Below are 288,358 nucleotides of genomic sequence, written 5' to 3'. Positions count from 1 at the left end.
ATTTACAGAAGTCAAGATACAGAAACAATTTAAGTGTCAACTGATGGATGAATGGACAAAGAAATGGATAAATGGAATATTAGCCACAAAAGAGAATGAAATCTTGTCATTTCCGACAACATGGATGTACCTTGAGGGTATTATGCTAAATGAAATAAGTCAGACAGAGAAAGACAAATACCATATGATCTCATTTATATGTGGGATCTAAAAAACAAAACAAATGAACAAACAAAACAAAACAAAACTCACAGACACAGAAAACAGAATGGTGGTTGTCAGGGGGATGGGGGTGTTGGAGGGTGGGAGAAATAGGTGAAGGAGGTCAAGAGGTACAAACTTACAGTTATAAAATAAATAAATCATGAAGATGTAATATACAGTATGGTGACTATAGTCAATAATACTGTATTGTATATTGCATATTTGAAAATTGATGTCTTAAAAGTTCTCATCACAAGGAAAATATATTTTTTTGTAACTTTGTATGGTGATGGATGGTAACTAGGCTTACTGTGGTGACCATTTAGCTATATATATATATATATATATACACACACACATATATATATATATACAATATATACATACATATATCTTGAATCATTATGTTGTACATGTAAAACTAATATAATGTTATGTCATTTATACCTTAATAATAATAATAAAAAAGAGTATTAAGTGCTCCTGAGGGGAGAGAAGGCAACAAAAGGGGGCCCCAGAGGTGCTGATATCAAAGTCGCTATTTCACGCTTTTTTCCCAGGGACAACCATACTTCAGAGGCTTTGCTGCAGCTACATTTAGCTAGAGAAAAATAAGGTATATGAAAGCTCCCAGGGCTTCAAGCTCTTAAAAAGCTTGTATAATTTCTGGGTTTTGCAGTTATTTAATTAAGGCAAACAAGAGGGTTATAAATTCAACAACTTTATGATTGAGATTAATGTGCTCAGAAGTTAACCCTTACCTTCACAGGAACTGAAAAGTGAACATCAGACATTCAACATTCTCTAAATTAAATCTGCCTGCTTGGTGGCCTAGAACAAAACATGGCTCCTAGAATTTAACCTTTTCAATGGTTGGTGCCAGAGCCAGATTAAGTGGTGGCCAGTTAGGACATTACCAAGAGTTGAAATCTGTAAAGGGTGGTAAAGCATCAGTAATAATGTAACCAAATGGATAAACATGATTTTGTTTTCAAGCAAAATTTCTTTTGGTTATTCTGCTATTAGAAGGAATAATTTGAATATGTTATGTAGGATTGATGTCAAAGCCAAAGAGTTGGCTTAGAATTCTTTCTGTCTTCATTTAAACTGAGAATAAAACAATAGGTTATAGGTGTCAAGCTGTGCTCACAGTCCAAAATAAAGTGCTAAACAGCATACAAAGAAGGTTGACCAATTTTGCAGACTTAGACAAACATTTGAGGATATAAACAGGTTTGGGTTGAAGATGCTGGGGAGGGGAATGCTTTGGGGAGAAAGTTGTTGGAGTATTATGGCCCCATCTTCAGTAATGCTGGAGTGGTAGGGTGTCCTACTCCTCTACCTCAGGAAGATGAATGTCAGGAAAACTACTTAAAAAGTTTGACTTATATCCCTAAAGTTTGCAAGGAACAGAGACTGGAAAAGTATAAAAGTGAGAGACTGTGGCTGGCTTGCTACTGTCAAGCAGTTAAGCAGTCTCTGGGTAGCAGCAGGTGGATAAAAGTCCTAAGGGTCGCTATGGAAACCACTCGGTTGGCTAGCCACACTTCCAGAGATTTGGCTGGTAAAGTGACAGTGAGCCCAAGTGGATTCAGGTAGATTCTTATTATGTAGCAAATTCAAGGTCATCAGGGTGTCAGTTCTCCATGTCTCTCTCCCACAGGACAGGGGTGGAGATGATACCAAAATAAGAAGGGTGATGTGGGTAGTGGCCAGTCTGATGTCAAGGAGCCAATCCTGAACTACAGCCAAGCAGTGTTATAGACTCACACGGAAGCCTATATCTGTACCCTAAGGAGGGAGGGGAGAAGTGGGTGGAAAGCCCTGTGCTTGGCTAAAATCAGGGAGATGGATGAGAAATGGTCTCATGGCAGTTTCTCACAAGATAGAAGGCAGATGAGAAACTGCGCTGGACAGCTCTTCTCATGGCTGCTTATCTCCCGTTGTTTTGGGAATCACAGGGCATTCAGCCAAGACATGGATAACACTGTGATCAAGCCTTTCCTATGTGGCCTATGTGGAGAACAAGGCTGTCACGGTGCTGAACTGAAGCTGACCCAAGTGTGCCTTGGTATGACAGATAAAAGAAGGCTGCTTTGGGAAGTGCTTTGGATTTTGCCTGAAAAGACAGCCTGGAGGATGGATGACATTCCCAACAGTGGAGATCAACTACGTGCAAATGACCAGGAATCATGAGATGCAAGTGGAAAGAGATTGATCTCCAAATTACATGAAATGCAGTTGGATATTTCCAGTTGGTAAATATCAAAAAAAAAAAAAAATTCAGAAGCACCCGATAGGGAAAAAGTCAGCCTTGAACGTGCACGAAGCCCAGAGGACACCTAATGCCTTATTACAACAGCACCAAGACAGGCCTTTCCTACTACCTAGCGTTTCTGTCTAACCCCACCCCCAGAGAAGAAGTCAGTCAGGCGAATGGAAATGGAGTGCTCTAACAGAAGTACAAGTCAGAGAATAAAGAGGCTGATTGTGCATCCATTTTACCACCATAGGCTTTCAGCTAGAAGTAGCCTAATACAGAGGAAGAGAGAAGATTTCCATTGGATTAAAGTTTGTAGTTTTGACTACCATATTGGAATGAACATTTTAACAACTGATATTGTGCTGTGACTAGAAGTTCCTGGAGGACTTTTAAAACATTATCTACAAGTGAACATAAAAGCCAGGATTTCATCCACTGACAGGGAAAGAACTAGTGTACAGAGAGGATTTAAGGGAACTTGAGGAAAAAAATAACATTGTTTTCTTTTTGTATCTTATTGGGTTCTGCTTTTTTTTTTTTTAACATCAAGTCTATATCCAAGAGTATGCCTGAATAACAGTAGATGGTGAGCAATTGACTTTAATGCAAAGCAAAGTGGGTGTCCTTTGCTGAGTGGGGTATGCAAGTTTGGGCTGGAATTGAATTGCCTAGAGAAACTGAGGGAGGACTGAGCCTGCCCCCAATCCCACCTTCCCCCAAAAAACCTTCAAATAAATATTAAAATAATATTTAAGAAATATAGATTTGAAGGAGTGGCAAATTATTAGCCTGTTAGCTGCAGCACATAAATGGTACAACCTTGGACCAAGATTTTTCTTCCTAGCTAGACTAAGAATCAAGATGGAGGTAACTAAGTGAAATAGATTTGGAATAAGAAGAGGTGGAGCATGTCCTTTTCCAAATCTTGCTGCCTCTATGAACAATTCATTTGGGCTTTCAAAAACTCATTAGAAAATAGTACTGTCTTCCTTGGTTGGTTTATGGTTTATGTTTTATTATTAGGACACATAGTATCCAGCAAGTTTCAGTGTTTTTGAAAATATGAAACAACTTTTACATACAACTGCAGGTTTCATGTAAAGATATGGTTAAATGCTTTAGAAAAATAATTTGTTTAAGCCAAGAGAACAATTTGTTATAATCAGGCACCATTTAATGGTTCTGGAAAAACTTGTGTCTAGGTAAACACTGGTGGGTGTTCATGGCTGGATGAAAACCTGGGTACCAGGCCACTAAAAATAGTGCTTAAGAGTTTCAAATGATCTTGTCATTTTCCTAGTAACCAATCAGGATGTGTTTCTCTTCATCCCATAGATCCAATATAACTATTCAACCTTTGTTTTCTAAATGCCAAGACTCATACACCTCAAATCAACATAGGAGCTTAATATTGACACTGACATTTAATAGAATGATGGAACTAAAAAGAGACTTGAATCATTTGTTTGGTTCATCCAAGTGAATGCCCCAGACCAGTAATTTTCATTTATTTTTGTGACATCTTACATTTAATTGAGGGAATCACAAGGGGACTTTTAAAATACTCCAATTTAAGTTTAAAGCAATATGCCTTAACATGCTCTTAGCAGGATGCTTTGGTATAATAAAATAAAGCAAATAGTGAAGGTATCTACAGTCTAAAAGGTTGGATCTTAGTGTCTGAAACCTGTCAAAATGGAAAGTTGTCTACCTATGGTTTCCAGAAATGGAGAGCCAAGAGGTTCCCTCAGCAACACTTTTCAGTAATTTATTACATGTCTATTAGAAAAGCAGATAATCCCCATGGTAAATACCTCGTCTAGTGTCCCAAGTACTAGCTGAAGGAAAATTCATATACTCCACACAAATATAATGGGGATAAACAGAATTTTGTTTAGGGTATAATAACTCAGGGCTATCACCATATCCTTAAAACTGAGGATGGGGCTTCCCTGGTGGCGCAGTGGTTGAGAGTCCACCTGCTGATGCAGGGGACACGGGTTCGTGCCCCGGTCCGGGAAGATCCCACATGCCGCGGAGCGGCTGGGCCCGTGAGCCATGGCCGCTGAGCCTGCACGTCTGGAGCCTGTGCTCCACAACGTGAGAGGCCACAACAGTGAGAGGCCCGCAAAAAAAATAGTAATAATATAATAAAATAAAACTGAGGATGGAGGGGCATGATGGTGATGACTGGACAGAGAGCAGGCAGAAGGGTCCCCATTAACTTGTGTTCAAAAAGAACAGAGTTTTGAACACGAGACAGGCTAGGACCTGGGATCCTTTACTGGAGCACTTGCACCTAAACAAATGTCTCCCCGAGCAACAGACTACAAAGAAACTATAAGAGACTAAAAGCAACTGCATGCATATGAATAATAAGACACAAAAAGGCCGCAAACCAACTGCCGCTTTTGAGGTGCTGGGAGCAGAAGCAGGAAACGGTGCATGATCCCTGCACATAGCACAACCGAGGGGGTGGACAGATCACCTAAGCTACCCCTCCAGCCCGACCCACCCATCCTCCCCTACCCCCACCCCATTTAAGGAACCAGCCGTCCTCCTCTGGCAGTGAGCAAGGGAAACTGTATTTGTTTTTGCTCCCTCATGCTGCAGCGTGAGTCCCAATAAAGCTTTGCCTGAATTCCTTATCTGGCCTCTTACCAATTTCTATTGATTAAAGAATCTAAGACCCAAGTCAGTAACAAACACATAACATCTATTCAAACCTTATACACTACTATCAAAATGAAACTCAAGAGGCTCCCTTTTAATGACAAATATTGCTCACATTCTTTCAAAGGTGTTCTTGATGTTAATTTAAACATGATTGTTCCTGTGTGAACACTGTTTTCAGGCTGAGTACCTGGACAATTGGTTCTGGATCTGGACTCACTTGGATGGCTCTGGACCTCTTCCTACTTGGAAACAATTATAAAGTTAAGAATGAAGAGTCATCCAAATACAGGCTGTTCCTCCTTGTCACTGGAAGGCATATGTAACTCATTTAATCACTTCTCATCATATTCACAGTCTCTGCACAGTTCCAACTGTATTTCTCTAGGAATCCTTTGAATTTCCCTTCTGAATCATCATTGGATGTTTACACTCTGCTCACTGCACCACACCTTCAGGGAACTGCATCTTTCTGACTTCTGCAAGAAATTCAAACCTACTAATTATGATGTAATCATAATTATATCATGATTTGAGGAGTGTTCCTGAAGATTTGTGGGATCTGAGGAAAAAAACCACATTGTACGTTTCGGTGCCATCCTACTACTGCCTACACAACCCCTCCCTTGCTCATTTACATTTTCTTTCTCAGGTTCTCTTCTAGTTGTCATTTGCTGCCTTCCCAAAGCCTATGTTCCTGCCATGTGACACTCTCCATCCCGTATGGCGCCCAGGATTAGTTGTAGAGTTCTTCATACCTGTTTTGACTTCTTATTCTCCATACCTCTTTCTTTTGTTAATAGTGCCTCTATTTCCCTTCTCACACGCATGCCATTTTGGGCAAACTGTCAATCAAGGTATCCTGGAGTCCCTGGTAGAAGAGCCTCAGGATGTAAGCTGGGCCAATCAGCCATCATCTTCCAGTGTTTGAATAGCTGCACCCTCAAGGGTGCACCTCTTAGGTGCTCTTGTTCCTTTCCTTTCTAAAGCCTTTCCTCTTCAATTCTCTCAGCTACCCCATATATTTCTTTTTTACTTACGTCAGCAGAGCTTCAACCAAAGGACCCTGAGTAATACCAAAATAGTGTCTACTTTCTTGCCTCAACTGTCTGGGAAAAGCACTTTCTCTGGAATTCTGACAAATATTGTTTTTTAAATTGAAGTATAGTTAATTTACAGTGTTGTGTTAATTTATGCTGTACTGCAAACTGATTCAGTTATACATATATACATTATTTTTTAATATTCTTTTCCACTATCGTTTATCACAGGATACTGAATATAGTTCCCTGTGCTGTACAGTAGGACCTTGCTGTCTATCCATTCTATATATAATAGTTTGCATCAGCTAACCCCAGACTCCCAAAGAGTTTTGGGAGTCTGACAAATATTTTTTTCATCTTGTTATAAAATATCAGGAAAATTCTCACAGTTCTCAAACTTAGTTTTTTCTTTTTTTTCCTTTTTTCTTTTTTTTTTTTAAGAGGGGTAAGAGAAGGAGAAAAAAATCTCAACTATCATTTATGGGCTGTCCATGGGGAGAGGAGAAGGAGTTAAAGTTGATACACAAACTACAGGCAAATATACTTAAAGCTGCCCACAGAGGCTTTAGTATTTGTCCAACGTGGGCTGAGATATGCAACTGAGATGTGTTCTAAAGGCATAATTCACTGTATGATGGAAAGATTTTCCTAGAAGTTAAATAGTGATTTGAACGTAATTGTTCCTTTTCTTTCTTTTTGCATTTTTTAACATCTTTATTAGAGTATAATTGCTTTACAATGGTGTGTTAGTTTCTGCTTTATAACAAAGTGAATCAGCTATACATATACATATATCCCCATATCTCTCCCTCTTGCGTTTCCCTCCGTCCCTCCCTATCCCACCCCTCTAGGTGGACACAAAGCACCAAGCTGATCTCCCTGTGCTATGCAACTGCTTCCCATTAGCTATCTATTTTACATTTGGTAGTGTATATATGTCTATGTCACTCTCTTACTTTGGCCCAGTTTACCCTACCCACTCCCCATGTCCATTCTCTACATCTGTATCTTATTCCTGTCCTGCACTTACATTCTTCAGAACCATTTCTTTTTTTCATTTTTTTAAGATTCCGTATATATGTGTTAGCATATGGTATTTTTTTTTCTAACTTACTTCACTCTGTATGACAGTCTCTAGGTCCATCCCCCTCACTACAAATAACTCAATTTCGTTTCTTTTTATGGCTGAGTAATATTCCATTGTATACATGTGCCACATCTTCTTTATCCATTCATCTGTCGATGGACACTTAGGTTGTTTCCATGTCTTGGCTATTGTAAATACTGCTTCAATGAAAATTGTGGTACATGACTCTTTTTGAACTATGGTTTGCTCAGGGTATATGTCCCATAGTGGGATTGCTGGGTCATATGGTAGTTCTATTTTTAGCTTTTTAAGGAACCTCCATACTGTTCTCCATAGTGGTTGTATCAATTGACATTCCCACCAACAGTGCAAGAGGGTTCCCTTTTCTCTACACCCTCTCCAGATTTTATTGTTTCTAGATTTTTTTCATGATGGCCATTCTGACTGGTGTGAGGTGATACCTCATTGTAGTTTTGATTTGCATTTCTAATGATTAGTGATGTTGACCATCCTTTCATGTGTTTGATGACATCTGTATATCTTCTTTGGAGAAATGTCTATTAAGGTCTTCTGCCCATTTTTGGATTGGTTTGTTTATTTTCTTGACATTGAGCTGCATGAGTTGCTTGTATATTTTGGAGATTAATCCTTTGTCAGTTGCTTTGTTTGCAAATATTTTCTCCCATTCTGAGAATTGTCTTTTCATCTTGTTTATGGTTTCCTTTGCTGTGCAAAAGCTTTTAAGTTTCATTAGTTCCCATTTGTTTATGTTTGCTTTTATTTCCACTTCTCTAGGAGGTGGGTCAAAAAGGATCTTGCTGTGATTTATGTCATAGAGTTTTCTGCCTCTGTTTTCCTCAAGAGTTTTATAGTGTCTGGCCTTACATTTAGGCCTTTAATCCATTTTGAGTTTATTTTTGTGTATGGTTTTAGGGAGGGTTCTAATTTCATTCTTTTACATGTAGCTGTCCAGTTTTCCCAGCACCACTTACTGAAGAGGCTGTATTTTCTACATTTTATGTTCTTGCCTCCTTTATCAAAGATAAGGTGACCATATGTGTGTGGTTTTATCTCTGGGCTTTCTATCCTGTACCATAGATCTATATTTCTGTTTCTGTGCAGGTACCATACTGTTTTGATTACTGAAGCTTTGTGGTATAGTCTGAAGTCAGGGAGTCTGATTCCTCCAGCTCTGTTTTTCTTTCTCAAAATTGCTTTGGCTATTCGGGGTCTTTTGTGTTTCCATACAAATGTGAACTTTTTGTTCTAGTTCTGTGAAAAACACCACTGGTAGTTTGATAGGGATTGCACTGAATCTGTAGATTGCTTTGGGTAGTATAGTCATTTTCACAATGTTGACTATTCCAATCCAGGAACATGGTATATCTCTCCATCTGTTTGTATCATCTTTAATTTCTTTCATCAGTTTTTTATAGTTTTCTGCATACAGATCTTTTGCCTCCTTAGTTAGGTTTATTCCTAGGTATTTTATTCCTTTTGTTGTAATGGTAAATGGTAGTGTTTCCTTAATTTCTCTTTCAGATTTTTCATCATTAGTGTATAGGAATGCATGAGATTTCTGTGCATTAATTTTGTATCCTGCTACTTTACCAAATTCATTGATTAGGTCTAGTAGTTTTCTGGTAGCATCTTTAGGATTCTCTATGTTTAGTATCATGTCATCTGCAAAGAGTGACAGTTTTACTTCATTTCCAGTTTGGATCCCTTTTTCTTCTCTGATTGCTCTGGCTAAAACTTCCAAAACTATGTTGAATAATAGCAGAGAGAGTGGGCAACCTTGTCTTGTTCCTGACTGTAGTGGAAATGGTTTCATTATTTCACCATTGAGAATGATGCTGGCTGTGGGTTTGTCATATATGGCCTTTATTATGTTGAGGTAAGTTCCCTCTGTGCCTACTGTCTGGAGGTTTTTTTTTATCATAAATGGGTGTTGCATTTTGTCAAAAGCTTTTTCTGCATCTATTGAGATTATCATATGGTTTTTATCTTTCAATTTGTTAATATGGTGTATCACAGATTCATTTGCATATATTGAAGAATCCTTGCATTCCTGGGATAAACCCCACTTGATCATGGTGTATGATCCTTTTAACATGCTGTTGGATTCTGTTTCCTAGTATTTTGTTGAGGATTTTTGCATCTATGTTCATCAGTGGTACTGGCCCGTAGTTTTCTTTTTTTGTAGTGTCTTTGTCTAGTTTCGGTATCAGGGTGATGGTGGCCTTATAGGATGAGTTTAAGAGTGTTCCTCCTGGGCTTCCCTGGTGGCGCAGTGGTTGAGAGTCCACCTGCTGATGCAGGGGACACGGGTTCGTGCCCCGGTCTGGGAAGATCCCACATGCCGCAGAGCAGCTGGGCCCATGAGGCATGGCCGCTGAGCCTGCGTGTCCAGAGCCTGTGCTCCACAATGCGAGAGGCCACAACAGTGAGAGGCCCGCGTACTGCAAGAAAAAAAAAAAAAAGAAGAGTGTTCCTCCCTCTACTATTTGAGAAGCATAGGTGTTAGCTCTTCTCTAAATGTTTGATAGAATTCGCCTGTGAAGCCATCTGGTCCTGGGCTTTTGTTTGTTGGAAGACTTTTAATCACTGTTTCAATTTCAGTGCTTCTGATTGGTTTGTTTATATTTTCTATTTCTTCCTGGCTCCGTCTCAGAAGGTTGTGCTTTTCTAAGAATTTGTCTATTTCTTCCAGGTTGTCCATTTTATGGGCATATAGTTGCTTGTAGTAATATCTCATGATCCTTTGCATTTCTGCAGTGTCAGTTGTTAATTCTCTTTTTTCATTTCTAATTCTGTTGATTTGAGTCTTTTTCTTTTGTTTTCTTGATGAATCTGGCTAATGGTTTATCAATTTTGTTTATCTTCTCAAAGAACCAGGTTTATGTTTTACTGATCTTTGCTATTGTTTTCTTCATTTCTTTTTTATTTCTGATCTGATCTTTATGATTTCTTTCCTTCTGTTAACTTTGGGGTTTTTTTGTTCTTCTTTCTCTAATTGCTTTAGGTGTAAGGTTAGGTTGTTTATTTGAGATGTTTCTTGTTTCTTGGGGTAGGTTTGTATTGCTATAAACTTCCCTCTTAGAACTGCTTTTGCTGCATCCCATAGGTTTTGGGTCATCATGTTTTCATTGTCATTCGTTTCTGGGTATTTTTTGATTTTCTCTTTGATTTCTCCAGTGATCTCTTGGTTATTTCGTAGCGCATTGCTTAGCCTCCACGTGTTTATTTTTTACAGTGTTTTCCCTGTAATTGATAACTAGTCTCATAGCGTTGTGGTTGGAAAAGATACTTGATATGATTTCAATTTTCTTAAATTTAACAAGGCTTGATTTGTGACCCAAGATATGATCTATCCTGGAGAATGTTCCATGAGCACTTGAGAAGAAAGTGTATTCTGCTGTTTTTGGATGGAATATCGTATAAATATCAATTAAGTCCATCTGGCTTAATGTGTCATTTAAAGCTTGTGTTTCCTTATTTTGTTTCATTTTGGATGGTCTGTCTATTGGTGAAAGTGTGGTGTTAAAGTCCCCTACTATGACTGTGTTACTGTGAATTTCCCCTTTTATGGCTGTTAGCATTTGTCTTATGTATTGAGGTGCTCCTATGTTGGGTGCATAAATATTTACAATTGTTATTTCTTCTTCTTGGATTGATCCCTTGATCATTATGTAGTGTCCTTCCTTGCCTCTTGTAACATTTTTATTTTAAAGTCTATTTTGTCTGATCTGAGTATAGCTACTCCAGCTTTCTTTTGATTTCCCTTTGCATGGAATATCTTTATCCATCCCCTCACTTTCACTCTGTATGTGTCTGTTGGTCTGAAGTGGGTATCTTGTAGACAGCATATACATGGGTTTTGTTTTTTGTATCCATTCAGCCAGTCTATGTCTTTTGGTTGGAGCATTTAATCCATTCACATTTAATGAAGTTATCGATATGTATGTTCCTATTACCTTTTTCTTAATTGTTGGGGTTTGTTATTGTATGTCTTTTCCTTCTCTTGTGTTTCCTGCCTAGAGAACTTCCTTTAGCATTTGTTTTAAAGCTGGTTTGTAGGTGGTGCTGAATTCTCTTAGCTTTTGCTTCTCTGTAAAGGTTTTAATTTCTCCATCAAATCTGAATGAGATCCTTGCTGGGTAGAGTAATCTTGCTTGTAGGTTTTTCCCTTTTATCACTTTAAATATGTCCTTTCACTCCCTTCTGACTTGCAGATTTTCTGCTGAATGATCAGCTCTTAACATTATGGGCATCTGTTGCTTTTCCCTTGCTGCTTTTAACATTTTTTTTCTTTGTATTTAATTTTTGATAGTATTAATATGTGTCTTGGCATGTTTCTCCTTGGATTTATCCTGTATGGGACTCTCTGAGCTTCCTTGACTTGACTATATCCTTTCCCATATTAGGGAAGTTTTCAACTATAATCTCTTCAAATATATTCTCAAACCCTTTCTTTTTCTCTTCTTCTTCTGAGACCCCTATAATTCAAATGTTAGTGCATTTAAAGTTGTCCCAGAGGTCCCTGAGACTGTCCTTAATTCTTTTCATTCTTTTTTCTGCTCTGTGGTAGTTATTTCCACTATTTTATCTTCCAGTTCACTTATCCTTTCTTCTGCCTCAGTTATTCTGCTATTGATTCCTTCCAGAGAATTGTTAATTTCATTTATTGTGTTGTTCATCATTGTTTGTTTGCTCTTTAGTTCTTCTAGGTCCTTGTTAAATGTTTCTTGTATTTTCTCCATTCTATTTCCAAGATTTTGGTTCATCTTTACTATCAATACTCTGAATTCTTTTTCAGGTGGACTGCCTATTTCCTCTTCATTTCTTTGGTCTGGTGGGTTTTTACCTTGCTCCTTCATCTCCCGCTTATTTCTGTTTCTTATTTTTTTTCCTTACTGTGTTTGCAATCTCCTTTTCACAGGCTGCAGGTTTGTGGTTCCCATTGTTTTTGGTGTCTGTCCCCAGTGGGTAAGGTTGGTTCACTGGGTTGTGTAGGATTCTTGGTGGAGGGGACTGGTGCCTGTGTTCTGGTGGATGAGGCTAGATCTTGTCTTTAGGGTGGGCAGGACCATGTTCAGTGGTGTGTTTTCTGTGACCTTATTATGATTTTAGGCAGCCTCTCTGCTAATGGGTGGGGTTGTGCTCCTGTCTTCCTAGTTGTTTGGCCTAGGGTATCCAGCACTGTAGCTTGCTGGTTGTTGAGTGGAACTGGGTCTTCGTATTGAGATGGTGATCTGTGAGAGAGCTTTTGCCATTTGATATTATGTGGGGTCGGGAGGTCCCATGTTGACCAATGTCGCCCTGAACTCGGCTCTGCTCTCCCACCTCAGAGGCTCAGGCCTGACACATGGCCTGAGCAGTAATACCCTGTCAGCCACTTGGCTCATATGAAAAGGGAGAAGAAAAAAGAAGGAAAGAAATAAAATAAAATAAAATTAAATTAAAAAGTTATTAAAATAAAAAAATTATTAAGAATAAAAAAATTAAAAAGTAATTAGAAAAAAGAAAGGAGAGAGCAACCAAACCAAAAAACAAATCTACCCATGATAACAAGTGCTAAAAACTATACTAAAAGAAAACAAAACAAAACAAAAAAAAAACGGATGGACAGAACCCTAAGACAAATGGTACAAATGGTAAAAGCAAAGATATACGGACAAAATCACACAAAGCAGCATACACATACACACTCACAAAAATAGAAAAAGTAAAAAAATATATATATAGAAAAACGAAAAAAGGAAGAGAGCAATCAAATCAATACACAAATCTACCAATGATAATAAGCTCTAAATATTAAACTAAGATGAACATAAAACCAGAAACAAATTAGATGCAGAAAGCAAACCCCAAGTCTACAGTTGCTCCCAACGTCCACCGCCTCAATTTTGGGATGAATCATTTTCTGTTTAGGTATTCCACAGATGCAGTGTACATCAAGTTGATTGTGGAGATTTAATCCGCTGCTCCTGAGGCTGTTGAGAGAGATTTCCCTTTCTCTTCTTTGTTCACACAGCTCCTGGGGTTCAGCTTTGGATTTGACCCTGCCTCTGCATGTAGGTCGCTTGAGGGCATCTGTTCCCCATCCAGGCAGGACAGGGTTAAAGTAGCAGCTGATTAGGGGGCTCTGGCTCACTCAGGCCAGGGGAAGGGAGGGGTACAGAATGCGAGGTGAGCCTGCAGTTGCAGAGTCTGGCGTGACGTTGCACCAGCCTGAGGTGCACCGTATGTTCTCCTGGGGAAGCTGTCCCTGGATCATGGGACCCTGGCAGTGGCAGGTTGCACAGGCTCCTGGGAGGGGAGGTGTGGATAGTGACCTGTGCTTGCACACAGGTTTCTTGGTGGCAGCAGCAGCAGCCTTAGCGTCTCATGCCTGTCTCTGGTGTCTGCACTGATAGCTGCGGCTTGCACCCGTCTCTGGAGCCCGTTTAGGCAGCGCTCTGAATCCCCTCTCCTTGGGCACCCTGAAACCATGGTCTCTCACCTGTTAGGCAGTTCCAGACTTTTTCCTGGACTCCCTCCTGGCTAGCTGTGGTGCACTAGGTCCCTTCAGGATGTGTTCAAGAAGCCAACCCCAGTCCTCTCCCTGGGATCTGACCTCCGAAGCCTGAGCCTCAGCTCCCAGGCCCAACCCGCCCTGGCGGGTGAGCAGACAAGCCTATCAGGCTGGTGAGTGCTGGTCAGCACCAATCCTTTGTGCAGGAATCTCTCCGCTTTGCCCTCTGCACCCCTGTTGCTGGGCTCTCGTCTGTGGCTCCGAAGCTTCCCCCCACGCCACCCCCCGTCTCCACCCGCGAAGGGCCTTCCTAGTGTGTGGAAACTTTTCCTCCTTCACAGCTCCCTCCCAGAGGTGCAGGTCCCGTCCCTATTCTTTTGTCTCTGTTTTTTCTTTTTTCTTTTGCCCTACCCAGGTACATGGGGAGTTTCTTGCCTTTTGGGAAGTCTGAGGTCTTCTGCAGGCATTCAGTAGGTGTTCTGTAGGAGTTATTCCACATGTAGATGTACTTTTGATGTATTTGTGGGGAGAAAGTGACCTCCATGTCTTACTCCTCTGCCATCTTGAAGGTCCCCTCTGTAATTGTTCCTTTTTATTTGAGGACTCAGACTGTCAGCACTCATTATGCTGTATAGCCCTCCTTTTTGTCATGTGATTAATCAGAAAAGTTAATTGTACCTTCTCAGCTAGGAAAATGCACTGTTAATATGTTAATGATTTTATTGTCCTGGATTTCTTCTATATAACTAGATTTCTGAGTAGAAATTATCAATCAGTTTAACTGAAAATCATGTTCAAAGAAAATATTATGCAACTCTCATCAAATGAGCATCCACTATTTCTTGCAAAGGTTATAATACTAAAGCTAGGTTTTCATTTGGTCTTGCATATGAAATTCACAGAGAAACTTAACAGTATTCCAAAATTTTGGTCTGGCAAGTATTATCAAGGAAATATTTTCAAGAAATAGAAATGTTTAAGAAATAAATATTTATCTAGGCGATGTGAATAGGCATAAATGGTGGGATGGTAGTTACCAGATGGAGCAAGTTATCTGGGTTTTCACATAAGGTGAAAGCATACTATGAAGAAAAATTATAATATAAAGTGTAGTAACTCAATAAAAGTATATAATTCAATAAAAATGGAAATTGGCTTGAATTATACTTCAAGTTGGTCTAATATTGTGATTGATTATCTTGACTGTAACAGAACTGAGTCTTACAGACTTAACAGAACTGTAACAGATTGATTGATTATCTTGACTGTAACAGAACTGAGTCTTACAGACTTAAGGTATTCTAAAGCAGTCTACATGTCGCCATGGAAACTGCCCCAAGTATATTCCTACACTATTTGGGGGCATTTCCATTGTACTGATTGACAAGTGCCTGATAGACTGTTCAGTCAGTGGCTTACCAGAGTTGTTTTGCACTGGACATTTGAGGAAAAGATATTTGCTAATAAGAATATGTATGATTTCACAAAATTAAATAACAAGGTCAGCCTCAGGGATCAGAACAGGTGGTCAATCCATTCTCCCTAACTCTCACATAGAAGAGTGCTCTCACCTAATCCATTCCTGTCACTTCGAGTAGTAAGCCTACACAAAATGCAAACAAACAGTCACTTATACATTGATTCATTCAACAATGCCTACTGAAGTCTTACTGCTGGACACTGTCCTAGGTGCTGCTGATGTAATAACTCAACAGCACAGACCAAGCTCTAGCTCTTCTAGGACCATTTTCCTAAAGCCCTTCAAGAGATCCACCTTACTTACAGGATAATACTCACATCCTTTATTAGGAACAATTAGTCATTCTTGACTAGGTCTCTGGAATGGAGAGATTTACAATACAGTTTGGAGAACATGCAGGCAATGGGAGGCCTCGAATGTTGGGAGAAGGTAGGTAGGACATGAGAGAGCCAGAAGGAAGGCAGGAGTTTGAAAGGCTAGGCAGGACCATAGACTGGACTTGAGGAAGTGTGACTTCTGGCTCCAGCTGTGAGCTCTGTGTAAGTCCTCCCTTTCTCTGCCCTGGCTCCCCATACCCCTGCAAGCTCCACGAGGATGGACAGAATTATGGTACCCTCATCTTGTACCCCTATTGCATGACCCAGGCCTACACATAGTAAGAGTTTAATAAATCTTCCAACACAACGGTCCTAAGTATCTGTGGAAATTTAACTTTCTAAATCCAGTTTGGGTCAGATTTTTCTCTTCTGAAAATGAGGTCATACAGATTCTTGCAACACAAAATGTGGTCCACAGACATGCAGCATTGGCGACACCTTGTTCAAAATGAAGAATCCCAGGTCTCACCCAAAATAACTGACTCAGATTCTGCATTCAAACAAGATCCCCAGTTGATGTATATGGACATTAATGTCTGAGATGTGCTGGACCAGATCTTTTTTTTTTTTTTTTTTTTTGTGGTATGCGGGCCTCTCACTGTTGTGGCCTCTCCCGTTGTGGAGCACAGGCTCCGGACGCGCAGGCTCAGCAGCCATGGCTCACGGGCCCAGCCGCTCCGCGGCATGTGGGATCTTCCGGACCAGGGCACGAACCCGTGTCCCCGGCATTGGCAGGCGGACTCTCAACCACTGCGCCACCAGGGAAGCCCCCAGATCAGTTTTATAACTGATTATAATTTTAAGACAAAATATAAGCAACTCTATAACATTACACTCCAGTAGTGTCCACTATTTTCATAAATATCAGGGGACAAATACAAGGCCAGGGCCTCCGTAAGCTGCAACGGGATAGACTCTGAAATCCTGTAAATCTCCTCGGAAATATTGGCACCCAGAGGGAAGGACTTTATAGATCCTGAAAGTTAGGAGGCTGTAGACAGAACATATTGCATTTGTCAACCTGGAAACATTAAAGAAAGTTTGTTCTTTCGTGCAATCATTTAGCAATAAGGTAAGGCTTGCCAGCTAGATTTATTGGGATATTGGATTTTATGTTTCTTGTAACAAATAATATTTTTTACATTGTTTATGTCTAAATACATCTGTCTTCTATTTTACATAGCCCTGTGGTATTGCTGCTTACAGATAAAGGGTTCAGGTAGCATAATTTGCTCTGCCCTTGGGACATGCAGCCATACATTAAAACCCAGTCACATGGTGACTACAGCAGAGAATTTCAATGTGCTCTGAAAAGTTTCACAGAAATAGTGAAGGAATAAAGCTCGATGAGAAGATGTGGTTTCTGATCTGGTCTATCTAGTCTGTGCCTGGCGGACACTGATTAACAGCAGAATTCAAACCCAAAGTTGATAATTTCAAAGTAAAATGTAAAAGCCCTAAAAACCCCACTTACGATCCAATTCTTGCAACAGCTGTTTTGTGACACCCATGGCTGTATGACCATCAATACCTCTGTGGTTTTGAGGTTATTTTGATATATATACAAGAACTGAACCAATAAGCAATAGTGGACATTAAAAAAATATGATCACATTAGAGATTTAAAATTACTTAAAATTTTGCAAAGGAAATCATGAGTATTGTGAGGCAAATCAATGTAGACCCCTTCTTTGTGCTTATGAAAGAAATAGAAATGTGCTCTCATTTTGAACAGACAGGATAAAATATGTCCATTTGTGTTATAATCTTTATCCGTTAGTCTGCTTTATGATTTGATTTCATGTTTTCATTGTTCCAAAGCAATTTTCCAGATTGAATCTTTTTTTTGTTTGTTTTTTGTTTTTTTGCGGTACGCCGGCCTCTCACTGTTGTGGTCTCTCCCGTTGCGGTCGGAGCACAGGCTCCGGACGCGCAGGCTCAGCGGCCATGGCTCACGGGCCCAGCTGCTCCGCGGCATGTGGGATCTTCCCGGACAGGGGCATGAACCCGTATCCCCTGCATCGGCAGGCGGACTCTCAACCACTGCGCCACCAGGGAAGCCCCAGATTGAATCTTAAAAGGATGATAAACCACAAAAGTCATTTAAAATTCTAAATGGAGTTAATACACCTACTGCAATTCTGTGCATTTGTCTTTTAAGTTTTATGAAAAAATTTGTTGACACTTTCACTTGTTTCTTACAATCCATTTTGTGTAAAAATCTGTCAAACACTGATGCCTGTCTTATTTGATATGTTTTAAAATATGCCAGCTAATCAGCATAATCTCAAATGTCAAAAATGCTAGAGTTTTACATTTTTTTCTGTATTAAAATACTACCCTGAATTGAAATCATTTGGTGATGCAACAGAAATAAATAAACACTTAAGTTTAGAAAGCAATCTCTGGAGGTTGTTGGTTTTTTTCTCTCCTAAGTCTCCCTCTGACAAAAGGATGGTTGTGTCTTTCTTTTCCACTCTAGAGTGGGGCCACTGTCGAAAGCACTGGGGAATTTAATGGATCAGTCTTCCTGAGCACCTCTGAAAGACAGTCTGTGTTTGAAATCGAAGGGAAAAAACTGAAGAGTAGTGAATTCTTCCATCTGGAGAAATAAGAACAGGTATAATAGTTTTTCAGCAGACCCAGAACATTTAAGCAAGTTGGCTAAGAGGGGCATTAATGTTTTAATTAGAATTTAGCCTTTTCAAAATGAAATGAGGAACCAGCATTTCCCTCAATTATTCTCCTTTCCATAATTCAAGCAAAGGAATTCATAACTCAGTTATTCTCCTATTCATAATTCTTACTGTTTGTCTGAGATCCCAGTGTAAGAGTCCAGGCCAGGAACACCTGGGGGATTCAGCAATGTTCAGGAGGTGGGTCGGCTTTCCCAAATAAACAGAGGAGCCTTATGGGAATAACTTCATTGTGAACTTTCATAGGAAGGACTTCACTCCAAGGAAGTTAGAACTGAGGGAGACACATCACCTCTAAAGACAAATTTTACATGAAATAGCACATGTGCATCATCAAGCTTGTCCTCTTGCCTTTCCAACACCGGCCTCCACCCCTTTCTCTTCTTGGGGTTTACTCCTAAGCTTGAGGAGGAGAAAGCCCCAGAGAGTATGAGGAAGCCCTGCCTCTGGCCCATGGAGGAGCACATGAATGGGAGCAAGGCATCTGCAATACCAAAGCTGGTATTGGAGGATGGTAAAGTATGAAATAGAGCACTGGCTATGAGTTCAAAGTAGCAGAGGCAGAGGAGGCCCATAGAGCTTCTGTCTCATTTTAGAGCTATATATTTATGTTTCTTACTTGATAGTGAGATTGTTGAACACAAAGATGTAGTAAATTAGCCAAATATTCAACCTGCACTCTGCAGTTCTCAAAGCCAATATCTTGCATGAGGAATAGGTGGGCTAGTCCACTATAGATTCTGTTATAATCTATTAACCCTTGGAAAAAAACCTTTCAGGAATAATGTTAGTTTATTTGTGATTTTATTGGCCTTTATTCCGCCTCTGGTTCAAAAGACAGCAACCGGTTTTAGGCATAATGTAGAAACCTGATTATTGATACAATATCTGCATATTAGCTCTGCTGTGAGAGTCAGGGTTGATAATAATCTGCATATAAAACAAAGATTTCCAGTAGAGTAGAATACACTTGTGTTCTGTTCTCCTGCCTTCCCTTCCTTTTAATTTTTAAACACCATGTTTGGATAGATTATTGCAGCCCATGTAAGAGGGTGCACTTCTCTGATCTTGGGAGCAGGTAGTCACTAATTTCCAAATTGATAACTCCAGGTGCCTGACACATGCCAGAAGTGGGCTTTCATCCTTTCTTGGAATAGATGATTCCAATTTTTCCAGCTTCTCTGATGGCCATTTTTCACACCAGTGCTACTAATGGTATCCAAACAAGTCCCAGCATATGATATAACTGGAGTGGCAGTGCTCAGGATATGATTACTCAAAAGTGTTTTTATTTGATAAAGAGTTTCTATCAAATAGGCAAAAATCAGAGCTTATTTTGTACTTTGAATTTGTACCTACTAATTAACACATTGCTTTGGTCATATAATAATCCAGAACATACTTCTGCCTTAAAAAAAAAAAGTTAAAGTCACAGCAGTTGTAAGAGTAACCTTTTTGCTAAGTTTTCACAAAAGATAAGATTCTTCTAAAAATATGAACATGTAGTCAAAATCTTGAATTCACTACTCACTTTCTTATACTCCCACACTATTCCACACATGTTCACAACTTAAATTTGACCTTTCTCCACAGTTCAGAACTATGGGCACTCCTTTGTACATCCCTGGTATGGACAGTGAGTAGACCAAAAGTGAGAGTCTGCTAGGGGCATGCGATTGCCTCACAGTTGGTTATGTCTCACTCTGTCACTCTCCACTGCCCAGCTGCCAGTGTGAAAGCTGGCACTTGCCAACATCAGAGTCCCAGAACGACTGGGACGCAAGCCTCTGTGCAAGTGGGGAGACGATGAAAAAAGTTATTCATCTACAATTAGAAACTCAGAAGAGCATGTGGTTGGTATCTCTTGCATAGTTAGGAGACCTGAGCTCACTCTGCTTTATAGTCAGACTTCAAGAGGAAGCCAGTTCACTTAATGTAAGAAAGTCATTCTTCACCCATTAGTAATGGTCTCATTTTGTTTAACATTTGAGAAAAAGATTGTGAATATTTTTCAGGAAGCACAATCATGTACTACTGAGTTTCCACATGAAGAGACATCGATTTGTACAACTTCCAGAGGTACCATCATGCTCAACCTTTTCCAATGCTAGATGGCTCTCAAAAAAGTGTCTTAGTAAAGGTAGCATTTTAGAGCTAGGATGAGAAGGATCTTAGATTTTGTCTGGTCTTATTACTTATTTTACATCTGAAGAAACTGAAGTCCATAGAGGTTTATATATATACTGATGATCAAATAGATAATTCATGTAGATTGTCTGCCATGCTGCCTAACGTGTTCAACAAATATTAGCTATTACTATATTGGTCTACAGTTTGCTCTCTCTTTAAATATATATCCATAAGAATACATATCATGAGAGATAAACCCCATGCACATATGGTCAACTTATCATTGATAAAGGAGGCATGAATATACAATGGAGAAAAGACAGCCTCTTCAATAACTGGTGCTGGAAAAACTGGACAGCTGCATGTAAAAGAATGAAATTAGAACACTCCCTAACATCATACACAAACATAAACTCAAAATGGATTAAAGACCTAAATGTAAGGCCAGACACTATAAAACTCTTAGAGGAAAACAGAGGCAGAACACTCTATGACGTAAATCACAGCAAGATCCTTTTTGACCCACCTCCTAGAGAAATGGAAATAAAAACAAAAATAAACAAATGGGAACTAATGAAACTTAAAAGCTTTTGCACAGCAAAGGAAACCATAAAGAAGATGAAAAGACAACCCTCAGAATGGGAGAAAATATTTGCAAACAAAGCAACTGACAAAGGATTAATCTCCAAAATTTACAAGCAGCTCATGCAACTCAATATCAAAAAAACAAACAACCCAACCCAAAAATGGGCAGAAGACCTAAATAGACATTTCTCCAAAGAAGATATACAGATTGCCAACAAACACATGAAAGGATGCTCAGCATCACTAATCATTAGAGAAATGCAAATCAAAACTACAATGAGGTATCACCTCAAACAGGTCAGAATGGCCATCATCAAAAAATCTACAAACAGTGAATGCTGGATAGGGTGTGGAGAAAAGGTAACCCTCTTGGACTGTTGGTGGGACTGTAAATTGATATAGCCACTACGGAAAACAGTATGGACGTTCTTTTAAAAACTAAAACTAGAACTACCATATGACCCAGCAATCCCACTGCTGGGCATATACCCCGAGAAAACTATAATTCAAAAAGAGTCATGTACCAAAATGTTCATTGCAGCTCTATTTACAATAGCCAGGACATGGAAACAACCTAAGTGTCCATTGACAGCTGAATGGATAAAGAAGATGTAGGAAATACATACAATGGAATATTACTCAGCCATACAAAGAAACAAAAATGAGTTATTTGTAATGAGGTGGATGGACCTAGAGTCTGTCATACAGAGTGAAGTAAGTCAGAAAGAGAAAGACAAATACCGTATGCTAACACATATATATGGAATCTTAAAAAAAAAATGGTTCTGAAAAAACCTAGGGGCAGGACAGGAATAAAGACGCAGACGTAGAGAATGGACTTGAGGACATGGGGAGGGAGAAGGGTAAGCTGAGATGAAGTGAGAGAGTGGCATTGACATATATACACTACCAAATGTAAAATAGATAGTTAGTGGGAAGCAAACGCATAGCACAGGGAGATCAGCACAGGGAGATCGGTGCACTGTGACCACCTAGAGGGGTGGGATAAGGAGGGTGGGAGGGAGACGCAAGAGGGAGGGGATATGGGGATATATGTATTCGTATAGCTGATTTACTTTCTTAAACAGCAGCAACTAACACAACAATGTAAAGCAATTATACTCCAATAAAGATGTTAAAAAAATATATATATATCATGGAACTTTTTTGGATCTATTTCATTTATTTATATGAATGTATCACCATTTCTTAAGTAGTTCTTAACTGATGAGCATTTAGGTTATTTCTGATGTTTTAAATTTCAAACAATGCGTAATGAACATCCTTAAAGAAGTATCTTTCCATATCCATGTATTATTTCTGTAGGCTAGATACTTAGAAGTGGCATTGCTGAATGTGTGTATTTAAAGTTTAAAAATTATTGCCAAATATTTTTCTAGGGCTGCTCTACTAATTTCTACTCTATCAATCATGTATAGGAAGATTTCCCCACAACCTTGCTTGCACTGGATATAATCAGTCATTTAAGCATTTTTTTTTTTGTAATCCAGAAGGTTAAAAAAAGATAATTTGGTTTTGTTTTAATTTGTATTTCTATCATCATTACTGAGATTGAGCTCTTTCCATGTATTTGCAAACACTGCATTTTTCTGTGTATTTCCTACCATATCTTTGCTTATTTTTCTATGGTGTTTCCTCTTCTTATTAGTTTGTAGAAGTTATTTATTTATTCAACAAACACTTATTGAGTGTCTTTATGTGCCAGATGTCCTTGCACTGAGGATGTAACAGGGAGCAATCACTACCATTTACTGAACATCTACTATATACCAAAGACAATGCCCAGTGATTCTCACAAAAGTGCTATGAAGTCAGTACTCTTGCTATCCCCACTGAGCTGTTACACTGAGAGGTGGAGAGGCTACATGACTTGTCCAATGTCATGTGGCTTGTAAATGGCAAAGCCAGAGTTTCAACCCAGACTTGGTTAACTCTCTTCAAAATCCCAGGAATTCTGGATGAGGATAGACCCAAGAACTTAACCAGAGGGATGGTGGTCTGAGAGAAAAGCTTCCCAGCAGTAAGGGCCTCAGTTTGAAATTTCTGCTGAGAGCCATTAAGGAGTAATGCTGAGGAGAGTCCAAGTAAGAACATTAACTCTTTGTCAACAAGTGTCACAAATATTTCCTCCCAGTTCTGCTGCTTGAGGGGTTTTGTGGTAATTTTTGGAATATTTTTGGTACAGATGTAAATTTAAAAATTACATTATCATGTCTGTCAGATATTTGCCTTTTTAGTCTCTGGATTTTGTTTCTTAGAAGGGCATCTCCCAAATTCAGATTTAAAAATTTATCTAATTTCATTTTGATACTTTATTACTTTTTTCAATGCTTAGATATTTAATTCATATGGCACTTATTTGGGGGCTGACTCTAACTTTATAGATAATGTATATAAACCTTTTTCTAAGTAGAAATAAGTTGCATCTCATTCACTGCCTTTATTACTTGTAGTCACTAAATTATTTGCTGCTAAAGGATTTCAGGTTGAGAGAAAGGCATTGATAAAAAGTGTCTACCTCAAAGGATTTTGATATTGCAGCTCCTTTGAGAGGATTTTAATGTGTCTTTCTGCAGTTGGCACACTACTGAGTACATGTAGAAAAGTCTAGTCATCAGCACCAGGTTGATTTCTTCTTGGGCCAGTATGTTGGAAGAGAAAGAATTTGGACTTTGAAATCAGACAAGTTGAGTTTAAATACTGGCTATATTACTTATTGGCCAAATGACTTTTAGCAATTATTTAGACTTTATGAAACTCAGTTTCCTTGCCTGCAAAAATGAGGTGGGGAATATCCACCTTATGAGGTAAAGGTAATTAAGATAATGTGGGGGAGGTCTTCCCTGGTGGCACAGTGGTTGAGAGTCCGCCTGCCGATGCAGGGGACGTGGGTTCGTGCTCTGGTCCGGGAGGATCCCACATGCCGCGGAGCGGCTGGGCCCGTGAGCCATGGCCGCTGAGCCTGCACGTCCGGAGCCTGTGCTCCGCAACAGGAGAGGCCACAACAGTGAGAGGCCTGCGTACGGCAAAAAAAAAAAAAAAAAAAAAAAAGATGTTTCTCTCCACTAGGCAAGGACATCAGCCATTACACACTTAATCAAATAAATGGTTTCATACACATATTTCTTATTTAATTGATAAAAAAATCAATAACAACTTAAAAGCTCTGGTGCTATAAACAATTAGCCTGGTTGACACATATGTAACAAATGTAAGGGAAGAACCCATTAGAAGAGAGGCATCAGCTAAGTGGTGAAGGAAGGAAACAAAGACCTTAGGGAAATAAAACACATTCCAAATCATATTGTTAATTTCTAACGTAACTCCCAGAGATTCATACAAAAGCTAGATGCAAATGACCATATCCCAGGAATTCAGTAGACTGTACTTAATGCCAAGAGGCTGGATAACCTGTGAACTAAATGGAAATAATCAGAGTAGATTTGAAAAGAAATGGTAGCGGCTTCCTCTTTCACCCAACATAGAGTAACTGGGACCAGACTTAGCCTCCCATATTAAACAACCAGAAAAGGGACAAAATATATGAAAGAATGATTTGCAAAACACTGGATGGAAGGCAACAAAGGACAGTAATCCTTGAGAGATGGGAAGCAAATAGGTAAGCCCTACAATTGCCCCAGCTTACTGCCGAGAAGGTGCTTCCAGGCTGTGGAGCACTGAGAGGAAACCCAGTTAGATTCCAGCGGCTTCCTAGCGTTGAAGAGATGGAGCTGGGTGTCTAGAGCCATCAAGGTGATCAGTGGTTATAGTGTACAAGAGAGAGGAGCGCTGCACAGCGTGGAAATTCCAAAGATCTGGAGACAGTCTGCCTCAGTTGAGGTTTGAGCAGGGCATGCCTGTGCAAAACTATTTGAGTTAAGAGAAAGAAACATTCAAAAAGATTAGAGGTAACAGCATCTGGCACTCACACAGGGCTGGGAATAGTGTCTGTTCTTACCAGTCAGGTCAGAAAACCTCAGAATTCAAGGAGAACTAAAAACAATACACAGAAAAGTCTTGCCTCAGTAGTGGGAATAAATAGCCCTAAACTGGACTTACTCCAGTTCTAACAAATCTTAAGAGCAAGATCAGAAAGGATAGAACAATTGCTAAATAACTACATTCCAGAGTAAAGCTCAAGTGTTCTTGTAGGCATACAAAAATATCTAGCACCCAAAAAGATAAAATTCATGAGATCTGGCATATATAAAAAATTACCAGGCATGGGGGAAAAAAAAAAACTAGAAAAATAATATCCATAATAAGGAGAAAAATCAGTCTACCTAAACTGACACAGATATTAGAATTAGCAGATAAGGTCATTAAAACAGGTATAACTCTATTCCATAAGTTCAAAAAGTTAAGATATAACAAAGACCCAAATCAAATTTCTAGAGATTATAACTACAATGTATAAGATGGAAAATATACTGGATGGGGTTATTGGCAGGTTAGACACTGAAGAAGAAAGATTAGTGAACTTAAAGACATAGCAATAGAAACTATCCAAAATGAAAACCAGAGAAAAGATAATTTTTTAAAAAAATGAGCAGAGCATCATTGATCTATGGAACAACTTCAAGCAGACTGATACTTGTTTAATTGAAGTCTTGAAGGTGAAGGTAGGAGGACAAAAATATTTGAGGAAATAAGGGTTGGAAATTTTCTAAATTTAATGAAAACTATAAATCCATAGATCCAAGAAGTTCAATGGACCTAAGATACAAGAAACATGAAGAAAATGACAACAAGTCACATCATAACTGCCTGCTCAAAACCAGTGATAAAGAGAAAATATTAAAAGCGGCCAGAGGAAGAAGTTACATTATGTAAAGTGGAACAAAGATGAAGATGATAGAGTCCTCATTGGAAACAATGCAAGTGAGAAAAGAGTGGAGCAACATATGCAAAGTACTGAAAGAAAAAAACTATCAACCTAGAATTCTATACTCAGTGAAAATATCTTTAAAAAACAAAGGCAAAATATCATTATTTTCATACCAAAAAAAAAAAGTTAAAAGTATTCACCAGCAGACATACCCTATAAGAAAATTTAAAGATAAAGTTCAGGCAGAAAGAAAATGATAACAGATGGAAATATAGATATACAGAAAGGAAGGAAGAACATCAGAAATGGTAATTACATGGGTAAATATATGTAATTTAGTTCCTTATTATTTAAATGTCTTTAAAAAATAAGTGAGTGTTTAAACAAAAATAATTTTAATATAATGTGTAGCTTATATAAGAAGTAAAGTATGTGACAACCACAGCACAGAGACCAGAAAGGAAGAAATGGAAATGTGCTGCTTAAAGATTCTTATACCATATTAAAGTTGTATAATGTCAATTGACAGCAGACTGTGACAAGTTAAAGATGTGTACTATAAACCCTAAAGCAACCACTAAAATAATAAAACAGAGTTATAGCTAATAATTTAACTAAGGAGATAAATTGAAATCATAAAACAACTTAAATAATCTACCATAAGGCAGAAAAGAAGGAAAAAGAGAATAAAGAAGAGATGGGAAAAATAGAAAACAAATTACAAGATGATGTATGTAAATCTAATCATATCAATAATCACATTAAGTGCAAATGACCTAAACACCCCGATTAAAAGGCAAAGATTGTTGGACCTAAATAAATGCTGTCTTACTGGAAACTTACCTTAAATATAAAGATACACATGAGTTAAACTTAAAAGGACGGAAAAAGATATACCAACATTAAAGCTATATAAAGGAAAGTTGGAATAACTACTATCTACTATACTACTACTATTTTACCATCAAGTGAGGTAGATTTCAGAGCAGCAAAATACTACTTGGAATAAGATCATTTTGTAATTATAAAAGAGATGAATTTATTGAGATGACATAACAATCCTAAACATTAATGAACCTAATAACAGAGCATCAAAATACGTGAAGCAAAAACTGATAGAACTTCAAGGCAAAATAGAAAAATCCACAGTTATAGTGGACATTTCAATACCCTTCTCCCAGTAACTGATGGAACAAGATGACAAAGTTTAGCAAGTATTCAAAATATCTGAAAACAGTATTAACCAACTTGACCTGATTGACATTTGTAGAACAGCAGAAAACATATTCAAATGTACACAGGACATGCAGACCATATTCTGGGTCATAACATAAGTCTCAATACAGTTAAAAATGATCCAAGTTATACAAAGCATGACAGAATATTTCTGGAAACTCCCCCCTCCCAATTTGGCTATTAAATAAAACAGTTCTAAATAACTTATGGGCCAAAGAAGAAATCAAAAGGGAAATTAGGAAGCATTTTGAACTGCATAAAATATATATATATATTTTAATCTATGTAATTCCACTTACGGGGAAATTTATGGCACTAATCATCTATATTATAAAAGAGGAAGTGTAAGGTGATGAATATTAAGTAGACTTGTTGTGATCATTTTGCAATGTATACAAATATCAAATCATTATGCTGTAGACCTTAAACTAATACAATGTTATATATCAATTATATCTAAATTAAGCTGTTAAATAAATAAAGGGGTCAACAAAGAGGGGGAAAAAGAGAAAGGGTTATAAACTCAAGGATCAGTGTATGGGGTAAGCTATTTATAGTCTGGATTAGGAAACACAGAAATGAAGTTATTTATTAATGAGCAGATTGTCTCCAGCATCTAAGTAATTCTCTAATAGGAACTTAGGTGTATAGGGTTGAATATTATCTTTTCCTAATCATCAGGGTGCCATTTAGTGACTCTCTAGAAAACCAGCCACAATTGCAGCAATGCACTAATTGCCCAGAGAGGAGCTAGTGACTCCCTGGGGATTCAGCACGGCTCTCAAGATTCAGAGCATCTGATGTTTGGCCAGAAGTTTCAGCAGCACGCAGAGGGAGTGACATGGAATCCTCAATGCCCTGTCCTAGGGAGAACCTGTCCTAACTAAAAAATATTACCATTTTCCCAGGTTTCCTACCTGTATCCTGGGCCATCTCTAAGCCTGTCCCCTAGGCAGAACTAGCAATAGTGAGGGAAGTGGTGACAGTGGTCATCACTGCTCAACTTTTACTGAGCACCTGTTCTGTCCCAGTTGCTGTGCACAAAAGCTCAGAGTGCAGCCCCTTCTGAGTAGGTGCAGGACCATAGATGGTAGCCTCTGCTGTGGCTTCCAAGGCAGAACATACTCCTTATCACAGTTGGCTCTGGGCATTTTGTGAGCCTTTTCTCAGCCAGGTCTTTCTCAAGGTTAAAATATGGAAATAAGTACTAAGCTTATCTCCTTATCTGAATATATCTTACCCATTTAACTTGACTTTGTGGCTGTTTGTGTGTGTGCATTTTAGATATCATCTACTGAGTTCTTTCATGAGTCAGAACCGTTTTAAAAGCCTAATGTGGATTAACACATTTAATCCACATAAGAACTCTGTGGGATAGTAGTAGTATTATTCTCACTTAAAGATGAGGAAACTAAGGTATAGAGGGTCTAAGTAACTTGTCCAGCTTTTCAGAGTTAGTAAGAAATGATGGAGATAGGATTTGCATCCATGAGCCCACACCCAGTTCATCATATGACTAATGAAACGAATGAGGGTGAGGACATAATTGGCTGGGAGCCAAATGACTTTGTCAAGTGAAAAACGTTCTGTTTTGTGGTCACAGAGTCCTTAAAATGTTTGCTTCTTGGTGACAACCCGTATCAAGTGAAAGAAATAGAATGGCTCATTGTACAGTCATTCTGATGACTTGAAAAATAGTCCTGAGCTCAGTGAGTACCAGCAATGCCAGCTCCCCCAGAGGGCCGGAGTAGGCTTCCCTCTCATCTCTGCCAAACTTCGCTCCTGGGAGGAGTGGGGGCTGCAGTCAGCAGGAAAAGCAGGCACTGGAGCCCTGGCCAGAGGAAGATTGCCGCCCATTGCCCAAAGCTGTCAGAGAGAAGAGGGACAGGCCTGAGCCTTGTTCTCTGAGACTGTAAGGGAGAAAAACAGAGGAATCCGATTTCCAAGTAAAATAAGAACTAGAAGGAAACACCCCAACATTTCAATAGCGGGTACCTCTAGTTGGTGGTGGTAGCGTTATTATGAATTTTTCTCTTTATTGTTCTTTATTTTCCATATTTTCTACCAAAAATCTACAGTCAATGTTATAACCTTTAAAACAATAGATGGTAGAAAAACATAAGTAAGGATTTTCTGGCAGAGTTGCCAAAGGATAAAATAGCCTAGAAATATCAATAGCAGGACTTAGGAAACACATATACACACAAGCTGTTAACCAGGAAGGATAAAGTTTGAATGGGCCTCATCAGAGGTAGAGAGATTCCTTTCATAGGAGATAATCAAGGATAGGTCAAAGGACCTTTTGATAGAATACAAGAGAGAAGATTCAAGCATCTGCGGGGAAGTCAGTCTAGGACCCTGCTACTCAAAACATGGTCCGTGAACCGGCAGCACAGGCAGTTAGACATGTAGAACCTCTGGTCTCCACCCCAAGACACAAGAATCACCTAAGAAGTATTTAAATGGCTCAAACGTGGGCACTTGCTCTTCAGTAGTGCTAGATCAGGGGCTATGTTTGGGACCTCTGGGCTCAATGACATTTCAGAGCCCTTGCAAGTTAGGGAGTCTGAGCATCTCAGCTTTCCAGCCCCTGGTGGGCATACCCTAAGAGCCAGGTGCTTACTCCTATCACAGATGTCAGAATTCTGCCAGCCCAGCCACCTTGGGCATCCTCTGCTATTGGGTGTATTTCATGGCTTTGATCCTTACCAGATGGGACTTCCAGTCTCCACCCTCCTCATGGTGTTGAGTGGCTTTTCAGCTTGCTCTGCCTCTGTCTTTGCCAGACCCCCACCCATGGGCCTGCTGATGACTTCCCCTTTGCTTCAGTTCCACCGTAAGCCGATCTTGTTGGAGCAGGAGTGAGAGCTATCACCTCAGTCCCAAGGTCTGCAGGAAGGAGGTGTTTAGTTAAGTGTCCCACCTAATTCATGACACTGGAGAGGGTCAGCCTACTGTTCATCAGAGGGTTCTAGGGGTGACCTATGAATGTCTGTGTTGCCCCCTTAAAGTGCAGTAAGCGCTAACCTTCCTTCTTTCATATTGTCCCGTATGACTGTTCTTGTGTCTGGTCCCGAGGTCTGACTGATTCCTCTTCCTTATATACCTCAGAATTTTTCTAGAACCCAAAGGAAATGAACCAGTCATATGTGAGCACCTATACTGTGCTGGAAACTTTATCATACTTAATCTTACCCTCATATTAAGAAGATGTTACTAATTGCTCTAGTTTTCAGATGAGAAAAATGAAGGACTAGAAAGATTAAGGAACATATTCAATACTACACAACAAGTTAAGAGGCAGAGATTTGATCCCAGAACTGGCTGATCTCAAATTTCTATGTTCATCGCATTGTCCCATCCACCATCCTAAATTCCCAGCTGGCAGCTGGGTGGCCAGAGGACCTGCCAAGTTCTAGCTCCACTGAACTAAAGAATCCTGTGTAACAAGATGGAGACATTTTTGTCTGCCAAAATTCCAAGGCTAGGGGACCGTGAAAGACAAAGCAACCTGGTGAGGTCATGGGGTCACACATCAGTGCACTGGCTTCAGAGAGCTGCAGAGCATGACAGACTGGCTCTAGTGGAAGGGGAGGGTGGAATGGCTAGGGAACGGGAAGCTGGCAGGTGGTCACACCCTCCATGAAATTTATCATCTATCTCTCCAATTGGACTGGAAACTCTAGGAAGACAGAAATTTTGTCTGTCTTGTTCACTGCTGTATACATAGCACTTAGAACAATAACTAAAACATAGTAGGTGCTCAATAAATGAATAGATATGATTGCCCCCTGCCCCTTGTCCCAACAAATATTCAATAAAGCTACAAAAGTTATGATATACTTTGTGTGATTGGATTTCTTATGAAAATTGATGAGGGACTGGGGTATTGCACCTTTGGTTTGGTGAGAACCTAAATTGCATAATGTATGCAGGAGTAGAGATAGAGAATAGAAACAAGCCTGGAAACGAACAGCAGTTGTGGTGAGTCCTCACTCATCTCCAATTGTGAGCACGGAGATTTGAGGAAAGTTTACCTAAACCTCAGAGTAGAAAAACCCCCAAGTGACTCATGGAAGACCTCGAATAGACAAATGTTCTAGATGACAACTATGTCCTTCCTAATTTTTAAATACCAAAAAACGTCCTTGCCCTGCATGCTTATTGGACCAATACCAAGAGTTTCCAATATGGGGACTAAAAACTGTTTTTTCTTGGGCACTAGGTCTCGTTTTCCCTGTTGTCCCCTCTGGTGTTCATTCTCCAGAAGAGCTAATTTAATCCAGTTGCTGCCTAACTCTGGTCCATAGCGTTTTGTATTCAAATCCATGTTGTTCCCTAGTGACCCACACGTCTTGAGCTCAAAATCCAGGACCATGACATGAACCCTCATTTTTCTCTGGCTTTTGTCTTGGCTCTAGTGGCCCTGATTGATGGTCTATCTGCCTCACCTTTTGCTGCCCACAGCCTGATTGCAAAACACTCCTAGGGCTCAGGGGCACAGGCTGCAGACCGCTGCTCAGTTGTCTTCATCTCACGTAATAATCATCACTGCATCAGGCATGCTCTTCCCCAGGCCTATGAGTAGCCCAAGATTGGTGCTTTCTTTTCATATTCTTCACGCTTTCTGTGCATACACATAGCATGTGCTCAACAAACATGGCTGACCAAGAAGATGTTTGATCACTCTCATTTTTAAAGTCCTGTAGGGCAGCAGTGGTTTTCACATAACTTGACTCCAGGTAGAGGGATCCCGAAGGTAGGGTGAAAGCTCTAATTTCCTTAGTTATGCCTCTGCATAATTTTTGTGCCATCAAGTTTTCTTCTGCACCAAAGATTCCACTTCCACTTAAATTCAGCAAGGCCTTAGTAAAAAAACAAGGCATATAGACACACATTCCACAGAAGCCTAGAAACATAGTCCATGACTTTGAAAAAAGAAAGAAATCATTATCTTTTTTTTCTTCTTATATCCTATGTATTAGGTACACAGTGATGATGAGCAATAGCAGTGTTAATGAGAGTAGATGCAAATGATGAACTATTATGGACCATTATTATGTTATTGTGATTTGCATGATTCTACTGTTGATGTCTAGTAATTAAGAGACTCAAACTCAACTATAAAGTACTGGATATTAAGGGAAAAAAATCACATAGAGGAAAGAGCAACAGTTTTAAAATTTTGGCAGATCTTTGAACAGGTGTGCTTGCTGAGGAGCTATGCAGAACTTACATGCGGGTAGCTGCGGGATTCTAGGAAGAGTGGCAAAGTGGTAGAGGGTTTTGGTAATGATAAACTGTAGACTGCATTGGACACTACTCTTCCCATTGCAGGGACAGAGTGGGAGGTTCCTAACTTCAATGTGCATGTCCTCATCCTTTGTCTTTTGGCATCCTGTGACCACTCTGAAATGATCTCATTCCAATTTGCTTTTTCCTTCTAGAATTCCTCCCCTCCCCCACCCCCTTTCCTGCTGTCTCCTTTCCTTTCCTTCATCCTTGAAATGCAACTGCTCTCCATGCTGCTATTCTCAGCCCTCTGCTCTTTTCTTTCTATACCTTCACTCAGAGACCTTATTCACTAACAAGGGGTCAAATACTACCTCTAAGTTGTTAACTCCCAAATCTTTATTTCCTCTCCTAGCTCCTCTTCCCAGGCAAGGGCACATATCGGCTACCTGATTTCATACTTCATTTCCAAATGCTCCGTTACTTAAAGCTCAGGATGCTTCAGACTGAACCCTGCCCAAATCAGCTCCTTTCCCCAAAGTCTCTCTTTCTAAGTAAGGCATCACTATTCCCTTAATTCCCAGCTGTCCCTCACCCTCCATATCTAATCAGTCCTCGGGTAACGTGCCGTTGGTCTTCGCAATTCTCTCATCTATCCCGCATATCCATGCTCATTTGCCACTGCCAGAGTTCAGGATCTTATCCTTATTTGGACTATTCAAATAGTCTCCTATCTAACCTCCCTGCCATTAATCTCATACTGCCTCATTCCATCCTAAAATTTGCTGTCAAAGTAACTTTTTTCAAATACCACTGGGATTCATCTCCTTACTCAAAAATCTTATGGCTCCTCATTATCCACTGACTAAAGAACAACTCATACAATCCTTCACTAAACAAATATTTATTGAGTACCTACTACATGCCAGGCACTTGCACAGTGCTGAGGATTCAGCAGTGAGCAAGATAGAAAAGATTTCTGTTTTCAAGGCTTTGCCTTCTAGTAAGAAGATAGTCAGTGAACAAGTAAGCAAATGAACAAGATAATTTAGTGCTATGAAAGAAATGAAATGCAGTAATAGGTAGACTGAGTTGCTGGGTAGAGAGAGAATTGCTTTAACAAGTTGGTCAAGGTGAACCTTTTGGAAGAAATGACTTTGTTTGCAGACCTGAATAATGAGCAGGACCTGATCATCTGGAGATCTAGGAAGAACACTCTAAGTAGAGAGAACACTAAGTGCAAAGGTCCTGAGGAGGAAAGGCAATTATTTGTCATTCTTGGCCCTCTACCATGTTGACCCAAGTTAGCTTTTCAGTGTAATCTCATGTAACTTGTCCACACAATACTCAGGTTCCAGCAATATTATTTACCTTACTTTTCTCCAAACATAACTTTGCATTCCCACCCCATGTTTTTCTCCATTTTCCCCATTTCATATGGAAAGCCCTCCTCTGTCCTATCTATGACTGTTTAAATCCAGCAAATCCTGGTTCAGAGGTCACCCCTTCTGCAAAAGCATCACAGAGCACTCACAGCAGAAGTCTACATTTTTTCCTCATTGAAATCTGATTGCATATGTTGGGACCTCTCATGTCTTACTTGCTATATCCAGATAGTTCTATAGGGGGCTGCCTTCCCAGAAAAGGTATTATAATTTGAAATATGTAAGTCAAATCAGAACTTCCTCATGGAGATTGTATCATGATGATGGTTATACTCCCATTTAAGGACCTGATCGCTGGTATACAAGGAAATGTTCCAAAACAATAAATATAAGGAACTCTAATAAATCCATATTCTATCTCAGAGCTATTCAAACCTTACTTTTAAGCTCCCCAATGATATATACCTGAATTTTCCACTATATAAAGCATAAAGGCAGAGCTGGTTGGGTCGAATCAGGGAAAGGAGATCCCGGAGTCTCCCTGCTCAGCTTCTTTGCCTCTGAAAGGAACAGTTCCTCCATCTCCACCCTTCACCTCTATCCAGTGAGCCCCTGAGACCTCTGTGGAACCCTAGGGCTTCCAGAACATGATTCAATAATGCACAGTCTTACCCAACATAAAGCATATGTAAATCAATTCAATTAATCTCATATTTTAAATTTCTTTAGAACTCTAAAGGAGGCTTTGAGGAAGCCCATTGCTATAGACTTACAGAAAAGAGCTAGCTAGAGTATATATACGACAGAGTTTCTGAGGTCCTATCTGCATTCACCTTTGTTTAGCCAATTCCTCTTTTTCCTTTGAGTCTCAAATTCAGTGCCATTTATTCCTGAAAACTTCCCCTGATGCCAAGCCTGGGTTAGATTCCTCTGATACGGGTTTGTACATCACCCTGCACTTTCCTAACTGCAGTTCCCTATTGTGACTGCTTGTTACACTGTAACTGTAGCAGTAGCCAATCCACTGGTTTTTTTTTTCTTTTTTTGTGCTTTATGAACATAATTTTTTATTTGCTATGTGGAATAAAGATTAGGGAAGGGAGACACAAAAGTTAGAGACACCAGTTAAGAAGGTACTGTATTACAAGGGTACAAAATAATAGGAAAGGGCAATTACAGAGGTAGTTAGAAGAGAAAGCCAATTCAGGAAATTGTGTTTCTTTCTAACTGATAAGACGTCCAAGAATTTTATTTTTTTAACATCTGTATTGGAGTATAATTGCTTTACAATGGTGTGTTCATTGCTGCTGTATAATAAAGTGAATCAGCTATACGTACACATATATCCCCATGTCCCCTCCCTCTTGCGTCTCCCTCCCACCCTCCCTATCCCACCTCTCTAGGTGGTCACAAAGCACCGAGTTGATCTCCCTGTGCTATGCAGCTGCTTCCCACTAGCTATCTATTTTACATTTGGTAGTGTATATATGTCCATGCCACTACCTCACTTTGTCCCAGCTTACACTTCCCGCTCCCCATGTCCTCAAGTCCATTCTCTACATCTGCGTCTTTATTCCTGTCCTGCCCCTAGGGTCACCAGAACCTTTTTTTTTTTTTTTTAGATTCCATATATATGTGTTGGCATATGGTATTTGTTTTTCTCTTTCTGACTTACTTCACTCTGTATGACAGACTCTAGGTCCAACCAACTCACTACAAATAGTTCAATTTCATTTCTTCTTGGCTGAGTAATATTCCATTGTATATATGTGCCACATCTTCTTTATCCATTCATCTGTTGATGGACACTTAGGTTGCTTCCATGTCATGGCTATTGTAAATAGTGCTGCAATGAACATTGTGGTAAGTGACTCTTTTTGAATTATGGTTTTTTCAGGGTATATGCCCAGTAGTGGGATTGCTGGGTCATATGGTAGTTCTAGTTTTAGTTTTTAAAAGAACTTCCATACTGTTCTCCGTAGTGGCTGTATCAATTTACATTCCCACGAACAGTCCAAGAGGGTTCCATTTTCTCCACACCCTCTCCAGCATTTATTGTTTCTAGATTTTTTCATGATGGCCATTCTGACCAGTGTGAGGTGATACCTCACTGTAGTTTTGATTTGCATTTCTCTAATGATTAGTGATGTTGAACATCCTTTCATGTGTTTGTTGGCAATCTGTATATATTCTTTGGAGAAATGTCCATTTAGGTCTTCTGCCCATTTTTGGATTGGGTTTTTTGTTTTTTTGATATGGAGCTGCATAAGTTGCTTGTAAATATTGGAGATTAATCCTTTGTCAGTTGCTTTGTTTGCAAATATTTTCTCCCATTCTGAGAGCTGTCTTTTCATCTTGTTTATGGTTTCCTTTGCTGGGCAAAAGCTTTTAAGTTTCATTAGGTCCCATTTGTTTATTTTTGTTTTTATTTCCATTTCTCTAGGAGGTGGGTCAAAAAGGATATTGCTGTGATTTATGTCATAGAGTGTTCTGCCTCTGTTTTCCTCTAAGAGTTTTATAGTGTCTGGTCTTACATTTAAGTCTTTAATCTATTTGGAGTTTATGTTTGTGTATGATGTTAGGGAGTGTTCAAATTTCATTCTTTTATGTGTACATGTCCATTTTTCCCAGCATTACTTATTGAAGAGGCTGTCTTTTCTCCACTGTATGTTCTTGCCTCCTAAATTAGGTGACCATATGTGCATGGGTTTATCTCTGGGTATTCTACCCTGTACCATTGATCTATATTTCTCTTTGTGTGCCAGTACCATACTGTCTTGATTACTGGAGCTTTGTGGTATAGTTTGAAGTCAGGGGCCTGATTCCTCCAACTCGGTTTTTCTTTCTCCAGATTGCTTTGGCTATTCGGGGTCTTTTGTGTTTCCATACAAATTGTGAAATTTTTCCTTTAGTTCTGTGAAAAATGCCATTGGTAGTTTCATAGGGATTGCATTCAATCTGTAGATTGCTTTGGGTAGTATAGTCATTTTCACAATGGTGATTCTTCCAATCCAAGAACATGGTATATCTTTCCCTCTGTTTGTATCTTCTTTAATTTCTTACATCAGTGTCTTATAGTTTTCTGCATACAGGTCTTTTGTCTCCTTAGTTAGGTTTATTCCTAGGTATTTTATTCCTTTTGTTGCAATGGTAAATGGGACTGTTTCCTTAATTTCTCTTTCAGATTTTTCATCATTAGTGTATAGGAATGCAAGAGATTTCTGTGCATTAATTTTGTATCCTGCTACTTTACCAAATTCATTGATTAGATCTAGTAGTTTTCTGGTAGCATCTTTAGGATTCTCTATGTACAGTATCATGTCATTTGCAAACAGTGACAGTTTTACTTCTTCTTTTCTGATTTGGATTCCATTAATTCTTTTTCTTCTCTGATTCCTGTGGCTAAAACATCCAAAACTATGTTGAATAATAGCGGTGAGAGTGGGCAACCTTGTCTTGTTCCTGACTGTAGTGGAAATGGTTTCAGTTTTTCACCACTGAGAATGATGCTGGCTGTGGGTTTGTCATATACGGGCTTTATTATGTTGAGGTGGGTTCCCTCTATGCCTACTTTCTGGAGGTTTTTTATCATATATGGGTGTTGCATTTTGTCAAAAGCTTTTTCTGCACCTATTGAGATGATCATATGGATTTCATCCTTCAATTTGTTAATATGGTGTATCACATTGTTTCATTTGCATATATTGAAGAATCCCTGCATTCCTGGGATAAACCCCACTTGATCATGGTGTACGATCTTTTTAATATGCTGTTGGAGTCTGTTTCCTAGTATTTTGTTGAGGATTTTTACATCTATGTTCATCAGAGATATTGGTCTGTAGTTTTCTTTTTTTGTAGTATCTTTGTCTAGTTTCGGTATCAGGGTGATGGTGGTCTTATAGGATGAGTTTAAGAGTGTTCCTCCCTCTACTATTTGAGAAGCATAGGTGTTAGCTCTTCTCTAAATGATTGATAGAATTCACCTGTGAAGCCATCTGGTCCTGGGCTTTTGTTTGTTGGAAGACTTTTAATCACCATTTTAATTTCAGTGCTTGTGATTTGTCTGTTTAAATATTCTATATCTTCCTGGTTCTGTCTTGGAAGGTTGTACTTTTCTAAGAATTTGTCCATTTCTTCCAGGTTGTCCATCTTATTGGCATGTAGTTGCTTCTAGTAATCTCTCATGACCCTTTGTATTTCTGCAGTGTCAGTTGTTAATTCTCCTTTTTCATTTCTAATTTGTTGATTTGAATCTTTTTCCTTTTTTTTCTTGATGAGTCTGGCTAATGGTTTACCAATTTTGTTTATCTTCTCAAAGAACCAGCTTTTAGTTTTACTGATCTTTGCTACTGTTTCCTTCATTTCTTTTTCATTTATATCTGATCTGATCTTTGTGATTTCTTTCCTTCTGCTAACTTTGGGTTTTTTTTTTTTGTTGTTGTTCTTTCTCTAATTGCTTTAGGTGTAAGGTTAGGTTGTTTATTTGAGATGTTTCTTGTTTCTTGAGGTAGGATTGTATTGCTATAAACTTCCCTCTTAGAACTGCTTTTGCTGCATCCCATAGGTTTTGGGTCATCACGTTTTCATTGTCACTCGTTTCTAGGTATTTTTTGATTTCCTCTTTGATTTCTTCAGTGATCTCTTGGTTATTTAGTAGCACATTGTTTAGCCTCCACGTGTTTGTATTTTTTACAGTGTTTTTCCTGTAATTGATATCTAGTCTCATAGTGTTGTGGTTGGAAAAGATGCTTGATACGATTTCAATATTCTTACATTTACCAAGGCTTGATTTGTGACCCAAGATATAATCTATCCTGGAGAATGTTCCATGAGCACTTGAGAAGAAAGTGTATTCTGTTGTTTTTGGATGGAATGTCCTATAAATATTAAGTCCATCTTGTTTAATGTGTCATTTAAAGCTTGTGTTTCCTTATTTATTTTCATTTTGGATGATCTGTCCATTGGTGAAAGTGGGGTGCTAAAGTCCCCTACTATTATTGTGTTATTGTCAAAATCTACTGTCAATTTCCCCTTATATGGCTGTTAGCATTTGCCTTATGTATTGAGGTGCTCCTATGTTGGGTGCATAAATATTTACAATTGTTATATCTTCTTCTTGGATTGATCCCTTGATCATTATGTAGTATCCTTCTTTGTCTCTTGTAATAGTCTTTATTTTAAAGTCTATTTTGTCTGATATGAGAATTGTTACTCCAGCTTTCTTTTGATTTATTTGCATGGAATATCTTTTTCCATCACCTCACTTTCAGTCTGTATGTGTCCCTAGGTCTGAAGTGGGTCTCTTGTAGATAGCATATGTATGGGTCTTGTTTTTGTATCCATTCAGCCAGTCTATGTCTTTTGATTGGAGGATTTAATCCATTTACATTTAAGGTAATTATTGATATGTATATTCCTAATACCAATTTCTTAATTGTTTTGAGTTTGTTTTTGGAGGTCTTTTCCTTCTCTTGTGTTTCCTGCCTAGAGAACTTCCTTTTGCATTTGTTGTAAAGCTGATTCGGTGGTGCTGAATTCTCTTAACTTTTGCTGTTCATAAAGTTTTAATTTCTCCGTCCAATCTGAATGAGATCCTTGCTGGGTAGAGTAATCTTGGTTGTCGGTTTTTCCCTTTCATCACTTTAAATATGTCCTGCTACTCCCTTCTGGCTTGCAGAGTTTCTGTTGAAAGATTGGCTCTTAACCTTATGGGGATTCCCTTGTACGTTATTCGTTGCTTTTCCATTGCTGCTTTTAATATATTTTTCTGTATTTAATTTTGGATAGTTTGATTAATATGTGTCTTGGCATGTTTCTCCTTGGATTTACCCTGTATGGGACTCTCTGAGCTTCCTGGACTTGATTGACTACTTCCTTTCCCATATTAGGGAAGTTTTCAACAATAATCTCTTCAAGTATTTTCTCAGACCCTTTCTTTTTCTTTTCTTCTTCTGGGACCCTATAATGCGAATGTTGGTGTGTTTAATGTCCCAGAGGTCTCTGAGACTGTCCTCAATTCTTTTCATTCTTTTTTCTGCTGTGTGGTAGTTATTTCCACTATTTTATCTTCCAGTTCACTTATCCATTCTTCTTCCTCCGTTATTCCGCTATTGATTCCTCTAGATAATTTTTAATTTTATTATATTGTTCATCATTGTTTGTTTGCTCTTTAGTTCTTCTAGGTCCTTGTTAAATGTTTCTTGTATTTTCTCCATTCTATTTCCAAGATTTTGGATCATCTTTACTATCATTACTCTGAATTCTTTTTCAGGTAGACTGCCTATTTCCTCTTCATTTGTTTGGTCTGGTGGGTTTTTACCTTGCTCCTTCATCTGCTGCATATTTCTTTGTCTTCTCATTTTGTTTACCTTACTGTGTTTGCGGTCTCCTTTTTGCAGGCTGCAGGTTTGTAGCTCCTGTTGTTTTTTGTGTCTGCCCCCAGTAGGTGAGGTTGGTTCAGTGGCTTGTGTGGGCCCCCTTGTGGAGAGGACTGGTTCCTGTGTTCTGGTGGGTGGGGATGTATCTTGTCTTTCAGGTGGGCAGGGCCACGTCCAGTGGTGTGTTTTGAGTTGTGTGTGAACTTAATATGACTGTAGGCAGCCTCTCTGCTAATGGGTGGGGTTGTGTTCCTGTATTGCTCGTTGATTGGCATGGGGCATCCAGCACTGGAGCTTGCTGGCTGTTAGGTGGAGCTGGGTCTGAGCGTTGAGATGGAGATCTCTGGGAGAGCTCTCGCGGATTGATATTGCACGGGGCTGGGAGGTCTCTGGTGGTCCAATGTCCTGAACTCGGCTCTCCCCTCTCAGAGGCTCAGGTCTGACACCAGGCCTGAGCACCAAGACCCTGTCAGCCACATGGCAGGTAGGAGACAGGTAAATATGCAAGTATCTCAATGGCTTCTTACGTGATGCGGAAGATGTGATCCATGAAGGACACCAACTCAAGTCTCACAGCTTCTTTTTAGCCAAAATTAGTCTTCCAGTTTCTTCCTTTTACAGTTAATTGAAATTCTTTGCAGTGGGGTAGGCAAAATTTGTTTAAGTCTCTCTTGACTCTTCCTATATCTCACACTTAGTTCTGGCATATTGAATCAGGCAGTGAACTTCTCTGTGCCTCAGATTTCCTTTCGTGCAGCACCTCCTCACCTCAGGGGTCCAGTCAGGTGTGAGGGAAGGGCTGTTGCTCACAGGCTGTGCCCCTCCAGTGTTTTGTGAGCTCCATGTGAGCAGCAACTATACCCATCTGTTCACCCCATTAGTCCCAGTGCCACCAATGCATGGCACAAGTTCAATGCTCTGGTATCTGTTGGATGGATGGATGGATGAACATAGGCAAGGAGCAATACAGGACAGGAGAAGACAAGTAATAGGGCCTTACCAGCCAGTGCCCACCTGCAGGCATCCTGATGCCATGTAGATAGTGAGCACTCTGCTGTATTAAGGAGTGTTGTTGAGTGCCCTTCATACCTGTTTTTCTTCCCTTCTAAATCATAAGTTTATTGGGAGGCTCCAACCACAGTTTATATCCAAACCCCTTTAGAGAAAATTTAATGTTTGCTGCCTAGTATTCATCTCCTTTTAACAGTTCCTTTTGGCAAGTACTCCTAGCACCTCATCCAGCTGCTGTCAATGCACTAACCACACTGCCAGCTCCAGGGTGGGTCCTAATTGCTTTAAGCCAATCAGCATATTCTGTTCCCAGCAGCCCACAGTGATTGGCTCGAGAAGAGGCACATAATCCAATTAGAGTCAATGAGCTGTCAGCAGCTTTTAGCTGGGGATTCTGGGAAGAAAGAGCTCAGCAGAGAAGTTGTAAGTACAAAACTTAGCTCCAGACTGGGTCGGAGTCCTGCTCACATGGCTGTGTAGCTGAAAAATCTTAAAAGTTAATAGTACTTAATCTCTTTGTGTCTCAATTTCTTCATGTGTAAAATACATATAATGAGATTTTATATAGTATATACTCTTCCCGCTATATCAATCTCTATCCCTATTGCTTAGAAAGGCACCTGAGATGAATATTAATTATCTTGTTTGTAGTGAATATTTTACAATGTATACATATGTCAACTCATCATACTGTATACCTTAAATATATACAAAGAGGAAAAAAGAAAAGAAACGCACCCAACACACAGATCAATGGATAGTAGATGTCATTGTTTCCACTGTTGTCATTTTTGATATTACTCCACAGGTTATGGCACTGTGTAGATGTGAGGCTTTGGGCTGCAGACATCAAACCAAGTGATCTGCTACCCTCTGTTAGTCAGTTTTGCTTGTGCCATATCATTTAACCTTCATTATGACCTCTAAGATAGGCATCTATGATAGGTTTATCCCCTTTGTAAGGATGTGGAAACTGATGCTTAGAGGGATTAAGTGATTTGCCCAAGGCCTAGAGCTAGTTAGGGGTGGATTTGAACCCTCCACCTTCTGACACAAAGACCTGTGTTCTTTCTACCACATCCTTTACTTCTCTCCAAGGGAGGAAGAATAGATTGAGCTTCAAAGGATTAGTGCTCCATATTTGGGTACTTGAAAAAAACATGGAGTGAAATTCAGCCCTTCCTGATTTTCATATCTCCTCAGTACCATGTAGTAAGACTCTATCCCAGGGGCAAGTGTTAGTTAGTAACCAAATGTTTAGAGAATCAATAATCTAATTTTTAAAAAGGGAACCAATTCTATACTTACATTTTAGGCTGTAGATCTCAATTTTTTAGAGCTACTTTAACCTGGCTGAACATTAAAAATAGAAAAGATCATGAAATTGGTGTGCAGAGGTTTTTTTCCTTTCTTTTTCCCTTTCCTACTTTTTAACCTCAGGCTCTAGATGGGTGGCAATCCTAATTAGAAATGATTTCCTTTCAATTAATTGTAGATGGTCACATTCATACTACAGCTATAATCCACAGCTCAATATATGTACCTTGGTGAATCGTGATTGTCCTGTTTTTAATAGTTATTTCCCTCCTGCTCTCTGTAGAATTAACCTTTTGTGAATCCACTTATAAATTGTTAGCAAGAAATTTTAATTGTGAAGAAAATTATATGGATTCTGGCCTACTTCCTGACACCCACTCTGCACATACAGTTCTCTACATGGTGATGTAGGGCCCTCACTTGAGCTGAAAGCTCTCACCCACACAGTGGGTTGAAGGCTGCTAGTGATAAGAAGGGAAGTTTGTGGTAATTCTAACCCTCCTGTGAAAGATCTCCAGGATTTCTGCCACTACTCTTTTGCAATTCATTATTCCTGATGTCACTGTAATGTTTCATTTTTGCAAAAGCAGAAGTTGCAAAACATTCATTCATTGCTAGTATAAATTATTTACCCCATGATATCCCTAGTAAAGATTAAAGTTACTTTCTGAAATGCAAATATCATAAAAGAAAACATAAAGATAATTTTTACAGTAATAACTAATGAAATGGAGTATTGGGACTTCCCTGGTGGTGCAGTGGTTAAGAATCCACCTGTCAATGCAGGGGACACAGGTTCAAGCCCTGGTCTGGGAAGATCCCACATGCCGCAGAGCAACTAAGCCCGTGCACTGTAACTACTGAGCCTGGGCTCTAGAGCCCGCGAGCTACAACTACTGAAGCCCATGTGCCTAGAGCCCATGCTCTGCAACAAGAGAAGCCACTGCAATAAGAAGCCCACACACCACAACGAAGAGTAGCCCCCACCTGCCACAACTAGAGAAAGTCTGCGCACAGCAACGAAGACCCAACGCAGCCCAAAAATAAATAAATAAAATAAATAAATTTATTAAAAAAAATGGAGTACTGATAGGTGCAATTTTTTAAGAATGTCTATATAATTCTCTCAGTACACCCTTTCTAATTACATTTGATTTATGTAATAGATAATTAATTTTATCTATGCTTGCAGTTTGAAAGAATTAGTTTTGTATAAAAAGGCAACAGGAAAGGAAGAACCCTGTCACTGAAGTCACTTTGGTACATTTCTTTGGAGATAAATCGGATAATACTTTTAGCAACTAGTTAACATATACTTTTTTGCCATAATGAGAATTCTTAATTATTCTGCTGCAAGCCAGTGAAGGTTTACCAGGCAGGGTTTGTGGAAATAGAAGCTTCCTAGAGAGGGTTCATGGGACACTTTATACCATTTCCTCACACAGAGTTTAGGACAAAGAATGTCACTTCACGGTGAAGCCTGGGGAAGAGGGAGACCTGAGGAATTGTCGGCCTTCTCCCTTCTCTGAGGCTTATGCTTGGGGGGTTGCATACTGGATGAACCATCATGTTTAGGATGAAATTCCAACACAAATAAAAAGTGGTATGGTTTTAGCATAATCTGCTATGTTTGTTCACTGAAAGCCAGCTTGTTGTGCAACCTGTACAGAAAGGTTTTGGGCCATACATCAGAAAAGGTAACCAAAGGTCAATTTGTTAAGTCATGTTCCCTGTGCTCCATGAGCATCCCTGATCAGGCCAACTTCTCTCTCTGTCACACACCTTATACTTAACGTATGTCCACATCTCTGTAACCTGGGCCTTCTACCTCATCCAAGGAAGGGAGCAGGTAGGAGAGTCAGGTGGCCTTCTTTACTGGCCAGGGCAAGCCAGTGATCCTTCATGGCTTGCCCTGACTTTCTCCATCTCCCACTCTGGAAGAACTGAGTGTGTCTACAGACCAGGGGTGGGGTGTGGGAAGATAATAGAGTGGCATATCCCTAGGCAAATGTTACCAAGAATCCTTAAATTCAAGTAATATAGTCTTTACCTTAGATTCAAGTCATATAATCTACTGGACAGAATCCAAAGTGTGGTGAGTGTCTCTAGTCTGGCCAGCTTGTTCCCATGCCTCTTCTATAGGCATGGGGACACATTTCTAACCTTTTGGGGAGCTGCACTTGTCTACCCAATCAATAGTTGGCAGATTCTCCATGTAGCCCCTCCTCTACATTCTTTTAACCCCTTCTCCACCCCATCCCAAGCATCTGACTCCTCTCCTATTTCATTTTTTGGCATAGGGTCTAGTCAGTCTCAACACCAGATAGAGTAGAGGGAGATGCATAGGATCCGATGCCTGGAGAGAGTGTGGGTCATCAAGTGGTCGACCCAAGGCTGAAAGATCTTTCTAAAACTCTTACTTTTCACACTGTGAAGGTTATAAAGACTTTTTTTCATCCACTCCCAGGCTGTTTTCGCCCAAATGCATATATCTCTGTACATGTCCAATTAACAGTGACCATTCTTTGCATGTTTCCGCTGCTACCTGTAAGTGTTCCTATCTATTTTCATTTGTAACTGTCTCATTTTCTTGCCTATGTATTTTATTCCTTCCATTAAATTTCACACTCCTAAAAGGAAGGGGCCATGCCTTCTATTTCATTTTAATTCCCTAAAGTCTCTACAAACAGAGCTTAATGGATGCTCTTGGCTGCCTGATACGTCTTAACAAATAGCTTTGATTCTGCTCGTGCCCTGGGCTTTTCACAGGAAGCTTGTCACATGAAGGTGCCCCTTCTGACCTTGAGCAAAGCTCTAAATCCTTGGCAGCTGCGTGTTTTCCTTTCATCATAAAACTGCTGCCGAGGAGTTTTGGCCCAACACGGACTTGGGAATCAGACCTCAAGTTTGACCCCACTGTCGATACTGAGGACAAGGGTGAGTGCAAGTCACACACTGGACACTGGTTTTCTAGCTCTAGGGGAATTGTGTGGAATGAATAGTTCTGCTGACATAGATTCAACCACTCTCTTCCTCTGAAAAGAGAACAGTTTGCCTGACAGGCTCGTATTGAAATTCTTTTTGTCCCTTTCTTGTATTCTAAAAAATAAAAACAAGGCCATCCACAGAATAATGATATCAAAATAATACTAGGCTTGTGAATGAGCATAATGAATGCAGAGAAAATTACGGGCAATTAAGGCTGAAACATTGTCCCTGTCTTTCTAGGCACAGCAACGCCTTTCCCAAACTGTTTTCTTCCTCTTCCATCCTGCCCAGGTCTTTTGAGGACATTTAGACATTTGGTCATTTTAGCCTTTGTTATGATTTTTCCTTGTTGCTTGTTGAGGAATTTGTTGTTTGCTCTTTTGGTGTTAAGACTTCTTTCATGTACTGGGATTTTCAAGGAGGATGTGAATGATCCCATGGAGGACAACGTTTCAAAAGCTCCTAAACTGACAGATAATGATGACTTTGGGTGAGCCAGTAAACAAAGAGAACAAAAATTAAGCCCAGGATCTGAGGAAGATTGGCATTTAAAGCTCAGTACAGAAACCTGAGGTCATTCATTCAGGCACTCAGAAACCCAGCATGGGTTATGACCAGTGCCAAATGATGAGGACCTCAGGTCGAGATACAAATGGCATCATGTTTGATGATGGGGATGTTGGATAGGATGCTTTTATTTTGACTGATTATACTTTGATACCACAATGGTAAATGATGGACGTTATTGGTTATCACATAAGTACAGTCTAAGAAAGCTGGAGATAGTGTTCCTCTAACTCTGACTTTGTCTTCAGATTAGTCTCTTGAGCTTTATTAGCTGTTAATCTAGTGAAAAGTAATGGATACCCAAAGTTTTAATTTTCTTATTTGTTTAGAAGAGCACTGCTTTCTCTCTACACCTCACTTCCTAATTCTCCTTTTCATTTCATTGTAATTAACTCTCTCTTGCTTATGTAAGATCTTAAAAGGAAATTCCACATATATTTATGAGAATCAGCTCTCCCAGTAAGGAGGAAATTCAGTCTTACTCTATGTTATTCCAGGCCAGAGAGAAGGATTCGCTTTAAACACTAACTTTGAATCTACTTTAAACCTCATTGCTCTTTTTTTCAATGTATTCTGATACTCCTCAACCTATCTTGAATTATCTTTTTGTTTCCATGCCTTTACCTGCTTTGACAATGAAGACCCATGCTTCTGATTTCTTTTGATGCCCCTAATGTTTGAAATCATGCTGAGAATCTTTACAGTTTAATAAACAGTACGATGTATTTACCTTGTACCTGTAGCTACTCAGGTCTGTCTCACAAAGAAAATTAATTCATCTCTAAAGTTCAGGGCTTCCCAACTGCTTCAAAGTCATGCACTCATATGCACTGATGTGAATATATATGCATACATACAGGGCTTAAGAAATGGAGTCCCCTCTGTGCTGCTGCAGCTGGGATCTGGGACTAGTGAAAAAGCAGCTGGGAATTCTTTTCAACTCATAATGGGCTCTACTCCAAGTTTCAACCATCACACTGCTTGTTTTAAAACACTTATTCAACTTCCAGGGAACATACAAATTCCTGTAGGGGGTAGTGCGGAAAGAAGAAGGCACAATCCTGCCAAGGTCTAGAGGGCATGAGCCACCTTCTCCTGGAAAGGGTCAGGCACTTTCTTCATTTGTCCTGCAATTACCCTCTGGTAGTGGCTGAATTCAGTACCAAAATTTGATTGAAAGTAAAGCAGGGGAAAAAGTACAGTAGCCCTCCATATCTTAAGGGTCCATATCTTTGGGGTCAACCAACGAGGACTGAAAATACTAAAAAAAAAAGTTCCAGAAAGTTCCAAAAAGCAAAACTTGAATTTGCCGTATGCCAGCAACTATTTACATAGCAGTTACATTGCATTTACAACTATTTACATAGCATTTACATTTTTTTAGGTATTATAAATAATCTAAAGATGATTTAAAGTATGCAGGAGGATGTGCATAGGTTATAAGTAAATATTATGTCATTTTATACAAGGGATATCAAAACCCTCAGATTTATGTATCTAAGGGGGTCCTGGAACCAATCCCCTATGGATACTGAGGAACCACTGTAAAGATGGTTGAAAAAAGTTAGTTTTGATTACTTGATATTAATAAAGACATCCCTTATTTTTTTTTTTTTTTTTTTTTTTTTTTTGCGGTACGCGGGCCTCTCACTGTTGTGGCCTCTCCCGTTGTGGAGCACAGGCTCTGGACGCGCAGGCTCAGCAGCCATGGCTCACAGGCCCAGCCGCTCTGTGGCATGTGGGATCCTCCCGGACCAGGGCACGAACCTGCGTCCCCTGCATCGGCAGGTGGATTCTCAACCACTGCGCCACCAGGGAAGCCCGACATCCCTTATCTTTTCCACTGCATTCCCATTGCAGAGATGAGTCATCCAAGAAAGGACAATTAAGTTAGTTTGAAAAGTTCCCTTTTATAAGGAAACAGAAATTTCAAAGACATGAGAGTAAGCAAATCCCATGTTTAAATTGAAGGACCAAATGTAAGGCTTTTGAACTAACTCCTATTCTTAGGAATGCTAGCAAAGGACTCATCCACAAAATATTCTTCCCCTCCCTAATATAGTTGGTTTAATTTTAAAGGTAGATGTCAGGAAGGGCTTATGAATGTTAATTTTTGCTCTGGGTACTACAGCTTTTACCTGCCGAGGTTTCTCTTCTTTTCTGGCCATGCCTAGAGTCACTGGTCAGGCACACACTCACCAGCTTTTTAAGGAAAAGCAGCCAAATTGGGCAGGGTGCATGTATATATACACATAAAATTCAAGTATTATTGTCAGCACTAAAGTTTGAAAGCATGAGAAACTGGTTCTATGCCCTGTCATGACTTGCATTTGGTCTGCTGATGCATAAGCTTTGGTTGGAGGAAAATAGGTCCCCTGACAATAATTCTAAACATTAATTTTAAGTGCTCTCCCATAGATTTATTTAACTTCCAAAAATACCATGCTTCAAATTAATGGTACATTTGTTTGAAAAGAATGGATGCAAAAATGGTGAGAATGATATTCAAACTATCAGCTCAGAGACAGGGCTCCTGGTTACCTGTCTAGGTTATCCTGGGAAGGGGAGAAAAGTGTACACCAAAGTCACTGTCAACATTCTTCCCGCAGAAACAGAGAAATGAAAGTGTCTGAATCAAGACACATGATGAGATTTTTTAAAACATAAAAGAAAGATATGTTTAAAGTTACTTTTTTATAAACTTACATTGTAATGGCTTTGCAGGGTTTATATTATTTTTTGAGAAATTCACTGTCTTCCCACCTATTCTCTCTGCTCTATAAAAATGAATGAGAGCTGAGAGAATGGTTTTCTTATCCTGATTTAGGAGTGAATGTCCCTCATTCTTTCATTGAATAAATATTTATTGAATGCAAATCACTGGGCAAGTTTATCACAGATGTTAAGGATACAGCAGTGGGCGAGCAAGATCCAGTCCTTGCCCATTAAGGAATTTAGAGTCTTGGGGGAAAAGACAAGTTAACAGATTACTGTCATCCAGAAGGATACAGGTCACTATTATAGTTAATAAGGGGTACTGGGGAGCAAACAGGAAGGAAACCCAACCCAGTATGTTTGGGGAAGAGGTCAGGGAATACTCTCTGGAAGAAGAGATGTGTAGGTTAAGACCAGAAGAATCAGGAGTTAGGGGAAAAGAGTGGTAAGTTGGGGTATGTGGGAGAGTTTTTCAGGAAAGCAATATGTTCAACCCTGCTGGCAGTGATGGAGGGGTGAGTTTCCCATTAACCAGACCAGCCAAACTCCAATCGTTGTCTTTACTCGCATTCTCCAATGTAGGAGTGGTCAATAATGAATATTTCTATAGAGTTGGTAAATATGCAAAACAACCTGGTACTGCACTTGTACTCATGGAGGCAGCAGGCACACCAGTGGGCCATTTTGCCTTAGGATGGGATTTCATGCAAGAATACTACTGCCTATTCCTGCGATTGTTTTTGAAAGTGGAAACCATAGCCTTTTCACTTATTTTTGAATGTTATATACATTTGCATGGTTGAAAATTCAAAAAGAACCAAAGGGCATATGTCTTGCTTTATTTCCTTAACAATGTATTTTGAAAACCATCTTTAATCAGTAGGTTAAACAGCCCCCTATGCTTTTTAATGGCTTCATAGTGTTCTGTTTTATGGATGTACCATATAATGGTACTATTATATAGACATATATATTGATCCAAATTTTGATATTACAGATACTTCTGCAGTAGTGACATTGTACATTCCTGCAGGTTAAATTTCTAGAAGGCACACTGGATTGAATGATATGTGGATTGTAATTTTGTTAGGTACTGACAAATTGTCTTCCAGGGGTATGTCAATTTGCAGTCCCATTGGTAACGTATAAGAGTACCTGTTTCCCCCAAGTCTGTATAATTTTTGGATCTTTACCAATCTGAGAGATTTCTTTTAAAGATATATCAGAATAATTTTAATTTGCATTTTTCTTATAAGTGAAGTTGATCATTTTCCATCTTTTCTAAAGAGTCATTTGTCTATCTTTTGTGAACTGTCTGTGCCTAGTCTTTGACCCCATTTCTAACACGTTTTGAATTTCTTTTATTGGTTTGAAGAAGCTCTTTATATAGACAGATAGTATATGTATGACAAACGGTTTTTTTATATTTTGCTTAGTGTGGACCTAAATATTTTTGGGGTCCAAACTTATTTTAGCTTACTCTCCAGGGTGGAAAATGGGGTCTCAAGCATTGTTTCAAGTGATATAGGGACTTCAGACCACCTTCCTAAGAAATATCTTGATTTGGATTTCAAATACCTGTCACATAGAGGAAATTTTGCTTTAATTTCATCATAAAATATCCTTATCACATAGAGGAAATTTTGCTTTAATTTCATCATAAAATATCCTTATCCCCTACTCATCTGACCTGTCACATAGAGGAAATTTTGCTTTAATTTCATCATAAAATATCCTTATCCCCTGACCTGTCACATAGAGGAAATTTTGCTTTAATTTCATCATAAAATATCCTTATCCCCTACTCATCTGCATGGTTTCCAAAGCCAGTAACTTCGTAGTGAAATCCTTTATTTCAGGCCCTCTTTAGGGAGTAGAGTCTTGATGTGCCTAATACCAGCTGCTATGAAGAGCTGTTGAAGGTAATGTCCTCAAGGTATGCAGTATGATGAGGTATAGGGATAATGTTACCTGTTTACTCCTCAGGTATCATAGTCTAAGTTCTGTCTGTGCATCATTAGAAGACCTCAGGGCTACACATTAAAACCATAGTCCTATGATCTCTTAAACAACTGCCTTCATTGTGGTGATGGTTTTATGGGTGTATACTTAGCTCCAAACCCATCAAGTTGTATATATAAATATATCTCAATAAAGCCTCAACAAAATGGTTTTTTTAAAAAAAGACCTTCCTTCACTTTCTCATCAAGCATGAGAATTTCTCTCAAAATTCATGCCAGGAAAAACTGTTTCCTAAAGCATTCCTTTAATTGTTGTTACTGCTATTTTTGAGGAACTTACTTTTATGAGGGGAAAGGGTGATCCAGCTAATTAATAACCAACCAATTCAATCAGCATTTCTCAACCCAATCTGCACACTAAAATCACCTGGAGTGGTTGAAAACCTCCCTATGTCCCAGATGATTCAGTCAGAATCTTGGGGGTGGGTCTATTTAGAAGCTGCCCAGGTGATTCTGATGCTCTGTGAGGACTAAGGACCGGTGAGCTAACTAAACAGGTTAAATTGTAGCAGCAGGTAGAAACGGCCCAATGACATCATCATGTCTATTCTCTGTGTGATTAGTAAAAATAATAATAGCAAATAGTTATTGTATTAACAGTCATAAGTTTGAAATGACATTGGGGGTGAAGAACTTGCCCCTCGCTCTCTCTCTCTCTCTCTCAGTGCTGGAAAAGAAGATTCATGCAGTTCTTTTCTACAAAACAAGAAAATTTCCTAGAAAATTTGACCAAAGAGCTAATATTATCCTGGGCTTTTCTGAGGTGAAATTTTGTCATTTCCTCACCTTTCCATTCAGTAGAGTTCATTAAAGGCATGGATCATATCTTAGCAGCTTTATATGCTTAGTGTCCTCCATGTTGACAGGAATGTAGTTGGTACTTAATAAATGTTTGTGAAAGGAAATAAGGATTAAGTTTGTTTCAGTTACCCAGGAATATACTGAACATTCCATTCCAACAGTTATTCCATAACTGTTTTGTCATTTTGCACTGCATTTAATCACCCACCTGGAAAGCCTCTTATGAAAATAAATTACTCTTTAAAAAAAATCACCTAAATAAATGTCCTATGAAATAGGCATTAAAGTTTACACAGAGCAAAGACAGGACCAGTAACTGTGTTGCATATTCCATCCTGCCCGATACATATTTATCTATTTTATTTCTTTCTCATCTCATTGATGTTCATCTCTGTAGACAGAAAGTGAATCAGTGTGGAGGAAGGGTTTCAGAAAGAGAAAGAGATGGGGGGTGGAAAGAGAGATGGGAAAAGAAGGAACAAAAGGAGAGGGATAAAGAGAAAGGAACAAAAGTACGAAGAAAGGATTAGTTCTACACCATATGCATTTCTAGTTTAAAAGTTGAAAATAACATTCATGAAATTTTTCTATAGGAATTGATCCTTCAGATAAGGATGAGGGAAGGGTGAAGGGGGCAAGAGGGTGTAGTAAGGGGTCTTGACCTGTAGAACGTGTGTCCAAACCCGCTATACAGATGGTATATCACATAAAGCAAGCACCCCTTCCATGAGAGCTCCACAGCTCACCCCATTTCCATTAATTCAAGAGAAGTTCACTGAGTACTTAACATTTGCAAGACATGGTGCCTATGAGAATATGAGGAACATATCAAGATGATTTCAATAGGAATCCTGCCCTCAGGAATTCTTGTGTCTGTACCTTCAACTATAATTTTAAATAGAAAGTAATATTTGGCATAAAAGGTACAGATATCATGGAACTTTATAAAAGGGATATATCTCACACTGATTCTCATTAGCAGCCTTTTTGATGTTTCCTTTTCAAAATGGTATTGTATTATCTCTAAAAGTCAACGTCCTAGAGTCAATCTATTATGCCTAAAAAGAGATATTCATTATTCTGAAGTACTGACTCCGAGTTATGACCAAGGTACCTCCTAATTCTTGAATTCCACATCCTTATCAGTAAATAGTAAAGTTCCCAGATACATATGTCATAGCTCTAGACTTTTAAATACACATACATAGCCCTTGTCTTTAAGGAGTGGAAAACCTCAGCGGGACATCAAATATACGAACACAAATATGCATTGTAAGATGGACACCCTCCCCCGATTATTTATAGGAATGAAGTGAGAACTGACACAGACATCTTCAGAGGTTCTTCCATTATTGGGACCAATCAATTGGAGTACAATAAGGAGGAGTTAGAGCCAGGCTTGACACCAAAGAAAATCTTCTGAAAGAGTTGGGGTTTCAGTCAACTCAAAGGGTAGAAGAAAGCTAACTTTAAAGTGCCAGAGTACCCCTGCTAAATGAAACAAGATGTGAAGGCTCATGTTTGGAGGGGATAGAGAGAAGTACCACTTTTTAAATACCTAGATTCAAATAACATCTGATATATTTGTAGAATGTATAATTTTGCTGTCTTATGGTTAATGATGAATTTGGAAAGGGCTTCTCCTGTACACATCTTAGAACTGCACTAAGAGAAACTTGGGAGACAAAGTGGAATTGATTGCTACTTTGATGTGTGGTAATCATCTTTTCTCCTGATCTGAGGAAACAGACCTCTGAGGCAAATCCAATCGGAAACATGGATTCTGAAGTGCAAAAGGCCAGAACAAAGGTCTTAAACTTACCAGGTTCTGTCCATTGGTATTTGTTTGCGCTTCACTTTGTTTTCAAGTGAAAAATTCTTTTTGGAAAAGAAAAGAGGTAATTTGGTTCCAGTGACCCAGTGGCCTAGGGGTTGACTGCTCTCATTTCAGTGCATCAGGGAGCAAGATCGTGCTTGAGGTACATGCAGTGGTGGCAGCAGCAGCTGCCTCAGCTCAGCCCCTCTCCGAGAGCCTGTGGGGCTCCGGCAGAACTACAGGCAAACATGCTGGATGAATGGGAGAGGAGGCTAGGACACTGCCTTCACTTCCCCTGGGTCTAGCCTTTGCCAGGTGGCCAACACTGTGCTGACCTGGGCTAAGAGAGTGGGGAAAGGCTTAAGAGATGTAAATAGAGGTGGTTAGATAATCAGAGCACCATGTCCAGGACTTAATACTGACATGATGAGTGGGGGAAGGGGTCCCCGAGGAGCTGTTGTTAAGGAGAAAAGCAACATGGTCAAGGAGGGGAGAGAAATCCTCTTGGTAGCAGCATGCACCTTTATGAAGTAGACTTCTAAGACAGAGTGTGCAAATCCTATCAACTGCTGCTGTGAATCTGGCTGAGCTGACTCCCAGCACTTCATATTGTCCATGTCGTTCTCAATTTGGTGAACCAGGCAGCGACTGGAGCCACCATTTCAGGAGCCTCATAAAGTGAAACTGCATTATAATTTCAGGAGTGTTAAGAGAAGCTGAAGGTTTCAACAAAATGAAACCCTGTAACTATAGATATGAAGCTCTGTCTTCCCTGAAAGTGGCTTTATAGCATATAAAACCAACCTTCCTTTCTGCAATTAAATCAGAACAAGATCAATGTGTCTCCTTCCTTGACGTAATGGCCTTGAAGCATCGTAATGGAAACACTCTAATAAAAGTTTATCTCAAATACTGACCAAACTTTAGCACTGGCTGCAGTGAGAATGGTGAGCAACAGCCCCAAGCATTTAGCCTGATGGAAAAAGAAACTTCTATGTCAAATCTTGGTGATGAAGAGATCCGGATGAATTGTGAGAATCAGGAGGTTGAGAAAAACACAATTACATCTGAACCGAGCCCCTCACCTCACAATCTCGGAGAAATAATTTCTGATCTCTCTGTCAAAAGGTCTTCTGAAGACCTCCTATACCTCCATCAACCCATCTACAATGGCTGGAAGATGAAAAGAATGTTCTCCAGTCTCTCTTTCCTATGAGAGCTGTGTGAAGGAACAGGGCATCACTGTACTTCTCACTCTGGAACTGAGCTCCTTAAAAATAAAATCCCTTTTTAATCTCTAGAAGAAAGGAAATAAACGTCTTTGAGCAGCCATAAAGAAAATCCTAAGAAGTGTTCAGAGGGAAAAGCACTCCTAAGAAATGCACCTCTCAGCACTAATACACCACCTTCAACATGGATGGAAACGTGAACGGCATTCCCTCACATCGTTTTCCATTTCCACTGGAATCATGACGTTTCCAAGATTTGCCTCCCATAACCACTGTATTCCACAAACTTCAGGCCCAATTCACACATATATTCCACTTCCCAACCTTGTCCCCTCCATGGGGCACTAGGGATTGATTGATCCTCATTTCAGTCGGTGCATTCAGGGGACAAGATGGTGCTTTAGATAAAGAAACAATAATCAAGCCACCTTAATCTTAAAGGAAGATTTAAGGTTTAAGATTTTACAAAATTGAGATATACTGGGTAGTCATTTTCATGTCCACAAAGATTACTCAGTCTCTTCAGCTTTATTTACAAAGGGGCAGAGTTTACACTGAATTTTAGCAGCCAGAAATGGAATTTGATCACTCAATTTGTTTCCTGTTGTTCACCTTGCTTGGACCTACCACCTTGTACTAGTGCTGTGATCTGATCAGAGTGCTGGGAAAAGCCATGTCTATTTAAACGATAGCTGTTTAAACAATATCGTTGTGAAGTCCCAGAATGACAGTCTAGTAAGTCCCTGTTTGAATTGGTATCAGTTTAAGTCTATCTCACAAGCTGCTGGCTATGCGACACCTCTCAACAACGCAGTTGTTTCATCTGTAAAAAGGTAGCTACTTCATAAGTGTGTTGGGAGGAGAAATTCAGATAAGGGTTATAGGTGGTGGTGTCTGGCACCTGGTATGTACTCCATAAATGGTAGGTGTTAGTAGTAGTGGTAGTATTGTTATTCAGTTCCTCTGGCTGAGAATATATAAACCAGGCAGAATAGGCCAGAGCTGAAATAGTCAATGTGTCTCCAGTTTTGTTTTGCTTGTTCCACTTTCTGGCAATGGAAGGGCATCAGTGAGGCTTTGGAGGAAGTGGATCCAATTTTTTTTTTTTTCTGTATTCAACTGGTGCCCTCTTTGTTTGGCCATGAACACACTGCCACAATGAATAATGAAAATTCTATAATGTTTCCACTCGACTTCTGCCACTTGGCAGCCATGACCAAAACCACCCTGCAGCTGTCACTTACAACAGGGCTCCCCAGCCAGTCACCTGCAGCCACCCTGCTGTGAGGGGCAGCTGCTCAAGAGTACTTCAAGCGGGAAAAGTGACAGAGCCAGATGCTATCACGAATCCCTCCATGAGGTCAGGGCATTAGAAAACAGGAAGCCCTGTCCCCCCGACCCCAAAAAAAAGGATGGGGATTCCTGCTTCCAACCCATGCCAGGCCACTAAACATATGATCTTCCTGAGATCTTATTAATTACACCAAAGGCCCAGATAATTTACAGCGCTTGGAGACCTACATACTTGGGAGGAAACCAGTGAACCACCATGATAAAGTTTCAGGGAAAGGTGATCTGTTAGGACAATCCTTTAAACCTTTCCTGCAGGAGTTCAGTGTTTTTTAATGCAATTATATGGGATAATAATGCATAGTTGGAACTTACATACAACTCTTTCAAATATATAATATACATTATCTCCTTAAAAATTCTGAATTCAGTAATGTATCTGGGAAATCTGAGGATTCTTCCTCCACCAGAATGGGAAAGATGTTCAGAAAAGCATCTCCCGCTGGTTGTTTGAGAAATGCTAGTTTCTTGGACTGTCAATAGGTATAACACAAAAGGTATAACTAAATTTATCTGAATGAAATAAAATTAAATATGATTCTTTACCACCAAACACCCAGAACTTTTAATATGTTGATGCACCCTGTGTATGGCATTTCCCAAATGTGTTTGATCAGAGAGAGAGACCGGGGTGGGGGTGTGGGGGGTGGGAAAGAGACTTAGAGAGAAAGGGAAGTGAAGCAATTGCAGGAATGTTTTCTCTGCAACACACTTTGGGAAAAGCGCTCTAGATCATAAGCATCTTGAGAACAGGGACATTTTAGTTTTCTTTATTACTCCTAGACCTCTAGCATAATGACTGGAATGGAATAAGTATTCAATAAATCATTCACTGAATGAATTAATGAATGCTAAACCAATTCTTCAAATGTATTGATAAATTCTTATACAGCATGGAGGAGAAAACAATTTTTGGTCACACCAAAAGAATGGTTGCTAAGATGTGTCACTTGATGAAGAGCACAATCCGTTTTATAGTAAAATTTAGAATAATTCAGAAAATAAAACAGAAATTGATATGTCAGGGAACAAAAACGTATTGGGTCACATATCTAGTAAAACAGAAATTATTTTAATACAGGAAATTCAATAAATGATGCTTTTCCAAATAAGTTCTGCAGGATAGTGTCTCCTACCTGCTTATGTGCTGGTGATGGGAAAAAGTGACCTAAAGGCCCACCTCGCCCCAAGGCAGGGCATCTCCTTGTTTGCCTTCTCTTATTTTACCTGCAGCATGCAAAAAAGCTGAAGCGGTTCCGCAGGTGTGATTGCCCTACAATCCCTAGTGAATACATGCTGGCGGAAGCAGAGAAAACTGTAGGAGGGAGGAATATTTCTCCATCTGAACCTCCTTTCTCCAGCCCCGACACACAACAGATCCCGCACCACACACAGGGCCACTGCTGCCCTGTCTCTATCCCTTCCCTGATCCATACAGCACTGTGAAGACCACCTGGACCACTGCCTGAAGGCAGTGCAGGTAACAAGTGCCCCGTCGAGTAGCTGCAGACATGATAAGGAACCTCACGTCAGCTGCCAGGATGCCAGCTGCCAAGCCTAGCACCTGTCTCCTGTGGAGACTTACAGAGATGCCAGAGAGGAGAGCTGAGGACCTGCCCACACCTGGCAGGGTAGTTGATACAAGGAGATACAATATTTCACCTATCAGATAGGAAAAGATCAAACAGTTTGATAGCCACCTACGCTTACTCATTTTCTTAAAACCTTATATTATTTTTTCTGAGAAGACTAGGCTGGTCAAGAATTTTTGGTAGATTGGTAAATTATCAGCATTTTCTATTGAAGGCAAAGAAGGTGCTACTGTCTAAAGTAAGATAATTAAGTTGCAATTCTTCAGTGCACAAAAATACTTTTAAATCTCTAGCAGAATATCTACAATCAAGCATAGTCTCCTCTTCCTATGCCAGCAGCTGCTACATTTCAAGTGCTTTCCTAGGAATTCTATGTTGCCAAAAAATACAATTATTGTACTTTTCAGTTACTTCAGAAAACTTTTAAACAAACTGTTGCAAAATGTCAGAATCTGAAATAAGAATCTGCAAAGAAGCTTGTTTCAATCACATTCATTTTGGCTGTGAGGTGCAGGCTTGGTTATTCCATCTTGATAGATTGTGTTTCATTTGCCTTGTAAGCACCGTGTATTTTATGTCCACGGTTGAATTCTATCAGTGGAAATCTGAGCTCTGCGGGATTTGCTGTCGGGTTGCTTTCTGTGTGTAAGTAAGGCCTAGGATGTGCCTTCTGGTTGAACCTAGTGTTCTGTTAGATCAACTACACACAGGGCAGTGAGGACAGTCAAGTCTCCAAATTGATCTCATATAGTTACAAAGTTACAGTTGGCACTGGGGACTTCTAGAAAACCTTTACCATTTCTGAAATGGCTTTAGGCTTCTATTTTCTACGACTATCTTAAAACTAGAAGACCACTGCTCCTAATGAGACAGAGGGCTGTGCTTAAATAACCAGACTCCACCAGGGCCTTAGCTGATGGCTGGAAAGGAGAGAAAAACTCTAATTGACTGCCTACCATATGCTATTAACACTACACTTCAAATGATAATATCTGTGATCTTATTTAATACTCAAAAAGCCCTGCTATGTTGGAATTATTCTCCCCAGTTTCCAAGACAGGACACTTGGAAATTCATTCATGTGACTTAAGTCCTATAACCCTCGTATTATGTGGCAGAGTCAGAATTTGAACACTGATCTGTCTAAATCCAAAGTCCAGGCTCTTTCCACTAAATAACCAAGAAAGCTTACATTAATTTGGTCAGTCCATTAAGACAGTACCTGAGATGATCTTGAGCTATTCTGTCCAACAGAAAGTTATCAGAACAGTTTAGCGACTTTCTTATTATGCACACCTCTAATTGCGAACCAGGCAAGGGGAGAAAGTGTGCAGGACTGTTCTTGTGCCCATGACTCTAGTACACTCAGGCACCTTGTAATACAGTGGGCTGGAATTTAGGCAGCCTCCACAGGAGACCACCCTGAAGAAGAGAGTTTCATTGGCATTGGGAAAATGTGGCCCATTCGGGTGAAGGCCATCTTCATCTCCCATGCTATGGCACACTAAAATGGGATGGATTCCAGCCCTGCCGGTCCTCACCATGACCTGCCTCTCCTTTCAACTGTCCTGTTTAGCTACCAAGAGGGTGGACTGCTTAATCTCACTATCAGAGAAGAAAGAAAACACGAGTTGCAAAGGAAGAAGGTGTCCTTCCTGTCCCTTTCGAGCCGTGAAGGTCAATGGCATGCACAGTCTTCAAAAACAAGTCCAAGGCCACACTGGCAGAACCCAAAGCTCATGTCAGGCCTGAGGCTGGGGCATCCTGCCTAAGGAGAGACTTGAAACATGTGAAAAGGATAGAGTGATTCATCAACTCACACTCTGTCTCACAAGTAACAGCTGCTACTCTGTTCCATCTGGAACCTAAGGGGATCCAGTTTAGTATAAAGCATCACATATTCTCCTTTTCGAGAGCATCCAGGCACTTTGACATTTCTGCCATCCTTTATGAAAGTATTTATTTATGACACCTACTATATGCCAGGCACTGTTTTAGGTACTTATTGGATATTCAGTAATGAAAAAAACCCAGCAAATGACCATTAAAAGACTTCAATGAATATAATCAAAGTAATAAAAATTTGAGTATATGCTTTAATGACAACTATGTAAAATGCATATACCTTGGGCTGAAGAATGCAATAGCAAATGTACAACTGAAAGTAATTTTGTTAGCATCCAGGATAACAGCTGAGTTTTAATTTTTTCAAAATTTTCTTTAATATTGGTTTTATATTGATTTTATAATTTAAAGGAAGCAAAAAATAGGAAAATATTTGTTAGGCACTAGAGTTAACTTGTTTGAGCTGTATTTTTTTGTGGGTGTCTGATTCTTCAGGGTAGTTTTTTTATCCTAATTTTAATTAGGAGCTTAGATTCCTTGAGCATTGAAACTCAGTGTCATTTGGGATAAGAGTTGGGAATGGTATGGTAATAAATCTATGAAGAAGAGAAAAATCTAGCTTCTAAAAGAAGCACCTACTAAATCTTGAGGTGCATTTGTTATATTGTCAAACTGTAATTCCCAGTGATAGGAAGGGGAAAAAGGAAAGAAAGTATGTCCTGTAATCAAGAATTAGAAAACAGACAGGGTTATGCATTGAAGTATGTTCGCATATACTTTAATCCAAGTGAATTTATTATTTGAGACATGATTTTAGAAGCCATCACAGTTTGCCCAAAATTTCCTACAATGTATTGTTTCAGCAGTGTCTGTGTATGTTAGTTGTACTATTTACCAGTTGAACATTATGTGGAGGCTATGCGCAAATAGATGTTGATAAACTATTATATGGAAATACTGAAACCATTAATGTCACAGTGAAACTGCACTTTCCTTTCTTTACCACCATCTTTTCAGCATCTGTTATACACATGGGATCATCCTCGAGGAGACCAGGCTGAAATCCAATCACACCCAGGTTGTTGGGGGTTTTTTTGGTTGTTATCTGTCAAGTAAAAATCTTAAAGTACTGAGTCTTGTTTACAGTCTGCATTAAAAAAGAATTAAAGGGCTTCCCTGGTGGCGCAGTGGTTGAGAGTCCGCCTGCTGATGCAGGGCACACGGGTTCAGGCCCCGGTCCGGGAAGATCCCACATGCCGTGGAGCAACTAGGCCCATGAGCCATGGCCGCTGAGCCTGCGCATCCAGGGCCTGTGCTCCACAATGGGAGAGGCCACAACAGTGAGAGGCCCGCATACCGCAAAAAAAAAAAAAAAAAAAAGAATTAAATATATTGTCACCACCAACTCATTTGACCAATTTCTCATTACAAATTTGCAACATTTTCCGATTACCAAACACCTTCAAGCATTACATAAATAATTTCCAACTGAGCAGAACTTCAGGTATTTTGATGTAGTACCAAATGTCACTTGTAATGTTTTTTCTTCCTTAGGTGGGCAGAAAGTTTTGTACTGTCACTGAAAAGCAATCTGGAGGCTCACTTTACTGCATCTAGAAAGCATTCAGTTTCATACCATGGTTAAAAATATAATAAATAAATAAAATGCACAAAATGAGAAGCATTTCCATGAGTAATTTCACACATGCTGCTAAGTACTGCAGCGTATTGCCAAGACTAACCCGTAGTCTCTATGGGAGCCATAACAGCTGTAAACTCTTATTTGCTGTCAAATGTCTTTTGCAGGGTTATTAGAAAAGATAGGAGGTAAAAAATCCTTCCAAAATACCTTAATTTTTTGACCTGATTTTATCATCATGGCCACTTTATATCTGCTGATAGCTCAAAATGTACATATTTCACCAGCCCCAGGAAAAATTATGAAGCAGGATTCATGAGGCGTTGGTGTTTTCCCCACTCTGCTTTCTGGGTTCTCACCTACATACATTCTCTCCAGCAAGTTTCTCACCCCTTGAACCTAGCTCTCTCCAAAACACTTTTTAAGAATTTTGAGGATATATCCTCAGCAAAATGCAGACAAGTGTGATCTACTGACCCACCTTCATGGATACATCTCTCAGGTAAAGATCTTATATGAGAAAATGGGCCTGAAAGAGTAAAAGCTGTGGAGAAATCAGACTTGCTGAAGTGGTCCTTCTCTTGCAGTGGGGGTACACTTCTAGATCTTTAGCAGGTTCTGAATGTGCTCCAGCTTTTCTTTCTATAGAGTTCCATAGACATGCTTTGGCAGATTACTTGATTCCCCTGTCCACACTTCTGTCACTCTGGGCAAAAACCCAAACTACCCAATAGTTTCCCAACTTTGATGCTACCCTCCTAGTGCTGTGAACACACTCCTAGCTTTAAAACCCTTTAGAATTTGTAAGGAATAATAATTCCTGCTGTTAATTATGTAAGGGTAAGGTGGGTAAGATGGGAGGTAGTTTTAGTGCCGTGCCAAGCCTGGAGAACTGAACAAATTTTCTGAACAAATTTTCAGGAATTTTGTGAATTAACTGACATCACCTTGGCAACTTACTATCAGCCACAGGTGGGACTACTTACACCATGAATCAGACAAACTTACACCAAGTAGTTGTTCCCCTCACCACCAGCTGCTATGGGGAGAGCCAGGACTGGCATGTGGTTGTATTTCCCCCCCACACCTGTGTGTCCAGCTCTCCTGTATCTATATTGTTCACTCTTGTATCCCCGTCCTTAAGTACTCACTAAGGGACTCACTAAATGTGTGTTGAATGAATGAATGAGCTGGAGACAGAAGAGATTTTTTTATACAGTATGTAAAATTTGTTCTGGTCTTTACTGAAATGTCAAAAAAGTGTAGACCTATTTCCTCCTGGCCCCTCTTTGCCTGCCTATTTAGAAATTCCAATAGTATTTTCATCCTAGCCTACTGTGACTTTAATTCCTGGGACTGGAGTTCACCATCTGCTCTACCTCCTTCCTTACACCCATAACCTTACCCATTTATTTCTGTCACATAGGTTCATGACTATCCTACAGAATATATTCTTAAAAAGTTAGGAAGAAACAATGAAAGAACATTAAGTGTTTTAGTCTATTTGGGCTGCTATTACAAATTACCATAGACTGAGTGCTTACAAACAACAGAAATAGATGTCTCATAGTTCTGGAGACTAAGAAGTACACAATCAAGGCACTAGCAGATACAGTGTCTTAGGAGAGCCCACTTCCTCTTTCATAACCCCATCTTCTCTCTGTGTCCTCACATGCTCACATGGCAAAAGAGGCAAGAGAACTCTCTGTGGTCTCTCTTATAAGGGCACTAATTCCATTCACAAGGGTCCCACCAGCATGACATCAGCACCTCCCAAAGACTCCATCTTCTAAAACCATTACACTGGGGATTAGGTTTCAACATATGAATTTGGACCAAACCAAACATTCACTCCATAACATTAACTTTTCAGAAAACTCAGTTTCCAGGTCATTTCAGCCACATGATACCTGTGTCACCTCAGGAGAACATGTAACCTTTAGGTTATTTGGTGTCTTCATATATAAGTGAAAATGTTATTAGTGCTATGCCTACCTCAGTGAGTTCATGAGGATCAAAGAAGGTGATACAAGCATTTTTTCCCAAGCACAACAGTATGAAACTAGAAACCAATAATGGGAAGAAAAAAATGGGAAAAACACAAACATGTGGAAACTAAACAACATTTCACTAAAAAAGTCAAAGGGTCAATGAAGAAATCAAAGAGGAAATCAGAAAATACCTTGAGACAAATGAAAATAAAACAAAACTTTCCAAAATCTTTGAGACATAGCAAAAGCAGTTCCAAGAGGGAAGTTTATAGTGATACAGGCCTTCAAGAAACAAGAAAAATCTCAAATAAACACCTAACCTACCACCTAAAGGAACTAGAAAAAGAAGAATAAACAAAGCCCAAAGTCAGCATCAGGAAGGAAATAATAAAGATCAGAGAGGAAATAAATAAAATAGAGACCAAAAAAATAATAGAAAAGATCAATGAAACCAAGAGCTGGCTTTTTAAAAAGATAAACAAAATTGATAAGCCTTTAGCCAGGCTCATCAAAAAAAAAAAAAAAAAAAAAAGAGAAAGAGGACCCAAATAAACAAAATAAGAAACAAAGGAGGAGAAGTAACAACTGATATCACAGAGATACAAAAACTATCGTAAGAGGATACTATGAACAGTTATATGCAAACAAACTGGACAACCTAGAAGAAATAGATAAATTTCTAGAAACACACAATCTTCCAAGACTGAATCAGGAGGAAATAGACAATCTGAATAAACTAATCACTAGTAGTGAAAATGAATCTGTAATAATAATAAAAAAACCCCTCCCAGCTAATAAGAGTCCAGGACCAGATGTCTTCACAGAGGAATTCTACCGAACATATAAAGAAGAGCCAATACCTATCCTTCTCAAATTATTCCAAAATACTGCTGAAGAGTAGGGAACACTTCCAAATTCATTCTATAAGGCAAATATTACCCTGATACCAAAACCAAAGACACAACAAAGAAAGAAAATCCAGGCCGATATCTCTGATGAATATAGAAGTGAAAATTCTCAACAAAATATTAGCAAACTGAATTCAACAATGTATAAAAAGGATCATACACCATGATCAGGTGGGATTTATTTTAGGGATGCTAGGATGGTTCAATATTCACAAATCAAACAATGTGATACACCACATTAACAAAAGGAAGGGTACAAATCACATGATCATCTCAATAGATGCAGAAAAAGCACTAGACAAAATTCAACATGCATTCATGATAAAAACTCATTAAAGTGGGTATAGTGGAAACATATCTCAACATAATAAAGGCTGTTTAAGACAAACCCACAGCTAACATCATACTCCACGGTGAAAGCCTTTCCTCCAAAATCAGAAAAAAGACAAGGATGTCCACTCTTACCACTTCTACTTAACATACTATTGGGAATCCTATCCACAGCAATCAGACAAGAAAAAGAAATAAAAGGCATTCAATTGGAAGGGAAGAAGTAAAACTGTCACTATTTGCAGATGACATGAACTATATATAGAAAACCCTCACATCACTGCCAAAAAAACCCACAAAAAACTATTAGAATAAATGATTTCAGCAGGATTGCAGAATACAACATTATTATACAGAAATCAATTGTGTTTCTATACATAAATAATGAACTATCAGAAAGAGAAAGCAAGAAAACAATACCCTTTAAAATTGCATCAAAAAGAATAAAATACCTAGGAATAAACTTAACCAAGAAGATGAAAGACCCATACTATAAAACACTGATGAAGGAAAGTGAAGATGATATAAAGAAATGGAAAGATATGCCATGTTCATGGATTGGAAGAATTAATATTGTTTAAATGGCCATATACACAAAGCAATCTACAAATTTAATTCAATCCCTATCAAAACAACCATGGCAGATTTCAAAGAACTAGAACAAATAATCCTAAAATTTATACAGAACCACAAAAGACCCTGAATAGCCAAAGCAATCTTGAGACAAAAGAACAAAGCTGGAGGTATCATATTCCTTGGCTTCAGACCATACTACAAAGCTACAGTAATTAAAACAACATGGTGCTGGCACAAAAACACACACAGATCAATGGAAAAGAATATAGAGCCTAGAAATAACCCCACACACTTATGGTCAATTAATCTACAAATAAGGAGGCAAGAATATATAATGGAGAAAAGACAGTCTCTTCAAAACATGGTGCTAGGGCTTCCCTGGTGGCACAGTGGTTGAGAGTCTGCCTGCCAATGCAGGGGACACGGGTTCGTGCCCCGGTCCGGGAAGATCCCACATGCCGCGGAGCGGCTGAGCCCATGAGCCATGGCCACTGAGCCCGCGCGTCCAGAGCCTGCGCATCCGGAGCCTGTGCTCCACAACGGGAGAGGCCATGACAGTGAGAGGCCCGCGTATCGCCAAAAGAAAAAACAAAAAAAACCCATGGTGCTAGAATTAAAAAGGTGATACACATGACAAAGCTTTACAACAGCTACATGTAAAAGAATGAAATTAGAACATTTTCTCACGTCATATACAAAAATAAATTCAAAATGGATTAATAACATAAGTGTAAGACCGGGAACCATTAAACTCCTAGAAGAAAACATAGGCAGAACACTCTTTGACATAAATCATAGCAATATTCTTTTGATCTGTCTCCTAAGGCAAAGGAAACAAAAGCAAAAATAAACCAATGGGACCTAATTAAACCTAAAAGCTTTTGCACAGCAAAGAAAACCATTGACAAAATGAAAAGACAACCTACTGAATGGGAGAACATATTTACAAATGATAGACTGATAGGGGATTAATATCCAAATATATAAATAGCTCATACAACCCCAAATCCAAAAAACCCAAAAGACCTGATGAAAAAATGACAGAAGACCTGAATAGACATTTTTCCAAAGAAGATATACAGATGGCCAACAGATACATGAAAAGATGCTCAACATCACTAATCATCAGAGAAATGCAAATTAAAACCACAATGAGACATCACCTCACACCCGTTAGAATGTCTATCATTAAAGAGTCTACAAATAACAAATGTTGGGAGGATGTGGAGAAAAGGGAACATTAGTACACTGTTGGTGGGAAGGTAAATTGGTGCAACCATTATGGAAGACAGTATGGAGGTTCCTCAAAATATCAAAAATAGAACTGTCACATGATCCAGCAATTCCACTCCTGGTTATACATCCAAAGAAAATGAAAACACAAATTCGAAAAGATACATGCACCCCAATGTTCACAGCAGCGTTATTTACAATAGCCAAGATATGGAAGCAACTAAGTGCCCATCAACAGAGGAATGGTTAAAGAAGATGTAGTATATATGTAAGAATATTGTTAAATAGAAGTGGCGAGAGTGGGCATCCTTGTCTTGTTCCTGATTTTATAAGATGTGGTATTTATATATATATATATATATATATATATCAATATGATATACATAATATATAGTATGATATATATTATATATTATATGTATATAATGAAGTGCTACTCAGCCATGGAAAAATGCAATTTTTTCATTTGCAAAAATGTGGGTGGACCTGGACCTGGAAGGTATTATGTTAGTGAAATAAGTCAGACAGAGAAAGACAAATACTGTATGTTGTCACTTATATGATACATAATAATCGTATCATTCAACTTTGTAAATTCTAACATGAAATCTAAAAAATAAAACAAACATATTAATATAATAAGACAGATTCGTAGATTCACAGATATAGAGAATAAACTAGTGGTTACCAGTGGGGAGATGGAATAGGGGAGAGGCAAGACAGAATTAGGGCATTAAGAGGTACAGACTACTATGTATAAAATAAATAAGCTGCAAGGATATATTATACAGCACTGGGAATATAGCTAATATTTTATATTAACTTTAAATGGAGTATAATCTATAAAAATATTGAATCGTTATGTTGTACATCTGAAAATAATATAATATTGTAAATCAACTATACTTCGATAAAAAATTTAAAAGGTGGGCTTCCCTGGTGGCGCAGTGGTTGAGAGTCCGCCTGCCGATGCAGGGGACATGGGTTCGTGCCCTGGTCCAGGAAGATCCCACATGCCGCAGAGCGGCTAGGCCCGTGAGCCATGGCCGCTGAGCCTGCGCGTCCGGAGCCTGCCCGTGAGCCATGGCCACTGAGCCTGCGCGTCCGGAGCCTGTGTTCCGCAATGGGAGAGGCCACAACAGTGAGAGGCCCGCATAACGCAAAAAAAAAAAAAAAAAAAAAAAATTTAAAAGGTGATACCCGTGACGAAGCTTTGTAAACTGTAAAGTGCACATTTGTGTTAGAGCCAGTCAGATGTTATGAAGTAATCATTGACTTCAGAGACAGCAAGAATTAGATTTGAAATCCATTGCTGTGCTTCCTAGCCCTGTAGAGTTAAGCAAAGCTTTTAAGTTTCCTAAGCCTGTGTTTCTTCATTCATAAAATGGGAATAATGATACCTAACTACGTTGTTGTGAGGGTTAAATGAAATCATTTAACTGAAGGGCCTGACTAGCACAGTGTTTCTTCCCTTTTCCAATTTCCCAGCTCAAATATCTTTGGGATGATATTATTATCATGGTTATTTGTCCATCACTAAGGTTCCCCTGTTCTCAAGAGAGAGCAATTTATATCATTTTTTTTTTTTGGTGAAATGTTTGTTACAAATTCTTTTAAAGTATAATTGACTTACAATATTATATTAGTTTCATGTGTACAATATAGGGATTTGATATTTTTATACACTAGAAAATAATCACCACTATAAGTCTGATTTATCATCTGTCACCCTACAAAGTTATTACAATACTATTGATTATAGAGAGACCATCTATATCTTAGAAGTTAAGAGTGAGGGCTCTGGAGCCAGACCTCCTGGCTTCAAGTGCTGCCTCTGCCGCTTGCTGCGTCTTTGATCTTGAGGAAGTCCGTTAACCTCCCTGTCCCTCCCATTGTTTTTTATTTGTAGGACTACCTGCTTGGGTGACCAACCAACCCAGCTTGCCGGGGACTAAGGAGGTTCCTGGGATACAGGTCTTTCACTGCTCAAACTGAGGAACTTCCAAGTAAACGGGAACAAGCTGGTCACCTTGGGACCCACCTGACAGGATTGGAACAAGGATTAAGGGAGCTGTGTACATAAGGTACTTGGACACAGTGGCATGCAGTTAGTAAGAATTATGTATGACTTACTTATCACTATTATTTCTCTGGATACATTCTTTTGGTTCAAAGGTTGAATAGCAGAGTTAAAGGCACAGTGACAAAGATGCTCACGGATAGAGGAGGCTCCTCAGAACCACTTATCTAAGCTCGGACACAGCCGTCTACCTGGGGCCTGGTGCTGACGATTTCTGAAATGTCCTCCACTTCATGCGGTGACCAGCAGAGGAGACCCCCTGTCTACTGTCCCTATCTGCTACTGTGACTGTTGTTCTTATCACTTTGAATCGGCTGCTTGAAGGGAGGAGAGAGGTCAGAGAAGAAAACTACCTGATTGTCTGATGCTTCTTGTGAGGACTCACCAAAGGGGAGAGGGTAGGTGAAGCGGGAATGGATTTCAGTTCCCCATCTTTCCTATCCTGCCTCTGAACAGGTTCCACTGGGGTCCCTGGACTATATTTTTGGTGCTGTGCGCTGAACATAGGCACTTGACTATTAATACTGTGCATATCCCTGAGTCTGAAACAGCCTGCCTGGGTTCTAGTCCTGCCTCTGCCCCTGAGAGGTGGATAAGTTATTTAACTTCTTAATTCCTTCATCTGTGAAATGGGAATAATAATAACAGGACCCACACCATGAAAGTGTTGTGAGAATTAAATGAGATAAACCACATAATGAACTTTTCCCAGAGCCTGGCCTGGCATGTGGGAAACTCTTAAAAGTTATTCCCTTCAGTGCCCATTTATATACGGGGCACTGAGGGGAAATGATGACTCAATGATGTTTCATTGCTATGCTTACATTTCGAAATACTAAAATCTTTTTAGCTAACTAAACTTATACATGATTTTTATTCACCCATTTTAAACACATCTCTGAAATGAGAATGTTCAAATTTACTACTAAATATTTTCCTAGGCCTAATGCTAGTTGAAATGGAGATCATGTGTAGTTTCTCTGCCTTCTTAAGAATTAGTTTGCGAAAAGATAAAATTGACAAAATTTTAGCTGGACTAACCAAGACAAAAAGATCTAGGACTCAAATAAATAAAGTTATAAATGAAAGCAAAGACTACAGAAATCCAGAGACTATATAAGTAATTATCTGCTAACAAATTGGATGACCCAAAAGAAATGGATAAATTCCTAGAAACATATAATCTACGAAGACTGAGTCTGGAAGAAATAGAAAATCTGAACAAATCAATAATGGGTAAAGATTTTGAATCAGTAATCAAAACCTCCTAACAAAGAAAAGCCCAGGATCAGATGGTTTCACCGATGAATTCTACCAAACACTTAAAGAATTAATGCCAATCTTTCTCAAACGCTTCCAAAAAATTGAAGAGTAGGGAACATTCCCAAACTCATCTTATGAGGTGAGCATTATCCTGATACCAAAGCCAGATAAGGATACAACAAGAAAAGAAAATTACAGGCCAATATCCCTGATGAATATAGATGCAAAAATTCTCAACAAGATACTAGCAAACCAAATTCAACAGCACATTAAAAGACTCATACACCATGATCAAGTGGGATTTATCCCTGGGGTGCAAAGACGGTTCAACACACACAAATCAATAAATGTAATACACTACATTAACAGAATGAAAGGTTAAAACTATGGTATTTTCAGCTCTATCTTGGGGGAACTCTATATCTTAAATATAATTGGGGATGTTGTCCACTCTATATATGCATATAAATTTCAAAATGCTAGTTTGTGTCAGGAGGTGTATCTGGCCAAATGCTTCAAATCTTGTATGACAGTTATAGAAAGCTTAATAAAGAACCAAAGGGAATTACAAAAAAAAGAGTTAGTTTGCTTATTTTCAATAACCAATAAGAATTTAAAATCTGAGCTGCCAAAAACTGGTTCCAGAAATTAGGTTTTAGTGTGTCGTTCTCCCAGGAAGAATGCCAGAAATGAACATCGAACAATAAAGTTACATCTTGCATGTTTAAGTGCTTACATGTTTACCAAATCACTATTTTTCATACTGATAAAATTCCCGATCCTCCCTCTTATCAATGTTTCAAAAGCAGTTTTAATTGTGATAAGGAAAATTGAACAATGCCTTAAATTTCTGGTTCTATTTGTCCTTCCTTCGTGCTCCTCTGCATTTGACTTTTTGGTATTCTCTAGTATTTTTCCATGCAGAGGATGTTTCTCTTGGAAGCATGACACCAGACAAGTCTTTTTCCTTTAGACAGGCTGGTGCTGGTAGAATTACCTGTACTACTCCCTCTCCCACCTTCTCTCTATATAATAACAGGACCAAGTAAGGGTCTCTATTAAAGCTTTGGTGACAAGATCATACCGCCAAGAGCAGCCCCCTGCACTCATTCTTCTCATACAATCCTATTTCTCCATAACAGGACTTAAGGTCATATCAGTGGGGTGAATCACAAGGGAAAAATAACTTCTGGCTTCATGGTCTTCCCAGAATTCATTGATGTGCATCATTAATTTGGTGTTCTAGCGTATATACTCAAAAAAGAAAATTAAAAAAAAATTATATATTGTGACTCTGGTCAAACTGTACCTTCTGAGTAAATTTAGCCCAAAATATATTCTAAAGCTAATTTTAATAATCATCTCCATTTCTTCTAAGTCTCTGAATTTCTTCTAGCCTTATAGGTATTCAATGTGCTGCTTGAAGGTCAAAGACTGTGCATCTCTGAATTTTATGGCATCTCAATTTCAAAAACTGGATCCCTCATCAATGGTAGACCAAAAATCTGCATGTGTTATTCTCTGTAAATTAAACTCAATTTTTTTAAAAAAGGGAAAAAAATCTCAGCACGTAATTCAGGACCTCATGGCAGTAGGGCCTGGATATGAGTATTTTTGTTTCAAAACTCTTGAGGTGATTCTAATGTGCAACCAGGGAGGATAAACATTACTCTCTAATATAGTACAGTCAAGGTAGTTTAGGTGTAAGGTTTGGGCCCTCCTACAACATCTGGGCATATCTGTGTCTCCTAGTAGTGAACTCCTACCCTCAACCTCTAACCATATGCTACAGAAGCGTCGATAATGCCATTCCCTTTTAAGCCCTCCACTCCTCTCCACCTAGACCTTTTAGAACTTTTATTAAGTATGCATTTCTGAAGGGTATTTATGAAGTTGCCATGACCTCAGAATCACTACTTTCACTCTTCGTTCCTGCCAGAACGTGCATTTGCCTTATTGTGAGATAAAAAAAATGCACAAAAAACGTTGAGCTTAGGGACTTCCCTGGTGGTAAGACTCTGTGCTCCCAATGTAGGGAGCCCAGCTTCAACCCCTGGTTGGGCAACTAGATCCCACATGCATGCCGCAACTAAGAGTTCGAATGCCGCAACTAAGAAGCCTGCATGCTGCAACTAAAGATCCCGCATGCCACAACTAAGCATGCTGCAGTGAAGATCCCATGTGCAGCAACCTAGACTCGGCACAGTCAAAATAAATAAATAAATGTTAAAAAAAAAAAAGTTGAGCTTACTCTTGTCCTTTAATCAGAGAGTATAATCATTATTTTCACTGCAGTGAGTAATAATAATGAGTTTAAATCTCCCCTTTTTCTTGCCTTGCCCCTCTACTTTTTGTCAGTCACAGAAACACTTCTCCATGACACACTTAGAACTAAGAAGGAACTGTGCATCTCACACAGGAAGGAGTGAACATGTTCACCACAGACCACAAAAAGCATAATTGGCAGCTTCCTGGGCCAACCCAGAAACCAGAAGTGTGGCTTGCAGTGGGAATGACAGAATAGCTTGCATCTATTCCCTCTGAACACTGCTGGCAGATGTCCTTAATCAGAATTTTCCAGTGGTCTTTTGATTGCAGGAGAAAGTGCAGCCTCCACAGTCCACCACTAAATAGCCTTACTCCTCAGACCCACAGCTGCTAGTTCTAGCCTCCTATTCCAGCACTACTTACCAGCACTACTACTGGCAGTTCCCCAAGTGAATCCTTCCTTTTACCCCCTACTCCCTTCCCTGTGCTTTATTCTGGAACATCCTCTATTCCATTCAACCAAATTTTGAAGTGACCTTTTCCTTTCCTGAAAGTGTAAGATTGTGCTCCTACTAGAATAAATGTGGGCTTTGGACTCAGACAGATCCACTTTAAAATTCCATGACTTTCAGCAATTTCTTCATTTTTTTAGCAAAAAAAAGCAATGATAATAATACTCCTGGGGGAGGATGGCTGTAAGAATTATATGAGATCATATGTGAGTGCATTTAGATGATCAATACATATTTCCCTTCCTTTACCACTCAAATAGCATTGCTCTGTATTATGGGTTTTTGAAAGCAGGTCTTACTGCCTCTGTAAGAGCATAGGGTGTTTGAAAGCAAGGGCCTTTTCTTAAACTCATTTGAATATTCTCTAACACTAAGAAGAGTGCCTTGCATGTAGAAAGTCCTCCATAAATATATCTGATGGCTGAATAAACAAACAAATTAATTTTCTGACCCTCTGTTGGATAAAAGATAATGGCATAAAGGGAAATGTGAAGCACAGTGCCAACCTACTTAAAACAGAGTGCCCTCACAAAATGTTATAATGATTAGCATTAATGATAATTATGGAAAATGAATTAAATAACTTGTCCAGTCATATCCTAGCCTATCTAGGCTTCCTGGGCATGGACATGAGGATTTAAACTTCACAAAGAATTGTTGAGCTTATGTTCCACAAAAAGGGACCCAGAATCACACAAAAATAAATTCACTGACATTTGATGTCCTTACACTTGCAATGTAAAGAATAAAATAGGCTCTTACAGTTTCCTATTTAAAACTTCTCTTTAATAAACTGCCCACTACTGTGTAGTCCAGATGGCTGTTTGGTATATCAATGTAAAAGAATGCCAAAAATTCCATGAAAATAGGGAGGATGAACACAAAAGGGATGTTTTATGGACAGTCCAGGCAGGGACAGTGTCTCTTTCACAATAGGGACCAAAAAAACCCATATTTTTTAAAGATTCTGTATATAGAAAGATTATTGCTTCATTAGGAGGAGAGCTGTTTGACAGAGAGGTGATGCCAGAGAGTTTCTATTCCTTAGGAGGAGACATCTCCGTCCTCTCTCAAGAGAGAAAGAAAAGAGAACTAGATGTGATGCTTTTGAGTGTTTACTGCTAACACTGCTAAAAAAGCACTCATAGTCTTATTAGATGACGAAAGAACAGACTCAGTTTTATACTGCAAGGTAGGAATGAGCCACTTATTGATGTTTAAGATCCACCAAGACTTGCAGGTAAATTGAGACTCTTGACAGACGACCTTGAAACAAAGCTGGGCAACGTGATTATTTCTCTACCACCAGAAAGAAAAGACTTTTTTTTTTTTTTTTTTTTGCCGTACGCGGGCCTCTCACTGTTGTGGCCTCTCCCGCTGCGGAGCACAGGCTCCGGACGCGCAGGCTCAGCGGCCATGGCTCACGGGCCCAGCTGCTCCGCGGCGTGTGGGATCTTCCCAGACCGGGGCACGAACCCGTGTCCCCTGCATCGGCAGGCAGACTCCCAACCACTGCGCCACCAGGGAAGCCCAGAAAAGACATTTTTGACAGCTGAGAAATGGTGACCAAATCTTGAGGTCATTGTTTTTCCTCTTAAAGGAATTTGAAATATAAAACTTAGGACAGAGGTCACATCTTTGCTAGGCTCCTCAAGAGCTTAAGGTAATATCAAGATCGCACAGATAAACAATGACTTCTAATCGTTACGTTTTTAAGGAAAAATAAGTGATATGATTCAGTGAGAATTAAATTTAGAGCATAGTTTAACAGATGACTCACAATTTCACAAGGAGAGATATTTATTCAGTTGGACCTTCATTGCCATATGTAATATTGATGGAAAAAATATAGGTTAACATGAAAACTCATTGATGTAAATGCATGGTAATAGTAGCACGGTTATTTCTCCAGCTAATTCTCTTTCGGGTAATAAACATGACCAAAATTAAACAATGGTGCATTTTATTAGCACCTTCAAGACTTATTATCCTTTCAGGTCTTATAAAACCAATCACTTTTTATATTAAAGATATTACAGCTAGTGGATAATCAATGACACATGATTATTTTTCTAAAAGCCTAGATATAAAGAAGGAAGGAAAACTGAAGGAAAACGCATGAAATTCTAGGATCTATCACTCTCACCAAGATACAAAACATTTAACAAGAATCAAGTTACAAACAGTAATGTTACTGTTATTCTCATTTACCAAATATGACTGTTAATGCTAGAGACTTTTTTCAGTTTCTTTCTAACCTAAATCTGACTATGAAATGTAAGTGAAGAAAAATATCTTACAATTATTTACTGCCTTATTGGAGGAAAGCTTTTGCTGACACCATTTCTAAAATGGATACCCTTTTTGCATCATAAGCTACATTTCTAAATTTTACCTTATGATGTGTAAGCATAACAGAGAGTGATAAGACAGAATACAAAATGGGAATTCATATTTTAATATATGCCCTTTTTTATAATTTTCTTCAATCACAGAGCTGCCCTAATCAATAAAAGTAGAGGTGGGGAGGGGGAAGGGTAAGCTGGGACGAAGTGAGAGAGAGAGTGGCATGGACATATATACACTACCAAATGTAAAATAGAGAGCTAGTGGGAAGCAGCCGCATAGCACAGGGGATCAGCTCGGTGCTTTGTGTCCACCTAGAGGGGTGGGATAGGGAGGGTGGGAGGGAGACGCAAGAGGGAGAAGATATGGGGATATATGTATATGTATAACTGATTCACTTTGTTATAGAGCAGAAACTGACGCACCATTGTAAAGCAATTATACTCCAATAAAGCTGGTAAAAAAAAAAAAAGTAGAGGTGGAAGGAGTTTCAGAAAAATGTTCTCCCCAGAAGTGATCAAAATGTATTAGTCTTTTTTTAACATCTTTATTAGAGTATAATTGCTTTACAATGGTGTGTCAGTTTCTGCTCTATAACAAAGTGAATCATTTATACATATACATATGTCCCCATATCTCTTCCCTCTTGCATCTCCCTCCCTCCCACCCTCACTATCCCACCCCTCTAGGTGGTCACAAAGCACCGAGCTGATCTCCCTGTGCTATGTGGCTGCTTCCCACTAGCTCTCTATTTTATATTTGGTAGTGCATATATGTCCATGCCACTCTCTCACTTTGTCCCAGCTTACTCTTCCCCCTCCCCGTATCCTCAAGTCCATTTTCTAGTAGGTCTGCATCTTTATTTTCATCTTGCCCCTAGGTTCTTCTGACCATTTTCTTTTTTTAGATTCCATATATATATGTTAGCATACGGTATTTGTTTTTCTCTTTCTGACTGACTTCACTCTGTATGACAGTCTCTAGGTCCATCCACCTCACTACAAATAACTCAGTTTCGTTCCTTTTTATGGCTGAGTAATATTCCATTGTATATATGTGCCTCGTCTTCTTTATCCACTCATCTGCTGATGGACACTTAGGTTGCTTCCATGTCCTGGCTATTGTAAATAGAGCTGCAATGAACATTTTGGTACATGACTCTTTTTGAATTATGGTTTTTTCAGGGTATATGCCCAGTAGTGGGATTGCTGGGTCTTATGGTAGTTCTATTTGTAGTTTTTTAAGAAACCTCCATACTGTTCTCCATAGTGGCTGTATCAATTTACACTCCCACCAACAGTGCAAGAGGGTTTCCTTTTCTCCACAACCTCTCCAGCACAAAATGTATTAGTCTTTATTTCACCCTGATTATCCGAAATAAACACCTTTGTCTAGAAGTTTCTTTTTTTTTTCCTTCTAATCTCCCAGGTACTCTCTAATTGCTTCCACATTGTAAAGAATGTGAATATTGTCATGACAACTAAGAGGAAACTATGCCACCAGAAGTTATTCAAAATACAATGAAACACTGTTGGCCTTTCTAGTGTTGGCTGAAATTATAAGAATGTGCTTCATACCTCCCACCTCAATCTAGATCAAAGTATTTTGGACTAATTTGTCTGCTTACATCAGGAAAAAAAGTGTTTGCTTTTAATTTTTGTGTGAGTTTAGTTGAATATATTTTGGTTATAGTAATGGTACATTGAAGGAAAGAATGTTTAAAACCTAATTACTTTTCATGGATGGGGAAGGTAGAGAAAATTCAATGGGAAAAGCATGTAGCCTGTCTTAAAGGACATGTAGCTTCGAAAGGTATACCAAATTAAACAAAAATGGGCAAGGTTAAAACTATAGGGTCCAGGTTTGTACTCTTGGGTGACAGAACTATAAAGCAAAGCATGCAGGGGATAATTATAAAGGTAGTGGTTGCTTTTGAGGGACAGACAGCTGATGTTGAGACAATTCATGTGGAGAGGCTTTTGAGGTAACCTTGTAATAATTCATTAAGCTGTACATTTATATAGCTTTCTGTATCTGTGTTTCATTTTACAATAAAGAGTTAAAAAAAATTTAAGACTATGTAGCTTTAGATTATGAGCATAACTCTGTAAACTATTTATAAGCTGGGGGTGGTTTCTTATACTTTAAGCAATGCCTTTGCCTTTTTATGTCTCAATATTGTACAGAAAGGGTTAGAGGTCAAAGAGGCAGATCAAGAAGAAATGACAAAGAAGGAAAAAACCAAATACTTGAAAATAAAGTTTTAATTTAAAATTGCCTTTAAATAATTATTATTCAGGGTAATAATGATAGTTTTTCCAAAGAGCTACATGCTGAAGTATTTATAAATGAAATAATATCTGAGAGTTGCCCCCAAAATAATCCAGTGGGGAATGAGATATGAAAAAAGTGGGGTAATAGGTGAAACCAGAGTGCGCATATGTTGATGACTGTTGAAGCTATGGGATTGGTGTATGGGAGATCATTATATAATGCTCTCTACTTTTGTGTATGTTTGAACATTTCCATAACAAAAAAGTTTTAAAAGTAAAATAAATTCTAAAGTATAGAGTGAGAGTATACATATTTTATAAAATGTCTTTCGGACACTGTAGTCTTTATGAGGTTTGTAGCATTACAATCAGTTTTATGTACCTGAATATGACTATTTGTAAAAATTCTAACAGAACTACCTTAGAGATTAGCCCTTCATTTGGGACTAGTTCAATTACAAATTAATGGCTTAAAATAATTACAATCACATGGTCCTGAAACTGAAATAAGACAAATCTAGGTATATAAGCAGGTGGGGAGGTTTGCTGTTCCTGGCATTCAGAGAATATCTGCATTATCTCTAACTCACAGTGAGGAGAGGAAGGTAGACATGAGCAAAGTAGACTGTGAACAGTCAAAATGAAGCAGAGAACTGAATTTATTCCTTACAAAACTTAAAGGAGAAAGTACTAGAGGACAACGATGGTTTCTAAAGAAGCACTGTAAGTTTTCCTTTTGTTTTTTCTCAAAGATATCATACCTATTCTCTGGAAAGTAGTTTGTTTTCTCTCACATATTGTCATTTATTTAAAGTAAAATGTTAAAGCTATAAGTAAATTTGCTATACTTGCAATTTTATATTCTTCCCATTAGAATTTTATTCATTCTTGAGCTAACAACTTCTCAGTATAAGAAAAAATATCTTTTCTTGGAGCAAAATAGTACTCATAACCAGCTTCTTTAGCTGCATTCCTAATTACTGCCATCTTCTCTACAAGTCAGTGGTCCTCTAAAAGACGGAAAAACAGTTCACTATGAGAAGACGGATTCTTAAACAGGAAACTCTTCATATGAAAAAGCCCTTTTCTTAAAAGTGTCTTTCCCAAACATACAAGAAACATAAACAAGTCCAAGCAAACAAACAAAAAAAAACCCACCCTTTTAATTTGGAAATAATTTCAAAATTATACAAAGATACAAGAATATTACAGAAAATACCAACATTCACTTTACCCAGATTCACCTACTGTTAATATTCTACTCCACTGCTTTGTTTTTGCTTGCTTGCTTTCTATTTATCTACCCGTCCATCATGTGTGTATATACATATATATGTATATTTACATATAAAATATTTTCCTGTCAACAATTTGACAGTAAAATGTATATATCATGTTCTTTATCCCTAAATACGTCAGTGTATATTTCATAATATTAGGGATATTCTTTTACATAAGTAACCACAATAAAGTCTTCAACTTCAGTAAACATACAATGAAACAACACTTAGACCTAGTCCACTATCCACATGTCAATTTTACCTATTAACAAAATAACATCTTTATAGCATTTTTTCCCTCCAATATGGGATCCAGCCTAGAATCAGATATTGCATTTACTTATCAGCCTTTCATTGGACTATTTCCACAGGCTTCCACAGTGTTTCATGTTATTGAGTTTTTTGGAAGTAAATAAAAATATACAATAATATCTCTCATTTAGGGTTGTCTGATATTTCCTCTGATTTGATTCAGCTTATACATTACTGGCCAGAATATCACAAAAGCAATGTTGTATCTTTTTCAATGTATCATATCTAGAAGTGAATGATGTATATTTGCCCTTCACTGGTGATGTTAATTTTGATTACATGGCAAAGGTGCTGTACTATTTGTTTACTACATAGTTATTATTTTTTCCCTCGTAACTAATAAGCAACCTATGGGGATTTCTTGAAGGCCATGCAAATATCCTGCTCCCCATAAAAATTACCCCTATATTCAGCATCTATTGGTGATTCTAACCTGGGCCAGTCTTTGTGAATTAATATTTATCCAACTTCAGCTCTCCCTCCACATTTGCCACTCTACACTCAGCACTCTACTGTAAGCAAGAGCCCTCCTTATCCTCTATCGATTTATCTACCTATTATCAGTATGAACACATGGATTCCTATCTTATAATTGGTTTATAATTCATTACTGTATTCAGTTATTTTGGCACTAAAATTGTCCCAGATTTGGCAGGTGTCATCTCCTTCAAACTGGCCTCTATTATTTTTTAAATCACTTCCTTTATTTCTGGCACGACAAAATATTATAAGTTCATCTTGTACCTATTCTGCTCCAGTCTTGTAAACAGCCCTTTCTCTGAGAAGCCCTGGATCCTTTACATAAAGGAATGTTAGACACCAAAATAAGCATGCTACGTATGCTCATTTTGCCTGTGGTCTCTTTATTCCTATGTGGCCAGGGCTAGGAAATATACGCATATATGTAGATATAATCATATATACATATGTATACATATATGCATATACACATGCACTTAGATATGCCTGTGCACATACATATACATATTTTAGAAATCATGAATTCATATTCATTTCTTCAAGTCTAATTCATCACCGTGGAAATATTTCCTGTCTTTCTCAGCTCTATATATGTGGGTCTCTTCTTTCATAGTGAGAACACTGGCTCTTAACATCATCAGTATATTTATTATCTTGCTTAACTCTGCAATGCATCTAAAATGGCTCCAAAATTGTTTTTTCCATAACATTACAAAACAAATAAATAAACCTACTAAGAAGACCTCAGAATTTACTTAAATTCTCACCCCATCCCATCCCCCAACCAAGACTGAGAGTATATAGTCAAATACTGTGTTTATAAATAACTTTGACTAGAACTTTTCACCCCCACCCCGTTCAGTGTAGTTATGACATGCATTTGAAATACAATTGTGTTTGTTTACTGCAGGTGGTTTTCCATTGTAGTTTTTTCCCCTTTTCATCTTGGCAAATTAATTTTATTTTCAACTTGTAGAACACTAACATGCTTCCAAAAGTCAAAACTATGCAAAAAGGTATAATGAAAGAAGTGGAACTCCTTCTTGTATCCCTTTCACCCTATTTACTGTCCCCATTGTAAGTAACCAAGTTCATTGTTCTCTGGTTTATCCTTCTGTTTTAGTTTGGTAGAGTTGCCGTTAACAAAATACCACAGGCTGGTTGGCTTAAATAACGGAAATTTGTTTTCTCACAGTTTTGGAGGCTGGATGTCCAAGATCAAGGTGCCAGGAGTGTTGTTTTCGTTTGAGGCCTCTCTGCTTGGCTGCCCTTTTGCTGCCTCTTCACACGGCCAACCCTCTGTGCATGAAAGCTCCAGGTGTCTGTGTATCCTAATATCTTCCTCTTAAAGACACCAGTCAGATTGGGTTAGGGCCCACCCTAATGGTCTCATTTTAATTTAATTACCTCCTTAAAGGTCCTATCTCTAAATACAGTCACATTCTTAGATACTGGGGGTTAGGACTTCAGCATATGAATTTTAAGGGGACACAATTCAGTCTACAATACCTTCCTATGTTTATTTTTGTAAAGATAAGTAGATAGGTAAATGTTTTCTTATTTCCCTTCTTACACAAGTGGTAGCATAGTATTTATATTCCTTTGCACTTTTCTGGCTCACTTTTTATCAGAGGCATTTTGTTAAACATGGCTTTGAATTTTAGTATCCATTATGTAACATCTGTTGCATATATTCAATAGACTTCCAAGATTTAAGAATTTGTATGCATTTGTAACGACTATGGGTCTTAGCCTCATAGAAATTATGTGTGAATTAGACACTAAGGAGTCATTTTGGATTTCTGGCCTACCAAGGGGTCCTGAAAAATAATAATTTCTAGGCACAGTGGCTTAATCCATTAAGGTGGATATGAAATAATTAAATAGCAAAATTTCACATGACTGTAGCCAGGAGGCATTTGATGTGTGAGATAAGAAAAATAACTCTTGCTCAGAAGAAGAATTTTTTTCAAGTATGAATTAATATTTTCTCTCCAAAAGGCAGGGTGGTCTGAATAATCCTTCTCATTAACACAAAAAGCAAAAAGAGAAAGCACAGACATATAAAAGATATCTATCTCTCAAATGCCTCTCTCCCAACCTCAATACCTAGAAGCAATTACACTGCAGATTAAGTTTGGATCCGTACAATAGCAAATTAGGAACTTTGGTGGCTAATGCAATAGACATACAGTTGCTCAAGACGCTATACCTAAAGCCTGAACATACATCATTGAAACAGAGACTGAATTTCTTTGCAGGGAAAGCAACCTGTAATTGTGAAAAGTGCACACAGCTTTTGGAGTCAGATATCTGCATGTTTGTCAAGTGTCTTTTGCTACTCTGCCAAACCACTTTTGCGTGTTTGGAGAATCTGTCACTGCATGTGTAAGTCTAGCGGAAGTCAGGACCTAGACTCCCATGATGGAAGAAAAATAAAGAAGCTGGTTCACTGTTATTGACTGAATTGTGTGTCCACAAAATTCATGTGTTGACATCCTAGCCCCAATGTAACTGTATTTGGAGATAGGGTCTTTAGGAGGTAATTAAGGTTAAATGAAGTCATGGGGTAGGACTCTAATCTAATAAGACTAGTGGCCTTATAAGAAGAGGAAGAGAGGAAGAAAGTGAGTGGGAGGGAGAAAGAGAAAAAGAGAAATCTCTGCTGGCACACAAAGAAGAGGTCATGTGAGGATGCTTTGAGACAGAGGCCATCTGTAAGCCAGGAAGAGAGGTTTCACAGACCTGGACTTGGCCAAACCTCGATCTTGGACTTATAGCCTCCAGAACTATGAGAAGAAAATTTCTGTTTAAGCCACCCAGCCTATGGTAGTTTGTTATGCACCTGAGCTGACTAATACACTTGCCCAGACCAAGGCAGATGCTCTCCATCCTTAGATGCTCTCCTTCTGGAGCAAAGAATGCAGAGAAGGTACAGATGCAGAGAGCTCGTGTTGATGGTGGCAGCAGCAGTTACAGAATCCTAACCAGACCCTCCTCTAGCATTTAAAAAATTATTTATTACATGTATTACATAAACACAACTTTACATAAATGTAGAAATATAATCATATACATATGGTGTATCTTCTTAGATTTTTTGCCTTGCCTTTTTTTGCTTGCTTCCATCAACCCTCACCCTGCAACCCCTCCCTCCCATTCCCACCTCAGCCAATCACTTCTGGTATAAGTACTTTTCTTAATCAGCAATTTCTTATGAAAATTTATCCAAGGTACCAGGGAGAGTGTTATTCATCTTAATTAGTGGCTGCATTGCATTCAATTAATTCCATCATAATTTATTCAGCCATTCTCCTTCATAGCCATTCACTGTCTACATTTCTTTTTCTATTATGAACAAGTGGCATAATTTGGGCTGAGCTTCTGACTGCCTAGGCTCTCCTTTGACCCTCTGCTTAGTTCTGAGCCTATTTCTCCAGTGTAATAGTATACTTTTTTTTAAAGGGGAAAAACACATGTATATATAATTTCTGGAAGGATACACATAGATGTTGTGATGTTTCTGATATCCTTTCAATGAATTACTCTTCTGCTTTATGTTAACCAGAATGAGAGCTACTGTTTGCAACCCAGAACCCTAAGTGGTACACTAGGGTTCCCATTTAGCTTTCACAATTATTACTTGTGTGTCCTCTCTGAGCCCTTACTTCCTTATGGAGTTATAAGAAATTGGAAAATACATGCAATGTGGTTGGCACAGTGCTTGACATATGCTAGGTTCACAATATATGGTAACAAGAATCATCATTAATAATAGTACTTACTGATAACAGTAAAAGGACTTGGACGAGGATCAGTGGAAGACATGGAAGAAGGTGAGAATCCAAATGGGACCAGGCTCAAGACTTCACCAATCCTTTAATGAGCATAATCTGGGATTACTGACAGACCATATAGTGTTTGTGTGCCTAATTACCTATTTATGATCCCATATATTCATTCCCCAGTGTGGATTCAGGCATTCTTATTTTGCCCCTTCCACTGTCATCATAAAGTTCGGCATTACAAGAATCCCTTGTGATATTAACATGAATTCTGAAAGGAGTGAAGCAGTAGACACATCTGACAACAGGTATGATTTGGCCCAAAATGGGTAAAGCAAGGAGATACCTCCTACTACCCCAAAGCCTATCCTTTCCAAACGCCACATGTTAAGTCACCATTTGACACACTCCAAAATGTATATATTCCTTTGAATTTGTCTTTTCCATGTAAGGTATGGTCACAGCAGTTATTCCAACGAAAGGAATGTCTACATTTAGATGTCAATATTTTAAGTGGGTCATGAAATTAAATTTCCCTTCAGTAGTGAGCATCTGCTGACAGTGATGGCAGAGCTGTGAGTAAGTGTAGTTAGGAAGAAGGGAAGAAGCCTTCTGTCTTTTAGATGCATATTCATGGGGAGACTCAAGTTTCATTTATAAATTTGATTCTTGATAATTAAAGCAACTGACTGAAAGGGAACCATTAGCTTCACAGTTTTGTTGGTAATTTAGTGCTGTTAACACATGGCAACTAATGTGTTTACTGTATTGTTCAGCATTTATTTTCTGGTTGTTTTATTTTAGAACCAAGAGATAAATTTACTTCCACTGAAAATTATTTATCTCACTTTTTGACCAAATAATGATTTCCCTTTGTTAAACTTACAGTTTTTTTCTTTGATGTATTTGATATTTGCCATTAACTGTCCTTACAGTTTTTTATTAATTTTTTCTCAGCTTTAAACTAGTTTACTATTATGGTAATTCATGCTCATGTCTAAAAATTTAAAGAATATGAATATATACACACTGAAAAGTATAAATACACCTCTCACCACAGTTTCACTCCTAGAGGTAGTCACTGTTCACAATCTCTTGTGTATCCTTCCAGAAATAATTATATTTATATATGTATTTTCCCTTTAAAAAGGTATATATATGATACCATTATATAACTAGAATTATTTTTTCACTTAATAGCTACCTTGAATATCTTTCTACATCTTGAGTATCTACATCTTATCTATCCATCCTAATTATGTGATTTCTGTAAAATATTTAAATACATTTGGGTGTACATGTTATTTTAATAGCTGATTAGTACTGCATTGCATTGGATGTATTATAATTTTTAGTCTTCAATTTATTAACATTCAAGATATTTTGAGGCATTTTTTGGTAGATTACTTTTTTATTGAAATATAATTGACTTAAAATGTTGTGTTAGTTTCTGGTGTACCAAAAAGTGATTCAGTTATATATATATATATATATATATATATACACACACACATACACACACACATATACATATATATGATCTTTTTCAGATTCTTTTCCATTATAGTTTATTACAAGATATTGAATATAGTTCCCTGTGCTATACAGTAGGATCTTGTTGCTTATTTATTTTATATACAGTAGTTTGTATCTGCTAATCCCAAACGCCTAATTTATCCCTCCCCAAACTTTCCCCTTTGGTAACAGTAAGTTTGTTTTCTATGTCTGTGAGTCTATTTCTGTTTTGTAAATAAGCTAATTTGCATCATTTTTTAGATTCCACAAATAAGTGATATCATATGATATTTGTCTTCCTCTGTCTGACTTACTTCACTTAGTAATAATCTCTAGGTCTATCCATGTTGCTGTAAATGGCATTATTTCATTCTCTTTTATTTCTGAGTAATAGTCCAGTGTGTGTGTGTGTGTGTGTGTGTGTGTGTGTGTGTGTGTGTGTGTATATGTATATCATATCTTCTTTACCCATTCATTTGTTGATGGACATTTAGGTTGCTTCTATATCTTGGCTATTGTCAATAGTGCTGCTATGAAAAATGGGGTGCATGTATCTTTTCAAATTAGAGTTTTCTGTAGATATATGCCCAGGAGTGGGATTGCTAGATCATATGGTATCTCTTTAGTTTTTTAAGGAACCTCCATACTACTTTCCATAGTGGCTACACCAATTTACATTCCCATCAACAGTGTAGGAGGGTTCTCTTTTCTCCACACCCTCTCCAGCATTTATTTATTTTTATTTTTTTCCAGCATTTATTATTTGACTTTTTGATGATGGCCATTTTGACCAGTGTGAGGTGGTACCTCATTACAGTTTTGATTTGCATTTCTCTAATAATTAGAGATGTTGAGTAGCTTTTCATGTGCCTATTGGCCATCTGGATATCTTCTCTGGAGGAATGTCTCTTTAGGTCTTTTGCCAATTTTTTTGATTGGGTTGTTCGTTTTTTTGTTATTGAGTTGTATGAGCTGTTTGTATATTTTGGAAGTTAAGCCCTTGTTGGTTGCATCATTTGCAAATGTTTTCTCCTAGTCTGTAGATTTCCTTTTCATTTTGTTTATGGTTTCCTTTGCCGTGCAAAAGTTTATAAGTTTGATTAGATTCTATCTGCTTTCTTTTTTCTATTGCCTTGGGAAATTAAGAAAATATTGCTATGATGTATGTCAGAGAATGTTTTGCCTATGTTCTTTTCTGGGAGTTTTATGGTATCACATCTTATAGTTAAGTCTTTAAGCCATTTGAGTTTATTTTTGTGTATGATATGACCGAGTGTTCTAACTTCATTGATTTATATGTGGCTGTCCAGCTTTCCAACAGCACATGCTGAAGAGATTGTCTTTTCTCCATTGTATATTCTTGCCTTCTTTGTCAAAGATTGACTGACTGTAGCTATGTGGGTTTATTTCTGGGCTCTCCATTCTGTTCCATTGATCCATATGTCTGTTTTTGTTGCCAATACCATGCTGTTTTGATTGCTGTATCTTTGTAGTATTGTCTGAAGTCTGGGAGGATTATGCCTCCAGCTTTGTTCTTTATCCTCAGGATTGCTTTAGCAATTCTGGGTCTTTTGTGGTTCCATATAAATTTGAGGATTATGTGTTCTAGTTCTGTGAAAAATGTAATGGGTAGTTTGATAGGGATCACATAAAATGTCGATTGCTTTGGGTAGTATGTCCATTTTAACAATATTAATTCTTTCAATCCAAGAGTATGGGATATGCTAGATTACTTTTAATAAGATCATGGATTGTCCATCCTATTATTGAGTAACGGATATCAACTGACTAGAGGAAAGACTTGAAATTCACCAATATCCAACCCATGCCAGCCTCTGTCCCATTAATGATTCATACTCTACTTCTCTAGCAGTGTTCCGTAAACCAGTTAACTAAGCAATAAGCTTCCTAGCATCAGGACTTTTGTCAGTAAAATACACTTATGCTTTCATTTCTGGGTGAGAATTTACTACAATTTAGGAAAATTTATTATTTTGATGGCCAATTATATAATTTTCTTTTTGATGACAATGAATGCTTACCAAAAAGCCATGGATCAGTAAGATCTCAACTTAGCCTGTGTACATTGCATAATTGTCTGTGTGATTCCCATAAGAAACGGAATAATAGTAGCAAGATAATTCAAAGTGCAAAGGAGGATGCAAAAAATCTCCCATAAAATGTGCCAAATGCCTCCCACTTATTTATTTTTATAGAGATTTTTGTTGTTGTTGCTTTTGAGTGTTATACAATTTTTTAAGTGGAAATTGACTTCTTACCTTTCTATTAATGGATAGGGTTCTCTTTTTTGGTTGACATCCCCCCATTTTGTGGTACCTACCAACATAAAGCTAATAGTGAATACGAACAAGTTTATCTTTAAGTATGAGTTGAGTTTTCATCTCTTTCATTTCCTTAATGGCCTCAATTTCACAAATAGTCCCTTTTCATACTTTTAATTACTCTTTACTTATTTTTATTTATTTCTTAAGTCATCACTATTGCACCTATCCCATGATGCATGTGTCACATGAACTCCTTTCTTTCTTTTTTTTTTTTTGTGTCACTCCTATTTTTACCTTTTCTGTAACATAAATGATTCCTAATGCAGGATATTCCTATGCCTCTTAGAATGGGCTCAGCTATTATGCACGGATTGGTCAGGCATTCTCCAGTCACTTCTCTATTTTACTGCCAGCTCTGAAATATGCATTATCTTCTGTTTCTTGACTCTTCCTCTATTCCTCTCTAGCAACATGTGAAAATCCTTATGCTGTGGAAAAAAAATACACTACCAAAACAAAAACCAATATTTTATTTAGATTGACTGTCAGTTTTCAAGGTGTTTTCTTCTTTGTGTTCTCAGCACCTTAGAATAGTGCCTGGTACTTCGTAGGCAGTCAATAATTGCTCATTAGGGGATTTATTTGCTTTTTTGAATGAATCCAAACTGCTACACATGCAACTGCAAAATTATGTTTGACAATGGACAAACTTGAAAAAGAACATAAAAAAATAATAATTGATTTGTTAGGGTGAGGAGTAGTAGTAGGTACTTTGCTGCTCTTTTTATCATATGGTATGATTTGACTGCTGACTGAACAGTAAAAGTTCTGCTAGAGTTCAACTGTTATGGGTCTGTGGCTAAATTCAGCATTCCCTCTTCTTTGACTAATGGCAGAGCACATTGTGGCCTTCCTCTGACTCACCCCCAGCATTTTTTGATACAGTAAATTGAACTGAAAGGACATTAAGATCAGTGTTAAGGATAATGATCAAAATAAAAGCCTAAATTGCTTATTCACAGTATTTAGCACCTTGTGTGTAGTACCACATTTAATCCTCCTGACATCATTAGGAAGTAGGATTATTATTGTTTCTGTTTTAGACATAAGGAAGCAAAGACTGTGAGAAGTTAAATAACTTATTTGGGAACCCCCACCAGCTTGCGTGTGTCTCCCAAGTCCTTGCTAGTAACTGTAACCGGATAAGCAGTTCAGAACCAACAGCTGGCAGGTACATCTACTTTGCTCCAACAGGATTAATGGGTTGATTGACTGCTGCCTCAGCTTTGTTTACCCAAGACTCTGATAAATCAGAATATAACTGAAGAACAAATAGAGTGGATCCATCAAGGGAGTTATTTGCATAAAAGATAAAGATGTAGGCTGTGGAAGTAAAAATATAAGGAAAACAACAGCAACCAAAACCACATCTCATTCTTCATAATAAGACAGTCGAGACTGCAGGTTTGATCTAAGGCTAATCACTTAGGATCAGAGGAAAGCATCTGTTCAGATCCATAACAGTCCCTGGGTCTGAGGCCAAAGGTATTTCAAGCAAGATTACCAAGGGGCTGTTTCATACCGTTTCTCTGAGGCTTTGAGACCACCACTTTCTAAGTCACATAACAGACCACATACAGTACAAGGGGTAGAGTGTGGGGTGAGGGACCCTTTACATTGCAGCCTCAGAGTCCTTGCTGCAGGAAGCCAAAGCAAACAAGAAAAAAAAAAAAAAAGAGATGACTCCAGTCATGAGGTCATGTGAAACAGCCTTCATGTTCATCCTGGGTTCATCAGAACCTTCTTATCCTCCCTGGCCTTCTGACCACTTCCACAAGTCATGCCCCACTGGATAAGGGTCATCTGTACCAGAATTCACTATACCCAAGGGAGAACAACATTTTATTGTTTTTTTAATTAAATATTGTTGCTCTAAGAAGACGGTGAACTCTTCAAGGGCAAAGACAATATTAGTTTTTGCCTCACAGGTAGGGCTTAGGACAATGTTGGGCACAGTGCAGTTGATAATTCCTCACTAACCTGACATGACATTATTTGACAAGATTGCTTCTTACTGTTAGTAACTCAAAACTGTACAAGATTGCTAAAAAGGTATAAATGAAAAGAAAAAAATCCCTCCTTCCTGGCTATCACCAAAGACAACATTGCTTGGAAAGGATTAAAACATTTTCTGTCTCTACCTACAATTTCCCTGGGAAGCAAAGCCAAGCCTGTAATGCTGATTAACAATGTTAATGTTCTTCTGTAGGCGGACAGGCAACTCAGAGGCTTGCTTCTCTCCTTCCCCCTCTTCCTTAGATAGAATGACTTAACTCTTCGAATTTTCAGAGAGAGAGAGAGAGTCGGGAGTGGCGGATGGGGGAGAGAGACTTATCAACAGTTTTGCAGACTCCACCTGGTATACGCACATCCTACAGGAAGTTAGAAAGCAGTGAACTTCAAATTATGACAACAACACAAATACTCTTCGCTTAACCCCGTCTACCGTATCAGAATAAATTAGGAACCAGGAACAGAGAAAAGACTTGACGCTGTAGGCCATTTAAAGGCCTTCTTAGTGAAGCCAGCAAGGTTTCATTATCAGAAATAGCTGCAGCCTTCAGATCTCAGTGACTATGGGAAAAATAAAATACCACAACACACCTGGCAGATTATAGTCTTTCAGCTCAGTTGTTTATTTATACTTCACCACACACTTACTTGACTAAGAGACCCTGTTTCTCTAAAAAATTTTATTGCCAGACTTTAACCCCTGCCAGATTTTTCTGGTGATTACTGGGTGTTTGTTAATTTGTTTGCCCTCTGACAGAAATTAAATGGTGGGATAACTTGTCAAACTTACCAAACTAAGTTTCATAAAGAATACTTACCCAGGAGTCAATAAATTTTAGCCTAATTCCTTACTGAACTTCAGAGAGAACCTCATCTCTTTGGTCCCCATTTTCTTACTTGTAAATGAGCAGGTTGGATTAGATGATGTAAAGGATCCTTCCTAACTCTCACGTTCTGTGCTATCATCTATGAGAGAATGCCATATGACAGAGATGTCCAACTAAAAACCAGAAGACAGGGCTTAAGGCCCCCACCTTGCCATTTAACAACTCATTAAACCTTTCTGAGCCTTAACTTCTTTCATCTATAAGATCCATTCCAGTTCTAAATTCTACGATTTTTTATGACATTGCTTACTGAGTCTGAAAATATCACAAACATAAGGTCTCAGACATTACTTTTAAGACTTTCGTACTACAGGGATTGTATCACATAAACAACTCAATTTGATAATCAACCAACCACCAGCATTTATTGTGCAAGCAAACAGTTTTTCTGAAAAACTGTGCAGGGGTGAGAGGATGCATGTTTTGCAAACGTCACTCAGTAGTGATGGTTTTATTTGCCCTATTTTAACTGAATTTTAGATCACTTAATATTTAGCACTAATAACCACCATGATGTCTGGTTTTCATGAGATTAAACACTGTGTCAGGTTGCTAAGTTCTATATTTTTAACAGTCTGGGTTGCCTGCTTTCTACAGAATGGTACCACTGGCAAATAGCCAAACAAGCACAGATTGGTACCTTCATCCAATTGGCCATTGGAAAACTGCATTCTGAGGTGCTTTTGTAGCAAGCCTGCTTCCTATAGTAGCTCCCACTTTATGGTTTGACCAAGTCATCTCCTTCCTTCCCTAGGTAATAGAGTGCCATTTTTGTACCAGCTTTAGTATGGCTGGGCTGTTGTCTAAGCTATGAGTGTGCACTGAGCAAAGAATGGCTGTTTCCAAAGAGACATCTGTCAGATGCAGAGGGAGCTTGCATTGCTCTAGGGTGCTGACTTTGTGCTCATCATTTTCCAGCCTGTCTGATTGGCTTTCCTCTAAAAGCAAGAAACAGAAGTGCTGGCTGCCAAAGATGGTTTGAATCCTTGTCTGGCAGCTGCCAAAGTCAAAGAGGGAGGAAAAGAGATGGCAAATAACATTTATTGAGCACCTCCTGTGTTACCAGACACTGCTTAACTCATTCAATACTCATGAAGTGACATCAAACATGAAGGAATCCAGGGGCCCAAACAATGTGGTCAGGACTCTGTCTCCATCTCCCAGTTCTGCTTTACCCTGCCTGACTGTTCTCACATAGGTTCTTCTCATTCGGTAGCAAGATGACACCAGCGGCTCCATTCTCACATCCTCCTGTCTTAGCAAGCCCATGGATGGAAGACTTCTCCTTCCCATGTGTGCACAACAAGCCCAAGGAAGATTCAGGGTGGGGCATGCTCCATATGTCACATGTTCATGACTGAACCAATTTCCCACCCCCCTACCCAAGCACTGTGAGCATGTGCAGGAGTCAGGGTGGCACAGGGGTGGATAGTCCCAGTGTGAAGTGGGGGGAAGTTTCCTTAAAAAGCCAAAAGAAGAGGGTGGCAACCCTTGCTAGAGAGAGGAAAACTCTGTCTGTCCAAACGGCTACCCTAGTCCAATGCAATGAGCTACTGAAGAATACTGTTGGTTTGAGTTGTCAATTTGAATGTTTCCTCTAGAAGAATGGAATCAAGAACGCAATAGGGAAAGTTAAGGGCAGTTTATCAAACCTCAATGGACATATATATTAACATACATTTATCAGACAAGCTACAAAAATCTGTCTTTTTTCATCTTTTGATGACTCTCATGCAGAAATGGCAATTAGCTTTCTCTTGGATACGTATACAGTCATCTAGATTTAAAGGCATATGGTCTATCTTGGATCGTTTACAGATTGCAAGATGGCTCTGAAGCCAAACTTGCTGCTTATTTCATGCCCTGCACATTTAATTACTGCTTGATGTGAATGAAGCGTTTTACCCGAAGATATGCGCTGCTGGAATTTTAGCTGGGTTGAGTCATAAAACAGTTTTCAACAGATTGAGGCAATCTTAGAGGGAAGTTTGTGAAGAAAGTTGGCTTGAACTATCTGACTGTAAGTCATAAATGTTTTGAGTCAGTCTGAATATTGCTGGATAAGATGACAAATGCAAGTGTTTCTAGTTTAGTGCTTTTCTAGAAAATTCTAAAAAACAAAATTCTTCTATTAGGCTTAATCACTAGTGGTAAATGGTTAATCATTATAGGAATTAGTTCTGAAAGAGAGATAGGGCATTTTCCCTAGTCATTTGTTTCTTTTTTGGAAATTAATTCTCTGCAGCACAGGTTTTCTTAGTTCCACTCTCTGACTTAGCTTCCATGTCTTCATGTCAGTTAAACCATTCCTCTACCTGGTCATGTCAGGTGGTACTAGCCTGGGACAAGGAAGAAGCAATAACCGGGGAGCCTATACAGCTTGGTATTCAAGCAAATAAATAGTTTGTGAGTTTGGGTTGTTCTATCTCATGGGTTGCTCTACCAATTTCTAATTATGTAAATGTAGGAAAATAGCTATGCTTATGATGAGGACTGAGTAAAATAATGCTACTGAACTGCCCAGAAGGGTATCTGGTACATGCCCTTCATCTAAAATGGCTGCCATGTTGCTGTTATCATGCCAAGGCTGCTCTCCAAGCACATTCTTCATATTGGAGCACTTGGTGGGGGGCATAGCTACTAGCCACTTCTGGCTCCTGCATACCTGCTCTGAACTACCCTCTGCTTTTTCTTTCTCTACTGCCCTCCCTTTGTGCCAAGTAATTCGGACAATGCAAAAAAAAGTTTTCTTTCTTTTTAATTCAAGCTCTGATCCTAAGAAACAGAATAGAGAAAATAATTTTATTGACTTCTTTAAACTTCTCCAAAACATGGCATGCTCTCTTTCCCTTATGAGTCTTCACACAGGCTGTTCCTTCGATCAGAACACTTTTCCTCTTGTTTCTTAAGCTTTCTCAAAGTCGAGGCCTTAGTTTAGACTCCTCTCTCCTCTAGAAAGTCTTAACTGACCCCTAACCCCACATATTCTAGGTTTTCTATGTCTCCTAGCATGTTAGACCTTCCCTATCACTGCAATGCTCATTCTGGTGACTGGCTCAGACAGAGACTGTGAGTTCCAGGAAGGGCAGAGATCATGTCTGCCTCATCAATCGGTAGGGATCATTGTACCCTTGGCACCTAGCACAGTGCCTGGCCAAGAGCAGGCACTCAATAAATGTTCTTGCTTGGAAACACACGTCAGTGCCTTTTCTAGAAGGGACTCAAGGATCATTTACTCTTTTGTATCTCCTCAGTTATGTGTCTCCTGGAGCACTGCTGCTAACATGGTGGAAATGTCCCATAGCTGTGCTGACTAGCAGAGTGGACACTAGCTACATGCCGCCACTGAGCATTTGAAATGTGGCTAGTGCAACGGGGGGCCTTACATTAATTTATTTTGAATTTAATTTTAATAGCCAATGTGCTATCATATCAGCCAGCACAGTCCAAGAGCCTGAGGTTTAAAAGTTTGTTTCCAGGAGCTATAACTCTAAGAACTGTCACTTTTTGAGGGGATAAAATTGTCATAAAATTCAGAAGTTTGGCAGTAACACTCAAGTTTAGTTAATATTTGGAACCAACTTCCCAAAGAAAACACACATTGTGTCACTTTTTGGGCTATGTGGAGCATCTCAATTTTAGGCAAAGGAGTGTAGTGCTTGGGTTAGCAGTCCTACTCTGATACCCTCTGCTGTGTTACCCTGAGCAAGTCACTTAACATCTCTGTGTCTCAGTTTCCTTACCTAGAAAATGGAGCTAACAGTTTCTACCTCAAATTGTGTTAAATGAGAATGAGTGTGTGTGTGTGTGTGTGTGTGTGTGTGTGTGTGTGAGAGAGAGAGAGAGAGAGAGAGAGAGAGAGAGAGAGAGAGAGCAAGCAAGCAAGCAAGAGAGAGAGAACAGTCCCTGGCACATTGTATGTTCTCAAAAATGCTAATTACCATGGTTAATTATTCCATTCTTCTATGTTTCTAAATCAACATGGCATTTGGATATATATGTGTGCATATATACACACACACCCCGCCAACAGATCCACTAAACCTGCTTCATAAGTTTTGATCAGGCAGAACAAGAATGTGAGTGTAAAGTACTATGAGAAAGTTAGAGGATAGGTATAATAGAATGTTATATGGGATCATTATTAGGGAAGATAACTCATTTTAGAAAGGTAAAGGACCTTGAAATGTCATTTTAAAAGAGCAACAGTATTTGAAGTAGGGATTAGAATTTCTGCTTGCAGGAAGGCTTTCAGCAAACATTTCCGTTTTCCTTCTCCATTTTTGTCACCTGTCCAGGTTGCCCTTTTGCCATCCTCTCAATAGGCAAAATGTTCAGGGGATGGCTGCCTTGTGCCATGCACCAAGGAGACTGAAATGAGCTGATGCAATGAGTCTAACATCCACCCTTTGAGTCTTACTATTCAAATTAACATGCTACAAAATGTTTGTGTATCCTCTGTGGCCCCTTAGCTCCATTAGAAAACTGTGTGAGCAAGGACAGGAGACAGGGAGATGCTTCCTGGAATCAGTAGCTGATTTGCAAGCCTGAGGAGTTTGCATGAAAGGCAGCAGTAAAAGTCAGTCATCAGCCCTGATATTTATAGTGAAGGGGGAAAGAAAGGAGAGAAAACCATGAAATGTTACTAGGAAGTCAGGGAAATAGAGAGAGCTACTCAGTATAACTCATACCTTACTACCTGTTCTTCATTTAAAAAAAATTTTTTTTTTAAAGTGTGATATATATGTGGAGTCTTTTCTAAGAAACAGAAAGGGGAAATCTCCTCCCTCTGATCAATGGTATATGATAAGTTACTATACTATTTTGATACAAAAAATTGAAATGAACTAACCACAAATGCAGGAAGATGAGGTCTAAAAAGCAATACAAAGTTCCCTTTATTTCCCTTGCTTTTTTATGTTAGAAACTGGGGAATCATGCTGAATTTCAAATAATTTGCCTGGTCCCAATACCAAACCATTGCATGCTTTGCAAATTGAGATGCATTTAAAAAAAAATTTATAAAATACATGTCAAATAGTGAGAAAATAGATGAAAAAGTAATTCTCACATTATATTAGAAGACTATCTAGTGGCTTGCAAATAAGGAAGCATTCATTTTATTGTCAATACAAATAAATACATAACAATAATAGTCTCAGATGCTTTGAAAACACTTGGAACTACTGAAATGGCACAGAATTAGGGAGTTTTAACATGCCCTGATGAACACTATTTTATGTGCAGAATTATCTGGACTCATCGCTTGTGTTTGTATCTTTGATTTATTATTATCCTGGAGAGATTAGACCATGGTGTTTGGAATTCTAAATGAACCTCCACACTTGGAAATTATTCCCTTATACTACCTAGCAAATAGAAAGTGGCTAAGCATTTTTGGGGAAAATATGCTCAAATACACAGTAAAGTGAAAAACATATAGGTATCCTGTCTTTAAATGTCTTCTTGGGTCTTTGAAAAGCATTCATTTTAGCACAAAACTGCTCTTTGGATTAGAATTAGGACCCTTTGGGAAGGCTTATAAAAGCATTCACCTTTGGGACGCTACTGGGTTTCCAGGGCGATGAGTAAACCAAACCAGAAGTAATCACAGAATGTTAGGGTCTGAAGTTAGAGAAGCTCTGTCCACCTCCTATTTTGCATGTGAGAAAACTGGAATCCCAGAGGTTGATGGCCTTGCCCAGGCCACACATGTCAGGGGTAAGGCTGTTTCTATTAGAATGGCACCTCCTGACCTCATCTAGTTGCTCCTTTGACCACAGCATGCTCCCTGGAATTCTACAGTACCCAACGCCTCCTCCAATGCCTGGCACGTAGTAGACTCACAATAAATGTGTATTGACTAACTGAATGGCCTGAGAACCTTAATAATTAAAAACATCATTTTAACTTACTTAAAAACACTGAACAAATGTGCTTCTCAGAGAGGCTAGCCAATTGCAACAAGACCATTATGAGCAAGAAGGGGGCTGCTGAATAATATAAACAGGAGGAAAGAATTCAACTATAGCCTGTAGTAACAAGGTGAAACACCCCATGACAATGAGGGGCTAGAAAGGCTGGTGACCTGTGACTATATCAGAAGTACTAAAGCATCCTTGGCTATGATGGAGAAAAACATAGTATGAGATTCCTTTGCTTTCTGCTGCTATTCAAACAGCAGGCGTATGTTCAGAATGGTTCTTTTAGAGAAAACAGGGTGAAATTTTGACATCAAAAGGTCTTGAGATAACCACAGTAATAAGAATGACCACTGGAGGAAGAGCATCCCTCTTTTATACTGAGTTAGAATATAGCTATTTTGAGCATTTTTATTCAAAAAAATGGAAATTTTGCTTAATTTCCATTTATCCTGTTCTAAGTCTACCAACCCTGAAAAGCAGAGGCATGATTGATCTTAAAATGTCAATCTCTTACCTAAAGAGAGGAAGAAAAGATTTATTTAAAGAATAAAATGTCACAGGGATTCTTAGGAGAAAAGCTCCTGGGTTTGGATTTTCTTTGACAGCCAGGATTCCAAATGAGTAATTTTCCCCCTCCATACATTTTGTAGTAGCTCCCCAGATAGCTATCAGTGCAGATGTCCAGACTGGCAAATGCTTCCATGTTTTAGGGTCCTTTTTGTCAGTTAATCTACCTGGATGCTGACTTTCAGGAAAGACTTCTTGGTACTGAAAGAAAAACTCCTCAGGCCCTTGGGGGGCCTGATAAAATTCTACTCCTGGATACACCCATCCCATTGAAAATGCATCCACTAGGCTGGGGTTGGGGATGAAGGAGCTGGGATTTAATACCTTTGGTTTAGTCCTAGGGGATCAGGGAGGCAAGTGAAACCCAGTTTAGAGAGCTCACCTGACTACAGTTTAAAGTATGAACGGGTACAGAAAATGTGAATGGATTCATCAGAGAGCCTGAAGAATTCTCAGCGTCTGTATGCAGTCTTCACATTGGAGATTTAATGTACACATTATGCTATATTTTCAGCATCTACAACAGTGCCTGCCTGGCACATAATAGGCACTTGATGATTATTTGTTAAAACATTTCAGTGTTAAAATTAGAGGAAATCTCCCACTAGATGCAGAGAGAAATTTATATTATTTATGAAAATTTATCCATTTTTTATGACCTTTTCAGGTAAAAAACAAAACAAACAAAAAATGAGTTTAAAGACACCTTGGGTTTTATCTAAATTGGCCTCTTGTTTCAGAAAGAATCTTCCTCAAATCACCCTAGATTAATGAATTCTACTTCTAAAGACATTTAGATGGAGAATGGCTATATATAAAGTCCAGTGACTGGCACCTTGGTTTTCTTTGTGTGAGGATAAATAATTCCTGCTCTTCAGGTATTCCGTATTTTCCAGATGGTGCGCAAGATTAATGGTGCCTGTTGCCATTGCTCTGAACTAGCTGGAAAGACCTCTAGTCATCCTGACAACCTGGAAAACTAGGTCTCTCTTCTCATCCTTGCAGTCACTACAGAAGATCAAAAGGCAGAGAGGAGAACCACTGTCATTGCAGAAAACCAGACTAAGGAAGAGTCAATCTAAAGATAGGAATGTATGGTCTGCTGTCACTCTCAGGGAGCCTGAGGAATGAGTCAGTCTCTCCAAGGATCACCAGGCTGCCAGAACCAAAAAACTTTCATTTGTCCTCTTAAGGATGGGGAGGGACAGAGGGCATAGGTGAGAACACAGCTGCAGCTGGCTATACTGAAACCTTTGGGAGAGCATGGCCCCAAGAAAGAGAAAAAAGGAAAGGGGGCCTGCAATGGCCTGACTATTTCATTTTCAACAAAATTTGTATTTTGAAATCCTAACCCCCCAAAGTTGATGGTATAGGAGGTAGGGCCATTGGGAGGTGCTTGGGTCATGAGGGTAGAGCCCTCATGCATGGGATTAGTGCTCTTATGAAGAAAAAGAGTCCACAGAGCTCCCTAGCCCCTTCGGCCACTTAGAGACTCAATGAGAAGCCGGCATCCTGGAAGAGGGCCCTCGCCCGACCGTGCTGGCACCCTGATCTCAGATTTCCAACCTCCAAATTTGTGAGCAATAGATTTCTGCTGTTTGTAAGCTGCCTAGTCTATATTTTTACAGAAGCCTGAAATGCTTAGGACAGGGACAAACTAACAACGTTCCTAGTTAATTCTCTAAAAAATAAATCTACCAGGAAACCACCTGTTCCTGGTTTCCAGATAATGCAAAGTTCATTTATGTATTTACTCATTCAATAAATAGAGCAGCTCAGACCAACGCTATGGATTGGCTTGGTAAATACGTCTGCTTCTTGACAGAGAATCAAGCAAGAAACTTACATATGATTTTGGACTATTCTAATAATTTCTGTAGGTTACATAGTTACATGTGTATGGTCAAATATACCAAGGATAAAGGGAATATTCTCAAAATAAAATCACCCTTCAAAAATTATTTAAAAGGTCTGGAAGATCATAAATTGAAGAGATGGCTTGGCATGAAGTCAGGGTCCGAATGTACCAGAACTGCTATATCTTAGCAGATTTACTCCCTCAGGGGCAATATAATCTATATTAAACTTAAAATGCACAGGCCTTTGGCTCCCCAGCGGCTGTAGGGTAGTACTCTAATTTATTTGGAATCTACCAAGGAAACAGTTTACCCTTTCATTTATGTCTCATTTTATGTTTTTGAATTTTTAGTAAGTCATTGATTTTTGCTGACCATTTTTCTATGGCACATGGAGAAAAGTAAATTGAGTGTTTGAGAATTTTCTCTCTAAACGCCTTCCATAAAATGTAATGATAGTGCTTTTCCTTTGTATAGTTTTTGGATGCTGCTTTACCGTTTGTGTCAATGACTCATCACAGGAACAGAAAAGTTCCCACCAGTTCCTTACTTGGTATCTATATGGCTCTAAGTGAAGACATGGGCTTTATCCACAAACTGCTATAGTCAGATTGTTGCCAAAATATGAATTAATTACTGCAGGACCCAATGTACTGCTGTCACCAGGAAACAGAGAGTTAAATCCGGGATCCAAGGCGATACCTATAAGCAAAAGTGGTGGGGACTTGTATCTGAATCATGGTGGGGTGCTAAGGTTTAAGAGGGAAGGTGAGATGGAGAGACACAGAAAACCTCACCACAGCACGTGGTTGTTTCTCCTTAGGAGAGCCTGTGGCTTCTTGTGCCTGTCAAGTAGGCTAATGTGCCTCTAAATTTCCTCTGACAGAAAACACATCACAGCAGCAGCAGCACTACCAGAAAACGATACAACCAAACTGTGGAAGACCGAAAGCCCAGCGCTTTCAAGGGTGATCAGAATGCAACAGAGTAAAAAAAATACAAGGCATTGAAAATAAACAAAGGCTAGGAAGAAATGAGATCACTTTCTAAGAAAAAAGCATTTATCATTTATAGGCCAAAAGAAATGCTTCTCCCACAGCCATTTTTTATATATTATTTGGCAGTCTCAGTTCAAGGTCAAAAATATTAGAGGGCAAAAGGAATATGACTCAATATTTAAGATTTGTCATGACTGGCTTTGTAACTGCATAAATATTAAATATGTAGAAATAATTGTAAGCACATTATCTCCACATCTCCACACGTTGCTTTAATTTTTAATGTAATCTTTTTCCTGAGCTGGCTGTGGGTCTGTGATTTGCATAGCTAGAATGATCCGGTGCCATCAATTTAGTAATGAAGTTACTCATTGAACAGAAGAGGCTTCTAAAAGATTATACAAAGCTGCAGGAAAGGAGAGTGTAGAAAGAAATTTTATGTTTCAGGTAAATGGGAAGTTCATTTTAGAGCACATTTTCCCATTATAAATTTAATATGGCTACTTTACAATAAATTTGGAAAACAAAAAAGAGGGGTAAAAAGCACCTATATTTTCATCATCCTAACTTAGTGTTTTATATTTTGGTCTTTTTATACTTATGCATATATATATTTAACATAGATGTAATCATAGTTCTGTGTGTATATAGTTTTGCAACCAGATTTTTTCTCTTATTAATATGGTTTTCATAACTATAACTTTTATAACTATGAAATAATGATAATAAAGGGGTCTATAATTAGACTCACCCACAAAATTTCTGTTGGCTAGCATTAGCAGAGTACTTAAGCACCTGACACTGGGGCCTGATGAATCAAATACCAGCTCTGCTACCTAACTGTGTGGATTTGGACAGATTAGTAAAGGCTATGCCTCAGTTTCCTCATCTATAAAATGGGCATACTAATAGTGCCTCTATTAGCATGTTCTAGTGAGAGTTAAATGAAATAATCCATGGAAAGCACATAGCCTGGCTCTTTCATACAGTGAGTACTAAGACTAAGTGTTATTAAAGACAAAAAAATCAAATACATTATACTGGGTTAAAAAAATAAGCTTGAGTTTTACAAAACTGAGTTTCCTGAGACACTGCCATCATCCCCAAAATCCCCATGAACATTTTTCCAGTAACAACTCCCCACCTCCACCAGTAATCAGAATTTGATGGTTAACACTTCCTTGTTCTGCTTCATACTTTAACATCTGAGTATGCTTCCCTAAAAGTATAGCTTCATTTTGCCTGTTATTGAACTTGATATAAATGGAATCTCTCTCTCTCTCTCTCTGTGTCTCTGTCTCTCTCTCTCTCTCTCTCTCACACACACACACACACACACACACACACACACACACACACAATATCACTGTATTTAGGAAGCATACAATCCAAGGCTTGGTTATGTTGTGATGAAAAAAAGCTTTGGACAGGGAGCCAGAGAACTTGGCTTCTAGTCTAGTCTCCATGAGATCTTGGGCAAATCTTTTTACTTCTCTGGGGCCTCCATGTAAGATGTTTGGATGTGCTGTGTCTTTGAAGCTTTAGAGTACTAAATTGTTAAGCCCTTCCTATGTGAGTATTGTGTTGGCATATGAGAAATCAGAGTAAAAAAGAATCCAGAGAAAGGCCTGGAGCCTGCTGGAAATAAGCCTCCTCTTCTGAAAATTCATGCCAATAATAGTGTCAGCAAACAAAAGGCTATGGAAAAATGAAAGTAATGATCCCACATCACAGATAATTTTCTCATCTCTGATATGTGTACATTTAGATATATTATTGGCCTTAACATGCATAGGGAACATTTTTCCCAGGATAAATCATAGCCATTAAGAGTTGCATGTTAGGAGTTTGGAGTTCAAATAAATAATCATATCATATAGGTTTTCCTGGACAGAGTCAGTTCTGAACATTTTAACCCATTCTCTCTGTAGAAGTATTTGTATTTCTCCAAATACTGCCTGGGCTAAGTACTGCAGGTTGGCTCACCCAATGTCCATTCTACCGTCCTCTTATGGTGGCGTTCATAATACAGAGACTGGAAGCTTAAAAAATGTCCTAGACTTCTTTGCACCTAGAGCTATGGATATGAATTTGGTCTGCCAGTTAGGTATAATTGTGCAAGATTTAGAAAACATAAGAGAAGTTGAGGCAACCTTCTGACCACTTCTGACTGTATTTCTCTTATAATTAAGGTCATGGAAACATTTTTCTAGAGCAATGTTCCATAGTTTATTACTCAGCCTCCTGGAAGACAATCAGCAGTTGTGGCAGCTATGAGAGTAGTAGCTTTTTGACTCCACCTTCTATCACAGGGTTATGTTTCTGAACCCAGTGTTCCAGTCATCCTCAGCAATAATAGCTCCACTGATAGGTCAACTCTGTATTATGCTGGAATCGTTCGTTCTTACAGGCCTAGTCTGCTAACGCACTTCTCCAATCCTGACATGGATTTTTGAAAGTACCCTGTATTAAATACCTTCCTGCTTAAAATACTTAGAATTGTTTCTATTTTTTTTGCACTGAATCCTACTGATACACATCATAGATATTATTTTGGAAAATCTATTCACCATAACACAAGATGCAAAGTATTATAACTCTATAGAATGCTATAGCAAATAGAGGAGGGGTTTTGAAACTAGAAAAAACAAGCTAGTTTAGTAGTTATGTATCCTTAAGCAAGTTATTTAACCTCTTTGTATCTAAGTTCATACACACACACACAAACACACACACACACACACACATATATGAAATAGATATCAGTATACTAATCTTGTAGAGTTGTGAGAATTAAATGAGGCAACACAAGCAAAGTATCTATGTACTTAGTATCTAGCATTGAATGGTCACTCACTAAATAGAGTTCATTTCTTTCTATCCCCATATGGGATGTCCTTTGGTGACTGAGGTGATTAGCAAAATAATTTTGGGGGAAATTCTCTTTAAAGGACTTTAAAAAGACCTTGTAGGAACACAAAGATTTGGCGCTGATTCACAAAGACAAGAGGAATATCTTTAAACTCAGCTCAAGAGCAAACAGACTTCTATTATGAGTACTACCAATTCATCCCAACTGGTGGCTCAGGGCCCAGATAATTTGTTAATTATCTCAACAAATATTTATTAAGCCTCAACATTTCTAGACACTACTTTACTCATTAAGATACAGTGGTAAATAAAAAGGTCCCTGACTTCCAGGAGCTTGCATTCTACTGGGAGAGACTGACATAAAATAAGTCAGCATATAATTTCAAATAATGAGAAGGATTATGAAAAAAGGCATTCTTCCTTTAGCTCTCTTTCCCTTACCTTCTCAGAAGTTTATTATGTTACTTGACTCATCCCGTCTCTCAGCTTCCTTTCATGGGAGGAAGGGCATACGTTGGTGGAGATTATGCCAATAATGTCAAGATTCTCTTAGGTAGGCGAGTAGTTTCAGGATATGTGAAGAGTCTGGGGCCTGTTACTGTTTCATGGATGCCAGCAGAAAATAGATGATGCCTGGATTAGAGACAAAGGAGCATATGTCAAAGCAGCATCAGCATGATGTTGGCACTTGTTTCTTATGCCCCCCAAATCCCATGGGGTCTAAAGGGAGGGGTCCAGGTGGCTGCCACATACTCAGTGGTTTTCTGTCACAGCCAAGGAATATTGAACTCGGGGAATTTACTGCTTTTATAGTGTTTGGTAAGCAATCCTACTCTTTGGGAGGAAGCTATTACTTGGTTGCTCAAGGTTGCCTGCTACAAATCCAACCCTGAGAAATGACCCAAGTAAAGAGTAGTCTGGGCTCTGCATCCTTGGCATACCCAGAAATAATGTACAGAGATGCTCAGGACCCTTGGCAGATTGCTTTTCCCAACAGGTAGAGGGGAGAAAATAATTGAACCCTCCATCCTTTACAGTTTTGTACAATCATAACTACAAAATTTTCTAAGGTCTTAGAAGTTAGAACTTTGTTTCTACTCCCTTCGAAACTTTCACCCTAGATGTGATCTATTTAGGCAGTTGAAGACCTCAGACAGATTACAGAAGAAGTTGAGAGGGGAAGAGATAGATTTTCCAGTTATTACCAAATATAACCTGAGGCTTCTGTATGGATATACAGCCTCTCATCTCCAGAAGCATGGTGCTAGACCTCACACCTAGAAACCTCACCCTAGGCTCTTTTCCTATTCAAGCTATCACTGAGTGCTCATTTTAACAAACCTCCACTGCAAACATATACTTATGTGGGAGGGAAAAGGGCAGAATATGATATGTTCTCAGCCCTGAGCTCTCCTTGTATGGCCACTGCTCTCGAATCCTGATAGAAAGCGCCATTCATGGGTCATCCTCAGAGTCCACTTTCCTTGCGCTTTCAAGCCAGGGAGAGAAAATTGTAGACTTGCTCCATAATAAATCAATGTTGCCCAATTTATCTATGTGGACTCCACTCTCCACTTCCAATGGTGGTAATTTCAAATGTTCTCTACCCTATTCACCCCTTCATGGAACCCATTTTTCCACTTCCCAGAGAAAATGGAAGGCAACTGGGGAATGCTCTCCCAACATGTCATTTGTTACCTCTTGACTGCTACAGCAAATGCTGAAAAATAGTTATTATTATCTCAATGGGATACATTAGAAAATAGTTTTGGAGATTTTATGTAACTCTCCCAAAATGACAAAGGCTGTGTGTCCTGGAGAAGGAATCAGAAGAAATCTTTATGACATGGGACCTCACTCATGTAGGCTTTAGAAATGGGAAAATAAAACTTCCCTGGGTTTTTTTTCTTTTTAGTGTTCCTGTAAGAGGCTCTAGCCTCCTAAGCCACAGAAATGTATGCACTACAGAGAATGTTTTCTTTCACTTTTCCTAGATACATTTCTCATACTATAAATATTATATCTGTAGCTGCTTGTTTTCCTAATGACAGAGCTAACTGCTATGATCCAAAGGGTTAATAAAACCTCTCTTATCTTCCCCAAAGCAAAAAATTATATCCTGGGAAAGGCACCTAGGTTAGTTCTGAAGGTGCTGGGGAGACTGGAGTGTTATCTTTCTAGTTATTTAAATTTCAACTAGGAATGAAGACATTCCTAGGCCCTGGAGTTTGAAGACATCTGGAGTAAGGAGGAGACCCTTCCAGGAGAGGAGGGGCACAGTTGCCTCCTTTACCTTTATAAGCAGAGAAAAATCATTTTCCCTTGTCCTTTGTCCACAGAGTATCTGGCCACTCATATAAGGACATTTCCATTCTTTTTCATCACTTCGTTGTCCCAGGGGTAAGGCCTGGGCAAACTGGGAGAGGGGAGCATGCAGTTCTTACTTACTGTGGGATAATAAGAAATTTGCCTCTGATCCAGAACACCTCATGTGCTCATTCAGGATAAAATGAATAAAGATGGATATTAAAAACCCACTACTAGACAATTCAGAGGAGGGATAAGAACCACAAATATTTCTAGACCATGAGATAAGTAGCTATAAAAAATACCTGACAATATTTGAAGAGATAGAGAGATAGTGTTTGAGTTTCCTTATGTGGAATGAGTAGGAGTTTGCTGGTGGACAAGGCAGCTGAAGGACATTCTAAACATAAAAACTTTACCAAGGATTTGAGGTACATCTTTGTTCAAGTTTTTATAAAACTGACACTTTCTTCAAGGTAGTACTCTATTTCTGTTTGTCACAAATCTGTCATATTAATTTTATTAGAATAGGACAGTCTACTGCCATCTTCCAGAAAATAGTTCTAATAACTATACAAACTGACAATATCAGCAATATGTGTGGCACTTCTTGGAGATGTTCCATGTGCAGTCTGTACAACCATACACAGCAGCCCTGTCTGCCTAGCCCATTAGAGAGAGGTAAGTTGTTCAACATAACTGGAGTGAAGATTGTGTGTGAAAGTGCGATAGGAGATAAGCCTGGATAGAAAGGCAGAGGTCAGACTCCCAGGTATATAACCAAAAAAACCCCCAAACACTCATTTGAAAAGATACATGCACCCCAATATTCATAGCAGCATTATTTACAATAGTCAAGGTATGGAAGCAACCTAAGTGGTCATCAACAGATGAATGGATAAAGGAGATGTGGTATACATATACAATGGAAAACTATGCAACCATGAAAAAGAACGAAATTTTGTCATTTGCAGAAACATGGATGGACTTGGAGGGCATTATGCTAAGTGAAGTAAGTCAGACAGAGAAATTACTGTATGATATCATTCATATGTGTAATCTAAAGAATACAACATACTAGTGAATAAAACATAAAAGAAGCAGACACAGATATAGAGAGCAAACTAATGGTTATCAGGGGGAGGGGCAACATAGGGGTGGGAAAGTGGGAGGTACAAACTATTGGGTGTAAGACAGGCTCAAGGATGTATTGTACAACACAACAAATATAGCCAATATTTTGTAATAATTATAAATGGAAAGTAACCTTTAAAAATCATATTTTTTTTTAAATTAAAAATAAAATGGCAGAGGTCAGAACTTGAAGGAACTTAGGGTACATACTAATGCGATTAGTATCAAATGTGAAGGTGCTGGGGAACTACTGAAGGATTTTTAGGCAATTGGGAAAGTTGTGACAGTAGGACAAGATAGTCAGGAGACCTGGTAAGAGATAGACCAGAAGAGAATGGGAGCGCCATGATAGAAAAGGATAGGAAGGAGGCTTCTTTGGTCTCAGGAAAGGGAGTGTCTTCCTTTCCAGAGTGGTTCTCTCTACCAAGCTATTGGTCCTCATCACTGTATCTTCTTCTCTACTACCTTGATATATTACTGAACTCTTCTTTTTCCTGTGCCCTCAATCTCTCTCCACTTACTTCATCCCTACAGCCTTTAGCTGCCCCAATATATCAAATACTTGCTTCTGCTCACTCCTACTTTTTCACATGAATTATACTGGCTTAATTCACTCTTCAGATTGGGAAAATCCTACCCTTCTAAGTAACAAGTGGCTGAGCAGCCCCTAAGCAACAGTGCAGTGGCTAACAGAGCCACAAGGATCACAACAAAAGCTTCTAGGTTGGTTTGCCACACTTAATAGCTGTGGCATCAGCCATTAAGGTGACCACAGGCTCAACTGAATTTAGACAATTTATTACTTGCACAGCAAAAACAATACCAGGATGGTGTCACCTCCCCACATCTCTAGTCCCACTGAAGGACACTGAACTGGAGGGACCCAGTGACAGACAGGAGTGATTGGTTGATCTACTACTGAGAAGCCATCTCAACTATAGCCAGGCAGTTTCTAGACTTACACAGAAGCTTGCAGCTGTATTTGAAGGAAGATGGAGTTAGATGGAAAGTCCTAGGCTCAGCTGAAATGAGGGAGATGGATGAGAAATGGTTTTATGGCAGCTCCGCACAAGAAGCTTATCTCCCGCTGGTCGAGAAGGAATTGCAGGGCATTCCAGGAGGACTCTGGTCAGACTTGCCTGACTGGCCTACATAAAGCCATGTAAAGCCATGTGGTAGCAGAGCTGTCTCTCAGTAACTCCATCCCTGACCCTTCATGTATCCAAGAAAGAATTATTTTCAGGAATTCAGGCCACCCATTAGATTACCTAATTAACTCTACTGATTAACTGCAGGGGCTTGAACCAAATAGTTTCTATGTTTCTTAGGCTACCTCAGATGAGAGTGACCATGACTCTGACTCCTAGCAGGATGATCAGACCCATTTGAAGGCTAAATTGCAAACAAGCTCCCAACCAGAGCCAAGCCAGCTAAGTACATCTCAGGTACCACTGATATAGACCTTAGAGAGCCACACAGCTTTCTCTCTAAGGTAGGAGATATATCGCTCCACCTGCCCTGATTTATTAATATCAGTGCAGCAACAGGTGCTGGCATTTGAATATATTTTACCTTCATTGGCCAGCAGGAGGTCCAGAGAAATGTGATTGTCTATAACCACTTACATTAGAGAGTTCAGACTGGTTTTTGTTAGGCAAGTATAGGCCTGATGTCCACATTAGAGGTAGTACCCTATTGGGGGCATAAACTGTATTAGGAGTGTTTAGTATCATTTATTGCAGCCAGTCAATTTTGTGTCCCTTGTGATGGACAAACCCCGTGGTTAAACCTAAATTATTCCTGCAAAGCAGCCTGCGGTGCTTTTGAGGAGAACAATCTGGCTGTCACAGACAATCAGCCTAGCCTTTACAGCAAGAACTGCTCCAGGTAAACTAGATTCTGCTAATAGGTTTATAGTGACTTCAGCAACAGCATTTTGCTGACATGGGGGTCAAGGTTTGACTTTTCAGTGTCCAAAGGAACATCTGTTAAGTATTTGGCAGTAGGGTCAGGAGGGAGTGATAGATACAGCAATCAGTCAAATTCAGAGCATGAGCAATGGTCTGGGGAAAGCATAGAAGAGAATTTTTTTTTTTTTTTAAGCTGGTAAATAGAGAACACATGGGACTGAATAATCTCAGGCTAGGTGGAGCCATATTAACGTCCAGAAAATTAATCTTGTTCTGTCATCGTGGGTGGAAGTTATCCATCTGAAAGGTCAACAGTCCTGAGTTTAAGATCTAAGGACTAAGGATCTACGTCCTAAGATCTAAGGATCTAGGATCTAAGTTAGAATCGGTATTCAGATACCAAAGCATCCTGAGATACCAGGCCAGGTGTCCTACAGGTAAGAGCCAAGAGAGGTTAATGAGTCTTCCCCCGACTCTTAACTTCCTGGGGTTTAGGGTGTTCCTTTTCCACCAGCTGTACTGTTGATTTCCTTCCATAGCCACATGATTGGTATGACTGGTGTCTGCAGCACTCACTTCACTATTTTTCCAATCCTGTAATTTCTAACCAGCACCATTTGCTTGGATTTCTCTCTTAGTGGCTTTTTCCTTGTATAGCTTGTACCATCCTAGAACTTATCCCACCCCTGAGGTGTGGGCCTTGCCAGGTTGTCATCTCACACTCCTGATTACTATCTGATGCCCTCTAGTTCAAACAAATCTTATTAAGGTGTATAAAATACTTGCTGCTTCCTGCTTATCATATTCAATCAGCATACTGTTGTCATTATAAACAACCAAGATGAACCTGTGTGGTGTTTTGTGGAATGTCAAGATGATCAGTATTTCTGCAGGCTATACTGAGGAGAACTGATGTGTCCCTGAGGCAATACTGTGGAGGTATACTTGTAATAGGGAAGAACAAATATGACTCCACATTTAATCTGTTTCTTTTACTTTAACCTTTGTATTCTATTGCTTTTGCTACAAGTTAAGAATGTTGCCTATAGCCTGAAATATACAGGATAGCCCATTCTCAAGGCTCTGATCTCTAAGGGTATAACACTTTTCCATTCACATAGAGATAAAAAGTTGCAGAACAGAGAATAACATTTCTTGTTGGGGGTTTACAGGAACATTGCCACCTGACCTACCTGGACAGTTGTAAGAACAAAGGATTCTGACACCAAGAAGTTTGCAACAACTAACCACACCCCGTCCCCTTTTGGTATAAAAGAAGCCTGAATTCTAACGAGAAAGATGGTTCTTTGGGACACTAGTCCACCATCTTCTCAGTCTGCTGGCTTTCCAAATAAAGTTGCCATTCCTTGCTCCAATAACTTGTCTCTTGATTTATTGGCCTGTTGAGCGGTAAGCAGTTCGAGCCAGGATGCAGTAACATACTGTTGGCCCTGTTAGGTAAAAGCCAGCTGCTTCTGGTGGTTTTTATGAGTAAGTATAGAGAAGGCAGCATTATCCATGTCAGTAGCTTTATACCAAGTGCCAGGTGCTGTGTTGATTTGTTTCAGTAAAAACACTGCACCTGGGGACAGTGGCCACAATTAGAATTACTGCCTGGTTAAGTTTATAATAGTCCACAGTCATTTTTCAAGATCCACTTTTGCACTGGCCAAACTGGTGAGTTAAATAAGAATGTGATAGGTATCAGCACCCCTGCTTTTTTTCAAGTCTTTTATGATGACATTGTAACAGGGAAGAACAAATGTGACTCCACATTTGATCTGTTTCTTTTACTTTAACATTTGTATTCTATTGCTTTTGCTATAAGTTAATCACTTAAGAGATTTTGCCTATAGCTTAAAGTATGCATAAGGGCCCATCTCTGGGAACCCAGCCTCCCATGCCAGAACTTAAGCTAAAATACTTTCGTTTAGCTCACAGGAAACATCCTGACCAGGCCCACCTGTAAATGGCTGCAGGAAAGAAGAAATTAACACATCCCCTCCAGAGTCTGCTGAAACCCAGAAATATTTGCAAAAACTTATCAGCTTTTTTTTACTTTACCTCCTCACCTCTTCTTCTTTGCTCTATAAAAGAAACTAGCACCCAAACCCAGGCAAGATAGTTCACTGGGACACCAGCCCACCATCTTCTTGGTCTGCTGGCTTTCTAAGTCAAGTCACTATTCCTTGTCCCAACATACCGTCTCTTGATTCACTGGCCTGTCATGAGGCGAGCAGCATGAGCTTGTACCCAGTAACAACATTAATTGCTTTACTATCTTGGAAGAGAGTGAGATTTCTAGGCACATCCACTTAGCTCTTCCTATTATAATGGACTTCATCCTATGGATAAGAAAGCCAAAATGGGGATATGCTCAGTTCTAGAACTGAGAAAATAATCACACAGTTGGTGTGTGGATCAAGTGACCTACCAACCAACTGTGAGCTGGATATGAGCTAAGACTTCATCTATCTACTGACCAAGATAAACTCCAGCTTTGGTTGAAGAGTCACAGTGGTGTTTTGAGTCCCTAGGAATTAGCATCAGTTCAGATCTGATGTCTAGAAAACCTCAAAAGATCTCCATATATCCTTTTCTCCAACATACTGCCACTCTAGTATATAGCCACACATTTTGGGGGGACAAGGTTGAGGGAACATTTACAACGTGTACTGTGGCAGTGGTGCAAGTTAATTCCTAAAGAGTACACAGACTCTTCTTCAATCAAGGGGTTCTGGGTCTGTGAATTGATATAGGTCTAAAAACTGAGTGAAAGTCCACTGTGGTGACTCAGGTCAGATACTGGCTACCTGATTTAGAGCTTTTCTTGTTAATAAATATTAAGTAGTACTCTATTAGGTTGCCTATCTATTTTTTTCCTAGGGCATCTCTGTGGGCCAAGGCACTCTGATTGCCTGTACACACCTGTTGCCCTTTCATAAGGCAGATGTACCCACATTACCTCTGGTGGTCTGTGCTATTTTGGGATCCTGTCATCCCCATTGTTATCAGTGAGTGCACCTCAATAGTGGCATCCTCTATAGTCATACATGGCCTACAGAGGGAAACATCCACAGAGATTTTCAAAGATGCATGTCTTCCCCTCACTAAGGTATTTCTCAATTCTTCATTGAAGGAGCATCTTCTGGGCCTTTGCATGGAACACAGCTGGGGGATGTGCATGCAGATTACATATGATAAGTCCAGTGTAACATTTCCGTAAACTTTTGTATTCCCTGTTCCACATCATGTCAGGGAAGCTCCGGCATTTCAACCTCACAAACTCCAGGCAGCTGATGAGTCCACGTTTCCATCAGCCAACCAAGTAAGCTCTAGCTGCATGAGCTAACACATATAATAAACACCAAAACAATAAATTTGGCTCAGTATAGTATTACATTCCATCCTCCATGGTCTAACACCCTCAGAATCCACTCCCACACGTTCTCCAGGTTTCTGCCTATATATTATCAAAGTCTTGTAGTTACTTTGGTGTGTAAGTTACTACTTCCTCCATCAGAGTGTGCATCTATACCCCAGGAGCATGCTGAAATTTGATCCTAGTTGTGAGTACACTATAGTAGAGGGTGATTACTGTGGGTTTTGAGGAGAATGTGAATTTCCTCTCAAGGCATCTGCCCCAGGTGAGTTTTCAAGCAGAGGAAGACTACCTCTTCAGAAACTGGAGGGCAACCTACTTCCACTAGTAAGAGAGGCTCAGAGTGACTTGGGGGTTCAAGACTGTCAGTTTCATTTGGGTCTAACCCACTCCAAGTTTTGGGATCCTATTATTTTACAGCACCCTAACTTTTACATGAGAAACTTGCACATCCATGAATTCAACAGAAGTTGTAATTCAGTAACGTGAAAATTTAAATTTTGTGTTTTGATTTTCAGTAATATCATTTTGTTGCTACAATCAATAAGAGCTTCCTTTAGAATTGTATGGAGTCTGTCTCTCTGGTTCTCATACCATAACTTGGAAATGTGCTTGTCATTTCTCTTTTTAAGCATTCAAGGTGTGGGTGGTGGTGGTGGTGGTGGTGGTGGTGGGATGAATTGGGAGATAGGGATTGACATATATACACTAATACGTATAAAACAGATAACTAGTAAGAACCTGCTGTATAAAAAAATAAACTACAATTAAAAAAAAATACTAGGGATGTGATGTACAACATGATGATGATAGTTTATATTGCTGTATAATATATAGGAAAATTGTTAAGAGAGCAGGTCCTAAAAGTGCTCATTGTAAGAAAAAACTTTTTATTGTATCTATATGAGATGATGGATGAGAACTAAACTTATTGTGGTAATCATTTTATAATATATGTAAAGCAAACCATCATGCTGTATACCTTAAACTTATTCAGTGGTGTATGTCAATTATTTCTCAATAAAACTGTAAAAACTTTTTTAAAAAAAAAAGCATTCAAAGGAACTCAAAAGAATACATCTCACACCATAGTCCTTATAGTTACCTTACAGCCATAACTGTCCTGTGTAGCTGCCACTTGGGGCTCCAAGGAACTTGGTAGTTCACCACAATCAGCCACAGATGACTGGTTAATTGGGATGCCCCATGTACTATGAATTATTAGCGTCTTAATTCACTTTGGCAAGGAACTCAGCACTGAGCTCAAGCCCAAAGGCCCAATCAAACCAAACTCCTAATCCTATCTTTGCAGGTCTATCTCTTGGGACTACAAATAAAGTTTAATAAAAAGAATTATTAACTGTAACAGGGTTTTGGAATAACGAGAGATTCACTAGTAAGAGAACCCTAGAAAATATAGAAAGAGCAGCTTTAAGGAGCTAACCTTATAAGTAACCCTTGGACTAGGAGATTGAGTTCGCAAAGAAGAGCTCCCCCAGCCCTTCCCAGGGCTAAGATCCAAAAATTACTGGAGAGGGCACAGCCTGGCTCACTGAATGGCAGAGAAATCACTGTGGTGCCACACCTTGTGAAAAATCGGCCCTCTGGAACTGGCTACAGATCTTGCCTCCAGGGTGCCCAGAAAGCTATTCTCGAGGTAGTGTCTATCTTTAGCCCCCCTACTACAAAATCACTAGACTTGGGGACGTGGGAAGAAACCGCTGGCCCCTGAGCAGCATAGGAGCTCGGCCCTGGACCAAGCCAGGTATGCTGCAAGAGCCTGCCTACCAATGCACCAAAACCAGGTAGCAAAATACTTTTCTTCCTGTAACGTCTCTTCAACATCCTCTACGGACAAAGCTTCAGCCCCTGCTGGCAAAGGAAAACTTACTTTAAAAGGCCCAGATCCATTTTCACAGTGCAGTCAAAAAGGGTGAATTTGGAGTCGAGAGGCAATAAATCAATAACCAGCACAAGCAGGCTCCCCTCACAGGTTTTTGTAGCCAGACGTCTACACCTGTCTGGAGGGTCCTTCGGCAGGCTCCTTTCCCTCAGGTTTCCCCAGACGTCACCAAAAGCCGCAGAGGAAAAGATGAGTCTGAACAGAATTCGCAGCCCCCTTCTCCTCACCGAGTTTCCGTCCAAGGCACCCCAGGCCTGGGACCTCAAGGACAGGAAACCTGGGCAGTGAAAAGGAAGTGGGGAGAAAGCGCAGCAGAACTGGGCTGCTGGTGCCCCAGGGTCTCTCAGGGCCTCAACTTGAGCAATGCCGCCTCCCAGGTCACAAAAGCAGTCTGAGGTCTTCCCACCGCTGGGGTATCCGGCAGGCCGACGCGGGGCGGGCCCTGAGAGTGGCGCGTTGTGATTGGGCGCCGGGGAGCCCGCCCCCTCATCCCGGAGCGTCGGGAGGAGGCGGGGCCCGCCGCCTGCTCAGCTCCGTGGCTGCCGGCGCCTATTGACCCAGCGGCCACTGCACCGTTGCTGTCTCCTCCTGCTCGTGGCGGGTGGTGCAGGAGCGCCGAGTGGCGCTGGAGAACCGGCGTTTCTCCGCCGCTGCCGCCGCCATCTCCGCATTTGCGGGGCGGGAGGGAGGGGACTCGCGGCTGCAGCTGGAGCGGGCTTCTCTCCGGGGAAGGTCCTCTCCTTGCTCTCCTTTTCCTCCTCCGCGCGCCGCCGCCGCCGCCCGCCCCCTGCGCCCTCCGAGCGCAGCCCGGGTCCGAGAGCTGAGCGAAAAGGGCGGTGGGGGACGGGAGGCGCCGGCGGGCGGACGCGCGCTCGGAGGAAACTCCTGCCGGACCCGTGCGTCCCCGCGCCCAGGGTGCACCCCGGCCCGGCCTCGGCGGCGGCGGCGGCAGCAGGAAGGGGCTCAGTCGGGGGAGGCGGGGGCGGTGCCACGGGGGCGGGCCCGGCTGTCCCGGCGCTAAGTTGTGGGGCCCGGCTCCTCCCAACCTGATTTCTTTCCCCACGGCTCCTCGGACCCAGTTCCGCGCCGCCGACCCTAGAGCCGCCGAGCCCGCACCTCCTGGGTGAAGAGGACACGCCTGCCCTGGTCGAGAAAACTTTTCCTGCCGACTTGCTCGGGCGACGGTGGCAGGAAGTCCAGACAGCGACCTTTCCTCCGCCTGCTCCGCGCGCCCTGCCGGGTGCCGGCGCTGAACTCGAGATCTAGTTTGAGCGGGCCCCTTCCGGGCTGCAGGCGAATCCCGCCTCAGGAGGGACGCCCGGCCCCAGGGAGGGCGGTGGGCCGGGGCGAAGGCCAAGGGCGCGTGGTGGTGCCGGAGATAAGGTGCGGAGCGCCGCCCGGACCCGCATCCGCAGCGGAGAGCGCGGAGAGCACAAGTCCGGGAGCAGGGAGCCTCCGGCGGCCGCTTCCAGGAGTCCACAGTCCGCCTCTTCCTCCGGGTGAGGACAGTGCCCTGGCCCCGAGTCTATCGAGGAAAAATGAAGTTAAGCCGCCAGTTCACCGTGTTTGGCAGCGCTATCTTTTGTGTGGTGATCTTTTCGCTCTACCTGATGCTGGACCGGGGTCACTTAGACTACCCCAAGAGCCCGCGCCGCGAGGGCTCCTTTCCCCAGGTAAGGAACGAGGAAGTGGGGACACGGGGCTCCGAGAGGGTAGGGGTGGGGACCCGTAGTTACCCGCTGCTCCACGACCTCTCCCTCCCGCCGAGACTCCGCGCTCCGGCAGGGCGAGGCCAAACTGGAGGAGGCTTGGATCCTCCTCCAGCCTGGGCTCCGCAGCCACCTCATCCTGGGCGCGCGGAGTTAACAAAGTACCAGGCGGCGTGCGGTGGCCGGATCGCGCTCAGGGGGAAGTGGCCGTGTTTCCGCACTTCGCACCCGGGCTTGTTGGGGTGGTCACCTGCTGGCCAGTGAACCGGCGCGGCGTGAGGCGCTCCCTCGCCGGCGCAGCGCCCACTGACAGCTGTTGGTGAGCCCCTAGGCCCACACAGGGTTAAGTTGCACTTACCCCCTGCGCGCACCCAGTCGCGGGAATGGATCAAATAAACCCCATCTGGGTGTTACATTTATTTATTTATTTAAACTGCACTGTCGCTTGAGGAAAAAAAGTTTATTCTGTGTTGCAGACCTCTAAGGTATGAATCTGTGGGGTTGATTTTAGTGTCGTCATTCTTCAGCTATTACATGGGGTTTGTTTGGAGCGGATGAGGGAGCCTGGTGGGGAAGCGCTTGTTATACTCCAGCCTGTAGCTATGGGGCGCTCAGTCCCGAGGCAGCGGTCAAATTGTCAAACGAGTTGGGAAAACGACCCGTCTTAAGTCTTTTATCTCAAGTTACTAAAAATAAGCAAACGGAGACAATCGGTTCTGTTTGGGAGGATATACCGCGTGTGCGATTTGTTTCAAGTTATTTGCCAATGACCTGTACGATCCAGAAATTTTAGTAAAACTGGGTATTGGGTAGTATCCCCTGTAATGAATGAACCGAAGAACTCAAAACCCTGACAAGCTGATTTATCAACTACTTCATTCAAGGGTAGAGAAACGTAGGACGTGAACAAGTTGGTGTTTTTTTGTTTGTTTGTTTTTCTTTTGTGTGACAGTGTAAATGACCAAGGAATATTCTTGCCTTTTGTTCTTGTGAAACGCTAGGACAAAAGGCTTGAGTTTAATGAAATTAGACTACTAATTTTACCTGAATTATTATGAAAGTGAAAAAAAGACCCCTTTGTGGATGGTGTCATCAATACAGAGCATTCAAAATGCTTTGCAGATGAGAGATATTAAAAATCTGGTTGTAAACAGATGTATCAAAAAATTTAAAAGCTTCTGCTTTTAGGTAGTATTATAGAGAAAATAGTTGAGAGTTTGTCCAGTGCTTGTTGATGAGATTGGATAAAACAGTTAAAAAAAGGGGCGGGAGGGAGGAAGGGTAAACCCTCTGAAGCCAGAGCAAATGGAGGAGTTCTAAGCCTTTTTAAAATATGTTGTACAATTTTGGGGCTTAACTTAACCGTGATTTTCCCCCCAGCAATCCTATTTTTTCGAATTTTCTCCATTACAGGAAAAACCATAAAAACTGATAGATTTTACTTAAAGTGTTATCTTGAGTAATGTCCTTTGGCTTTGGCTTAATGAACACTTCTCAATGATTTATGCACACATCTGGGGCTGGGGTTCTCTGGCAACCTTGACATTTTACTGTTTCTAAAGAAGTGAGTGAGTCATTTGGTTACTGGGACGTCTTAGGCGAAGTTAATTCCAATATTTTAATATCCAGCCCTAGTCCTTGTCAAGGGGCTGAAGTTCTGCTTACAACATAAAGCATTTAATGGAAAGTGACAGTGGCTGCTGGGAGAGAAGGCCCTGCGTATATTCTGATTTGTGTGCAAGGGGAGAGGGTTTGGAAGGTGGAACGTTTTATACTTAAGTTTGCCTTTCTCAGATTTTCAGTACTGGCTTTTCGGTGCAAAAGGCACCTTTGCTGATTTAGTTTTGGAGAGCCACTGAATCCCCACGCAGGTGGACTGGATAAATGCTGTATAAGCCTAACTCTTGTATGTCTGATATCAGCCTGTGTGTCTTAGTCTTACATGGTAAACTGCATTCACACAATCACCACCCAGTAGGTGAGGAAACTTAGGCACAGAGAGAGTAACTTGCCCAGAGTCACACAGCTAAGAGCTGAGATTTCAACAGGCAGCCTTTGGAGTCTGAGCTCTCAGCCACTGTGCTGTACTGCCCCCTTTAGTAATGCTTTGCCTACTGTTTAGTCCCCCAACTTGCTTGTGGAAAATAGAGCATAATGCTCTGCAGCTCCTTAGCTTATGACTTTTTTTTTTTAAAGGAGTTTTTATTATGAAGCCCTAATAAATGTGCTGCTTTTTTTTAAGCCTTTTTTAAAAAAAATAAGTGTTTGATTTTGAGATAATTGTAGATTCACATGCACGTATAAGTAATAATACAGAGATCACATGTATCCTTTACCAGTTTCCCCCAGTGGTACCATCTTGCAAAACTATAATATAGTATCACACCTTGGATATTTATATCTTGATACAGTCAATATACAGAATATTTCCATCACCACAAGGACCCCTTACATTGCCCTTTTATAGCCACAACCATTTTCCTCCTGTCCCTGTTCCCTTCTAGCCCCTGGCAATTACTCACCTGTTCTCAATTTCTGTAATTTTGTCATTTCAAGAATGACAAGTGAAATCATGTAGTGTGCAACCTTTGGGGATTGGCTTTTTTCACTCAGTCTAAATCTCTGCAGAGGCATCCAGGTTGTTACATGTTTGTTCCTTATTATTTTTTGCTGATGTTATTATCTTTTCATTTTTCTTTTGTTCCTTATTATTGCTGAGTAGTATTCCATAGATAGAGCACAGTTTGTTTAACCATTCACCCATTGAAGGACATCTGGGTAGTTTCCAACTTGGGGCAGTTTATTTCAAATAAAACTGCTATGAACGTTATAAACATTCACATAAGCCCTCATTTCTCTGAAAAATGCCCAGGAGTACAATTGCTGGGTCATAGGGTACAGGCATACCTCAGAGATATTGCAGGTTCAGTTCCAGACCACTGAATGTGCTCCTTTTTATGAAACGTTTAATGGTGAGATTTATATCTCTCCCAGAATGTCTTCTAGCTCACTTGAGAGCTAAACATTATAATGAAAACCATTATGCAGCATAGCATCCTAGCATTTGAGTTGATTTTTATTTTTTCACTACTCCTAACTCCTATGTAAATCTTAATCTGATGAGAACACCAAGCATAGCAAAGCTAGGTTGCACTAAATTATATTTCTTTGATGAGTTTGGGTATTGAATTCCTTAGTTGTAATAGAGCCAAGCTAGTCAGTCACTATAAATCATTTTGGGTGTCTAGTAGAATGATTTCTCTAGAAAGGGATTGATTTCCTCCGAATTGTCCATTTTGGTTCCTTCCAGTTAACATGGAACCTTACATGGTCCATCATGTAAACAAGATATGTTTTAAAACCGTCTTCAGTTGAGAGCAGTCTATTTGCTGTAATTCTGGCTTTCTTTTTTTTTGCCTCCTCCCCAAATGTGTTTTCCGCCACTTGGCCAGACTCTGGGGTGGAAGTGGGCCCAACTCTGGGTGCTCTAGGTTCTCCCACCCTGGAGCAGCTGCCTGCCTCTGAGATAGTCCTTGGAAGGCTTTCCCCTGTGCTTCTGGGAGGAATTCCTTTGAGGCCTTGAGGCAACAGGTGGCTTTGTCTGTTTTCGCTTGTGTGTATTTTAGGGTTAATAAATCTCAGCTAGAAAAATTAATAAAAATTCCACTGTGAATGAGAGGCTGGCCAGGGCCTAATGCCCTGAAGGTGCTTTGAGGTAATGTTAGAATTCGAGCAGATGGAAAGGAGAAACATTGTTAAGGTCTTCCTGAAATTCTTCATCACTTCCTACAAGCGATTTCACAAGTTGCTTACTATCTACTTTGTGTATAAGAGGATGGCTTATTAATGTCTTATATTTGAATCTGCAGAATTAATGACTCAGGTTTTGTATAACAAATGATCGATCTTTAAATAAGTAGTATAGCATATGGTCATAGCGATTCATATTAAACCCTTGAAAGTTCAGAGATCGGGACTGATGGAAAATGTGAAAGTGAAGTTCAGATTTTATCTTGGTGCCCAGAAAACATTTATCAAGTGAGAAAGTGTGAATGTCTTTAAGTATTTGATTGAAAGACGCTGGTAGGTGGGGACTTTTATGTCTTTTTTTTTTTATCTTTTACTGTGAAAACACTTTAACACTTTAAAGTGCTTAAACACTTTACATCTTTAGTACTTTCTTAAGTGTTCAACACAGTATATGTTTAATTAAAGTTGACCTCAGTCCCCCAGTTGTTTTTTCTTGCTTTTAGAAATCTGTGAATCTTAAGAATAATAGATAGAAAAATACGATTTTTCCTGCTTCTCCACACTCCAGTGCACTCTATTTATAAACAATAGCTCTTGTTAGGGTTTGTGCAGGTGTGTAGAAGGAAGTTTGTTTCATTCCTTGGGGTACACTGTTTGAGAGCTGTGACTTTTGGGAAGTGATGGAACTTTGACCTTGACCGTGGTGACAACCAGGGATTTAGGAGTAATGAGTGCAAGAACATGAAAGCCCCTGAAAAGGGCTGGTTTCCTCCACCCCCTCCAGAGTGGAGTCCAGCAGTCCTTCAGGACTCCTCCTGCCAGCATGTTTCACTAAGACTCAAGAGTCTTCCTATACACGAACTAGGACAGACAGTCATGACTGCATCTGGTCTGAAGGCTTAAGTTTATTATTTTTTAAATTGAATTGAATGTGTTATTCCCAGATCAGCACTGCTGTCAGGACCTAAACAAATGCTTTTGCTTGGGAGATGTTGCAGTCCTGTTTATCTGAAGGGGATTTTCTCTGTGACTCATTAATTAGCATTAAAGGATATCTGGGCTGTGGGCAAAACATTGACTAAAATTACCACTTTTATTTGTTGTTTTTTATTTTGAGTCAGCTATTGATTTTGGTGATAGCTGTTAAAACTTTGACCTTTTTTGACAGACTGGACTAAGTGTTGAGATTGTCCTAGAAAGAGTAGTTCAGTAGCTGCTTCTGATTCCCTGTTTTTACTCTTAGTTTTTTGAGTCCAGCAGTCTTAGTTTTCCCTTGTTGTTCCCTCACTTCCATGGAGATCTGTAAGAAAATGGGAGGATATTCAACAGCTGGGATATAATCTCTGGTTGCTGGATTATAAAGGCCTCATTGCGTTTTTGGCCCCTTCCGTCCTGGTGGTCATATTCCTGGTAGATCAGCTTTTATAGTACATGTGGAAGAGAGGAGGAGGAACTCTAAAGAGCAAATTTTGCCTCTATTCACAGTTGTGATTAGTAAGTTGATCAGGAGAGGAAGTGTAGACCATTTTAGCTAAAAGGGGTTTCTGTTTCAGTTACAGGTGTTACACCAAAGCTGCTAATTTTAAGGTTGAAACTGTGTTTAGGTTCAAACAAGTTTGAGGGACGATTGTTCTGAAATGGAGTTGAGACCTAGTGCTTGAGTATTGCTGAATTTGCCTTGTGATAGGGAGGAAGTAAATGATTTGATTTGAGTACACTCAGTCTCTTGAGGTTACAATGTAGCTTTTCTGTGAGACAGTGTATTTAAGGTAATGCTATTTGTATTGCAATACTTCTGTGCAGACCAGTGCATAGTAGGTATCTAGTAAATATTTCATGTTAAATTTGTAAATTTAACACGTTATATCTAAAGAAAAGATCAACCTTGAAGAAAGCTAGTTTAAACGTGCACATCTCTACCTTTGGCTGCCTCACAAACTCTTTGCTACTGACATTTGGGGCTGGATTCTTTGATGTGGGGGGCTGTCCTGTGCATCACAGGATGTTTAGCAGCATCCCCAGTCTCTACCCAGTATATACCAGAAACACCTTTCCCCAACTTGTAGCAACCAAAAGTGTCTCCGCACATTGCTGTATGTCCCCCGGGGGAAAAAAAATCAACCCTGTTGAAAACCACTTTGGCTGCAGTCTAGCCAAAGGCCTATTCTTTATACCCATAGCACTTTGTTAGCACTTTGCATTTTAGAAAGGAGTGATCAAAAGGCTTAATTCTTTTTTTTTTTAATTGAAGTATAGTAGAGTTACAATGTTGTGTTAGTTTCCGGTGTACAGCAGAGTGATTCAGTTATATATGTGTATGTGTGTGTGTGTGTGTGTGTGTGTGTGTGTGTGTATCTTCTTTTACATATGCTTTTCCATTATGGCTTATTATGGGATATTGAATATACTTCCCTGTGCTATATAATAGGACCATGTTGTTTATCCATTCTGTATATAATAGTTTGCATCTGCTAGTCCCAAACTCCCAGTCCAACCCTCCCCCCCCCCCACAACCACAAGTCTGTTCTCTATGTTTGTGAGTCTGTTTCTGTTTTGTAGATAAGTTCATTTGTGTCATATTTTAGATTCCACATATATCGTATGGTATTTGTTTTTCTCTTTGTGACTCACCTTATTTAGTAGGATAATCTCTAGGTCTATCCATGTAGCTGCAAATGGCATTATTTCATTCTTTTTTTATTTCTGGGTAATAGTCGTGTGTGTGTGTGTGTGTGTGTGTGTGTGTGTGTGTGTGTGTGTGTGTGTATGCCATATCCTCTTTGTCCATTCATCTTTAGATGGACATTTAGTTTGTTTCCCTGTCTTGGCTATTGTAAATAGTGCTGCTGTGAGCATAGGGGTGCATGTATCTTTTTGAATTATATTATAGTTTTGTCTGGATAAATGCCCAGGAGTGGGATTGCAGGATCATATGGCAACTCTATTTTTAGTTTTTTGAGGAATGTCCATACTGTTCTCCATAGTGGCTGCACCAATTTGCATTCTGACTAACAGCGTAGAAGGAGGGTTCCCTTTTCTCCACACCCTCTCCAGCATTTGTTATTTGTAGACTTTTTAATGATGGCCATTTTGACTGGTGTGAGGTGGTATCTCATTGTAGTTTTGATTTGCATTTCTCTAAGAATTAGAGATGTCGAGCATCTTTTCATGTGCCTATTGACCATCTGTATGTCTTCTTTGGAGAAATGTCTGTTTGTGTCTTCTGCCCATTTTTTGACTGGGTTGTTTGTTTTTTGAGTTGTTTGAGCTGTTTTTATATTTTGGAAGTTAAGCCCTTGTCAGTCACATTGTTTGCAAATAATTTCCCTCAGTCCATAGGTTGTCTTTTTGTTTTGTTTATGGTTTCCTTTGCTGTGCAAAAATTTATAAATTTGATTAGGTCCCATTTGTTTATTTTTGCTTTTATTTCTATTGCTTTGGGAGACTGACCTAAGAAAACACTGGTACGATTTATGTCAGAGACTGTTTTGCCTATGTTCTCTTTGAGGAGTTTTATGGTGTCGTGTCTTGTATTTAAGTCAAAAGGCTTAATTCTAATACTCAAGGATAACTAGCATTTTTTTTGATGACTGAAATGTATCCTTTCACTAGATGCCCCAAATTCACTTATAGTTTTAGGATTCTACATTGCAGTATGTTATAGAAAATACAAGGGTAGATTATGTTCATATGGAAGTTAAAAATGGAAGATTATTGTAATGAAACTTAATTTTAAAAAAATTGGACCATGCTTATTATTCTGAGAAAAGCATTTGGTCAAGTGATAGTAAATAGACCATGTTTTATTTTCTGCAAGCTTAGTTAGAGTTTAGCAGTAGTCTAGATTTATTCCCCTTGCCTTGTAGCACAGGAAAATAAGATATATTGATTAGTAATAAGGTAGTATGGAAGGCATATACAAAAATAATTTGAGTTGTCTAAAGCTTTCTCAGGCAAGATATTTACTTTCTTCAGTGTATTACTTGTTTTATTTCTGCTAATTCTGATGATTCTGGTTACTGCATTTTGTATTCCTTTTTGAGATTAGAAAAAGCAGGGAAAGAAACTGGAAAATAAAGTGGATGGAGACTTCCTTCCTGTTCATTTCATTTGGTTCTAAACAGCCTTTTTAAAGAAAGGGGGTGGAGGTAGGGGTAGGAAAAGAATGAAATTCGGGGCAAATATTCTCCCTCCTTCCCTTTTGTCCGAAGGCCTGTGGTCTTGAACTTTGCTGAAGTCAGCTAACTGTGGGCCCAGTCTGGCCTGACACCTGTTTATGTAGGGCCACAAGCTAAGAATGATTCTTACATTTTAAAATGGTTAAATATGTCATGACATGGTTACACTCATTCCCCTGTGAATCGAATCATCTCTGGCTGCTTTTGTGTTACAAGGGCAGAGTTGAGAGGTTGCGACAGAAAGTGTAGCCCACAAAGCCTAAAATATTTACTGTTTGACCCTTTTGCAGAAAAAGTTTGCCAACTCTTGGTTTAAACCGTATTTCTCTGTTATTAACATTGGAGGCAAATAGTGTGGTTAGATCTGTTGAAGCAGAGGTGGGTTAATTAAAAACAAACAAAGTTCTCGTAAACTGGTTATTAGGTAAGCATTACTCAAACTTAGTTTGTGTTTTGAGAGTGTGGTTTAAAACTTGTGTTGTCTATGTGTTTCATAGATTTCCAAGGGTCCTTGGGGAACTTCTGTACTAGAGCACGGGCATGCTTGACATGTTTAATTTGTTTCCCTTCTATCACCTGAAGATTTCTCACTCTGGGACCGATCTGGGACAGAGGGTTCTAGGGCATGAACTAAGCAAAATTGATCCATAGTCTTGAGATTGCAAACCATGACTTTATTGTGTCTTGGATTTGCTGTAATTCACAGATGGGCTGAATTCTGAGCCTAATCTGATTGCTTGAGTTGGTTAGTACCGTGGAAGGAGAGCCCAGGTCCTTCTGCAAAAGGTATCTTCTGCAAAAACCATAGATCTAGGCCGGAACTTGGCAGTCATCTCTGGGACCCTGACGACTGCTCAGCTTGAAGGCAAAGAACTGACTACCAGGGTGTCTGCAGGGGCAGTGTGCTACTCTGGTTATCCAAGAGTAATTAATTCCTGCTAATTTTGATCCTTCTTTATGCTTCTTAATGATTATGTGTGACTTTCATCATTCCTGTGGCACAGGCCACCATCCCGTTTGTGTGCTCAAAGACTTTACTGTCACCATTAAAATGTAGTGCACTTCCTCTGAACAAAATGAGTGTAATGCGTCTCATTGAGTGCAACTTTTAAGTGTTTTTTTTTTTTTCATTTTCAAATATATGCATGTGTGCATTTTTCACATGTAAGTGGATTTCTGCACTGGCTTCCTTTGCAGGTAGTTGGCTTCAGAAGTCCAGCAAAATCAACTGCTTTTTGCAAAGGCAGAGCAGGTCCCAAATGAGACCTGATCCTACCAGTGAACATTATTGTCCTGAATCAGGAGTCTGGAGAGCCGAGAAACTTGACAATTTTTTTTTTTTTTTCTTCTAAATACATGTTTCTTCCAGGTCTGATGGTGTTTAGTTTTGTAATGGGAAGCTCTTCCTCTTCAGGATGAAGTTGTACGTTGGGCCTGAAGGTGTACTTGGCAGCTTTACCCTCTTTTCCCTCCTGCAGGTGTGGAGGAATCTGGAATTTATTGGTCCTGGTCTTTGTGGCAACATTTTTACCTGTGGAGCATTAGAGGATGGAAGCCTGACAGTCTGAATCATTCTCAGAATTATTTTCTACATAAAAGAAGTCCTGAATTTCTGTTTTTAGAATCAGTGAGGTAGTCATTCTCTTAGCAGTCATCAGTTCCCCAGAAAAGTCATAATAGGAAAGAGTCATAGAATTTTTGGAGGGCCCTTCCAAGGTTAGGTAATTTAGTCTTTGATATTTCAGATAAGGACACAGACGTGTAAACTGGACCTCAGCAGTTTTGTTTTGGTTTTTTGGCTTAGGTCCCATAACTAGTCATAGCATACCTGGGACATGCTTGCTGTCCTGTAATTCAATGATCTTTCGTTGTACTACAGCCAGCATATATTTGATGACTCACTATGCGTTAGGTACTATGGAAATTGTGATAGACATGCCAGATATATTAATTGCTTTTTGATAGAGCTTCTTAGTTATTTGAGGAGACACAACTGCCATTTCTGAAACAATTAGAGACAGTTGAGTGTTATTTAGTTATTCTTTAGAAGAGTTAATTTAAAAAAGTTAGAACAGTGCCTGGCATGTAGCAAATGCTCAATAAATGCTAACTATTACCAATGAACAGAGGTTTATATAGTATCTATTATGTACAAGGCATTGTTGTAGGTTCTGGGTATAAAGGAACTAAGAATAAAACAAGAGTCCATGATCTTAATTTATATTCTTAATATAAGGGCAAAGGCCTTAAAGAGAATTCAGAACTAAGTTCGTGTAATGGCCTAGCTCCAACTGACCAAAGGACATGGGACAGAAGCTAGGCTTTTCTGATTGGGTAGGACTTTGAAAGGAGAAAAGACATTCCTAGTGTGAAGTACAATGCTTCCGAAGGCTCGGAGCCTGGCACAATGAGAAGAGGTAAGGAGGTTGGTTTGATTTATAATATTTGGAGCTTATAAAGAGTAATTGGGAAAACACAGCAGGTAGTTTGGGATCAGATTGTGAATTTTCCTGAGAGCCAGTGCGAGGAGTTATGAGTTGGATGGTGGTGAACCATTCAAAGTTATTGAGTATGTCAGGAAGCTGCTTGAGAAAACCAATGTTGGAGAATTAATTTCATAGAAAATTTTAGACCTGGAAGGGAGCTAAGAGAATATTAAATCTAAATTATTCTGGTAGCAGGTGTGTAGGAAGACTCAGAAGCAGGAAGGCAGCTGAGAATCTGTTTGAGGTAATATAGACATAAGGCAGTAAATCCCTGTACCAGTATTGAATTGGCTGGAATCAAGAGGAAGAGGGAAAATGTGGAGACATTTTGTAAGAAGTGTCGGGCTTTCTGACAGATTTGATAAAGGGTAATGATGGGTGGCTTGAGTAAAAAAGGTTCTCCCACCTTTTTCCTTTGGGGCATTTGGAGACTGCTTGTACTGCTTGCAGAAGGGGATAGTTGGAAGGATAAGCTAGTTTGGGAAGCCAAGTTCAGTTTCGTGTATGATGAGGTGGATGTGAGTGGAAATAGCCAAGTGGGCTGGAGTGCCAGAGTGAGAGATCGGGGAAGGGAGATGCTGATCTGGTATCATCAGCACAGTCGAGAATGAATGAGCTCACATGGGGCCTTGTGAGAAGACAGCAGAGAGCCAAGTAACATTTCTTATAGCCAAAAGCTATGCTTCTTAGATTAAGATTACTGTGTAGCAGATGTTAATAAAATGCAGCAGCTTGTATTCAAATTGTCAGAGACCAGTTCATTGGTCAGCATACCTCAGAAAAGGTAAGGCTATCATAAGGAAGGATTACAAAGAAGGATTTCAGTAGGAAATGAAAAAAGGCCCATTTCACCTTTGGCCCAAATTATGGGACTAAATTATTTTTTCTAGGTTATAAGAACAAAAAATAGATTACTCTATGTGTGTGTGCATGTGGGGTGTGTGTATGTTGGGGGGTGGGGGAGGGAGAGGGAGGAAAAGAGAGATTTATTAAAGACCAAAAGGCAGCACTCTAAGCAGGGGCCTCATAGCTCAAGGTTGTTCTGAAGATCAAACAGATTTCTGAGGATACCCCCAAACTGCCTGTTGTTTATAGCAAAGAAGAGCCTGTCCCATTTGAATGGTGGCTAGCCTCATGTCCCTCACCCCAGAACTGAAGAAGAACTCTTTTTGTCCCCAGACCAATTAGTGAAAATTTGTAGGGCCAAATGACAACACTCAAGATGCAAGATATTGGGCTGGCCAAAAATTTCGTTTGGGTTTTTCCATAAGATGTTACGGAAAAACTCGGACGAACTTTTTGGCCAACCCTGATACTTCTTGTGACTTTCAGGGGAGATCTAACCAATAACTGTTTAAAAGAAAAAAAATTTGAAGAACCCAAGAAATTAATATCTTTAACTCATCTCTGATAGCTAATAGTATGATATTTAGAAGTTTGCTATTTTGCATTCTTTTATGTTGCATTGTGCCTTACTATTGCTTTTGTTGTGTCTGTGGTATTTATCATGCTCCTCCTTGCCCTTGTAGATCAATTGGTTGAGACCGATTTTTTTTTTAATTTATTTTATTGAAGTATAGTTAATTTACAGTGTTGTGTTAATTTCTGCTGTACAGCAAAGTGATTTAGTTATACATATATATACACATTCTTTTTCATATTCTTTTCCATTTCGGCGTATCACAGGACGTTGAATATAGTTCCCTGTGCTATACAGTAGGACCTTGTTGTTTATCCATTCTGTATATAATAGTTTGCATCTGCTAATCCCAAACTCCCAACCCATTACCCCCTCCTCCCCTTCGGCAACCACAAGCCTGTTCTCCATCAGACTGATTTTTACAAAGTCACTAGGAAAGGATTTGTAAAACTTTAGAATATTTGATGCTTGGAAAGAAAAGTAAGGAAATTCAGAATTTATAATAATTCAGGTGGGACTTGCCTAAACACCTGTCTCTTGTCTGTAAGGAATAGAGGGGCTTATTCAGGAAATGAATAGTATAAGCAAGACTGAAGGTAGGCTGATTATCTGCTTAATACAATCCTGCCTTCAGAGATTCCCCAGAACTATTTCTGTATGAAAAACCGTCTTAGACATGCCAATTGCATTTATTTTAATAGGCTAACACTGTTTAGGTTGATTTGTTTTTTCCATTTTTGACAGTTACTTTCTTTTTACATTAAAATTGTGTTCCTCAAAATTACTTGTGTAAAATTATAATATGTCGATAGAACTTTTATTAGCAGATCCTGAAGTATAATATATGTCATTCCTTCATGGAGAATGAGTTAGGTAGTATAAATGGATTGTGCATAGTAACCCTTGTGTACAAAGACAGGCATATGTCAAAAAATATAAGATAGATTAACAACATAGACCAGAAGTCTTTGATCAGATGAATGCGTGACAGTATGATCCTGGTTCCTTGGGACTTGTTGCAGTCTGAAAGTGTATCCCATGAACTTTTATGCATGTTCTTGGGTGGGATACATTGTTGACATATTATCTCAGAGTACTATGTGTAAGGATAGAAATTCCATTAAAATATAAAATATGTTTTAGAAGAAAAATTAGTATGATTTTTTAAAAAGTTACAAAACTATAAAGAAAAGTAATGTCCCATGGAAGAGTTTGCAAAGTGCTGAATTAAAGAATTCTATTAGTCAACACCTAATTTACTTAGTGCCACTTAATTGCAGTTATTAACTATATTTGAAAGTAATAAAACTGTACTGTATGAAAATATTTTATAACGTAAACATTTTGTGCTGCCTGCAAGGCCTTGTTCTCATAATCATTTTTAAAAAGATACCTGTTTTGCAGAATTTCACTTTATACAGTGGCTCGGTGCCTAAAATGTGGCCTCAACAGGAGGTGGTTCCTGTGCAGCTGCACTGGGCTGCTGTGGATGGGGATGATAGGGTTCCAATTCCCGTAAACATCTGGAAACCCATAGGGTGGAAGGAGAGCTATGTCCTGGAGCCCACAGAAAGCTGCCAGCAATTGGAATCCTGACCGTACTTTGGAGGTGGTGAGAGAATGGGATTACAAAGATGGGGAGAACCACTGTGGTCTGTTGTTTTTCTGGGTCAGGGCTGGGATCCTCTGTAGTGATTCCAGCAGCTACAGAGTGGTTACCCACGTGCAGCCAGGAGGAGTCTTTTGGGTTCCCTGAAGGAAGCAAGGGATGGTGAACTTGGAGTCCCAGCTCTTCCCTTCACAGTCACTTGGCACTCTATTCATATACCTACATCCAAGTAGCCTTTGTCACTGTCACACCTAGGCAGGTGTGAGATTTATGAATGATGATTTCCAGGGCAAAGAGTGCCTTGGCTCTTGTGTTTTGACAGGGTATTATGTAATTAAGTATTCTTTGTGCTCCCACGGTGAGGGCATTTATTTCTTTGAATGGACAAGTAGAAGCACAAAGACAATACCTTGGAAGAGATTCAGGCATGATCAGCTCCAGGTCTGGGTAAATCACTGAAAGGTCATTTGTAATTGTGGTTTGTGGCTTGTTGATAGAGTAGTAGAGTTACATACATAACTGTGGCCACAGCCTTAGTTCACACTCTTTCTGGCCTCAGCACTGCACATCTTAAGGGGTGGAGTGGTCACTTGGGTGACTTGTCATTTTATCAAACCAAAATGCTTTCCTGTCACGTGCCTGAGATCTGACTAAATAGCAGGATTTTTCTGTATAGTTGCATAGCAGCTGACTGACGTGGAACTAAGGCAATAACGGTGACACCCCTGCTGGAAATACAGACTCTCTTTTACCAAATCACTGTTCCTATATTTAGCTTTAATGCAGTGGTTCTTAACTGGATATGTGTGAGAATTGCCTGGTGAGCCTTTTACAATGATAAAAGGCAGATCTGTGCACTCTCTCTCTGGGTAATCCCATTCATTCCCACGGCCTTAAATTCATATTTATACTGACCACTCAAGTTTATATATTCTCCTGACTTTCAGACTTGCGTGTCAGTGTGACACCACCGTTGAGCTATCTAATAGTTCCAGAATGGAACCTTTGCCCCTCACTCTGTACCTTCCCCAACATTCCTTGTTTTCTTAAAATGCCACCCACTATCCTCCCAGTTCCCCAGCAAAAACCATCATCCTCCCAGTTGTCTCAGCAAAAATAAGGGGCCATTTTTCTTGCTTTCCTGCCCCCCAGACCCCCACCCGCACCCCGCCCAGTTCATCTGTCCTGTCAAATCCTTTCACATTCCTCCACCTCTGCTGCCTTGGCTCGGCCCTGGCTACCTCGATGTTTACCTGGCAAACTGCAGTAACCTCTTCCTCCACTGCTTCACTACAGCACCAGGATAGCTTTAAAACACTTTTTGTTCATTGATCCCAAAACTGTCCAGGATGAAGATACGGATGTTTCTTTCCCTGAAAAATATTTTTAACCATAACGTCTTTTTCTGCCTCCTTTATTCACAGATAGTATATAGTCTTGTTAGATCAAAATATGCCCCTGGGAAACAGCTTATAAAGTCACATGGTTTCACCTTCCTTGCTCCATTGTATGGGCTCTCAGCTCCTTAGGCTCCCAGCTCTCCGCCTCTTCTGATGGGCATTTGGGCAGACTTCCACTCACAGGGACTTCAAGTGTAAGGATACTTGCTGAGCTTTATATAGGACAGCTCTCTGCCAGGTGTATTACTTTCCTAATAAATCACAACAAACTTAGTGGCTTAAAACAAGAAAAATGTATTATCTTACAGTTCTACAGGTCAGAAGTTTGGAAAGGGTCTTATTTGACTAAAATCAAGACGTTGGCAGGGCTGATTTCCTCATGGAGACTTTAAGGGAGAATCCATTTCCTCACCTTTTCCAGACTCTAGAGGCTGCCTGCATTTGCTGCTCTAAGGTCCCCTTCTAGCCTGGCATCACTTTCACCTGCTCTTCTGTCTTCATATCTCCTCTGACTGTGACTCTTCCATCACCTTGTTTTCCATTATAAGGCCCCATGTGATTATGTTGGGACTACCTGAATATTCTAGGACAGCCTCCCCATCTCAAAAATCTTAAGTTAATCACATCAGCAAAGTTCCTTTTGCCATGTAAAGTAACAGATTCACAGTTTTCAGGGATTAGGACATGGACATCATTGGGAGGCCATTATTCTGCCTGCCACACCAGGCACTATTTAAACTGATTTGTGTATGCAAACTAATTTAACACTCATAACCATCCTATGAGTTAGGTATTATTAGTGATCCCCATTTTACAGATGAGGAAACTGAGGCACAGAGAAATTATGTAACTTGCCCAAGGTTATACAGCCATTAATAGTGGAACCATAATTCAAATTTGGCTAGGCTTTATTTTTTATCTTATTTTCCAGCTTTATTGAGAAATAATTGACATATAACATTATATAAGTTTAAGGTGTACAAATGATGCTTTGATACATGTATGTATTACGAAATAATTACTCTAATAATATTAGTTGACAAATCCATCACCTCACATAATTACCATTTCTTTTTTGTGGTGGGAACACATATTTATATACAGTATCGTTAACTGTAATCATCGTGCTATACATTAGATCCCTAGAATTTATTCATCTTATAACTGGTAGTTTGTACCCTTTGATTAACATCTCCCCATTTTCCCCTCCTCCCAGCCCCGAGTAACTATTAATACCATTATGTTCTGTGTTTCTATGATTTTTTAGATTCCACATGTAAATGGTACCATATAGTATATGTATTTTTTTTGACTTATTTCACTTAGCATAATATCCTCAAGGCCCATCTGTATTATCACAAATAGAGGATTTCCTTCTTTTTTTATGGCTAAGGTGTGTGTGTGTGTGTACACATGTACCACATTTTCTTTATTCATCTGTTGATGGACGCTTAGATTGTTTTGGTATCTTGGCTGTTGTGGGTAATGCTGCAGTGAACATTTCTTTGAGATCCTGTTTTCATTTCCTTTTGATACATACCCAGAAGTGGCATTGCTGGATCCTATAGTAGTTCTATTTTTATTTGTTGAGGAACCTCCATACTGTTTTCCATAATGGATACACCAGTTTACATTCCCACTGACAGTGCTCAAGGGTTCTATTTTCTCTATACCCTCACCAACACTTGTTACCTATTGTCTTTTTGATGACAGCCATTTTATCCATTGTGAGGTGATAGGTGATATCTCATTGTGGTTTTGATTTGCATTTCCCTGATGATTAGTGCTGTCGAGCACCTTTTCATATACCTGTTGGCCATCTGTATATCAGCTTTGGAAAAATATCTATTCCTCTGCTCAATTTTTAATCAGTTTTTTTTTAAACTACTGAGTTGTATGCATTCTTAATATTGGGTATTAACCCCTTATTAGATACATGTTTGCAAATATTTTCTCTTATTCCATAGGTTCCCTTTTTTTGTTGTTGATTATTTCTTTTGCTGTGCAGAGCTTTTTAGTTTGATGTAGTCCCACGTACTAATTTTTGCTTTTGTTGCTTGTGCTTTTGGGGTCACATCCAAAAAATTGTTGCCCAGACCAATGTCAAACATTTTCCTTATGTTTTTTTCTAGGGGTTTTACAGTTTCAGTTCTTATGTTTAAGTCCTGAATCCATTTCAGTGGTATAAGATTGGGGTCTAATTCCATTCTTCTGCTTGTGGTTTTCCAGTATTCTCAACATTGTTTATGGAATAGAATATCCATTCCTGTTTGAGTATTTTTGGCTCCTTTGTCAAATATTAGTTGACCATATATGTGAGGATTTATTTCTGAGCTCCTGATTCTGTTTCATTGGCCTATGTGTCATTTTTTATGCCAGTACCATACTGTTTTGATTACTATAGCTTTGTAGTACAGTTTAAAATCAGGAAGTGTGATGCCTCCAGCTTTACTCTTCTTTCTCAGTATTGCTTTGGCTTTTTGAGGTCTTTCATCATTTTATACAAATTACACGATTGTTTTTTCCATTTCTGAAAAAATGCCATTGGAATTTTGATAGGGATTGCATTGAATTTTGATAGGGACGGCGTTGGGTAATATGAACATTTTAACAATATTTGTTCTTTTGACTCATGAACAAGGGATATCTTTCCATTTGTTTCTGCTCTAATATTTGTTAATTCCTTCCTCTGCTAACTTTGGGCTTAGTTCGTTCTTCTTTCTCTAGTTCCTTGAGTTGTAAAGTTACGTTGTTTATTTGAGATCTTTCTTTTTTTTTTGCGTGGTACGCGGGCCTCTCACTGCTGTGGCCTCTCCCATTGCAGAGCACAGGCTCCAGACGCACAGGCTCAGCGGCCATGGCTCACGGGCCCAGCCGCTCCGCGGCATGTGGCATCTTCCCGGACCGGGGTACGAACCCGAGTCCCCTGCATCGGCAGGCAGACTCTCAACCACTGCACCACCAGGGAAGCCCTCTTTTTTCTTAATGTAGGCATTTATCACTATAAACTTCCCTTTTAGAACTGCTTTTGCAGCATTTACTGGGTTTTGGTATGCTGTGTTTCCCTTTTCATTTGTGTAAAGGTATTTTTTGATTTCCCTTTTGGTTTCTTCTTTGACCCATTAGTTATTCAGGAGTGTGTTATGTAATTTCCACATATTCGTGAATTTTCCAGCATTCCTTCTGTTAGTTCATTCCTAGTTAGATTCCATTCTGGTGGGAAAAGATGCTTGATGTGCTTTCAGTCTTCTTAAATTTGCTAAACTTGCTTTGTGATCTATCGTATCATCTGTTCTGGAGAATGTTCCATGTGTGCTTGAAAAGAATATGTATTCTGCTATTGTTGGTTGAAATGTTCTATATATGTCCATTAGGTTCATTCGTTCCAAAGTGTGGCTCAAGTCCAATGTTTCCTTGTTGATTTTCTGTCTGGATGATCTGTCTATTGTCGAATGTGGGGTACTGAAGTCCCCTACTATTATTATATTGCCTATTTTTCCTTCAGGTCTGTTAATAATTGCTTAATATATTTAGGTACTCCAATGTTGGGCAGATATACATTTAGGAGTGTTATGCCTTGTTGACTGATTGCTTTATCAATATATAATGACCTTTTTGTTTCTTTTTACCATTTTTGTCTTAAAGTCTATTTTGTCTGATAAAATTATATTTACTTCTGTTCAGTTTTGGTTTCCATTTGTACAGAATATCTTTTTTTTTTTTAATTGCTAGTTTATTTATTTATTTTTTTGGCCAGGTCACACGGCTTGAGGGATCTTAGTTCCCCAACCAGGGATCAGACCTGGGCCCCGGCAGTGAAAGCACTACGTCCTAACCACTAGACCAGGGAACCAGGGAATTCCCCAGAATATCTTTTTCCACCCCTTCACTTTGTATTTGTGTGTGTCCTTAAAGCTGAAGTGAGTGTTGTGTAGCCAGTATATAGTTAGGTCTTGCTTTTTGTCCATCCAGCCACTCTGTCTTTTTGTTTGTTTGTTTGTTTTTTGTTTTTTGTGGTATGCGGGCCTCTCACTGTTGTGGCCTCTCCCGTTGTGGAGCACAGGCTCCGGACGCGCAGGCTCAGCGGCCATGGCTCACGGGCCTAGCCGCTCCGCGGCATGTGGGATCTTCCTGGACCGGGGAACAAACCCGTGTCCCCTGCATCGGCAGGTGGACTCTCAACCACTGCACCACCAGGGAAGCCCCCACTGTCTTTTGATTGCAGAATTTAATGCATTTACATTTAGAGTAATTACTGATTGGTAAGAACTTACTGACATCATCTTGTTGTCTGGCTGTTTTGTACTTCCCTTGTTCTTTATTCCTGTCTTGCTGCCTTCCTTTATGACTTGATTTTCTGTAGCAGTATGCTTTGATTCTCTTCTCTCTGTCTTTTGTGAATCTGCTGTAGCATTTTGCTTTGTGGTTACCATGAGGCTTACATAAAACATTTCATAGTTTTAACAATGTATTTTACGATGATAACTTAGATCACACACAAAAACTTTACCCTTTTACTCTCCCCTTTGAAGTCACAATTTACTTCTGTTTATATTGTGTATCCATTAACAAATTACTGTAGCTAGTTATTTTAATGCTTTTTCCTTAACTTTTTTTTTGAATTTTTGAATTTTATTTTATTTTTTTATACAGCAGGTTCTTATTAGTCATCAATTTTATACACATCAGTGTATATATGTCAATCCCAATCTCCCAGTTCATCACACCACCACCCCCACCCGCCGCTGCTTTCCCCCCTTGGTGTCCATACGTTTGTTCTCTACATCTGTGTCTCAGTTTCTGCCCTGCAAACCGGTTCATCTATACCATTTTTCTAGGTTCCACATATATGCATTAATATGCGATATGTGTTTTTCTCTGACTTACTTCACTCTGAATGACAGTCTCTAGATTCATCCACGTCTCTACAGATGAACCAATTTCATTGCTTTTTATGGCTGAGTAATATTCCATTGTATATATGTATAACTTTATTTTATTAGAGTTAAATGGTTAGCACTCCACTGTACTTTATTACAGTATTAGAGTATTCTGAATTTGACTATATACTTATCTTTACCAGTGTGTTTTGTATTTTCTGTGTTTTCATGTTACTAATTAGTGTGTTTTCATTTCAGCTGGAAGACTTTTTTCAGCATTTCTTGTAAGGCAGGTGTTGTGATGAGTTCCCTTAGCTTTTGTTTGTCTGGGAGAATCTTTATTCCTTCTTCATTTCTGAATGACAGCTTTGCCAGGTAAAGAAAGTATCCTTGGTTGGCAGTTTTCTTCTTTCAGCCCTTTGAATATATCATCCTGCTCTCTCCTGCCCCATAAGATTTCTGCTTAGAAATCCACCAATAGCCTATTGGGGGTTCCCTTGAGCGTTACAAGCTTTTTTTCTCTTCCAGCTTTTAAGATTTTTCTTTGTCTTTGATTTCTGTCAATTTTGTTAAACTGTGTCTTGGAGAGGATCACTTTAAATTGATTCGGTTTGGTGACCTATTAGCTTCATGAACCTGATATCCAAATCTCTCCTCAGTTTGGGAAAGTTCTCAGCCATTATTTCATTAAATAAGCTTTCTGCACTCTTCTCCTTCCCAAACTCCAATAATTTGCAAACTGGTTCTTTTGTTGGTATCCCACAGAACATGTAGGCTTTTAAAATTCATTTTCATTCCTTTTTCTTTTTTCTCTTGATTGAATGATTTCAATTGATCTATCTTTGAGCTCACTTGCTTGGTCAAGTCTGATGTTAGAGCTCTCTACTGATTATTGTATTCCTCAGCTTGAAAATTTCTTGTTTGGTTCTTATATATGTTTTCCATCTCTTCATTGAACTTCTAATTTTGTTTTTATATTGTTTTTATGATATTGTCATGTTGCTTATCTGTTTTCTCTTGTAACTCTGAGCATCTTTTGAACAATTGTGAATTATTTGTTGGGCAATTCCAACCAATGTATCTTCATTTGTTTGAGACCAATTACTACAGGTTTACTGTATTCCTTTGGTGGAGCCATGCTTCCCTGATTCTTTGTGATCCCTGTAGCCTAGTAAAGGTGTCTGCATTTGAAGAAGCAGTGACCTTCTCCAAACTATGGACTGACTGGTAAGAGAAGCCTTTCCCCTGTGGGTGGGGGCATGCTGGAGCATGTTGTGACCCCAGGTCTAGTGGTGCAGAGCTTCAAGTGCAGGGGTGTGTGGCTGCATCAGTTTTGAGGGTCAGTGTGATGTCTCTTTGGCTCAGGCCACTGGATTTCACGACATTGATGTGTGTGGCCTCTGGTGAGTGATGCAGGGTGTTTTCAGTGGCTGCAAGGGCTGTCTGAGTCCTCAGTGGCATCGCTAGGTTCAATGGCTAGGTATCAGAGCAGACAGCAGTGATGGCCAGAGCTGGTGGTGTGCACACATTTGCCCATGGGAGCCAGCTACAGCCCCGGTGGTTGATGTGTACTACTGTGACTGCTCCGTCTCACCATGAGCACGCCGCAGTGGAGGCTGGTGACAGGAGCAGTCTGGGGGTGTGCAGGTGCACAGCTGACAGGTCTAGCTGCCGGTGGGCACAGTGTTGCCTGCCGGTGACAGAAGACAGGACCACATCCTGACCCACAAGCAGCTGTGGGGGCCCTTGCGGTAGGCATGCTTTCCCATGGCTGCACAGTGTCTTCCTGGGTGTGCGCAGGTGATGGAGGCTGGTGATAGGCATCAGGTTGGCAGCAGCTTGCAAGTGCACAGCTGGAGGGGCTCCCATGGTAGTGGGGGTCTAGGCTGGACTCTTGCACTTGAGCAGCCACAGAGGCCTGGTTTGGCTGCTGATGTGGTTCCTGGGCTCCAGAGGGGATGGGTGTGGAGGAAGCAGGAAGGGACACGGGGCTGGAGTCAATGAATGTGAACACATGTGAGGTGAAAACTGGTGAAATCTGTAGGGGTTCTGTGACTACTGTGCTGGCTATTGGTTCCTTCTTCAGTGATGGAAGCTGCTGGGTTTCTCTGCAGAGCTGGTCACTGTGACCTCCTGCTGTGTGACAGCTATTGGTAGCCCCTGCTTTTCTTCCTTGTTCCTAGGTGTCTCTATGTGTCTCTTTGTACAGTGCTCCAAAGGGCTGAGGAGGTTGATCACTTACCCACTTTTCTTTCCCAGCAAGGGGAACTCTTTCTAGCTGTGGAGTTCGCTCTTGGCAGTGAACAATGTTGGCTTGGGGGATGGCATGATGCAGGCAAAATGAAGCTGCTTTCCTTCTTTTTTTGTGTTGTATTCTCTGTGTTGTTCCACTGTGTTGCTGAAATTCTGTAAGTAGACTCCAGAGCTCTCCCAGAACTATTTTGTTTGTGGATAGCTGTCTAATTGTTGATCTTTGTGGGAAGATGGAGGCTGGGGTCTCCTATGCTGCTGTTTTGGTTATGCTGCTCTCTTGACTTGGCTTTAGAGTCTGTTCTTAATCACAGTTGTTGTTCCCCTTCAAAGTAATTTTAGAAAGCCAAACTTTTATTATAGCAGTAGCAGCAGTAATATCTTCTTGAGTGCTTACTTGGTGGCAGGTTCTGTGCTAAGTTCATTTACAGCCATTCCAAGCAATGGGTATTAGCACTGCATTTAGCCATAATGAAACTGAGGCTCCCCAAAGTTAAGCTGTTGTACTTCCTCAAGGTCACAGTGCTTGTTAGTGCCACATCTAGGATTGGAACCCAAACAGTCTGACCCGGAGCCCGTGTGCTTAACTATTTAGCTAAACTGCCTTTACCTTTATCTGGTAAAAGGAGTCATTAAAAGTAATCATTATTTGCTGTTATTTAAAAATAAAAATGTGGTAAGGTATAATATCCTAGAGCATGAGATGGAGGAGAGTTAATATCTATTTAAACAGATTATCAAAGGGTGCAGGTCTGTGACTTCATGTCACCCTGTGGGGAGTTGAGGGATGACTTGCCAAATGGTTTATTGTCTGCTGCATTCTCTTAGGTATTTCACTAAAATGCATGATGTCAGAGCCATAGGTCCCAAACTTGGCTAATCACCAGAGTCACCTGTGGAACATTAACATTGCAGCTTCTGGGGCCCTACCTGAGATTCCAGGATGAATCCCAGGGATCTGTAATTTTAAGCAACCTTTCCAATGAGTCTAATGGTCACTGTTAGAGCCTTGTTCACCCAACCACATTCACTTCATGAAGGACACTTCAGTGACAGAATCCAAGTGCAGAAAAATCTTGATGTGATGGAGTGACATGCTGAATCTAACAAAATTAAATTTAAAGGGGGGGAAAAGCATAAATGAAAGGGGGTATAGATCTAGAGTTGCAGGTATATACACACACACACACATATTGGGGTGAAGTTTTGTTTCTTTGGGTGAAGTTTCTTTTGCATTTTGCCATTGGTGGTTATATAATATACATGTAATAATATTTCCTCTAGAGTTCTCTTAATTATAAATTTGATTTGGTTGAATGAAGATTTCATATCACTACCACGGTAAGAAGGATTCTAGAATCATCTCAGCGTTCTTTATCCAAACTCCCTCCACCCTGCCCCCCACACGTCAGTTGAAAATCATAGCCCATTGAGCCATGGTTACTGAAGGTTGTGAAATCTGAAAACATTTGATTGGACTGTACAGAATCCATAATCTTTGCCCTAGAAAAGGAGCCATGTATTTTACTCTACTCACGAGGTCGTGATTGTCACTATGTGACCGAATATGGGTCATTTTTTATTTCATTTCCCAAACAGTCCATGAAGATCACCCTATTATTTAGGACTCCTGATTCTTTTCTTACCTACTTTTTGGGTTACAGTGAAGAGTTTTTCTGGGTTTTCTTTCTTTAAATATTATTAGTTTCATTTTTATTTGTATTATTTTTGGTGTAGGTATATGTGCCCAAAAATGACATTTACTACTTCCTTGTCTTAGGAAAAATGTTACACACTGTTTTTCTGTCTTTTTTTTTTTTTAAGTAAATATTTGCATTTCTATTGTGTGCCAGGTGTTGTGCTAGGGATCAGGGTACAATGATGAGTAAAACAACTGTGGTGCTTGTTCTGAATATAGTGATTCATTTAGTGATGAAGATGGGGAAATAGTACATGAATAAAATAGGTAAAAATGCTGTGGAAGAAACAAAAAATAAGCTGACCTAGAGTATAACATGAGGAGGCCTATTTTCGAGAGGATGGCTAGAGAAGACTATGCAGAGGGGACATTTGGAGCAGAAGGGAGCTGGAGCATTCTGTAAAGAGAACATGAACCAAGGTCTTGATGGGGTGGAGAGGAGCAGGTTTAGAACTGAGATAAGATCAGGGTGAAGCTAAGTTGGAGGAGAGAGAGAAAGAGAGCAGCGTGGGGAGATGGATATGCAGGTCCTTATTGAGTCTAGTGTGAGGTGTTTTAATTTTTTTTTTAAGTGTGATAAGAAACTAGCACTGGATTGTAATAAAGGTATTACAGCTGAGTAGGGCATGGTTGAAGGATGTGGATATAGGAAATCAGTTAAGAGGCTGCTATACTAGGCTAGGAGAGATTGTTGGTGGCTTGGACCAGTGTGGTAGCAGTTGAGAGGGAGAGAGGTAGATGGATTCAGTAAATATTTTGGAGATAGGATGAATGAACTTGCAGGTGGGTTGGATGTGTGAGCAGGGTGAGGAGGATTTCAGGAGTGGCCAACGAGGTAGACATTGAAGCTACTTAGTAAAGACTGGAGGCCTATAAGATGGCTTTTTGGGGAAAGTAATCTTTCAGACTTAAGTTTGAAACCGAAGTGGAGAAGTCAGGTAATCATTTGGATATATGGGTCTATTTTTCAGAGAAGAGGTTTCATTTGGAGATATAAATATGGGAGACATCAGTACAGAAAATGGAATTTAAACCAAGAAGTGGATGAGATCATTTAAGACAGTAGAGAGAAGGCAGATTTCTCAGGAGCTAACCTTGAGGGCCTCCATTGTTTAGATACTGGGGAGAGAAAGAGACTGATAAACAGTTGGCAGGAGGAAAACCAAGAGCGTGCGGTGCTGCGAGCAAGTGAAGAAAATATTTCAGGGAGGAGGGAGTGGTCCACTGGGCCAAATGCTCCTCGAGATGATGAGTAAGGGAATGGTGGGGCTAAGGGAAGCACCAGAGTTTATTTTATTAGATAGGATATAGTATTAAGTTGAACCATAAGAAATTGGTGACATTGGACTATTTTTGGCTTAAGAGAATGGCAATTTCATATAATTTGACCTAATATAATATGTTATACTATTGAGGATGAGTTGCTTTTAGAAGGCGAGTTTGATGAAGCAGTGTTGAGGGAGTTTAACCAAAAGAATACAGCCTTTGAGCAATTGGGAGAGATGGGTTTGGAGCTCACCAGTGGAGTGTTGGTCTTTGAAGCAGGGCAGGGAGGCACATATTTTTTCAGCTGTAACAGGAAGGAAGAATGATATGCACATTCAGCCATGCTTGAGTGATTACAGTGATGCCAATCCCAGCAGCTAGTGTCTTATATGGGACAAATAATTATATAAGTTTTTGGATTTAGCAGTTAGGTGTATATAGATTGATTTTGTTCATAGGGCGGTGTGGGTACTGATCTTGGTTTGCTTGTAGTAGGCTCTGAATTTTCTCTCAAAAGTCTTTGCTATCAGTGGGTTTTTTTTTTTCTCAGTTTTTCTTTTTCACCAGAAGCAGAGTAAATCAAATATCATGACCTCCTTCCCCACTCCTTGGCAGTGCAACACTGTGGCCTCCCTGTAGAACTGATTAGCAAATCAAAGAATAAAGTGGTTTTCTCACAAGTGATTTTCTTGCCCTACAGAAAATTGTCTTTTTCAATATTACCATAAGCATTCTTTGACTTGTCAGCATAACTGAAACATTATCTATGATTTCTGTTACTTTAATGCAGACTACAAGTGTATCTTTTTAAGGTCATATCATGCTTCTCTGTCCTGTGTACAGAATTTGCTTATGGAAGTATGTATATTTCAAGAATTTTAGCTGTTTGTAGCGAGACTTTATTCCACTGCATAATATAGTTTAAAAAATGATTTTCATTAGACCATTATGCTAACATATTTCTAGGCCACAATTTTCTCCATGGACTTATTAATTCTGTACAGAATTCCAGGTACTGATCATTAATTGTATCTTTAAAGCTACAATGAGATTGAAAGTCGTCTTTAATGCCTGCAGGATCTTTTTTCATGGAACATCCATCGCCTGTAATGTTTATTTTGTATAATACTCTCATCCATGGGTTTTGGGACTGTGGCCATAGTGAGAATATTCGCAAAGGAGGCTCTTTTTTCTCAGTGTGTTCTTTTAAGCTATAGGTGGCTTTGCTATGTGGATGCCTCCAAAATTATCTTTTCCCGAAAGTACAGAAAGATCTGGAGAAACATGGGCACCCATGAATTAATTTATACATTATAAGTGTCTGATAAAACACGTAGCATCTTTAAAAGCTCTGCGATGGTGGTATTTTAGACTAAGCTAAGGTTTTATTTTATGGAGGTGTGTAGCTTTACCGCAGGCAAGACAAGGCAACATGTTCTAATTCTGCTTGGATTCAGAGGAACTTGATTTACTGTTGTTACCTGCTGCGGTAGAAATTGCAAGCATCACATGAAGTAGGCTTGTATCTTCAGTATTGGAAATATTCTACGAAACTCATCAGTGGTGATTTCAGAAAGCCTCAGTCTGGGGTGTTGTGATAATGAGTGAAGAAAAGTTTTTCCCTTATTTCAGACAGCCTTTGATAGCATGTCTGTTTAGGAAATTAAATACAGATTAGTCAGCTGTGTACCTAACTCTCAAATATTTTTAGCTTCTTTGGGTGAACTTTGGGTTAGGTCAAGGGGCCCCCTTTGGTCTTTCCACGAGAGCCAATCGACCAATACGGATGTGTGCCTATAGAGAAAGATTTGTAGTGTAATATTGCTCAATTGCTGACCGGCAACCTCCATCATTCAGCTAGCTTCTTTGGACCCTGAACTAGTGTGTCAGTGATCCATCAGGTTTCATTTGTTTTGCCATTTCTAGTCAAGGACTGATCCATATTCTCTCTCTTGCTTTTCACGGGGGGAAGTGAGGCTTGTCTTGCAGGATGAGTTCTTTGCTAAGACCTTGCACTTTCTGCTTCTCTATACATAGATGAACAGGCTTGAGTTCTCCCTTGTAGGACATGGCACCCCACCCTAGAGGTGACAGTTGCCTTAAAGGACTACAGTTCTGACCTGTAGGGGGCTCTTTCTATCATATGTGTCTAAGTAGAGAGGCCTGTGAGAGCATCTTTCAGGTCTCAGGAGGTCCATGGCCATCTTGTGCTCTTTGTTTCTTCAACGTCTAGGCTTTGGGTATTCATCTCCAGTGTTGTCTCTCCTGCTCACCCTCAAGGTACCTTCCTGCTGGTTTGCTTCTCATCTTGGCTATAGTAAGTCCCCTACATACGAACCTTCAAGCTGCGAACTTTCAAAGATGCAAATGTATTATAAACTTACTACAGTACAGTGCTATCAATATATAGCCGATTGTGTTAGCTGGGTACCTAGGCTAACTTTGTTGGACTTACAAACAAATTGGACTTACAGACGCGCTCTTGGAATGGAACTCATTCGTATGTAGGGGACTTGCTGTACTTTTTTTCTTATTCCAAAGTATCTCCCTTAGTCCCTTCAGACTTCTGTCACCTCTCTCACAGTTTGCTGAAGTGGTCTTCTCTTGGTAGATAGCACTATTTTGATTTCTCCCCACCCCTTGCTGAACTGGCCAATACTTGGAACTTGAATCTTTCTTATTCTTGGCCTCCCCATTACAAAATCCACAACCACTCATAAGGGACTAAAGAAGAGTATAAATACCCTTAACCAGTTTTTTCCATCTTGATTATGGCCTTCCTTGTGTATTTTTTTTATCAAAAGAGGATCAATCATGTCATACATGCTACGTTTTTCATACATACTATTTTAAAACTGGGTTTTCTTCACTGTATCTCCTGAAAGTAACTTCCCAGTATTTCTTTGTTTAAAAAAATTTGTATTTCTAACTTTTTAGGGACTGAAAACTGTTTCATGATATTAGATGTATCACTTGACCAGTCCTTCACTTTGGGACATGTAGGTGTTTTTTCTACTTCTTTTCCTTCCCTCTTTCTGTCTTCCTGTTATTTACTGGTGAGAGAATTTTTGTTTCTGGGTGTACGGATTTGTTTATTTTCTATGCATATATTTTATTAAACCTTAATGTGGACATTTTTGGGGTCATAGCGCAGGCTATTGCTATTGCTGTGGCACAAATGCAATGTCACCTTGTGTATTCAGACAGGGACCCATATCTAATGCACATCTGTCTTTCCAGCACGTAGCCTTATGCCTGTACAGTGGGTGTTCACTAAAGAATTATTGTTGAGTTGAAGAAATGTGAGGGCCATGTGATAAACATATAAGTACTATGTATTTGGGACCCAAGATATAGGAGTGAACAAGACAAAGATTGTCATTGCTCTCATAAGTTGAAGGTTTATTCTATATAGCATGGTTTATGTTTAGAGGTGGCAAGCCTCTACATGTGAGGATCAATTAAAAAAACTGAAAGATACACAGTAGTATACACAGTAGTATAGTAGAAGCAATCTAAATGACTTACAGTGCAGTTGCTTGGGAAAGGTTCATGCCAATCTTTTTCATAATATCGCTAATTAAGAATTGACTAGTTGATTTTTCTATTGATGATAGTTCTTCTTTAGGATTGTTCACTAGTGTTACTGATTGAAATGGAATGATCTTTTTTAGGTTCATACATTTTTGCTCTTATAAGTAACTGGAATCAATTATAGTTAAATTTAAAATTTCATAGCTGAGTATAATATGGTGTTATACTTAGTGATTTTAGAGACCTGAAGATCTTTTAGGTCTGGGTTTGGGGTAATAGAAAATATAGCCCCCAATATTTTTGGTCTTTCTGTTGCACATTTTAAAATATGACTAAACAAAGATTGCAGCCATGGAGAAGATTTTCTGCTGTAAATTGGTGTTTTAACAGCCAGCTGTTACGCGTTCATGCATTATGTGATCCAACTTATAAAAGTGGATAGTGAAGGGAGAGTAGCTGCCCTCTTGGTCAGGCACATAGTTTAAAGAAAATGTTGTGTGTCTCTGCAGAGCTATATTAGAGTTTCATATAGCTGCCTTTTTCTTTTTTATTGTAGGGCCAGCTCTCAATGTTGCAAGAAAAAATAGACCATTTGGAACGTTTGCTAGCTGAGAATAATGAGATCATCTCAAATATTAGAGACTCGGTCATCAATTTGAGTGAGTCTGTGGAAGATGGTTCGAAAAGCTCAAAAGGCAATTTCAGCCAAGGTGCCGGCTCACCTCTTCTGCCATCGAAACAGTTGTCTCTCACGGTTGATCCTGGAGACTGTCTGTTTGCTTCACAAAGTGGAAGTCAGAGTTCAGATGTGCAGGTAATGTATGCATTCGTTAATAATCACTGGGCTTTGATTTGTTTTTGTTTTTTTAGATTTGATCTGGTATCTGTTCTTAGTTGCTGAATTCTCTGGATTATCGTTTCTATTTTTGTAAAATCATTTGATTAGTCAAATGATCATTAATGTTCTTTTTAGTGATAAATTACTGTAATTCTGTGTTTCTCCTAATTTTTCTTATTTTATACTTCCTGACTATGGCCTTTTCTGTATGCTTCTTAGGTCTTATTTTCTGTAATAGTTGAAGACCTTCAGAGGTTTAAATCTGGCCAAAGAGATTTTTTTTTACCTTCCTTTGGAGAGTACCAGAAAAGCCCTACTCTTAGTATATATCTGTTCTACATTATAGGTTTCACACAGTGTAAGGTTAGATTCTTTTTACTGAATATGCCTTTGTGAGAGGGAAGGGAAATGTTCTAAAGCTGTGCTGTCCAGGATGGAGGCTGCTGTCCACCTGCGGTTAATGAGCACTTCAAGTGTGGCTAATTTGAGTTAAGATGTGCACTAATATCCACACAAAGTGTTGAAGAGTTAATGTGAAAAAAGAATGTAAAATATCTTGCTCATTCATTACATGTTGCGATGGTAAAATTTCGAATATATCAGGTTAAAAAATATATCATCAAAATTAATTTTACCTATTTCATTTTACTAGAAAATTTTAAATTATGTATTTGGCTTGCATAATATTTCCCTCGGGTAGCACTGTTCTAGAGGGTAGGGGAGTTGAAAACTAAGGTAAGAAAGGACTTCTGCCTTTCTTAAACTTTCGGTGTGTCACTCATGTTTGCTCTGTTCTACAGATTGGCAAAGAGCTATTTTACCGTTGTACCTTAGACTGGAAACTGGAACTTGGTGACAGGACCCTGGGGTGTGAATATTTTAAAGTTGGACAAAAGGAGTTGGCTCTGGCCTTGCTTCAGAGTAGAAGTTTTCATTAACTCTTGGGGACAGAGAACATGATATGATCTCGAGGCCATGGCTCACAGGCCACACCGGAAGCTGGGGACAGTGGAGCTGCCCGGGCTGCGTGCCTACAGCCTCATCAGCCTAGTGTGTGGCCAGGTTAAGATAGGATCACGATCCTGTGCTTTGAAGGGGTATCTCTTTCTGTGAGGTTTGGCTTTGTTTAGGTTTTAATTAAGTACCTTTTAAAGGGAAATGATAAAATCTTTTTTGGGGGGGAGGGGAAGGGTCTAAATCTGAGCTGGACAGAAAGGAGCTGCAGAGCAGCCATGGAAATGAGGCAGAGCAAGGCAGCAGGGTACTGGGAAAGCTGCAGGGCCCCAGAAAGACCTGGAAGGAATAGCAGAGAGTGCTCTCACATCTTCTTATCCAGCTGGTTACCAAAGATTTGTTCTCATCCTTGGGAGTATTTTATTTTAGTTATAAACTTCCAAGTGAAAGATATATTATTGTCTTAAAATACTTTGTATTCACTTTTATATGACTTGCTTATCTTAAAAAATTTTTTAACCCATTTATGTATTTATTAGGATGTAATTTTTTAGTTTGAATTTTACCAAAGGAGGTTTGTGTTCCTTGTTACACTTACTATTATAAAGAGTATGAAAAATAACTTTTTAGGTTTGTTTGGCTTTGTTTTTTGGTAATATTCTTTTTTCCTTTTTGTCTAAAAAGATTATTATCTAGAAGGAACACTACATTGGAAACTTAGAAAATATTTGAACACTAAAAGCTAAATCTCAATGTAAAAAATGCTTCCATTTTTAAACCTAGTTGACCCTGTTATAGTTTTATTTTTAGAATAAAAAAGGTAAACATACATAGGCAAAATTAAAGAATAGCTACACATCCATTTCCATTCAGATTCAGATACATAGGAGATTGATTATAATATAAAGATGAAGTATAAAATAATTTTCAGTACCGTGTTTGAAAATGCTAAAATACTTGATCATGATGAAATTTCTTTTTGTTTGCTCTTCAGTTCCCATTATTTTCTGTTAAATTGTATTGGAAGTAAAGCAAGGGAAGAAGAATTAAATGAAGATATTTTATATTAGAAGCAGAAGAGGAAGGGGATTATTTATCAGGTTAATTATGTAATACAAATAGCATTTTAACCCTTTGAATGGTGATGAAATATTTTCTGTCTTAAACTCTTTAGATAATGTCTACAGAAATAGTTTTATCTTTTAAAATATATATACAGTATAGCAAGGAGTAGTTTTGAGCAAATATTTCCAACATTAAGTTTAAATTAATAATGGTTATACATGATTAAATATAACTTTTTTTCTTTGTCTCATATTTTTAGATGTTAGATGTTTACAGTCTAATTCCTTTTGACAATCCGGATGGTGGAGTTTGGAAGCAAGGATTTGACATTACCTATAAAGCTGATGAATGGGACACTAAGCCCCTTCAAGTCTTTGTGGTGCCTCATTCCCATAATGACCCAGGTAAAATTAGTACTTCAAAAATCTAGAGGTTAATAAGCCCTTGTAGGCCCAGAGTATTTTAATGAGAATCTGGTATAACCCACTTCTCATATATTTGAGACGTTATTCTCTGACTTTTAACAATAACATATTTATTTTATATGTAGTTGTGTTCTCATTTTATCAATTTATGAGCCATTCAAGGATAATACTTGTATAGTATGAAATAGGAATAAACACAAGAAGGTCTTAGCGGGCTTCCCTGGTGGCGCAGTGGTTGAGAGTCTGCCTGCTGATGCAGGGGACACGGGTTCGTGCCCCGGTCGGGGAAGATCCCACATGCCACGGAGTGGCTGGGCCCGTGAGCCATGGCTGCTGGGCTTGCGCGTCCGGAGCCCGTGCTCCGCAATGGGAGAGGCCACAACAGTGAGAGGCCCGCGTACCGCAAAAAAAAAAAAAAAAAAGAGGTCTTAGCTTTGGGAGATGAAAAGTTACATGTATTTAAGGCACTGATAGTTCATTTTAGTTACTTCTTACGTATTGTGTGGGAGAATTATTTCATGTCCATAAACTCCATGTTAGAAAATGCAGAGTGCTCATGGGAAAGTTTGTATCTTTAAAATGTAGAAACAGTATAAAGTGGTTAAGAGCCTTGATGTTAAGCAGACATGAGAGTGAGTCCCAATCCCAACAGTGTTAAACAACTTTAGGCCAGCTTCTTAACATGAGAGTAAGTTTTTTCCTAGGTGGAATCAGGCTAAAGTACTTACTTCATAGGGTAAAATGTTAAAGGTATGTTACACAGCCCTAGAGTAACTGCTATCATTATCATTAATGTTATTATTCTTTCATATAACAACTTTTGTTATTTACTGGGGCCAGAGATTTTCCCCCCAAGGTAAAGGGAAGTTGCTAAAATGATGATGGGAAATATGATTCGATGTTTATCTCTGTTAGTGTGAGGACACAGGCAATGAGTAAATGCCCAGTGAATTAAGTTGCAGGATTTTTTTTTGGAATATACTTCCAAAGACCTCTTTTGAATGACTTACTTTTGCTTCTATTTGTTATTTTTCTCAATTTCATTATTACTATCAGAGGCACCATATTCATTTACTACTTTGAAGGTTTTATTCTTTATTTTCAATTTTGTCATACTTATATTCTTTTCAACAAGCTTATTGTTATGTATTTATTTCTGTTTCTAAGACAATAGAACTTGTTACTTTATGTCCAGACAAATGATTTGGTGAAGCTTTGTGTGTGTGTGTGTACGCATGCACCCTGCTTTTGGGTGTGAGAGATAGTCTGGGAGATAGAGCTTGGATGCTGAAATGTTTGAATTTCCAGTATACTTCAATATTTAGTATGCACAGAGGTATAATATATGTGAAGTCAATATTGTTCTGGAAATTTGTGATGAGCAGTTACTACACATCAGCTTCTGACTTGGTTTCCTTGTCTTTGGTCTTTATCTTTTCCTAAAAATCCCTATTAGTCTTATTAACTTTTTCTCTTACATGTTTTATATCATCTTCCTCCGTAGTCTTAGCCTTTCCCTTCAAATCAAAACTCAGGGTTGCCTGGGCACTGAATAAAGGCTACAGAGATTTGGAGCCAGGCAGAATGAAGCAGACCTTCTGGTGTCCTTGGGCTTATTTATCTATAAAATGTAGAAAATTGTGTATCTATAAAACGGAGGTCATATAGTGGACAAGAATTAGTTATAAAGTAAGTACAAAAGTGATGAAAATCACATCTAATAAAAATTCCTTTTGCTATTTATCCACTTGAGCACCAGATTAAATAGTACATTTGCATTTAGGGGACACATATGAAAACACAGTCTTTGTTTATATCTGGACTCACTCAGTGAGGTGAGGTGCTCACACTTTACATGTGGGATCTGAGACTTGCCTGTAGGACTGCAGATTTTTTTTCTATAAATCTCATTTACTCTGAAATAGTCCCTCATTGAGTGAGATAGTGGCAGAGCCACTTCTATTATTTAAATTGTTCTCTTCTCCTCTTTTCTCTGCCAATCATGTATCGTTTAATTCTTGTCACTTAATTGGGTATGTGATATGATTCCATTGTATACTATTCCTTGTAGGCTTATAAATACACTTAGCGGTGTGTTTTACAAAGAGCTTCTAATGCAAACCCAACTCTCCTCCCTTTTTGATTTTTTACAGACCTTTACTATCCTTTCCTCTTTTCTGCCATCCTCAATTTCCATCCTCAATCTCATTTCTTGTTATTCTATAACATGGGCTCTTAACTGAAATAATAAAATTTGTAGTTTACCAGGCAATGTGCCAAACGTTTTATAAACATCTAATGTTCACAATAACTTTTGAAGGTTAGTGCCACTGTACATGATGAAGGTGTTACCAACTTGTCAAGGTTACACAGGCAGTAAGTGGCACCAGAATACTTCCCTGTTAGTTTACCTGGATCTCCCACCCAGATAAACTTGAGTGTCAGAAAACATGTGTCTCTTGTTACACTCTGTCCTCATTGCCTAGTCTAGCACTTGGCATGTAGTAAACGCTAAATATACGTAAGGCCTTCACTGACCTGCCTCCGTGCCCTTTTCACATGGTGTGTATACACACGCATTCATGCTTGTGTATACACACACACACACACACACACACACACGCATTCATGCTTGCCTATAGGCACAAATATTAACTTCTTCTTGGTCTCCTTCCTGGAGTGTAAGCTCAATGAGGGCTTGAACTTTGTCTTATTAACCACTGGGGTTAATGCCTAGAACAGTAATCAGCACATAGTACAGAGTCGTTCAGTTAAATAAGTTAGTGAACAAAGGAATGTGACTACAGACTCAGATGAAACAGTTGACTTATTCTTTGGCCTATACATTTAACTTCCCTCCTTCACTTCTTCCTGCTGTCTACTTATTTCCATTCCTTTAAAAAATAGCTTATTTAAAATGTACTTTTAAATACCAGTAACAGACAATATTAAGCTCTTAAAGGGCAGGGACTGCCTCTGCCTTTTAGACTTTGTTTGCATTAAGCTTCCTTCTTGTTGCAGTTAGTATGTTGTTTTGTGAGAAGACATTATGAATAACTGTTCCTGACTGTAATAAGTGAATCTGTCTGTTGGTATCCTAGCAACCACAGTTGAATCTTTTTGTCTTAGTGAAAGATGTTAATGACCCTTACCCTCAGGCCCTTCTCTACTTGCGACAAAAATAATGGTCAGAAACAGACCTTTTAAAACTAAAGTAATTTTTGCTATCAAGCAAAATGCTAGAGAAGAACCTGACTTTACTTAATAATTTTCACTGCTCCTTAACAAGAATAGAATTCAGATAAACTAAATTATTCTGTGAAAAACTGAATCACTCAGATCATGAAAAACCACTCTTTCAGTAGAGAAGAGATAAGTATGTACACATACATTCCAAGTCAAAGTGTGACTCTGATGGGAAATCTTTGTATAATACTCCTAAATGAATGTGCAATTAAGGCAGTTTACTTTCTAAATGAAATTTATAGAGATTTGTTTCCATTTTCTGCCACAACAATTTAAAACAAACTTTAGCTCAGTAGTTTATCAGTGAAGTGTTGTCTGTTGGGGATAGAGTTTAGAAGATTCCTATATTTAGTTACCGTACTTAAAAAATAATGTTGCTGTATTTTTATATGTGGAGATATTTTTCTTTTGGGATCAAATTGGAAAGATAAATTTCAAATTATATTTGTATATTAATAAAATTCCTAATTATGTCTTCTTCCAGTCCATAAGGACATGTAACAATTATCATATAATATTTTACATGGTTTATATGAGATAAAACAAAGTTGGAAAGGAATTGTTAAGTAAATACTGATAATTTTGTACCTTTATGCTTTTCAAAAGTTTTGAATCATAGACCATGAAATTAAATGTTAGTTGATTGATACATGTTCATGTTGTATTTAATAAGCTGATTAAAACACAGTTACAGCACCTTTGTATCTACAATCTTAATTCTTTGCTTCCCACTAGTTAAACTGCTGAAATATTTAGTTAATTTTCCTTCAAAGAAATCAGTGTGTAGAGAGAAGATAAGGTATACTAAATGAAAAATTGGACAGCATATTGTTAGTTAAGCAATTTGTAAAATGAGCGTTAGAAAATAATCCCCCGTGTGGTATGACTCCAAAACAGAAGGAAGACCTAGGCCCAAGAGTCACAATGGAAAATAATTTTCTTTCATGCATTTGCAGTTCTTCTGCAGAATTTTTATTGACTTGATTGAGTGATTAGGATTTTCAGCCTTTTTTTTTTGAAAATTAAGAGCAGATTTTTGCATTTAGTATTATATGATAATTTGAAATGAATTTGTTTATGTATCCTTATTCTTAAAAAGTTTGTGAAAAAGAACAAAAACATGTGAGGACATCACAGTGTAATGTTATTTCACAGCTTTTCTGTGCAAATACTGTTAAGCACAATCAGAAGAAACCAGTTCTGGCCAGCCATGGTTGAGTACCGCGCATGTAGGTGAAAGGCAGTGGGGACAGAACTCAGGCTGCCAAAGGAACCTGCCTAGTGGAATGAGATGGTCAGGAGGAGGAGAGCATTGTACGCGGGCACAGTTTGGGGAGTATATTTTTCTGTTTAGTTATTGTGGGATAAAGCGAGTTCTTTGGTTTTGGCTACTGTGATGGGAAATTTGCGTTTCTGGAGCTAAGATACTATGACATTCATTGCCCGTCCTGCCTCAGGGTGTGTTTGGTGTGTGTTACTTCATGGAATCTGTCCTGCAACCCTGAGAAGTGGTAAATTTAAATCCCACTTACCAGGTGAGGACAGTAAGGTTAGAGAAAGTGTAGTTATTTGTTCCAGGTCAGTTAGTCATAAATAAATGGGCAGAGGAGTGAACTGGATCTCAGATTTACCTGATTCTAAGATCCACGTTCTTTCCATTTTCTATACTGCCGCTTAAGATACTTTATTTAGTTCAGATGATGCTAGTGTTTATTTTCTTCTTGCTTTATGGGCATTAGCTAATTTATTAGCACATTTATCTGAACTTTGGGTTGTTAATAGAGTTGCCAGATTTAGCTGGGGAAAAAAAGAAAAACAGGCTGCTCAGTTAAATTTAAATTTCCTATAAACAATGAATAATTTTTTTACATGTGTTGCAAATATTGTATGGGACACACTTATACTAAACATTTATTATTTATCTGAAGTTCAAATTTAACTTGGCATCCTGTATTTTATTGGGCAATCTTAATTGCTAAGAAATAGTGGCATTTAAAAGTTAAATAATTACATGGCTCTTTAGGGTTGTCTTTTAAGAGATCTCTAGAATTGGTGTATTGAGGTTCCTTTTTAGAGGGAAAAAGTCTGATTGTTTGGGCTCTGACTGGACTGCATTCCTTAGGAGCACAAAAGTCAGGTAGCGCCTAAGAGATGTAGGTGATCATATAAACATCTCCCGATTCCCCTATTTTGATTACTTTTGTCTGTCATCAATCCTGGGTGCATCAGAGCTCACCAGTATGCTGGTTACACAAATAATTGCTGGCACTATGGGAATTTACTATGTTCCAGGCGCTGTTCTAGGTATTTTACATGTATTGAATCCATCACTCCTCTCAGCAACTTTATGACAAAAAATCCTGTTTTTACCCTCATTTTGCAGATAAGAAAACTGAGGCAGAAGAGAGGATAAGTAATGTGTCAGTGGCAGGGCTGGGTTTGAACCCAAGCCATCTGGTTCTGGAATCAGAACTTATAACCATTAAATATTGCCTCTTGCAGGTAATACTTCTGAACCCATAGGAGAGCTTTTAGGAAGAAAGTCTTTTAAGTTTTTCCAAGCCAAATGCTATCTACTTTAGTATTATTAATCACGTAAAACATTTTAGTAACTCTCTTGCAAAAGTAGATTCCTCATTGCACTGTTTCCTATCCTTTTTTTCTTCTCTTCTTTCCTTATTGAAACAGATGTCTTTGTCCTTAAATACTAAATTAGTACATGAAATGGTGAGTGGTTTTCCTCATTGCTACATATTTTATAATTAGAAAGTGATTGAGAAGCCATATTTTCCAGCTTTTAAATGGTTTCTTCTAGAAGCTTTGATTATTTGCCCAGTATTGGCTTACTCATACGGCTAAGTACATAGACTCCTCACATATCCTAAGAGTAATGCCTCAAAGGAATATACATGTCTCTCATATTATAGACAACCAAACTCTATTTGGAGAGGACTTATTAGACCTGAAGTGTCCTCATTTGGTGTGAGTAGATAATCATGGATGAAATTCTTAACAAGAGAGGGAGGTAACTTTAGCACCGACTTAGAAAATATTTTAGAGGTTGATCTCACAATTGCAGGTGTCAGGTATCAAGGTATGCAGGTCTTTTAAAGGGCATTTAGAAAAGCAGAACAGTAAGAGGTCACATTTGGCCATTATACATATACAGCTGGGGTGAACAAAACCCCAACTGTCCTAATAGTAATGCAAATAGGTTCTTGTGGTGTGGGATAGAATTTCCAGTGACCGCATCTTCCATGGGTTCAAAAAAAATGCTGTATCTCAAACAAGTTAATGGAAGTGAAGCTGATATGCTTTAAAAACTATTAGATGACACTGAATCACCTGGCAAAAAGGTTGGGTTATTTTGAAAATCTGAGTTTAAAAGCATTTAGAGGAATCAGCAGGTTTGCAGGTTTCCAAAGACTCAGCTTCATCTTTGATTCTCCCTCTACTCTCTTCTGGAAACTTAAGTCAATTAGTAAAGGCGCTTCATTTTGCCTCCTTGGCCTCTTATTTCCCTCTGTTTGTTTCCACTGCGATCCATTACCATATTTTAGCAGAATTATTGCAGTGACCTCATTTCCTGTTTTTCTTCTACTTTACCTTGTTAGTCTATCCTTTATACTCACAGTCCAGTTATTTTTGAAAACACAGCTCAGAATACCTTAACTTCCTCTCTCCTAAGTTCTTGGTGAGAAACAAGGATCGTTTAGAAGGTTTCTGTGATCTGACCCCCTACTTCTATTTATCTCACCATGCTCCCACCATGTAAGCTGCAGTGCTTACCCAACTGCCTTCTGCTACCTGAAACTGACACACAATTTCATGGCTTAGTGTCTTTTCCATATCCTCTTCCGTATTTGGAACTTCCACCTTTTCTGTCTAACCAGATGACATCTAATTTAAGAATCTCTCTTCTGTCCTTCTGGTGGGAATTTACCATTTCTTTATTCCCATGGCATTTGATTCATACGTTCACTGTAGAATCTGTTTTCATTTAGCTTAGCTTTATCGTTTTGCCCTTATTAGATGCTTGGTTTGTGTTTGAACGAATAAACCAGAACAGAACGTTAATTAAAACTCTTCCACAGTTTATCAGGGGGGAAAATAAGCTTATTTTATAATAGAGATGTTGGAATTAAAATTAATCAGCATGTGAGTTATGGTAATACCAATTAAAGTTGTATGTGACCCCTTAAGCGTAAGATTAGATGTTGCAGTCGAATATTGAAGGGTTTGACAAGTGATGGAAGAAACCGTTGTCCATGTAGAATAACTTAATTACTAAAATAAAGGAGATTTTTTTAATGCACTCTACTTGTATTTTTAAATTTGAGAATATTATGTTAAAATGGAAATAAATTGAAGCATGTTGTAGTTTTTCAATGTTTATTATCTGGATATAATTATTTTTGATTCAGAATCTTTTTATGTTTTCTTAACAGTTGGTACCTATTTAACTTTTGAGTGGAATTAATGTACTCATTAAAAAATCATTATTGTAGCAGTTAAAACCGTAACAGTGTAACAATGACTTGAGGGGCATGCCTTCTTCCGGATGTGTGTTTTTAAATCATCTTAGGGCTGACAGAGGCTTTTTAAATATAAAACAGGAACTTAGAGATATTGTTCAAAGATTATTAGGTTAGTATCAGAACAGAGAGTGAACATAGCAGAGCTAATAGTATGTGGTATCTTTGACCTTTGGTTCATTTCTGGTTGAAGTAGTAAGTTTGCATTTATACTCCACTTGCATTTTTTTCCAGTCCTTTCGGCACCACACTTCATTCATCTATCAAGCACTTACTGAACTCTTGCTGTTGTAGACTGTACCAGGTGCTAGATTCATGAGAACTGACTCGTTTGAAGTTCAGGTTGTAGCATGTGTCTAGGCTTGCTTCTAAAATTTGCAGGACCTGGGGCAAAAGTATATGGAGGCTGTCAGACACTCTGTCTAAACATTTAAAAGTTATAAATCAAACTAATACATTGCCAAATAAAATAGGTTTCTTCCTACTCCCTTGAGAAATAGCTCAGAGATCTGGAAGTCCAGGTGTGGGTTTAGATTGCTTGGGCTCCACTTCCCCACTGGAATGTGCTGGTGTTGTGGGGAGAGCCAGCCTCCAGGTGGCCCAGCCCCCTCTCCTCCCAGACCTGGCCTTGTCCTAACCCAGGAGGGGCTCTTCTTGCAGACACCCCAGCACTCTTCCCACGCCCCTACAAACTGCAGCCCCTTGACTACTGCCCAGGCTAGTTCGACTGTTCGACCTGCAAGTTCGACTGTCCTGGCAGGTAAAGGCATTATAGAAGGCCCCGGGAGGCTCAGAAAGTTGGCTTGGGGATGTTTGGACACAGATTTCTGGGTCTTGGGGACTCAGAAGGGCAGGGCTGGGTAGGACAGACTGGGCGGGCAAGTTCTTTGCGCTGTGGATTTATCATGTGGAAAGGGATGTGGTCAGAGGAAGAATAGGGAGAGCCCTCTCGAGTCCAGTGCTCAGGGTGGGGCAGTCTTTGCCCAGGTCCTAAGGGTGGTACTGTGTATGCCCTTGAACCAAATAAAACGAAGTGTTCCTTAAGAGGATCAGGTCTCCACGAAGTCTGTAGACTTCAAAGCTAGATTGGGTCCAAAATTTAAAAAATAAATTGTATTTTGTTAGTGAACAATTACTAGGTGTGTATTTGTTTATGCACATTAAAAATAAGCAGTAGAGTTTTCAACTATATTAGTTTTCTGTTTTAGAACTTAAAAACATTTTATGATAAAATAGTGATAGTGAATTTGGAATTATGCTGGCTGTATAGAACTTCTAGTTGTGTACTCTTTGTTTTTAATATTTCCCCACTTATTTAAAATAGTGATTAGGTGTTTTATGGATGATAGTGTTGTTAGAATGAGAAAGAATAAATTGAAAAGTATTAATGCTGTTCTAGCCCTCGTTCAATTTCCAAGTGTATTCAAGGGAAAGAAAAAGGCTGTGAATTGACCACTTAAGTAAATCAGTTTGCAACCGAATGTCCCAAGATTACTCAATCTAGAGGTAGGAATATAATTTTATGTCACAAAAATTCATCCCATACAACTTTTTGTAAAATACTATCTTTGTGTTTGGTCTCATGTTGATATACAATTGGAGTTTTACAGTAATTTAGAAAAAGAAAGAGCCAATTCAATGTAAAAAGGAATACTTGATTATGCTATTGTATAAGAGCAGTAAAAGCTAATTTACTGTTATATTACTCAATATTGAAAACTGCAAGAGGCTATCTTTCAGTTCATTCTTAATTAATTGTGCTGTATTATAGTAATAGTAGTATCTATTATAGATGAGTTTTATGCAAGGCTTTTAAGTTGACATCTCTGAGCTTGTATTTTGGCTCACGTAAATATCTTTGACATATTTTCTGCATGATTGTTGAAGGCAGAATGGATTAATCAGTCACTGTGATTCCTCTATGAAAACTCCCGTGATAAACTATTCTTTGAAATGGCCTGAGTTCATAACAACGTATAACTGATGAAAATAAGTAATTGTATTTAAGAAAATAACCCTTTCACTTATTAATCTTCATAAAGACTATTTTTTCTAAATTTGCCTCTTCTGCTAGGTTTCTAGTGTTTTATTATTGAATTAATTTTGGAGGCATTCCTCTGTTCATAGTTCCTTTCTTTAATTGAGTTATCAGTCAAATAATTAGGGATTAATTTTGACCTCTGTTAAAATTTAGGTAGAAGATAGATGTGATGTCTTAGGGACCATAATTCTAGTAGAGCCATTTAGTAATTTAGATGGTCCTTATTGAGTACATATAATAACATGGTACACAAATTGATGTTACTTACATTTGATTTCAGCTCAGTCTTGCAATACAGAGGTAGATGTATATTAAGTATTATGATGGTATTTGGTAAAGTAGATTCTCTCTGCATTTTTTGAATAGTAATAACACTTATGTTTTCTAGTGTGATATTGGTTCGCCAGGGCTGCCCTAAAAAAGTACCACAGATCAGGTGGCTTAAACAACAGAAAATTATTTCCTCACAGTTCTGGAGGCTAAAAGCCCAAAATCAAGGTGTCTGCAGGGTTTGTTTCTTCTATGGGTCTCTTGTCCTGGCTTGTAGATGATCATTCTTCTCCCTTTGTCTTTACATGGGCTTCCCTCTGTGTGTGTCTATGCCCTAAATGCCTCTTCTTAGAAGGACATGCATGGTACCTTGCAGGTATTGCAGGTTTGGTTCGAGACCATTGCAATAAAGTGAGTCACACGAATTTTTTCCCAGTGCGTATAAAAGTTTTGTTTACACTATACTGTATTCAAAGTGCAATAACATTGTCTAAAAAAACACAACATACAGACCTTAATTAATAGATACTTTATTGCTTAGAAGTGCTAGGCATCATCGGAGTCTTCAGCCGGTAGAGGGTCTTGCCTCGATGTTGCTGGCTGCTGACCGATCAGGGTGGTGGCGGCTGAAGCCTGGGGTGACTGTGGCAGTTTCTTAATATAAGACGACAGTAAAGTTTGCTGCGTCGACTCCTTCTTTCATGAATGATATCTCTGTAGCATGCAATGTTGCTTGATAGCGTTTTGCCTACAAGTAAGACTTCTTTAAAAATTGGAGTCAGTCCTTTCAAACCTTTCCGCTGCTGCTTTATCAACTACAGTTATATAATATTCTAAATCCTTAGTTGTTATTTCAACAGTCTTCACAGCATCTTCATCAGGAGTAGATTCCATCTTAAGAAACCACTTCTTTGCTCATCTATAAGGAGCAACTCCTCATCCCTTAAAGTCTTATCAGGAAATTGCAGCAATTCAGTCATTTTCAGCCTCCACATTTAATTCTGGTTCTCATGTTTTTTCCACCACATTTGCAGTGACTTCCTCTGCTGAAGTCTTGAATCCCTCAAAGTTATCCCTGAGGGTTGGAATCAACGTATTCCAAAATCCTGTTAATGTTGATATTTTGACCTCTTCCCATGAATCGCAGAGGTCCTTAATGGTATCTAGAATGGCAAATCCTTTCCAGAAGATTTTCAGTTGACTTTGCCTAGACCCAGCAGAGGAATCACCGTCTATGGCAGCTATAGTCTTATGAAAGGTATTTCTTAAAGAATAAGACTTGAAAGTCAAAATTACTACTTGATCCATGAGCTGCAGAGTGGATGTTGTGTGAGCAGGCATGAAACCAATGTGAATCTCGTTGTACATCTCCGTCAGAGTTCTTGGGTGACCAGGTGACCATTGCTAATGAGCAGTACTATTTTGAAAGGAATCTTTTTTTCTGAGTACACGGTTTCAGTAATGGGCTTAAAGTATTGAGTAAACCGTATTGTAAACAGATGTGCTGTTATCCAGGCTTTGCTCTTCCATTTATAGAGCACAGGTGGAGTAGATTTAGCATAATTCTTAAGGGCCCTAGAATTTTCAGAATGGTGAGTGAGCATTGGCTTTAACTTCACTAGTCACCAGCTGCATTAGCCCATAACAAGACAGTCAACCTGTCCTTTGAGGCTTTGAAGCCAGGCATTGACTTCTCTCTAGCTAAGAAAGTCCGAAATGGCATCTTCTTCCAATAGAAGGCTGTTTCATCTACATTGAAAATCTCTTGTTTAGTGTAGCCACCTTCGTTCATTATCTGAGCTAGATTTTTCTGGATATCTTGCTTCAGCACTTGCTGCTTCACCTTGCACTTTTATGTTAGGAAGTTGGCTTATTTCTTTCAACCTCATGAACCAGCCTCTGCTAGCTTCAAACTTTTCTTCTTTATCTTCCTCAACTCTCTCAGCCTTCATAGAATTGAAGAGAGTTAGAGCCTTGCTCTGGATTATTAGGCTTTGACTTAAGGGAAGGTCATGATTGGTTTGATCTTCTATCCAGACCACAAAAACTTTCTCTATATCAGCAATAAGGTTGTTTAGCATTCTTATCATTCATGTGTTGATTGGGTAGCAGTTTTCATTTCCTTCAAGAACTTTTCCTTTGCATTCATAACTTGGCTAACTGTTTGGTGCAGGAGGTCTAGCTTTTAGTCTCTCTCAGCTTTCGACATGCCTTCCTCACTAAGCTTAATCATTTCTGGCTTTTGATTAAAGGTGAGAGACATGTGATTCTTCCTTTCACTGAACACTTGGAGGTCATTGCAGGGTTATTCATTGGCCTAATTTCAATGTTGTTTTGTATCAGGGAATAGGCAGGCTGGAGGGGAGGGAGAGAGATGGGGAATGGCCTGTAGAGCAGTCAGAACATTGTTTAAGTTCACGGTCTTATGTGGGTGTGGTTCGTGGCACCCCCAAAACAACTGCAGCAGCAACATCAAAGATCACTGCTTACAGTTCATGGTAACAAATATAATAATAATTAAAATTTTTGAAATATTATGAGAATTACCAAAATGTGACAGAGACACAAAGTGAGCAAATGCTGTTGGAAAAATGGCACTGATCGATTTGTTTGACAGATGGTTGCCACAAACCTTCAATTTGTAAAACATGCAACACCTGTGAAGCAAAATAAAGCAAAGTGCAATAAAACGAGTTATGCCTGTATTGGATTAAGGCCCATTCTCATGACTTCATTTTACCTTCATTATCTCTTTAAAGACCTTACGTCCAAATACAGTCACATTCTGAAGTGGGTGTTACTGGGTGTTAGGACTTCAACATATGAGTTTCAAGGGGACACAATTCAGCCCATAATGGGGGCATAAAATGAATTCTATGCAAATTGAAGTGTTGGGTAACCAATATGTTTAAGATGTGGAGCAATTTATTTAATGTTTTAAATAAATTGTATACTCTTTCAAAATTAGATGTTAGGAATATCTTTTATTTCTCCTTTGACCCAGTTTGATTGTAGAGATGTGGAAGGGGCAATTAAAGACTGATGATGATTATGATAATAATAATAGTAGCAGCAGCTATTATTATTATTATTAAGTGCTATATTATATACTGGGCTCAGGTCTGAGCACTTGATATTTTTTGTCTCTCAGGGGTGCTGCATGGTCAGCAGGGAGTTAGGGCATCTCCATTTAAGGATAGGTTGAATTTTCTTTGCTTGTCCCTGGGAATCCAGATGTGGATCCTGGCCTCAGTGCTCTGGGACAGGGTCTAGGTTGTACCTTTGTGAAGCAAGATGGGATTCTTTGTAAACCACTATTTTATGAGACATCTTTGCGTTTTCTGTAGGTATAGGCTTTTTATTTAAACATGAAAAAGTTGAATTATTCAGGTAGTATTCTTTGGTGACAAACCAGCTTAAAAGTGCTCCAGATCAAGAAAGTCCTATAAAGAATATTTTACACTATATTCCTATTTGGCTCATAGCTTCATACCCATCACTTTGTAGGTGCTCAGTAAATAACCATAGAATGAATAGAGTTCACTTAAAGCAAAAGGGAGAAATATAGTCACACTGGCAGTGCCCTTTAGAGGCTCATATTTGCATTGTCAGAATAGTATATTGCCGGCTCAGCCCTCATAGGTTTTTGTTATTTTCTGCCAGCAAATACAGTATGCATTGAATATTCACTTAATTGTAGACAGACAAAAGGAATAGCCAGTTGTATCCCTTGTATCTTAGACCTCCCACATGCTTGAGGCTTGGTAACAATACCACAGTGGTTAAGCCTGTCTCTATAGAAAGTCCCCTTCCTTTTAGATTTCATAGGTAAGAGATTATGCTCAGCAGGGTATATTTTGTGTCCCACCAGTAGGTGGAATTGGTGGCTGTGTATGTTTTGCTTCAGCCACTCATCACGTTGCTTTATTACTCTGCTGGATGGGGCTGTATTTGGAGCTATAGGTCTTGTTAAAAATATTTCTTTATAGTTGAATTGCAAATGTCTTTAGATAAAGTTTCCAGGATCTTTGAGATGCAGTAGGAAAAGTCAAAGAACTAAGTTGTCAACATCAATTCTTTTTTGAAAACAACTTTACATAGATGTGTACATATTTGTTGTTTGATTATTGCTCTGCTGCTGGCTTTTCAGTAGAGTTTGTACTTGTGATTTTCTTTTTCTTAGTTTAGGTTACTTAATGGATAGGAAATTTTAGATGTGGTATGAGAGAGGATAAAATTTTGATTCCATATTATGAGAATATTACTGTCAGCTTGTCAACACTGTTCAGATTTTTTTAATTTAAAAAATTCCTTAAATTGGGCTTCCCTGGTGGCGCAGTGGTTTAGAGTCTGCCTGCCGATGCAAGGCACCCGGGTTTGTGCCCCGGTCCGGGAAGATCCCACATGCCGCAGAGCGGCTGGGCCCGTGAGCCATGGCCGCTGAGCCTGCGCGTCCGGAGCCTGTGCTCCGCAATGGGAGAGGCCGCAACAGTGAGAGGCCCGCGTACCGCAAAAAAAAAAAAAAAAATATATATATATATATATATATAAAATTCCTTAAATTAGAGATAAATTATAAATAGTTGAATTAGATATTATAATTACATATGAAATGCTTTTTGGCTTTTTCATTTTTCTCATTGATATCTGAATTTGTACAGTTTTCAGAGTATTTTTATTATTTCAATATTAGTGGCTTTTTTTTTTTTTTTTTTTTTGCGGTATGCGGGCCTCTCACTGTTGCGGCCTCTCCCATTGCGGAGCACAGGCTCCGGACGCGCAGGCCCAGCGGCCATGGCTCACGGGCCCAGCCGCTCTGCGGCATGTGGGATCTTCCCGGACCGGGGCACGCACCCGTGTCCCCTGCATCGGCAGGCGGACTCTCAACCACTGCGCCACCATGGAAGCCCTATTAGTGGCTTTTTGAGTCTCACATCCATTTAAGTGGAATTTCATTAACTGAAAACGTTTGCTAAATTTTTAAATATGTCTTTATATGAATGAAACGTGAGGTTATGCAAGGGTAATGCAATGGAATGTGACAGTTTAAATCAGACATATGAATCAGGCCTTTGTGGTATATTTGTGTCTTAATTTAGGTTGGTTGAAGACTTTTGATGACTACTTTCGAGAGAAGACTCAGTATATTTTTAATAACATGGTCATCAAGTTGAAAGAAGACCCACGGAGGAAATTTATGTGGTCTGAGATCTCTTACCTTTCAAAGTGGTGGGAAACTATAGATATTCAGAAGAAGGATGCTGTTAAAAGGTTTGTTTTTTAAAACTGTTTTTTTTAATTTGGTAATATTAAACATTAATTATACAGTGAAACAGGTGTTGAATTTTTAGAACGTGAAAATTCTTAGCTTTATATCTGAAAGTTAAAATATTTCTTCACATTCTGTTTTTCCTTGATTCTGGTTCATCTCTGAAAAAGTGACTTGAAACTTTTCCATTGAAATCCTTATGTTCCATCTTTGTCCTAGAAATGGAATTACTAGGTCAAAGGGGCTTAATATTTTAAAGATTTTTTGAAGCATATAATCAAAGTGACCCCTAGAAGGGTGGGTTTCAGTGTATTCTTCAGTCTTCCATATAGAAAGGTACAAATTTCTCTGCATATTAGGCAACAATATAATTTTTTCTAAAAGTTTGACCAATTTAAGTGGTGAAAAATGTGAATTTTTGATTAGTGATAGTGTTCCATGCTTTCTCATATATACAGGCAGAGCTTTTTTTGAATTGCTTGATCATGTACTTTTTCTTACTGATTTGTAAGAATATTTATTATATACATACCAACCTTTATTTTTCCTGAAGCTTTATATTTCTTCTTAATTCTTAGTGTTTGATATAAAGACTTTTAAAATATTTATGTAGTCAAATGTATTAATCTGTTTTCTTGATTGACTTTGTTGTCATATTTAATATGCTGTCATATTTAAAAAGTCTTCCCCAATCCAAGAGATGAGATAGTCTTTTTTCCCCCAATTTAGTTTTTTATTGTTCACTTTTATAAATCCTCCAGTTTATTTTTTTAATGTGGTGTGATGGGAGATTTTGCTCCCCATGTCTCTCCCTCCTCCCTGCTCCCAGGACTTTAAGGATTGTCTTAGCATCAATTGCTTTCTTTTACTTATTTAACATCACATATACAGTGCTTACTGTATTACTTCCTGTTTTAAGTACCTTGCAAATGATAACTGATAATCCTCGCAACAATCCTGTGAAGTAGATAAAATGACTATCTTGATTTTACAGATAAGGACACTTGTCATCCAGGGTCACCCAGCTGCACATGCTGCACTAGTTACCATCCAGTCCAGCCTGTCCAGCCCCACAGGCTGTTTGTTCCCTTGCACGTTGTGCTGTGCTGCTTCCCTAAGACTTACATAGTCCATTCTTTTCTACTGACTTGAAGTGCAATCTTTATTATATTTCAGTATGCATTGATTTCTGGGCTTTCTGACCTCTTTCATGGACTTTTCTGTTTAACTGTAATTGTTGCGGCCTTATGTGTTTCAATAACAGACAGTTTAAATCTCCTCTTGTTTCTCTTTATTGAAAAGTTCTTTTAATGAGTGACCACTTAATTTTCCCAGAGAGCTTTAGAATTAACTTGCTAAATTCTTCCTACCCTATCAAAAAAAAAGGGGGGGGGGGATTTTGATAGATATTGACATAAACGTTTAAAGGTAATTTAGAGAGAATTGGTGTTCCATTATTATCTATCAGACATCCCCCCCGCCCCGAGAGCATGCTTAAAATGCTTATAAGAGTGGCCAGGAAGGTGCCATAACTGAAAGCTGTAGAGTCTGAGGATCCTGAATGTACCAGGAGTAACTGCCACACCCAAAGGGACTACCCCTTCTTCCACTCCTGCCATGTGTGGCCACGGGAACCAGAGTTGTCAGGATATTCTTCCAGTTATTCTTGACAAGCTGGAATTCCAAAATGTTACATAAAATGTCTTGACTTTTTAAGTTGAAATGTTAGCAGCTAATTTAGGTTAACATACACACACACACACACAACTCCTTCGTTTAAATCGAGTTACCTACTGGTTTGCAGTGTTGCAAAAATTAAGAACTGCCCTGTGAAACCCTGCGGAATTGGTGTTTGTCTATACATATTTTTTCTTTTACTAGGTTTAGAGATTAAAACAGATTTTTTTTGTCTGTCTAGGTCTTATATTGCTCCTTGAGTACAAATAATACTTCATAGTTTCTTATAATTTTATAGTGTTTTACTCAGATTGTTCAGATTTTATTGCATCTGTAGTTATTTTGTTTGCTTGTTTTTGTTTGTTTTCTTATTATTTGGGGGAATCTGATTTTTTTCTTCATCTTAATTAGATCAGCTAAAGCTTTTGCTATTTCTGTTGGTTTTTGTACCCCCAAAAAACTATTATATTTATATTTTACTGGTATTTACTCTTGACTTTTCTGCTTTTATTTAATTCCTTCTACCTGTTTTTTACTAATGCTAAATGGGCCAGTTGATTTATTTTAACAAGGAGCATTTCTCCCTCTGTGTTTGCCTTTTTACTGCTCTTATTAGCTTTCACATTTTTATGTTATTTTTTTCCTAAATATTCTGTATGTATTGTTTTCTCTTTGACTTGAGTATGTTAGGAAAATTTTCAAATTCCTATTTTTTTCTCAGTTATACTTTAGGTGTTAAAAGGTGGTTTTAATGTCTTGTGGTCAGAGAATATGGGCTGCACAATTTTTATTCTTTAGATTTTTGAGAAACAGTGCCATTGATCCCTAAAATTCCAAACTTTTGCCATATATCTGGGTATGTATAACTTATTAAATTTTCCATCTATCAATTCAGAATATTTTTCAGCTTATATTTTTTTGCTCTTACTAATTAATTACTGGTTTTATTTCATTTGTTTTAGAATTCAGTTATCTAATTGTTAAGTCTCTGGTCTCTGGCATATGCATTTTAATTTTTTGGTTATATTTACTGCATTATGTGAGGTTTTTCTCAAGGTTTTTTGTTTTCTTTCCCACCTCACATTCTTCTCGATGGTGTGGAGCCTGTTCTTTTCTGGCTTCAAATGCTTGGTTTTAACTATGCTTTTTAATTACCCTTTAGTTCTGGGTTCTTTATATTGTTGTCTGTAAGTCCAAGCATTTTCCTTTTTTTTAATTCATCTATGAGCAGTAACATGTATCCACACCTGGAATTTGTTTCAAAACAGAGAGTGTAACTCGACTCAAAGCCCTTCCTTTTCTAATCAAACACTTTGTCTCCCATCCATTTCACCTGATTTCCTTTTAGGAAATGGTCTCCAAACACGGAAGTCAGATCCTTCATTGTCCTGCCCCAGGTCAGATAGGTCAGTGATGATGAGCTCAGCTAATCAATATATTATTTCCCAGGGTTTTGAGCCTTTAGAGTGAAGCGAGGGTAAAAAGATGGAAAGAAGGGAAGCAGAATGGAGGGAAGGTTGCAGGTCAGCCCTCACAGCACTGGTGCATCCGCAAGATTCTTCCTGTCCTGTGTCACGGACCCTGTCATGCCTGTAGCATGGCCTCTCATTTTTTTCCAGTCCTTTGTTAAGCCTGGACTTTTAGCCTGTTCTCAGTTCTGTGTACTCAGGACTGTCCCCCAATACATTTCCTGTTCAGTCAGTCAGTGTTGCTTGCGACCAAGAAAGCTAGCTGATATATTTCTCCTCAAATCCTTTGTTGGAGAGCTGGGTTCCAGAAAAAACAAAACAAACAAACAGAAAAACTTAATAGATACATAGGTTTGCTCCCATATTTAAAATTCTGAGCTTGTACTAAGTGGCATTAATGATAGATTTTTTTTGACTACTACTGTAATGCTTATGCAATGGCTTGTTTTTGAAGATGAGTCTGTGGATTAAATATCTGTACCTAAATTTGCAAGCTACCTGTTGAAGAGAAGAACCTGTTAATTCTAGCAGAGTTCTGTGTAAGCTTTTATTGTCCCTGAAGAATATCAGTTGATTGTGGGAACTTAACAGAAACATAACTCAAGTGATCCTCATAATCTATGCTAGCAATGACTTGTTTGATTCTTCCCCCCTGTGGCAGCAATATTCAGCTCTATCAGCTTTCAAAAATGAAAATCTGGTTAACTAAAGGGAGATCCATGCAAACAGCATCTAGCTTTTTTATTTTGTGTGACTCAGAGTAATTTAATCAAGTATAGTCATGGTTCCTACTTGTAACGCATATCCAGTGGATTTAAAAGAAACTACCTTGTTATAATCAGCACATTTTCCATCTACGCTTGTTTTATTTTGAAAATGACTGGTATGCTAACATTCTTTTTACTTTTTAGGCTTTCTATTTGAATACTTTTTGGCTAAATGCAGTTAAGTACTGCATGACGTTTATAATACATCAAAATGTGAACCCTATTCAGAGTCAAACAGCTGAAACATTAGCCTTAGTGTTTCCTTTGACTAGCACCCAGCATATTACATATTCATTTTTCCTCTCTGGGCTCTGAGACATTGAAAGAGTTTTTACATTGCATCTGCTTCTGCTGTTGAGACCAGTGTTCAATTGAGAAGCGCACTGGGCTGTTGGAACCTAGAACAGTTTATGTGTTTGCCAGAATCTTGACCAGCTTCTCTGTGTGGACCTTTTGGTATAACATAAGGCTCCAAATGTGTGAATGGGGAAGGGTACCATTAGATATTGTGTCTTCACTGCATTGCTGGATTTCATTGCTTTGCTGAGACCGCAAAGTCTTTATCTAATCTACCATTCTCTTACTTCTTTTTTCCTAGGTTTATAGTTAAGTGAACCTTCTACCCTGTCCTTATAACTATCTCTGCTTATTGAAATCAGAGAAAAGTTTTACTTTCTTAAGTAATACAAATAATACAAAATCCAAACTTACATTTTGCAAACTTACATGCATTCTGCATTATGAGTTCACTAGAAAAAAAAATACCTTTAAAGTTCTTATACTAGCTAATTTATTATACATTTTATACAGGTCAGATTTTGTGCTGTTTAACCAAAGCCTGCTGTAAAATTTGCAGAGCAGTGAGAAGTTACAGTGTGTCTTGTGATGTTCAGAGTAAATTGCAGATTTGGATTTAGTTTAGAGCCTAAAGATACATAGCATTTCATCAAAGGAATCAAAGCAGTCTCTCAAAGGAATCAAACCAGTGTCTAAAATAACTTTGATTCTACTAGTTGAAGCAGTGGTGTACATTTATTTTAGAAAGTATGTATCCCATCCCCATTCATCTGGATTGAGGTGTCTTTGCTTTGCTTTCACCTCTCATTTACATCAGCTATAGGCAAAAGCCATGAGGACTTCTCAGCCGCTCTGTCTGTTGGATACTTCTTCAGTCCTCTGGGAGAATTTCTCTGCAGCATTGACACTGACCACTCACTCCATTCTCCTTAAAATTCTTCCCTTTTTTTTTTTTTTTTTTTGTCTTCTGTGAGCTAGAGCTCTTTCTCCTGGTTCTAGTCCTGCATTGCTGAACATCCCTTTGTCATCATCCCTCTGACTCCCTCCTCTTCTCTTTCCTAAATATCCCAGTTCTCTTCTGTGGGGTAGCACCGTTTTGGTTCTCCTCATTTTGCATGCCCTGTCACACTGTTGTTTTAATTTCCAGGTGTGTGGGCTGCTTCCAGACCTAAAGCTCCAACCTCAATTTCGTTCTTCTTCCCTAGTTAAGGGTAACAGTAACAGCTAACACTATTGAATGCTTACTCTGTACGCAACGTAGGAGGCTTGTTCTAAACACTTAGATGTATTCATTCAGCCCATCCTGTAACATCCCTATGTGTTAAGATCCTTCATTATTGTCTTTCTACTGCTGAGGAAACCAATGCAGAGGTGGTAAGGAATGCGCCTAAGGTCCCCCAGCAATTAAGTGTGGACTGAGGACCAGAACCAGGAAGGCTCACCCCAGAACCAGTGCTCCTGCCCACTGTGTGCTCTGCCTTTCGGTCTGCTGTTCATGTCGTCCAGTCAGTCCGCACAAGCCTGTCAGCTCTGCCTTTTTAGTATCTCTGCACAGTCACCCCCGGCCCCCGCTCTATCCCCCTTAACTCTTGTTTCCTGCTTTAACGAAAACCTCCAACTGGTCTTCCTGTTTCCAGCTTTGCCACTTCCAGGTGTCCTCCATTTCACCCACAGAATTAGGTTTCTAATATATGAGTCTGCCCATGTCTCTTCTTGGCTTTCAAATGCTTCAGTGACAATTCATTGTCAAAAGGTACAGCCCAACCTCCTTTGCCTGGCACATCCTTGCTTTTGTCCTCTGATTCCTCCCTGCTTGTCCACCCTTACCTCAGATCACTTCCTGCCTCACACCCCCCTCTTAGCCATGCTGAGCCACGTGGGTGTCCTCAGTCACAGGTTATTTCCTGCTTCTTAGGAACTTGCCCATGAGTTTAGCTGAGAATATATTTTTCCTTTTGTACATTGGATAATCTCAATCCTATTTATTCTTCAATACTCAGCTGAAATATTACCTCATCTCCAAAGCCTTCCTGTATTTTCTCCGTCATCTATTCAACAAATATTGACTGTGCTAGACTCCAGGGATACAGGAAGTGAGTGAGACTTACCTGATCCCCACTCTCAGGGCAGAGCAAGGAAGACAATATAATTAACACAGTATCAGAATAAAGCATTTTCTTCTATGGAAGCAAGAAGTGGGTCTTGGAAAGCTTCCTGAAGCAGGTGGTATTCAAGCTGAAACTTGAAAGGCTGTTAGAACTAGCCAGGTATAAGGAGGGTGGCAGAGGGTGAGGAAGGAATTCCAGGTTATGAGAGGAGAATTGTGATTATGGGCCAGGGATTAGCAAGAACATGGCATGTTCAAACACCTGAAAGAAGTTTATTAGGCTGCAACAGTGCAGGGGAGGGTGTGCATGCAGGGGCTGAGTAATATGTGGTCGTCAGGGAGATGCAGATTAAAACTACTACAAGATACTATCCCAACCACCTTAGAATGGCTAAAATCAAAAAGACTGACAACACCAAGGCTTGAAAAGAATATGCCGCAACTGGAATTCTCTCCAAAGTTAAATATACATCATGTGACCTGGGAGCGCCTTCCTAGGAATTTATCCAAGAAAAGTAAAAACATGTTCACCAATGTTTTGGTGAACAGGAAACAGTTCAAATGTCCATCAGTAAGATATTGGATTAAAATTTTGTGCCATATTTAAACAATGGAGTACCACTCAGCAATGAAAAATAATGAGTTACTGAAATACACAGAAGTATGAATGAATCTAACAAACACATTAGCAAAAGAGTCCTGACACCAAAGAGTATTGTATGACTCCATTTTATGAAGTCTGAGAGTAAGTAAACTAATCTATTGTGATATAAATCACTAAGTAAGAATGTCTTTTTTGTTGGCGGGGGAGTAAGGTAGGAATTGATTGGAAAGGGGCAGAAGGGAACTCTCTGAGTTGATGGGAATAGCCTATGTCTTGAGTGTACAAATATCAGTTGTTTTGGGTAGTAACAGGGGTATAAACAGTTGTCAAAATACATCAAACTGAACACATGTATATTATGTGTTGTTATATCTCAATTATAAATACTTTAGAAAATACAGTACATCCATAAACATAATGATATATGTCTGTTTATTAAGATGGAAAGATGTTCATGGTATATAGTACTAAGTGAAATAAATTGATTAAAAACTATGCCTACCATGACCCTTTATGCATTTATAGCAAGATATTGAGTGGATTTTTAAATTTTATTTTTCAACCTCATATATTTTCTGGTTTATTTGAATGAAAAGTTTATTTTGTTTTAGAAAAGTGAGAAAATGAAGTAATATTTACTATACAGTGAAATATTTAAAGTATATCTAATTATTAAAACTTAACAGAAACTATTAATTCAATCGTCTAATATAAGAAATATTCTTAAATAAAATTTCGTGACTATTTTATGCTATAGTTTTGTTTGTTTTGAGTGCTTAGGAGAAATCAGGGTAGTATAACATTTATAGTTCAGAAAAAATTTTTATTTAATTCATATTTTAATATAAGCCTGAATATATAAAGGGTATACAATGAAAGGTAAGGTGTGACTACTCCTGTCTTCTTGGCATCTAACTCTTCTCACAGGAGGCAGCTACTTTGACCGGATGCTTATCTAATTTATAGATACACAGGAAAAATATGTGCATGTACATATGTGCAAAGACACATTCATATTATACAAATGATAGCATGCCATGCGCATTGTGCTTTTTTTTTTGAGTACATCTTTTTTTTTTATTGTGGTAAAATGTACATAACTTAAAATTTACCATTATAATGATTTTATGTGTGACATTCAGCGGCATTACATATATTCACATTGTCTTGCAACCATAACCATCTCCAGAACTTTTTCATCATCCCAAACTGAAATGCTATACCTGTTAGTAATTCCCCTTCCCCTCTGCCCTGGCAACTACCATTCTGCCTTCTGTCTCTATAAATTTGACTATGCTAGGTACCCCATATAAGTAGAATCATACAATATTTGTTTTTGTGTGTGTCTGGCTTATTTCACCTAACATAATGTCTTCAAGGTTCATCCATGTGGAAGCCATGTGTCAATTTCCTTCCTTTCTAGGACTGAATAATATTCCATTGCATGAATATACCATGTTTTGTTTTTTCATTCATTCATCAATGGACGTTTGGATTGTTTTTACCTTTTGGCTATTGTAAAAATGCTGCTATGAATATGAGTGTACAAATATCAGTTTGAGTCCTTGCTTTCAGTTCTCTTGTGTATATACCCAGAAGTGGAATTGCTGGATCATATAGCAGTTCTATGTTTAATATTTCACAGAAGTCCCATACTGTTTTCCACAACAGCTGCACCATTTCACATTGCCACCAGTAGTACCTGAGCTTTCCAGTTTCTCCACATTCCTTATCAACACCGGTTTCCTGTTTTTCTTTTCTTTTCTTACTTTTTTTTTTTTTTTGGATAATAGCCCCTAATGGGTTTTGTACCATGGTTTTTAAACTTAATATATCTTGGAGAACCTTTCAGGAACCTTTCTTTTTAAAAACTATATAAAAGTGTTTGTTATGAGTGGGCCTTAATTTTTTTTTTTAACATCTTTATTGGGGTATAATTGCTTTACAATGGTGTGTTAGTTTCTGCTTTATAACAAAGTGAATCAGTTATACATATGTTCCCATATCTCTTCCCTTTTGCAAGTGAGCCTTAATTTATGTAACTTCTCCTGATTAATGACCCTGTAGTTTTGTTTCTGGTCTTTTGTGAATGCATAAAGTGTATCTTTATCTTTAGTGTATATAGTCATCCATTGATAATCCTCAGGGGGTTGCTTGCAGAACCTGCCCCAGATACCCAAATCCTTATATAAAATTGAGTAGTATTCGCATTTAACCTACGCACATTCTCCTGTGTACTTGAAATCATCTTGAGATTACTTATAATATTTAATACAATGTAAATGTTATGTAACTAGTTGTAAATACAATGTCAGTGCTATGTACATAGTTGCTAGTGTGTGGTAAATTCAAGTTTTGCTTTTTGAAACTTTCTGGAAATATTTTTCTTTTTAAAATTTTCCTTCAGAAGTTGATTGAATTTGTGGATGCAGAACCTGTGGATATGTAGGGCTGACTGTACAGTGCTTTTATTTATTTTTATGTATTTTCTGACTTCATTTTAATGAGCATAGATAAAAGTATATATGCATTTTAAAATTTGATAGTTATTGCCAGCCTTAAGTAACAATACCTATTTGTAAATATCCTTGACATCACATGTTACACAACTTTTTGATCTCACTGAAGTTTTAATTTGCATTTCCTCATGAGTGATATTAAACTTCTTTTCATTTTCGGGAGCTAATTATTTCTGAAATATCTGCTTCATATCTTTTGTTTGCTTTTCTTTTGGGTTGTTGGTACCCTTTTCTAGTAGGAACGCCCAGATTTAAATGGCGAGCAAAACAAATATGATTCCTGCCTTCATGAGCTTACAGTCTATTGAGGGACAAAGACAGTAAACATGCAGATGTGTTATAAAATTTTGTGATAAATGCTATGAAAGAAAAGTTTTGGATTTTATGAAAGATAACAACTTAGGTGGGGTTTGGGTGGAGTGTGGTGGCCAGAGAAGGCTCCTGATAGATCCGCTATGAGCCAGTGAGGTAAATACTGGGAGGAAGAACATTCCAGACAGAGAGATGGACTGCAAACTCAAAGAAAGGGTATGGATGGAATGAAGTGAGGAAGAAATGAGGAGATGACTCATTGGTCATCTGTCCCTCGTATACTCTCTAAAGATGGGTGTCTATAATACTCAGAGGTATATGATCAGTTTCCCCAATTATTATGTGAGTGGTTTTTAAAACAAATCTTATTTTTACTCTCTTATTAAATATTCCCCACGAAAGTCATACGAGTCAGATAATCTGATGAGCAAATGCTTTTAGCCTATTAATTGATTCATTGAGAGCCTCCATCTTTTTTAATTTTCCATTTAACTAATTTTTTATTTAAGAATGAATCACCATACATCATCTTGTATTATTTCATATTTCCCCATACAAATTCAACTCGTTTTCTCATGTGAAATTAATTTGTGATTCTTTGAAGCTTGCTAAATAATGCATTGTTTGCTACTAAGTTATCTGTAACAATTTTCCCATTAGGGAAAAAAAGCTCTTTGAGACTGTCCTTCTGTGTGTGACTAAATTTCAAATGTGTGATGTGTCTACATAGGGGAAAAAGTGACACTCAGAGAAAATGATTCGCAACTTCTTGTGCTTGGCAAGTAAATTCATAAATGTAAATTCTGGATCTTGGGCGAAGTGAGCTGTGACAGATATACTCAGCTTAATTTTGATCAGTATTTTCTTAAGTTTTTTATATCAGATTCTCAAGGAGAGAAATTGTAGAAACAGAGAAGTGCATAATGGCTTACAAATCAACCAATTAAAAAAGTAAGAGTGTTGTGAATTGTGAAAGTTAGTGCCTGTTTTCCTATTTTCTGGATTTGCTGCACGTATATACTTCTTTCTCTCCCTCTCTTTCCCAGTCTTTTCATTTGTTTCTGGAGATCTTGTTTATTAGAAAATATTAGGAAGAGCATTCATGCAAAAAATTTGCCAGAAACCAGAGCGTCTCTTGGTAGAAATTAAGCAATAGACCCTATGAGGTGGGCACATCTTCTTTGATTTTGTACTTCCCTTTTTTTTTTTTCAGAGTTAGAACAGTGGTTGTTATTGGGGAATTAGATCTGGGTAACTTTTATTTACAATTTTCTGCATCCTTTCACTTTTATCATTAAAACAATAGGCATTGCTCTCCTAAAAGTAGTATAAGTAGTATGCCTATTTTCTTTTTTTTCCGAACAACCTTCTATTGAAGTATAGTTGATTTACAATGTTGTGTTAGTTCCAGGTATACACAGCAAAGTGATTCAGTTATGCATATATATGTGTGTGTGTGTGTGTGTGTGTGTGTATATATATATACACACTCTTTTTCAGAGTCTTTTCTATTATAGGTTATTAAAAGATGCTGACTATAGTTCCCTGTGCCATACAGTAGGTCCTTGTTGTACTCCCCTGACAATTGCAGAGAACTAGCTCAATTCATGCTTGTTGAGCACTAAGTGAGTGGAAATACTTGGAAGCACCTGTACTTATTCTAAGTAACTTTTTCTATAGGTGTTTCCCATTACCTGATTTTTAAAAAATTACGAAGGTGTGGAATATACAGCTTGCAGTCTGTCTTAATTTTATTTTGTGTTGCTAACAATGGCGATTTTAAATATGGTACCTTTTGTAGGCTAACATAGCTTTTCTGCTATTGCTTATAAATATTTTTCTCAGTATTTCCTGGAGTGTTGTTTCTGTAAGACTGTCAGGCCTACTTTTTGTACCTATCACTACCTGATGATGATGGTGGCTGTGCTTTTCAGTCATTAGGTCAGTGTTTTCCTCATGTATATTTGGACCATTTTGTTTTCCTGTCATTCTTCAGGTGCTTCTTAAGTGCTTATCACATATGTTCTAGAAATCAGGGGTAAACGTGGCAAATGTGTGCACTTCTGCAGTTTTTATGTGTGCATGTGTATTTTTTGTTTGTTTAACTGGTCAAGTGGCATGTGTTTTTGCCTAACACAGTGAATATTTTATATCAAGCCTGACCTTCCTGCCTGTAAGAATGTCTGGTTTATAATCTGGTTTTCACCATTTATATGTATAGACTAGGGAGAACAGTCAGTTGAGTGAAATAGGAGTACTCACTAACCTGATTATTTGGCCAGGTGTCCACTCATTGTCACATTGCTTCATATCTTAAATCATGTTGTCTATTTTCTTCCCTTTTGTTCTACCTGATTAGAGAAACTTTCTTAAGAAAAACTAAAACCTAAGTTCTTTCTGGCCTGATATTATAACATCACTTATGCCTCTTGTGACCTCCTCATGTAGTTTTTATTAAAAACCTGTGTGAGCCATTTCAAATATCAGTCCTTTGGCTTCCACGACATAATATTTTGGCTTTCTTATGAGTTTGTTTTAAATCACTCAGACTGAAGATTAAAAAAAATAAACAAACCACAATCCATTCTTCCCCACTAATTTAATGGCTATTTTAATAATATAAAAATTTTTTAAATTTATTTCTCAACTTTATATTCTGACCTACTGATGTGTCCATTTCTGAGTAAGTCACAGTTATATGGTAGCTTTTTAAACTATGAAAACAACTTTTACCAAGGAGAAGTGCAGGTTGTGCCTCATTACTCTTTTCTAGAATGTCTCAGGTCATAGTCACAGATTTGACCTTTTTATCTTTAACATTTCTTTTCACCTCAATTTCCTCTTATATTGTCCTTCTGCTTGGTCCTTAACTCTCCTTTTGACTGTTTTCTCCAGACTTCCCATCATTTTCTATTTCATCTTTGTTTCATTCCTCCAAAACTTAATTTTATATTGGCCTTTTCCCCTAAACTTAGTTTTCTTTTTTAGTTAGGTCCTTTTGGCTGCCTCACTGTCACATCAAATAGCCTTATCCAAATTTATATTTATTACTGCAAAATGATTCCCTTCTCAACTGAACTGCACTGTCTATGTGTATTAACACCACCACCCCATTAGACCCCTGGAATCAAAACCCTAAGTCATTCGTACTTTAATCCTTTCTTCTATGTCAAGATATTTCTCAGTTCCCACTGATGCTTCATGAAGCATCTCCTCTCTCTCCCTCCCCATTCATTTCTCCTACATGAATCATATTCCAGGTCATGTCACTTTATACCTATATTATTCACACTCCTTTTTAACTGACCTTCCCTGTTCAACTTATTTTGCATATGTCTGTGAACTTCATCTAATAACAAACTTTATGTTACTACTCATTTTAAACTGAGAATCTCATTCACTCATTCCCTCTTCATCTAACAACAGAGAGTACCCATTAAATGCCAAGTAAGCTTCTCAGTGCTGGGCCTGGAAAAGTGAACAAAACATATCCTGGTCCTTGTTCTCTTGGCGCTTATGTTATAATGGTGGGTGGGGTGAGGAGGGAGAGGAAGCAGTAAATGAACAAGGACATTCTGGTTTGTGAAAAATACTATTGTGTGATAGAGTGTGGAGGTACAGTGGGAGTGTTGATTTAGGCTCTGTGGCCCAGAGACTTTGTGGGTGTCCCAGAGACTTTTATTTGAGCTGAGAAATGAGGGCAGCTGGGATCAGCCAGGTTGAGAAAGATAGGAGAGAAGAAAATAGATAAGAAAATCCTGAAAAACATTTTAATGAGTGAGAGGCTTTCATGTCTCCCCCATAGTAATAGATAGGATAGTCTTTAAAGTAATCATTGTGTACAGATAAGAACTCTGTACACAATCACAGTAGCATCTCAGGCATCATGCAGAGGGGGAAGGGATAAATTATTCACAGATAGAGCTGAGGAAATATAATATGTGTCATTCTTTGCTTGGTTGGCTGTTTCTTGGAGCCCATTTATGCCTATGGGACAGGGAACATGTAGCAAAATAAAACTGATATAGGTGAGAAATTCCATCAGTGGAGTGATTTTTTTCCATTTAATATTAAGATTACTTAATTTATAGTTTCTATTCTCTATTCAAGAGCAGCAAAGAATTTGTTTTGACCAATTTATTTCTGATATTTTCCAGAAGATCTGTTTATTGGAATACTGAGATAAGAAGGTCAAGTTTCTATATTTGATGACTAGAGATTAAGTCCCAAATCTGTCCTGACATCTCAGGCTTCCAAATACTGCTCATAGGCATAAGGGGTGGGACTGGTCCATGGCTTCCAGGGTGTGGCTAAATCAGGCAATCACCAGAAAGACAAGACGAACTAACTGTAAGCAAAGTCCCATAGGCAGTAAGAGTGGGACAAAATAGCCTTGGATTTAGTTGTGTTCTTAAAGAAATACAATTTTCAGAAATTTCCAGCTTCTTTCTTACAAGTTCTTGATGTGGGCCTGTGAGAATCTGAGGTTTGACTGGAACATTGGAGTTTCTTTAGACACTATATAATGAGCCATCATATTCTCCATATGAAATTGTATTATTTGGTGATCCCCATGGTAATATAGATGTAATCTCTTTTTATTTTATACAAGGAAATCATTCATGTATTCATTCATTTTTAGAAATTGTGTCCATTATCCACTCTGTCATTGGTTCTATGATCATGCATATATTTGAAAAAATTGGATGTTCTGTTAATGCTGTGGCTTCTGTTACATGCTTTGTAGGAAAATGTTTCTTCTTTATGCCTCTGGTCTGTTTCAACTAAATTTGGCTTGGTGCTTGGCTGTTAGCTATAGGCATTCAGTGATGTTTATCCTTATTAAAGCTGCTTTTGCTTCTGAAATTTTACATCGTTTTCAAAACCACCTTGTCGCAAACTCAGAAGTCTGTGGCACTTAAAAGGCTTGCTTAAGTTCTGGACATTTACACTTCCTCAGGTAGTTTTTCAAATTTTTGATAGTTGATGATTTTTTTCTGTCTCTGAGGAAGGTATCTTCTTGTAACAATTTAGTTCTCCAGGGCTGTGGTCTAGTTACTTTGTGAAGTATTATGGTAAAGAGCACTCAATGAACAGATAATGATAGTGTTAGAGCTTTTGGCTCAATAATGAAAGATAAACTATATAGCCTACATTATAATCGACTGGAGCAGGGTGCTTTATAATGTTTTCTGTATTCCCAGAAGCATGTGATATTTACTAGCTTTACTTTTATTTTTATTACTTCTGTAGTTTGCATGATTAACTTATCAGTGTCAGAAGTACTAAAATAAGTCCTGATTTTTCAGCATAGGTGTAATGAAACAAATATTGTGCTTAAAATGACAGTCCTCCAATTAACATTCATCAAGCATATACTCAGGTATTTGCTAGGTGCTCGGCCAGATCCAGAAGTAAATCAGACGTGGCTGCTGACATCAGGAATCTTTGAAGTTGTATGGGAGATTATACCCTTATGAAATAGAACTTGCAGAGTGACCTGCATGGCTTTGCCTAGGGCAGGAGGAGCAGATACTTTACTAAGGACGCTTTATCACCAGGGTCCCAAAGTTGAAATTCATCCACTGGTTTAAAAAAAAAATTAACAACTAGTGTGAATACTGGTTACATGTAAAGGCTGTCTCTAATGTTTATGATGTCTTACATTTTTATTTGAACTTTTCTTATATATGTTAATGTAAACTCTTATGTTATTTTCTCCCTAGTTTACTAGAAAACGGTCAGTTTGAAATTGTGACAGGTGGCTGGGTTATGCCTGATGAAGCTGCTCCACATTATTTTGCCTTAATTGACCAACTAATTGAAGGACATCAGTGGCTGGAAAAAAATCTAGGTATGTATTCGTATCTTTCTCTTTCACTTGGATTGCTTTGGAAAATTAATTTTGGGGAATGTGAGATGGGGCTTTTTATTTTTTTAATAACTAATTTTTCTAGCACTGATTATTACTGAATAATTTATTTTTTTATTGATTTATGATGTTTCTTGGATCATAAACTCAGTTACATAGATATAATATGGTCACTCTTAGGGTCATCTACCTTGTTTCACCTATTTATCAATTTTACCTATTAATTTTAGTATTTTTTTCCTAAAACTATCCCCCTGGGATTTTAATTATATATTAGTTAAGACACTTGATCATAAAAGGCAAAAACCTAGTTTACTAGCTTAAGCAAAGAAAGAAAAAAGGAAAGAAAAATGTTAGTTTTGTCATTGAGAACTCCAGAGATAGGGTAGCTTCAGGTAAGTTTGGATCCAGAGGACTTAGATTATGTCATCGGGATACTGTCTCTTGACTCTGCCGTAGACAACCAGGACTCTGATCTTCTTGGTCTAACAATTAGGAGGCGTTTTCCTTAATACCTTACCTAATTGACCCACTTTGGGTTAGGCGCTTATCTCTGAGCCAGTTTACTGAGGCCAGAGTTAAAGGAGCTGAAATCCCTGAGGCCTGGTTAATTTGATGGAAATGATCATGTGGGGAAAGTGGTTTGGGGCAGGGTCAGCCTTGCCTGAACCATGTGAATGGGTCCTCCATGGGGAAGAAGTATCCTGTTACAACAAGAAGTGGGGAAGGGTATTCTGAACTGATAAAATTAGATGTTCATACAACTCATAAGAACATAGGACTACTCGAAATCTTTGTGGTATCGAATATTTGCATTCTGCAACATGGTATGTAATTGTTTTCAAATATTTCATATCTCTCAGTACAATTTTGTAGTTTATGGTAAATATACATGCTTTTATTGAAGTTATTTCTAAATATTTTATTATTTTAAAGTATTCTTCTGTTAGGGATAAAATCCCCCCACCCCCATTAATATTTTGTTCACTTTTTATTTTGGAATAATTTCAAACTTAAAAGTTGTAGGAATACTACAAAGAACTCCCATAAGGCCCCCAACCAGATTCACCAGTCATTATTTTGACACATTTGCCTTATTTTTTCCTCTTTCCATATTGTTATTGTTGTGATTGTTATAGAGTAAGTTGCAAATATCATACCTGTGCTGAAAAGAGTTAACATAGCAGATCTGAAACTGCTATCCTTAGAAAGATCTTGCTTGCAAAGTTGGCTGTTGGCTGGTGTCTGAGGACTTGGATTTCTTAAATGATGAGTGACTCACTGTGTTTAAACTATACAAACAGGCAGTGTATGCTAAACATTTGTTTCCCTTCTGGAGTCTAGAATCATATTATGTACTAGACAGAGGGTGCCTGCATGACCAGACCCCAGTAAAAACCTTGGACACTGAGTCTCTAGTGAGCTTTCTGGGTTGACAGCATTTCAGGTATTGTCACCATTCACTGGTGGAGTAATTAACTCATCCTGGGTGATCCACAGGGAGAGAACTCTTAGAAGCTTGTGCCTGGTTTCCTGTGGACTCTGCCCTGTGTGCCTTTTCTCTTTGCTGATTTTGCTTTGTATCTTTTCACTATAATAAATCATAGCTGTGAGTATGACTATATGTCTAGTGCTGTAAGTTTTCTTAAGTCGTGAAATCTGGGAGTGGACTTGGGGACCCCCTACTCAGTGCCACTTTTCTTAAATACTTAATTATATTCTAAGCCAAAATATTCACTTTATAAACCTCAGTTTTTGTGGATTTTTTTTTGATGTTTAGCTTTTATGGATGTGTAATTTACATGCAGTGCAACACATAAATCTTAACTGTAGAGTTTGAGTTTTGACAAATGTAACTCTGCACCTTGTAAATTAGAGTAGTGTTCTCAGTTTTGTTTAAACAGTTTAGAACAACATGTTGTTTTGGACACTGTTTTTACATTTGGTTTGGGATACTTTTTAAATTGTTTAGTCTTTGGTGGTTAATTTCTGCTTTTACTAACTTTATTATATAAATTTGACCGTTAGAAACTAAGTTTGAGTTTTTAAGGTTATCTTTTGCCTAAAATATCCATTTTGTAACTGTTCTCTGACTCCTCTTAAGCTTTAATATTAGATATATTTGGAATAATCCAGTTTTATTAATTATATTATTCATGTTGCTCATGTTCTAATTTTTAAGTCTATTAGATTTGCCAAAAACTGAATGATGTATTTTACTCTTTTTAATGATTGTTTCCTGTAATTTTTCTTGTTTTTACTTTTTTATATTTTGACAGTCTTGTTCTTACATGAAAACACAAAATCTTTCCTGGTTTTATTGGCATATGTACCGTCTTTATAAAATTTTGGATTTTTCATATACTGCACTTCCCCCCTACGTTTTTCACTTGCCCCCTTTAAAAAAAAAGATTCGCTTATACCAAGGAAAATCCTAGAAGGATACTAGGGTCCTTTCTATGTCTCTCCCTAGCTTCTACCTCATTTTGTATCAGTTTTTAAAAATGTAGTTTACGTTCTTTCTCTTCTACATCATTACTTCTCAGGGATTCTTTAATCTGTTGCAGCTAGGTTGCTATTCCTGTGTATCAGGTGATTTTGATGCAGAAGAGATCATCAGTGATGATGAAACTCAGGCATCACTAACTTTTCATGTTGATTTTTATTCTTGTTTGTAAGCTTATTCTGTCCTAGTTATTTGGGACAACACATACTCCTTTTTTTTTTATTTTATAGCTTAATTTCATTTCATTTCAAATTTATAGAGTCGCATGATAGTATTTGAGAGGGGCTCCTATATATCCTGTAGGCTTGGCCCTCTGTATTCACCAGTTCCACATCTGATGATTCAACCAACAGTGGACAGAAAATAATTGAAAAAAAAATCTGGAAAGTTGCAAATAGCAAAACTTGAATTTGCCATGCCTGGCAGCTACTTACATAGTATTTACATTGTATTTATCACTATTTACATAGCATTTACATTGTATTAGGTATTATAAGTAATCTGGAGGTGATTTAAATTATAGGCATACCTCATTTTACTGTGCTTCACAGATACTACGTTTTTTACAGATTGAAGATTTGTCACAGCCCTGTGTTGAACAAGTCTGTTGGTGTCATTTTTCCAACAGCATTTGTTCACTTTGTGTCTCTGTGTCACATTTTGGTAATTCTAGCAATATTTCAGACTTTTTCATTGTTAATGTATTTGTTATGGTGATCTGAGATCAGTGATCTTTGTTTCTATTGCAAAAGGATTATGACTTGCTGAAGGCTAGCGATGCTTAGCTGATTTTTAGCAATAAAGTTTTATTTTGTTTTGGTTTTCTTCCAGTTTTGAGATATAATTGATATACAGCACTGTGTAGGTTTAAGATATACAGCATAGTGATTTGACTTACATACATCGTGAAAAGATTATCTCAGCAAGTTTAGTGAACATCTGTCACCTCATATAAATACAAAATTAAAGAAACAGAAAAAACAATTTTCTCTTGTCTGAGAACTCTTAGGATTTGACTCTCTTACCAGCTTTCATATATAACATGCAGCAGTGTTAATTATATTTATCGTGTTGTACATTACATTCCTAGTACTTATTTATCTTTATAACTGGAAGTTTACCTTTTGCCTGTCTTCATTCAATTCCTTCTCCCACCCTCACCTCTAGTAACCATAGATCTGATCTCTTTTTTCTATAAGTTTGTTTGTTTGTTTTTGAAGTATATTTGACCTACAACATTATGTTAGTTCCTTTTATACAGCATAGTGATTCGATATTTCTATGCATTTCAAATTGATCATCACGATAAGTCTAGATATGGCACCATGCAAAGATATTACATAGTTATTGACTATATTCCCCACACTGTACATTTCATACCCATGACTCATTTATTTTGCAACTGGAAGTTTGTACCTCTTAATTTCCCTCACCTATTTCTTTCCTTCTCCCAGCCCCCTCCCTTCTGGTAACCACCTGTTTGTTCTCTGTATCTATGACTCTGTTTATGTTTTATTATGTTTATTCGTTTTGTTTTTTAGCTTCCACATATAAGTGAAATCATTACAGTATTTGTCTTTCTCTGTCTGACTTATTTCATCAGAAATATGTCCTCAGGTTCCGTCAGTGTTGTCACAAATGGCAAGATTTCATTCTTTCATATGCCTGAATAGGATTCCATTTTATATATATATGTGTGTATATATATACACACACACACATATATATACACACACACACACCACCACCACATTTTCTTTATTCATTGATCCATCTGTGGATACTTAGGTTGCTTCCATATCTTGGCTATTGTAAATAATGCTGCAGTGAACATGGGGGTACATGTATCTTTTCAGATTCGTGTTTTTGTTTTCTTCAGATCAATACCCAGGAGTGGAATTGCTGGGTCATATGGTAGTTCTCTTTCTAATTTTTTGAGAATTCTCCATACTGTTTTCCATAGTGGCTGTACCAATTTACATTCCCACCAACAGTGCACAAGGGTTCTTTTTTCTCCACATATAAAGTATTTTTTAACTAAGGTGTGTACATTTTTTTTAGACGTAATGCTATTGTACACTTAATAGACTACCATAAACATAACTTTTATATGTACAGGGAAACCAAAATATTGTGATATTCACTTTATTGCAGTGGTCTGGAACCAAACCCACAGTATCTTGGAGGTATGCCTGTATACAAGAGGATGTGTGTAGGTTATATGCAACTACTACACCATTTTATATGACTTGACATCCAAAGATTCTGGTATCTTCAGGGGTCCTGAAACCAATCTTCCCTGGATACCAAGGGGCTCTAGTTAGATTCCCATACGTGTTTTTCTGAACCACTTGAGAGTAAGCTGGAGGCATCTTGTCTCTTTGTCTCTCAATACTTCATTGTGTTATTTCATAAGAAATAAGGATGTTTTCTTAGATAAGCAGAAGATAGTTATCAAATCAGGAGCGTTAGCAATACTACAATCTAGTTCACAGGTTATATTCAAATTTTGTCAATTGTCTCAATAATGTTTTTTAATAAAGACTGCTTTTTCCCCTCCAAATCCAGAATCCAACCTAGGATCACGTATTGCTTGTAGTTGTCATGTCCTTTTAGTCTCCTTAACCTGAAACAGACCTCAGCCTTTCTCTTTTTGACGTTGATATTTTTGAGGAGTGCAGACCTCTGTTGTAGAAAGTCTCTCAATTTGAGTTTGTCTGTTTCCTTTTGATTAGCTTTAGGCTATTTATCTATCTGATCTATCTATGTAATCTAACCTGATTTATTTTGCTAGAATATCACTGTAGTTATTTTCTGTTTTCCTCAATGCATCCTGTCAGAAGGCACTTGTCATCTCTTTGTCCCCATATTGGTGATACTATTCTTGATCACTTGTTTAAGTTGTGTCTTTTAATTTTCTTTACTGTACTGTTACATTTTCTGCCTTTCGAATTAATAACTAATTTGTAGGACATACATTGAGAATAGGTAAATATCCTGTTCCTCATCAAACTTTAATGTTTTAGTTTTAGGATCCATTGGTGATTTTCTAATTCCATCATTGCTTCTATAATTATCAGTTAGTATTCTATTAATACTAAAAGGAAGAGCTTTCCTTTTTATTTTCAATTTATTTGTGAGCTCATGGGTTCTTATTTTATTCAATGGGCTATAGTCCAGTATTATCAGTATTTATTTTGATTCCCCAGTTGTCCTGCATTTGGCCAGTGGAAGCCCCTTCAACTATCTCCTGATTTATTTTTATATGTTCCCATGACCCTTTGACCATTTCTTTAATTTATGCCCCAAGAATATGTTCCAGGGTTATCTTGTACTTTCCTAGCCTCAGCCCTGGAATAAGTAATTTCTTTAAGGTTATTTTTAATAGAGCATGGCATTTAGAGGTCAAAGTCTGGGATTGAAGATAATGTTTTTGGTACTGAGGTGTTATTGCACTGAGCTAAGAAATGTGTGTGTGTGTGTGTGTGTATGTGCATGTGTGTGTATATGCATATATAGAGAGAGTTTGTTTAAATATATATTTGTGTGTATATATGTATATTTATTCATGTTAGTACTACTATCTCCTATTTCAACTCAGTATCAGGGTTCTGCTCTTTCATATTTACATACTCTATAGTTCCTTTCCTTAACAGTGTAAAACCTGGCTCCTTTATTCTAATTTACTCAGTCTTGAAACACATGAAAGTTTCAGAATTGCTAAACCTATACTACCACAAAAACCCAAAATTACTAAACAGAGTTCAAGATTTCTTTATAATTTTTTGGAGGTAAATTACATACGTGAAATGGACAAATTATATGGTCACTTTGAGTTTTGACACATACTCTTGGTCCTCTGACAGTTCTGACTTTTCCTTCTCAGTCTCCTTGGTGGCTTCTCACCTCTGTGTTAATCTTCAGTATTGTTCTACAGAGTTCTCTCTGTTCTCTTTTCTGTTATCCTGTGTTACACCTATTTGCATCATAATCTCTGCAACTAGAATCAGGATCAAGATTGACTCATTTTTGTAATCCTAGGGCCTCTTTTAGTCTTCGGCATATGAAAGGTGCTAAACAGGTGTTTGAGTGAAAAAAATGTGCACAATTCTATTACTTATGTCGATTTATAGGTTGTTTGTAGAAGCCTTCTTTGAGAATCCTGAATAAATAAAAGATCAGATTTGTGTAATGCCCAATGAATAATCTTATTTCATTAATTCTAATCTGTGCATTTATTATGTTTTTTATATTTTATCCTCTGTGAAATTGAGATATATCTTTAGGGCTTCACTCTTAGAATTGGTGTGAGTCAGGTGTGAAAAATTCTATTGACCCATTCTTGGTAGAAAGCACCAGCATCAAAATGTCTTAAGATTTAATGAAATATGGTACAGTTACTTTGGCCATTTCTGCTACTGTATATTATGATGATTTGGGACTATTGTAAGCTATACAAGATAGTTTAAAATCCCTTAGTGTTGGGGTTGGGGAGTGCAAGTTGAAATGACTTAGGTTACTTTTCTATATTATGTAACAGGGAGTTGCTGGGTTATGCGTCTCCACAGAAGACAGGACTGTTAGATCCTAGAGGGCAGTGACTTGGTCCTGATTCTTTCTCTGCCTCCACTGAGTGCAGTAGCTTTCTAATATCTATCAGGTGGCAGAGTGCTTATTTCACCTCCAGCTGATTAACTTCCAGTGTTATTCACCCTGCCCGGGAGAACACAGCAGTGGCAGAATCCTCCTCTCAGGGAGTCCTGCTGGGAATGCTCGCTAAGGGTAATGCTGGGCAGCCCCTTTATTTTAGAATCCAGGAGACCAAAAGAACTCTGATGGGTCTAAATGTGTTGTGACTTCTTCTGTTTCATTTATCAATTTAAAACAATAACACGTTTTCTTTATCAACAGGGGTGAAACCTCGGTCTGGCTGGTCTATCGATCCTTTTGGACATTCACCAACAATGGCTTATCTTCTAAAACGTGCTGGATTTTCTCACATGCTTATCCAGAGAGTTCATTATGCAGTTAAAAAACATTTTGCATTGCATAAAACGCTGGAGTTTTTTTGGAGACAGAATTGGGGTATGTAGGGTTTGATGAAAGTTGAAGATCTCACTTGACCTAGATGTTATTTCACAGGGGTTATGAACTCATGCTGTTATGGGTTTTATTCAGAGTGTCAGTCTTGAAAATATGGTTGCCTAAAGATACACATAATTGTTTTTTCAATGTATTTGTGTCAGGAGTCTTTTAAGCATTGGTGAAGATATTTATCTATAGAACATTGTAGATTCTTTTTTAAGCTTAATGGAAGTAAATAAATACAAGTAATTAGTCTTTTGCAAGTAATGCTTTCACTTGCTTCTCTTTTAAAAAGTACCTGTTTTATCACAAAGTTGTATGTGCATTAGAATTAATGTCCAGTCATATATCTCTCATTCAGCCAGTGTTTCTTCCTTCTGTCTCTCCTGTCTCTGCATCTAGTAAGAGTTGCCTTTTAAAACCTTAATCCTGTCCTACTAGAACAGCCCTCCTATTACCTGTGTCGCTTGTTTTCACACTGTTCTGTGGGCACGCAGGTGTTCTAAAGATGTACTTCTCCAGCTCTTTGCTGGGGCAGAGGTGACAAGATTTAGGCCTCCTGAGAGGCCTTTGCCTTTCCCAACCCCCATGTAATTCAGAACACCTTATTTTCTTACTTAATTTTATTTATTGAGTCCTTATTATGGGCCATGCATGGTGTTAGATGCTTTATATTCACTCTTTCATTGAATCTTTATAATTCTTTAAATTAGTTTCTATAATTATCCCTTTTAAATGGTGAAGAAATGGAGGCTTAGATATGTGAAGCCATTTGCCAAAAGTCATACAGGTAGTGGGTACAGAGCTGAGATTTGAATCCAGTTCTGTGCTGTTCCAAAGCCCAGGTCCCTAACCCCTAGTATATACCACCATCAGTATTAAGTTCTTGGTAAAATTTCATCCAAAAAAAGGATTTCATTGCTAAGACAATGTTCAGAAATCACTACATTACATCATACTTGCTTCTCTGTGTAATCTAAGACCCTCCTGAAGTGTTTCGGAAAAGTCATTTGTAAATTTAGATGGTATCTTTATGTGTACTGTTGTTTTTTTCAATAAGGAAACATATTAGCTATATAATTTTTTATCCCGGAAAATTAAACCTAATCTGTAGGGAAAACAAGAACTTGTAGGGGATTGCATCCTGTATACTTTGATCAAATGCAAAGGAGCATACTAATTGTTTTATAAAAAGGATTATTAATTTGAGGAAGCCCTACTTAAAATATTGCTTACATTCAAATTGCCCATAAATATCTATCACCAGGAAATTACTGAGTACTTTTATGTACTTAATACCATGTTAAGAAGAAATCTTGCTTATAAGAAAATTATAGTCTAATTTGATAAAAGACAAACACCACCAAATACAGCAGATAAACTGAAATGTGTAAATGAGCTGCTAAATAGTATGGCATGAAGAGAGGTAGTAGGATGTGGAGTATGTCCTTGATTCATAGCAGAAAGGAAAGGAAGTTGCCATAAGTCCTGGGACTATGACAGCCTCTGTGCAGATAGCAAGCATTAGCGACCAGCATCCATGATGTGACAATCATGAATGTGATTCAGTGAAACAACTTACAACACACAAATGTACGGATTATAATAGCTTTAAAGTTTGGAAAAGACCTGGTAATTATTTTAACTAAATGGAGTGTGAGAGAAAACTGGAATATTTTAAGACTTACCTGATAGATTTGGACATGTTGCTTTAAAAATGATGTTTTGGAATCAAGTAGAGCTTCTTTGTGTGTTCTGGTTCTTAATGAAGCAGTTGTTTTCCGTTTTTTTAAATGTACATGTGGCTTGTTTGTTTTTTCTTGTTGTCTGTCTTTCTTATAAAAGCAATGCATTGCTGAGAATTGGAGATCCATACATAAAGCGGAAGAGGTATTTGCAGGTCAGAATCATAAAAAGATACCACTTTTAACTCTTATCAAAGTCCTTCAGCCTTACTTGGTGGGAGGCTTTTGACCTCTGGAAAGCAGTGATATCAACACATACTGGCATTGAGGTTTCTATTAAAAACAATTCTGTGTCAGGAACCAGTGCTCGTTTTCTGTATCTTTTTTGTTTCTTTGTTTTGATTCTTCTTTTTGCTTTTGAAAATTACTTTTACTTTTCCTCTGCCTCCATGGAGAAAAGCGTCATTGGCTCTTTATTGGTGAACATCAGTGTGACTCCACAAAACTCTCCTGAGTACACTTCTTTCTCATCACTACAAAACCAGTATTTCCCCAGTATCTTCACAACCCCCTCCTTCTTCTTCCCTTATTCTTCCAGGTCCCCTTTTTACTCCCTTCCTCTCTTCTCACCTAGTCTCTGCTGCTAATGGTCTCTCTCAGAGTGTCCTGTTACCTGAGGTGGGAGCAGATGTGGCCGGAGCTGGCAGCCAGGGATAGACACGGCCATAATTTTGGATGAGCTGGTTATAAATTTTGCTTCTGCTCAGTTTATATCCTTCCAGGTCAGCAGATGCTGCTTTATGGCGGGGCTTTTCTCTCTCAGCTAAGTTTAGATAGAAGAGGTAGATAGAGACAGATGTGAGCATCCTCCTTCTGGCTGGTGGTCATTAAACGCTGCTTGGGTGTGTGTGTTCCAGTAGTTGAAGGGGTTGTTGATTTAGGGTAGAGCTTGCATTATGTATGTATAAAGTACTGGAAATTTGAACAGTTTGGGGAAAACAAAATTTATAAATGCAGGTCTGTTGGCTCTTTATTTTAGATCTGGGATCTGTCACAGATATTTTTTGCCACATGATGCCCTTCTACAGCTATGACATCCCTCACACTTGCGGACCTGATCCTAAAATATGCTGCCAGTTTGATTTTAAACGACTTCCTGGAGGCAGATATGGTTGTCCCTGGGGAGTCCCCCCAGAAACAATATATCTTGGAAATCTCCAGAACAGGTACGAAAATATGCATTTTGTAAGACAATATCTTGAACAAGCAAGCATCAGTGGCTTGTTGCTGAAGGATTGAATAAGTGGTTTTTAGTAGCCAGCTTATCCTTGTTCAAGGTATTCATTCAAACTAGATCTAAAGCAACTTAAAAATACCAGAGCCTTGACTATTTGTCTTGTATGTTATAACTTAATGGAAAGTGAACAATAGTAGATTAATATACAATGGATAACCTATAATACACTGTTATTACTGTCTCCTTTGCCCTCATTATAAAAGCCTTCTACTGTGTTTGATTGATTTCATATACTTTCGTTGATAATAAAACTTACGGTCTCTATGGTATAAATTGGTAAGAAAAGCAGCCCAACTGCAAAAACACATTTATTGAAATGGAACACATAAAGAGTGTAATTATCTGTTCCCTTAACAACAATTTCAGTAATAGTGAATGCTGCCCAGCTCTGATGAATACACATCTGCATCTTTCTGATGTTTTTGACTTACAGAAAACTTTAATTAGGAATATTCATACTTAAAGATTTTTAAATAAAAATCAAAGGAATGAATTATTTTTTTTTCTTAGAAGAAAACTGTCCTAATGATGGAAGCATCTCATTAAACCAAGCTACCTATACTTCTAATTCTGGTGCTTTTAAAGTTTAATTTCTTCACTTTAAAATTAGTGGCATGTTAATGCATGAAAATAAAACATTGTGTTGTAATATAAACCACTCAACTCTGCTAGAAAAATAATATAGCCTTGTAAGATCGTTACTCTGGGCTCAAATCTCTTTATTTTTGAGCATATGTATATGTATAACTGATTCACTTTGTTATAAAGCAGAAACTAACACACCATTGTAAAGCAATTATACTCCAATAAAGATGTTAAAAAAAAAAAAAAGAATTAACTACTAAAAAAAAAAAAGGCTTTTAAAAAAGTGTGTGTGAGGATGAAGGTGGGATTGGGTCTCTTTGCATTGAGTGTCCTTGTGGCCATAAAGAAAACATTCCAGTGTGAGCCTCTCACCGGCAGACAAAAAAGTATTTTAGCATGGCAGCCTTCTTGAAGCCATGGATCCTTTGTATCAAAATCTGGCTTTCATAGTTGTTTTGAAAAACTGTCCAAGGTTTGGGATCAACCTGGTTTCATTTTCTTGATTCCTAGAGAAGTGAGGGTCAATGGGAGACCCTGAACAGCCTGCTTTCTAGGGTCAGGCTACTTAGGCTAAGAGAGTAATCCAGTATATTATGTAGCAAAAGGAGTAGTGGAAAGGAAGTGGTGGTGGATTGGGGCAGTGTGTGTGTGCATGTTTGGGGGGGGGGATTCTTGCCTGCCTACTTGGGAAAACAGCTGTAACTGAATGGTATTTACACTCCTTTCAGCTCCAGTGGTCAGGGATAGGAAACTTTTTGAAGGGTAACCGGAATCCCAGTGCACTCATAGATATTTTGAGGCCCGTTTTTTTCTTTTTTGGGTGCTCCTTAGAGTACCTGAGAACTATTTTGTGTAATCCCGTCGCTGTATCATAGAACCCTTCAAAGATTACCCCCCTATCCCCCCAAGAACACATCTTGTGGTCAGTCAGTTCCAGTGATCCTGAAAGTGGTTTCCAGGCACCTGGGACATACGGATGAAAGAATCTATATAATACCTACATAGTTTTTTTTTTTTTTAAACTTCTTACAAGTCTTGAAGTCTTAGCTCTGCTGGTTATTCCTGTGCAGATATCACCTTCCTTTTGAAGTTGTGATGAACAAAGATCAAACGTCGGCATTCCAGCTTAATGGCATTTGATTTTTTAATTCCCTAAAGAAAATGAAATTTAACTATAAGGTACAGGTGATACATTTAATAAGTTCAGTTTATCAGGTTCCTCTACTTTGCAGATAAAGAAATACCATTCTTCAACAAGTTCAGTTTTTGGTCTAGTACCATATATTTTACATATGATTGATGATTCACATGTCAGGTGATTTGATGTTTCAGGGAATTCTTTTTTTCTTTGTTCTAGTTAAGTTGCTCTTTCTTACGTGGTAGAATAAATGAAGAGAATTGCAGCTGTGCATCTTTAAATGTGATGTTGGTCAGTACATTTGTCATAAGTTTACTGTGCATTAGTGAGTACCCACTACCTGCCAGGTGGGTTAGGTTGGTCCCTTGGCTTTCCCAGCATTGACACTTTGTGAGCAGGAGCTTGGGAGTTAGTTAGGATAGATGCTGAATAGAAAAGGCACTTCATTAGAGTCTGTGATTTCTTCCCTTTTATGTGTTTTACACATATACATGCAAAATATGGTATATCTTACAGTAGTAAACCTTGGGATGCATTTAAATGATCGCATACCCTTTTTTATGCTGGTTGCCTGGGGGATCTAGTTGGATGCTCACTCATACTATATCTTGTATCGGCGATTTATGTGTATATTTTTTCCTCGTGTTTCTTTGGTTTTATATATCTTTCTATGTGATTAATTTCATTGTATGTGTGTTTTTTAATTGTAAGTAATAATCTAAAATTGTTTTTGGAAAATGTGGAATATTAGTAAATTACTAGTAAAAATTAAGTACTATATTGAATGCTAATCTCAGAAAACTAAGTATTATATGTTATATAATTGGGTCATTTGTAGAGACGTGGATGGATCTAGAGACTGTCATACAGAGTGAAGTAAGTCAGAAAGAGAAAAACAAATATCGTATATTAACGCATATATGTGGAACCTAGAGAAATGGTACAGATGAACCTGTTTGCAGGGCAGAAATTGAGACACAGATGTAGAGAACAAACGTATGGACACCAAGGGGGAAAAGCGGCAGGGGGTGGTGGTGGTAGTGGGATGAATTGGGAGATTGGGATTGACATATATACACTAATACGTATAAAATAGGTAACTAATAAGAACTGCTGTATTAAAAAATAAATAAATTTAAATTTAAAAAAGAATATTACGGTTACATTTTACCCACCAAGTTATTAAATTTTTGCTAATTTAATATTTGCAAAATATTAAATTTTTTAATATAAATATAAATAGAGACTGTCAATGTAAAAAGACTATCAATATAAAAAGATCATATGAGATTCTAAATTTAGTTAAATTTTTTTTCATAATTTCTACAAAATGCCTCTTTCCATCATTGATATTCTTTGAGATTTCTTCATAAATTTTAATATTGTGAATTAGAATCTAATTCTGGATAATCCTTGAAATGAAAATTGGAATAGTGTGTAAAAAAGTGTATTTGTCATTTATCACTGTTTTTTTAAGCTTTGGCATTAGAAATATGGAGAACTACTCTGGGTTCATCTGCTTGTTTAATTTCACTTTCAGAAGCGCTTCCTCTTAGTTTGTGTTCCCAGACTTCCTCAAATGGTTCTCCGATTCAGCATCTCCCAAAGGGTTTTTTACAGAATACGAGAATATGAAATATATGAAGCACAGCAGCACGTTGTGTTTAGCTGACCTTTTGAGTCATGGGTTAGCGCCCAGAGAGACAGAAACCAAAATAGCTCATTCAACTCCTAAGCTTTATCTGTTGATCAGTATTAAGAAGGACACCGTGACGAATACTCAGATTATTGACGGAAGGTGTTAAGTGAGTTGATTTTCTTCCTTTAGAAAAGGAAATATGGTTCTATAATTGGCTTCATTCTAAATACCTTTTTATGTTTAATTAGGCAATTTTAGAGTAAATTAGAGAAAGGGAATTAAGTCAAAGCAAACTTCAAAGTTTATATAGATGAGAAATCCTGTCTTCTTGGACTAAATTGTTTTACCACAGGCTATCTGGGAGCCAATCTCTGTGGCTGACCTTCAGGAGGGCATTGATGCCCCCAGTAATTATATGCCAAAGTGGGTATGTGACTTTATTTCTCTAAGGATATTCCATTGGAAAACTATGGGTTTTTCCCTCTGATAAGAATTTATGAATATTTTAAATGGATAAAGAAAATTACTATGGTAGTTTAAAAAATCTGCCTCATAAATTATGCTAAGATAGAATATAGGTAAAATACACAATATTTTAATATAATACACTTTTTAATGAGTTACCCCCTTGTTCTTTTCTTAGTAGTATTTTCCTTTTTTCTTTTGTAGGGCTGAGATGCTTCTAGATCAGTACCGAAAGAAGTCAAAGCTTTTCCGTACCACAGTTGTCCTGGCCCCCCTAGGAGATGATTTCCGCTACTGTGAACGCACGGAATGGGATCATCAGTTCAAGAATTACCAACTGCTTTTTGATTATATGAATTCTCGTTCTCAATATAATGTTAAGGTAATGAGAAAATATTTTATTATGAGACTGTATTTGAAGTTGACCCTTCATTATTAAGAGAGGCTAAAACACAATAGCCTTAGTTTCTTTGTCCCACATCCCAGTATTTTGTAGAATATGTAGTTCTTCTATAAAAGTATAATTCATGAAGAGGAAAATTATCTTATATTACAGTTCCATTTCTAAAGTTGTCCCTTTCTTACCACTCATTGAGGATTAAAGAGGCATTACTTTATGTAGTTGAAAACATGCACCTACTAAGTTGTGACGTTCATTTTCCAGTGATGCCCTGTTTTCCTTTCCTACTGAAAGTGTGTTGTTTCTTACAGTTGCATTCTGTGATTTAGTAGTGTGACTGGCAGATGCACATGTCAAGAATTTTGCAAACAAACGTCTTGTATCCAGAGACTACAGTAGCGTTTTTCTTAGATGAGAAGGCTTCTAAAATTAATCATTTGTCTGTCGTTCTTGCTCTTTCTTCCCCCCTGTGGAAAATCTATTATGTACCCTAAAGTTGTGAGAATAGTGTAAATTCCTTCCTCCACCCCACTCCTGCTTCCCATATCCATGACTCAGCTACAACATTCATCAACTCAAGGTCACTCTTGTTTCAGCTGTGCCCCACTGTCATCTCACTCCTCTCTCTCGAATTATTTTGGAGCAAATCTCAGCGGTCATGTATTTTTGTCTATAACGATTTCAGTATGTATCTCTAAATGAAAAGGACTCGGTGTAAAAAGTATGATCGTAATACCATTATCACATCTAAAAAATTAAAAGTAATTTAATATCATATATCCAGATAGATTCAAATTTTCCTGATCTCACAAAAGCATTTTTTTTTCTTTTTAACAGATGCATTGTGTAAGTCAGGATTCAAACAAGAGTCATATGTTGGACCCTATATGAGAAAATGAATTATCCAACAGTTTATTATATTCACATATGAACCTTGAAGACAGTAAAAGATATGTGAAAATACCATAGAGAGGAAGTGATATACCTGGTAGGAAATTAGAAAGGTGATGATATACCACCTTTTATGTAGTGAGAATTCAAATTTATTAAGTAAACTTAAATAATATTAAATAAATAAATATACTTAAATAAAATATTGAGGTTATTCAAGATACTTAACACTGAATTTCTACCATGTTACAAACTCTGAGCATCGGGCCTATATTTAAATCATCCCTGTAATCTCAAAGATAAAGTGCATACATGGACGTTTGATTAGAAGAGTCCGTATGTATGTGGGGATCTTATCTCATTATCTTCTTGGGGAATGGTTTTGAGGTCTGCAAAAGGATCCACTGCATGATTCTGAAGAATTTAATCCTGCTTTTAGTATTTTACCTATTTCCTCCTTTGTTTGCCCACTAGAACAATTTTAAAGTAATTTAAAACGTTGATGTATCATATACATAGAAGTGTGCAAACCACTAACTATGCAAAGAATATTTTCAAGTTTTAAAACCCCCATGTAATATAAAAAAAAAGAATGTCTATATATGTATAACTGAGTCACTTTGCTGTACGGCAGAGATTGGCACAGCATTGTAAATCAACTGTACTTCAATAAAAAAAAAATAAAAAAATAATTAACCCCTCATGTAACCACCATCCAGATCAAGATGTAGAACATTTATAGCCCCTGGAAGGGTCCCACAGATGTCCTCTAAGTCATTACCAATTCCTTCAAAAGTAACCACTATTTTCATTTCTATCACTGCGATTAGTGTTGCCTGTTTTTGAATTTTATGAGAAGGGAATCTTAAATATGTGTTATTTTGTGTCTAGCTTTTTTTGCTCCACATTATGTTTTTGAAATTCATCCATCCACCGTTACGTGTTGCTGTAACAGTAGTTCATTAACTTTTTATGCTGTATAGTATTTCTTTTTTCCTTTTTAAGAAATATTTATTTATTTATTTGGCTGCATCGGGCCTTAGTTGCGGCATGCGGGATCTTCGTTTGCCAAATGCGGGATCTTTGTTGTGGCATGCGGGATCTTTAGTTGCGGCATGCGAACTCTTGGTTGCAGCATGTGGGATCTAGTTCCCTGACCAGGGATCGAACCCAGACCCCCTGCATTGGGAGTGTGGAGTCTTAGCCACTGGACCACCAGGGAAGTCCCAATGCCGTATAGTATTTCTAGTATCCATTTGATATATATATACCACCATTTAGCCATTCTGTTGTTGATGAACATTTGGGTTGTTTTCAGTTTTTGCCTATTACAAATAATGCTGCTTTGAACATTTTGTGCATGTTTTGGTATACATGTGTATGTATACATGTGTATGGCATGTTTTGGTATACATGTGTATGAGTTTATGTGGGAATAAAATGGGATGGAGTTCTGGGGTTATTGGGAATTTACATGTTCAACATCACTAGATATTGCCAAACAAGATTCCAAAACAGAAGCACTGGATATTGCATTGTATGACGGTTTCAGTTGCTCCACTTCCTTACTCAGACTTTGTATTGTCAGGATTTTTTTTTAATCCTTTATGATAGATGTGATGGTTTTATTTTGTATTTCTGGTAGTTAATGAGGTTGAGTCTCTTTTCATAAGTTTATTGCCATTTGGATATCCTCTTTTGTGAAGTGCCTATTTAAGTCTTTTGATGATTTTTTTTATTAAATTGGGTCATCTGTCTTTTTTCTAACCATTTATAGTTCTCTTATGTATTTTGGATTGAGTCTTTTTTTCAGATAAAAGTTATACACATGTTGTCTCCCACTGTATAGCTTGTGTTTTCTCTCTCTTAATGCTGTCTTTTGACGAACAGAAATTCTTAATTTTAATTGAATGTAATACAGCAGTATTTTCCTTTATGGTTAGTGCATGTTATGTTTCGCTTAAGAAAATTTTGTTTACCCCTATAGTCATGAAAATATATTTCTTCTGAAGCTATCCTCTGGAAGTTTTATTGTTTTACCTTCAACATTTAGGTCTGTAGTATGTTTGGAATAGATTGTTATGTATTGTGTGAAGGGAGGGATCGAGATACTTTTTGCCCATGTGAATATCCAGCACCGTTTATTGAAGACCACAGTTTGCCCACTGTACTGCAGTGTCGTCTTTATCATTAATCATGAGTGAGATGAATGTATGTGTGGGTCTGTGTCTAGACTTTGTATTCATTTTTGTCTATCTGACTGATCTCATACTGTCTTAATTACTACAGCTTTATAATAGATCTTACTGTCTGGTAGTATAATTCTTCTAGTTTTGTTCTCCTCAATATTGCATTGGTTATTGAGCTCATCTGAACCTATTGTGTCTGAAGTTAACGCTGTATTTCCTTGTAAATTTGTGACCCTCATTTCTTGCATGTTCACACACACATATTCTGCTTCCTAGTAATTACATTCTGCTTCCTGGTAATGAGATTAGGGAGTAATACGTAAATATTAACTAAAATGTATTGAGAGATTATGATTTTGTAATTAAGTTTTTTAAGTGCTTTACTTTATTTAAAAATTTTTTTCTAGTTTTACTGAGATATAATTTGACATATATCACTGTTTATGTTTAAGGTGTTTAAGGTGTACAGCATAATGATTTGACCTACATATATTGTGGAATGATTACCTCAATAAGTTTAATTAGCATCCATCATCTCATATAGGTATAATAAAAAAAAGAAAAAGAAAAAAATATTTTCCTTGTGATGAGAACTCTTAGGATTTACTCTCTTCACAATTTTCATACAAATACAGCAGTGTTAACTGTAGTCATCATATTATATATTACATTCCTAGTACTTATTTCTCTTATAACTGGAAGTTTATACCTTTGGACTACCTTTCTCCAACTCCTCCTCCCTACCCACCACCTCTGATAACCACACATCTGCTCTCTTTTCCTGAGTTGTTTATTATTATTATTACATTTCACATGTAAGTGAGATCCACAGTATTTATCTTTCTCTTTATCTACTTAGCATAATGCCCTCAAGTAAAGTGCTTTACTTTAACAATTATTGAATTCTCCGAACATTTTCTGGTAGGTACTATAATTACTCATGAGGAAACTGAGGCACAAATAGATTAACTTGCCCAAGAAACACTATATTTGGTGAAGCCAAGATAAGAGTAGATAATATAGTTGAAAATTGATTTTCTTTAATGTAAGCATAAGGATTTGGAAATAGACATCCAGTTTGCTGTTACAAAATTTATTATGTCACAATTATATTAGATTATAATGACTTATATTATCTTATAAGTCATTATAATGACTTATATTTATATATAGTGACATATTTATCTTACTAATATCATTGTTATGTTTCTGGCTAATATTTTGCCTTTGCAATGGAAGAATAATAGCTAAAACTTATACCGTTATTTGCCAGTCATGTTTCTAAGCATTTTACTTAGAACCCTACTAGCTGTAACACAGAGAGACCCAGAGACATTATATACTATGCTCAAAATCACATGTTTCATAAGTGGTAGAGATGGAATTCAAACCCACATCATCAGGATCCAGCTTCTGTGCTGCTCTTAATAACTGTTGGAGTGCCACTAACTCTTTTTGACTACTTTAATTATTTTTCTGCCACACTGAATCAAAATGGCTCTCAATATCTGTGTGTGTGTATGTATGTATGTATAAGGTCAGAAACAGCAAAATTAGCATCTTATTTAAAAGAACACATTCCCTACTTAATTGTCTAATTGTCTGTTTACTTCTAGCAACACTGCCTTTTAATATGTTTATGAGGTCTGGTATAATGTTTCTTTTTTCCTTTGATTTATAGAATCGTTTGGGCTCATAAAAATGGATTTATGTACTAGTAATTTGAGTCACTAGTCAGAAAAACCTTTTCATTTGAGCAGTCAGCCTTGCATTTCTTTTCCTTCTTTGTGTTTTACCTATATTCATTGTTACCTGCTGGTAGAGAAAGTCCATTTTTTTTAATGACCTGCTGTTCTCAAAAGTCTCTCTTCTCTCCATTATAAAGAACACAAACTGGGGAGAAGGGGAGGCCAGGGGAGGGTATGTGCATATGATATATGAAAATACTTAATAGCTAACAAAACTTTTTCCAGACTTCTGGAACATTTTACTCAAAATACGTGTCTTTTATTTTTGCTGCTTCCCCCACTTTCCATTCATCTCTGGATTATTCCATATCCTGATCCTTGCACACTTGGAGATTCTAGGGATATGTAAGGAGTTTTCAGATCCACAAATTTGTAGCTCTAAATAACTCTTCTTACTGCATAGGTGTACAAGTTTTCTCTTAGTTTAATTTGGGACTTGATGCAAGTAAAAGAAAGTCACTGAGTGCTTCCCCCCCTGCATTTGAGTAAGTCTGAGCTATATATTTATCTTAACTTGGAAGCATGTCTTAAATATTTATTAGTAACTTTTCCTTTCAGTGCTAGAAGCAATTTTAAGGTAGAGATGAATGTGTGAATAAGTGAAATGTACCTTTTTTTTTTTTTTTCTAGATACAGTTTGGGACTTTATCAGATTATTTTGATGCACTGGATAAAGAAGATGCAGCCAATAGAAAGAATAGCCAATCAATGTTCCCGGTTCTAAGTGGAGATTTTTTCACTTATGCTGACAGAGATGATCATTACTGGAGTGGCTACTTTACATCCAGACCCTTTTACAAACGAATGGATAGGATATTGGAATCCCATTTAAGGTACAGTTACCTTTAGATAGCTACATTTATTTTTTCACTTCTTTTATGTTATCATAACCTATCTGTAGAGTTTTGCATAATATACAGCATTTATGCAGTGTTAGGATGCATTTAATGTAATTGTGAAATTTTAATGCAATCAGAGATGTGTCTCCAGACCATAATCAGATTATTACAGAGGCTTTTATTCTGGAAGGAAAAGCAGTTTATGTAATTAGATTTTCTGGGAGTTGTATTCAGTGTTCTATATTTTTCTAATTAAACTACTTATATATTTGCACACCATGGTAGTGTTCAGTGACATCATCGTGTGTCTGCAGGTCAGTAACCTGGCAAGCTGAATTGTTGGAAACAGGGGCAAGGGTCAAAAGGAGCAAATAGGGTCTCTCAGTAGCCAAAATGTAGGCCTCAAAGTACATACTCTAAAACCAATGTACTTTATATGTGGGAGAACTTTAGAGACTCCATCTCAGTTCTTATTTATTTATTTGAAACACATTTCTATAGGTATGATTTTCTGCTTAGAAGAAGAAAATTTGAAAGAGATGAGAACAGATGGAGGCAGAGTGATTGGTTGAAAAAGTAAACAGATATGGAGACGACAGGAAAGTCATTAGAAAAACATAAAAACACTCTAACCGTGCATTATCCAGTTCTTTTCAGTCACTATCCAATAGAACTTTCTGCAGTGATAGAAATACTCTATTTCTGCACTGTTTATGAAGTATCATAGCCACTAGCCACATGTAACTATAGAGCACTTGAAATTTGACCAATGGGACTGAGGAACTGAACTCTTAATTTTATTTAATTTTAATGACTTTTAATATACATAGCCACATGTGGCTAGTGGCTGTCATAGTGGAGAGTACAATTCTATGTAACTGAGTCTCATTGTTTTTGATAAAGAGAAACCACCCCAAGGGAATCCTGAGGCTTTTTCTATGTGTGTAGCTCAGGAGAGTAATTTATTTTCATGACAAATTCATTGTCAGTTAAGTTCAAAATATGAATTCATGATGAATCTCAGTATTAAAAATAAAAATTTATATCAAACCTACCCTCTTCTGTGTACTAATGGATATTGAATATATTTTGGACAGACTTTTTATAAAAATCAATAATTTCTTTAAGAATTGTACTTTTTTATAGTAGTGTGTGTTTTTATTATTTTTACTGTTGTTGTGCTACTGTTCCCACAAACTAACAGTAACTGTTATTTAAAAAGCCTAACCTTTGACTATTTGGGGGGATATTCACAAACGTGCCAGATGAATATACATTATTTGTAACAAAATAGATTTATATATTACAGAGATTTCTGCATTCTTACCCAATAGAATCTTAGTTATCTTTATGTTAGTTATCTTTACAGTTAGTTATCTTTATGTTATTCATAATTTTGGGGTCAAGTATTTTTTAGTGGCAAAGAGTTATGAATATTGGTTCAATCTTAATTTATTGAACTTGTTTAAGGTGTTACTTAAATATATTACTACTGGTAATATATTTTGATAATTCTGCTGCTTTAAACTAAAACAATAAACCTATAGTATGTTGAATTTCAAAATGTAATTAATTTATTTGAAAATAAGTTAATTGTGTGATAATGATATTTCATCCTCAGCCCATTTGTAAAAAATGTGTATAAAATAGAAATGTACAAAGAAGAAAATATTCTTGAAATCCACTTTTTTACATTTTGGAGTATTTATATGTATATATATTCTTTCCATAACCAGGAATACTTGCTCTGGATATATATGCATACATATACATACAGTTTCCTTAATTCCTATATAGTGATTCTCATGCCATGAATTTCAGAAGGCTTATAATTTTGTAAAGTGGAGAATATTTAGTTTCTTTAAATTATTTCAACAATTCAAACGAATTCTTTTTTTTTTTTAAGCAGTTTGAATCTCTCCTTGTTTTTTGATACCTTGGTACATTTTCATGCTTCCTTGATTTTCCTCTCCATCATCTTAACATGTTTGTGGTAAAGAATCTTCTTATATTTTTCACTCCATCAAGGCATGTCTCTTTTTAAAGAACTTTTAAGAAACCCATCTTGAACCATGTCCTCAGATGAAAAACATTAAAGATGAAAATTATAAACCCCCATATTATTGCTCAAAACTGTCCTTAAGCTAAAGTATTTTTATTCTTTACTTTAAAATACTAAGAAAAGATGGCATAAGATTTATCATCTTTCAGTTTCTAATGTTAAATTCTCTATAGTTGTTGTATGTTATCATTCAGCACTTGGACTAACTCTTGTCTCTGAGCTGTCTGGCCATCATTTTCTTCTTCTCCTTTACTGTTAGTCTAACACTCATGTGGCCATGCATTTCCCCACCACCTCTCCTCTTAATGTACCTATGTGAGAGTAAATGGCTTTCTGGTGATGAAGTTCATGGTATATGTCTAAGCTGCTAAGAAGAAAGGACGGAAACATTTATCCAGTTCTTACTGCTTTGAGATATTTTTTCCCTATGTTATATGTAAATGGACATATCTTTCTGCCAACAGGTACTGACTTCTCTTCCTTATATCACTGAGACATGGTGTTCTTTGATGATTGAGAATTTGATGTATTAGGTGGATACCTTTGTGGTTTTATAGAAATGTTTATTATCAATATCTGTCTTATAAACTGATTGTACTGAAATCATGGATTTAAAAAAAAACACATTTGAAAATGTATCAGTGCCACCTATTTTAGGTAGTAAACTAAAATGTTTGTTTTGAAATAAAAATTAATGACTGTTTTATGCAATTAGGGCTGCTGAAATTCTTTACTATTTCGCCCTGAAACAAGCTCAGCAATACAAGATAAGTAAATTTCTTTCATCATCCCATTATATGATGCTGACAGAAGCAAGAAGGAATTTGGGACTATTTCAACATCATGATGCTATCACAGGAACTGCAAAAGATTGGGTGGTTGTGGATTATGGTACCAGGTAATATATTGAAAAGTGGACTTAAAACAAAATCTTTTAAAATTTCAGGTCATAAGGTTTTATTTTTGATGAAGTGTCTTTTTTAATTGTAATACTGAATTTTTATTGAAGTAAAAGCACACTAAGTCAAACCAATTTCAAAGATACATGTGTCACACCAAGAAAACATTTTCAGTTATGCTGACAGCCCAAAATGCTTATGTTTTGATGAAGTTTTTAATAATTATATCCCTTATAAGGTTTGCTTTAGAAAACCCACCAATTTTCAGAGTCACCAGTTTTTCAAGAAATCTGTTGACAAAGTACTGGCTGTCTCAACTTTTTATTGTAGCGCATTTCTGTAAATGGAGTAGTAAAACATTATTATAAAACCGATCCCACTTTTCCCCAAGTACAGTGTGGTAATTGAGGTTACTTCTTGACCAAGGATTTGGTATCAAGTAAATCATAGTTATAATCCAGGGAGATAAAGAGCTCCACTTCATTATATAGCCATTTAATTTCATCCTATTTCATATCCATTTGTTCTTGGATACCTCATTTTTTGATAGGGGCATTGACAAAAAAGTTTAAGCCTAGAATAGCCAGGAAGTAGAAGAGCCTAGAAACCTTGTCATATATGGCCGATATAAGGAATTGGGATGAAAAGCGATGGCCTGGGTATTGATATCAAAGCCATCTTTAGCTCTTGGATGGTCTGTCAAATGAATGATGGAGTAGAACTCAGTTATTTTCGTATTGCAGATCAGAAACAATGAGTACAGCCTTTGGGCTCAGAATAGCAGAGGGCTTTGTAAACAGTGCTTCCCAATAAGCTTACCTTTTGTGATAGTGAGATTTCCATCATCATACCAGAGTTGAGGCTGCCATTCGTTAGGATCAGTGCAGAGGAGATTCCCACACTGGGGGAGGAGTTTTGCCTATTGTTTCACTGTAGCTTAGGTTAGTATTTCTTCCAGATTATGCTTTGATATTATTTTTAAATCATTAAAAATATGCTCTGATTATAGATTTTAAAAGTTAATCTCTTTTATAGGTATTCTCATATGTGGAGAGTGTACATAGCACATAAAGTCATTATTAAAAACTTGATCCACAACTGATACTACTAATTGTAATGAGGGTTAATTAAATTTTTAGTTACAGTATTTCGACTCCCTTTCACTAAACTTGGGAAAAAAGTGTTCTTGAGGTTTCATTAGTTGACTTGAGTCTTTAAAAAATATATTCAAGGTAGTACCTTGAATATCTTCTCAGTTTTCTTATGGCAGATGTATTTAGCATCCGTCTATTGAGATTGAGCTGAGCTTAAAGTAAGAAAAACTCATTGTATGATAATGATGTTATTTCTTCCACAGAAAGCATTTTTGAAAGTAAGGTCAGATACTCCATTTTTCTTTTTCACCTGTTCCTGTCCTCTTGGTTTATTGAGAGTTTAAAAGTGAGGCTGCTGGGAATCAGACCAGAGCAGAGCTCCTAAGAGGAAATAGAGAAGTCATCCTCCTCCACTGCCTACTTGCTATCTCTCTGGCTGCGATATTGAAAGAGATTTGGGTACAGGTCATTGGGTTTTTGCTACAGAACATTTTCTGTCTCATAACCTCTCCAGAAGGCCTGTCATTAGTTCCTCCATATGTTTGGTGTTGCTTTTAGCTTATAAAAGCATCCCCATACAAAACTGCATCTCAGAGAAAAAAGACACAATAATTCTCAAGTTGTACTTGACATTTGTAAATTTGCTTTGTGAGTACTTCACACTTCATTGAAAAGTCGTAAACAATTATCAAGTCATTAGCACAGACATTTTAAGTAGGAAATTTCAAAACACAAGTTAGAGAATTATAAATAAAGAGGCAGCTAGTATTGGGTGGTCTCTTGTCCTTGGATTGTTGACTACTTTTTATTCAGATGTTGGCAGAAATGTCCCAGTGAACAAGTGTATGAGTTAGGGGCTGCCTTTGGCTGCTAGTAAGCAACTCGGAACAGAATTAATCCTATCCTGCTTATTTTTAGGCCATGTGAAAGAAGTCTGCATGTCACTGGTTCAGGTGTGACAGCTCCATAATGCCATCAGGGCTCCAGGCCCTTTTAGCGCTCTCTTCTGCCGTTTAAGGGTGACTCTTAGTGTCATGCTATCAACAGTAGATTGAATCTTTATGTAATTATAAACTGGAGAGCAAGCATACATCATGGCATATTTGGCTGTTAATTCTAATCATGGCATAAAAAATGAATTAGAATGGGCAGTGTCTATGTGGATGTTCAGCTTAAAAGTGGTTAATGGGGCTGTGTGAAGAAGGAATAGTAATGAGGTCAGTTACAGAAAGATTAAGAATTCTGTCCATTGCTAAGTTGTAATAAAGATAGGTAGGAGAAGAAAATGAACAGAGGGTAGGAACGAACGAGACTCCTAACATGTAGATCAAACTGTTGAATAACAGACATGATAACGTCTCCTTTAGACTGCAAGAATGGTAGCAAACTAGAAAACTGTGATTCCAAAGTGACGTTTCCTGAACTGTTTTATAATAGGATAAGGGCAGGTTAGGAAATTAGAGGCTCTGAGAAATACCATGTTGATGAAATGTTGAAACATGTAAAATTTTGTTCTACCCAGTTTTCCCCAGACTTATTTACTGTGTTTAGCTTTGTTTTGTTTTCAATAAAATAGCTTTATACATACTGAGAAAGTGTTTGAGAAATGCGCCTGTCCTTAGCGGTCATCTCATAAGAAGACTGCGTGTGTGCCTTTAGGACACGAAAATTGATTCGTGACATTCACTCAGTTTAATTAGGACTACTTTAATACACTGTAACACATATAAAGTTTTAGCTGATGGAGAACATGACTTATTCTTCATGTTCAGACGACCTCATAAAGATAGCCATAGCCATTAGATTGAAGGAGTTGTTTTTCTAACTGAATTGTATTCATTCATGTATATGGTCTTTTAGTCTGGTGAGAACACTTACTACTATGTAGTAAAACATTTGAATAGACTGAGAAATTTAGGTGGATGATGGTCTGAACTTAAATCCATAAGATTTTAATACTGTGGTTACAGAGTTACTATGTAAATGCATTTAATTCATAACTTATTGATCATGATCGCTTACATCTTTGAAGTTAATCTTAATGCTCTGGAAAAAAGTTATTTCTATCTAGTTCTTTTACAATTTTTTTGTTGTTGCATGCCAACAAAAATGTTTTTAACAGATAGATCCAAAATTGCTTCCTGTGTTGGGGAAAATAATATAATCACTCTATAAACATAATAGATTTATTCTAATGGTTGATTGAAAACATGATTAGCAAAGTTTCTCTACAGATTTCTCAAATATGAGTTTACTTAGAGGTGCCTGCTCTCTAAAGCTTTAAATAGTAAGATTAAATTTGGAAAAAAGGTGGTTTTTCCCCTATGTGTAGTGCTTCACCAATAGCTGGTAATGTACTGAGATTCTATTCCAGAATTGATCTTGAAACAGTTGATTCATAAGCATCCCTTTGGCTCCTCAGACATAATTATACAATTTGAATACAGTTAAGAATTTCAATGACAAAGAAATATAATAAGGACAAAGACAATTTCATTATCTGGATCTGTGAAATACTTTTTTTCTCTAGTTCTTTTGAACAAGAACATGAAACTAAATTCACAAAATATATATTGGAATTCTTCAGGAATTTAAATTCTTTGAAATGTGTATACTGATTGAATTTTTTTGTGAATGAGAGTTAATCTCATGTCTTCTTTTGTCATTATTTCAATGCTTGTTAAAGATTTTTCTAAAGTAAAGTATCAAATCATTGCTTTTTGGTAGAACGCCTTAGAGCTATTGGGGTGATCATGTTGGCTATTGTTATTATTTGGTATGATATTCATGTAGAATATAAGTAGTTTGAATAAGTTTATGTGTTTCGGGTGTGTCTAGAAAGTTTTCTTATTTTAAATGAATCCTTATCAGTGATACCTTCTGATTAACTTTTTTTTAGCCCTAAGTACTTCATTCAGGGTAAAAAAAAAAAAAAGAGCCAATTCATCATAGGTTTATTATAGGTTTCACTTTGAATACAGGATGAAGGTGATAGTGGTTTGGCCATAATTAAAGAAACTGAAAATATTATATACAGATTTTTTAAAATGTTTTTATTAAAGTATAGTTGACGTACAATGTTGTGTTAATTTCTACTGTACAGCAGTGATTCAGTTATACACATACATATTTTCATATTCTTTTCCATTATGGTTTAATCACAGGATATTGTATATAGATCCATGCACTATACAGTAGGACCTTGTTGTTTACCCATTCTGTGTATAATAGTTTGCATCTGACTAATCCCAAACTCCCAATCCAACCCTCCCCCACCGCCTTCCCCCTTGGCAACCACAAGTCTGTTCTCTAGGAAAATATTGTATAGAGATTTGGGGGGGGGAATTTTATTTTATTTATTTTTTATACAGCATAGAGATTTTTGAATTACTTCTCAGACTAGTAAAATTTTTGGTTCACAGACTCTTTCATTCATTGATGAATTTAAAGAAGATAATTGGACATTCTGCACTGCTGCTTATTTTGAAGGACAAACGCTTGTACGACTCTTACTCTTTTGATACCTTCCTAGAAATGGTTAGTTGATATCTTCTATTTTCATAATAAAAATGTGTGATTCTTTTGTTCTTGGGTTGGAAAAGGGAGTGAGAATCTTAATAAAAAGAGACATTGAAATATAATTATTTCTTTTTACATTATTTGAAAGAATTTTTATCACTTTATATAAATTACCTGTGTGTCCTTTCCCATAAGTGTGACTCTATTTGATTTATGGTGTGTATTTTATTCTCACTAAATCTAAGCATGAAAAATAAAATAATGAACTTATTTCAAGGTATGTAAAGCATACAGGCTTTTAGAACACTTAAGTGATATCGTAAGGTAACTGGACATTATAATTGTTATTTTCCTTAGCTTTAATTAGAAGCTCCTTGATCATATGTTTTCATATTAAAGTAAGAATGCAATAAACAGACTTACATTTTTTAAAAATATGAAACATATGACACAAAAGTAACATAGTAAAACTTTTTGCAGAATTGTCTCTAGAATTCTGATTTGATTCCTAGTTAGAACTGCTCGTTATGGACTCTAGTACCCGTAACATATGCTGTACTTGGAATCTAAATACACAATACATGCGCACAGACACAAGATTTATTTGTTTTGAACTATGATGGACTTCATGTAGCTGGAAAGAAGTTTTTTTTCCCTACTGTGCCCTTTTCATGTTTTTTTAAGGTACTATTACATAGCTAACTTTGAAACAAGTTTTAAAAGTAAAATAAAAACTTCTGTTCATTTTTATAGGATTTGAAACAAAGAACACAAAGTTCTCTGCCACAAAAAAATGTAATAAGTCTGAGTGCGGAGCCAAGGTAAATAGCATAATTTCTCATAAACTTTGACCACTTCTATGACTTAACTTTTTGGGGTTTTCATGATTTTGTTCTGGACCCAGCATATATCATAAGGCAGTATTTCATTTAATCAACTTACAAATTTAAAACAATTGTTTTGAAGAAATGGATTTCTCCCATGACTGTGTTGTATTCAATGCTAATAGCTAACACGGCATTTGGTACCTTGATAGCTGAATAAACTATTATAACAATATTTCTTACAGAATACTTGATGTTGGATGGTAAATGTGTAGCTTTATTCTAAAAATTACCTTATATTTATAATATTGATTATTTTTAGAGTATGTTCTTTCTTGATTACCTTTTTATTTACTTACCTTGTTTTCATTAATCTCTGATCCTGTATTTTTAAATGAAAGAAGAGACGTAATTACTGTTAGAAGATAAGGGTTCCTACTGTAAATTATTTACTAGGTAACTGTCATTGTGCTTGTAAAACTGCCTCATTTTCACATTGTTGATTTATGTTTAAGTAAATGGGAAAGGTGTTCAGTCGACCTAAAAATGGGGCATTTAATGGATGGCTGCCTCTGATTTACAAAGAAACCTTTTATGTTTTTATTGACAATTATTTAACCAAGTTATCCATTTTTAATGAGCAAATATCAATCAGTCAGTACCCAGTGTATGCAGATACACAGCGTAGTTTTGTAATATAACTTTTTACTACCTAAATTGAGAAATTGAGTATCACCTGTTATAAATTGTAAAATAAAAGAGTAATTGTAAAGTGTAATTCATGATTTTATACTTTATTAAAATTATTTTAAAATAAATGGAATCAAAGTTATTACAGAAATTTTATAATTGTTAATAAAGTTGAGATTTCAGTTAAACATAGACTAGAGCCTTAGCTGACTAAACTTCTTCAGTAAATAGAAACTTAAAGCATATAAAGGTCAACCTTAGAACAGGAAGGTAAGTATATTTTAGTAATACTAAAGTATCACTAAAGTAATACTAAAGAAACCCTACATCCCATTTGGCTGGAAAAAAGAAGGGATTAATTTGAAAAGAAAGTTTAAGTCTTAAGTTTAGTCTTGCTGAAGTCTTAAAGCTTTCATATTGCCAGGCCATAGTTAGGATGAAAGGATAATGATATTGAAAGAAAAATCAGTTGTAAAATTACAAAACATTTTCTTTGTCTTAAAATAAGTAATGTTTTGATGAATTTTGGGTTGTATGGGCATTCTTTATATATTGTGTCCCTAATAAACTGTGGTGTCAGTAAATCTATTTGGCTTTCGGCATAATCCTCTTATCTATTACCTTTTTTATCTTTTTCTATTTTGGTGGGGGAAGATCTTCTTTTTTGCTGACTCTAAGAATAACTTATGCTTGCTATAAGTAATTCATGCTCCATCCCCAGCCCATTAGTCTTCCTGTGGGTACATGTTAAGGTGGGTGGGATGCAGTGGGGATGGGGCCATAATGAGTCAGAGGACTCATGCTCTGTGCTCTGTCCTTGCCTTAGCCAGACGTAAGTGATAATTCAGCCTTACTTATGCCAGAGGAAGAAAGTTAGGAGATAGAGGTCTATTAATTAAGGACAGAAAGTTAGGAGATAGACGTCTATTAATTAATATATTTTAGAGCTTTTAATATTGAAGAGTTTTAATTAAAGATAAACATAAGTAGGCTTTTTGAATCTATTAGGAAAACAGTCACTTTTTGATATTTCCATTTAAACAGTTTGTATTTAAATAGTGTTCTTCATTTTAATATTATATCTTCAGAGTTCTTTTCTACCAAATGTCAATGCTCCTGTTTCCATAGTTAGGTGAATTGGGAATACTTAGGATTGTCTGATTCCTATTTTTATCTTTATTGTCCTTCTTGAACTTTAGAACCTCATGAATAAAACCACTTATATTTTTGGTTTTAAAATCTATTTTTTACTTGTTAGCCACAAATTTTCTGAGTTATTGATCTTTCAGTAAAATCAGTGAAGAATGGAGGACTGACGATGGCCTTTAAAATGGAAGCCTTTGGTAGTTTTATTTTGCAGGTACCGAAAGTTAAATAATTGTCTGTACTTCTCAGTCTTTAAATTGGCAGTTTCAAAAGAGTGGCCATGGGCTTCCCTGGTGGCGCAGTGGTTGAGAGTCTGCCTGCCGATGCAGGGGACACGGGTTCGTGCCCTGGTCTGGGAGGATCCCACATGCCGCGGAGCGGCTGGGCCCGTGAGCCATGGGCACTGAGCCTGCGCGTCCGGAGCCTCTGCTCCGCAACGGGAGAGGCTACAGCAGTGAGAGGCCCGTGTACCGTAAAACAACAAAAGAACAAAAAAAAAAAGAGTGGCCATAACTCAGTCTTCTATTCTTAATGAGTCTTCTGTGATGCTCTAAGGCTTAGCTTTATTTTGCTTATAAGAATAATACTTATTTGAACGACATATTATTAATCTAAATAAAACATGCATTCTCAATAGGGAGATGTCTTCCCTAGGAGGCTAAGAATTGGTTCTTGGTGGCGGGGGTGGCGGGGGGGCGGTGAAAAAAACTTATTTTTTTAAATATGCAAAGCACAGATACAGATAATAGTATGTAACAGATAAACATTTTATGTGTAGTATTAAAATTGTGTAGAGGGATGATTAGGAAAAAAATGTCTAAAAAGAATCTTTAAGGAGGTTGTAATAAAAAAAGGTTGAGAAACACTGGTCTAAATCCATACAGTTTAAATAATACATGTAAATGAATTTGATCATGCTGTTGGCAACATTACAGTTATAACCTAACATGATTTAGTTTGTGAGTATTTAAAAAGTAGTCCATGATCTGCTGAAAGTGACATAGTACATGTCAGTGAGCCTAATTTAATTCACAAGGTTATGTGAGCTGTATAGTGAATACATTCTTAGCCTTTGTATAGAAAGCAGACGTGATTAAAAGTTGGGGCACCCTGGACAAGTCATAAATTGTCTAGCCTTAAATAATCCTTAAATGTACAAAGATGTTTCTGTTTCTCTACATTCACAATTGCCTAAGGAAAGCAACTGTAAGGACACTTAATACAAAGACTTACAGGATTAGGAACTTGGAGAACACTGAGGATGCAAGGTAAAATCTGAGACAGGCAAAGAGATTTCAGTCTTCTTTCAGTATTCCATCTGTTCAAGCAGGACAGGATTAAATGTTGCCACAGCACAGGTCTGTAAGTCACATGGTTTGACAAGGTATAAAGGAACTTTTTTTTTAATGGTAGATAATTTGAAATGCCACCAAGTATGTAATCAAAGTTACATCGAGATTGCGTCTGTAAATCTGAAAGTTTAACTTTTTAAGTAATAGATATGTTTTTAGTTTGAGAGTAATTTATTCAAACCACTATTACAAATTTACCTTTAAATGCTTTTAATTTTTAGCAAGGTATTTATTGGTAAGGAATCGTACATCTGTTTCTTTTGGCTAGAAAAAGAAGGGATTAATTTGAAAAAAAAAACATTAACCATGTGGAGACACAAATGAAGTCAATGTTTTCTAGGCTTAGCCAGATTTAAAAAGGACAGAACTCCAAAAAGGCACTCATTAACCCATTCACTTGGGGTATTGCCATTCGTTTGTTGGATGACCTCCCTGCCCCTCTAATTTAATTTCCTCCGGTTTTCTCCATATATGCTTTTCTTTTGGATTCTAATCTTGAGTGAGAGCATCATTTTCTTTTTAGCTGTCTAGGTTCTGTAACCCCAGAAAACACTTTGACTTCTGTCTTTTCTCATTCCTTAAGTATCATCAATTGTAGAGTGTTTTGGATTTTAGCTTTACTCATCGCTGACATCCATCCTCTCCTCTCTTTCTGTTACTTTGGTTTTAAGCCATCCTTTATGTTTTGCTTGAACTACTGCAGTGGATTCTTGCCCCAAGGCCTTTCTCTGTGCCTAAATTATTAACTATAATTTATGTAGTTATCTGAGGAATCTACCCAAAGCAGAACTCTGAAAAAGTTACCTGGCTAGAAACAGCAAGGCTTCTTAGGACCTAGACTCAAAAGTCCTAGAAGGTCATTTTCACTACATTCTACTAGTCAAGCAAGTCACTAAGGCCATCCAGGATATAAGAGAGGGGAATTATTCTCCATTACTTGATATGAGGAGCATGTGCAGGAAGCAAAGGGAATGATGGTGGTTATCTCTGGGGACTATCTACCACAGTTCGCCACTGACCACCACAATTCACATACCTCCCATGTGCAAAATAAAATAAACTCACCCTCCTCCCAAGTTGCCCTAGATCTCATCCCATTATGATAGTGGCCCCAATTTTTCATCTAAATCAGGTCCAACACGGCTCAGCCATATGGCTGGGAATTGTGATTGGCTCATTTCTGCCAGTATAATTATTTGAAGTTAATCCCACTAGACTGTAAACTCCTCGAGGGTACGAATTATTTCTGTCATTTATGTCCACCACTATGCCTATGGTATGATATTCAACATAGTAAGAATTTAATAAAGATTTGTTGTAATATATTTTATCATTGCTTGAAGACGATATTAAACTTCAGACACCAGATATGCATAGAATATGGTTCACATTCTATGTGAACCATATTCTATGTGAAAATGTAGTATCCTGGTGTATATTCTCCCCAATTGATTCTTTCATCTAATATTTGTAGGTTGAGTGGCAGAAGACTTCCAATCCACTAAATACTAGTACAAGTAAAAATCAGCAGTAATTCAATATAGCTTTGAATTTGATCAGCATTTAGACAACTGCTCATTTGAGGTTTCAGAGTTTCATACTATGAGACTTGAAAAATTTAGGGCTGCATCTCAGCATCATTGCATTCTTGTAGAATGAACTTTGTTGGGGTTGCATTCTTGGGGGCTCTTCAGAATGAGTGGATTCAAAAATACTCCCAAATACCTGAATGAGTTGCCTTATCAGATCATAAGACTTTTTTATTGTTGTTGACGTAAGAGTATTTGCCTGATTCTACGTTTTGTATTTTTAATGTTGTTCCCAGAAACAGTTCTTCTGGTAGTAATTATCTACTAGTGTGATGGGATTCAAGGCTTTAGAGCATTTTCTGATTGGTCACTATGTCATCAACCTATTTTTATACCAAGTCAGAATGTAAGTAAGAAAGTATCTAACATCTCTACCAGTTATTTAAACATAAGTTTTAAGTGAAGAAACCAAGTTCACAACCTTATTTTTATTGTTTGGAATATTCACTGTTTTTCTTTGGGGGAGATGGAAAAGCATTAGCAGTGATAATTAGTGTAAGGACTGTGCTTGTTTTTCATGGATTGTAATGTTCAAGCTCAAGTCTTATCATGTACTAGAAAGCTAGTATAGAAGTGTCTTCACATTAGTTAGCAGAAAGATAAATGGATACAATCAAGAAGATTGAGCTTTTTTTTTTTTTCTTGAAAATGGTGGGTTGCATTTTAAAATTATACCAAGGGAATTCAAGGTGATAATAGAATACATGATTTGACTAGGATTTGACACTGTACTCTCCAGAGGTTCTGTTATTCTGAGAGCAGCCCAAATGTCCTTTCCTGAGAAAACTAGTTTAGAACTTCTCTTTTAATGGGGGAATTATTAACTGACAGTACCGGAGACTCAAAAAAGCTGAGCTATTCTAGTCTAGGTTTATCTGGGTATTAATTGCATAGTCCATTTATGAGTTGAGTCATTACTGGACTTGAAGGATGAATTCCTAAACTCTTCTCTGAGATACTTTTCTGTTTAAATATTAATTGCTTGTGAAGGATATTTGTGTATTTTCATCTACATTCCACCTGAGTTGTGTTTTGTTAATTATGACTGTTTTTAAGATGTATATTGACCAGTTCTCTGATTATCCAGAAGCACGTTTCAGCCTGGTTGTAATCTGGAATATTTTTAGAGGGCATGTTTTACCCAGAAGACTGAGTGGAATATAGTATATTATTTAAACAATCAGAAGTTTCTTAGGGAACTGGAGATACCTTCCCCATGGTACATTAGTTAACTTTATGTTAAAACTTCTTTGCCTAGTGGTTGGACTAGTTTTGGAACGAACAGTCACGTCTGGCAAGGAAAATAAATAACCTTGCCTGGAGTTTGCCATTTTAAGTCAGTCATTCACTGGTTTGCTTTCTCCCTGATTTTTCAGGGAAATAGATCTTTGGGGAGCGAGTAGGAGGAAAGACTCCACCTTTCCCACACTATTCTCCCCACCCTTATTATTTCTATTTATTTTATTATATCAGGAATGATGAGTATTAATTCCTGAAATACTCTTTCAACCTCACATTGACTTAGATGAAATAACACCTATTACATGTTTCTTTTTTTAAAATGTTGACACTTCCATCTTATATGATGGCTGACTAGGAACCCTGAGACTGACTCTCTCAATTTTTTATTAAAACTCATGAAAACATGAAGATGACAGTCAGAGGAGCACCAAAACCTTGGTTTGACAGTCACCCTATTGCCACAATCTAAGATAACCTCAAACTGCACTGCTGATCGACCTGGACTGAGAAATGCAGTTAGTCACTGACCAACGATAAACAGTTAGAAATAAAGACACCATGCAGGTTTCTAAAAGCAGGTGTGGAGATTGATTCCTTTGCCTTTCCATAATGTCTGCCCCCAAGGCTTTGAAATTCTGGTACTTTACCAACAAGAAAAATGGACAAATGTTTTTCTACAAGGAAGGTGCTACTTTTTATAGCTAGATAGGTAGCTGTTCTTTACTTTTCATCCTCTTTGCCTAAGATCTCTATTAAAAAACCTCTACTTAATTGACCAGCTGGATCAACTGATACTCTACATTTCTTTTCTGTGCCCATGGCACCCTGACCTTGTTGCTAATAGACTACTAGCTAGCAGACTGGCACACTTCTTTCTCTCCAGTATTTCAGTTGAGTTGTGTGATTACCACCAATCAATGACTTATTCCCGAATCAGTTTTTCATGTTATTTTTCTCTGATAATTTGATTTTTATTAAACTGATGAATTAAGCAAAAAGATTTTGTTTTAATATAAAGTTGAGTGCTTTGAGTCACTGATAAATACTGACGAGATGACTACAAAAGATTTGGGAAGAAATTGTAAAGATGTAGAAGCAATCTGCACTCAGATTGCTTTATACTTTTACGTGTTTAAGTTCTTGTTCTACTTTAGAAAAACTAAGCTAGAAACCACAGATAATTTATCATATGTATGGTTATGCAGAAAATATGACAGAGAATGCCAAGTAGTGGTCCCATAATCAAAGCAGAAGCTTTGCTCTTACATCAGTAGACTGGGACATGATACACATTTGTATGTTTTATGGTAAAGTATATATATATATACACACACACACACACACACACATACACACACACACACACACACACACACATACATACATACATACATGCACCTTAAAGATGTCCTACTTCAATTTTTACTTTCAAGTCAGCTTTAACTCTTTCAGTTAATGGATCTATTGCCAGCCTTAACCACATTGATGGCTTTCACTGTGTCTCTATTTTACAACCAATTGGAGACTGAATCTGCCAGAAATAAAATAGGCAGGAGCAAATGGGGAACTGATGACAGAGCATTGATCTAGGGCAGTATCCACTCAAGGAAATCGCTGTTGGTGGTGGCATGGGCCAGAAGAGTACCTGATATTGTTTGTTGAAGAAAGAAGCCCGCCATTTGTTCAGAACAGCAGAGCTGGTGTAGAAGACAATGCTACAGACAGTAGCCCCCTTGGATAGTAGCCTTTTGGGAACTTGCAGTCAGGCTGCATCTATGCATGTGAACCTATTTTTCACTCATTCTTTTCTCCATTACTGCATCTTCTTTACATCCTTCAGACATTATTAACAAACTGATTATTTCCTTTATTTCTGGTTGTGCATCTCCCTTGCTAAAGTATTAGCTCTTGTTCTTTCAAATCCCGTGGCAAATACCTGGTACATTGTAGGTGCTCAACAAATATTTGTCAAATAACTAATTCTAAATAAGAGATGAACTTCAAGCAATACCACAATAAAGACCAAGAGGTACCTTTCTCATACACAGGGGCTGGATGGATGTCTATTTCTTTTTTTTTTTTTTTAACATCTTTATTGGAGTATAATTGCTTTACAATGGTGTGTTAGTTTCTACTTTATAACAAAGTGAATCAGCTATACATATACATATATCCCCATATCTCCTCCCTCTTGTGTTGGATATCTATTTCTGTGAGGATAAGTAAATGGAAAGTTATCATAGGAAACACGTGAAAAAGCTCTGCAAAATGATGAAAATTAGGGTAACATGAAGACTGAGAAGAACAACTTATCTCTTAATTTATTACAGAGACCAGAAAATATTTTTTTTAAAAAACTCTTTTGAATTCTCAAAAAGTTAAAGAGTCACAATGTGGAATTTGTCTCCTTAGTGTTTTCAGGGTATGGTATCTTAAACCATTCTTTTCATCAATTTTACATAAACTTGAAAAGTGCAACTTCTTCCCAGGCCCTTATAATTAGTCTGCTGTGATTTTTGTTCCTAGGTACAAAATTATTTTAGATTTATTGGATTTAGATTTCATTTGTAGAAGTGGTTGAACAGACTGCATTTTTTTTTTTTTTTTTGCGGTACGCGGACCTCTCACTGTTGTGGCCTCTCCCGTTGCGGAACACAGGTTCCAGATGCGCAGGCTCAGCAGCCATGGCTCACGGGCCCAGCCGCTCCGCGGTATGTGGGATCTTCCTGGACCGGGGCACGAACCCGCGTCCCCTGCATTGGCAGGCGGACTCTCAACCACTGCGCTACCAGGGAAGCCCCAGACTGCATTTTAAATGATTGTTTTAATGTTTATTTGTTTAAAAACAATGGCAAAGTAGTTACATGTTCAGTGAACACCTGCTAAATTTCCTGGTTAGTCTATGTTTTAATTGCCTTTTTATTGTTTATACTTTAAATCAAACTTTGTTAACTAGCTGTGTGGTTCTAATTTATTGTTGTCAGATTATTATACAGTGAATTAAGTTTACACAGGGTGTTTAAGTTGTGTGGTTTGTCTAATGAAATTAAAGTGACTTTTGCACATTGCTTACAATTACTCCATCAAGGACCACAATCAAGAAAGTGCAGAAGATGGGGAACAGTAATATGTGCCTCTATATGTAGGATTATGATGTTATTTTGATATCTTACAATATGAAGGCAGAGTTAGCATGGGGACTACCACCTACGATCTAGGAAGGACTATAATAATTTCCAATTGAGGTATTTGGAAATAAGTAACTTTGTAGAATCTAAGGAAAGTGCAAAGTTTGAGTGATTCTGTTCTGTGTTATTGCTTGTAGCACCCAAGTTTTTTCCCCCATTAGTTGGAGTTATGTCATGCACTATGAAAGTGTTAAAGTAAATTAAATATCTGGCGTATGAATGATTTCTTGAGTGATTTGTATTGGGTTGGGGAGAATTGACGAGTATGTGAGAGCGATTCCTTATTTTTTCTAGTTTTGTGCACACTTAGTTCTCTGTCCTCTCTCTTCTCTTCCTCCCAGTGTCCATCATGTCTTCTGAAATTGCTAACACAAAACTCATTAACTCAGAGCAGTTCAGAGCACAGACTGAAGTGATGCGGCATATTTCAAAGTCTTCCATTCTTCTGAACCAGATTTTTTTTCCTTCTGAATGCAGATTAATAAACCGTGCACTACAAGAGGAACAAGGAAAAGGATTTTAGTGAAGGTATCCTGATCCTGAAAAAGTCAGGGAGGGCTTCAAGCCCATCTTGGACTTCAGAACACTTCACAACTTTGTGGTAAAAGAAACATTTTAAATAGAGCCTTTGGACTTATTTATTTCATCCTTATTTGGAGAGTAGCTTTATTTTTTTTAGGCAAGAAAATTAACTGTGAAATTGGGGTACTTTTCAAACTAAAACATACTTGGGTTTTAGATTTTGATATTTTGTAGGTACTTAATGTATACTCAAAGTACTATAGGTGTTTGGATGGCTTGTGTGTTTTTCTTCGAAACGTGTTCTTTATCTCTTGTGACATGGTGTTTGCCTTCACTGTGAGTGATGTTTTTTCTAGTGTTTTGTATCTTCTTCAGTCGGTTCACTGGATTGTAGGGTATCTTTCCCAGAACTGATATTGTGTAAAAGTGTTTTGAAAAGAGAGAGTGGTTTGTGTTTTTGTTGTTTTCATATTTTTACCTCTTACATGATAGCTCGCTAGCATGAAGAGATGTTGCAACAGTAAAAAGTTGTTGTTTTCTCTTCACCTGAAAGCCTCACACAAGATACGTTTTCAGTTGTCAAAATGAATACAAACGTATTTGCCATTTTTGTCTTTCACAACAAAATAACCTTATTTTACTGTATTAACTTTTAAGATCTTTTTATGTGTAAAAATCAGCCTGTTTATGTACTATGTATTCCTCCAAAGTTATGGCGTTACAGTCATTGGAGAAATGAAATTTTCTTCTAGTAGATGAAAATTACATTTTGATTGAACATCATTCCTTATGCAGTCACCCATAAATATAATGTCTTTTGCTGTCTTTTCAGAAAATGGTTACAGATGTGATTTCTGAATTGACAAGAAAATAGAACATCTTAATGTTTTAGGTAAAACAGATGGTGTTTTTGTTTTAGGCAAAACTCTGTCAGAGTGAAAGCATCTTAACTGGTGACAAGACTCTTGGGGTCAGCCAAATTATGTACAGTTTTTGTGTCTGTTTCTTTTTATTGCTTTAGTATCAAAAATTTTAGAATAGTTGGAAAAGAATATTCATCCTTTTCATTGACTTGCTATTTTCTCTTATGCACTGGGAATAATTGCAAGATTTTTCAACCTTATTTTGTTTAAAAAAGTTATAAAATTACATGTTAATTCTAATTTGGTTGTGGTTTTATTTATGCTTTTAGAAATGCTTTTCTCAATGTAGGAAAGCCTGAAATATAGTTCTACTTTTGATGGTTAAGATTTTAATTTATAGCATTGAGTTGCGTTTGCAGCTATAAATTTGAACATTTATGATACTCTTTTGCTTCTATACCATTGAGCTTTGGGCAGATCTTACTGTCAGATACCTGGAAAGAGCACAGTGTTGTGAAGGGAGCCTTGGACTGAGAGTCAGAGGGCTCATTCTGGTCCCACCTCTGGCACTAACCAGCCTTCTTTTTTTGAAACGTTAGTTGCATTTGCAATATGTCTTGGGAGAGAGGGGCTAAAGTAGATAATCCCCAGGGTTACATCCAACTGACATTTAGTTTTTTTGTCTGTTACAAGACAAATCATTTATAAAGCATTCGTTTGGATGAACACTGGGAAAGGAAGTTTGGGGGTAGAAAACTCAACTCTGGAAAATAACCAAGTTTGTTCAGTAACTGGGACATAGGATAAGGAAACTATTTTACAAAATATCACCAGTATTGCAAAATGAAGACCTGTAATTTAACAATTCCTCTCCCACTGCCTCTTACATAAAGTAAGAACTACTGAAAGAACAGCTTGTGTTGTTATTAGAGCAGCTTTGATAAGTAGCTCAGTTTCATCACCTCAGAGAAAACCCCTTACCCCAGTCCTGCCATTACAGCTGGTTGGGGGCTTTCAGAGTGAGGGCTCTTTGCTAGGGTGGAGGTGGAGCCCTCTGATGAAGCAGAGTTCAGAGAGACGGGGAAATGGAACTCTGGTGGGACTCTGTGCTTCTAGCATATACACCCCGAGTCCCTTACCCACTGGAGAAGAGCAGGGCCACCTACCCCCCCTCCAAGATGCCTTAAAGCCTGACTGCTTGAATTTGAATCCTGGCTCTACCATTTAAATGGCTGTGAACCATGAGCTGGATACCAAGCCAGTCTACACATCTATAAAATGGGCATGATTTTAGAACTTGATAAGTTGGTTGTGAAGCTGAAAGGAGTTAATTCAAGTACAGCACATGCTGTATGCTAGGCACTGTTCTAAAGGCTCATTAGTGCTAGCTGTTTGGTATTACTGTTATTGTTGTTGTTGTTACTATTAACATCTGGAAAACTCTCTGCCACTTACCAAGTCAAATTTACTTTGAGTTAAAAGTAGCAAAAAATATCCCTTTAATAATATAAAATTTTATTTTTGATTTACTGCTTTGCCTATTAGTATTATAAACATAATTCTCTACACAAAGTAATGTCTTCTAACATAGAGCTTTCTAGAATATTTTCTTAATAATTGCATACTTTTCATCTAAACTAAGAACTCTTCTCAGTAATATTTAATGGAGTTCTTGGATTTTGTAAGGTATTTTCAGAAATCAAAACCTTAGTTGACAACAGCAGTTTTAGGTACTACTATCATCTTACTGTTTCATAAAGGGCATCTTCACACTAGATTCGATCACCCTGCAGTACACTTGTTTACTTTCCTTTTGAATCTTGCCCTTGGGTGAATGACTTTCATGGGATGATAGATTTATAATAGTTTTGTCCATGAATTTTAATTTATTTCTCCTAAATGTAGAAAAAAATGTTGAAATAAACTTTCATGTGTTAGGAAATTCAGATAACATTTATGTACTACTATATTCAAGTGCAATCCTAATTTTGATTGCTGAAATGAAATTGTGTTCTGTTCTTCAGTGTTGAATTTTTCTTCTTCTTAAATGAGGCCAAATAATATATGTTACAAAATCAATTAGAAGCTTCCATAAAATGTCATGTTTTATTTTTCCTCTTGCAAATATAAAGTCCCGTATCTGGTCATGGAAGATAAGTGAGATTGTTATTGTATAGTTTCTAGAGAGGTTTTTATGGGAAAACAGCTAAATGTTTGCCTATTTAAGAAGGCCTGTTTTATAGGAATAGAAACGTTTTTAAACTGGGAGGCCTTGGAACTTACATGAAAAATCTTGTGCGTATGTGCATTTCTTCAGTGAATGGTGTCTGTATAAGGCATTCAAAGGTTAGAAGATAAGTAGAATTTTAAAAGGTTAAAAATAACCACCTTGGTCAGTGTAAGGGACTGTCAATCATTTGCTTTTTATGAAGTGCAGGTCTGGGGGTTTTCTCCTCTGCTTTTTCCTTATTGTTATCTGTGGGCACTTGCACAGGGACAATGTGAATTTGGGCACGTCAGACCTTGTAGCCAGCAGATGAGAAAGTATGAGGAAGTCCTCCATGAGAGAGCAGGTCAGAGGGCTAGACACACTTACTTCAGTCTTTGCTTGGGCCCAGTTCCGAGGACCCCAAGCTCTTCTCATTGCCCTTCGCCCACCCCCACCCCTGCCCCCTTTTCCAGCATTCAAGAGTTTCTTTTCTGTGTATGGTGGTCTTTGTGATGTGAAACCGGAAGCTGGCCCTCATTTTCAAGAGGAATAGTATAACCTGGTGTATCAGTTTCCTAGTGCTGCTGTACCAAATAACCACAAACTTAGTCTTTCAAAAAAAACACAAATTTATTATTTACAGTTTCGGAGGTCAGAAGTCCAAAATCAGTTTCACTGGGCTGACAAAGTATCGGCAGGGCTTGTTCCTCCTGGAGGCTCTGAGGGAAAAATCTGATCCTTTGCCTGTTTCATCGTCTAATGGTCACCTGCATTGCTTGGCCTGTGGCCCCTTCCACACACATTCCAGCCTCTTGCTTCTGTTGTCACGTGGCCACCTTCTCTGTTAGACTTCTCAGTCTCTCTCTTATAAGGACCTTGTGATTATATTGGGCCCACTTGGATAATCCAGGAAATCTCCCTATCCCAAGACCCTTAATTTAATCACATCTGCAAAGTCTCTTTTGCTATGTAAGGTAACATATTCATAGGTTCTGGGGATTAGGATGTGGACATCCTGGGGTGGGGAGGGGGGCGGAATTATTCTGCCTACCATACCTGGAAACCAGTGTATTTCCAGTGGATAAGTGGGATAATTAATTTAAGAACATCAGGATAAATCTATGTAGATATCCCTCAGGTACCTCAAGTTCGAGAGGTCTGATACTGGATTTATCACCTTTATCTTGATATGTCTTCCACCCATCCTTAGGGGTTCAATCTTGGTTAGTGGCGCTACCATATCTATGCCACCCTAACTGCAAAACAGGAATTACAGACTTTTCCTTGTGGCTTATGCATCCTTCTCCAAGGAATCCAAAAATTCCTATTAATAAGAATTCCTACCTGTTTCTCAGACTTGTTCCTCTTTTTGCATTTCTACCCGCTCCTGTAACTTAAGTTTTCACCTTTTCTACCTTGGCTGTGGTAGCTATTTACTTGGTCTTCCTCCTTTGAGTCTTGACTCCTTAAATCCTTCCTCTACCTGGCAACTAGAAGTACCTATTAAAAATGAATCTGACCATGTTAAACCTTCAGGTCACTCCCCATACCCCATATAATAAGGTTTTTAGCAATTTGTAATGACTTAAAGACACCTCACTCCTCACTGTGATTTGAGATTTCTCTCTCTTTCTAGCTCCATATATTGGCATTTTAGACATGCGCTTTACTATGTAGATTCTAGTGATATTGAATGACCTGTATGTCCTGAAAATAATGTCCTTTTTTTCTTTATATATCTGTGCCTTTATTCTTATGGTCACTCTACCTAGAGTGTATTTCCCTACTTTTACTTGGCTATCTCTCCCTGACCTTTTAAAAAGTTACATGTTTTTGTAATTGTATTTTTCTGATTATTTAAAAAATACGTACTTTTTGTAGAATAGTGTTTTATATCTAGATGTCTAAAAAGTAGCTGCAGGACGTTCGCTAAAAATCCCAGAATCTAGAGGAAGTATCTCTGTTAACAGTTTAACTTCTCTTCTGCTTAATCTACTCTGTTGTTAAACATATCGGCTGAGTCCTTAATTTCAAATATTTATCCTTCTAGAATTTCATTCAGTTAATTTTTGACGTATTCAGTTTCTGTGGTGGAATTCTTTATCTTTTCATCTACTGTATTCATGTTTTCCTCTTTCCTTGGACATAGTAATTATCATTTTAAAGGCTTATCAGTTAACACCAATATCCAGATGTGTGGTTCTAATTCTTCTGTCTTTTTGTTGTTTAATCATGTGGCTCTGTCTTTGCAGATGTCTCAGCTTTTTATATTAAGTGCTAGACATTGTGTAGAAAAATTTTATAGGCTCTAGAAACTATCTTCTAGAGAGTGTTCACTCTTACTCCAATCAAGGGCTGTGCTAAATTGAGGCTAATTCTCTCAATGTCTTCTTCATCTAGCTCATTAAGTTTTCAACTAATAGCCTGGTATATTCTGTAGGCCCTATTCCCTGGTGGGTTCTAAAACCTCATGATATGTCTCTGCTCTACTTTTTAGAAGCTTTCTGTTTAGATTTTAAGCCTCCTTTTCTGTGCAGCTCCCGGTGTTTGGCACATGGACTGATGAGAAAGCCAACTGTGCACTTGAAGCTTTCTACATCCTCACCAAGTGCCTTTTAGCCTCTTTGCCACCGCAGTGAAACTTCTCTAGGCTTTGTTCTGGGTTTTGCAGGGAACTCAGCCTTTCCCGTGCTGAGAATTGGCACAGCCCAGGGTGAAAATGGCTAGAGAAGGCAGCTCTCTTCTCTGCAGTTTTTTCTCCTCAGCAGTTCTCTGTTGCCTTCAAGCAGATGATTACTGTATTTTATCTGGTTTTTCTAGTTGGCCCATAGAAGTGAGAGCTCTCGTCAACTACTTCATCTCTCCTGGAAGTGGAAGCATTGTTTATTTTACAACTTCAGTTTGGTGAAAGAAAAATGCTCATTTTTTCCACTTGAGTGTTTATATTTCTGTTGATTTGTAGGAACACTTTACAAATATCCCAAATTTGATCTCCTTTTATTTTTTTATTCTTTAATCTTATTTTTTAATATAGAAAATGTTCTAAGCTTTTTGTTATCAAATCTGCCAGTCTTTTGCTTTGCTGTATTTTTCTGTTATGGTTAAAAAGAGAATTTGTACCACAAATTTTATATTTATTTTTCTTACTGATTTTGTATCATTTTTTCTGTTTTAAAATTTTTTAATTCATCTAGAATCAGTGTTGGCATATTGTTTTAATGCATTTGTTTAACCATTTATCTTGCCCATCTATTACTGTAGATGTATCATAGGATTGTTTTGCTCCCTTTCTCCCAATAAAAGGATTTCAGTTGGCAGTGCATAAGATTCATGAATTAATTTTAGGAGAGTTGTATATTTTGCAGTATTTTAGTTTTCTCACCTAGAAAAGTATGTCTCTTCATTCATTCACTTTTATGTCCCTCAGTAAAGTTCTGTCAACTTCTGTATATACATTTTGCTCATTTTGTATTAATTAATTTTCTGTTTTGAATGCTCTCCCGATTAATTCTTAATCGTCCTGACTGCCATCTTTTTGTGTGTATCACAAGACACACTGTACATAGTTTTGTATTATTACCTACCCTATTATATTGAACTCAACAATTTCTCTTTCTCCCCTTCTAGACTATAGATATTCAGAACAGGGACTATGTAGTCACATTCATAGGTTATAACTACACATACCATGAGGAGTCCTTCTCTCTGTCCTTTTTTTTTTTTCTTGCCTTTTAATTTAGCCACATGCCATATGGTTACTTTGTACGTGTGTAGATTCTGTGCATCTCTTTATTTATCTCCACCCCCCGCCATATTATCTGAACTCTTGTTTTAAGGTATCTATGTTATAACATGTGTGGTTTTGTTAATTTCTTTCATTTAGATTTATATATGCCTTACATAAGAAAGCATATAAGGCAGCTCAGTGACCTGAGTTAATTAAAACATTCATTCCACCATTCGTGTGATTCATGTAGCAGGGTATCTGGTCAGGACACCAGGAGGGTCTTATAAGGGAAAGGAGAGATTTAATTGCTATTGAGATTCTACTTTGTGCCAGGTCTGAGCTCTGAGCTCTGTGATTTTCCAAACATTTTATCATTTAACCCTAATTGCAATCTTGTCTCTCCTGATTTTGTAAATAAAGATATTAAGTCTTGAAGAAATGAAATCACGTGTCCAAAGCCTCTCAAATTCTAAGTGCTGTAGTGGGTTTTTGAACTTGAATGTATCGGACTCCAGAGCTAAGGACTCACAGAACTAATCATGATTTTTGAAGATCTGATGTATCTCAGAAAGGCTCCCTTTGTTTTTATAGCTTAATTTTTTTTCCCTGATGGCTAATATGGTAAGCATTATGTTTTAAACCTAGAAAACTAGGTAGACTATATGAAAAGTTCATATCTAGAAAGTGCAATTTTTGTAAACATATAAAACTATATATTTTCGTATTCAGAATACTGTACAAAGGTTACTACTCTTCTTTAGATGATGCTCCACTAATGAGGCTACTTAGAGAAGATGAATATATTGTTTGAATGTTTTAATATGCTGTCATTGATTAAGAATTGGACAGAGTGAGCTCTACTCTTTGCTTTGTTCTTAACTTTCTCTGTGATCTTGGATCTGTCATTTCCCCCATCTTTGCAAAGGGGTTAATTGCATAGCTTGTCGATGCTATTTTTTAAGGAATTAAAATAATCAAAATGAAAATGATAAAGCTCCACACTAGTAGGTATTATTCACAAATGATAAATTCTCCTGCTGGGATTTTTGTGTGTTACTCATTCATCAACTGTTTATTGAATGTTATTCCATGCCAGGTACTACACTAGACACATGAAGTTACAATTACTTTTCATATAACCTGGTGTTCGCTTAATTGGTTTTAAACTGCACTTACAGGGGACTTGCAAATATTTTTCATTTCTGTCTTCTTTGCACAGCCATAAATGTATGTAGTATTTTTTTAATGGTTTTTTGAATAATGTTTTTGCTTTCCTCATGCAGTGAGGTCATAAGATAAACTCTTTAGTATATGTTACAAGATATTTTCTATGCCAGCGTTCCAGTTTATAAATTTTCTTTCACAGATAAAATGTACTGAAATGTAAATAGCTCCTTGTTCATCCTGAGCTTCCTGAAGATAGAAGGTCTGTGGGGATCTTTGGCATCAGTGAAGACAAAGTTCTTCTCAAGTGAATTAGGAACTAAGGGAATCTCCACAGGAAACCGCAGTTGGCAAAATGGTTGTTATAAGCTTGGCCTGTGAATAAAGTGGTTAGGATGGTTAAGAAGATGGTAATAGGGGTAGGGCTGCTTGCGCCTCTGCAACATACCTAACCTCCCAGAACCTCAGCTCTCCTATCTGTCCAGTGAAGGATGAAAGGCTGTGCCTCATAGATTATAGGCCTGAGGACTGAACCCCGGCATACAGGAAGCACTCTGTAAGTGGTTAACTCCAGCTTCACTCTCACCAAGAGGCATCTTACTTTCATTCTGCCCTATGTCCAGTCCAAGAAGGAAGTCCACGTGGTCCTAGTCTTTTGTTCATAGTAGGCACTGATTAGATTTGCCTCAGAGAGAGGACCTGGAATGCCACAGTTGTCTTTCTTAACATGACATAAATCATTTCTACAAAAGGAGTGAGGAAATTCTAAATATACTCCTCCTCATTAGAATCTTCAAGGACAGAACCTCGTTTACAGTGGAATTATAGTTCTTCCTAAAATGACTCCCAGTTTGACATGAGCGTACAGATGTCTTTTCATTTCTCTCCATTCCTTTTTCCCTCAGCCACAGTAGATCATAGTTTGCCCTCTCATTTGATTGGCAGGTATCTTCATGAGGTGAAGGTTGCTCATTGTATATAGAAAATTGAGATAATTGCCTGTAGGCAAGTTGCAGGGGCTTAATGTCATAATGCGAGCTAGGAGGCTGGATGTGACTTGGTGACAGATGATAGATAAGAAGCTAATGCAAATATAGGGGAAATTGGGAAAAAATATTTCTGAGCTTCCTATATAGTTACTTCCAAGATAAAATAGAAATTAACTAGCCCCATTTTTCAGCGATATTTTACTCTTTTCATCTGTTAGTGTGGATGAAATAATATTAATTTTTAATAAGTGAGTATGATATTATGATATGAAACCTGGTTCCGTTCACAATTGATTGACTTAAAAGGATTCATGTTTGGAGATATTGGCAGTGTAACAAATGTTTGACTACTAAACATGATAATGACAATGAAAATTTAGTTAATTTGTGATGCTGTACTTACTTCCCAAGGAAATATAATTCATGTATGATAATGCTTTCTCTGTACTCTACTTGAAATGTACGTAGAGGTTTGTGTATCAGATAAATGTGTGCTGTGATGCACTTGAACATGCTGTGAATCTCTAATTATGTTAAAAAATTATTTTCTTAGTGCAGCTTTATACTCATTATATACTCTACACATTTAGTTTTTGAATAGATTCCTGACATGATAATTACATAATCATTCAGTACAGTAGAAACATCATTATGGTCAAATACTAATTAGCTATGAAAATGAAACAAAACAGAACCTAGTTCACAGCTTATTATAAAAAGCTATTTAATATTGTACAAAACGAAATGTATGGTTGAAATTATTATTTGCTTTAAATTTGAGTCATTTTCTTCCTTGCTGGGAAGAATCAGTGTTTTGGATGCTTGCTACCTAATTTATTGCTTGGACACATTATATTTTATTATCAGAGCCTTTATAGCCAGCTCTGGGTAGTAGAGCATCAGAGTGGGGATGCTGGGTTCTCTACCTAGGTCTGCCTCATGACTTCTGCAGAATTAAGGGACTGGCCTAAGTCTTCAGACTACATGTTCTAGAGTTCTTCACATACTGGCTCTAAGCCTCTGGGCACATGGGGTTCAGTAGTAAGTCACTCATTTCTGGGATGCTGGACATGAGTGATCCTCAACTGCTTTTCTTCTCCAGTGTACCTGAGGAATATAATATAGTGTAGTTGATAACAATGAACCCTGGCATTTGTGATTCTCCAGGTGTGTTTGTGATAGGAGAACAATCAGGCAAAACATGAGCTCTGGTGGAGGGCAGTGGGAGGGTGCAAATAGGTTGATTCCTTCAGGTAAGTCTGTTAAGCACACCTCTCAAGGGGGCAGTATTCTCACTCTCCTTGAGAATTGCTTCTGTGGATAAAAATGGGGTTTTGCCTAGCACTTTGAGGCTTCAGTGCCCTTTGTAGATATGTTTTTGCCTGCATGCTTCAGCTGCTCTTTTCTCGTATACATGTGGAATCTCAATGAACGTAAATGGTGTAAGTTAGATCTTGTGATCCTGATGTATATACTACAAGCCTAATAGGAGCCAGAGACGTTCTTATTGTCATATATTGTTACCTTTGGTATCTCACAGTACTGTCTCAATCAAAAGTGCTTCAGCTGATAAACAGCTTATAAGTCAAACATTTTATAGGTTTTACGCTACATCCTCTTTCTTTTCCTTCGTGCTTTTCTGTTATCCTTCACTTTAGTTTTGGCCACTGTATTAATTTTATTTCCTGACAAACCATTTGCAATGCAGTTGAAATATACAGGACACATATAGGATAAAAGAGCGTTGCTAGGCTTTCTGATGCACTAAATAAACAATGATAGCTTGTTTGGACCAAGTCTGATACCACTGTGGGTAAGAGGGAGAAGTGGTTGACTGACTATTCATTTCTGTGTTCCTGAAGTTACAAAATTATGTAGGAAAGCAAAATATTTCAGATCATGAAAATATTCACTATTGAATCAGTTATATTATTAGTCAAATATCCTCTTTGATACTGCTTATTTTATTTGAAGATAATATGATGCAAATTGTTTATAAAGTAAAATCATAAATGTTACAAAGAGTGCATAATTCATGAAGTCTGTGACATGATGATCTAGAACGTTTTTACTCACAGGCAAAGCCATGAAGCAGTGAGGATCCAGCAGAGTTATGCTACTGAGAAAACCAAGGATGTTAGGGGATTCAACTGACAATTATTTAAATATCAAAGAATTGAGAGAGAACTTTTAGAAAAATGATTAAGCCCTTGAATATTTTTTATAAATATACTTATGTTTAAAACCATCCTGTAAAAATGAAATGTTATGTGAAGGATGTCATAATGTACTAATATAAAATATTGTTGGAAAAATTTTGCCAAAAACCCTACTTCACTCTAAGAATTATACTTAGTTGCAAATATTGCCTAAACTTATTTTAATAGTCGTTATTTCCCTCTTCTAGCCAAGTTACCACTATTTATTATAAAATTTCATCCTCTATTTTAAGTGGATTCACTTCAAATGACCTTTCCTCTAGAACCAACTCTCTTGGATAATAAGGGCCCCTGTGTATAAAATATATATGTGAATTATGTGATTCTGCATGTATAGCCGTACATTTCACTGTGTTTTAATGATCTAAAATGAATGAACTAAATGAATTTTAATTGAAATTAGTTGTGACTAAAATGCAAACAGACAATTTATGTATTTTCTTGTTCAGTGAGTTAGGCAGGGATCAGGATATTAGTGGTATAGGGCTGGTTATTTTAGAAAGACCAATAAAACCATATGTATATAAGTCATTTTCTGGGACATAGAAATAATTATAGTTGTATTAATGTCTTTCATTTGTATAACATTTATTCTTAGAAAGTCTGAGTCATTATTTCATTACTCTTTGTACTGTGTGGTATTTGTTGTGATGAAATTTCCTGTTCTCCAAAAGTTTTACCAGACTATTTCTTATAATTCTTCTCCTTGTGTTGGCTTTATGACTGTCTATGACCTGAAATCTCACAAATAATGTGGAAAAGTTCAAATATCTTGAGACCCCAATAGTAAAGCGACTGTTTTTGCAGGTATCTTGTGGTCTACAATCCTTCAGAACAAGACCGAAACTCAGTAGTCTCAGTCTGTGTGAGCTCCCCGACAGCGCAAGTATCCTCTGCTTCAGGAAAGCCCGTGGAAATTCAAATGAGTGCAGTGTGGGATACAGCAAGTACTGTTTCACAGACAGCCTATGAGGTATGTGCTCTCTATAGAACTTAGAGAGGCAACATGAAAAAAGCATAGCCAGTATATAGTTTATATGTGTATTAATATATATCCCTGAGAGCTGTCAAGTTGGTGTATGTAAAGTGGTTAAAGTTGTAAATGCCAGAGGATTTAACTGGTGAGTTAAATGACACTAACGGAAAATAGATCCTGTGTTTTCCAAAATATTAATATCTTTGTTAGTATGTGTGTTGTATGTTATTTTTAGAATGTTATTAGTATGTATATTGTATATCTTTGTATATCTATTGTAACTTGTTCCTGAAGTCATGAAGTAATCATTTCTCATAAAATTTTGAATGTTTTGTCTAACTTAATTTAATGACAGTTATAAATATTGAAATGGAGATAAATACCATCCTTCTAAATAACTTGGGATACTTTCAACTTTTCACTGCAAAGGTGACATTAATATACTGTGAAAGAAAGACTTCCTAAAATAAGTAAGATGCTTCTTTTCTGAGATAATTATGGAAAAAATCTGGATTCAAATAATAGACATTTTTGGGGGGAAATGTCTTAAAATAAGCAATATTAAACTGAACCCCCATATCACTGGAAAGATCTAAATTTTATAGTTTGGTGTACAATTTAAATTGTACTCCAAACCCTAAAGACACAGACATAAGCTAGGAACTCTAAAAGAAAATCAAAAGCCATTGCTGGCTGCTCTTATAAATTCATAATCCTTTCGATAGAAAGGAAAGTATAACACCAGTTTTGGTCAGATTTTACAGGAAACACCCCATTTAGAGAATGGAACAGTAGCTCCTAGAAGGCAGGAGTCATGTCTCATGGTGGGTGCATCCTCCATGCCTTGTTCAGTGTCTGCTGGCCCCCAGGCATTTGATGGCTGGTGTTGATTGAACTAATGTGCTTAATATTTATATTGTTACACTTACCATTTTTATTTTTAATATACTGAAATATTATAGTATTATTAAAAGATTCCTAATAATTAGGAAAAATCATTGTTCACAATAAACCCTTACCTTCATGGAGAATTTCCCTGTCTGAGCATCCATTATGAGCACCGTAGGACAATTGAGGATGGTCACATAATTTCATATATTGGATGAAAGCAGTAATGTCTTTGATAGTCTTACCCACTTGAAGTTATTAGTTTCCCTGGATAAACAGAGATGTGGATACTCTACCCATAAGTTATCAAAATATATTTATGGAATATTACTATAGTCTCTTTTTTAAATATGGTAGTTTCTCCTTTTTACTAGAAGTATATATGGTTTCCTTTCAGTAGATACATTTCTCTTTAATAAATTCTCTCCTTTATCTTGTAAAGATCTCTTTTCTAGCACAGATGCCACCATTGGGACTGAAAGTATATAAGATTTTGGAAACAGCAAGTTCAAATCCACATTTAGCTGAATATGCCCTATATAATGGTCATATAGCAAATAAAGGAATTTTCAACATGAATAATATAAAAAGTGCTCAAGAAGATATAACTCTAGAGAACTCCTTTATTAAGTTGCGGTTTGATCACTCTGGGCTTATGGAGGTATGTTCTGAATAGTTCTGAAATTTATAGAAGTCTTGTCACTTTTATTATAATATATGCAGATTACTTCTGCAAAGTGGGAAAAGTGGACACAGATTCTCTGGGAGAAAGGATAGATGAGTTATATGTACCTTCTCCTTGTGGTCCACAGTGACCACTTGCTCCTTATAAGTGTGGTCTGTGGGGGGTGCTGCTCAGTGGACTGTTTGTTATTTGTCAACAAGATAAGTATGGAAGCTGTGGCTGTTTAGAAATGTTTATGGAAACTTTAAAGTAATTTGACTGAGTAAAATTATGCCTATTGAATCTAATAATAAAAAAATTGAGTGTATATTTGGCATATCACTTTAATTTTTCTAGAATTCACTTTCATTGTATTTTACAAAAATATTGTTCCATGCATATTGGAAATAAAAATAAATCCACTCCTTTGCTACAGAAAGTTTGAGAAGTACTGGTCTAATCTCTTAATTTGTGTATCTCTTTCTTCCTTGGTGAAATGTGTTCTTTTTGTTCCTATGGCAAAGATTTTAAATCCTAAGGTTAAGTATAAAATTTTGAGTGTGTATCTAAGAATTGTGAATATTAGAGGGTGAATGTTATCATTTTTGAATCTATTGCCGGGTAATTTTTTTTTTTTAAATTGACATATACGTGTAACTAGATACAACTTGTTAATGTCTTAATTGTGAGTTACCTTAATTTTTTTTTTTTATCCTTAGGAAATGATAAATAAAGGAGATGATAAAAGTCATGAAGTCAAAGTGCAGTTTTCATGGTATGGAACCACGAGTAAAAAGGACAAAAGTGGTGCCTACCTCTTCTTACCAGATGGGGAAGCCAAGGTAAGTGCTGGTGAGCTGAGCAGTGAATAAGCACTTATTGAAAGAATAATGAGGAGCAAAATAAATGCATCTCAATATTTTGTTATCTATTAGGAATAAATGAGTTGGCTCCATTATATATATCATTACTGACACTTAGCAATTTCTAGTTGAATGTTAGATAAACAAATAATTTCTCAGAGATGAAATTCAGTTAGGATGCTACAGTGGACAAATGCTTTCTATGGAAAGAAGCTAGATTTGATTTAAGATTAGGGTGCTGCTGTGTTGTTGTGTACATATGTGGCATGGCATATATATAGACACAAAATTCCTAGCCATATGAGAAAAATAGATTGACCACTGAGCCATTTTTCTCCTTAAATTTTAGCACTTTAAAAAGCAAACAAAAAAATGTTTTCCTACCCTTGACTGTAAAGGTAGTATATGCAAATCTTAGCACATTTAATGTAGAAAACTAAGAAAACAATAAAATTTGCCAACTATTCCACAAGCCCATGAAAACCCTGCCAACATTTTGATATATTTTTACTGTCTTTTATTCTGTGCATATCTTTTTTCCCCCATTTTTAAGTTTTTGTCTTCCTACATGAACATATTTTATTTTTCATTGAGACAGTGCTCACAATTTGATATGTTGTTTGAAAACACGGTTGTTTTTTCTGTTTTTTTTTTTTTGTTTTTTGCGGTATGCGGGCCTCTCACTGCTGTGGCCTCTCCCGTTGCGGAGCACAGGCTCCAGACGTGCAGGCTCAGCGGCCATGGCTCACGGGCCCAGCCGCTCCGCGGCATGTGGGATCTTCCCAGACCGGGGCACGAACCCGTGTGCCCTGCATCGGCAGGCGGACTCTCAACCACTGCGCCACCAGGGAAGCCCTGAAAACACAGTTTTAATATACACTTTTGTGTTTTAAAACTTTTAGCTATAAGATGAATGAGGTCTGAGGGTCTGATATATAATATGGTAACTAGTTGATAGCACTGTATTATATAATTGAAATTTGCTAAGAGGGTAGAACTTAAGTGTTCTCACACAAAAAACATGTGTGTGTGTGTGTATATATGTGGGGAAAAAAAGAATTTCCTATTGTTGCATATGTACATTTTCTCCCAATACTTTACTGCTGTAACATTGTGATAAGCTTTCTCTGTAGCATTCTTTTTGTACAGTGCTAATTATTTCCTGAGAATAACTTTCCAGAAGAGTCATTTTGTGTCAGTGGATGAAGCCTTTTAAGGCTTTTGACATATACGTACTATTTATCTTCCCTCTAGAAAGATGGCATACATATTCACTCCCACCAGTGTTTTTCTGAGAGTAGCTCTCTAGTATGCTATTCTAAGCTTTGAGAATTAGCCATATTAAATGCTTTACCTATAATAATGAGTGAAAAATATTTTACTGTTAAGATTTTTCTGATTATTAGTGAGGTTGAACTTTTTTATGTCTTTATCTTTCATATTTCTTTTATGAGTTTCCTATTTAAGTTCTTTGACCATTTTTCTATCGATATGACTTGTGGATCTGTAAGTATTCTTTATATATGGTAAAATTAATCCTTTTTCCTATTTATTGCAATCCTATATCCTATTTATGCTCTCAATGTGTCATTTAGTTTAATTCTTTTATTTTTCTGTTATGTAGTAGTTTTTAATTTTTGTGTAGTCAATTTTGTATTTTTTTTCTTTAGAGTTTCTTCCTTTGCTTTTACACTTACACAGGTTTTCTCCACTTTAAGATAAATTAAATATTCTCCGTATTTTGTTGCCTAGGGTCCTGTCTCCTGAAAAAGTTACTTTTGTTCTAGAAAAGCTTGCTAACCAAAATCAAATATAGATTTTAAGAGATTGTGTGGGCCACACTCAGGATTCTAGTTATTTGTCATTGTTTCTGTATTTTTAAATCATTGAGGAGTTAAAGGTAAGCTACAGCTCATAGTAGGCATTTCAGGATAGGCAGTGGATCCTAAGTATAAGCTACATCAGTGTTTTCTCACTTAACAGCTTTTGTCATTAGACAGGCATTTTGTTTTGACTCACATTTTCTTTTAAAAAAAAAAGTAGCTATGCTATAGAATATTATACATGGACAATTATAATTACTAATTTATTTTAAATGATTTTATCTTTAAATAGCTCTAATATTAGATAGAAGGATAAAGAGAATCATCATATGTTTACAAAGAAGAAATAAAAGAACATCAGGGAAAAAGACAGCTGAGTTTATCAGAAAAAGGCCCGGACATCACCGTCCTAGGTTTCATTCTCCTCCATTACTTTCTAGCTATATGGTAATTAGGTACAAGAACTTTGTTAACTATAAAGCATTATATTAATTTCAGAATATTTTTCTCTAGCCAAAGAGGTAAATTTGGAAGAAAATTACACAGTTCTGAAAATCTTGTGCTACATTGCAAGCCTAGATATTTAGGCTATTGTTGAGCTTTCTAAGGTGTGTAATACTTAAGAAAATAAAATTCTTCATAAATGCTTTAAATTTTGTTTCTGTGTCATATAAGCTATGTGTTTTATTCCCATAGTTTCTTTAATCTAGATTCTAAATAATGAAAACTAAACCAGTGGTTGCCATAGTTTTTCCGAGTTTGGAAGTTGGCTTTATATTCAGCTAGTTCTTGTGAGTAAAAGGACAGTGTTAGAGTAGTAAACCTGACTGTGATTAAACTATGTTTCTGATTCCTGCTTCCTGTTTGCTTAAGATGACTCCCTGTGGTCATCCTAGCCACCTTCCCAACCCCTGAACATTAGGGAGCCATGGTTATAATAAATGTTTACCTGAGAAAATGTCACTGCTATAGAACGATTGCTCATTCTAATAAACAACATATGGACAATATAGAAAGATTTTAATTAGAAATTTTTATATCTGGGAGAAATGTTTGTAGATCATCTAGGCCAATCAGGTTGTAAAATTTTTATTTTCTATTTTCAGCAGTTTTTGTCTAATGCAAAACCTTATATTCAATTTTTGTAGCATGCACATATTCTGATACCTCGTAAGGTTTGTTTTTCACTTAAAATTACAAATATCAGGTGATATACATTTGCCAGTTTGGAAACTATAATAAACATTCCTTGGAAAAACTAAAAGCCAAAATACTTTTCTTAAAAATGTGATTTCCTCCTCAGCCTTATGTTTACACAACACCACCCTTTGTCATAGTGCAACATGGAAGGTTTTTTTCGGACGTGACTTGCTTTTTTGAACATGTTACCCACAGAGTTCGACTGTACAACATACATGGTAAGAAAACAGAAACGCAGATGTGAAACAAATGTATACTGATTCTTGAATTCTTGCTTTTCTTTTGTTGGTTTTAATAAATTAGCAGTTGGTTTTCAGAGATGACAATCATCTGTCTAACCTTGACATCAGACTTATCATATGATTTAAAATGTAGTATTTACCCTTTGATAATTAAAAATGGTAAAACATTTAACGCCTTACATATACTTGTTCTTTTCTTCTGTATATCTTCTCTTTCCTATTGCAGTATTTGTCTTAAGTCATGTGCTCATTTCTCAATTTAAAAACAGTATAGTGGTTTTATTTTATAAAATGGAAATTGTATTAAATGTGGCTTTCAATTAATGGATCACTGACTACCTCTGTCTCACACACACACACACATACACACACACACACACACACACACACACACGGCCTGCCTTAAATATAGAATGTATTGTCATAGTGTACTACTAGAATTTAACTTTAAAAGAAAAATGTTCTCTGCTTGTTCTGCTTGTTTATGACTCTTTAGCTTATAGAGCATAAAATCAGGCAGTTTTCATTGCTTTTAGGACAGTATTGAAGCAGCTTCTTTGTTAATCAAGTGATAAGAAGTAGGTCTTTGATCTCATTAGAAACTGAACTGTGGACCGTGGCACTGGTCCTTCCATAGGATTTGGGTGGAGCTGTGGTTCCCAAACAATCTCAGAATTGTACAGTTTTGTTGGTTGATTTTGAATTTGCTCTTTTTAGAATGGAGTACTCTTCCAACCACAAGTTTAATCCTGATAACCAGGCCATTTACCATTATATCAACTCTCTTAGAAAAGACCTCATAAAAATGCCACTTTAAATGTTTTGTTGCTGTTAGCTAAGATGAAAAATTAGAAAAGGAAAATATTCTTTCCCAGAATCTTTAGGCAGGTAGACAATAAAGCATTTCAAAACCAGTGATAAAATGAATGGGCAGGCCCTGTTTACTTTTTAGGTATTGTGCGGAAGCAAAGGCTGCTATGTTCAGGGAATTTCTTGGACAACTGAGTTCAGTTTTCAAATTTCAGTGTCTAAATTTGATTTTGTTTTTAGTTAACTTTCTTAAACTTCAAATCTCAACGATGTTTGCCTTTTGGTAGAATTTCAGGTGTGGACAAACTTTCTCATGTGACTTTTTAGGTGGTAATGTGATATGTTTGCAGGATTACCCATGATTTGTATGTTGAATTAAGAAGTAAAAGGTCTTCTAGAAGATGGTAAAGTCATATTAGACACTAACTATGTGTCTTTTGCAATTATCTGAAATCACTTTGCTACCTACAAGAAAGTTTGTAGTTTTGAAATAATCTTTTAGTTTCCCAAAACCTTTTAAGTCAGAAACACTATTTTTGGCTATCTCTTTGTACTCTTGCATAAGCCATTGTTTACTGTTTCTGAGAGCCCTAAAACTCCATCTTCACCTATGTTTCACCAAAGGTTTCATTTTATGGGTAGAAAATAGCATGATCACACAGGAGATGTGCTTATCTACTTTTTAAGTTTGCTAAAACTATTGTGTTTTAATGGAGAAGTTCTTCCTTGAATATAACATGGCACCGTTTGGCACAGATCTCCATCATCAGGCTTGGTTTACTATTGGTTTTCATCAGTTATATTTAGGGATAGGCTGTGTCTCAGAGTTGCTGAAGCAACTCATCAGAAAAATTCCAACTTCTCAACAGGTGTATTTGCTTAATTGCTTTTGCTTCTGTTTAATTGCATCCGTCCATCAATGCAACTTCTGAATTTTCTTCTGTTGGCCATGGGATCTGGGTCTCATATCAAAGGGTGGTTTCTGTAAATTAGAGGGCCCTCTTCTGCTTCTGTGGCTGTAGCCTAGCTTGCCGTCATGCTTGAATGGCCAATTTGGAAATTAATAGGCTCTGACTTGGCCCGTTTACTTATTCCAATAAACACACACTCGTCAGAACTAAATGCTTGTCTTTTCTCCTCTTCCCCTCCCCTCCTGTCCCCTACTGAGCAGTCAAAAATGCCCAGTGGCTGACGAGCAGCCCTTTAGCAGGAGCAGGGGCCACGGAGAATTCACTGAGCCCCAGCTCTCCAAGGTGGCAGTGCTGGCTCTGATTAGTCAGTTAAGGAATAGAGGTTGTTTTGAACGGAGTACTTAGAGTATTAGCATAACAAAAATACTAATAAAAAATAAATATGCAGACCTCAGATTGCCTCTGGATGTCTCAGTGAGTGGAATAAACTTGAGCTCAAGCCTTTTTTGCTGATGGTAGATTTTTGCAGCTTGGAAGCAGGAAGCTTCAGAAGTTTGCGGGAAATGACAGATAAATAAGTTGGATATAATGTGAAGTTAACTTAAAGTGCTGTTCAGATGAGTTTTACTGTACTTGCTTGGACTGAACCTGAAACTAGCATATGTAACTATTCAGATCCATCTTTCTTTTTGCTGTCTCAAGCCCAGAGCATTTTTTTTCCCCAACAAGACTACAGTTTGTGAAAAATGGAGATATTAGATCACCTGAAAGGCTTTCTTCCAAACTATATAGCCTCCCATGTTTGTATCTGAGCTCCTGGGAAAAAAAAGAAAAAAAGCCCAGTTCTAGAGATAGAGCCTTTTCTTGGGAGCCTCTGTGACCCATTTCCATCTATCCTTTTCTTTCATACACTATTGCGTGAGGGTGCAGGTTGTCTGGATCCTGTCTTAGTGGGTTTTAATTAAATCACTAACCCAGGCCTGTGACAGAGATGTGAAATCTTCAGGGTGTTTGACTCTCTAGGTGTTCATAGTACCTGAAAAGAGTTTGGTTATGCAGCGCTAAAGCGTCTGTACTAAGAAATACTTGACAGCTCTTTTGAACTTTGGCCTCTTGTAAACTAGGCTTCTGAGTGATTGATCAAAATGCATAGACAAACTGACTTTTGAGCTTAGGTGCTACGAATACTTCAGCCAACTTCCAAGCTTTTATAGATTGGCTTTGGTTTTAAATTTCTTAAGATAACAAAAATATCTATTCTTGAACTTAACTTATTAAACTATTTTCAGGCATAGACTAATTTTGCCCCCTTTAAACTGAGTGGATATGGTTATTTGGATGAGTATTAATGACTAGAGCCTGTTGTTAGTACCAAATTCATGATCAATGGGGGTTGGGGGGAGGGAGACTATTAATATTTTAAGATTACATACTGAAATTGTATGTTTACTAAACCAGTTAATCACACAAAAGATTTTATTATCTCTGAGCAAGAAGGGTGAAGAAACAGAAAATGAGTTTTATTATAGATTGTCTTTACTGAGTATCCGTTCATATTAAACCTTTCAAATTCCATTTACTTGAAACATTCTTTTAAAACCTAAGGTAATGCAAACCTGACAAAATATATTTAAATTTCTCAATCTCCTTTTTTAGTTACTCTTTGATTCTTCTCTCCATAAAGTAACTTTTGCCCAATTTAATCTTCAGCAGAAAACAAAGTCAAGGGCAAAAATCAACCAACACTTCCCAAATTACATAAACTGTGTGATCGTTGTTGATTTTGAAACAAACTGAGTTGGGAGGCCCGGGTGCAGCCTGACTTCTGGTTTTGTTCTTGGTTTGGTATTTAACTTTAGTTTCTCTATTTGTGTTCTCTCCAGATTCTGAAAATAATAAGCAGTACAGTTTAAAATCTCTCTCTTAACATCATTTAAGCTATTAAAAACACTGTGATTTTATTTTCATTATTGTTCAGACATTACATTCAAAAGGTTTCTAGAAATATTAAATTACAGGAAATTTTGTACTCACAAGCTTTAAAAGCTTCAAAAGATCAGAGATTTCTAATGAAACATCATGCTTTGCCTTATATCAAGTTAAATAAATCCTTTTTATGGTGACCATAACTTAATGAAATGCCCTTTTAGGACTATTTTATGATTTCTAAAAGATTATTTCATTTATAGAAAATAACATTTTTCTGGAGGAAAAGGTGGGAGAGGTGGGGATTAATTTTTCTTGTAGTGTAATCATCTTTCATTAAATTGAAGCTGTAAATGTTACCAGATATGCTGCTTTAGCTTTTATCATTAACCTTGGATTAGAAGATAGAATATAATACAAGCAGAAACCCCTGTACCACCTTGTGTTATAGTAATTTGTTATTTTACCATCACAAAAAATACGTATCTTGCTGTGATGTTATGATCAGTAAGTGACATTCACGAGCCGTAGTTTCATTTGTCTTCAGAGTTGTAATTATTAGACTGGTGCTGTTTTCTGACATAAACTGCTACTTTGAAGAATTAGGTTGCTATGGGTTACCAATGTATCATGTTCATTTTCACTGGCACAAGGTTCAGGTTCCAGATCTGTTAATATATACCTTCAAGGTATTTTTCCCCCCTCAGGACTATGTTCTCCTAGGCAGGTGTTTGTGAGTGAGTGAGTGAGTGAATGTGTCTGTGTAAACCATGTTTCAACCCTTAGGAGAAATACCTTAAACGCAGTAAATACTTTTGCCTGTTTTCCACCAACATATTATGAAAGTACTGCATGTAGTGGATCTTGCCAAAAGAAAGTACACAGTAGCCTGGGGGTAAAATGTAATGAACTGCCATCAAGAAGTATGGAAGAAAAGACTTTCCTTTGGCTGAAATGACTGATAATTTCCTTCCAAGGGCATATTTAGCAATCAAAGAGAAGTTGCTTTGTTTTTCTTCCGTTTTGAATATATAATCTAAATGGATTCATAACATGACCCTTGACTTTTAGAGAGTCAAAATGAATTGTATCCAGTTAAACATATAAGAGAATCACTTTGGGAATTAGAGATCTGAATCCTTAGTTTCGCCTCTAAGCAAACTAGAGTGACCTTGAGTTTGTTCTTTAACTTCTTAGGAGAAGAAGACTAGATGGTCAATTAGGTATCACCATCAAAGAGTCTTAACAACACTTGTTTTCACATCAAGTTTCTTTGGTGCTTGACTCCTTGCTCCTAAATTCATCTTCTAAGGATGCTTGAATCTGTGGCCCTCATCCCTGGAGTCCTTCCACTTACAAACAAGGTCTCACAGCTTCGCTGAAGTTGTTTTTATTTCCATAAAAAGATTCATGAGGATATTAAAATGGTTTATAATCAATCTCTCATTTTTCCCAGGACTACGTTCCATATTTAGTTTGATTTAAGAGTAAAAAGCATTAAGTAAGTTATGGCTAGGCAGACTTAGGTAATTAAAACATTTTTGGAATATCATAATATGCAATTGACTGCTAAGAATTTTTTTCCTGTTAATTGGAACTTTTAAAAAATGAAATAAGTAGCTATGTGTCAAATCTGATTATTCCCTATAGGCGTGAAAAGGAAGGTTATTTTAAGGGACTATAAGCACATTCTGGTTACACAAATTCAGAACTCAGAGGTTATCTTGGGGGCTGTTTGACAGCAGCTGCTGCATTGAAGGCATAGCTTCTTAGTGGGAAATAGCATCATCTCCCACAAATATGTGTTGTACTAAACTCAGATGAAGGGAATAGGGATGGGAAACCCAGGCAAGTGTGACGGTTAAGAGCTCCGACTCCAGAGTCAGCCCATGTACATTTCATTCCCAGTTTCCAAACCTGCTCTGCTGCTTACCAGGTATTTGACCTTGTGCAGGTTATTACATACATGGTCTTGGCTTCATCATCCTAAAAATGATGACAATAATAGAGTCTTCCTCATAGGAGTGTTGGAGGATTAACTGAGTTAATGTACATAAAAACTGACACACACTAAGTGTTGTATCTCCTTAAGAAGGATGTGCAGGCCTGAGAGAGTGGTCATTGGAGGGTTGAGGCATTTGGAGAAGATTTGATAAAGGAAGTGAGTTTCTGAGATGCTAGGTCTTAGAGAAATGTCACTTGAATGGGCAGAAAAGAGGAAAAGAATAGCACAAAGTGTGAAGTGGTGTGGGTGAGATCAAATTCCCATGTTCCTATAAGAATTTGAAGAATCTGTGTCCGTTACATATTTGTAATTTGACATCTAGTTTTCCTTTATACATTTAAATATTTGCAAAGGGTTTTATTTTTGGTATACTGTAAATATTGACATTTTAAGATAAGCATATCCAATGGGTAGCAATTTGATACTAAATCATGCATTTTTTTTTAAGAGCTCCTGACTTATTTATTTATTTAAAATTTTTTTGGCTATGTTGGGTCTTCGTTTCTATGTGAGGGCTTTCTCTAGTTGCAGCAAGCGGGGTCCACTCTTCATCACGGTGCGCGGGCCTTTCACTGTCGCGGCCTCTCTTGTTGCGGGGCACAGGCTCCAGACGTGCAGGCTCAGTAGTTGTGGCTCACGGGCCTAGTTGCTCCTCGGCATGTGGGATCTTCCCAGACCAGGGCTCGAACCCATGTCCCCTGCGCTGGCAGGCAGATTCTCAACCACTGCGCCACCAGGGAAACCCAAATCATGCATTTTTTAAAAGCCTCAACAAACTCTTTTATTTTTTTTTTTCTTCGATACGCGGGCCTCTCACTGTCGTGGCCTCTCCCATTGCGCAGCACAGGCTCCAGACGCGCAGGCTCAGCGGCCATGGCTCACGGGCACAGCCGCTCTGCAGCATGTGGGATCTTCCCGGACTGGGGCACAAACCCGTGTCCCCTGCATCGGCAGGCGGACTCTCAACCATTGCGCCACCAGGGAAGCCCCTCAACAAACTCTTCTTAAACAGTCAAATTTCATATCATTATTTTCTCCTTGAACTCATATTTCCATTCTACTTCCTCCACCAAATTTTATCTTAATATAATACTTTATGATTGAGAGTCTTATTATTGGTCAACTTTTCATTCTTCTTCTGAAAGAAATATATATATGTGTTTTAAATATATATATATGTTTTAAAATTCTGTCATCCTAAAACTCGAAGTATTAAATTTCTTCTGGATTGAGTTATAAAAATTGTTATAGTATATGATTGATCAAAATGTGTAATTGATCTATATATATTATCACTTTGATCATTTATAAACTTTAATAGAAACATTTTTCTTAATGACATGAATTGTACCGTTTGTATCCTAAATATTTATGCATTCATTGGGAAATGTTACTTTTGCTAGAAGAGATAGGTTTCAGCATTGATTTTATTCTTTTTGTTCTTATAAATGAAAGGCAAAGGAGTGTTGCTAACATAAATAAGTAGGTGGAAAATGAAGGAGTTTAGTTATGAGAATGCCATTTAATTCCTTGAACTCCTTCTGAGTTATATTCCATGAATCACAGTGATCTATTGCCAAACATTAATCAATTATTTTTAATGATCTACTGTCTGACAACTTTACTAGGCAACCTTCAATTTTGTTGAAAGCCAACAATTGGAAAACCATGTGTTTTGCAAAAATATTTGTTCCCTGGTTGTTGAAGTTCAGTCAGACACCAATACTTCAAATTGTTTTTGTTCAGCCCCACTTGAGTTAGGGTGGGTGAGAGGCATGCTGCTGCCTTTTTTTTCTTTCTTTTTTCCTTTTTTTGGTTAAGCTGGGAGAAGGAATAGTGAAAGTGTGGTTTAAAAAAAAAGAAAAGGAAGAACCACATGCTTCCATGGCAGGTCTGTTTCAGTGGAATCTGAGCTTCCTATCTAAAAGCACCTTGGAAAAGAGTATGTTTGCAAGAACAGGAAGTAGGCAACTCCAGAGTGACTGTCAGTGTGGAGGCAGGCAGACCACTGAGATTACTCCAGCATCCTTCCTTCTCTGTACTAGACCAGCCCAAGTCTGGACTGTGGGTCATGAGCTGTTTATTCACCTCCCAGGTTAGTTAGACCACGTCTGTTTTGGATTTAAAAGAATGTTACTGATGTAGGTGTTATGTTCCTCCAAAACAGGGCTTCTAAAAAACCTGTTGTTTTTTAAAATCAGTGTTTATTAGAAAAAAAATGACAGATTCCCAGTTTTGTTGTGTATGTTTCAGTTATTAGGCCTTTTTCACATATATCATACTTAATTGGTAGAATCTTTAACCAGAATTTGTAATCTTTGTGATCGAAATGCTATACCTTTCTTATTATGCATTTACTTTTGTGTTATTGTGAGAATTATTGAAATGAAGAGCATAAAGTATGTAGACTAGTGCCTAGCTCATACGTTGATCAGTAAGCAGTGGTAGTTATTTATCTAGTGCTTTATAAATGAAACACAGTGATGCATCATTATTTTCTTAAGTTTGAGTCTTGGAATGAAATTTACTAAACTGTGTATTCCTGAAAGCAGATGTTAAAATTTTTACTTGTGGAGAAATAATCAACGTGAACATTTACAGGCCTGGAAATCAGCAGGTACCTCAGAGAATAAATTAGATCTTGTAATGGGTGATAAGTTGAGTCAGTCAACATGGATAAAAAGGTCATCCGGTTGTGGGAATTACTACCATTTCTATTCTCGGTACTTTCAGATGGGAGTACAGTTTTGTTTTTTTTTTTAAATATAGTCATGATAATATTTGCTCTTTAGAAACATTGTCTACATGTTGACCTACTAAATTTATCATTTGTATATTGTCATTTAAGTGTATGTGTCAAACTAAACAGTGTGTGTTAATTAATAATCATGTGTCAACTCCCAGTTAAGTTGGATAAGTTTACAAAAACAATGTCACAAAGTAAATACACACTAGGAGAGTTACTCTTATATTTTTGATCATTTAATTACAAAACAAAATACTCCGAAAATTGAAGGGGAGATATTCAAAATTAGGAGCCCTGGTTTTTCATGACAGTTCTTATTGCCTTACTTCTACTATGACATGAGGGCTCAGGCCCTCTCTCCGTTCAGACACAGATTTGAGGAAAAAGGATGAGGACAGCAGGTTGATAGCAAGGTTCCATTTTTGCCCCAGAGCACACATTTTAAGGACAGTCACTGAAAGACCTTGCTTTAAATCCTGGGTGGGTTTTTTGAGGATTTATTTTATATTTGATTTCCTATCTATGTCACATTTCAGTTAGACTTTTGTTTGAAGGCTTAAACACCTCTTTTAGGGCTGTCACCTTCACTTTTCATTTTCCCAGGTGGGTGTGGGCCAGTTGCTGTTTTTCCATCTTGATCTGATAACTTGTCCTAAGCACACATTGAGTGCCACTAATAAGATATTGGATTCTTGTTGGAGTGAGAGAGGGGCTCTCTTGCTCTTTTCCCCAAGCTGCTGCCTCTTATTCCTATAACTACTTCAGTGTCGTGAGAGAGGCGTCCGATTTATATTCCTTGGAAAAGTATGCCTTGCATTTCAGAATTGTTAGAATAAGGTGGTCTAGGCAGGTGGAGAGGGCTGAATTAGGCTGGTCCAGATAGATTTTAGAATGATCTGACATGAAGAGAGTAGATTGTGCAGAGGAGATACGCCTAAGATTCTCCAGAGGCCCTCAGTTGCTGCTCAGAGCCATGACCCCAGCCTTTCCATCTGCATGACTTAGTCATTAGACCATCCTGGATATTTGCTCCACCTCTTCTTTCAGGCACAGGGCATGTGTTCGAGGCGCCCTCCAGTTTTTCTCTCCATACTCAAAGGAGTATGTTTCTTGGTTTCCTTAAGACCAGTGCTGAGCAACGGAGTCAAGAGGGTCTTGCCTTCCGACCCTGATCCCTTGCCTCCTTAGTTTCATTTTTCCCTGCCATCTTAGAAAATATTCTTTTCAAAAAATGCTTAAAATTATTTTTATGTATAAAATGCAAATTATATACATGTATGTGTGTGTGTCTATTTACACACATACTCTTTTGACAAAAATTTCACACATTATGGACATAACGTAAAGTCTCTCTGGAATCTGTGTCTGGCCCCTATCCACTGCTCAAGAGAGGTAATACAGATATTTGCACGCTCTCCCTCTTTCTCTCTCTCTCTCTCTCACACACACACACACACACACCCCTACAGAAATGTATAGTATTATGTTTGTGTCTGTGTCAGCATAAAGTTTATTGTACTGTGCAAACGCTCTGTTTGCCTTTCCCATCAGATCTTTCTCTGCCAGGACAGAGAGTTGCCTTCTTCTTTTCATTTGCTACACAGCATTCCATAGCATGGGTGTACCTGTTTTTATTATTCATTTGCCTATTGATGGACATCTAGCATGTTTCCCCATTTTTTTTACTCTTGGCACCAGTGCACTCGCTGTAAACATGCTTGTGCTCGTGATTAGTGTTCATTTTAGGTAGATAAGAGAGGTAATTAGGGTATGTGTTTTTAATATTTAAGATATATTACTTTATTGGCTTCTAAAGTGACTGTGATGTTTTGAAAGAGATTTTTGGATTGTTTTAAAGAAGCTTTGGGTTCTGGCAAGCCTTGTCCCTTAATTTTATTTCACTCAATTCAGTAACTCTCGCAGCTTATCAGATCCCAGATCAGTGCCCTCTCTCCTTGTTTGAAAATAGTCTGGAGCTCTCCTCTCTACTTAAGCATTCCTACAAAGCTTTTCCCAATCCTTGGTCCCAAAGTAATTTCAACATTTTCCAGTAGTTGGTCTGCTATTGAGACATGATGGTTGAGAGGTTTAGTCCTGGTTCTGCCAGGCCTTGTGATCTGGGGCAGATAATTTCCTCCTAGGCTTAGGGTCAGGAATGATTATATGTAAAGCCTATAATGTATGGTACATAGTAAGCACTTGGTACTTGTTGACTGTTGTCATTCCCCTATGCAGCTGAACCCTTCACTCACTTCTTGTGTACCTGTTATGTGCTGGGAGCATAAGATAAATAAGACATGGTCCCTATACCTGAGGAACTGACCTTCTAACATGCATGTGTTTGCTCAAAATGAAAGTACTTACTCATCTTTTATCTATTTGAATCTTATCTATAGCCCATCTGCTTTCACCCAACCAGTTAACTTCTGCATCATGAGGGACAGCCTCTCACATCTTTACTCATTCTGTTTAACAGTGATTCAGCACCGACCACCTGCCCAAAACATTGTTAAAAACTGAAATATGAGATAGTGTATAAGACAGTCTGTGTTTGTGAGCAGCTCATAGGCTCTAGGGAGGAAAAATTAAAGAGCTCCAGGGTTCTGAAACACTCGTTTGGCTTCTCTATTATAGCTTTTCACCTGTGAACTGGCTAAATTTTACTTTGCATTGCCTGTGTGTTAATAAGGATAAACAATCTCCATCCTCTCTTCTCCAAGGGCACAGAGTGTGAGGTGCTAGCAAAAGGGCACTTAGTTCTCTGTTGAAACCTGGGAATGGCCTCACACCCGCTCCCCCTCCCCCATGGACTACTCTTGTTAAGTAGGAGCTATTTTCTTTCCCAGGACTGAAGAAAAACTAGAAGGACTTAGAAAGCCCTGGCCATCTATGCTCAGGTAGAACCATTTTAGTAAAAGTATCTTTTGCTGCCACATCCTGCAAAGATCCAGCATATCACTGGGACCACTGGGTTTGTACCCCTGCTTCCTGGGGAGTTCTGCCCTCAGTCCCATGAGCTTCTTTGGGACTGACACATCTTAGGAATTCTTGACACAGAATAGGAAAAGTCAGCAGTCTTCTTTCTCCCTCACACATGTTCTTCTTTTAAAAATAATTCTTTTTCTTTGAGAACTCAGGGATACCTCCTTGCTTTTGTTTTACCATTACAGGTTTCATTTGGTTTGTTCACAATAAGTATATTAAGTCTGAACTTATTTTAAGTCTACCCTGGCACAGAATTTAAATCAATGTCTTGCTGAATTGTGAATGGATGTGAAGGCTCCTTTTAAAGGAGCTTTAAGCGTTTGTTGCCCCAACAGGATCTGAGCATAATACTGAGCTTGAGAAAGATGATTTTCTCAATGGAAATAATTTATCATTGCTAGAGATAATGTGAAATTACTAATTTTTTCTCGAAGCATGTTTTTTGTAAATGTTTTCCAGAGATACATACCTTGAAATTAATGATGGTCTCCTTTGTGAAGACTTTATTTCATTTCATGTATTTTGTTGACCCCTGAGATAATAGTCCATCTAGAGAGGAGAAAACATAAAGCAGTACTAAAAACACTATGAATGCTTTCAGTAAAGTAGAGTCACTTGCCATCTGCTGTTTTCCCTAATGCTGCATTAATACTAGCATCTGTAGTGCTACATGTTGGGTTTTGGGCATCTTTGGTTCATTTGTGGATGCTTGTCTTTTAAAATTTTATATACAATTCATTTGGTTTTAGAAAAATATTCTGGACAATGTAAGTATACTGGAAGGAAAGTTTGCATTTAAAGTAATGCATTTCCCAGTTCAAAGAACACACTATTGTTCTATCACCAGCATATGCACTTGCTTTCCCCCCACCCTCCCCAAACTTCCCAATAGTGGTGAAGAAGTTTGGATCAACTATGTTGGCAGGTTCTGGTAATTCTCAGAAGGAAATGTATGTATGCATTTAATTAGCAGAGGTTAGTGGTTCAGACTGTGGCTATAAAGCTGGGAAAAAAATGGCACTTCCTTCCCCCCACCCATGGAGATCATGCTCATCATAGTAAGAAACTGAAGTTGGCTCTGGTTGAGGTTGTTGAATTGGAAAGACAACATCTACCAGAAGAGAATTTCTGTGAGCATGCTGAAAATTATATTGATGGAAACTGCAGCCCATTTAGTATTGTTAGCATATTATTATTTATGGTGTACAATTTCCAGTTGTACTTTTCACATAAACCTATAATGCCTGGGCCAGCTGCATTTACATTTTTTCCACAAATCCCACAGATCCAAACTTCCTTTCTATTTGCTGTCTAAACTCTGGGGATTCTTCTTGGCTCCTGGAAAAAGCCTTCCTCACCCTCTTTCTCCCCTCCCTGCTTTTCTGCACACAGCCCTCTTTCTCTAAAGAGTACGCTGGTTATCAGCAGAGTGACAGATTGTGTGTGAGAAGGGGAAGAGGTGGGTCATGAATAACAACGGTGGTTAAGTGTCCAGGGTTCTTGGAACCTCAAAAAACTTCAGCCGTATGAAATAGGATATGGCCAATCTTTCTTCTTTGACCACTTTCGTAATCATTCTCTTTCTTAGAAGATCCTACAGTATCTTTTATATCCACTCAAATCTGTATTAAGAGTGTTGGGTTTCTTCATAACTCCTCTCTCCAGCTCTGAAATAGACCCAAGGGTTCACTGAGGACCTGAAGATATAGTTAGGGTAGCATGACAGATAGAAATTAGTAAATACTTCAGGCTTATCCAAAAAAACAAAAATGTTCGATACATCTGGGACTTTTTCAAGCTCTCCTCTGCTTTATATAGCAAAGGGCAAAATGAATCACTCCATAACAAGGGATCCTAAGAGACACCAAACTCAATTTAAATTGATTTAAGTTCTGGGGAGCTCTCCAGATTATACTTCACAAATACTAATATGGTAGTACCAGTTTTAGCCATAAATCATTGCATTGGACCTCCTGTCTCTTTTCCTGGCTATAGATCATGGGCAGTAATACACTGTCTCTTGAACCACCAGCGTGTAAATTTCACCGCTCATAATTTCCAGTGTGTGAAGAGAGCCTGGTGCAGAAATAGGCTTGAATGGCTCTGTTGGGGAGTGGCAGTGCACATGAGTGGTGGATTGGCCTGTAGTGTGGCTGACCTTTTCTCACTTAATGTCCTCTTTCCCCTCTGGATCTCATTGCAGAATCATTTGCATGTTATATTTCACCTACATTTATTTCATTCTAGCCTCTTCATCCTTCTGTTGAGTTATATATGCCCCTGAATAAATGTTTTCTATTGTCTGATTTAAAAAAAGGTGAATTGTGACACCATTTGGCATATGAGAGATAGTAAAGATAGGAAGTAGGAAACAGGAAAATACCTGTAACGTTAGAAAGAGTTCTGTATAGTATATTTAAGAAAAGGGCGGCAATTATTTTTTATTAATGTATATATTCTTTTAACTTTAGGAATAGAAGGACAGTCTGTGGAAATTTCCAATATTGTGGACATCCGAAAAGAACATAACCGTGAGATTGCAATGAGAATTTCTTCTAGCATCAACAACCAAAATAGATTTTATACTGACCTAAATGGATACCAGGTAATTTCCCTTTAAAATGTTTAAGTAATGGTTATAATATGTAACTTTTATATGTGATGATGGGCCAGTTAATTTTGGAATCTTTGAAAAAATATGCTTAAGGTTGCAAATTATTTCTAAAATAAAACTGAATTTTAACAGACACTTTTAGGTTCTGTATTCAACCATATTTTCAAGGTTAGAAAAAATATATTTGCAAGACTATTTTGTTAAATGTCTATTTGTAAGGATTTATTTTTTCAAAGGAAGATTTAGTGACCATTACGCATGTTAAATACCTTGATGCTAAAATGTATATGAATTTATCTAATAGAAAGGGAATATTAATTAGGGACTGATGGAGTATATCTTTTTTTTCCTCGTAAGGAATTGGTCTATGTATATTTAGTTTATTCCACATATGTTTTTAAATGTATGATTTAATACTGGGCTCTTTTAAATTTCAGGAAAACTCTTCTCTCTGATGTATATGTGTGTGTACATATATACACACACATATGTGTACATAGACATAGATATACAAATAAAAACATCAGTTTAGAAATGTGAGTAGGTGTGTATTTAGTCAAAATTTTCATGAAATAGTTTAAAATAGTAATGGGAAAATTGATTCATAAAAATTTTTAAGATTGTCATTTCTCTAATTTACTAGAGCTCTTTTGATTGTTACCTAAATCTCTGTATTCAGAGTGTATGTGTGTAACAACATATCTTTGAAGTAATACTATTAGAAACATGAGCATGTTTGTTTTTGTTTGTTTGTTTGTTTGTTTTGCGGTACGCGGGCCTCTCACTGCTGTGGCCTCTCCCGTTGTGGAGCACAGGCTCCGGACGCGCAGACTCAGCGGCCATGGCTCACGGGCCCAGCCGCTCTGTGGCATGTGGGATCTTCCCGGACCGGGGCACGAACCCATGTCCCCTGCATCCGCAGGCGGACTCTCAACCACTGCGCCACCAGGGAAGCCCCATGAGCATGTTTTTGAGGCATTAGCATTTTAGAAATTTCTGGCTACGAATAGAAATAATTTCACAAATGCTGTTACTTTGATTTTCAACTGGGATGAGTGGAAGGGATTGTGATAATTTTCTCTTCTACAATTTCCTGCAAAAGTTAAATTTAAACCTTTTCAGAGCATAAAAATTGCAGCATACATTTTGAATTAACATGTTAATTCTTCTACAGCTGTTTGGTTTTCAAATGAAGCCCTGGCTTTATGGTGATTCATTTTCCTTGTGTACAAAAGAAAGGCTTTTCTTAAAGTCTTACAGAAGCAGTAATATGTATGTGTGGGTGTATACATGAATGAAAAAACTTAGTAAAAATGAATAAAAATGTGAATTTTCTTTACAAGTTTCGACCATTTTAATAAATAGGAAAATATTATTTTTAAGTCTATAGCCTAAGTGTTTCCTCTTTTTTAGAATAGGCCATTTCTTAAGCTTTGAAAAGAGTAGTTACTTGGGCCAAACTAGAAATCTAGACCCGCAGGTAGGGAGTGAGGGTAACAGCTACACAATTGTGACAGTTTTAAATGTCTTTTTTTTAAGTATACAACTAAATGGAGTAGGAAGATCAGGATTGGAGATTTCTTTCTAATTAGCTTCCCTTCCTTCCTTCCTTTTTTTTTTTTAACATTTTACAGTTGTTTTTTCCACCAGTTTGTTAATGTCCTAGGGCTGTGATATAAGCCGCCACAAACTGGGTGGCTTAAAACAACAAAAATTTATTCTCTCACAGTTTTGGACATTAGGAGTCCAGAATCAAGATGTAGGCAGGGCCCCACTCCTTCCATCGGCTCTAGGGAAGTATAACCTTGCATTTTCTAGCTTCTGGTGGTTGCAGACAATCCTTGGTACACCTTGCCTTGTAGACATATCACTCCAATCTCTGTGCTGTCACATGGTCTCCTTGTGCCTCTGAATGTCTCTCTCTGTGTCCAAATTCCCCATTTCTTGTAAGGACACAATTCTTTTTTTTTTTTTTTTTATCTTATTTTTTTATGTATTTTTGGCTGTGTTGGGTCTTCATTGCTGTGCACGGGCTTTATCTAGTTGCGTTGAGCAGGGGCTACTCTTTGTTGCGGTGCGCGGGCTTCTCATTGCGGTGGCTTCTCTTGTTGTGGAGCACAGGCTCTAGGCGTGCGGGCGCACGGGCTTCAGTAGTTGTGGCACACGGACTTAGTTGCTCTGTGGCATGTGGGATCTTCCCTGACTAGGGACTGAACCCGTGTCTCCTGCATTGGCAGGCTGATTCTTAACCACTGCGCCGCCAGGGAAGTCCCAAACATCTAGTGTTTTTTTTTTTTTTTTTTTTACATCTTTATTGGAGTATAATTGCTTTACAATGCTGTGTTAGTTTCTGCTTTATAACAAAGTGGATCAGTTATACATATACATATGTTCCCATATCTCTTCCCTCTTGCGTCTCCCTCCCTCCCACCCTCCCTGTCCCATCCCTCCAGGCGGTCACAAAGCACCGACACCATTCTTTAGATTATCGCTCACCCTAATCCAGTATAACTTGATTTTATCTGCAGAGACCATATTTCAAAGTAAAATCACATTCACAGGTTCTGAGCGAACATGAATTTGGGGGACACTATTCAGAACCAGTAAGTTGAATGACCTACTGCAGGGTTGTTGTGAAGATTAAAGATCTTATCTGTGAAATTCTCAATACTGTGCCTGGCATTAATGGTTACTCAGTACATGTTAACTATTATGTTTATGTTGAACTTCTCCTTTTCTGAGTTTCATGTCGAACTTTCATGAGTTTAAAAGAAGAGATGGCATTTTTATGTGGTATAAGATTTCTGATAACAAAGTCTCTGTTTGATGTCTCCTCCTGAGGTTTGAGTGAGTCTCCTTGACCCAGATCAGCTTAGTGCATTGTCAGTCTCTCAAAATATAAAATTAGAGTTGTATTTCATGCATTCAGATACTAGACCAAGAAAAATTGGAATTTGGAACTGTCTACATTGAAACTAAACAAGAAGAGTAAGCCTTGAATAGTTTTTAAATATAAATATGCATTTGATTATTATAACATAGTATGTTAGAGGATTTGGTGAGGAGATGTGTGGTATTTATTAAAACTGTTACAAGAATCATAAGAGATATTTCTTGAAAGGGGTTAGAGAGCTATTATGCTTAGCCTTCATTACAAAAGCAGTATGTTAGATGTAAATGAGAAGTGAATCCTTAATACCTTTATAATTTGTTTTATGCAAATATTGGAGAGCTAGAAAACTTAAGGATTTTTGTTCTGAATTTAAACAGTAATGCCTGTTTTAAAAATCTGGACAAGTTCTACCTTTCTCACTTAAAAATTGTTTTCTAAGATGCTCATGATTTTTCTTCATATTGTTTTGAAGAATGTTTTCATTTCTAAGTTAGCTGTTCTATTGGACAAGAAAGGTGCTGTACCTTTTTTTGTTTGGAAGGAAAACCATCTGTAGTCGATAGTAATTTTTTTAAGTACATGTGTAAATATCACTTGATTTTTTTTTCCTTAACAAGAACTGTTTGGTCTTACAGATTCAACCTAGAATGACACTGAGCAAATTGCCTCTCCAGGCGAACGTTTATCCGATGACTACAATGGCATATGTCCAGGATGCTGAGTATCGCTTGACCCTGCTCTCTGCTCAATCTTTAGGTGTTTCGAGTTTGAAAAGTGGTGTGTTGTTTAGATTCTTTTTTGCTCTTATAAGTTTCACTTCCCAGTGTATAATCTTTCTGCTGGTAATATGTATTAATTATCATCCCCAGTCACAGGCTTTCTTCTTTTGAGAATCAGACTGTTAGTTAATTTTGAGCTTTATGAGACCAATGTAAAATAATAAATTTCCTTAATCTTCAGATGAAAAAAGAGGGACCTAAAAGTCCATGAAACTGATTATTTTTAAAGATAATTTACTTCACCTGATGGCTCATTGTTTGCAGAAGTCTGTCATTATTGTGACTGATTGGGAATGGAAATTCAGACTCAAATTAAACTAAGTTTAGATAGAGTTCAGATAACTTAACCAGGTTTGCAAAGGTGGAAAGTTACAGTTCAAACTTAGGTCCTTCTCTGAATCCCATCCTTCCAGGACACTACCAGCTGAAAAGAAGAAAGGGAGTAGAGATGATACAGATATGGGGATAAAGAGGTGACAGACATGACTTTACAGATTCCAAAAGAGAGAATGAAATGGAGTGAAAGAGAAAATAGATAGTAGACGCTGATTGATTTTTTTTTAGAACTTTCTATTGGGAGACTTTCTCCCTCATAATACATGTTTTTAATTATCATATACGTGTCAATTGCTCTTCTTTCCTTACATACTAAGAGTTGCTAAGACAAGCATGTTATGGAGCCAGGCAGATAATAAATGTGTACAGATGCCTGGCATATTCATTTTATATTGGGTATATGCATACAAACCCACTATTTATATTATGTATATACATGCATTCTGTACTTCCACACACAGAAAACCTTACTACTTATCATTTTTCTTTGTGGCCTTCACTAGACAAAATCATGAGATCATGTCATGAAGACATTAATACAGTTATAAAAATAATAATGGCCTCATGTTGGGGCTCCAGTGGGGAGTGCTGGGATTTGAGTGAATTGCGGAGCACATCCACCCTGTACACTGGGGTGGCCACTGCTTTGTGTCAGCTACTTGACGCCATGGGGAAAGGGGCCCAGTGTTGCCAAATTTTTCAGTTTTTGAAGAAAAGCCCAGAAGTTTGGAATTTTATGAGAAGTTGCCCATTCTGTAACTTGTGACATAATGTTTTAAAAATCAGAACATAAAGCCTCTTTGTGTCAGAGATGACTCCTGAGCTACCCATTTTTAAACTCTGCCTTAAATTCTCAAAACTGGGCTCTACTTAAATAGGGGACTAGACCTTAGGATTCAAGCAGTCATGAACCAAACAGTATTATCTCACTTCCCTGATCAAGAGAGCTATGGACATAAAACAATTTGAGTACACGCCAGGAAGTTACTCAGTGTCACATAGTATATGGGCTAACATTTGGAGGCAGAGAGAAGAGTTAGAAATGACCAAGAGATTGATATACTAATTTGAGTGTGAAGAGATCAAATTCTACATAGGCATGGGGACAGTTAGCCCCAGTGCCTGAAGAGCATGTTCTGGACAATTGTCTTATGAAATATGGGGAAAACAACAATGAAAATTCTAACCAGCACTGTTAATTTTATGTACTGGATACCTAAACTGAGAAGATAGAAACTAAACAGAGTTGGTTTGACTATGTAAGCATAATAGTTATTAAAATCCTTTACGTAGTTCCCTTTTATGCCAAATGATTGCTCAATACAGTAGCAAATATGAATGAATGGATGGATGAATATATATATTTAAACACATATAACTTTAGTGGGTTTGGGGGTAGTATAATCTTAAGCATATAAATATGTCTCTGGGTGATTTCTTTTCAGTTTTTTTTTTTAGTCTGTAATTTTATAACCTAACCATTAGCTTACAATTTAAACTAAAGGAGTTGTAGAATTATTGCATAGCAAATAAAGGAACCAAATATGACAACTTTTGGGGCCATAGGAGAAACGACAAACTAACACAGTATCAGAGAGGGAAGGGGGTACATGGTGGGTGTCTCCAAATTCTAGGGCTTCAGAGAATCACAGCATATCAAGTAACCTAAAATTTTACTTCAAATCCTTTTTAGATTTTGTCCTTCTGTGTTTGTCTTATTACTCCATGCGTGATGTACATTTTTTAATGAACCTCATAAACATTTTTAAATTCCAAATGAAGCCACTAAATTTTTGGAGGATTTAATTTACTGGTTCTATTCATTTTTTGTAAGTTTCACTTTAATTTTGATCTCTTATGTCCCATTTTTAAATTTCTTATTAGATTTTACTAGAAGCTGATAAAGAAAAGGAGAAATACAGTCTTGCTTTATGAGTTTATACTAGCTGCTTTGCGCTATTATCGAGAGGAAGCCCATGGTACTGTGGGTTGTATAGGTCTGTCTCCCTGACTGGAGGAAAAACTTCAGTCGAGACCCTGCCTTGTATTATGAGGTTCTCAATGAATAACCCTGGCCTGTTTGTTTGTTTGGTAGGTCAGATTGAAGTTATCATGGATCGAAGACTCATGCAAGATGATAATCGTGGCCTTGAGCAAGGTGTCCATGATAACAAGATTACAGCTAATTTATTTCGAATACTACTAGAAAAAAGAAGTGTCATGAATATGGTAGGAAAAAAGCTCTCATGTTCGGATGTTGTTTGTTCTTTGCCATCCAAAATTATGACTTTATACTTTTTTATTTTTTGCATTTTCCAATATTGAGATAGTTTTGTAATAGACTTAGCCTGTATTCACAAAAAAGAGAACTTCATTTATATATACTGTGTAAGATTTACATTCAGGCCATTTTATTTTTTAGTTTTGCTTATTGTGTAGATATAAAATAATGTTAAGGAATCAGCTTGGGTGAAATTTCCTGAAATTACTTTGAAAGAAATGAGGGTTGAGTTTAAAGGATAGAGCTTAGTCATGTACTTAGGAGATTAAGTTTGATTAATAAAATTTATTTGAAACCTTAGTATACTCATTCTAGTCTTAGGCTCATCTGTTGAAAGTAGATTTACTTGAACGCTTTCTTGTTCAGTTTTCATTACTCAAAGCAAAAATCCAGCATTCCATGTAAAGAGTCTGGCAAAAGCTTGATCGGACATGAACCAACCTGACAGTATACTCCTTCAGGTGACAGAAAAGTTACCTCAGAGCCCCCCATAGACTGCTGACTACCCACCTCAGATAGCCCTGGACATGGCCCGTTTTCACTTACTCTGCTTTTCATCTTTCCACACTGACCATTTCAGATCTTTTCTACTCTTTTCAGCCAGTGGCCTCACCATCCACTGTGTAGAGGGAACAGCCATTCATAGGGCTCTCTGTTCTAGATACCAAGCATCTACTCCCACCTTGTCCTTCTTCCCTTGTGTTACCTTCCTTTCCTTGTAGCCCAGTCCCTCCAGTGTCCTTGGAACTGACCCCAGTGTCCCTCCTGAGGATCCTTTTGTTAATCATCCTCCCTCCTTCCCTGTCCGTGCTCCTCATAGCCTTTCAGTTGGCTTTTAAATGCTCTTCCTTTTCTTTCATGAAAAACAAAAACAAAAAACAGCCCTCACTCAGACTCTCATTTCTGTTTCCCCTACACTATCTCCTCTACCCCACTGAGCCAGAGCTGATGAGGTGAGTTTGTGTCCTCACCTCCCACTCACACTCAGTTCATTTCAGTCTGGTTTGAGCCCCCATCATACGCTCTTGCCAGTGTCACTAGATCCAGTGGATGTTTTCGGTTATCATCTTACTTCACCTTTCAACAGTAGGTGACACTGACCATTGTCATATCCTAAAACACTGCCTAGCGAGGGTGCCCTACTTACTTGGTTTTCCTCCTGCCTCTGGGGTAGTTCTTTCTCTGTCTCTCTCATGGCTCTTTATTCAGCCATTAAATATTAGAGCCCTCAAGGCTCGGCCCCAGGCCTTTTCCTTTTCTCATTTTGTACGGCCTTCCTCTGCGTCAATTGGAACCCACAAATACAAGCCCCCAGCTTCGGTTTCACCTCTCACCTCCAGACCCATCTATCTGGTTGCTTCCTGGCATTTCTTTCTACATTTTTAAGGGCATCTCAAGCTCGACATATCCAATATCATTCTTGTGATCTCCCCCCCACACCTGGCCCTTTTCCAGTGTTCCCTCTCTTGATAACTAGCACCACCTTCCGTCCAGTCCAGCCGCCTGTGAGTCATCTCTGATAGACACTTCTCCTTTGCTTGCTCTCTTCTCACAGCAGAGTCATCACCAGTGCTTGGCTATCTCATTGCCTAAATATTTCAAATCTATGAACTTGATTACTTCAGCGACTCTAATCTAAACTAGCATCATGTGTTTCCTGGAGGTAGCCTATACACATCCACTCTTGTCTCTTCTTTCTGCTATATCTGTTTTTAACCCAGTAAGCAGTGTTTTTTGTTTTTTCAAAACCAAATCTGTCCTCCCTGTGCCCTGCTTAACCCCACTATGTCTTCTCATTGCTCTCAATATAAAAGCCAAATCCTTACCATAGCCCACAGATCTCCTCGTGGTATGGGCCCTGCCTGTCCCCCATCCTCATCTACATGGCTTTCCCTGTTTCTGCTCTGGGCCAGCTGGTTTTTCTTTCAGTCATAAGTACTTCCCATGCACCCAGCCCTCAGAGCACCTTTGCACACGCCTTTCAATCTCTCTGCCCAGCGACTCTTAGTAATAGTTCAGATCAGGGCCTACTTCATCAACTGCTTCGGCTTGACCAGGTCAGATCCCCTTCTGCGCTCCCTCAGAACCATGCACCTCTCCTTTGTGTTTGTGTGATTATGTGATCATTGTTTTTCTCCTCTTTGGGACTGTAAACTCACTGGGAGTAGGGCTTATGTCTCTATCTGCTTCTAGGATTATTCCTAGCAGAGCAAGCACCCAGGGTATGTTCTGTGAATGAATACACAAATGCACAAATGAATGAACTGTGATAGCACATTGCACCACTGTATTTATCGCAATTACTGCTTACTGCCTTGTCACCATATGCATGTTCTATTCCCCCTACTAGATTCTAGGGATTTGTCTACTTCATTTGCATGTGCCCCACAGGGCCTCCTTGCCTGTGGTAGGCATTCTATAAATAAAATACTAGTTGATTGAATGAAATGGCAACAGCTAATTATGGCAAAGAATTCTCCCAGTATTTAGAACCTTTTAGGAAAAGATTTTAATATCCACTTTAGATGTCAAGATTTATAACAGTTCTTGAGACTCGTGGTTTAAATCAATTACTGATAAGAGCTTAGTTTTAGGATTAAAACTTTATATAAAAATCATTGTCTGAGTGCTGGCAGCTACTATCTTTTGCTCCTCCTGAAATGTTTCTGGCTTTGACGATTTTTCTCTCTATAGACACTAATTTACAAAACTTCTGTTAACTATGGCAATAAAAATGTTCATGTCAGATCTATAAAGCTTTCACTTAGAAGTTAAATAATTTGTTTACTGTCATTCAGAACTCTTTGGGTAGTAATTGATTTAAATTTGATTCAAAGATTTTATAATCCTGTGTTGGTTAAATTTTTCTTTTGCTAAACTATAAATTCTTGGGCTTAAATCAATAGTTTCTTTTAAATAAGAAATGAACTAGAGAAGAGAAAATACATTTTAATTTCTAGCGAAATTGATTAAAAAGACATTTGATTAAGAAATGTTAATATGTCATCATGTAACTTAAATTTTCTAGAAAGTGTCTTTATTTTCAACTCAGACTTATGACTAAAATATCAATGGTAGAAACTGAGGTGGGGAGACACTCCCTGGAAGGGAACACATTTTAGTGGGAAGCTTTGAGCTTCATGGGAATAATCCTGGATGACTAAATGAAAGCGTCCTGTTCTTGAGCGTTCTGCAGAGAGGCAGTGAGAACAAGACTGGAATGATAAATAATTGCTGGGAGAGGTATAAATGCCCAGTGAAGCACTGTGGCTATGTGAGGTTGACTGTCATCCGTGGGAATAATGCTCAAGGCTCAGCAGAAGTGGAAAATAGGAACTGTCTTATCAGCATTACTCTTCAGGGTTTGTTTCTTTGACCCTTACTTCCTACCCCCTTTCTTCTGGCGACTAGTATAATAGTAAAGGGGGCGTTGAACTAGGAAGTGTTCGTGTGTTACAACTGGGTCATTTTACCTCTGGATACCAGTTCTTCACATATAAGGAGAGGAAGTTGGAGAGATCAGGTAAAAACTCAAATGCTGACAGGGCTCAGGGGAGTGATGGCATGAGGGAGGTTGTTCAGGTTCGAGGGCAAATGCTTACGTGAGGTGACCAGAGGGTCTGTGGTGAACATGAGGATGGACACATCCCACTTAGGAGCCACAGCTCAGCCCTAGATGATGTTTCCACATGAGAATGTGGGGACCCAGTGTGACTTCATTTTCCAGTGTTTGGGGTAAAAAAACCAGTTATCTGTTAAGGGGAGTTTTTGTTATTATTGTTGTGTTGATGATTTTAATGTGAAATCTCTTGGATTTTTTTCTTTTTTTGAGAGGTGGCTGAAAAACAAATAACTTTTTAATACCATACAGAGCTACCAAAACATGTCTAATAGGCCAGCTTGGCCCATATACTACTAGGCTTCAGCTCTGCGCTAAATGATATTTATCTCTAAATCTTACAGGTCTACATATTTTCATTCATTCTCTCTCCTCCCTCTTTGTCTTTTTACCCCATCCTTCCCCCTACAGTAATTTTCTCTCTTTCATTTATATTGCATTGCTTGTTAATGTAGTAATTAATAAATTAATTAATCATCAACAAACATTTATCAAGTTCTCACCGTGTGTCAGGTCATTCTGAATAAACAAAGGTGACTAAAAAAATGATCTTTTTCTTAATAATTTAGCAGGTTTTGATGTAGACAGAATGGAAACCTGTGATGTTTAGGAATCAGAGAACTCATCTGGGCTTAATGAAGGGCACGAAGGAGCCTGGCAAGAAGTTCTGACTTATGAAATAAGGGCTGAAACCCAATAGAGAAGATCGCAACTTGATGTGGTTTGGATCAGAATGTGCTAGGAACTCTTTTTAATGTTGAACAGGATGCAGGGAGAAAACCAGACCTGTACAGTCTGAAACCTTCCAACCTACAAGAAACCAAATAATGTTTAGAGTAGTATATTAGTTACTATAAGGCTGGGAAATTCATTTATAGCTTAAACGAACATGTAAAATTTCCTATAGTAAATATATTTTATAAGCTTTGGGTTTATCATCAGGGTTATGGTTAAAAGATTGGTGATAGCTCCGCAGTTAAATATCTTGCTAGCCCCTTACTGCTATAAATATGTTCAGAAAGTGTGGGAATGATGGCGCTCTGCCTGAGACTTTGCCACACCCGACTTGGTCAGCGTCCAGCAGTGTTACTTGTTCAAGGAGCTCTTCTGACACCAAACCACAACTCTTATATAAACTTTTCTTCTTTATCTTGCTTAGGAGACAATAAATAGCACAGTTCTTGAATGCTAAAAGTGCTTACATTCACGGCATTGTATCATTTGACAAGACTTTTCATTAACATGTTTTCGAGTCTGCATATTGGTTTTTTTAATCCCAAACAAGTTAAAGGATGAGGCTTATACTTTTGATTCCAAAGGGAGCTTTGTTTCTTCTAAAAGGTTGGGAGGATGTCTGGGGTGGCAGTTCCTAGCACAGGTCAGCAGAGCGGTGTGGGACTGACTATGTGACAGTCATCTGGGGGGCTTTTAACTTTACCTTCCGAGGGTCCCACCCCAGGAGGTTCTGATTCAGTAGATTTGGGTTCGGGTCCAGGGATCTATGTTTTCTAAAAGTTCCCCAAGCGATTCTGATGTATGGTCAATGTGGGGGAAGCACTGAAGGTCAGAACTGATTTGGGTTTGGAGGAATAGTAAATATGCACATCACTGCTACTACGGTATAGATAATCTATCAAGAAGTACCCTACGTACTCACTGAAGCGTCCAAGGATTCCTCCAAGAGCATAAGACAAAGCCAGAAAGCTTTTTCTGAATGTTTCTTGACCTAGAATGGACTTAATGCCTCCGGAATCTGATAAGGCAGGTGTTTTCCTGCCTTAAAAAGCTTTTATCTTTTATTACTCAAAAGTGATCTTGTCAGCAATCCTGACCTAGATTATGAAGTCCTTTGATATTTGAGTATAGTTAAAGCTTCTTGTTGAAACTGTTCATGTTATACTTGTTGAAACTCTTCATGTTATTCTGCAAGCTGCATTAAATTTCAATATTGCTGAAGAATATTATTTTATATGCTTTATTTAATCTTTCCTTAAAAAAAGGAATGTGGAATGGATAAAATTTTTTAACGCTTTTTATACCTAATATTTTTTGTCAGTATCTTAATATTGTAGTGTCCCTCTGTTGCCTTGAAAAAATTTTCTTTTCTCTCTTCATAGTCTGAATTGTAATGGTATCTACAGTTTGCTGCTGGCAAGTTGCTCCTCACTCTTTGCTACCACCCTCTGTTCAATGCTAATCTGACATTCTGAATTTTAAGCTCTGTATCTTCTGTAAATCTTATCTTTTTACACAGATAAGTAGCCAAACCTTTTATTTGAGCCCTCTATTAAAAGTATGCAAAATCAGAAGATATCAGTGAAATAGTCATTATGAAAAATAAGATATAAAATTAAATTTTCTATAAATGTTGCTGGTGATCAAAAGACCTTTCTACATAAATTATGTTTTCTTCTTAGTGCTTTTCTGTGTCTGCTTTTACACCTTAGGCATTATTGGTTAAGGTTCTACTTAGTCATTGATTTAATTAATTGTGTATGTCATCTACCATATGTATATCCCTAGTTCTGGTAGATTTACTTAATGTTTGAACATGCTGAAATACTTGGCTCTAAGCATACACCATAGCAAAGACTAAAGTATTTAAAAATTATACTGAATAAATTGTGTACCATGTAAATGTGTGATAACTATTCTATAACACATATAGTAGTTCCTATTTTTGGAATAAAGTGAAGCAACTGACAATGATTTTACCAAATTTAAAAAAAAAACATGATCTAGTTATGCTACCTGTGTTATTTTAAATATTTATTTCTGAGTTTTTTTTTAAAAATCCTATCATTGGGTAACATTTATAAAACATAACTTTGGATCAATACATAACTTTACAGTCTAGTTAAGTGTATAAATGAAACCATAAGAATATGATGGGCAAAACCTGAGGGAGAAGAGATAGCATTTGACGATGTATAAGATATATGAACATCCCAACCCATCTACTTTAAGAGTTTTGTGGTAGGTTGAGAAAGAATTTTCATAAAAAGTTATACCTTGTCCTAGAATGTTGAGAATGTTGTCAGGATTTTTAGTTTTAAAGCAATGGAAAAGAGATATTTCTCAACATGGGAGTTAGGTGGACACTGTTTTCTTGGAACTGAACTTGGTAATCTGCTGTGCATTGTCTAAGACTTATTTATAAAATATAATGAAATCAAAGTATTAATATATTTGTATATTTTTTTCCTGTTTAAGCCCTGTCTGATAATTCAATTAATACTGTAAGAACTGCAAATATATAACTCTTAAGCATTTTTGTTTTTTCTTGATAGGAAGAAGAAAAGAAGTCGGTCAGTTATCCTTCCCTCCTTAGCCACATAACTTCTTCTTTCCTGAATCATCCTATCTTTCCAATGACAGAAAAGGTCCCTGTGCCCACCCTTCAGCTGCTCGGTGAATTCTCTCCATTAATGTCATCTTTCCCTTGTGACATTCATCTGGTTAATCTGAGGACTATACAATCAAAGGTATATCCCAAAACATATCTATAAAAAATTACTTTTTGTAGTATACTTGGTGTAAGGGGGTGGAAGGAATAAAACTGTAAATTTTACTCTGCTTCAAAGAATGATTAAGAGGACTTCACCTTTAGGCAACATCATTGTACCTTTCATTTGACTGTTGCTCTGTAGTTTAGAGTGTTTCCTTAGACCGATTTATTTTATTCTCAGCAACGTTCTGTGTGGTGAGCAGGTCAGGGAATATCAGCTTCTTTTTACAGATAAGGAAGCTGAGACTGGCCTGAGGTCACATAATTAGTAGGTGGGAGAACCAGGCCTTAAGATCAGCCCTACTGGCATTTTCCATTTGTTTCTCCTTATTAGTCAGTGTTTCTCAGGAGTTAGAGAAACAGAAGGTATAGTGTGTAATTATTTCTGTACCAGAGACTTTGTACATTCATATCTTTTCTCCTAAAAATACCAAAAAAATCCTAAAAAACCCCAAATCTTTGCATTGAGAATCCAGCTATGTAGGTGAGATATAAAAACACATCAGAGGAAGAAGCAAGGGAAGATTTTATTAGGGATGGAATTTTAACACAGTTTGATTGCTTGAGTTTACCTATATGCCTACTTTTAAAGTCAGAGACTGCATGTGAAAAGAAGAAAAGATGAGAGGTTTGACATCATTTTTATGTTTTGTAAAGCTGTTTCATCTTGTGGATTGACATCCACTTAGCCGGAAATAGTGAGTGGTTATAGATTCTGTAGGAAATGTCTTATAATAAATGGCCTGAGTGCGAAAAGAAGAGTGTTCATGTTGGAAGAGAGTGTAAGAGGAAAAAAATGTTTAGCTCGAGAACAAAGAACTGAAGAGAACCAAACAAAGGAAGGATCAATGCCTACAAATTTGGACATTTAGGGCTTTAAAACTATATGTCCAAGATAGGGAACTTACGCCTGACTATGTAGGAAAATACATGTGTCTAATAATAATGAATGCAAGTGAACGTTAGAGGCCTGTGTGTGTATCTCTGTGTCAAAAGGGCTTGTTTGATCACGTGAGTGAACTTCAGGATTTATTTCATGCCTGCTACATGCCAGTTATTGCTAAAGGCACTGGGGTATAGTCATGGACTAAACAGACAAGAGCCCTTGCCTTTCTGAAGCTTAGATTCTAGTGAGGAGAAAAATAATTAAAGATGAAAAAATAAGAGAAACATATGTTAGATGAGGATAAGTGTTATAATGAAGGGGAAGAAGGAAGGAAGGGCAGTTTTAGAAGGTGATTTGAAGAGCGTGGTTGGAGAAGGCCTTGCAGAAAAGATGATAATGGAGTAAAAATCCAAAGGAGGTCAGGGAATAAGAAATGCAGATTTCTGAGGGTAGAGCGGTTGGGAAGAGTTAGGAGCAAGTGGAAGGCCTGAAGGCAGGAGATGCTGGTCAGAATGGAAGGGCCATGAAACCTGGGCTGTTCTTTGATTCCTTGCTGTATCCCCCTGCCGAGAACAGCGCCTGCACCTAGTAGGGGCTCGGTGACAATTTGTTGGACAAGTGGATCTTGTGAGCGTTCTCTCTAGCATTCTACTATGGTCTTTTGTGGGTCTACTTTTTGACTCAGGGAAAGAACGCACTAGAGATGGGCAGCCTCCCTGAGGTAACCTGACATTAATTCATGGGCTAAAGAGAATGAAAGGATAGGGTGGAGACACCAGACTCTGAGCCTCAGGCTGCCACCTCGGGGCATGGATGGTAGAGGACATTAGCGAGCTGAGGGATCCAGGGGCTTCTGGGGTCCATGACGGCCATGGAGAAGTTTTAGCCTCACTTTTAGATGACTCTTTCCCATGATTATTTTCTGGAAGCAGCACCAGCTGACTCCAGAATCGGTGAGTGTAGGGTTTTACCCTCCAAGGTTTTCGCTTGTTTTCCAGATCACCTCTTTTTTATGATTACCTGTTCCTTTCATTCTTCCTGCTGTTGGCTAGCTTCCTGTAATACAAATCTAATCACTTTCGGGATTAAAAATCCCATTGCCTACAAAGTTGATTTAGACCTTGGGCATTCAGTCCCTCTGCAGTCTGGCCTCTCTGGCTGTAGCCACCTGGCTTCCCATTGCCCTTCTCACCTTTGGAAGGTGAACCACCTTCACTCCCTGCTGGCTGTGTGACTGCTGACTCAGCTACCATTTATAAAATGGGCCTGATATCAGATATGCCTGTTTCAGGTCTAGTATGAAAAACAGATGAAATAGTGCTGTGAGAGCCCTTTGAAACAGAAGTGCTTTGTAGACATACATTGTTATCCTGATGATGCTTACAGTACATGCCAACGCAGGTGCAAACTGGAGTTTTAGCAGAGGGAATAAAAGCAATTTAACAATTTGACCAGGAAGAATAAAGACTGAAATGCCTAACCATAGGCATAGGTTAATGCCTAACACGTGATCAGAACTAAATATTTGGGACTTTTTTGCATTATCATATAAATTGGTGCCAGTTCTATGTTAGTCTTTGACTCTTAGCACGTATTTCGAACAGTTGTTCAAAAACTTACCAGTACAATTATACTCCAGTGAAGATGTAAAAAATAAATAAATAATAAAATTGCAGGGGGAAAAGAAAAAACTTACCAGTAGTCTGAAGGGATACTTTAAAGAGTATCCTGTCCCCTAACCTCTGATAATAGGAAAGTAATCATTGAAGGAAGCTAATGTAGGTATTCATTCAAAGAAAGCTTGATACTTAAAAGGTGTCAAGTGTAATTTCATGATTATACTAAAAGAAAGACAAAAATAACTCAATCCAGAAGCCAGAGCTAATCATTTTGGATTGTGTTCTTGTTTTTGTTGTGTGCTGGCAGCTTCCAGCATACAATAATGAGTTTTTCAGAGACTGCAGTGCATTTTTCCCATTGAAATTATGTAAACAGAGGTGTTGGCTGCTTCCAAGCAAGACTAGAGGTCTACATTGGCCTATATCTAAGTAAGCATTTTCCTAACCATCACCTCACAGTATTTCCATGAGAAAAGTGTCTGAGGACCCCCTTGACATGATAAGGGCACGTCTGTCTTCCCTTCTGACCTCCCCCATCAGCTGTGTAACAGAGGACACGTCCTCTGCTTGCCCATGCCCAGGCTGCTGTCTGAAGGTTGCTCAGTTCTAAGCCTCAGTCTCCCTCACTCCTTGAGGAGAAAGGAGTTATGGGCTCAAGCAATAGTGAGAGAAGGAAGGTGGGGGCTGGAGGTTTGCTAACCACTGAGCTGGTTCAGCATTTCGAGCTATCATTCTCCGAGTCACTGTGTCCAGATCACACTGAGGAGATTTTTACAAGAAGAGACTTTTACAAATTCCCCCATCTCTGAGATTCTGATTCTGTAGGTCTGGTGTGGAGAGCTTAGGAATCAGTAATTTTTAATAACTCTCCTCGTGATTCTAGAAATTGCTGAGTTATCACCATTGGCTAAATTAGGAAAGTAAGGGTTAGAGAAATTAAATGATTAAAATTAAACTACCCAGCAGTAAATGGCAGAATCAGGAGCCACATCCAGGTCTTCGGAACCTGGGTGCTGAACGTAGCCTCAGAGGGTGGTATTTGACCTTTTAAGACTTACTAAATCTGTTCTTAAAGTCCAGTTTCTCAAGGAGAAAAAGTCCAGTTTTTCAGAAATTGTTCTATATTGGTAGATGAGTTTATTTTTACATAGGCATCTCTTGCTTTTCTAGTTTATAATTTTTTTTGGAAAAAACTTAATTATATGTCATATATTTGTAGTCAGATGAAGAGGGAAACAAACATCTCTTAAAACCCTGCCTCATAGCTGTATGGCCCAGCATGCTCCAGCCCCTGTCTAGGAATTTAAATGTTAGCCTTCTCATCCTATATGCCTGGCCTCCAACTCTCTTTATCACCCTCTGTTCTTACACTATCAACAGTTTGAGATACAAAACGAAGCTTCTATAAAGATTTGAAAACTGGGGAATAAGAGTACCACTCAAGTGCACTAAACGGGAAAACCATGTCATTGGGAAAGGGTAATGATTTAGGGAGAAGAGAGGCTTGGTAGAGAGGATGCTGGGAGAATCTCATGGGAGGACGGATCATGGGTCAGGCTACAGTGAAAGGTTCATCCTGGAATGCTGACATTCCAGAGATGAGGAGGAACTTGATTAAGCTGTTCATCTAGGCTTCATGGAGCCATTCTGCCTTGATGTTTTGAACAGTGATATCTGTTTCAACTTTTTTTGCAGATTGTTTCCACTGCTTTTATGTTTACATATATTTTTATTTAATTTAATTTTAGATACATATCTTTATATCTATACTCTCTATCTATAGCTGTGTATTACATTTAACTCTTCACTCTGTATGGAATTTATTTTGATTTGTGCTTAACTGTTTCTTACAAATAGTTAACCAGTCATTTCAACATCAGCACCACTTACTGAATAAGATTTTCTCTCTCAACTTGTTTATACCACCCCCTCCTTTTCTTGTAAGAGGCAGTTTAAGGTTTTACTTTATTTTGCCCTTCTCATAAGAATTGATTGGTGCTTTATTGATCTCCCTAGCTTCTCGAAAGGTGAAAATTGTGGGGAAAAATGTCCTTTGTTGTACATATCTGAGAACAGCTATTCACCTTCCCCTTTCTTTCTGTCATGCTATCTTGTTGATTAAAACAGGATAACTGTTATTGACATTTTAACAAGTGCCTTGGAAAATGAATTTCTACTGGTTATTTCCTGTCTCAGGACTTATAACACAGTGTGAGATTTTCTAACTTTCCCAGCTGCCAGAATGCACTGAAATATGAGTGTTGTTTGGCATTTTCAAAGAATCTGGGCGAGTTGGAGAAATTTTCCCACCAGGTGTTTAGCTATGCCTTTATCTGTGTACCACTTACACATCCTCTGAGAAGGGTGGGGTCACATTCTTCTTGGAGAATCTGGTCAAAGTTACAACCCCTCTCTTCCTCAGAAACAACGTGTGTATGTATGCTGTTTACCACAGCTTCCAGGCGTTACAGATTTGTGACCCTCACTTTTGTAAGGAGCAAATCCAGCTTCTTTTGGTGTGAGATGTGAGTAGCTCAGCTCTCACGTTTTGCAGAGTTCTCATCCACCTCAGGAGAGGAACATTTGGCTCTTCCTTTTCTTAGAAGAGACTGTCAGATGTGTGTGTAATTTTCAGAGTGACTTTAAATCCTGTTTCAAAATGGGATGAGTGGATAGGTGGGAGGGTTGTAGATGGATAGAAATGATAGTTTCTAAACCTTTCTTTCTGAATATCTTTTGGTAAATCATGGTTTTAGCTCTATTGGAACCATTAATGAATACTCCCTTTTTCCACCCTCGGATCAGAGTGGGGGGATCTCCTTTAGTTGATAGCCTTTCATTATATTAAGTCAAAAGCAATCCTCCTCTTTGCCCTCCAAGCTACGTATCTCTGAGCACGGATCCACAGCTAGAGCAAAGGCAGGAGAATGTAGTTGTGAAAGTACAGACTTGGGAGTCAGACTACCTAGGTTTGAGTGCATTCCCCGTACTTGCTGGCTGGGTGTCTTAGAGCAAATCTCTTAATTCTCTGAGTCCCCGTTTCCTCACGAGTAACAAGGCAATGGTAATAGTACCCACCCTAGAGATGTTCTGAGAGGATTAAATGAGCTGATGTTTGTAAAGCATTTAGAGCAGCAGCTGGCATGTAGTAAGCACTAAGTACTTGACAAATAAAGGTTCTCAACTGTGATCATTCAGTCATAAGCAGTTGTGATTGTTACTAATAATGAAGTGAAAATCTTGGCACTGTTTTTTTTATAAATTGGAGAAGGTTGAAGTGTATTGCCAAAGTAAATCTTGATGTCACTGTGATGTGTATTCCTTATATAGTTTATTACTGATTCCTCAGATTTTCCAAAACAACGTACCTAGAAGTGTCTCCATGCCAGGTATTACCCTGAGTGCTTTACGTGAGCCTTATTTAGCTCTCACGACAACACTGTGGAAGTAGGCACTATTTGGGCCCCATCGTGTGGAAGAGAAGACTGACTGACCTAGGGCTGGGGTAACTTTGCAGGTCACACAGCCAGTAAGCGGCGGTGCTGGGAGCCACACCGCAGCGAGCCTGACTCCAGATCTCCCTACTCAGAACCTTATACTGCCTGTGAAGACGAGGGGAGCACTAGTGCTAAAAATGTTAGGGAACACACTGCCTGTTTTCTTCTTGTCTACTCAATAATGATGGGACACCGTAGAAGTGTTCACCAGCCATTGATGGGGAATGGTCATGAAGGGCCGTTGTAGAGTCATTAGTGATAATTGCACTTTGAGTATGAGAGGGAATGTTTTGTGATAGAGGTGTTCCTTTACCTTTAAAGAGAGCAATACACCTTGTATATCACCTCAGCTACTTCAAAGGTTGTTGCAAGATGAAATGAGTTAATCCATGAAAAGCATTCTGTACATGACTGGCACACAGCAGGTGCTCAATAAGTGTTAGCTGCAGTTACTTTTATTGTCCTCCCTGTGGTGGATCCTCAAAGGGGTTTGTCACGAGTCTAACCTAGTTCCCTGAATTTTCAGAGGATAGACTCAGTCACTTAACTGATTCGTGGTGGAACCAAACCTTGCCTTCAGTCTAGCTTTCTCTGAGCCTGATGGCTTCATTTGGTAAGCCAGATCACCTTCCCCCCTAGTTCCCCCAGTTGCTGGAGACATTTCATAGGCCCCCCCCTTAGTCTGGGAGCTAGATGTTGGTTTATCCCCTGAAATAAGTTCTACAGTGGATTTTCCTGGTGCAACTTGGGAACATCCAAGCAGGGGTTCAGTCTCAATGGTGATGTGAACTGTTTTACAAAGACACTTCATTTGAAGCTCACCTAGCACAGTGCTTGGTGCAAGTTCAAAATTTGTAAGTTTTCTTCCCCACACCCTCCCCTTCTTTTCTGAGGTCTGGATGCTACTAATGTGTTAATGAATATAAAAACAGGTCTTTCAAAATTTGTTTACTCTCCTAGAGTATATAGTGTGACTACTTGAAGGTATCTGTTTTCCTGTACACATATTCAAGTTAAATTCACAGTTTCCCTACTTTGAAAAACAGTTTTCTTGGAAATAAAATGTCTAGACAGACTTTGAAACTGAAAAACTGCTGCTTTGCCTCAGGTATTTTTGCTTGAAAACTGATACTTTCATGAATACTTGATTTTTAAAACTTACACAAGATGAATGCCATTTCATTTGGTGTTTTAGTCCTTATGAATAGTGATACAGTTTTGGTTTTCAGAGAAAGTAAAACTTTTTCCCATTGGTGAAAATTAATTTTTATGACTTTAATCTCTACTTTTGTATTGTTTAAATCTCTTATCGAATTCAGTGGCAGAATTCCAAAAGTGTTTCCCTTCCCAATTTTTTGTCACCTTCAGTCTGCTAAAGGCCTTACATATTCATTATTCAAGAACAAATGTGTTGCAGGAATTTTAGCAATGCCTGCGTATCAGTGTTTCTTTAAGGATGGTCTAGTGAGTTAAAATGGCCAGATGCTTTAGGTTAATAGTGATAAGTGCTTTTGGAGTCTAATTGAGAGGGCATCTAATTTGTGAATTTGAATCAGGGTTCTGTTATGATTTTGATGTATAATTGTGGACATATAATTTGGAGCTTCCCTGATTCCTTAGCTACAAAGTTATGATGTCAATAAAAGAAATTTGTGAATGAGAAGTTAGATAAGAATATTGTTTAATTTGTAACTACTATGAAAATAATCACTATTTATTTGATGGATGATGTTGATAGAAACAATAACAATATACTGAGGGCTTCCTCTGCTCCAAACCCTAGGCTAAGTCCTTGTTACGCTGTTTCATTTCATTTCATCTCTCTCTTTTTTTTTTTATGGTAAAGGAAATACTGTTTTGCTGAAATCAGCAGCTAGTAAATTGCAGAACTAAGATACAGATCTTAGGCTGTCTGACTCCCAGCTCAGATTCTGAACCATTCATTTCTACAGCTTCTTAACTAGCACATTCTGTCCTATAAGCTGGGCTACCTTACATAGTATTTTCAATGGGTTAACCTGCACCATGACTCCATGAAGGAGGTAGACATGCATTAGCTCCATTTTACAGACAAGGAAACTGACATTTAGGAAGAATAAAGGACTATTCCAAGGTTTCACAATTGGCACAACTATTATCCTTCTGTATATAATAAATAAAGCGTTTTCTTATGTGCTCTTTTAGTGCCATTTTGGGACTGTGAAATTGTTTGAAATTTCATTAGAAATCTCTGTCATGTGATTTCAACCTACTGTGTGTATCATGTGGTCCTGTGATGACACACAGAATCCCTTAAATGACTTTTTTCTCTCCCTTCAAACAAAATTTCAGCAGTACCACTGCAAAATACCAGTGTTAAATGTCATAAAACAGGTTATTCCAGCCAAGAATCTGAGGTGAGGACAGCTTTAAGTTGTTCAGTCACATTAAAATCAAATCAGTGATGGGAATGCTGGCAGCTGTTCAGAAAAGATGTCTCTGTAGCACATTAAAAATTTTATGCCCTAGTAAGGATGATCAAGAACATGGGCATATTCATATCTGTGGCCACAAAAAAGAAAAAGGGACCAATTTCGTCACCGTGTCAGTGCCAAGCAGCACATGACTCTCCTTGGAATAAATATGCACTTCTTAACTTTTCCAAGGATTTTTAATTCAGTTTATTTATCATAAACATTTTCCCAGTTTAGAAACATAAAATTTATTAAATAGTTGTAATTTTAAATATTCAAGGACTTGAAGCATTTGTGACATTGCTACTTAAATGGGTACAAGAAATTTCATTGCAAGAAACTGTATACTGATCCCTGTAGCTGACTTGTCATGTTTAGTATTTTCCTTTTTGCCTGCACAAGAAGAATAGCTTCTGTAATGTGAATTTAAATGATATATCAATCTAATAAATGTGGTTGGCTTAGCAAGTGATAAGCATAACTAATTCAATTTAAATGCCTCCTATATAAAAATAATGAACCAGTACATTAAAGATTAAAAATGTTAATGCAATTAGCAAAAATTAGTATTCAACGAAGAAGCATGTTTCAGTTTTAAGATGGATAATATATCATTCAATGACAAGATAAGGACTAAATTCAGGTATACTTTATTCAGTTGATGGATTTATTTAAAATAAAATAAAATGCTTTATTTGAAGAAACTTTGATAAAACGATATATAATATGTGGACGAAAGATAACCCACGTCCTCAGGAACTATGGAGGAAACCAAGGCTTGAGTGACTTAACAGGGATTCTTAGAACATAGTATCACCTGACTCCTTGTGGGAGGGAGTGTAGCAGGGGGTGGGTGGGCACAGTGAGCATGGAACCTGAATGGAAATGGATTTGCCTGGATTCACTTTTCAATAAAATGAGCATTTGTGGTTTGGGGACACTGACGTCAAGGGTATGCAATAGTGTCAGTATTTGCCTTAATGTCACCGTGGCGTGTTGGCGCTCTGCTCATTTGCAGGTGGATGGCAAGCATTCCAATGAGGCAGCCTTGATCCTTCACAGGAAGGGGTTTGATTGCTGCTTCTCTAGCAGAGACACGGGGCTGCTTTGTTCCACTACCCAGGGAAAGGTGAGCTGAAAGCTTATTTTTGCTTGTTGAGTTAGTGTGCTTTGAAATCCTTACTTTCTGCAGATAATCTTGACAATGAGATGTTTCATTGCCTCTTCGCTGACTCATTCCCCTCAACTTCAAATTAGTTCAAGTTTCCCCATCTTAAGAAAGCCCTTTCTTAACATTCAGTCTCTTCTTGTCACCATTAAAATGCATAGGCAAACATGTACACGTTTGAAGGCAGTGTCCTCATCGATTCTTAGGTCTTCCATTTCCAACCTGCATAGCACCTTCTTCCTGCCCACCCCCTCATTTCCACCTCTCTCGGACATGGTCATGTATGATCCAGTTCAGGAGTGGCAAACCCAAGTCCTACAGGGGCCAAGACAAGTTTTACAGTAACTAAAGTGGGGTGCTGGCTTGCAGTATGGGAAGAGAGGGAGCAATGAGACTGTGGCCAGTGGGATGACTCAACCGAAGACCCCAGGGCAGCTGTACTTAGCTCCAGTCAGTTGTTTCCCCAGGGGAAAGATGCAGGGCTAGATCTTCTGATTAAGCAAGATTTGCATATGAGTCCACACTCTGCAGACCAAACAGATCCTCAGGCTGACCACTGCTTGGTGGCTGCGCATTTCTGACTTCAAGTCGGTCTTGCTGACAGTTCTCATCAGAGAACTCTCCTTGGAAGCAAATGAACCTCCAATCTTATGCCTGTGGCTCTGAGCTAGCTGTAACTACAAGAAGATGCTTGGCCTGATTCTAGCACACTGGCGGTTCTCCTCCAAGTCAGCTCAGGGGACCCAGCTCTTCTCCAAAACCTAATAGACATAGTGTAGACCAGACTCAAGTAATTCAGTTCCAGCCTTACAAAATTAGTATGTGCATAGGACCCAAAAAGAAAAGAAAATATAGTAGGGGGGCCTAAATCTGCATAGATAGATAAGCTTCTGCATTTCTGTTCCTCACTCTGTATGTGGTTGGTGCTAAGAAAGCACTGATATCTTTGTTTCATTACATTTGCACTCTCCCTTATTAGTGATGATCTGAGAATACTTGCTTGTGAACATTTGTACTCAGACATTAAGGCATTGAGTCTTTTAGGGGGTTATACGATCCAGAGAGACATATTAGAATAGCCTGCTAGAAGTGAGGACAGTATTTTCTAAACAACCTCCCCACCCTATAAATGGGACTCACTGACATGATGGGCCTTCCTTGTGGCAGCCTGTGTCCTATCTCCCGGCTCTTTGGGCACAGGGAATATGGTGGATGAGCACCACTGTTAGGGGTAAGTATTGACTGAAAGAGGATATAGATGTGTTTAAAGCTTCTTGGCCTATAGATGTGCTTTCTTTTATTGAAAAAATGGCCCCTGCACCTGATGTGTTCTCAAGCAACAGAAAAGGAATCCAGAGCCCATCATCCTCCCGTTACAGTTTCCTGTGTCTCCCTCCAGGGTTAGTCTCCACGTTCAAGTATGTAGAGGTGGATTTAATCTCCCTCCCCTTCCCCTTATTTTTCATTAAAAGGGAACTTCAAACATACTTTTCACTTTTTCTCCCACTGAATATATAGATGCGCTACTAATCTTTCTTCAAAGTTGTTCTAAACGTGCAATTTTTTTATCATTTACTTTTTAGATATTGGTACAGAAACTTTTTAACAAGTTTACTGTTGTGAGTCTCATACCTTCGTCATTATCCTTGATGCATTCACCTCCAGACGCCCGAAATATAAGTGAGATCAACTTGAGTCCCATGGAAATCAGCACATTCCGAATCCAGTTGAGGTGAACCTGGCTTTCAGATTTGGATTGGGAAGCATTGGCTTTTATACACTTCTTGGTTTGACGTGCAATAAAGAAGCACATTATTTTAGCTTCTGGCTACTGTGAGGACATGAAATCTGTGATTTTTTTTTTTTTTAAACCAGTACAGTAAGAGAGGAAAAAAAAAAAAAAGCCATGCTATAAACTTTTTTTTTTTTAAGTTCCTTCCATGAACTACCATCGTCAGTATGAATTGATGCAACAAACAAAGAAATGTCTAAAGACAACCTCTCAACAGATTGTATCTCAGGTTAAATGTTAACTAATTATATCTGTGTTGGGGGTTGTGAAGAGATTGTTGTAAGTATTCATGTTGCTGACCCTTTGTTAGTCTTACAAAAATACCCATTTTTACCAAAATGGAATAAAAAGCTGGTGGGTAATAGCTAATGGCCAAAATGGTTGCAATCATTCATACATGTTAGAAAAATTTTATGTGTTGAAATATGTGGAAAAGTGCAATCCGTCAACCCTTATACATAGTTGACTATGTGTTTTTCTACCACTTGTACCACTTGACCCCTCCCCTCCTACCCTTTGTAAGTATTTCCAGAAATATCAGATTTTGAATCATTCAGTAGTAGACAAAGAGGCATATTTTCATTACTTGACAGTGTGGGATAGGTGCAATTTATTCCATTGTCACTAAAATAGAAGAAGCAATTCCATAGGTACCATGACCTCTTTTAGGTACCACAAGGTGTCTTTTTACGCAGCTCATTTGAATACAGATGTTCTGAGAAGGGGTTTTCTATTTTAAAATTATCGTATCAGAATAAATGTGCCTTATTTTTTTATAAGTCTTGTTAAATCTTTTGGTGTCCATATTATGGTTGGGGGAAGGGAAGAGGCTGGGGGGAGGTGGAGGGGTGGGTACTTTCTATGACACATAAATTGTATAATTTTTGCCTGACAATGCTGGCCACGTTCTGATCTGTTTCATTAAATTTGTGGTGATGTTACTTTAAATATTTTGACTATTTGAATGTACTGAGATGTCAGAAAACAAAAGAAGGAAGAAAAATATTGTTAAGTAAAATATGCTGCTGCCAAGGAGACTGCAACGTGAAGCAAGGATTTTGTAACATGTAGAATCCACATGCTGTTTCCATTTCACAGGAGTTCACCATTTTGAAGAGAGAATGCTTTAAAATAGACCCTGTTTTAAACCCACTTACATGTAGCTCATCATAATTTATCTTATTAAAGAGTATGTTTGTTCAGTGAATTCCAGACTTTTGTACATGCTAACCTCAAAGTGAAGCTCTAAACCTATGTGCCATTACAGTACTCTTGATAAAATTTATTTGGGATCATCGTGAACTTGACATTAAAATAAAAGCAACATTAGCAACATTTAGAAGATTCAGTTTTAGCATAGAAAGGATTCTTGACTATATGCACTTCTGAAAATTCTCTTTGTGTTAACTAATAGATTTAGTATTACCTGACTTTAAACTTCCATTATACCTCCTGCCATTCCAGCATCTTCATACAGAAATAAAACACAATTTCTATGTTATCATGTAGTCTGATTATCATCTGGATTTTCAGTCAGGATGCAGCTCCTAAGATTATTGTTATGTTAAATTCATAAACTTCTTTCTCCTTTAATTATTAAGGAAACAATACTAGTGTTGATCGAGATATTACAAGGGAGTAATTTCATGCAATAAACATGTACTGTAAGTTTTCTTCCTCATTTTGGGGGGATAAACAACTTTAAAAAAAAAAAGCTTCCTTTTTGTGGACATCTACAGGTGTTAGGATTACCAGAAGCAAATCCCAGGAATGAGATCAGTATTTTCGTTGCGTCATAAATGTAGAACCTTCCTATGGGAGTTCACTGTGTTCTGTGGTTTAAGTGGGTGTGCTTAATTGTTCTGGAATTTCTGATCAATTGAAATAAAAAAATCTTGATGCAATAATAGTGGTTTTGCCACTCCCGGTTGTTTGAGATGGATCTGTCCCGTGTTTGGTTGGGGTCTTATTCAGTGTGTGTTGCCACCAGCTGCTCACAGATAAAGCAGAAATTCTCTTTTACCAGCAAGTTTCTGCTTTTTATTTTTAGAATAAATCATCAGGGAAATGAAGAGAGGATGCTTTTGCTTTGGGTTGTGGTCAAGAACTGATCAAATGGTTTAGTGACCCTGGCACACACTAAAAATCATACACTTCAGTTGTGATCTCAGTGGCATATTTGTTTGCTTATGTTTTATTACATTTATTATTGCAGATGTTCAGTAGTTCATTACTTTCTCTTATTTTTTTTCTGAAAATTTAATTTGTGCTTATAACTACAGTGTTTGAGAACTCAGCATCCTTGTTTTCTACAAATACTGATTAAAACAAAATGCTGTAAAATGTAAAACATTGTAATTACCTTCCCATGTCTTTGTTGTATTTGTGCTGAAATGTTTTCACATTCCTTTTTCTGGAAGAAATTCTTTGCTTTCATTTTGATTATGTTGCTTACCTTGAAATCAATAGGTTTTGATATTTTCTCTTGGAAGATTTTATATCTTTTTGGGAATATGTAATATATCTAATAAAAGATAAATATCATGTACATGGTCCTCTAGAGTAGTTCTTAAGTCCTATTTTGTAAACAAGATATATTAAAACATTTTGAGGGGTAGGGTGGAGGTGTGAGGGCTTGTTCTTTCTTCCATTATGAATGAATCGCTCCTTCTTCAGTCCATTCTAGTTAGAAAAGATAGTTTTAGCAAGCAAGTAGCAGGCGGCGGTGATAGTGAGTTTCACATCTGGGTTTGGGGTCAGCTTTGAGGTTGGAGTCCAGGAACCTTCCCAGGAACGCCGTGCCTGTAGGACCTTCTGAACCAATGGGCAGAGCGAGAATTGTGGTCACATTCCATGTATTCCAGGATAAGATGAGAGTAAGCCAAGATGTGAAATGAAGAAGGTCCGTGTGAGCTGATCCGGAAGGTAAGGTGTGTTGGAAGAGTGGAATCTGGAGACACTCTGCCAGCCTGCTGGCCCAGACCAGCACACAACTTAGTGGTTTGGGGGGAATTCCTTCAAAGCCAGGAGGTGGGGGAGGGGGAGGGATAAATATCCCTGAGGTACATATGGGTTACCCAGGCAAACGATACATGCTGACTAGGAAGTTTGGACTTGTTTTGAATGACTTAAAAAGTAAAGAGATTAATCAATTTGTAATATGTATACACTGAGCTATAAAACCCTAGAGAAATATTAATAAAAATACTAATTTCATCATCAGATAGTGAAAATTATTTTTGGCTGCATATTTGATTGTCAGCATGTCAAAATCATTTGAATGTTAAAACTGGTAAAGAAAAATTTTGTTTAGGTAGGCATATGTTCACATTCCTCCTACAAAGCTGCGATGTGAAACCAACTAAGGGTGATCGTGGCTGTGAATGGTTGAAGTAGTGGCCCAAAGGGAAGTGGGAGGAGGACCCTATGACATATGCTGCTGTATAGCCTATATAGAGAATGCCTGAAGAGAGGTAATGGACGAGCCTCCTTCAATGTACACTGGCTTAAGCAAACACAGGTGATTTATTGTCCCCAGTACCTAAGGTTCAAGGGTAGACAGCACTCCAAATACAGCTGTAGCCGACTATAAGGTGATGTCATCCAGGATATGTTTTTTTTCTCATGTTTTGCTTTCCTCTGAGTTATTCTTCTCAGGCAAGGACTGCACATTTGATGGCAAGATGGCTACCAGCAGACTCAGACTTGCATCCCAGCCGGCTTAGTGACCCCATTGGTAAGAGCACCTTCATCCACATTTTCAGCAAATGTCCTGGGATTGACAGTACTGGCCGTCATCTTGCTCATATCCTAATGATGGTGGCTAAGGGTAGAGTTAGGTTCAACTGAACCCCATGGGCAAAAAGCGTGAGAAATAGTCCTCTCATCATCCCCCATCTCATAGAAAATGGGATTCTACAACCAGAGGAAAGGGAGTTGGATACTGGGATACTATGGATTCTAGGCAGGCAAAATACAGTACGAAATATTGCTGAGAAAAAACAAATGTGCAAATTTAAAGGAAGTAGAAAGCACACTTAGCTTCCATTTCAGGAAAGGTTTCATAGAAGAGATAGGCTTGAAATATCAATAGTTCCTAAAAGACGCATTTGACTTTAGGAGGTAGAACAATATGCGTGTACTCCGTAAAAGACCAGAATGAGGAAGGACATGGTAACAGCAAGCCTGAAGAACTAGAAGTAGTTCCTTCTGTCTGGAGCAGCACCATCCAATAAAACTTTTCTGTGGTAATGGCGAGGTTCTTTCTACATGTGCTGTCCAGTATGGTAGCCGCTAGCCACATGTGGCTCTTGAACATTTGAAATGTGGAGAGTGCAACTAAGGAACTGAACAGCTTATTCTAGTTGAATAGCAACATGTGTCTACAGTATTAACACTGGTCTGGAGCACATGGTAGCTATAAGATACTAATAGGAAATACAACTTAAACTGCAAGTTAAGGACACATTCTGCTACAATCCTGCTACTCAGTGTGGTCCTCAGACCAGAAGCATTGGCATTACCTGGAAACTTGTTAGTTCCCCACCCCCAGACCTGCTGAATCATAATCTACGTTTTAGCAAGACCCCCAGAGGATGAACGTGCATACTAAAGCTCCAGCCTAGAACATTTTTCAAGAAACAAAGTCTCTCAACGCCTGTTAGAATGGCTGTTATCAAAAAGTCAGTTATCAAAAAGGCAAGAAATAAGAAGCGTTGGCAAGCATGTGGAGAAAAGGGAACCTTCATACACTGTTATGATTACTTTTCTTTAGGGCTTTGCACTTGTTCCCTCTGCTTCAGTGATTCTACTTTCATACCTTCCTGGGGCAGGCTCCTTGTTACTCTGCTTTGGTTCATTGTCACCTTCTCAAGAATCTCCCTGGACCAGCCAATTTATACAAGTCCTACCTCCACTTCTTCACTAAGTATTTTATTACCCTGCTTCTTTTCTTCCTAACAGAGCCAAGTGTGAAATCATGTCAGTTTGCCTTCCTCACTGATGTAATTGCTACTGAAGGCAGGAACCCCAGCTGTTCGTTCAGCCTTGTTATCCCCACACTTGCAACAGCAGACATTCAGAAAATAGGTGTTCAATAAATTGATGAAAATGTTTATCACCATTAAGTGTTGAGAAACAAAAATCGCAATTTTCAGAATAGAAGGCTGTGAAGTCCCTTACATCTTAATTGTATTTGTTCATGTTATTTTCCTGCTGAAAAGTCCCATTACCAGAAATTAAAGTATAAACGTTTCAAGCTGCATTCCTAATTTGCCTAAAGGATGTGACCTCTTTATTGAAGATATTGTTGCTTAACAACCAGCTACTGGCCCTCTGGCTTCTTTGCTAATAAAATCCTGATTTGATTCACATATCAGACAGTCATAAGCCTCAGGAGGTGAATTGTGATTGCTCTAAATTAGTCACAATGATTTCCTTCTCTAGACTTGATGACTGATTTAGGAATTGACTTGTGACACAATTTTGGTCAATGAACTATGATGGGAAGTCTGTTGAGGGCTTCTGGGAGAGGACTCCTCCTCAAAAGGAGAGAGCATCTTATCCTCATGCAACAAAGTTCAAAGGCAGTTTTGTGTAAGGGTTGATGCTGGAGCTGCTGCAGCCATTTTGCAACCCTGCAGAGACAAGCCTGACGACAAAAGTCAACTGGATGACCAAATAACAAATGAGTAGAGCTGATGATGCTGAGCTGCTGAATGAACCAACTCCCACCTTCTTGTTATATGAAGTAATGTCACTTTAGTATTTAAGACAATTCGAGTTTAGTGTTATGTTACAAAGAGCTGAAAACACTTAAACTGATGCCCCTCACTGCTGCCTCAGCACCGTGCTCTCTTGTTTTGAATGGGTACATGTGTACTTGCCTGACTAAAGCTTAGTTGTAAAGTCAGTTTCTCAGAACACAGCCTCTTACTTTGTCCCTATTGCTCCCACCACCTTGCACATTTGCTCAAAATATTAAATAAAACTGTTCTTAATGATATTGTGTAGACATTTTTTCAAATATGAGAAGCAGGATTTTTAAAAATGCAAAATGAATCCAGGATGTGTGTACTAGCAAAATGCCTGAAGACTGCAGAGCTCCTTTGGCATATGCCCTCAGAGAGTGTCAACTCAAATGTGGGATTGGGGCTGGCTTCTCTAGTATGGTGAACCTTATGTTAACCAAATGATAAGCAAAATCTGGAGGCAGAGGGGAAGAAAACCAAGGGGCTGGGGTGGGAGCAATGAGTCGGTGGAGGCTAGCCTCTTTGAAATATGTCAGCTAATTCTTTAACTATTTTAAGATTTTTCCAAATAGATTTAAATCTTTGAAGGACTGTAAGTGAATTTCTGAATCTCCAAACCAGGCAAAGGAAGGAAATTGTAACAGTGCTATTTTAAAGGGCATATTTTAAGGGCTTTACATGGAACCCAGTGTTCTTGGCTCCCGTGCTCTATGTAGCTTTCCAATTTTTTATTCATAAGCTTAGCCTTGGGGCTCATTTTCTGGTCCCAAATCTAAGTGGCAATGTTAGCAAGCAAGATGTGTCTCTAGGGTCTGGATGTGTGAAAACTCTTTTACTAAACCAAATGGAGCCCTCATTGGTTGACTTTCAGAGCATGATCTGAAGTTGTGAGGAGGCCTTTGTTTTGATCCAAAACTCCCCCACCAACTGGAGCAGATCAGAGCACTCACCTTTCTTGGGATGGATGTCCTTGTTACATGCAGGATTGAAATCATTTTGGGCTGGCTCTATGGAAGTGAGTTTTCAAAAAAAGTGATTTGACTCATTTGTTTATTTTATCTTCCTAGATGGATTTTTAAAGTGCAGTTAATAAGATTACTTTGAAGTTTAAATCTATTAAGAAAAATCTACAAATTCATCTTCATTGAATGTGTGGGCTCCCATTAATAGAGTCTGAAGGCAGTTGGTTTTAGATTTTGCGTTGAGCTTTCAATAAACATTCATGGGAGTTGTCATTTGCTCAGGGTACCTGTGCTGGGCTCTGGGGGAGTGGGATTTTAATAATCTTGCCCACCTGTCTAGTAAGGGAGAGAAATCCTGCATGGAGTTAAGGTACTAGAAGACCAGAGGGCAAGAGGGCCATGTTAGCGCTGGCAGCACAAATGATAAGGTACTTAAAGCACATAGGAAGGAGACTTTGCTTCCATATGGAGTGATGAGGGGAGAAGAGGAGGTGGGAGGATTTGAGCTGAGCCTGGAAGGATATAAGTATATCACCAACTAGATGTGGGAGAGGAGGGTGGCATGGCACCAACAGCATGAAAACAAGAAATCTCATGTCTGATGGAAATTTTGTGAAGGGAAATCATTGGAAGTTATACTGGAAATGTTTTTGTATAATTTAAAGGCCCCCCATAATCTGTATCTAGACTTTGGACTCTACAGAAGAAAATGGAGATGTGGTAGTATGCACATAGATATTGATTGATCAACACATTTAAGAAGGTGAAAGGAAAGAAGCATGTGGGTAGTTTTCAGGAACCCTTAATAATTGCCAGTAATTGTGAAGAAAGGGAAACATACATGTCTGAATTGATTTTTTTCATTGTAGCCACGTGATGCCTGATTAAGGCAATTATGAAATGTAAGTTTCTTGTGTATGAGACTGTTGACTTCAGAACTCTATAGTGATTTTATTAGTGATATAGTAGCATCTAATCTAAGCTTGGATGGAACCATTTTACAGGGTATCGAAGTAACTAGCTCCTTTCATTAGTCCATAGTCCATCTACTTCAGAACTGTCTCTACAATTTAATTTGTCAGCTCTAAACTCTAGAGTATTTGTCACCCAGATAAGAGGTCAAAGAATTAATGAGACACATTATTAAAATACTTTTAAAAGGGTATAATATTTTAAAGTTTAGTAAAACTTTGTCATATGCAGTCTCTTGGGCCTGTGTCATTGAAACGTAATGGTGAGGTTTTGTAAGTCAGTAAAAACTACATAAGGTGAAAGACCAGCCCACCTGATCCTGAATCCCACCCTGTTTGCGTGATGAGAGATGATTGAGATTTCAACAAAGTTGTAGCCCCAGTTCTTACAGCTTTAACAGGTATAGGGGACATGGAGCCCTTTGAAGGACAACACTTCAAATTAGAAGGGAACACAAGGGGCAAGATGGCACCAGCAAAAATGACTGGTTTTTGAAAATATGCACCTGGCTTCATTAAAATCTCTAGAAATAAACAATGAAAATGAAAGCTTTTCAATATTTAAAAAGAAAGCTACCTACTTGAACACCTGGTACCATGGAGCCAGGAGGCTGTAGGAGTTCCAAACTTGCCAGGGTTCCCAATAGAAGGCAAACTGTCTGTCTCGGGCCTGTAGGTTCTGGTGTTGCCATCTGTGTGGTTATGACAATCAGCTACCTGATAACGTTTGTAGAGCAGCGGGGGCTCGTGAGAGCAAATATTGTCAGAGGACAAGGGAAAAGAAAGGATCACTAAATGCTGATTCCCTTTTCTCTTCCTTTTTCAGAAGTCATGGCCGGAAGTAAAATATCATAATAATCATTGCCAACACTTACTGAGTGTTATGTACCAGGCACTGTAAATACATAGCATACTTAGGTATGCCTTACAGCCACCCTGTAAAGGCTGTACTATTATTATACCCATTTTACAGAAAAGGAAAGTGAAGGCTAAAGAAATACAATTCCAGTCTTGGTCTACTGGGGGTCTGAGAACTACGGTCCACAGGTCAAAGTTAGCCTACTGCCTGTTTGTGTAAATAACATCTTATTGGAACACAGTGATACCATTTGTTACATACTTTTTATGGGTACTGTATGGCTACAAAGGCAGAATTGAGTAGTTGTGACAGAGACCATATGGCCCACAAAGCTGAAAATATTTGCTGATGGTCCTTTAGAGAAAAAAGTAGACCTTTTATCTGACTATATATATAGAGTCCTCTTGATGTGGAATCCCCAGACTTGTCACTTCAGTGAATATTGAGAACATTTGAACTATAAAAGAATGGAAAATGTGGCAGCAGTAGTGGAAAGAGCATGAGACTGGGAGCCTGACAATCTAGATTCTTGTCTCAATTCTGCAAAAAGTAACTGGGACCTTGGAGAAGTCACTCCACCTCCTAAGAAATCTTTCTTCCTGATCTGCTCATTAAAGCCACACTGCCAAGCTTCCAAATTAAAAGGTTTCCTAAACAGTTTTTCTGGTTTGCAAAAAGCTATTTTAACTGATCAAATAAAATGCATTTTTACCAGTTCTCCATGGCAACGCTCACAGCTCTTGCCAAATAACCTTTTGAAGTCCTGTTTCTGCATGTTTGGGGTATGGCACCTTTGGGTAGAAAGATGTTTCAGAATGGGAATATTCTGTTTAATGCAAAAACATTTTTGTTTTGTTTTGTTTTTGTGAATGCCAGGGTTTCCTTCCACTGAAACCACCTAAGCCTGAAGCTTTTTCTAGGGAGATTGAAGGCTGAATGTGAAGAGTAATATAAAAAATCCCGAAAGGATTATGTAAAAACCATTGAGTTTCAAGCTGTGAGTCAGCACCAACAGCACCTACATGTTGTGGGCTTCAGATCAGTGCAGGGACCTGTGGAACAGGAGATTCTTCCATTGAAGGACTAAGTTAAGAAATCACTTTAAATCTCAAGGAATCTTAGTCTTTTACCATCTGTGGTGAAAAATCAGTCCTGGTGTAGCTTTACCCTGAATGATTAAGGGAAAGGACTGCTTAGGGGAAAAAATACAAGCTGCCTTGTGATAAGTGCCTGAGCTACTGCCTGATGAGAAGGCTGGTGATGGGACCTGTATCTTGTTCCAATACTGTGTCGTGTTTGTTTGAAGCAAGAAATGTGTTAGTTTGGTGATCCTGTCTTGACTCTTTTCTTTTTAAAGCATAAAGATTTTGGAGTGGGAGCAGGAAGGAAATAATTAGATGTATATCTTTGAATTCAACCTGAGTCAAGTTTGAGTGTGAAAGAAGCTATAAGTATATTTTAGAAAGAGAAAGACGTCAGAAATTCATGTCCACCATTTAGGAATGAACTTCCATTTGGCAAATGTCAGTTGTGTCCTGTCGGGTCTCAAGTTGGTAAAGCACTGCACATCCTGAGCCTGATCTCTTATGACATAGGCATGTGTCATGGGTTGAAGCGGGGGATGGGGAGGGGTCCCAAGAGATTTGTCCATATCCTAATCCCTGGAACCTGCTATGTTACCTTATGTGGTACAAGGGTCTTTGCATATGTGATTGAATTAAAGACCTTGAGATGAGATGGATTATCTGGGTGGGCCCTAAATCTAATGCAAATATCCTTATAAGAGACAACATGGAAAACACAGCAAGGAGGAAGCAATGTGACCACGGAGGCAGAGACTAGAGAGATGTGACCCCAAGTCAAGGAACGCTGACAGCTACCTAAGGCTGGAAGAGTCACGGGAGGATTCTCCCCTAGATCCTCCCGAGGGAGTGTGACCCTGCCGACACGTTGATTTCAGACTTCTGGCCTCCAGAACTGTGAGAGGATAAATTTCTGTTGTTTTAAGCCACCCAGTTGAAGTAATTTGTTACAGAAGCCTCAGGAAACTAATATAGTACTCAGAATACATCTAACCATCCCACTGCCTGTCTGGAGAAGCACACGGGGCTTTCCCCAGTCTCCCCTGGGATCCTGTCAGAGAATGAAAGGCTGCAGGATTATGTTGATTTGTGGCAGACACAGCACTTTGCCAAAAACAGAGAAGCACAGAACTGGACAGGAACCCCTTTGGTATTTGATTCATTTTGTGGGATTACTTATCCGCTGGCAGTTTAGAGTACGACTTGCAATAAAAACAGGAAAATGTTTTTAGTGATTTGCCACCACTTATCACAGAAAGTTATTCATCTAGTTCCAATAAATTTGAGTAAAGTCTTCTCAAGATGAAATGGTTGGATACTTGTCAATAATGGAGAATATGAATAATTTTCACTTCTTAGGAACTTCTAATTTTTAGAGCACTATTAATATGAAGATTAATTTGCACTCTTTTCTCTCGTAATAACTCTGTGAAGCAGGTCAGATAGGTATGATTATGGATCTTTCAGAGCTGTGCGACTTAAAACTGGAAAACTAATGAAGGCAGCCTGATTGACAGATAATTTTTCCTGATCCAATGCCCTGCTCATTGGCTTACCTTTTAGGGATTGACTTGACTCAACAGAGACTTGATAAATTGACAACATAGTTACCTGGCTGTGTCCTTGAAGGAGACTAGGAAAGAAAGTTTTAAAGAAGAAAAATAGAGATTTGCCTTATCACATAACAAAACATACAGATATAACATCTTGTAAAGAATATAAGGATTGCAGTTCACATTGGTGGTAAAGAGGTGGATCATTCAATAAATAGCATGGTCTTTATTTAGAGAAAAATGAAATTGTATATCTACCGCAAACACACAATGCAAATAATTGGCAGATTAAAGAGTTAATTGCAAAAATTAAGACTATACATATAATAGAAAAAATACAGGAGACTATTTTAATCACTTAGGATTGAAGAAGGCATTTCTATGCAAGGTAAGAACTTGAGAGCTGTAAAAACAATTAGACAAAATTTTTTTAAACATCTTTATTGGAGTATAATTACTTTATAGTGGTGTGTTAATTTCTGCTTTATAACAAAGTGAATCAGCTATACATATACATATATCCCCTCCCTTTTGCGCCTCACTCCCACCCTCCCTATCCCATCCTGACAAATTTGATTATAAAAATTAAAAGTGGTGTGACCAAGATGTCAGAAATAGAGTTAAAAGAAAAACAAAACAATATACCGTGGTAAATATTTGCAATATATGTTTTATTCATTAATATATTCAACAGCTTTGGAGCACCAGCTATGGGCCAGACACTGTAGTTGGTGCTGGAAACAAAACACTGAATAAGATAAGTACAGATCTTATTCAGTGTGAAACTTGTGATTTAGTAAGTAAGGAATCACATTGAACAATTTAAAGTATAATGAGTATTAGAAAGGTCAAGCCTGGATGCCATGGGAAAAGTATGGTGTGGATAAGTATTGACAGACAGGAGTTAATATCTTGTGTATAAATAACTCATGGAAATCAATGAGAAAAATATTAACATAGAAAAATCAACAATAGATATATACTGGAAATTCCCAAATGGAGAAATATGGTTCACCAATAAATATATGAAAAAATGTTTATCCTCATGCATAGTCAAATATATGCACACCAAAGTTAGATATAGTGCTTTATCAGATTATCAAATAATAAAATGAGTTATAAAAACTGTTAATGATAAGATGTAGAGAGATGGGAACTCTCACATATTTTGATAGGAGTGTAAATTGTAGAAACTCTGATGATGCATATCAACACTTACAATTTAAAAATTTGTCCCTCTGTTAATGTGTCATGAACTGAATGTTTGTATCTCCCCAAAATTTATATGTTGAAGCCCTAACCCCCAAAATGATGGTATTTGGGCCTTTAAGAGGTAATTAGTGTTAGGTGAGGTCATGAGGGTGGGGCCTCCAATATGGGATTAGTGCCCTTGTAAACAGACATGAGAAAGCTCGCTCTCTCTCCCTCCACGGACACACACTAAGGAAAGGCCATGTGAGGGCACATTGTCTTATAAAGTATTATGCAGCATTTGATAGGGTGACTTCTTACATACAGACATGGATGGATATATGTCTTAAGATATTTTGTTAAGTGAGAATTATAGTTCAATATGTATAGCATGATCCATTTCTGTAAAATGTATAAAGAGATACATACATGTATTCACCCATTTATAAAGTGCTACAATGTGCCAAGTACTGTGCTATACAGTTAACATAATTTATCTCATCTCTTTTATTCCATACAACATTCACATGTGTTTAGGTAGTATTATTATCCCTATTTTACACATAAATAATTGAGGTCTAAGGTTAATTTGCCTAGTCACACAGCTAATAAGTGGTAAAGCTGGAGTGTGAATTTACACTCTGAATCACTACACTGTGCATAAATGTTCGAAATAGACAAGTGCCAACAGTTATTATTTTAGATTAGGGATGGGAATGGGAATAGAACTATTAGGGCCTTTAATATCTTGATATTGTTTATTATGTTTACTGGTAATAAGTGATTGTTGTTAAAAATTCAAAGCTTCCCCTATTTTGGAAGAAAAAGAACAAATGAGATAATTCAATGACCTTTGCCTATCTATAAGATGATGTTTGCAGTCAGTAAATCATGGATACTGTCACATTAATGCAAAATACATTGAAAGCTGTCATTTTGAATCATTTCTTAATCAATTAATTTGTTATCAGAAAACTAATTCTATTTTAAATGAAGGAAAGAAAGCTTTAACATCAATTATTTTTCTGAGAAACTTGCAAGAGAAGGAAAACTAAAATGTCAAAGCTTGGAATAACCATGAATTTCCTAAGTTTGCATTATTCAAATGGACACAATTTTCCTGCCTTGTCATTTGATAGGCATAGTTATGGCTTGGTGGAAATAGGTTTATGTTGAAAGTAAATTTGATTAAATTAAGTTAAAGACCTGGATTTAAATCTTAGCCCTGCCTTTTTACTAGCTAGATCATTAAATAACAAGTTATTTACCCTCTTGAAACTTTACTTTCTTCATATTTAAAATAGGGGTGTTAGTCCCTAACTTTGGGGATTTACATACATTAAATCCTCTAAAATACCCAGCACATTGCCAACCACTTAGTTGGTGCTTAATAAACATTGGCCATATCTGCAGAGACACAATTTAAGCTCTCAAGTAGAGAGTTAAATTGGTCAACTCAGATTTTTCTGTCCTCAGCTCCACTAGTCCAGAAGGAAGGTGGTTTTTCTCCCACTCACTAGCGCAAGCCGGCAACAACACCATCCGGACTGTATGTTCATCACTATGGTAACAACCATGGCCTCCCCGCTTTCTGCTCAGTGTTTATGCTCCCATTTTTTCCCTCTCCTCAGAGCCAGACTCAGCTTTATGGCTCCCACTCAGATGTCCTTTTGAAAGGAATAGACAAACTATAGCAAATGGAAATTGGACATATCTCTTTTTCCCTCAAAGTATGATACCACAATTGTCCAATTTTTTTTAGGAAATCTAACTAAATATTGTACTTCCATTCTTATAGCAACACAAGATTCCCTCGTTTGATGGAAATATAAGGAGGCAAGACTTGTGATACTCAATCCTCATGGATTTGCTCTTTAAAGCTCTAACTTAGGGGCATTCGGACTGAAGTGACTGTAATAAGACCAAAGACACAAATATAGGAATGCAGTCAGTGGATGTGAAGGCCCATGGGTTGGCAGGCTTTGTTGAAAGAGAAGGTTGACACAGGTGAGGAATGGGAAATATGGCTGGAGTACTAGATTAGGGTCAAGTTGTGAAAGAATAGATACTACTAATCTCGTTGGTTTCCTAGGAGAAGTCATCTCTCGTTGTACCAAATTTCTCTGTAATAATCTCTACAGAGTCTTATTCCCTATGTTTCTATGATTCTAGCATCTGCAAGAGATCCAAATTTGTAGAAACTCAGCCATATTTGGTCTTAAGCTGTTTATCATCTATGGCCCTAGATGCAATGGTTATACTTGCATAAATTATTTTCTTAGCTCACAATTCCCCAAAGGCAGATATATCTAGATTATTATTTTTACAGGAATAATATTTTTGCAAACATTAAACTGACATTTTTTCATTCCCAGAAGTCATGTGGCTCTGTACTTAATAAATCAATGGACTTCATCACGTCATGGGAGTTTGGAACAGAGAAGTCATTTCTTGATGGTGAGTGGAAAACCGTATTTTAAAAAAATTCACAGTGAGACTACAGTGTTGAAATCCAGGCTTTGTTGAGAGGGGGAAAAAAGTTGTTTAAATTTGCCAAAATTCCTTTTACAAATCAAATCCTAAGCCTAGGGAATCTGGATCACTGCATTTTATCTTAAGCCATAGTGTAGAGAGGACTGACATTTGTTACATGCAGGCTCAGCGGCCATGGCTCACGGGCCCAGCCGCTCCGCGGCATGTGGGATCTTCCCGGACCGGGTCACGAACCCGTGTCCCCTGCATCGGCAGGTGGACTCTCAACCACTGTGCCACCAGGAAAGCCCAAGGCCCTTCCATTTTTGAGAGGAGGTGTTTGAGTGTAGAAAGGAGAAGAAATACGAGTCATCAGACATGAATATCCCAGCTGTCTGGCCCCCTTGTGGTTGTACTTTCTTGGAATACGTGGCAAAAACATGTTCCAGAACAGTGGCTTATCCTAGCATATATTTCAGAGCATCCCCACAGTTGGCATGACACTACTTCTAGCATGGTGCCAGACAGCATTTTAGAAATGGCTTAGGAAGGTGTCTAGAGGGCTGAGCTTTAGATATCACCCCATTTATTCATATCCTACCATGTGCTATATCCCTGGCAGGGATGAGAAATGAAAGAAGTGGTGGACCAGAAGAGGCCTAGGGTGAGAAAGAAGTCACAAGTATGACCTTACAACTAGAGCTGAAACTTCAGCAGAGGGTGCCAGCATGGCATTTGAAGGAACCAGGGGAAAGCACACTTCTAGTTGTGAGGTTCTGGGAGAACTGACTTGTTACCCAAACTCACACATGACTACTTTATATTAGGAAGTTGATTTCCTGCATTACACGGAGGTACACGTGGCCCCAAAACATAGACCAGTTGTCCCACCAGAAATGCCACTCCCTTCTTATTTAAGGATTGAGTGAGAAATGCTTATTCCACATCAGTAGATTGTTCTTATTTTGTTTTCCTCAAGAGAAGGAAGTTAGTCTTTCAGCCCAGAGACAATTTTTTTTTTTTAAAGATAGTTACTATGAAACAGTTACTGTTATCAGAGCCTCTTTAGTTCCATTTCTATATTTTCCTAAATGCAGTGCAGATTTTTCTTTGTACCTCCAACAGATTTTCAGTCTTTCCTAATTCTGCATCTCTTCTGTGGAATGCTTTCTCATTTTTAAGTGTTATTCTTCAACCTGCTATTCTTTCACCTACCTGTTTAACTGTTTATATGCATTTCTATGTTACCATTACAATGAACAAACAGGACTTATACGGAACAAACATAAAGTAATTAAAATTTCTTTTTCTCTTACAACTGCTGCAGCAAACCCACTCCACAAGCTGGTTCTTTTCTGTCCCCAGATAAAATTGGAGGTAGATACCACTGACTTTTCTGGTCACAGTTAGAAAATTAAAATATTTAATCTGCAGAGTAGTCTCAATTCAATCACCTGGATTTCCAGTCATAACTCCAAATTTTATTCAAATTTATAATTTCTCCCTTCCTCCAGCTTTGGCCTATCAGAGCCCAACGTGAGAAGGTG

The 288,358-nt window shown here is 38.0% G+C and overlaps 1 protein-coding gene across 1 annotated transcript; it reads left to right on the top strand.

The window, feature by feature from the left end:
* The first annotated feature begins 113,695 nt into the window (after nt 1–113,695).
* MAN2A1 (mannosidase alpha class 2A member 1) lies at nt 113,696–274,478 on the top strand. Its single transcript, XM_082836309.1, has 22 exons — nt 113,696–113,947; nt 143,012–143,269; nt 145,572–145,716; nt 160,929–161,100; nt 176,577–176,704; nt 184,140–184,313; nt 187,038–187,224; nt 191,327–191,504; nt 196,981–197,183; nt 199,967–200,149; nt 204,667–204,781; nt 205,517–205,584; nt 227,295–227,460; nt 228,794–229,012; nt 229,735–229,857; nt 233,005–233,119; nt 246,998–247,131; nt 250,669–250,810; nt 253,244–253,377; nt 260,339–260,533; nt 270,030–270,140; nt 271,763–274,478. The coding sequence occupies exons 1-22, from the start codon at nt 113,813–113,815 to the stop codon at nt 271,913–271,915; spliced, it is 3,438 nt and encodes a 1,145-aa protein (XP_082692435.1). The 5' UTR covers nt 113,696–113,812; the 3' UTR covers nt 271,916–274,478.
* The last annotated feature ends 13,880 nt before the right edge of the window (nt 274,479–288,358 follow it).

Source organism: Leucopleurus acutus (assembly GCF_964270905.1).
Source record: "Leucopleurus acutus genome assembly, chromosome: 3".
Lineage (NCBI taxonomy): Eukaryota > Metazoa > Chordata > Mammalia > Artiodactyla > Delphinidae > Leucopleurus > Leucopleurus acutus.
This window is presented reverse-complemented; position numbering and strand designations above follow the sequence as displayed.

Coding starts and splice junctions, on each gene's coding strand:
- MAN2A1 (XM_082836309.1), top strand. CDS start 113,813: ATGAAGTTAAGCCGCCAGTTCACCGTGTTTGGCAGCGCTATCTTTTGT. Junction 205,585..227,294: donor AGTCTGAGTGCGGAGCCAAG/GTAAATAGCATA, acceptor CTGTTTTTGCAG/GTATCTTGTGGTCTACAATC. Junction 227,461..228,793: donor TTTCACAGACAGCCTATGAG/GTATGTGCTCTC, acceptor TATCTTGTAAAG/ATCTCTTTTCTAGCACAGAT.